Consider the following 288,358-nt stretch of genomic DNA (forward strand, 5'->3'; position numbering starts at 1 on the left):
CCCCACTCCCCTCCTCTCCTATGCATTCCCTACTCCCCAGTGTGCTCCCCACTCCCCTCCTCTCCTATGCATTCCCTACTCCCCAGTGTGCTCCCCACTCCAATACTCTCCTATGCATTCCCTACTCCCCAGTGTGCTCCCCGCTCCCTACTCTCCTGTGCATTCCCTACTCCCCAGTGTGCTCCCCGCTCCCCTCCTCTCCTATGCATTCCCTACTCCCCAGTGTGCTCCCCGCTCCCTACTCTCCTGTGCATTCCCTACTCCCCAGTGTGCTCCCCGCTCCCTACTCTCCTGTGCATTCCCTACTCCCCAGTGTGCTCCCCGCTCCCTACTCTCCTGTGCATTCCCTACTCCCCAGTGTGCTCCCCGCTCCCTACTCTCCTGTGCATTCCCTACTCCCCAGTGTGCTCCCCGCTCCCCTCCTCTCCTATGCATTCCCTACTCCCCAGTGTGCTCCCCGCTCCCTACTCTCCTGTGCATTCCCTACTCCCCAGTGTGCTCCCCGCTCCCTACTCTCCTGTGCATTCCCTACTCCACAGTGTGCTCCCCACTCCCCTCCTCTCCTATGCATTCCCTACTCCCCAGTGTGCTCCCCGCTCCCTACTCTCCTGTGCATTCCCTACTCCCCAGTGTGCTCCCCGCTCCCTACTCTCCTGTGCATTCCCTACTCCCCAGTGTGCTCCCCGCTCCCTACTCTCCTGTGCATTCCCTACTCCCCAGTGTGCTCCCCGCTCCCTACTCTCCTGTGCATTCCCTACTCCCCAGTGTGCTCCCCGCTCCCTACTCTCCTGTGCATTCCCTACTCCCCAGTGTGCTCCTCGCTCCCTACTCTCCTGTGCATTCCCTACTCCCCAGTGTGCTCCCCGCTCCCTACTCTCCTGTGCATTCCCTACTCCCCAGTGTGCTCCCCGCTCCCCTCCTCTCCTATGCATTCCCTACTCTCTAGTGTGGTCCCCACTCCAATACTCTCCTATGCATTCCCTACTCCCCAGTGTGCTCCCCGCTCCCTACTCTCCTATGCATTCCCTACTCCCCAGTGTGCTCCCCGCTCTAATACTCTCCTATGCATTCCCTACTTCCCAGGGTGCTCCCTGATCCCTGACTCTTCTATGCATACCTCAGTACCCAGCATGCTCCCAGCTCCTCCGTTTGCTTCCCTGATCCCTCAGAATGTCTGAATGTTCCCCAGCTCCCCTATGGGCTCCTCCGCTCTCCCTTCAGTCTGAATCCTGCTCTGCATGCCCCCCCCCCCCCCCCCCCCCCCGCCCAGGCCCACCCACCTCCCAGACTCCATTTTCACTCATCACACACACAGCAGGACACTCTCAGAATTAACGGGCCTGTACCTCATTATCCTGCAAACATTAAATCGCCCTCTTCCTGGGCATTGAATATCTTGTTAGCTATTTTGTTTCAGTTAACAACAGCCCTAGTATAGCCGCCTCACCACTAGGAAGCAGAAGCCTTACATTCTCAACATAGCGTGGACGCGGTATGTCAGAAATCGAATAACAGACCTATGGGGGTGTCCTGCTGTGCATGCTGACAGAAAGCCTGGCTTTAACACATGCATTGTCCATAAACAGACTTTGACTTTGACCCCCCCCCCCCCACTTTGATCACTTGCAGCTTTTTTGAACTTTTTCCAAAAAACCACCAAAAAGAACCCACTTTCTGTATGGTAACTTGCTTTTAAGATTCCCCAACGTACTTTTTATTTTTTCTTTCTGGCATCATAAAATGATCAGAGAAATGTTTTAAAAAATATTTCATGTTTGCAAAATGGTAAAATCCAATCTTTTCAGAAAATTACCCATTTGTTAACTTTGGCAAAGACGGCAGAGTTTCTTAAGATGATTTAGAATGTCAATCTCTAATCCAAAATGAATGGGCGTAACAGGTCACAACTCAACCAAAACGGGCTGTCAAGCAGTAACACCAGCCTCTTGAGCCCCTGCCTACGAAGTGAACTAAATAATATCCATAATTCAAAAGAGGGTCCATTATTTACAGTTCACAACATGGCTAATTTACTAAATCCCAATGTCTTTTGTTACATCAAGATTACTGTCCAGCCCAAAATATTAAATAAACCATTAGAAATGATTTGCTTTCACTCACAAGGTCACAAATTAAGCAAGGAAAGTTCAAGAAAAACTAGCAGGACGGCTGTGGTGTCTGATGCTCTCCATCCTTGGTTCAGGGCTCATGCTAACAGGGTCTGTATTATGTCAACAAATACTGGCAAAAACAATGGGCTGCCCTGGTAATAATAGTATTATATAATTTACCAAGTTGAAAAATGTAATATGACTTTTTCAAAAAAAAGAAAAAAGGAAGGGTGATATTTCTGATTAGACAATAGATTAATACAGTCAATGATTCATACCTTGGGGGCGGCATGGTGGTGCAGTGGTTAGCACTGTTGCCTCACACCTCCGGGACCCGGGTTCGAGTCTCTGCCTGGGTCACATGTGTGCGGAGTTTGCATGTTCTCCCCATGTCGTCATGGGGTTTCCTCCGGGTACTCCGGTTTCCCCCCACAGTCCAAAGACATGCTGAGCTTAATTGGAGTTGCTAAATTGCCCGTCGGTATGTATGGTGTGTGAGTGAATGGTGTGTGAGTGTGCCCTGCAATGGGCTGGCCCCCCATCCTGGGTTGTTCCCTGCCTCGTGCCCATTGCTTCCGGGATAGGCTCCGCACCCCCTGCGACCCAGTAGGATAAGTGGTTTGGAAAATGGATGGATGGATGGATGGATGGATGGATGGATGGATGGATGGATGGATGGATTCATATCTTTTATTATTTAATTGAAATTGACAGAAACTAGCTTCAAAATTATGTGAAATATGCCTTCTTCGACTCAGCAGAGTTATCAGCTGAGCCTGGACTGGCACAGTTTAGGCCAAACACATTTTGGGGGCAGCCATACGGAAGTGTAACGAGACTGCTCTGTTGGAGAAGGGGCTTTAGGCTTTAGTGAGATTTGTTTCCATGGGTGCCTTTCTTGCCTGCCACAAACATGGAAAATACCGGAAAATACTTTATGAGCCTAGACTGGGTCTGTTTTGACATGAGAGGGCAAGAACCTAATCTGTCTCACAGGTCTGCAATCAATGTCACAAGGTTTTCACTGCACCACAGAGTTGACTGACGCCTGGTTAGTGAACAGTTCATAATGTTATAACAACAAGGCTTCAAAAGGCAAAAGCACCATCATATTCTACGTATTACAGTCCCAGCCACAGCTCTGAAGTTGTTTAATATTTCGAACGTTTCAATTCTGTATTTATGTGTTCCCTAAACCGGTTTAAAAATGTGTTTTTACTACTCTAAAAGATGAAAAAAGATTAAACTAATGGTTTAATAATCCTGAATGTGATCTCTGCTCTTTTCTGAGTTTATTGCGTGTTCTGTGTACTTACTCTAAAATTGACAATTCACAAGTATTATTCGCGCCACACAGGCTTGGCTTTTATTAGCCATGGAGAACATTAGTCATTCAAGTAATGTTCTGCATACTTCTTTCAATATTAAGACAAGTGTGGTTCTTATATAAAAAAAGTTTGGTTATGTGTGTATTGATATATTCATCTGTAAAGATTTGGAAGGAAGTGAACAAAATGTGAAATATGGTGAGTTGTGTAAGGCTGCAGTGATTAACTAAATGTAGTATGGGATAGCGCCTAAAATTATGAAACCACGTAAAAATATAACCTTTGTCTGAACTAGACACAGAAATAGTTAACTGCTTTTTCACAGACAATATTAGAGGCTGGCAGGTGAAAAAAAAAATATTTCAAATCCAGCCCCATGTGAAATTCTAGAAAAAAACAATGCATCATATGTTGAAACAGAAGTTGTTCCATGTTTTTTTTAAGGATTTCTTCTTGGTTAGTGGAGGAATACAAATATCTTCAGGAAGCAGACCGACCACATAGTGAGAATTAAGGTGAATAAAATGGCACCTAATGTGTTACACCACCTACTGTTATCAGTCAAATAAAGTGAAGATATGTCATTGCTTGTGCATATCTGAGATTAAAACAATCCAGTTTAGATGCTCTGATGGGTTAATGTCATCGTATGGCTGCCTGAGATGATAACGTATTTTTGATTCAAGATTGACTGAGAATTGGAAAGTTGAGTTGCCATTCAGCATATACAGATATGATAATTACCAAAATGGTTCGAATCTCTCTTAGAGGAGTGAACCAATGGGTCACATATGAATACCATCCTATGTGAGACAAACTATATAGGACCACCAATATGGTGTATAAAGAGCTACTGATAAAGAGCGACTGTTGACTTGCCCTGTTCACTTGTTGGACACTTAAGTGTCTTATCTACTTACAAGTCCACTCAGCCTTGGTTCAGCTGAAAAGGATTCAGCAGTGATCAGGATGTTAAGAAGGCATGTGAAAGAAGGGACACTAAAATGAATACAGTTTGTTCTCATGAATTTTCAATTATTCATTTCTTTCATTTCCTCAGCGCTACATATCCAGTGCAGGGTCACAATGGGCCTGGAAAGTGTCCCAGAACACACAGAGTGGGGTATGTTCTAGTCAGGGTTGCTTGCCCATCGCAAGGCATCACAGGGAACATCAATCCATCAGAAACATGTCATATACAAACAGAGGGAGTGCATATAAACCTACACCATAGAGAAAGGTTTGGAATAAATTATGCTCCCCTGGAAGTATTCCACAGTGGTACCTTCTGAGCACTTCCCACTACCAATGGGAGGATACAGATGGTGAGTCTTGGCGATCGGTTTTGGAATGAGGGATCCACCCATTGTACTGGAGACTGAGATCTGCATGCCTGACATTCCCGGCTCCCATTTTTCATCTCTGCTTTGTTCCTCCAGTGAAGGTGATGCTTTCTTGAGTAAGTGTGAAGTTGCAAATGTTTTTGTAGTTATTCATCCTCTCTCCCCAAAAGAATTTAGGGTTAGGCAACTTTTTTTTTATAAAAATTTTATATAAATACAAAACAAAGACCTTCATTAGTATCTCAGATTATAATAAAATGTTCTTCTCTATTAACTTAATGTACTAAAATCTGGTCTTAGTTGGAAGTGAAGGACATTCACTGGATCACAGCATAATATTGACAGTTCTTAACAATTTTTAGGGCTTTGTTTTGGGCCAGCTCCCAGCACACCTGTACCAAGTATTGTCTAGGAGTCCCAAAGACTGGATTAAGAAACACTGTTTTAGGCATTCATCGGCTTTTGTAATATTATCAACTGCATGCAAAGTAGCACTTTCAAGACTCCCGGATGGTTCCGTTGATGCATCACAATCATCAATTATTCCTTGCAAATGTTTCGCCATTTAGTCCCCATTCACTCTATGGTCCTTGAGTTGCAACAACACTGCCATATTCATGCACTCAAGCACCTACGACCCTTGCATTATTACTATCCTTCAGGAAGACAGCAAGATTTTCCCTCAAATGACCTCCTTGGAGTCAAAGCTCGGGGAATCAGCACAAGCCCCATTGTTAAATTGTTCTCACCGGGCAAAAAAGTTAAAGTCTCTCTTCTGCCTTATATCCAGCTGCTTGTTCTTGTCCTTATCATCTGCATGACACCCACCAGTTGTATTCATCAAAGTGAAGCATGTGTTTTGCTCAATAGCATCCTGCTTTCACGAACATCGTGGTCTCAATGGGGAAGCGCTCAGCAGTGATGACATCGGCACTAGCTGCATCAACAACAAGTACCATGTGTTATGAAAGCTGCTACTTAAACCACCACGATTTGACTAGAGCCATCTTTTGATGAAATTTCACTGCCCTTCAATCTTCGCTTGAACAATGACCTGGTCTCGTACAGGGTAACTATTAAATGCAGGGAAAATGTATGATTGATTTGCTTTTCTATCTGCATTGCCACTTTCTACTTCCAATTTCCCCAACAAATCATTCAGATTGACACTTGTTGGCATTGTACTTACATGTGTAGCAATGTTAGCACTCACGTTGAACTGATCTCTATCACATCAAAGGCTATGAGTGGTAATGTTAGCCAGATTCTGCATAAATCCATTTTAATGGTCTATAATTTGAGCAAAACACTAAACATCAGGTGCAAAGCAAAAAGCAACAGCCACACTTGGCAGCTTATCTGGTATCATGGCCCCTGGCAAGGTACTAACTTTATAGGTCTGGCAACACAAGATCACAGCAGACCGTAAACAATGGGTATATAAAATTCTATGACGGTAAATAGAATCAACATTGTCAACAGTGTATGAGAACCAGCTGCAGAGCCTTCAGTACTACTGAGTAAATCTGAATTGTAAAAATGTCCAGCAGTAATCTAGCTTGAAGGAATGTGCCAAACTAACTTTACCTCTTAGGCTCATTATCATCGCTTAGCAGCTGCTATAGCAGGCGATTTCATACAGTTTCAGTGAAGCAGATTTTTAGAATAATAAATTTAGCTCGAAAGGATATGCAGCAGTTGTTAACAAGAATGAATGACATGAAGACGTTTCGGGATTGTTAAATGTATAACCATAATGCAGTCTTGGTGGAGGTGACTTTTCAATCGTGGTTGTTCTTCGTCTGTAGTTCAAGGTTACTACCTCTTATGTACCCTGAAGTGTGATGGGAATCCGAGAGTCATAATCAATAAAAATGATCTAGATATTTAGCTCGTTAATCATTTGGAGAGGGTGTAAAACATAAACACATACATTGATTACAAATGTACATGGCACTGAACAGTGGAGTTCTTTTTTATCTCCAAATGTTCTCAGCAAAACAGATCGTAACATTTGCCAGTTTTATTTTGAAATTAATGTTGAATGGAAACAACAAACTTATTATATGCAGTAAGCCTATTACCACATCTGACAGCAGCTCATATGCCCGCATAGCCTTGTTTGAACCCTGTTCATCTCGTTTCCAGACTTATGTTTCCAGGGCAAACGTTAACAGAAGGGAACAATATCCAGGCAGCCTGAGTGTTAGGAGATCAGATGAGGTAACTTGTGAATCGGGGAAACTGTAGACAGGGTATGAAGCTATACACTGTGGCAGTGTTTAATCAATAGGCTTGTTTCTATTCCATTGAAATTTATGTTCATTTAATCATACTGCTTCTGCTACTAATAAGCAATAGTTCAGTTCCCCTTAAGCACTGTAATTTTTTTAAATAATTGTATATGTATTACCATATTAATATACTCCTGGATAAAAAAAGGGAGCAAAACCTTAATGTTCTGCAATTTGGATGGACTGACCCCCATCCAGGGTTATTCCATGCCTCACCCCCATTGCTTCCGGGAGAGATTCCAGACCCCTGAGACCATGCATAGGATAAGCAGATATGGAAGATGGATGGATGCATGGATGTATGGAAGTTTTAAGGTCTAACTACTTACCCTCATGTCTGATATATGGCACATATTCCCCTCAGATTAGAGGGAATTAGAGGTTTGTTTGCTTTTCCTATAAATGCGAAATCCTGCTGGCTGGCCGTATTGTGCAGCGCAGGCACAGGATGCGACAGAGGCAGACGTGCTCCTCTCCATCAGCTCCCAAAGCAATGACCATTCACATTGGGTCAAGAGCCATCTTTTCTACTGAAACAAGTTTAATTTTGAAACTGATTTTTTTTTGTTGCAGAAAATGAAACCAAGACAATGGGTAAAACATGGTGTTCAGCAGCTCCCAGGTATGAAATGCAATTGGGCTGATGGGGTGAACGACCACCCAGGTTCTCCTCGGGGTGGTGAAAGACGAGGCTTCGCTAGCAGATCAAACAAACCTGATCTCATCCTCCAGGCATGGACACAGACACCGTAGGAGTAACATGCCTCCACTAAAAAAATAGATATATTTTTTCTTCAGCAGTGATTTCAGGACAAGTTCTAATGAAGCCAAAATATCCCACAATCAAAAATGATTTGAAATCATTGAGGTCTATTGGTCACTGTTTTTTGATCCGGAATCAATGGTCAGAAGCTGTGGCAAAACACAAATTAGATTCTAACATGAACATGGTAAATTGACATATAAACTCTAGTTTCAGTGGGTGCAGTTAACTTAAAAATACACAAACAATTGTCAGAAATATTACATTTAAATATTTAAACATGTGTGATCGTCCGAGTCTCAACAAATTAAACTGTCCAAAGTAACTGAGTGGCTTTTTAAAAATGGGCAAGATATACATATATACATATATCCATCTTCTAACCATTTCTCCTGGTCAGGGTTTTGGGGGGGGGGGGGGGGGGGGTTGGGGGCTGGAAGCAATAGGCTGGGGTACATCCTGGATGAGATGCGAGTCCATTGCAGGACACACACACACACACACACACAGCCCCACTATTCCTATCTTTGTGGGGACTATGTATTCATTTTTATGGGCATAATCCTAAACCCAACTATGATCACCTTAACCCCCACCCAGCCTTAAGCATAAGTAACCACAGAAAATGCAAGATTGTAGGCATTTTGTGAAAAGTGACTCCAATCGCTTTTTTTTTTCTCAATAAAATAAACGTTTGTACTGTGGGGACCTGAAAAAATGTCCCCACAACCTAAAAGGTTTTAACCCATTGTGGGAACAACCGGTACTCACAATGTGGTAAATACTAACCTACAAACACACACGCATCATAGACAATCAATTACCTCCATTCATCCGTCTTAGAAATATTACTTATCTATTACAGGGTTGTGGGGACATGTAAATTTACCTCTGAGCATATAGATATATATGCCCTGTATATATACTTACACAGAAAGAGTTAAATAGCAGGATGATTGTAACCATCCGCCAACCTACACATGGCTGTAGACCCAAGTTAGGGTAAGCATGGCCTCCGGCGTTGATTAAGCTCATTTGTCATTTCTGAGACAAGAAACCCGGTTCAAAGTTCTGGCATAGTGAAAATCCAGTGCAAAGAAGATGATAGGCAGCTGAAGAGTAGCTACAACAGAATTCTTTCTTTCATGTCTCATTCACGAGCGAGAGTTTACCTCAGTTGCCCCAAAGAAGGGCAACACCTGATACCTCTCTGGTGAGTGACATTTTTAAATTGGAGGAGAAATTAATAAACTCTTGTCAAACGCATGTGGTAAAGCGAAGACGGACGATACCCGGGGCTACGGAGGGATAAAGAAGAAAAGGCGGTTTCTTTTTCATGAGACAAAAATAAGACAAATTAAACTCAAATAGTAAAGGTATGCTAACAGCTTCCCATTTTGTTCCCTAAAGATAATTTGGATTTTGAGGCCAACACACATAAAGCACGTAGTACCCGAAGCTGGACGTGACCTGGTGGGGAAGGCAGGCGTAACTGAAAACAGATGCATGTTATTCATTTATATTTTAGTGTCTAACATCTGACCATCATTATATCACAACCAATGGACTGCAAAAGAAGATATGCCCGCCTTTCATGAGATTGTCAATAACGTACCCAAGGACATTTATTTGGTGAAACTGTAAAAGCATTGCCCTAAACGCACCATGGCCCAGTTATGTCCCTAGTTAACCTATGGAATATGTTTTCTGCATGTGGGCGAATTTGCAGTCTCAGATCCAGGCTCAGATCCAGTCCTAGTAGCATATGTTGTTTGTGTATTTATGTGCCGCTTTGTGCAAGCTGTAGCTGATTGGTAATCAGGATGTACCCCAACTTTCATTCCATATTTCCCACGTTTCACTGTGATCTGCTGTGCAGAAACATAAAAAAAAAATAATAATAATAATTTGACTGCATTATATTTAAGCTAATTTCAAAGCAGAACACAATGATGTTTAAACTAAAAATCTGAGTTCAAGATCTCTGGGGAAGGGGTTTCTCCAGTTCCTCCTAACCCTCACACCCAAGCACCATGTTTTCTTACAGATATATTTCTCCAGGCTTAGCTAAACCACAAATCTAATGTCATGAAAACAAACAGGGTACAAAAGGCGCACAGCAGCCAAATGCATCCACTTCTTCAGTTATGCTTCTGTCTTGTCAAATACTACTGAAGCATCACCTACTGTGCTTTTGCCAAGGCGGTTCGGCAACTGTTTTCCGTTTGAATGCCTTTGCAAAGAATTTACCAGGAAGGGAACTTGTTTTAAAATTCCACAGCCCATGTATGCGTAGCAAAGTTCTAACACGAAAGCTCTAACATCAATGCAAGTTCATGGCATGACCGGCCCCTAAAATGGGACAGTGCGATCAACTGTTAAATACTCCTACATAAATGAATGGAGGAGGCTATGAACGATAACATTAACGTAGAACAGTGGTTTAGCCACACATCTACAGTACACTATGTTTTTGTGGCTCACATACCATAATCCCAATACCTGGGTTCATAAGCCAGCAGATGGCTACAGATAATGCGTTCCAAATAAGAATTTCATTGTACAGCGAAATTGTTTTCTGTGCATATGAGAATAAAGGTAAAACAGTGCACCTCTCTCCCACACTGCTCAAAAATAATTTAATGCTAACCCTTTGATCACAAAACCCAGAAAGCACCCAACATGCCAGCAATTGTGCTATGACTTGAAAGAAATGTATGTATTGCAACAGACATCCTTTGGGTCAATGTTGACAGAGCCTGATGATCTCTGTCTGATCTCCGAATAAACAATAAAGCCATGCTTTGTCACCAAATCGAGTAGCTACTTTTTCCCCAACTCACACCTGTAGCCTCAAATGATCTTAAGCAATGGAAGCCAGAGGCTGACATATTTCAAGTGCCACGCCTTCAGGGAGCAAACGTTGCTTAGCGGGCTGGCAGCTGGGGCTCATCTATCCTCATGCGAGCCATCATCTGTCAGAGAAGCAGTAGGGTAAGAGGAGAGAGAAAAGGCAGAGGGCGAGCTTTCCCTCGAAATTCAGCCGCTGAGACGTGAGCCGTCTTGTTGATGAGAAATCCGAGAATAAACTTGTCTCCCCATCAGGAAGTTTGCAGACTTGCCAATATTTGTCGCTTTCCGGGAATGACATGACAGGGAATTTCTCAAAATGCAAAATCCATTCGTCAAACTCGACACCAGCGAACTTGTCACGACTCAACCAACCGCTGGTAACACAGACAGTAAAAATGGCTTTTGATGCCTCATCAAAAATTCATTTTTGTGGCGTGAAGCTTGAATCTCCTGTTAAATTTCATATACATACTTGCCAACTTTTACTGACTTAAATAGCAATTCAATTACATTTTTTAAAATAGTAATCATACACTTAACCATTAGCTACCTTTTTATGGAAAACAATTAATTATGAATTAATTCAAGAATGAATGCATTGACCCTAAATATAATGGCAAGTATTTTCCACAAGAACTTTAACCATTTAATCTTGAAAAGACATCCGAATAGCAAAACAATCATTCAAACAGTGCATTCCTCCTTAATCTGGGTAATCGAGACATGCAAACTCTCCTCGAAACAATAAGTCAACAGTAACTAAAACACCCCCCCTTGTGGCAAACAAATGAAAGAGGCATCATAATGCCACTGACTTGTCTTGGGAGTTATTCACAGATAAAAGCAAGACATAAGAGCACAATGACACATATTTCTCATGCTTTATTAATGAACAGCTACAGGTCCCCGTTATTTAACACAGGTTAAAAAGTGCGTAAGCTTTCTTTTTTTTTTATCAAATTACATAAGACATATAAAAATATCAGACTCTGAATGCATAGGTTAAGTTAAACATTTTTCTTTCTTTACTAAGAAATGAACAAATATTAAATACAGTGTTAACCATTCCCACTAAACCAGTAGGGTCACCGATGCACAACAGAGCCAGGGCCCTAGTGTGAAAGGTGAAGATTGTAGTGTGTACACGTTTAGACTTCCCTGTAGTCATTCAGATTGGGTGAGGTTAAAACACTCAAAAACAAAACAAAACAAATTTCACAATTAATGACAGGGTACAAACATATATCTGCATCTTCTCATATAATCTTTAGCGAGATGCCAGGTTCAGTTTCCTTGTTCTCCTTTCCTTTATTCTTTTCAGGGACGTAAAAGGAAATGGAAGATAGAAAAAACAAAAATAAAATTCAGGAACAGTTACCGCTCGCCACTGAACCAAGTTTTACCGCCTGCACCGACAAACACACACATGCTTCATTTCCGTATCACAAAGTGTGCACATTAACATCTACATCCTCATACCCTCTCTTGATTTGGTTATCCGTCCCTATGTTTTTTTTTTTTCTTCATTTTAAACACGTTTTCAGGCCAGTGTATGGAGATGTAACAGCATTTCCCCCTAAAAGTCACAGTAATCACATAAGTAAATCCTATAGAAACCCTCCCAAACCCTTTAAAAATATAAGTTAAATCAAGATACATTTTATTAAAACTGAGAAGCAAAATATAACCCCATCTATAATAAATTGAAACTTGCGTTTGTTTACTTGTAAATCAACGTTGTGCTATATGCCCATCTCGTTACAAACGATAAGATTACTAGTACAAATTAGAAACTTTACCCACCCACCCCACCACACTGCCTCGCCCGAAGAAATGAAGAAGGTTATAAAAAGAAAAAAAAGCACTTTCGTTAAAATTAACTTTCAAAAACAATGGCTTTGCTGCTACATTATTCACTGCAATATAATTTGTGAGGAGTTTTGATTGTTTTCTGTATACATAGCATGGCTGAACCCATTTTCCATCAAATGTCCCACCTAGCTAATGTAGTGCACATATCCTAAGTCAAACAAAGCAGGAATGCATGGTCGTCATTCACTGGACACACAGACGATTTACACCGTGCTAATTATCATTAGCAAACATCTAGATCCTTAAGCAACCAATGCAGTCAAAATATCAATGAATCTTTAAGATTTGTAAGCAACACGGAAAGCAGGATTTATCGGCAAAAAACGTTTGAACTTTATTTTCCAAACCTGTATTTTAGAAGTTCTCAGCTCCTTGAATGCAATTTTGTATTTTAAGTAGGCAGGACAAAGTCCTTGAGAAAGATAAACTGGCCATATGCAAATGGTAAATGTTAAAATGAGCTGGCTATTATTACTGCATAACATCATTTATCAACAGGCAGACTAATGAACAGAACATTTCAGCAGCCTCTACGTGAAAAAGTGAATACAGTATATATAGCAGTACAAGTGTGAGGTGACAAAAATGAAAAAGTCACTAAAATTCCACAAAAAATGTGCAATTTAACTATCAAAACGGCAAGACACTCAACTGTAACAAAAGATGAAAACAATTCCGTGGCACTGATCCACAAAAGAAGAGTGGAGACCAACTCCTCGCATCCCTCTCTTAGGCGGTACCACAAGCAGTCTGAGGAGCAGCAGCATTTCATCTCTCTGAATTGTTTGAGTATTTTAATAATAATGCAAATCAAATGGGAAGCAACAAAAAATGTAAAAATATATATTTTTCAGTATTCTTGTACACTTGAATGTCTTGAGAAGTTGAGAGTCTATGATCAATGTAGCGACACTGTAAATTAACAGAAGGTATCGAAGCAACAGCAGATGAAGATAAGGTGTTTATTAAAGATGGCAGTGAAAATATAATATTTATATGGTGCTTTTAGACCTCCCTCAACTTAGGGAAGAACAGCAAGGGAAATAAAGAGGATTTTGTCCAGATTTCTTGTTAGAGAGGCAGAATCAGGAGTTAAACAGTTTTAGAAGGTAAGTTTGTTCTTAAAAAAAAGAAGAAACTTAAATCAATAATGTGACCGGAGCTCCACTCATTAATTTGGCCTGCTATATTTCACTGGTAAAATACATACTATTCATTATTCAAAACAGCTGGTAGGTCAGCGTAGGTACTGGGAGGTGGACTGCCATGCCTGTGAAGCACGGGGGATACCGTCAAAAAGAAACTCAACGACAGTGAACCTTTCCACCACGCGGACCGTAAATCCAAATGTTTAGCCAAGCAGCTGCTCTGAGGCTTTAAGCGAACTTCATATCTGATTAATACGTGAGTTTGGACGCCTTCATGTTGTAGCAGGGTCTGTCGCCCAAGCCGCCGTGTCCTACCCCTGACAGCAGAGAAAGGCCTTCCATCCTCTCCAGCACGACCTCCAGCTCCTGGAAGTCCTGGAGTCTGGCCACGTCTTTATCCTGAGGAGGACGAGGCAGCAGCACAAGGCAGAGATAAAACCACGAGGGAAACGTCAAGCCTGAGCATCGGAACACAACTGGCTGCATGTCATTAAAAAACGTGGTTGTGCATCTAAAAATATGGCTGTCATATAAACAGATACTGCACTGTGCAAATGTCTGGCGGTCTGAGAAAAGCATGCATGTGCTCAAAGGCCAGGCTGCCATTTCAAAACCTCTCCTGAAGTCACCTCAGTATTTGCAGCAACCATCAAACACATCCATGTATTTTTTTGACTCAACCAGTGCCCCACCTCGTATAGCTAATTAAGGTCAACGACTTTCTTAAACAAATTAATTCAATTAATCATAGAATTAATTGGGCTGGATGTGAAATGTAACGAATGGAACATGGAATTGCTGGTGTGCCCCTGAGGAGAGGTTAAGGAACTGAAGCCGTGTTCATCTAACCATCCAACAAGTCATCAGTAAAATTTTGGAGAATGGAGGACATTCTTGTTAGTTTTTGTTGTGTTACTCTTAATTTTCATATATTCTAATGTTAAATTGTGTTTTGGCTTCTGAGCACATATACCCTTATTACTTGGATAAATAGCCTGACACATTTCCTTCGACTACCTAAGACTTTTGGACAGTACTGTATGTGCACCGGGAAAATTACAAGCTATTAAGCTTGAGTTGTACATGATCTACCTTCATAACTCCTCCTTCAAATTTCTAACAAAAAAAAGATCAAGCATGTGAATCTATAATTAAGAACTGTTTACAGTCAAAGTGGGCATAAAAAATATTTCTGAAACAACCTTAATCTTTGCCAATGCAGAATGAAAGTATTGCACTTTCAGTAGCATGTTTAGTAATCACAGCAGGGATACTCTAACAGGAAGCAGTGCAAGCAATGTGGACACGTGCAGATGGCATCTAGGTGACCCTTGCCTTCCTCAGCATGGTGTTGGGCAGCTTGCGGATCTTCTCCACGTGGTCAGCGCTTATGCCGAGCTCCCGGCAGCAGACCCGGAGCAGCGAGCGGTATGTGAGTTCCTGCCGGTCCAGCTCCACCTCGATGAAGTCATTCTCCCGGGCATTGGGGTTCTGAATCCGCACTTTCAGGACCAGCTCTGAAACAGATGGGGTTGGGGAACCGGCTGTGAAGGGGGGCAGGCCCTTGTGCTTCTCTGGATGCTTCGCGAATCGAGGAAGTTTCGGTTTAAAGGCATCCTGAGAGTGACAGCGGGGGAATAAAAGGATTACAAATCGAAACTGACACGCTCACTGAACTGGCCATTTCAAGCAAGGTCTACCAAGGGCAGTGCCTGCATGCCTGCAACCGCTTTACTGTACAATAAAAGAACAGATTGTTTCGTTTGGAGCGGATGGTAGAAGTACCTGCTGGGAATTTTGATTCCAGAAGCAAGAATTTCAGTAAAATCTGAAGTCAAATGCTGACTCATTGACTTATTTTTTAGCCTGCATTTAAATCCAATATTATGTCAATTTCATACATGTACCATAAATGCAACACAGCTACAATGAAACAATAGTATGTGAAATTAGCAGCATGAATGGGTTGTATGAATGATGACCATGATGATGGTGGGCTTCTTTACCTTGGACATTAACTGGAAAGGTACTGGTGAAGAAGAAAGGCTGAAAGGCAGGCACTGATACCCCAGGCGGACCACAGCTGAGCTGCTGCGGAATGGACTGCTGTCTGGTCACCGTAGGATTGCCAGCCTGGGATCCGGCACTGCCACCGGCAGTGGGAGGCACTGGGTGCGCCGGCTCAATCGGAGAAGCGGCGTGGCTATGCTCTCCGTTCCTGGAGCAGTGGGCCCCCGAGAGCACGCCATTCATGGCACCCGGAGGGTCCGGCATCAAGCCATTCTGCTCGGCGCCCTCTTTCGAGTTCTCGGGGTCAACAAACAAGCTTTGTTCCCGTTCATAGGAAATCAAGGAGGCTGGAGACAAGTCCGGAGGGGAAGGCAGAGAGGTGACAGGCTCACAGTAAGGCTGTCGATTAGCCGTACCATTCTGGAAAGTGTGGGGTGCCAAAATGAGGTCATCCGTGTCAGACTTGCCGTAAGGGAATGGTGGATTTGACAGATAATTTGGGATAATAGGTAATTCTGGCTCTTTCACCTCTGGAACATCTTCTTCTACTGCAAATAATAGGAAAACAAATGAAACCACAAATTACCGTCGACCATTCCAGTGTTAGTGTGAAAAATGCACAGATAATTTTCAAAAGACTTTAATATGCCAGTAAATAGCCCAGAGACAAGCACTTGAGTGTTACTGCTGTTCTCTGATCTCAGCTACTTGTTCCAAGTCTTAATACCAGCTGATTTTGAAAGCACTTTCAAGAAATCTGCATACAAGATATTTATCTAGTCAACACAAACTCTGCTTTAACTCCTACATCTGAATCTGTAGCATCTGCAGCAATGCTTCTCCATGTCATCATCATTTACTTTAAGACTGAAAATACATTTCTCAATGCCTCTAAGCATTTCACTAAACAGAATAACAGGCCTGATCTTCACAACCCTCAGATGACATAATCTCTTTTAGGTAGATGTATCCTTTTGCTAATTGATTTGGGTTGTCCTCCAACCAAAAGTCACTGCCTTTTCATTCAAGGTGACAGTCTTATAGAACACTAAACAGGGTTTGATAAGACGCATTACCGAAATCCCACTTATTGTGTGGGGATAATGTTCAGAGAGACCTGGTCTCACTGAGGTTCATTAATTTATTAGACAGATCAAAGACAAGGCAGATGCACTGGAACAAAAGGTTAAGTGCATTCGCTGAAGAGCTTAGAGGGTCAGTTTCAAAAAAGGTTTGAAACAGCCTGGTCTTCACCACAAAGAAAAGAATTCCTTATTATCATTATAATGAACTTAAATACTCTCCAAGCAGAGATGGACAACATGACAAGAACATTTTAGTGTCACCATGTATCAGCATTGTAGGGTGATTGCTCTTACATTATAACCAAACATAGACATTATCCCAACTACACCACCGCTGGAAGCATTTCCACAAATTATTCAAACCTCAGGAAAGTGAGAAATTATAACTAATTAACAGCTGGAAGACAGAAAGTCAGTTCAGCTGATAAAGCAAATGTCAGCACTGGAAAGCAACCTCCACAAACAAAATTCGACACACAATGCTGTAGCAGTAATTTGAATTCTTAATAAAATGTTACTTTTATTAATCAACACTTCTGACGATCTACTAGGGTTCATTCTATCAAGAACCAATAGAAAAAGACAATACATATAGATAATGCTAATGTTAATTTGCTTACAAAATTAACAAAAATACAAAACATCATTTCGTCAATCCTCATTCTCATTTAAAGGACCTGAGATTTGGAATAAGTTACCATCAGTAATAAAACTGTTACCAAATGTCAGGGTCTTTAACTCCCAGGTGAAAAAATGGCTGAAACAAAAACAAACCTGTGAACACTGATGTTTTATGTTAGTTATATTAATTAATTTACATTCATTTCTTGAGTGTGTGTGTGTGTGTGCGTGTGTATGTGCGTGTCTGTGTGAATCAATAGTTGATGCTATTGTCTGTTTTTAAAAGTCCAACCAAGGACTAGGTTTGCAAATTAGCCTCTGGCTAGAAAACCTCTGTACAAAACAACAGTTGCATTGTTTTTCGCATGTAACGTTGTCTTTTGTGCTGTCCTTGTTTAATAAATCCAATAAATAAAAACAAATATTCTTCAGAATTGGACCAAATCTACAAGAAAAAAAAAATCTTAAAATTATATATCGACATAATTTTTTGGTGACATTTTATTTTTAAATATTTACATACACAAAATCAATAGGATTTACATAATTACTGGTTTGCTTTCATGTTTTTTAATGTTTAAACTTGTCCCAAACAAGCATTCACAGCTTCAAACAAAAAAAATGTGTTAAGCACATTAAAAATCAAACATTGGTAAGCTATTTTTTTTTTTTTTTTTTTGGATAAATTCAAGAAATAATATTGAACGAAGTGTCTCAACCTGGATCAACTCCGTAGCCCTTCCAGATCAAAACTGAAAAAAAATTATGGTTTAAAAATGCATATTTTGCTTAGCGTTAAGAGAAATCCTAGCAACTTTAAAAAATAAAATGGCTACTCACTGCGATATATAATAATTCTGTCAACTGTGTCAGTATTTTAAAGTTCTCCATGTAACAGTCCTGCTAAAATATGAAACAACTGAAAATAGGATTGTCATGTTTGAAATGGCATTCTGTGTGTTTTCAAGTTTTTAAAAATGTTTGTGTACCGTTTTGTGTTTTGTGTGTGGACTTGGCTGTCATCTCCTTCACATGGATTGTTTTCTATTATATCCATTGTAAATATGTTCAGAATGATTTTAAAAAAAAAAAGAGTTTATGTCAATAAACACACCTAGTGTGTGTTGTGCTATTCAATTTCTTCAATTCAGTTTTATTTATATAGCGCTTTTAACAACAGTCATTGTCACAAATGTGTTTTATATTATAATAATATGCACTGACAGAGCTGATAAAATTTAAGCCCTCGGCTGCAAGAAAAAAAAAATGCTGCTTAAGATGAAATTAAATCACTGGGAGGCTGGCCCATTACAAATTCAATAGCCAAGACTTTGATCTTTTAAAATATATTTTCCCAGCATGACTGAAGAGTAAAAATAAAAATCCCCCCAAAAATAAGATTCTGTCTCTATTCTCAAGAATAAGTGAAATATTAAGTACAATTCATTAAAGAATGTCACTGTGCACAGCATCAAAGTCAGAAATTACATGAAATTTCTAAAAGCAATGTAATGTTTGGATGTATATACAGTATATATAGATGTTAACAAACCTCCTAGAAGTCTTCTGATATCAGGCTTGGAGGTTAGTTGGACAGCTAATTCTCCTTTTGAGGTGAGAACATCTTTGTCTGCTCCAGAGTTCAGTAGATAAGCCACAATCGGTTTGTGGTTCCTCTTGCACGCCCAGTGCAGACAAGTCCTACAAGGACAACATTGTTTTTAAATCTTTTCTTCCATATACATTCCAACCCCTTTTTTTGCACAGGATGAGCAAAAAAAGTTTGTTTTTTTATGTCCATTCAGATATATAAATTCTGAAAATGAAAATAAAGAGAATATGCACTAAACTATCTAAACAACAACAGGGGCAGATCTACGGGGTATTTACCAGGGGTGGCATGCCAAGTAAACACATGGTTACCCTGGCCATGTATGTAGCTATAACAATAAAACAAAAACAAAATACATTATTTCATTTTTCAAGGAAATCCACAGAAGTGACACAGTGCGAAGCGGCTACCCCCAAAAATATAACTGGCCCCTGATATTCACCCCAATTAAAACTGTCCGCAGGCGCCACTGAAGAACTCCACTCGCATCTTCTAATGGAAAACTAATCATCTTGCTGATGAACAGCTCTATCAATTACAATATATAGAGAGACAGTGTTCAATTAAAAGAGATCCCTAAAGCTAGGAGTTGATATGACTCAACACAGGGTGGCAAAGTATTCGCTGGGGACCTGCTGTAATAAAAGTGAATAAGGCACTTATTGTTGGAAAATACCAACTGTAACAGATAAAAAAAATATTTTCTGACAAAAATTTCGATTAAGCGTTTGATTCATTTAAATGAAATTGATAAACATGAGTGGCCTTCAATATTAATAAAAGCTAGGAGTCTGAAAAAAATAAAGCAGCAAAACACACTGCAAGTAAACAATCCGCTTTTCTGCAAAAAAAATAAATAAATAATAATAATAAATACGCAATTATTCGCCATTAGTGTTAACATACACATAGTAAAATCGTATTACAGTGTCTTGTTTCCTGCGCTAATCTGCTCTTATGATGGATTACTGTACAGACCCGATCTTAATAGTCGTGTTAGTTTACTGGCAGACAGAAACTGATGGTCAGGTCACTAAACCCAAATTATACATACCAGCCCGGTAACTAAATCTGTCGTTGTCTCGCTGTAATAACAAAACCACGTCTTCGTTTCCGGCTAGCGGTCTGTGCGACTGGATTAAACGAAAATGTGGTGTCTACTGCCTGTGCGGCTAGTTAGCAAAATGCAGCCGCCGCTTAAATAACATGCGCCGGCTAGCCGGCTATACGCGCACGTACCATCCATTTATTTCATTCTGCGAGTTGACGTTAACTCCGCTTTCCACTAAAGCTCGCACTTCGTCGATGTCCCCGATCGCCGATGCCTCTCGCAGCCGCTCTTGCATTCCTTTATCCAGCGACAGCGTTGACATTTCAGCCAGTAAAAGAACTCATAAGCAGCAATGAAAATGTGTATTTTATCTATATCAAGATCCGATGACAGCCTTTAACTTCGCGAAAGGTCTGTGAAGGCAAGTTAGTTGCTAGCGACAAGGCAAAAACACATCTAAAATATATGAACAGGCGAGCAACCAAATCAGTTAACGCCTGTTTTGCTCGTTTTCAGCAAAGGTATTTGAAGTTCGCATAAGATACAATCAAATCATGTTGGACGGCTCCCGCTTCCTCGTATTAAAGTGCAACAGCAACATTTGTACTGCCGCTAATTTGACTGTTGTATAACAGCTTACTATAAGCTAACATGCTAGTGCATTACTGTATTAAATTTACTCCTCCCTGGAGGGACAGGATTGGATGTAACAACAGCGAACGGATTATTTAGTTCCTATCTTGAACTTCCGGTGTCTAAATCTTTGTCGTCGTATTTATCGCAAAGGCATAAATGAGTATTTTAGATGTAGTAAATTTGATTTCATTTCAAGTTGCACATAAACTATTTATGCTTAATAGATAACCTGTTTCACATTTCAATCTGAAAAACAAATCAAATTTCACTGTTCATTGACGAGCATATCTGTTCTGCTTTTTATAACTGATCTTGAAGATCTGTTAATATATCTGAATATACATGCATATATTTTTGATCAAGGTAAGCGGTTTAAACTGCTGTATAAACTCAAAATTTCCAAAAGCCAGTTCCCATATAGAATCAAGCATTAAGTACTACGAGACTAGACAGAGGTACATACAAACTGAGACCACGTGCATTTCTCTTTCTTTTATTGGCAGTACAGCCTTTGCAAACACGCCACATTTCCAAACTCCCCACAGGCCGCGAACTCTGCCTCTATTCTAAACCTAATGAAAACCTCGGAAATGAATTGTTTCGCATTCACAAGTTGATGTACTGATGTGTCTCTGGGAGCAGATTTTATATAATTTACTTCAGATCAGTCAGCAATGGGTGAACATTGAATCATCTGAAACAAAACAAATACAAAGATAACAGAATAATGGAATGGACTTGTAATCAAAGTGGAAGTCATAATTCTCTCACTTCTCTTTAAACATAAAACGCTGTGTAATAACCAGGAGCATTACTGCTTTAGTAAAAACATTTTGCAGCTTTTTATACGAGGAAGTACCCAGTGGCTCAGCAGGTAGCACTGTTGTCTCGCATCTCTAGAACTGGTGGTTTGAATCTATAGATTGTCCATGTGTGTGAGGTACTTGCATGTTCTCCCCCTGAGGGTTTTCTATATTTAGGTGGGTTAACTGACATTTCAAAATTGCCTGTAGTGTGTGAATTTATTATGGACTGCCATAAAACAGAGTGTACTCCTGCAGCCACTTTCTCACTGGTCAGTAAGAAGCAGATAGAGAGTAATTTTTAGACCGTGGCAGCCCCGAAAAGGGTAATTGATTCGAAATTGTTTCCGGAATACAACATCAAGCCCGAAACGGAAACCCTGTATATGGGCGACCCGCCGCTAAGCCGGGAGGATGGATCTTCCCGGCGACCAATTAAAACGCGCGTGCAATGAGGCTTTTTCCGGGAATGACTTCCCTGTGTGTCGTCCGCCATTTTGTTGCTGCACTCAGTGTATTAAAAACAAGGAGAAGAAGAAGAAGTAGGGGAATTTACTCGAAATACACACCAAACATGATTTCTGCAGCTCAGTTACTTGATGAATTAATGGGCCGAGACAGAAACTTGGCTCCGGACGAAAAAAGGAGTAATGTTCACTGGGATGACGAAAGCGTGAGTTCTGCTTTTCCAGCGGTTGAGTCGCGGGCGGCGTGCTAATTAGCTAGCTAGCTAACCGGGGGTGCTGTGGGCACGATAACACACTGTAACAAGGGAACCGATTTTCCCACCAGTCCAGTGTGTGTACAGCAACTGACTAGATATATAGGAGTTTTAGTATACGTATCGTCCTGTAGCAAACTTCATACTAAGTTGTACTAATAAATGTGTGTTTTTACACGGGCCAAAGCCAGATTGGACTGAAGCATTCGCGCCCTATTAGAATATGTTTACTAACGTGTGTGTGTGTACACACACACGCACACATTATGTAAGATATATAGGTATATACATTTTCTGTTGCGGTGCACTAGCAGGAAACTTCCGTATAGCGGTCCATCACCAGGCAGATCGCCTTCCTGCTTTCGGGGCATACCTGTACTGCTAATGGCTTTTGGTGTTTTTGTATCTACTGGTCACATTTTATCACACACTGCCGTTTTCTAAATCGATAGCCCTTTACATGTTTTCATGACACTATTTGTATGATTTATATTTGACTATTAAACGTGCTGCTTTTCAAATAATTGGCTATATGCAAGGGAGGCGTAGAGAGAATTTCCCCACGGGTATCAATTGTGTGTCATCTCATAAGAAATTGCCGAAATCTGGTATTATTAGTCTTGCACTTTAAGTAAAATTTGGATTTAAAAATGCATAGCCAGCATAATTAATGACCATGAAGGCGCAGAAATGTGACACACTCCTAATTTAGAGGGCTTCCTAATTAAGCATTTTGTTCCTGTTTTAATTGCTTTCCTTGTGTGATGCATATCTTTGAAAAAATGCCCCATGCAGCTTATATTTATATACTTTACAGGTCTGCAAATACTATCTTTGTGGATTTTGTCCAGCAGAGTTATTTACAAATACTCGTTCTGACTTGGGTAAGTAGAAGGGATTTTTAGCCATTCTTTTAAACTGGCTTGTGTGCAACTAATCTCACCTCATTAGGTGTTTGTATATAACTTGTAAGTATTGATTTGGTCATCAGATTTCTGTCACCTTAGCAGTTAATGGTACAGCCTGAGTTTATTTTACATCTCACGATGTTCTTATGCCGTGTGTGTTTTGCCTTCTCTCCAGGTCCCTGTGAAAAAATTCATGACGAGAACTTGAGAAAACAGTACGTAGTTTCTTAGCATATTCTTCTGTTGAGATTCATCTGAACTGTATTTTCTGACTATGACTGTTAAATCATTTCTACTGTTTCAGGTATGAGAAGAGCTCTCGGTTCATGAAGGAGGGCTATGAGAGAGACTTCCTGCGGTACCTGCAGAGTCTTATGGCTGAGGTTGAACGCAGGATTCGCAGAGGCCATGCAAGGCTTGCTCTGTCTCAGACCCAGCAAAGCTCTGGAGTGAGTTCCATTTGTTGCTGATATCAGGGAAATACCGACAGGCTAGAATGCACTGTAATCTTCAGTTAATGAAAGAAGTTTGGTTGAACTGCCTACAGGTGGTTATTGCCAGCCTTTGAAGGTTAATGGGTGATATATGGAAAATGTGATTTAGGCACCAGCATGCATACCGTCCAGTGTTAATACTGGCATGTACATCTCAGGCCTGATTAAAATGAAGTGAGTTGGAGACCTCCTGCGGGCTGTAGTGCATTCTAGACACATTCTTTTTTTTCTATTTTACTTGAATAAAGTATTCAAGTAGTAATCATTTTAATAGGGCAGTACCATAAAATTAGATCTGAATAGAAATGCTGCTTGCCTTTTATGTGTTTATGATCAGATAAGTAAGACATTTAACCTTTCTGTTACGTGATCATGGGGATGATGTAAGGGTAAAAAAGAAACCACCTTAGTTTTAGGTTTTTTTTTTTTTTTTTTTTACCTTAGGGCAAAACCTGTCAAAGGCATTATATAAAACCAGCCAACCAAGAGTTTTTCCCTTTGTCTAATGTGATGTACATTTTTTAGGCACCTGGACCCTCTGGAAAAAATGAGGAGAAGATTCAAGTGTTGACTGAGAAGATAGAGACACTTGTAGTGCAGGTATTTCATTACTTCTGCGGATGGCCATTCCGTTAATTCGGGAACGATGAGTGTCTGAGACTGAGGGGGTATTTTTCTCTTCATTGGTGCAGATTGAGGAACTCGGCTCAGAGGGAAAGGTGGAGGAGGCCCAGGGAATGATGAAGCTTGTCGAGCAGCTCAAGGAAGAGAGGGAGCTGCTGAACTCCACCACCTCCGTGAGTGCTGTAGTTGCATAGCTTATTCAGTCCAACATTTCCATCTGTGCTGTGCCCAGGCAGCAGTGGAGTGGTTTGTCCTGAATAGCCTGAGTAGGCTTTACTATGCAGAAGTTATATTGTGAGATATAGTATGTTTAAGCTGGCAGTGATCACTGTTTCTGTGACGATGTGATGGCTGCCTTTTCATTTAATTTCCAATATTTCAGACAATCGAGAACTTTGCAGCCCAGGAGAAGCAGATGGAGGTGTGTGAGGTCTGTGGGGCTTTCCTGATTGTGGGTGATGCTCAGAGTCGAGTGGATGATCACCTGATGGGCAAACAGCACATGGGATACGCCAAAATCAAGTCCACTGTGGAGGAGCTGAAAGTGAGCATTCACTTCTGTCCTCGCCATGCTTTTGATTCTGAATGTCAGAACTGTTTGTTGTGTTTGCAAAATCCCATATTAAAAGAAGAAACTGCAGCATGTGTCATAGCAGTAGAATTTACCAAAGGCACAAAATCTGAATTTGTAATTATTAGAGACAGCATTTTGATAAGAAACTCAAAAGGAATCTTTATACATCCAACAGGAGAAACTGCACAGGCGGCCAGAAGATTCCGAAAGAGAGGACAAGGGGCGGAAGGAGAAAGAAGAACGTGAGCGTGAGCGAGAGGAACGGGAGAAGAAGCGACGGAAGGAGGAAGAAGAGAGGGAGCGTGAAAGGGAAAGGGAGCGCGAGAGGGAGAGAGAGAGGGAGAAAGAGCGTGAGCGAGAACGAGACAGGGAGCGTGATCGGGATCGACACAGCCGGCACAGTCATTCCCACAGCCGACATTCCAGCAGAGCATCGGAAAGGAGGAGAAGCAGATCCAGAGAACACAAGCGATCGAGGAGCAAGGACCGGGAGAGGAAGCGTAGTAGGTACGATCTGGGGGGCCTCTGCCTGGTTCATCTCTCCAGGGCAGAAATCAGCTGTTACCTGATGCCAGTTGAACTTTGTGTGTTTAGGAGCCGAGACAGAGAGAGGCGGCATAGCCGCGAACGCCTCGACAGGAAGCACCGCTCCCGGAGCCGGGAGAGGCGGCGCTCCCGCAGCACAGAACGCAGGTCCCACAAACGCAGGAGCCACAGCAAGGAGCGAGAACGGCGCTCCAGGGACAAAGGTGATGGAGCCTTAACCTCGAAATGTAAACGAAGCAGCGCGGGGCTCTCGCGCACACAGATTTGTAATTATGTGCCAGGAAATTTAGCCTTGGCTTTGTTTTCCCTAACTGCACCTCTGCGAATGGGCTCTAACATCCTCACCAAAACGTTCTTGCAGATCACAAGGACGTAGATGATAAAAGCAGCAAGAAAAGAAGCAGCGGCGAAAAGCCCAGCGAAATGTCTAGGGCCGAGCCGATGGAGGCAGAGGCTCCCAAGGCCCAGCTGAACGGCACCACCGAAGACATACATTCTGAAGGTGACACTCAGTCCAATTAAAACTGATCTGATAGGACCTCAGATCAGGCCAAGGTAAGTGTATTCTCCTCCCAGGTCTGGGTCCCCCCCCTTATCCTTCCTTTTTAGTTGTTTGATTTGTCCCGTTTCCTACAGTGCAGCGTAAGTATGCACGGAAGAAGATGGAACTAGACAGATGAGAAGAAAATAGAAACAAACACAAACCCAGAGGAAAAACCAGTGTAGTTCTGCAAAACATGCTGGAGGTACTTTGTTTTGTATTAGCTACGTATTCATTTAAGTTACCTGAACCAAAAAAAGAGAAACACAATACAAAGTTCAGATTGTGCCTCTTGTTCTGAAGGTGAAGCCCATGTTTGTTCACACGCAAGCTCCCCCCCCACTACTCACTTTGATTTGTTTCCATTTTATATACAGTTCATAAACCGTTTTACATCTCACCTAAACTTTTACATTTTTTTTAGATATCATTTAACCTGACACTGTTTGAGGCACAGGGGGCTTTTTTGGGTTTGTTTGTGAATGCAGTCATTTTTTTCCTAGATACAAGGATGTATGCAGTTTTTTTTGTGCTTCATTGCTATTGCATTCTAATGCACTTTGTTCTGAAACTTGAGAGCCAATAGCATTGGGATGGTGGAAGTGTAGGGTAATGAATTATTCCAGCTGACTTCCATACCTCACACAGCGTTGGTGTTGTGAGCGACCCATGAAAGCCAAATTAAAAATCAAGGATACTGTCAAACTGTGCAGGTACTCATCCCAGGTACTCCTTTCTCTACCCACGTCAATGTTTGAATGCTGTTGTCTGTAAAGCCTTTTAAAGCTTGCAATTGTGCATATCATTTCATAGATTTAATGGTTTGTTTTTTTCCCTTTTCTGTGTATGTAGTGGGCAGTTTAGGTTAAAACTCAAGGGTTAGGATTGCTTTCGATATTTTAAAGCGGGTTAAGCATTCTTAAGTGAAAGTCACAATAGCTTAAATTAGTGCTTAGGATAGAATTCGTTTTGCCAGTTAAGAATTTGTAATGCAGAGCCACACTTGGCTCATGTTATACCAAAGGCAGAAGAATTGTTTAGTACAGTTTTGTATGTTCGTCTAGAAGGCATTTTGCAGTACCTGACTCATCTGAATTTTTTTCCCCTCCAATCCAAAGAGTGCTTTTGGAGGAAAAAACAGCATGAGATGGCTACTTATTTCAGCATTAAGTGAATCTTTACGGCTTGTTCCTGTAACATGTCAGTGAAGGCCTTGCTTATTTGAGAGTCCAAGTGTTTACATTTTGTCTAAACTTGGACTGCAGGAGGGCTCTGTAATGTGGAGTTACCATATGCTCTTTCTCCATGAGTTGTCTTAACTGTTTGCTTTCTGAACATTTGTACACATCAGGGGATGCCAGGGAAGATGATGAAGATTTGCCTGTCCTGACCCTGCAATTCTGCTGCTTAAACAAGGTGAACCAGTGATGTAATGAACTAGAAAAACACCAGTGAGATACACCAATGTAAAATAGGTATTCCTACCCTTTAAAAGCTCATTTTGTTCATAATGCTGCAAACACTACTATGAAGTATATTCAGTTAGGTTCAGTTCTGTTAACCAAACTATACAGCTTTGTTTCCAATATAAAGATAACTATTCCCAGCTTATCGATTTTGTAAACATTTGTAGTGTTCTGCCCAAACTAACACACTGATCTACCCTTTTGTATAAGGTGCAGAGTCCACCTCTAGCTGTAAGAGGTTGACCTTTTTTTTGTGTTGAGATTTAAAAACCTGTATATTTTGTGTCATGAATAAAACTACAAAACTACTTAAGTGGTTTTTTTTTTCCCCAAGCACCATGCATATTAAATATACAATTTAATGTAGGAATTACACAACTCTTTATTATACTTCAGATTTCAGTAATTCAAGTTTGCAGATCTTACTGTATTGAGTATTTGTTTCCCTAGCAGAGCTTGGTGGTAGCTTATATACAGTAAGTAACTGAGTTACTTTAAAAAAAGGGGTGGGCGGGCAGAGGTCAGGGGCTGATGGTGGCTGCATTTTACTGCTCAGTACAAAATGGTGCATTCAGTAGATTCCTATGTTGTAAAGGCACTTGGGATAGGAAACAGTGCGTAGTATCAAGCCAGTCCCGCATCTTTGGCCATTCCATAAAATATTCCTTTCTGTCCTATAAGATTTGTTGGAGTATCAAATTCTGCTATTTGTCCCTTGTCCAATACGAGGATTCTGGGGGAAAGGAGAGAGAAATGACCGTCGTTAGCAGTAAAACCATATCATCCAGCTAACATGACAACACTAGGAAATTTGGCTATTCCCACCATTGCTAGTTAGCTTTCATGTGACAATCGTAAGTTCAGTAAAATGAAGTTGGGGAAAAAAAGACAAAGCACCATAACTGTTAGACAATGGTCAGAAGTAGAGGGGAGGTGTTGCTTTGTATCAGTGTCCACTAAGCAGCTACATTTTAAATGTGATTATCGTAGATGTGAAACTAGACCAAGAAGATCCAATCGCAAGAATGTGCGAAATGCAGCTGCAGACATTAAATGCTGTGAATCCCAAAAAAAAACATCTTAATGGGTGAGAAGAGCAGGATGAGGGGTTTTAACCTGGTGTAGTCCATGATGGTGTTGAGTCTGTGCGCAATTGTGAAGACTGTGCAGTCTTCAAACTGCGTGCGGATAGTGGACTGGATCAGATCATCCGTCTCGAGATCAATGGCTGCTGTAGCTTCATCCAGGATAAGGATCCTGGTTTTTCTTAGAAGGGCTCGAGCCAAACAAACCAGCTGTCTTTGGCCCACACTGTCAAACAAAAAGTTTTTACCCTTCCCTTTCTAATATCTTTTTCATTTTAGGGGGAAAATTTTTTATACTGTACCAGTTGCAGTTTGGTTTACCTGAGATTTTCTCCACCTTCTGTACATGTTAGGTCCAGTTTAGATGGGTGGTTGTTCACAAACCTCTTCAAGTGCGACAGCTCTAGGGCTTTCCAGACCTCTTCGTCGCTGTAGCTATCGAAAGGATCAAGATTCATCCGCAAGCTTCCCGAAAAGAGGACAGGTTCCTGCAATAAAAACGTGGAACCAGCTCACATTATGCAAAATGAATCGCTGAAACATCAAAAAATGCTCTTGGGGACAATGTTTCACTAAGTCATACAGATATATTCATATATTATCCATTAAAATGTAAAGTCCATGCATGTGCACGCACACATTCAGCTGACATTACTGGGTCACCCATTATGATGATGAGGATGCTGCATTTGTAGAGGCAGTAGAATAGAAAAGCAAATTCTATAGCTGATAGTATGATAATGGAACTCTTTACTATATTCTTGCTCATTTGTCTGATCAAGGAGAAAAGCACAATAGAGGAGAAACTATGGAATGCCATCAGGGTATAAACTGTAAGGCATGTTTCCAGATATCATTTTTTACTCTCTAGACAGAGTAAAATGTCCACGTTAAGGCAGCACAAAAAATGTGTTTAAAACGGCAGTTCTCAAGTGGGCAAGTTTGGAAAGGGTCGCGAGGCAGAGTTGGAAATGTAAGCATTTTAAAACCAGCAAGCTCCTATGCTGATCCACGATCAGATTTCCCAGCTTTGCAATTGCTCAAAACAAGTGAACACTCAAACCAATCCAAGAAGCCAAACCGCAGATGCTTAATTTAAAATTTACAGGCACATCAAGTCAGGTTTGTACGACAGACATTGGCATAAATTGCAGAGTGCACTACGTGCTTGATTATAGTGTTAATTTAGACCTATGATTGATATAGGGTCACGACTGAGCTGGAATGGTAAAAAACATTGGTTGCTGTATAATAACATTTAGGCTTTTAATCATAACCATAATACCTAAAAAAAAAATAATGAAAATTTCAACGAAGAGGGTCATTGTTTTCTCTGATTCGGTTGAGTTCTACGTCTGACTTGGAGCAGGTGAAGCAAAAGCAGCAACGTAGTCAGCGCCCGAGCGGGACTGAATTTCTCAGCAGGAGTTCAGGGCCTGGACAGCCCGATAGAAAACTATTTAAACAATCACACTATTATTACATGTTTCTATTAACATATCCATTACCTAGGCTACTGTACACACATTCTTACCTACAGGCTTTAATTTTGCGTTCATGTCATTTTTACCGGCACGTTTCACGTTTCAGCTTTACTCTGGCCGATCTCTTCAGACCTCTTTCATTAACAAGTCTTCAGACAGAGAACTGAACCCTGCTGGCATTGAATGTTTTTGTTCTTCATGCCATTTTCTGTGAACTCTAGACACCGTACTGTGTGAAATTCGAAATGACGTGGCTGTTTATGAGAATCCGGAGCCACCATGTCTAGCACCAACAGTCACACTTAGATCACACAATGTCGCTGTTGAAGTTAAGCCGCACTGTAACTTCACCTTTTGACCCTGTCTGCATGATTTATATATTCAATTGCAGCAACATGACTCACTGTTGAAGACAAGCTCTGTGTCCACGAGCAAGTGTAGCCAATCAAGTGGTAACAATGTAAATGTTTTATGCCACTTAGCGAAGGTTATGCGTCACACTGCTACATATGTAAAAAGGAATCACTCAAATAGCTGACCCACATTCAGATGACTGCTTCCAACAGTTACTGACCCACATCACACAGTGCTACGGAGGCATGCTGACCCAGGCAAACTGCTCGTCTCTGGACTTCTCAGACCATATTATTGGTGTTTCATGCTTTTTCTGCTTCAGCCAATTTTATATAGGCATACTAGTGTATTTTGGCCCATTGTATTACTATAAAAGCCAGGTACACATTCTAATGGTGTTTAGTAGATAATATGGTTTCATCCATAATGGATACTTGTCCAGATCCTGACACAGGAAGCCAAGCCCTACCACCACCACCACTGTTGGTATGAGCTTCTTACTGTGGAATGCAGGGCGTGGTTTTCACCAGTCATAACATAGCTAACAATACTTCCTGCCCTTTTTCCTGGAGATCTTAAGTAGTAGTGAGTATCTGTGTATGTGCTGACAACTTGTCACAGGTGGTCAAACCTGTATAGCTTAATTGTTTGCAAGTGTTTTAAGCAGCAACTGATATGACAGAAGTAAAAAACTGCTGAAAATAGGAAGGTTTCCAGAAGATCTCCTGCCAAATGCTAGAACAGAGAAATAGCAGGAGAACAATGGATTTTAGTCCATAGGAATATGAATACTGTGTGCTAAATTCTGGAGGTTTAAGAAGACAGGGTCACGAAACGGAAACCTGGAAAAGGTGCAAACTGACAGACACACCTGAGGAATGATGGTGAGCTTAGACCGAAGGTCATGCAATCCAATTTCGGAAACCTTCACCCCATCAATGGTGATTTCTCCACTGGCTGCTTCCAGCAAGCGGAATAGGCAGAGGGTCATCGAAGACTTTCCTGCTCCTGTTCTCCCCACAATGCCAATCTGAGATCAAAAGATGGATGCATGTCGAAATGACCATGGTGAAACGCAGCTATAATTATCAATTTAGACACTTTAACTTTTTAACCTTGCGGTCCTCCAGGTTTTCCCATTTATGGTAAAAGCCGTAGCTGCTTCATACGATCATGAATAGTGATTGTAAACAATGTAATCGGCACTAAATGTTTAGGCATTTACGCCTGTTGTAGGTGAATCTACCATTTGTGGGTAAAAATACAAGGTTTTTAAGCAGCGTTTGCACTACCTGCAGCATGCATGGGCAATTATTTTCTGAGGGCCAAATGCGAGTGTCACCACATCAGTAGGGGGGTCATTTCTAATGATTACTGTCCCATGAAAGCCACAATAATAGATTGCATTTTCAAAAAAGGGAAAAATGTATACAGAAGTCAATAGAACCAGTGCAGTTTTCATATTCATTCATTTCATATAATTTGCATATTTGTTATTGCAATCCAACGAAAAAAAAACATACAGTATTTGTGGGCAAAAGCCTGTTAGTCTTTATAGAATCGAACTTTTATTATTAATGTTACAGACACTCCTCTATTTACGAATGAGAAATGTTCCGAGCGGCCGTTCGCAACTTGAAATGTTCGTAAGTCGTTATTCAGCATGATTTTAAGGGTATACGCAAGTACTAAGAAGTAGGATGCTGGGAGTACGCACGCTACGCTGCTGCGCGGCGGGAGTAGCGGCCAGAAGTAATACTAGGAGGAACTGGAGCGCAGAAAAATATATTGATGTAGCGGACAGGAAACAGGAGCCCAGTGAACACAATTTGGACTTACAGTCCTCTTCGCTCGTACTGTATGTCAAAGTTCGTAAGTTGAACGTTCGTAAGTAGAGGAGCGTCTGTATTATTATTATGATTATTGCTTTAATGATCACGTGGGCCATTATAGACACGGCCCATAGACTGGCTTTTACCCACGTCTGACCTTCAGTGACTGTCTTTGAAAGTTTAACCTGGCGACACTAAAGCCAACTTCGACAGCTCTACGCTTATTATGCGTCGTACGCCTTTCCGTTTCGTTTTCTTCTTCCTAAAACAAGCGAGGCTCACCTTCTCTCCACCGTTAATACTGAGTGTGAGGTTCCTCAGTACGAGGTCCAGGCCTTCTCGATACCTCACGCTGTAGTCGTGGAACTCCACTTTGCCCGTCCCGGGCCATTCTGCGGCGGGCTTCTTCTCCACTACCTCCCAGGGTGCCTATATAACCATCAAATTCCAAGACACTAGTGTTGGTGGAGCTGCACTGTACATAAGCGGTGGCTCGGATCATGTGACAAAGGGGAATACTGCCACTTTCTCATTACTGTTATTTCTCTTGAAGTTTAATTAAGTATATAATGGTCGGTTGTAACCCAAGCTCAAAAGTGTTACGTTATTTATAAATAAATGCCTTGCATCCAAACTATGGAAAATATTCTTCTTTGGGGTTTAATTTCGTAAATCAATCATTTATTCACGGAAGGCTGACCCACCTCAGTCTCCGTCTCTGCATACTCCTTCACCCTTTCTACTGCTACAATGTTGCTCTCCAAATCTGAGGACATCCTGACCATCCAGTTCAAAGACATGGTCACCTACCAACAAACAGCGGAGATAAAGAGTGGAAACTATGGGCAGGATGCACAAAATAAAGACTGTATTCAGACACAGATGCAAATGTTGAACTAGGCCTGCATGATATCAGATCTCTATTTCCTCGCGATTATATGGCGCATCCCAATAATCAGGGCTTTAGATGATGGGTGAAACATTTGTCCAGACACCAGTTTTTCGGTAGTATACGCATATATACTTACGCCCATAATTCAGTAAGCAGATTAGTAGAATGTTTAAGATATTAATGAGATGCATAGTGTGACACCCATAAGTTAGTAATCTGTATAAATTCAGCGTATATAATCGCAACGAAAGCGAGATCTGATACCGTGCAGCCTTATAGAACATACAGAAAGTATGGACCTCTATCTGAAACGAGTTTGCATGCTGATCAGTTTTGCTCACCTGCAATGCATATGAGACAGAAAATCCTACAAGCCCAGGTTCTAAGCTGTTTCTGTCAACCACAGCAAACAGTGCAGCGAAGAGCACAATGCAGTTTCCGATAAATTCAATTCGGATGCCCAGCCATCTGTGTGCATTGAAAACAAGTTAATAATCTTATTCAGAAACACGACACGCATTTTTATCGTTCCAGTGACTGCAGACCGTTTAGTTCTACACCTACCTGTTGGCAACAATACCAGGGTAGTAACTTTTTTGGTTTTCATCCACCTTCATGTCACTTATCTGTATGAAGGCACTGTGCCTCCCAAATGCCCGGATGACACTAGTTCCTGTGATGGTTTCAGAAAAGTGAGAGTATATCGGAGACCTACTGACGGATTCCAGTCGCTTTAGCTGCCGTGATGTGGCCACATAAAATCTCTAGGGAAGGACAATATGAAAATTACAATTTAACCATGTATTATTACAGGAACGCATCAATTGGGGGAGATTCAGAAAACAGCTGCATCTTAATTTAAAGCATTTACATTGTGAACTGACCTTATTTGACATATAGCCAATAAAACTTTTTAAAGCAAAACGTTTTTTGTATCAAACCCCCACACTTTCAAACAATCAGTTATTACATATTATATTTTTATGATGCATTTTTTTCCTTATAAATACCAAACAAAAGGTTCGTGTTATTATTACTTAATTCTGTCTTAATGTTGTAGTGGATGGTTTGGGTTTCGAAATATTTTAACATGTAAGCAATACATTGTTCAGTCATAAATGTAAATAAAGTATCTTTTAACGCTAACAATTATTCAGAATGTCACCCTTTACTTCAAAAGGAAACAAGCCCACAGATAGCGGTTTAAGCAATCATGCAAAGAGTCAGCATAAAAGGTTAAAGGCTTGAAAGAATAAAATGAAAGTGATAAAAGGGTTAATAGAATGACTTTTTCCATTTATGGGGTGACAGCAAGGATAGAGCATAGAGGGGTAAAATGGATCCCTGTATATCTACGTTATTAGAATCCCAAAAGCAGAATGGCAATGATCCAACATAATGACCGTGCTTCTAACCAGGTTAGAAGCTTCTATCCACTCGTCTAAATTCTATTCTGATGATCCAGTTGAAGGTGGGATATGACTCACTGCAAATGGAGGATATAAATACATGTGCACCGGAACGTTTACCAATTGTTATTATCCTGCTCTTGGAGGAAATGGAGCTGGTTTTGAGTCAGTTAGTTATGAAATAGATTCCAATATATGCATTAGCTGCACCATTAGTAGTTTTATTAGATGATTTAGAAATTACTGCCTTTTATCCTTAATATAAATTAATGGTGGAGCCCCGTTAGACACAAACTTTTTAAATGATCATGTTGATCCATTAGAATTACCAAACAAGAACCGTAAAAGATTAAATCTTAAACCCTTTGGCTGTACTAAATAAACAAATAAATGATAATGATGATATGCAGATTAAAGGCAGCAGTTCCATATACCTCTTACATTGATATTTTTAAAACACCTTTTCCAAGTGAAGAGCAAATTTCCAAAGCTCACTCAGTGCATTTCTGTTGTATTTGAGACGAAATTGCAAGTGGCCTAAAGCTTGGTAATCATATATGTTGGGGCATTTGGGAACCAAACTCACTCATTCCTTGTGCAATCCAATAAAATGTTTTTGTTAAATTTCCAAAAATAAGTCCCCAAAATTTTTTTTTTGAAAACATGTACTGAGTGAGTTTTGGAAATTTGCTTTTCAGCTACTGATCTGTTCCCTTATCCAAAGGCTTTCTGCTTATAATCACATTTTTAGTGAATGGATTTCCAAGATCACTACAGAGAAATCGTTCAGTAAATGCCAGGAAGATTGCTACTTAATTAATTTCATTATTAATGAAATGCGATGGGACTGCAGTTCCTACAAGCCAAAGCACGACTGATTGGTTAGCCAAGTAAACAAGAGGAGGCTCGGAACCACTATAGATGACTGCCATGACACCTGTAAGATATTAGTACCTGATTCAGAAGAAGACAGCTTGTTACAGGACAAATGGGTAAAGGTGTTGACTAATCTCCTGTCTGACTAATGAAATAAACTTATATATATATATATATATCATAAGCATATAATAACAAGGAAAATCCAAACTGGAACAAACGCTACTTAATGTAGCATACTGCTGTTCTTTAGTATCCACCTGCTTGTATACTTTTCATATTTCAATTTTGTATGAACAAAATCAGCACCATCACATTGATCACAGTAATACTATGGGTCAATCACGACAAAATAATTGATGCTGTTTTTTAGAAGGAAAAGACAATATCCAATAGCCATCCCTTTTGTAGGATACACATCTGCAGTCACAGGTGACTTTTCTGTGAGCACAGTCGTTCACTCGTTATTTTATGAACCCTATCCAGGTGGTGCTTTATCAAAGAACAGTCGCGAGTAACCAAGGAGTTGCAACTTTACTGTGTTAAAACACTAGCATCTACATGACCAAACCACACAGCAACTACAACACTAGGACAGCAGTGATAAACTACAACAACACAACACAGGGCATGCTGTATTAATGAGTTAGCCGACAATCCTATTTACCTGGACCCACCAAAAGAACAGCGTTAACGGCACTATGACTATGAAGAAGATAGGGGTGAGGGCAGAGCATGTGATCAGCACAGTTGCTGTGTACCAGAAAGTGCGCATCCAGATATCAATATTCTCAGGAATGAGACAATCTATTGTGTCCACATCTTTGCTGAAGCGGTTCAAAACTCTCCCTGAGGGAGTTGCTTCAAAAAAGGCCTGCGGGGCCCTCAGGATGGCGTGGAGCATGTTGTGGTGGATGACGCGGGCCGCCCTCAGCATGCTGTAGGCCCGGCAGTGTATAGCGATGCCCAGAAGCAGCACACCTGTGTCGTGGCACAACACAACAGAACGGTGGTTAATTCACCGGCGGGAGAACTTGCGCCGCGAAAACCCCGCTGGCTTCTGGAGGTCTGAGGCACACAAACGTTTGGGCCACCGGCATCCCAGAGACGCTACAGTTTCCAGAAGGCGGAGTTACAGAACCCCACCACAAGGCGGGGGGGGGGGGTTGTGCTGATTGTTTTTTTGGTGCTCACTCGATAAAGGTTGCTGCATGATGTAAACCGTGATTAATTGAATGCCAAGCTTTGAATATATGCAGTATAGACAAGAACAGCGATCTAATGTCATGCCATGCAAGAGAGCAGTACCTCTGACTCAAAGGAAGTTGTACAACTGTAAGAAGACCGGCAAGGTCTTTTTAGTAGTCGTATCAGCTTTGTCTCCCATCTCATACACTGACAGTACCTTCTACATGCGATTATTCATGGCAGGGTCTACCCTAAAGAGCAAGTGCCACAAGGGATCATACATGCATGTGCGCGCACACACACACACACACACACACACACAGCCTTGTAATCATATCTTTTTGGAGTCTGCTCATTCATTGCTAAAGCTCATTCATTGCTAATGCTATTGCTAACTATGACAACCTTGAGCCCTACCCACCCTTAACCATAACCATAAGTAACCAATCAAAAATTTTGCATTTTTAGTTTTTTCATTGCAGTCACAGATTTCTATGACATAGTTTTCCCTTATGATAAAAAAAAAAAAACGGGTATTCATCACGTTGTGGGGACATTTGGTCCCCATAAGGTATACCTGGACACACACACACACACACACACACACACACACGGCACGGTGGAGACTCTACGGCAGCTACAACAAATTTTGTGGACTGTGGCATGATAGCAGAGTACTGAGAGTAACCAGTGCAAACATGATTAGAGGCTGTAAATGCGACCCATTGTCACCCCACACTGTCCTTCCTTTTTCCTCTTTCTGAAAAAGGTCAACTCAGGTTAAAAAAAGAAAAGAGGGAAACAAACTTCCACAATAGGTCACCAGTAGGGGTCAGCAGAGCACAATTGTCGCACCATCTGATTCTTAACAAAAGAAAACTGGTCATTACCAGCCTATTATTTTAATGTACAATTGTGAAAAACTCCCTGGCCGTTAACAATTCTGAACTCTGGTTAATGCTTTCTACCCAGTACGTTTTGATATTACTACACTTGCATAATACTATCAAGTAAACAAATATTTTACTTTTTAGAAGTTTAATTTGAAAAATTCATTTTTAATTTCACGGGAACTAAACATATTTTACTCTAAGTCATTTTCAGAGAAGGTTTTGAAAACATAAGAATGAAATTATAAGTCTTAGGCAACCAATTTAAGTTCCTAATGAGATAAATGTTTGCTGCATTAAAAAAGGCCTGGGTTGGGTTGGGCACGCAAACTCCAGACCTTCAAAGTCCCACTGAATCGCATACATTACGGCCAGGCTGTGTGCGTGTGTGTGCGTACGAAAATAAACCAAACTGAGAAGGCAGGAAATGGACATGCAGAGGGAGGAGAGGGGAAATGAATCCACTGTAACTGGGAGGCAGGCTAGATGGGGAGGGGTGGGGGGCAGCAGCGAAAACAGGAACATGAAAGATACGGAAAGTCCCAAATGGAAACAGTCCAGAAAATTGGCACAGTGTTCGGACGCATGCATTTTATCACTGTTCCTCTGCTGATAAGGGAAGAAACACAAGTGGACAATGCACATGGGAGAGTGTGTGAGCGTAAATAATACCTGTACAAAGAAGTAAATGAGAGCCAGGGGCACTATGACCACTGCGAAAATGGGCGTGCTGGAAACGATCACGATCACGGTGGACAGGGAGGCAAAGAACGTGCCCAGGAACATGAGGACGGTAGCGGGCAGCACCTCGTCAATCACATAAATGTCCTTGGAGAAGCGGTTTATAATGCGGCCTAAGGGGGTGGTGTCAAAGAACGACTGCGGCGTATGAAATTTGTTCTCTAGCAGGGCAGAGTGCAGGTTTCTGGCCGCGCCAATGCCGCCCAGGTTGAGCGTAAAGGATGAAATCGCTACCAGGATGCCTGTGTTAGAGAGACCACAACAACAAACAGGAGAGCGGTGAGAGTTCTGCGCTGGGGGCAGCTTGTCATAGTGGCGGGGAGGGGTGGGGGTGCACATGTCCAAGGCCCAGGTATCTCCTTCACATTTACAGACCACCAGAGTTCGGTAATTCAGGTCCGGAGAGTAAGAATCCAGACCGGGATTTTGTTTCAACCAACCGATTGAGAATAAAGAGTCACAATCATAGAGTGCTCAGCCGGTTGGTTGAAACAAAATGTCGGTCTGGACTTTTACTCTCCGTACCTGAATTACCCTACTCTGCAAACCGCACATCAGCACCATGGGAATACCGCTGCTCATCCAAATTATGCTTCACTGAAAAAGGTTAATACAAGGAAAACCACTGTCAACACAAGGAGGTGCGTCAATGAGAAAAGTGACGAAGAACTGAAGATTTACAGAACTGTTCGATGTCAACAGCGCTACTTGAAGCAGATTTTACCAAAGGGAGTAAAAACACACATGATCATTCTGGTCTCCATCACTTGCAGGAGTATACGCTGAGCGCCAATGGGCCTGGGCGTGGCTCGGCCGCTTACCCTGAGAGAGGCCCAGCACTGCGTACACCCCCACCCGCATGTCTCTGGAGGTGTCCGTTTTGTTGTTCCGGGCGTCGTTGGTCCACTGGCTCAGCCAGATATTGGCCCCGACGGCTGCCGCGTTCTGGCAGCCGTACAGGAAGCAGATGAAAAGGGACAGCAGTGGCCCCACGGCCTTGATGTACTCCAAGAACACCTTGGACTTCACCTGGACATGAAGGGGACAGAGGAAGGGGGCGGAGTCGGCATCTAGCTTCACAGCTTCTGTTATAAAGGCCATTTTCAGTTGTAACTTTAAACTCTCTGCTTTTTTAGCATCGTGTCACGCCAAATATACCATGCATATCACTAACAGTGATCTTGCAGCATTATCCTTCAGGTCAGAAAACTATCAAAGACTATCAATATAAAATTTAAGTTAAAAGAAAATCTAGCTTAATATCTTCAGAGTTCTCCAAAACCCACCCAGCACTACATAAAATGTTTATGTCATACTATTGTTATTATTCAGCAGCAACATCACACAAAAAGATCCTTGAAGTAAATATTTCAGTTTTTTTTCCTTTATGTGGTTGAAACCATAGAATAAAGGAGATTATACAGACCAGGAAATATGGTCTTTTGACAAACACAGTAGCAGATCTGTTTTAACTTTATTTTATGCTTGTTGTGTGGAGAGAATAATTGAAGGAAACACCTCTTATCTTTTTTTAAACAAAAAGCCAAGGAAAGGACAAAGCAAATACTGAAAAGAGAGGGTAGGTGTGCTCAGCGGCGAGGTGTGTGTGTATTCCGCATGTCCTGCTGCCTTTGTGTTTCAAGGTTTACTTTGGAGCACTAGTGCCATACAAAAGCAAACTGCAGATCCTGCACCCATGGCTCTGTAATGGAGAGTGCGGCCTACCCTGCCCATCTCCGCCTGGATCAGCTTCTCTGCCCGGCTTACTGCAGATCCTGCACCCATGGCTCTGTAATGGAGAGTGCGGCCTACCCTGCCCATCTCCGCCAGGATCAGCTTTTCTGCCCGGCATACTGCAGATCCTGCACCCATGGCTCTGTAATGGAGAGTGCGGCCTACCCTGCCCATCTCCGCCTGGATCAGCTTCTCCGCCCGGCATACTGCAGAACCCTACACCCATGGCTCTGTAATGGAGAGTGCGGCCTACCCTGCCCGTCTCCGCCGTCTCTGCCTGGATCAGCTTCTCTGCCATCTCCCGCTTCTTTTCTGGAGGTGGCTCCACGTGCTTCCTCTCACTGTGGCGCCGTGTGCGGACGGACATCTTCCTGGTGTTCTCTGAGTCCGTAGATATCACACTGATCTGCCTGCGGGTGGTAGAGGGCCATTTAAAGGTGCAACGTGGCAAGAGAAACGGTGGAGAGGAATGGAGAAAGACCTGGCCTGCCCTTTCCACATGTTGTAGATGTTGACAAGTTCAACAGGCAGGTACTAATTTGAAACTAGTTTTGGAAGCCATTGTTAAGGCATTAGTACTTATACAGTATTACATGCACAAAACAAACAGTTGACACTGAAAGCTGCCTGTACCGTATAAACTGCCTCTTCGCTTCATTGACTGAAGGGGCACTGTCTCCCATGTCTATGTGGTTGCTCATGGCATCTTCTGGGAAAGATTCCTCATCCTCTTCCATTAGTGGCCCTGAAACACATCATGCCTATGTTAGTACTGGTTAGTTATAGTAATTATGGCAGCACAATTAAATCATAAAAAAAACAAAGTGATCTCGATTCACACCTCTGCGCGATCTCATTTCTAAATTACAACGGTTCTCTGCATTGTATTACAGGCACTCCTGCTTGTCCCCCGAGAGATTCAAGCATTTCAGAATTCTGAATTCTCTTTAAAGGGCCCTTTCCCACCATACCAGGTACCTTACTTGTGGCACTTTCTTGAAATATATTATAGGGCTGTGGCCAATGTGCAATACTGATGCCAACACTGCATGCTGTGCGTGTGCAATTCTCACTTCATCAGTCAGCTAGATCAAGATCAGGCTTTTTCTTACTGTGAATTTTGTAAACGGACATAATAGTGAAAGGAGTTTTATTTAAGCTTCACTAAAACATTTTTACTCTGTCATATGGAAAAAAAATTACTTTTGCAATGTTGATTATTATTCCTTTTCAAGATTATCTAGTTTATGTTTAAAAATCAGTTTAAAGTTCACCTCCGATGCTTTTGCTTGACCACTGCGTGCGTTCACTGAGACACTCAATCATTTTCAGCCTTGCTGTTTAAATCACTCCAAGATGGGTTTTTAGAAATTTATACTGAACTCCTTTTTTTGTTTTATAAACACCCCAATGTTTATTACAACAAAATCACATTGTAATACTAATAATACACATCATTTTCCAATACCATGCTGTTCTAGTACATTCTACAAAATACGTTATTTCTTTTTACGCTGTCCTGATCTCTGGTTCTTCTGACCAGATCGCAGTTAAAGCTTGGGTCACTTCATTTGTCCACACATCCAATATTTATTATTATTATTATTATTATTATTTGACCTTGTTTATTGTTAGTTTCTGAGTTGCAACAGTTATCAAGACTGCAGTTGTACTGCATTTCAGAGGCAGGCTATTTACATAACTGTTCGACAAAGAAAGCGTTTAAAATCCCTCCCCAAAGCACTGAAGTACCAAAGCAGTACCCCACTGGCACGTTTGGTACTGGAACTTTTAGTATGGCTGTTAACCTAAGTGAATGGCCAATTGAGCAGTCCTGGAGCAATAATATGGTTGGTACAGTCATGTTTTGTTGCGTTTCCTTTTATAGTTTAATGAATGCAATAAACGTTTAAATTTAAGAAGAAAATGTTACAGAGAATTATATTCTATGGAGCCTGGGAGGGGATATGGGACAAAAAAAAAAGAAAGATAAATATTTGTGAGATCCCGCAAAACCTTTGTGAGATCTTGCAATACAGTAATGACTGTGCTGTGTCCGTTTGAAATACAAAAGATGGAATTTTGCCCTATTTATTGACTAAAAAGTATAAACCTAAGTGATACAGACATGTCCTGTTAAGTGTGCTTTATGCATTAAACTATGGTGGACAATGCATACTACCATGTGTTTATATTATGTGTTTATATTCATTTATTTATACTCATTCACCTCCAGTGACTTTAAGTAAGACAGAGGGGCTGTTGAACATTTTTTTTCCCCTTTGTCCTGTCTGGCAGCTTTAGCAAGCAGAATCATGGTCTGAATGCACTGCTGTGCCAAACATGTTTGCTTTACCATGAACATACTGTTGAACATTAAGTGCGCACACAATCATTGAAATATATATGTATACAAAAAACACATTGAAAGATATTACAGCTGGAAAATTGCATGTAAAGCTAACTTTACTGCGGTGTTGAAATTCCATTTCCATACATGTATACATCATCAATCGAAAATAGCAGGCAGACGTACACGAAAGTGGGTTTGGGTTTAAACCTTAACTCTGCCACCGCGGCAAAATGAACTTTATTCAGTTTTCCAACTGTGAAATCTTTCAACGAATGCAAGCCACACCCATTTTTCAGATTTATTTACGGTCGAAATTTTAATTAATATTTAATAGTGGTGTGTGCACTTTATGATCAATAGTTCAGCTCTTTCTTACAGTTACTAGCAGTGAATACAAAAGTGCAATTATTAATAAATACATGTGTATAAGAACACATCATATAAAAGTTACATAGTATGCATTGTCCCCCAAAGTTTAATGCTTAAAGCAAACTTAATTGGACATGTCTGCATCGTTTAGATTTATACCTGTTAGCCCATAAATAAAATCTATCTTTTGTATTTTAAATGGGTACAGCGCAGTTAGTATTGCAAGATCTCGCAAAAGTGCATCTCACCCTTGCCAGATCTCACAAAAAGTGCATCTCACCCTTGCCAGATCTCACAAAGTGCATCTCACCCTTGCCTGATCTCACAAAGTGCATGTCACCCTTGCCAGATCTCACAAAAAGTGCATCTCACCCTTGCCAGATCTCACAAAAAGTGCATCTCACCCTTGCCAGATCTCACAAAAGTGCATCTCACCTTTGCCAGATCTCACAAAAGTGCATCTCACCCTTGCCAGATCTCACAAAAAGTGCATCTCACCCTTGCCAGATCTCACAAAAAGTGCATCTCACCTTTGCCAGATCTCACAAAAGTGCATCTCACCCTTGCCAGATCTCACAAAAAGTGCATCTCACCTTTGCCAGATCTCACAAAAGTGCATCTCACCCTTGCAAGATCTCGCAAAAGTGCTTTTTTTCCCCAACCACTGATTTTCCCCCTCCATGTCCCTTCCAGGGCTTCTGTAATATTCTAAGCAAAAGATTCACATTATTTTTGTAATTGTGCAGCCCTAACAGTAATATGTGACAGAATAGCTACAGGCAGCCGATACAACATGCTTCAGGTTCTTTTCATGAAAACAGGTCATTTATTTGGACCTTGGGGCAGCACTGTTACTTATTAAAGCAAAAATAGTTGGCTACTTTTATTTGCCAAATACATTAATAATTCACTTAGGACATTAAAACATTATTTAAAGGGTTAATGTTTAGGCTAAAGACAGAGAGATACCTAATGATTCGTCCTCTTCGATGATGTCTTCAAGTGCATAGTTCCTAAGAAACTCTGCAAAGGCCCCATTCTCCTTCAGCAGGTGCTGGTAGGACCCCACCTCAGAAACCCTTCCATCCACAATTACCAGGATGTTGTCCACCTGGGGCAAGAAGCTGATGCCATGGGTTACCAGGATTCTCGTCTGCGGGCAACATTCCCAACAGAAAATCATGTCAAAATATTATGTTCTTTACATTTCTTTGTTTAGAGGTTCAGCAATTTACACTAACTAGTCAAGTGTGCATTCCTCAGGCCAGCTTAACCTTTGTTAATTGGTTTAAAACAACAAGAAGTCTTAATAAATATAGTTTATGTAAAGTTCAAGAAAGTCTTAGAATCTACTTCAAACTAACACTGGTTTGCTACAGAGGAGCACAACGTGTCCTTCTTGGAATTGGTGCTAATTACCATTACCATTACCATTACCACTGAGACATGTTTTCCCATTCAGCCCAGAACGGCTCAGAATTCCACCGTAACAGCTGACTAAATATCAAGGTAAAACAAAATGTAACCGAAAATGAAATTGCAGATTACTACCAATACGGCTGTCTGAATTCTGGACAGAAGATTGCCATTATTATTATAATTCTGACTCCACCTTGCCACTGAGAGCTCCCTCAGGCCCGATGACCTTGTCAAAGATGTGCTTGGCCACATGCGCATCCACAGCAGACAGGGGGTCATCCAGCAGGTACACGTCCGAGTCGCTGTACAGAGCACGGGCTAAGCTGACACGCTGCCGCTGGCCGCCCGACAGGTTGATGCCCTGAGGCACAAAGTGGCATAAAGTCCCGTAAGCCATCTGGCTTCAGGCACGAGTGAGTTATTGCACCAAAAATGACGTGTGTCCAGATGGGCCGGAGACCCAGAGCCCACGCCTGGCTTTCCAAACCTTTTCTCCGATTTCTGTCATGTCGCCTCCCGGTAGAACCTCTAGGTCAGGTGTCAGCGCACAGGCATCCAGGACAGAACGGTACTTTCTCTCATTGTATGCATGGCCAAACAAGATATTATCCCTCAAAGTGGCGTTCTGAATCCAAGCCTGCTGTGGGACGTAGGCCACGGAGCCCTGACATGGAGAAGGGACAGAAAAACCATCTCATTAACCCCAACTGGATTTTAACCACCTATTATACACTAGTGGAAAGATGTTTCATTATGCTTTAAAACTTACTACTGTAATATTGGTGGAATGTATGATAATTGCAACATCGAACCATTGAATAAGTAACTGCAGTAACAGTTGAATAAAGTTCTGCAATCTCTACAAGTTGAAAGTGTTTCCACAATTTTGGCCACTAGTGTATATTGAGCTTGGTTAATGTACATGACGACTGATAGATGCCTACACACTAACCCGTATGGATATCTCTCCCTCCAGTTTCTCCATCTCTCCCAGGAGAGCAGACACCAGCGAAGACTTCCCACAGCCCACATGGCCCACCACAGCGAGCAGAGAACCTTGTGGCACCATCAGATTCATACTGGGCACAAAGAGATTCCCCACGTCAGACTTAAATTTTGCATAAATTTCACCTAAACCTGCAAGACATGCAGGACATGTAAGACACGTAATGTAGACAGAAGCATTGTCTGTACGGGGGGGGGGGGGGGGGGGGGTCGCTTTCTCATGACTTCCTCTGCCTCCAGAAGTACCTACTTGTGAAGGGTTGCGGGATCATTCTTCGCCCAAGAGAATTTTCCATTAACGACAGTCACAGCAAAACCTGAAAATGGATTGTTGGTTTTTTTTTATTATTGTTCACCAGTCACCAAACAAGAGCTGCTATCTTACACTGGTTTTCCTTTCTTGTAATGTGAATGAAGCACCGAAGCACTTTGTCACAAAATGCGTAACAATGCAGCTGGGTGGAGATTCTATCGCCAGGTAGCATATCTTTAAGGAGGTTTTATGGTGCGTGCATGAAGTGGCACGGCTGGTTTGGTTAGGGGATCTCGGTAACTGACGGCCTGTTAGGTTCCCTCCACTCCATGTTTCCTTGCAGCAGAAAACAGGCTGGCACCAGCATAATGTAATAAAGGCACATAACATAACGTAATAACAAGCATGTCAGAAAAACTCAGCGCAGTAAATGGCATATCACATAATACCTTACTACATTATGTGCAAACATGCTATTCCATCATTGGATGAGGATTTTTACATTATCATTATTGTGTTACAAGATATTATAATTTTACTATCAGTCATGCAAAAGAGTTACAGACCTAAAGGCTCCAGACCTAAAATTTCCAAACTCAAGAGGCAAATGCTGTTGTGCTCGCAATACTGTAATATTAAGGTTAAACTGTCTGACACTGTATTAATAATTACTTCAGTAGTATGACTTCATTACAAAAAAAAGGACCTAGGACCTATTTACGGCAAATGGATAAAACAGTCTGCAAGGCGTATAAAAATAGAAATGAATGTTTAGTTTCATATCTCATTTAAATTGAGATACAGAAGTGCTGGGTGTGGGGGGGGGGGGAGATACCTGCAGGGAAAACAAAACTATAAATCTGAACATCTACTTTCATTTTTACACAAACTCGGGCTGAGTTCATGTATAAATTTATGTCCACCTGAGCAACACGGCCAAAAAGACACCGTGGTACTGGGGCGGGTTTGATGTGCAAACTCTCGATGAACATGCGTCTATGAAATTTAGGGAAAGGTTTAGACAAAATCCAAAAAAAGGACTGTGGTTCTGAAAGGATTCAGTCAAGGTTCACAGTGACTCTGCAGAAAAGACCAAACCAGTTTTCAGGAACTCGCCAGATAAGGACTGGGTAGCAGGAGGCGCGGGGGGGGAATCGCATATACCTGCAGTTGTGTTCTTTCTATCCACACTGTTGAGGTCCAACTCATCGTGACTCAGGAAATTCTGAATGCGCTTCAGAGAGACGCTGGCCTAGGCGAGACGTGGGAGACATGAATGACACTGTCACAATGATGGAAGTTCTTGATGACAGAAGTAAAGAAACCCACTAATCTCGAAAGATAAAAATGTGAGCGCAACGTCAGGGCCGGGCTACCCAGGATGCCGACATCAGCCTGACACAGTAAGCAGTTCACTGGAGAGTCCTCTTAAGTGGAGTCATTAAAAAAACAGCCAACTTAAGCCAGCCACCCCCCCCATGAAACCAGTGACACCGAAGGTTACCGAATTCCTACACTGGGACCTGAGAGCCTCCTAGCTATCATGTGGTTAGCAAACTATTGTGTTTAAAATGAGTAAAAGGAATTTCTAAAAAGAAAAGAAAGGAGACATTTAACTTTAGTTTGAATGTTCCATGTGTTCACAATGAAACAAAGAAAGAAAGAAACTTAAAAATGTCTGCTAGATAAAGAAAATGTAAAATGTAGCAACTGACACAGACATTAGCACTGTGACGTTTTGAGCATTTAACTAAAAATGCAATTAGTTGATGTAAATTATGTTCTTGGTTTTAAGACTTGAGGATGTGGAATTTTTCTTTAAATAAAACGTTTTAGCAGTGCGGAGTAATGCGGAGTAATGTGGAGTAATGCGGAGTGTTAGGGATGGGGGCAGAGTGTGTTCACCTGCACGACGCTGCTGATGACCTGCGGGAGCATGTTGAGGGGGAACCTCAGGATGTTGAACAAAGCCAGGGACACAAACGCCTTCTCGGCATCCAGAACATTATTTTCGTCCACCATCACATAAACGGCAAATGTTGTCAAGGCAACCTGAAATCATGCATGGAAAACAAAATCTGTGTTTCTGTTACTGTCGCAAAACAGATTTAACAAGACAGAAAACAAATAACTGGCAATTATTATTTGGTGCTATCAAGTTGAAGTCGACAGTCTGGTAATAAACCTACTTACTAAATTCAGCATAAAGTTAATATACAAATGACTTTGTCAAGAACACAGTTTATCAGATTGATTAACGTAAATTTCCTCTCCGCATAACAATGCAGACCAGGTGAAACTTTGTGAAAATTGACAAAACTATGCAAATAACTTTGGATGGAATGCATCAAACCTTTTAATTTATTCAAGGAAATATCCAAAAGGAAATATCTGCTCAGACAGATAATATCCATTGAAATAATTTTCACTGCAGTTTGAATTATAACAAATGTTCAATAAAACTTTACTTGCGAATTTGAAACTAGGGTAAATTACTTTGTGCATGCCCAGTTGCTTATTTCTGGGCCATAACATTGATGAGATATGAAATTCTTCTGTTCTGTCACCAGTGTGTGCTCTTCTTGGTTACGGAATGCAGCGTATAGATTTCCAGCTTCCAGAATAAGGTAAATTCATTCTAGCTTCTGGAATAATCATTTTTCTATTCCCGATTTTATGAGCCAACCAAAGGATGCATGTCAAATTAAGCACTATATTTGGTGATGGACAGAAACTTCTCAAACCCATGTCTTCATTCTCTAGCTACACGTATACATGTAGCAGGTGGCAGCAGTGGCCTAATGGTTAGCGATGGGCACTCAGCTGCTCAGCGACGTACCACTGAGGTGCCCTGAGAAAGGAACCGCCACCAAGCACCAAATAAGCTGCTCCCTGCGATGTCATGATGTCACATACGCACCCATTTCATTGCTGTATACTGTGTGCTATGGTGTGTCAACAATGACAACTAATCACTTTCCCCCTTCCCCGTTGAAGACAGATGTATAACTGACAGGAAACTGGATAGGATGGACCGCGCCAAGGAAGAAGAAAAAAAAAAGAGATGGATTATACCAGGAAAGGAGCACTGGTCCAGGCCACAGTAGACACAGCGCCAAGGTAAGCCATCTTGCGCAGCACATGGAGCTCCTTCTGTCGAATACCCAGAACCTTCTCTTTGAAGGAGTCCTCCCACGCGTACAGCTTCAGCACCTTGATGCCATTCAGAATCTCATTCATGAGCTTGATGCGCGAGTCTTTGTACTGCATCTGCTCCACCTGGAGTGTGGAAAACATGGTTGGTAACCAGCATACTTCTATGCCTGCATGGCTGCCATCCCAGACACCCAGATCATTTCACTCGAGATGTTGTTAGATGTCATGAAAATTATTGCTACATTATTCATTGCTATGCTACCTGAAATATTAATATAATTCTCAGAGAAGCTCTTTGGACACCTGCTTAATTCTGCAAAAATGCTGCAAACTTCCTGGTTTCATAACAAACATCACCACACAGACATTTTCTTTATTTTGTCTTTTTTTGATTGACTCATTCAGGTGTGTTCTTACCATTGAAACTGCATGTCAATGTACTATTTTAACTTAGAGCAGCTCTTCTACAAGTATAGTTTGGGTTTCAACTTGTTACTACTTGAAATGAATGTAGTTGTTTCAAATGTTATATACATTTTTATAAACAAATAAATGAAGTAATGATTTTCGTTAAAAACCAAAAATTTGCATTTTTTTTATCAAATTTATTAAGCATCCCAAGACTTTCTGTGAGTACTGTAATTGTTATATTACTAGTAAGTACGATCTTACATTGGCTTTTAAAACAGGAAGATAAATAAAATCCACTAAGATCAGATGAACACTGAACTAGCTAAAATTAATAACACACGTGATAAGGATTTCCAATTTGATTAAATTTTAAAAACCTGAAATGCTCTAGTCTTCACAGCAATGGCTGCATTGAGGGGGATCAACAGTATCATCACAGCCACACCAGCGAGGACAGAGGGACCCAAATTCTGCTCGGCAAAACAGAATATGCACGTCAGTGTTCGATGTTACATTCACGGCTTTTGATGCAATAGCAGAATGAAGCTCGGGCTGGACACGTGACAACAACAACACCGTAACAGCCCGGCGCTAAAATATTAATAGCCACTGTATAAAGTCATGAATCATTTATTTCCTTTCCATGTTTTAAGGTGTAGTGCAGTAGACATTAGAAGATTAGCACTGACAGATAACATGAAGGTAACCTTAGGAGCTGAGGTGAGAAGGAACTATTTTTTATGGTATCAACAGCTGCTATGCGTAAGCTAGAGGGAAGCAAGTGAACACACCTGCCAGAGGAAATACAGAGCCAGAATAATCTGCAGAGGAGCAGACCACAGCATGTTCAGGAAGGTGGTGAGGTCCATGAAGCGCTGGGCATCCACTGACATCAGGTTGACAATCTCCCCTACGGTTGAGGAGCGTTTGGCCGCATTTGTGATCACAAGAGACTAAAGGTAACAAGAAGCGATGAGTTGATACAACAGCCTAACGCTAAAGTCTCGCCCACCTCTCAACAGAAATGCATAGGACTCCAATCTACCATTGTGATCTACCATAGATTAGACTAGATTTAATTACATGAACTTTGTAGATCCCAGAGGGAAATTATTCCTGCCTCTATCACTTCCCTTTTCTCTGGCTGCATCCTCACTACAGTCTCTAGTTTCCCATAAGCACTTGACAAATTTCTCCTTCTTTAGATCAATCCCATAAATCACCAGTGAAAGCCAACAGGGGTTAGTATTCACCATACCAACAGACTGCCTGCTTCCTCCAGACAGAACAGGGAATGAGGTCTCCTGCTCCCTTGTCTTCATCATCCTAATCACTACCTTTTCTAATGTTAATCTGATTTCACACTAAGGTTGAGTCATTAAATTTAAACTGGTCACAGTCCATTGAGATTCTATTGCAATTATCTTTCTTAGGATGTCAAACCTAAACTCCATATTATCTCATTCCTTCACCACACTCCTCATAGGCAGAAGAAGAAATCATGAACCTTTTTCATTTACAGAATTTTTACCTGTAACCCAGGAAGTCTAACACTGAAAACAATCTATCCAAGAGGACCTGCTTACCCACTGCATTACCATCTAAGTTCCTGTTCAGTTCCCCTGTGCTCGTCTCCCTGGCCCAAGAAGATCCTCATTTGTTGACACAGCCAAACCCATCTTTCAAAACTGGTCTGGTATCTGGCATCATTACATGAATCATAGCACATACTACACTACAGAACTGTTATCTTGAATAGTATTGCACGGATGTTGCAACATTTTCAAAGGCATCCAAGTAGGATGACATCATGACGCACCTTACAAGAATGGGCATGGCCACCTCACCCTAAAAAGTCTCACCCACCACCCACCTTCCTGTAGATGGCGCCAACGATGGCAGTGCGCAGTCTCATCCCTGTGACAAAGCAGTACTGAAAGTGCTGGTGCAGAATAAGGGTCTGCAGCAGGGCACAGAAGAACATCAGGAAGGCAAGCGCATATCCCCACCAAGACGGGACGCCCTGCTTCTGATTGCCTATGAAGGAGATCAGCATGCTGCCAAAAAAAACACACAACAACCATGAAACAGTTCACCTTTGGGACCCGGGGAAGATGCACACCATGGCTGACACTTTACAAACCAAATGAGTTTAACCAAAAGTGCAAATCGTCACTGAATTTCTTCTTTATGACAGAGCATTACAGTATTTAGAAGCTACAGCATCACAGTATGTGCATTTATCACATCCATTCAAATGATGTCAGCTTTGGTCAGTCACATATAAAAAAAGGCACTGTCACTTTTGTGGTTTGACACTTATATTTTGCATAACGAAATATGTATTCCTCTTAAACAGAAATACACTAAACCAACATGCAAAAGATGCACTAAGCCCTGACCCCCTTTGCTTCATCATAACTGCCTCCGAGGGCTGGTTTATTGTCAATGCTTGCAATGCATTCGCTTGTACATCATGGCTGTCAGGCACATCCTGTGTTCATTCCATATGTCTTGTGCACCTACATGTGGATTCGAGATGCATACCAAAACATTTTGGGGGCAGTATGTTTTATACCTTTTGTTGCGGGACTATGTGTTTAGGTGCAGTACAGTCGGCTTTAAAGTAGCATCTGAATATTTTTTCTTTTGTTGCATGAGTGGCTGGAAGATATTGAAATATTTTCAGGGGCGACAGAAAAAAAATATTCCAAGCAGTATTCTGTAAGTCTGTGTACAGTGCCTTCAAAATTTAATGGCAGTCTAAGTTTCTTCTGCTTCGCAACTCATTCTGAGCTAAGAAAGCCATGTTTACAAGTGTTTCGCGATGCCCTTTCCCACTGAAATTCAGAAGCCTGGGTCCTCATTTATAAATCATGTTTGTAAATTCTGGCGGGAGTGGAAATATTTATACGAAACCTCCAAATCGTATGTATGACTGCTGTGGACCGTTTGTAAATGCGCACAATTTTTTTCACGGTTTGTTTTGTTTATGTTGTGCCTTTTATAAAAATGAAAATTTTTATTTAAATGTGTGTACCAGTGTTTCACACCTATTTTGTATAACGCCTTTCTAAATGAGGCCTCTGCTTCCAAGTTCTCAACCGGGAACTTTTGTGTGTGTGGGTGTATGTGTGTATAAATAATGATGTTTTGCTCGTTAGGTAGCTCATGGAGGCAGTCACTGTAAAACATTGCAGGCCACAACCTCATACAAATAAAAAGAGACTGGAACCGAAGACACCGACTTAGATGATTTCTCACCCTGGACCCTGGTGGACACAACTTTTAATCCTCTAGATTGATGCGAACTACGCACAGAAGTATGAGCAGCAGCAGCGCTTGTGTAGTTCAGGCCCTGATTATCAGCATCCGGTGCATTAAATTATGTCTGCGGGGTGGTAGGCCTCCGGCAGTGAAGAGGGCTTCCCCAAGCACATGATTCTCAGATGGTCACTTATCAGTGTCGCTCCTACTGGAGACTCTATCCGTGCCGACCACCTTAACTGACCTGCTTTGAAGCCACCGGAGAAATTTAAAATGACTTTATATAACTAGTCACAAAAACAAGTTGACTAAGAATGCATAATTTCTTTCAGGTATTACAAATACTTCTGACTCTTTTTCCATAACTTCCCAGACATGGTTATTTTAATTCTTGGCGATACTTGTATCTCGTAATGCATATACATTACGAGATACAACGATATACATTACGAGATACAACAATATACATTACGAGATATTACTATATACATTACGAGATATTACGATATACATTCCTTCACTTCGCACGATTGATGGTTTAATTCTTGCGGAAAGATTTACTTCAGACTGCAACCTTGCACGCCTGCTGATTCTCATTTTTTCCCGGCATCACGATAGTGTTCTAAGTGTAATTCCAGCTCTAGATGAGCTCTCCACCTTACCTGAGAAGCACGGGATTGATGAAGGTGATGAGGTCCTGCAGCAGCTTGTATGCGGAGCCGATGAGAAAGTAGGGGCCAAACGCCTTGAGCAGGCAGCGCAGGAAGGAAGGCTGCCGGACCTCGCCTTTCTCCATCAGCAGCACCTCTGCCTCCGCCGGGGACCTTTCAACGTGGTTGGCCTCCGTGGTCAAGGGGGACTTGGAGTACAAGGCTTGAACCTCCCTGTTATGCCCAATACAGCAAAAGAAAACCATAAATTAATGCTTTGTCTGTCTGTATGTCCGTAAAGTCTTTATTAAAAGAATTACATTAAATTGAAAATTTTTTTAATTATCCAAAATGTAACAGCGATAGCTTGTGTGCAGAGTGTGGCTCAGTGGACTAAGCCTTGGTGCCTGTGATCAGAAGGTTGCTAGTTCAAGCCCGACCTCGGCACGCCTGCAGGTCCTTGGGCAAGGCCCTTAACCACCAGCTCCCTGGGCCGCCACAACAGGTGGCTGCCCTCTGTGACTAGCTTGCTCTCACCCTCAGAGAACAAGATGGTGGGGTGGAAAAGAATATCCCCACAGGGGCCAATGAAGTGTCTACTTTGTTTTCTTAATAAACACTGTACTGCAACAACACTGGTGCTAAATAAGAAAAATATACCCTGACAATGGGCAGGACAATGCTGGATGTTTCCCACAACAGCATCACACAGAACGTTTGAAAGAAAAAGCAAAAAACTAGCCGACACTGCAATGGTGGCAGCTAATATTAGCTAACAGACAGGAATCACACAGTGCTCAGACAAGCCCTTCAGACACACAGCTACCCAGTGTCAATGCCTTTCCCTGCCCCATTATTTCTACACAGATCCCATCCTGGCAATGTGTAGCCTCAGCGAGGAATTCGGCAGTACAGGTCTGGTGTCCCAGAAAATTAAAGCCCTGTTATTAAAAGACTTGTTTCACTGCATTTCAGATTTCCTCCATAGTGAGAACTGGCGATATAGTGTTTCACAAACGGCACTAAAAATAACTACACACAGTATCGTTTTCCTGTAGGTTTCTCAGCAGAGAACATGATGAATAAGCACTTTCTGAAGTAATGTTTTTTTTTTTTAACACTTGTAAATTGAGATTGCGCAATTTCCTGTTCAGCCCAAGGACTGGAAAATGTTATGAATTTCACATTCTTCTACCTGACACCTTACAGAATAGAGAGGAGAGGTAAGGAGCGTGCACCACATGACGAACCACCTCAGGGCTGGGAACCTGAGTGCAGCCACCGGGCAGATGACACCACACTACAGTAGCTTGAATAGAATGGAAAACGTGTGAGGTTTGGTGATTGGAGTGCCGAGGCCTGAACTACTTTAATATTCCTCATACCCTTGGACTTTGGCCTGTTCCACCTCCCATTCCCGGAGCAGCTTCGGCACGATGACCTCTGAACTGTCCCGCTTGTTTAGGGACCAAAGGTCTTTGTTCTCCAGCGGATTCTTGTAGCCTTTGATAGCCATACTATTGACAAAAATGGGGTTGTGGATATCAATACTTTTTTCTTAATCCTATGACTGTTCTTGTACATCTACTAAAGTAAATGGCCCTACCAAACATTTATACAAGCCTTAAATGTACTAGATGATGAGAATTTAATGTTAATTGTTGCGTAAAAAGGCATCAATATTTAGTATAATAAGATTGCAGCAGGTAACCTGGCATATTCAGTGGTTATTAAATTAATCTAATTTCTCAATACTCGATTAATCTAAATATTTGAGACAATAACCTTGTGAACCACCAGAAGGTCATGGTTGAGAGGAAGCCAGCTGAGGATTCTGGGCATGGATTCTATTAAAATAAATTAAAATGGTTAATGAGAGTATAATGCAATTAGATGCGATGGAGACAATGAAGAAACCTGATTCTACCTTTTAAAGACCAAAGGGTTTCAAAGGCTTAGAAATTAATAATATGAATAGTCATTACATGAGGATATTATACAGAAATTACATTACTCAATATTATACAATGTTAAAGTGCGTTTCCAAGTGTGATGTTTGAATTAGAAACAACTTTTTCATGTTTTTTGGGCCAACAATTGTTTTTCTAAATCTAAAGAACTGCAGCATGTTCCATTTGCTGGATGCACTAGCAGGCACAGTCCTGAAAAGAAGCCCCTGTGTGAATGAGCAGTTATGACTTGTTTTGACTTGTTTTGACCCCAGTGTGATTATGCTGTAAACGTCGTCCCATCCACTGCAGTCAGAAGGTGCATGTTGCACTTACGGGGTCCGTGACCACACTGGAGAACAGCGGGGGCTTCTCATTAAAGCAGGATAATATAAGCTGCACCACAATCAATCCAAAATAAATGTAGAATGTGGTGAATCGCAGCTTGTCCTCAACCCTGTTCTATAAAAAAGGGAAGAAAAAGAATTTAACCTCTTGTCATAATTGCTGAAATGAAACCCATGTCACACAAACTAAAAGGACAGACAGACCACTTAGCACGTGACTAGATCAAATTCTGAATTATAACCAAGACTTTTTAAAATGCAAAGGACACTCAGGGTATTAAGATGGAATTCTGTATTACTGCCACAAATATTTACAATCTTTCCAAAAAGAAAAACATCAGGCCCAGGACCCGAGTACCATGCAAAGACTTTGTTTTTTATCGTGCTTATATGACCCCAAAACATTAGATAAGCCGGCCGCAGGCAGCTCTATGGAAGAACGCCACCACTATTCTCCCGAAGACGTCCTCACGCAAACTCCAGCGGAGCCAAACTCCCTTCACAGAGTAAGAGGTGGAGAAAGAAGTAGAGAGCGGACCGAGTGTAGAATTAGGGGGGGGGGGGGGGGGGGACATGAGGAAAGAGGAAAACAGACAGCAGCACCTTCAGATGACGAGAGATATATAAAAAAATCTCACAGGAACACATGGGGTCATGAATAGTGAAACAGATGAAGAAGACAGAGGAAACAATAGTTTTTACTGTAGCAGTCTTGTGAAGTTTTACCTTGAGGGAAATCTGGAGAATCTTGGACCGAAAAGGCACAATGGCACACAAGACGGACAGGAACCAGAAAATGAAGAGCACGCCTGAGGACTGAACCCCGCGCAGGCGCTCATACTGGATCAAGAAGGTGGCCAGAAGCTGACGGGGAGAGAGGAGGCTGATGAACATTATAGTACAACATCATTTACAATACATAGGTCCGGCTGTATTGCTGTGCTGAGTAAATTAGTAATCAAAGTATCAGAGCCCTACCCAACAGCATCTAAAGGAAAGCTGCTGATGATGGGAAAATCAATGATTTATTAGAGTGATGATTTATTTAGATTTCTTAAGAAAAATGCATGGTCAAAATTCAACATTGAAGGCTGATAATTAAACAAATGGAACTGAAATTCGATGATTTTCGATGATCCATGCAAACTGCATCATAAACTCACGCTGGAGAAGAGTAAAGGGCAGAGCAGCACCCAGTGGTAAGCGCAATGATCAGGGCACCATTACTGCTTTTAAAAATACTAATTCCAGAATATCGAACATGGAACAAAAACATTACCCTAGACAAAATTATGGGCGGACGAACTTTTGGCAGCAACAAATAGGTAAGGAAATGCACTGCATCCAAACAGAGAGATGTACCATACACGTGTTACCATGTAGCACTAAGCAAATAAAAAAGAGGAGGAAATGTGTACAGAATATTCACAACACAAAGTCAAGTCTGTACTGATTCAAAACCTGGAAGCCACAGACGGAACCTTACTCCACACCACAATTTAGAATTATAAAAATATTTCCTCATACGTAGTTATTTTTGGAACAAGCAGGACTGCATAGTACAGTGAAGGCATCAGATCAGAACTATACAAACTGTTAACATTTAAATGTCTTCTAAAAGGGAAAATACAACACGGGACCTTGCAGGTTTCAAAAATAGATGGTGTGGCAACCGCAAATACAACAAGAACAACTTTTCACACATAATTTAAACGGCATGTTTGGTTAGTTAAAAATGCATGTCCAGACTCATATTAATATAGACCTGTTCACAAAAAGAGAATCACACATTTGGAACTATTCGATAGCTATAACAAACTAATCTAAACATTTACAGGAAGTACTGGGGCTGACAAATATATACAAATACTGATTCTGAGTTTGAAAGGCTTTCCATGTACATCATGTGGATGCAGCTGCTAGGCTCCTGCTGGCTCCCACAGCTTTGTGGCTGCATCCGATAAGGAGACTGGTAGAGCTGCCCCCCAAATGTGCTCACGCTCCTCTTATGCCACTTGCAAGGCCACTCACCATTGCCTGAACTCATTTCTACAAGCCGAAAAACGTCAATATAACTGATCTAGACATGGATGATAGGAAATGAACTAAACATTTTCGCATGAAAAGACAATACGATGTTGGAAAAGGCCATCTGGATGCCTCGACGCTTCTCTAGCAGTGCAGCTAAATCATTAGCGTCCAAAGCAGCAGCCGGCTTTTCGGCGCTCAGCCGAGACAGGCCGTGCCGGGGTACGCCGTGCTAACTGCTTTCCCTGCGCCCCTGTGGCTGCTTTCCGACACGCTTCATTTCAGGTTCCCCCAAAAACTCCTGACCTCTTTAAGAGGCTGGAAATATTATGAATGACCAAAGGGAGTGAGATAGAGAAGATAAACATTCAATGTATGCCGTATCAGGGAAAAGCTTATCTGGGCACCTAAAAAGAAAAGATATGTATTTTTTCATTTTTCATTTTAGAACTAATGGACAAGCTGAGTTTTGTAACGATAACATTCATGCAGCACAAAAGCTAACACACAACGCAAATATGGCAGGCTAAAACGACCGGTGTACCGATGCTGCAATGCCATAAATTCACAAGATCAGCAAGATCATTGTTGGCAGTTCCCAAATGAAACATTTTACTACCTATCGATCTTTATGTAAATGACACGCCAGAGGTACATTTTTCAAGTTGGGGTTAAAGGTCACACCAGTGACACCATTATGAAACGGAACGCTACAGCACATGTGTATTTAATAAAGGCCAAACAGGCCAACCCCAAATCTGACTTCATCTGGCTCAGTGGCAGAGGTTGCCAGCTACTGAATACTCACCACCGTCATGCCAACCACCAAAGGCGTGACAAAAAATATCGGCGCGATGTGGCTGCCCTGATGCATTTCGTGAAAGGAGGCGAAGAGATCGGCCCAGCACACGATCCATAATACCAGGGCGAAAATCTGCACACAACAGACACAAGGGAGCCATTCACCTTTCTGCTCTCCCTTCATTTGTTTTGTACGGCTGAAGCCTGTCAGGTGATGTGTACATGCACACGGTCATTCACCGCATCATATTACAGTCTTATCAACCACAAAACATGGACAAATCATTTCATATCTTGCCAGATGCATTTATTTTTATGGGGGAAAATATACATTAGTTAACAATGGGGGAAAAAAACAAACATGGAAGGACAGAAGAATAATATAAAATTTTTACCATTTTCACTCGGTTTAGCAGTGACATCATGATGTATCCTTTGCTGTTTTTCTTGAGATACAGGAAGTAGAACGGAAAAGCGAGCCACAGGTATATGCAGGGAATCCATGATAAAACCGACATCTGAAAGCATTCTGTAAGGTCGGGGGTGTCCCAGTACAGCGTCCGGTTAGAATCCTGCAGGGGAGAGGGGAGAGAGTCAGGTCCTGCCCGCATCGACGACAAAATCCAACTTCACCAAAATATATACTCTGTAACCAAGAAATTCAATCTAGTTTCACATTCAGGTTGACAAAGCTGCATACACTGAATACTGTATAGTTTAAGACACTTCACATACATGATATACAAAAGTGCTCTTACACTGGGCACTCTAATCAAAGATGATAAATATGCCTTTAAATGTATTGCAAAACAATGCCAAGAACAGCAAATGAGGGCTAATTTAAAAAAAAAATCTCAACGTAAAACAGCGTCAGTGCTTAAGGTGACATATCTGTGTTCACGCTGACTTTAGCCCCGCCCTAAAAATAAATCTCAACGTAAAACAGCGTCAGTGCTTAAGGTGACATATCTGTGTTCACGCTGACTTTAGCCCCGCCCTAAAAATAAATCTCAACGTAAAACAGCGTCAGTGCTTAAGGTGACATATCTGTGTTCACGCTGACTTTAGCCCCGCCCTAAAAATAAATCTCAACGTAAAACAGCGTCAGTGCTTAAGGTGACATATCTGTGTTCACGCTGACTTTAGGCCCACCTACACAAGGTGATAAAAAAAAAATAGATTAAATCTATTTCTGCAATATGAAAATGCCTAAGAGTGTGAATGCACCTATTATTTCAAAATCCATTTATTAACCAGGTCAGTTATTCTGCTATACCATGACTAATATCAAACACTACTACAATTTTCATTGTCATTCATTGTCCAGAATTGTCATTTTCAAACATTCAAAGTTTAATCTACAATGCTAACACGCAGGGCCAAAGTCAGTCCCCCCCCCCCCACACTTTTTTTCAAATGTTCGTTTAAGAAGACTTAGATCTAAGGATCACTCATGCCGGTTAAAGCCAGTTAAACAAAAAAGATTCAGACGCAGACCTCAGACTCAACCCGCAGCAGCCATTTAATGATTTTCATAATGAATTGGGAAAAGGGAACCAAGAGTTTTCCCTCTGACCACCGCCTTAAACAAACAAAATAAATAAACATTGAAAGAGAAGAGATACTGGGTGCGTTTCAGTTTGACTTCAGGAAGATGTTCTGCCAGTTTACTGTACTGTATACAGACCACAGGTTGACTGATATGTTGTTGCACAAGATGCTTAAACATTTTCTACAACTCAGTCATAAACAAGAGTTTACTTAATGCAACACCAAAAAAACAGGCTTGACAAACAGCCACTGCTATGGTAGCTGCTGAAATAGATAATATACTTGTACTTATTATGACAAAGAAAATAGACAATAGATAGAATAATTCATTCTGGAACAAGAATGAATGAATACATGTTTATATTATACTGTGGTGTGGTGGCATTGTTCCACAGTGAGCAAAACGTGAAAAACACGAACCGCCCCAATTTCCTTGTCATTCCTTGACGGATGTACAATTGAACCATCGGAGCTGCAGAGAGAAACCTGACCTCAAGTCTTCCTTAATGCTCATGACGGGATAAGCCAATGGTTCTCAAACTTATTATAACACAATGGGGGTGGTTATATTGTTTTAAAATATGTAGGAGTATTTATGAATTAAACCTATGAATTGTCTTTCCGTCAATCTTACTTTTCATCAAAAGGACATGAAAGAAGCCACTTCAAAGAGAAACACAAAATGGAAAAGCCGCTACATTATATTATTATCAAGTGATCATGCACATTGACAATCTTTAAACTCCATATTAAAGTTTAAACTTTCGCATACAGTATAAACCAGGGTGAGTGAGAGCCCGGTTGTACAGCATTCGTATACAGCTGCAGTCGGCTTTGCATAGAGTTTACACTTTTAAAATAACACAATATCTCACTTCTACCACGCTGTTTATCAACTAGAGGTGGGCAGTTGCTCAGTGATTTCCATCTTACATCTATGTAGCTTCTTCAGACAGTGCACAAGTGAAATGAGTGTGACCGTTTCTCTCCCTAAAGCGCAGACTCGGTAAACCCATTACGAGATACAACTTCTTAAATATCGAAATTCACTATTTACAGTTTTTTACAATCACTATGACAGTTTTTGCAATACATTTAACAAGTTTTCTAAACTCTTAACGCACCAACACACCTAAAACACACAACTGACAAAACGGTTAACTTCATCCTCAAAATCACACGTTGTAAACTAAACCTCAAAACTAATTTTCAAAATACAATAATAAACTACCACAGTACACTATGTCTAGCAAAACACTGCAAACATGTTTTAAAATCAAATAATTATTGAAAACACTAACACATGTTCTCTTCCACCAGAACATTTAGTCAATCATTACACACTGACAAAAAAACACTATCAGCTGAAATTACAGAAACTGCATTATTTTATGTGTCAGGTCTGCCCTTATATTTGAAGCCTTTCTACATTTTTGTTTTGTTGGGTTTAGTAAATGCATGCATTTTGTTTCCTTTGCTGCAGAAATTCAATACAAAAAAATTAATGACCATCTCAGAGTAGCTTTATAAAATGTACAGTTTATGTAAAAAAAAAATACAGACACAGAACTGTTACAGTACAGACTTTTATTTGCATTCTAACTCCTCTCCCTTGTCCTTGTCCCACTCCTCTCAATTGTCCTGGTACTCGTCTTCCTCTCCCTCGTGCAGGCTTTCTTTCTTTCTTTCTCTTTCTTTCTTTCTTTCTTTCTTTTGTAGGAATTATTAGCTCAGGTATATTTTAATATCTCCACCAATATGTTTTGAAATTAATTAACTTTTAATTAATTATTATTTGATGCTGATTAGTAACCAATTGTTATGCCGAATGGTCGGCTCCTCCAAACTCAATTGCGAATCCCCGATATCTGTTAATGTGAGACTTAAATGGGATTCATTAATAACCAGTATCGCTTAATAACCTGGGTTAGTAGGCTCGTCCAGCGAGCTGCGTCACCAGGTAATGTAAACGATCGGTAGCGAAGCTCCCCTCACGGCCGATGAGAGAGAGTCTCGCGATATTTCAGGCGAGTTTAGAGGTTTCAGAGCGTAGTAGCCAGATCGCACAGAGGCAGGGACTATTGTGAGCACTCAATGACGGAGGCTGAAGTTGTGTAAAAAGACATGCATTTATTCCTACAACTAACATAAGACAGACATTACACCTAACAAACAATAAACATGAAATAACGGAAAAGACACAAACGATGTAATCATGAAAATGCAGTGACCAGATTTAAAATGATTAACCTGAAAAGGGAAAAACTGTTCTGCAAAGCAAGCAGTTTGTAGGAATATAAACCTAAAGGAATATAGCAGGTGAATAGGACAGTTTAGGTTGTTAGAAAGGAAAGGAAGTTGGTTTACTTGGATGCAGGAAAGAGGGAGGTCTTTGCAGTTGGTTGCAGTGGCTGATGAGCTGATGGGTGATGGCTCTCAGGGAGGCGCGGTGTTTGCAGCGGTTGTTGGAGTGGAGTTCCTCCGGTTCTTTCTTCTGGTGAAGCTTGGGCTGAGTTGCAGTTCTTTGGGTCTTCACCGACGGGCTTTAAGAACGCTGCTTGTTTCTCCTTTTCTTCCCTTTTTCTTTTCTTCTATTTCTCCCCTCTTTGTTCTGAGGTGCCATGTTTTATAGCATAAGGTTCGTGATTAGGAGTGACCAGGAATTTGAGTCCTGGACCAATGGCTGACCATCCATTTGGCGGGCTTCGGAAGGGGGTCGGTATCAGTCCTTTTGGGATTTATGACCAGACTGACTTCTCTGGTAATGGTGATTTTCATTAGGCTGGTGTAACTTTTGATACGTCCACTTTTGTGGTAACCACTGACCAGATTTGGAAACTGGAGTGATTTTCCTTCGGTTTGATACCAAACATGCCGTACCAGCCTAGCGGTTCACACCAAATACCATCTGTGATGATTAATTAATGATAACATAATAGCATAATATAAGTAATGTTCTATTACTAACACCAGTATATGGTACAGGTGGTTTAGGTTGTACCTCAACAGATATTACCCTTTACACAGACATTATATGACATATTCTCATGTCATAAGCACATCTTACCCTTAGATAGGCATGGTAGAATACAAAGATCAGATAAGGGTTGCCGAGGAATGTGGCAAAGCAAAGAAGGGGGGGGGGGGGAAGGTTTGTCAGACAAAGGAAAAGAATCTTCAAAAGTTAGGTCACACTAAGATCCCTGGTTAGACTATTCAATTCCCAAGATTATTCTGGTATAATATATATACAGTGGTAGCTATACCTATCTATTTATTCAAATTTATACAAGAGTTTAAGTGTGAGGGGTAAAATAATTGATACTCTGTGAACATGGTTATAAGGGTGGCACACAAGACTAAGACTGTCTAAGGACACACACACAAACATGATTTGCATATTGAGACATAAGCATCATACTACACAGGGTATACAAAACCAAACTTAAAGGAAACTTTCAGTGGGATGTTGGGTGAGTGGTATGCACGGCAGGATGTCGGGTGATGGGGTTGTGGGCCAAGTCGAGGGGCCCCTGTCCCTGGGGATCCACTCTGCTATCTGTAGGTCGTTAAAAACTTGGGCAATAAAAGTTGGAGTGCTGGCCTCCCTGGTTATCTATGTGTGTGGGGTCACAAACCCCCCCTCTTTGGGGCCTAGGTCAATGTGTGCCTTCTCGTACCAGGGTAGGCCTTGTCTCAGGTCACCTGGAGTTTAAGCTTGGTGAAATGTGCATGTGTGATCCTACATATCCCCCCTTTCGGCTGATGATGGCATTGCCATCATTCAGGCGACGGAAGTTGAAACAGGATCATCCACATGCAACGAGACACATGAAAGGTCCCGTTTTTCGGCACTCTGGGTGGTACAGTGACTGGATGGACAGGGAGGAGGCGCAAGGGCGGGCCCCCTGGCTTCTGGGACAGCAAGGAGTGGTGAACCCTCTGTCGTACAGGGTGCCGCAGCTCCCAGCAAGGCGTCCAGGAACCTCTCGGGCAGTCGATTGGACTCAGCTTGGTTCACGGTCGTTGGGTAACTGCTCCAGCATGTGAGTAGTGTCCACGGCAGCATGATGCATGGCATCCTGGGTCCATCGGACACCTGTCCCACTCGTTTGGCGTCTCTCATGGAGGTAATGGGCTCGGTCGACATCGTCAGACGAATACTCGCTGTATGTGGGTACAACAGTTAGTAATCAAGAGACCGGGCTGTTCCCGGAAGACAATGCCTGACGGAGGCCCAGGGGATGCCCTCTTGGACTGGGGCCTCATCCCTCCTAGCTGAGTAATGCTAGTAGCGGGGCAGCGTCATCCTAGTGGTAAGGGGATAGAAAATAAGGACCGGATTAGGAGTGAGGGGGTGAGTCAAGACCGATTCGGAGTGTGGTGCACCCTTGTGCAAAGGGGACAGGAAAAAGATATAGTGGCAACAATTCTCGGCCAGAGGACAATTGTAAAGAAACAAACGTGACAAGAAAATGCAAAACCGGATCCTCTTCAGTAATTTCCCGGGCACGCGTGAGCCACCCCAGGTCCTTACCAAAAACAACAACCAAAGAAAATGAGAAGTTATCAAAACAAACAAACAGATAAACAAAAACATCAAGATCACCCAGATATCAGTAGTCAAGCCCACCACATTGGTCTACCCAATCTGTGACCTTCTCTCCTTCCCTTCCTCTTTGTTCTTCTCTCTTGGGGGTTTTGGGGAGATTTGAACTGGAAAAGTTGTCCTTCTTTTGGTTGGAATTGGCAGCAGACCAGACATCCTTTCACATATTCCGTCACATCCTGTTGCATGTTAGGCCAGTAGGCTACTTGACTAAGTGCCTCATAGGTTGTTTTGGCATTGCGGTGGCTTGCACAGGGTGCGTCGTGGGCGTACAGTAGCATGACCCCCCTTTGTGCCTGAGGGACCACGAGCCGTGGTGAAGTGTGGGCATCAGGGACATGAAGAGGTACGCCCTCGGCAAGATGAAAAGAGGATAAAGCCGTCATCAGGTGATGGAGGTCAGGAAGGGATTCTTGGTCAGTTGTGGAGATCGAGTTCGCAGCAGGGTCGCGGAGGTGATCGCAGACCGTGCTGAGCACAGAATCAGTGGGCTGGAGGGAGACGATGTCAGAGTTGGAAACCTGAGGGGAAAGTTCCAACAGTGAAATCGTTGGCGGTGGGGCAGATGCTCGGCTGTGACTGCGGGTGACGATCTGGACAGCGTGGGTGGGTGGGAGGGGACAAAACTCCCATGAGTCACCGTGCAGTGCTCCTGCTTTGGCAAGTGCATCCGTGTGGTCATTGTACATCTTGTCCAGTCTTGGGAGTCTGGAATGACCACGGACCTTTCTCCAATAGATATGCGTATTTTGTGCTGTAATCAGAGTGTCACACGTCAGCAGGAGGTCTTGGTGTTTGACTGGCTTGTAGCCTGATGTCTTGAAGCCATTCTGTGTCCAGTGAGGGAGATAGCACATGAAGCTGAGACGTGTATAGCTGGAGTCTTTGCAGATCAGCAGGTACTCTACTCCATGTTCGGAGGCCACCTCCCAGGCGATTAAGATTGCTGCCAGCTCCGCATACTGCGATGTGTGAGGACAGAGCCTGAGCTGTTGTGGTGGGACGGGGTCGTCGTTGAGCACCAGAATGCTTACTCTAGCTTTCAGGGTCCCCTGATGTTTGAATGCGCATCCATCTACAGAAATGGTGATCATGTCTTGAGAGACATTCTCATCAACGTAGTGGTGTTGCGATGGTTCCATTGGCGTCGGCGTGTCCAAAATGCTGGGTGCTGCTGGTCCCTCCTGAGAATAGTAGTGGCAGCTGGGTGACTGTACTGTGTCAGGCTGGGCAGTTATAGCATGGATTGTCAGGTGTTGGTCACCAGCAAGCTCCATGTCACATACAGTCCCTTTTGTCATTGGATATTTTTCTATCCCCATGGTCATTGCCACATCTGTGACTTCCATGCCTTGGAGCCATATGCCTTTCCTGATCTTGGGGCTGAAGGATCCTGAGGTAGGGTCCAGCCTACACAGGAAGGAGTCATGGTGCTGGCGTGGGTCTCTCGTGTCACGATTCTGATCTCCAGCTGGGTACTCTCCATGGTGTGGAGTGAGATCTGAGGATGCAGCCAGGGTTTGACATTCCTGTGTGGCTGCGTCAGGTTTCCACAGTGGCAGTGGTTCTATAACTTGAGCCCAAATTTTCAGACGTTGGAAGTCTAACATCGGCTCGAACCGGTTCAGCAAATCTTTCCCAATGAGGAGAGGAATGGACTCAAGTTGGGAAATGTATACTGGGTGCATTACATTCATGGAACCGATGGACCAATTGAGGGGTATCATGTGATCCATCCTGGTGCCCACTGGTGAATACGCCTGCACGTCCAAAGAGCATTTCCTCGGCTGGAGGGTTTTGTTCTTCTGGGCGGCTAGGTGCTGCACTTGGCAGAAAAGACTGGCTGACATGAGGGTGATGTCTGCTGCAGTGTCGATGAGGCCCTCCAGGGTGAGAACATCTTCCAGGGTGATGGAGAGGTAGAATTTCTTGGCTACCCCCCTTTCCACCAGATCTCCCAGGAGCTGTGGCACAAGGGCCTGGCCAGGAATTGGTGCTGCATCACCACAGTAGGGGTGGTGCTCTTCTGAGCCACGGCACACAACTAGGACAGCGTTGTCAGGTGCTGGTGGGGGCTCATCCTCTTGATCGAGCTCTGTGTTGGTGACGGCAACATCAGGTGCTCTTATCAGACCTGAGTCGGCAGCTCTTTCTAGTTGAGGTGGGACTTCTTCAGTTGTTCCAGTATCTCTGGTAGGGAACGCCGGTGGCTGTTGAGTGTTACTTAGGGCTGACATCCAAGGGAGTCTGTGGGCATTGTCTGGTTTGGGTTCTGGTGAGGATTGTGGGGTCCTGCGTGTTTTGTGCTTCAGTCCTAGTCATTTTGAATCTTTCTTCCGAAAGTCCTCTTGACCCTTGAGGTGATGCTGAGCAAAGAAATCACGCAGCAACTGGAGTAGAAACCACTCATCTTTCTCCGTGGTTTGTCCAGGCTTCGAGTCTGGTTCATAACTTTTCCTCCTGTCTTTCCAGTTCCGTGGTCGATTCCATCGGGAACTTGGTGGAGAGCTTGAATTAGAGAACTGGCTTCCTAGCCGATCTCCCCGCTTCTTCCAAGGCTCTGTGGGTCTTGGTTTCCCTTGGTTAAGAGAGCGCTGTGCCTCCCACCGGTCTGGCCGGGTCTTCAACTGCTGTGGAGGCGGACCAGGGTAACGCTCACTGTGGCTTGCTGCTGTCCAACCTCGGTCATGGATTGGTGGTTGCGGATGAGGGTGGCCACCTTCCAATGCCAGGTTGGAGTCTGTAATGCCAAGATTTAGCACTGCCGTCGCTTTAGTTGCTTTCTCGGCTGCTGCTCTTTGTTTGTGGTATGCCTTGATTGCAAGGTCTCGTAGTTGTTGACTTGTCATGGTGTGGGGACAAGCCATGAGCCCAAGGTAGTGATTTAAGGTTGGGTGGAGATTCCGAAGGAAGAGAGCCTTGAAGGTTGCATCTTCTTCCATGTCTGCCTCATTTTTGGACCCAAAATATGCCCGACGAAGGCGATTGTAGTAGGCTTGGGGAGTCTCTTGTCTGCTCTGTTTGACATCCAAGGCGACACTGATACCTTGTTCCGACTCAGGATCAGCAAACTCTTGAATCAGTGCTTCGTGTAGCAGCTTGGAGTCGGCCTTGATTCGACTGGGCTGTCGATCCAGGAAGCTGCGGACCTCCAGGCTGGATGTGATCCTGATGAGGTAGACTCTGTCTTCATTGGTCACATTGTCCAGTCTTTGGAGGTGGAAGTCAATGTCTTGGAGGTAGGTATGAATGTCGTGGCCCCCCATGGGGTCAGGCGTAAACATGTCGATATTTCGAGCTACTTTATCAAGCTCCTTTGTGGTAACCCGGTGTTGGTATCGCTTCAGTACACCTGTTTCATCTGGGATGCCTTCTTTGAGAGAGACCTTCCAGGCGCTTGGTTCCTCAAGGTCCGGTGATGGGCAAGGAGGTAACTTGTCCCGATGAGAGGTCCCTTGAACGCAGTCTGAGTGCCTTGGGGGAAACAGCACTGTCGGAGAGGAAGTCGGTGCCATCACTGAATTGTTGGAGGCTCCAAATTCTGACTTTACCTCATATGCCTGTATTAGTTCTTGTCTCATTCGGTCAATCTCTACTACGTCAGCTCGATGTTTCGTTCTGGCATCGGTGAGCTGTTCTTGGGAGCTGATTAGCTGGTGATTCAGCTTGTGCAGGCATCTCTGTGCCTCAGCCAGATGGTTTTCCAGGGCCTGGATCCGAGCATCCTTGTTCTTGAGCTCTGTGTGGGCTCTGTCCAACAGTGTTTCGGCCTGGTCCAGTCTGGCTTCGAGGTTCTCTTTGGTGGCTCTGGCTTGCTGTTCTTGCTGGTCAGCTTCAGCTCTGAGCCCTTCCAAAGCCTGTTGAAGCTTTTTGCTTGTTTGAGGAATCTTGCCTTCTTCTGTCTCCTCTTCCTCATGGGACGGAGACCTTCTTTGTTGGAGTTCTTGCTCGAAGCTCTTAATGCGATGTTGAGCTTGGGCCGCATCTCGCTGTGTCTCAGCCAGAAGTTGTTGGGTGTCTCTCTCCTGCTGTTGGAGTGCTTGCACCCTTTGCTGGAGACAGGACGTTTCCTCTTCATTTGTCTTCAACCTGGCTAGAAGTTTGTGTGCGAGGGAGCCGAGTGCTTCGGTTAGCCTTTTACTCCCGCATTTCTGAGTGGGTGGCATGGCCATTAGTTCAGCGATGTCGTCCTCAATTTGGTTAGCTGCTTTGGACCGTATGAGATCGGCACGACTGGGTAGGAAGTCGGAAGTCACAACATCAGGCCAGGTACCCACATCTTTCCACTGGTTGAGGGGGCTTTCCATGTGGATCATTGTGACTCGGTCAACTGCAGGGTGGCCGCAGAAATCTGTTACACTCAGACTGGAGGTTGTCTAGGTGGGTGACCTGACACCTAAATCTGGGTGAACAAATAAAACCAACAAAGTAAAATAAAGTAGAACTGGGGCCTGTCACTGGGTAACTGGAAGGGTGTAGTGAACCACGGGAATAGTTACCCACGACAAAATAACAAACAAAAATTGCTCCCTGGGAGAAGTTGTTACAGGTTAGAACAGTGTGAGTTACTCTAGGGCTTGAGAGATGCCCTAGTCAGGGGTAAAGAATAAAACCTTATCCTGGAAATTGTCAGTCTGTGACTACTGACAGTGTCAGAAGATGACAGGAGAAGTTGGGAATAGAAAGTGGAAAACAAGAGCTTCAAAAGCAATGGGACTGCATTCAAACTTAGCTTGCTGTTGCAGATCAGATTACCCCTGGGTTGGGCTCTGTTGAACAACTCCGCTTTGACCAGAAGGGGGACCACTAGCAGGTTCTGCTTTACTTGTCCCTATCCGAATTGTTGCGGTGTTAAGCTAGTGATGCAGGTAGAGAGGTTTGAATGCTGTCAGGTGTCCCTCCTGAACAGGGCACGTCCCACAAGCTCAATCCCAGCCAAGCAGGCCTGAGTCCGGCTCCCACTCCCCCGATCCCCAGCAATGTCAACTTGGAAGGGGGTGTTCTGTATGCACAACTGAGACAACCCAGGTGGGGCTCAGCTTATCGGCTGCACTACCTGAGACCTGACTCGACCAAGGCTGGCAAAATAGCCTTCAGGTATCACCCACCCTAGTGAGAGTCCAAGCTAGGGCCGTTCTCAGAACTCACCCTAGACGAGGTCCTGCTCAAAAGTTGTAATGATCGCCTGAGGTACCTGTCAGCCTTGCCCTTAATGAGTCAGTGGGTGTAGCCGGGCTGGCACGCTTTTGGGCGTCCAATTGCTGAGAACTCCCCTTCGGTTCTGACAAACTGTATGATCGTAAGCAGTGACAGCAGAGCCACAGACAAGCTCAACCAACAGAGAGCGAATGGTAGGCACCTAGCACAGGAAGAGCTCAACTGATCAGAACCAAATGACTCTCTGATGTGATTGTGTATGTTGACCGTTGTTAATAATGGTTGAACTTCTATGCAAGTACCCTTGTTGGGGGAGAGGGAGTGAATAAAAGCATAAAGTGAAATAAAACCTAAAATAAATCAAAAAGGTAAAACAGAAATCTAACCCAATGAGTTGTGTTTCTTATTCAATTGAAAACATCAATTAGTTATGCAGCAATAACCTAATTAGATGTTAATGTGTTGTAATCAAGTTGATTAAAAAGTTGATTAAGGCTTTCAGGCAAGAACCTGTGTGTCCAATTATGCGTGTTGGTATTACCGCAGATGACCACCAGAGGCCCAACTCAGATGTTAACCTACTATGGCTGACCACTAGAGGTGCAATTTCAATGGAGTGGCACTGCTATGGCTTGCCACTAGAAGCGCAATTTCGAAATTGAGTGGTAGTTCTCTGCCTGACCACTAGAGGCGCAATTTCGAAATGGAGTGGTAGTTCTATGACTGACCACTAGAGGCTCAATGGGGCGTTGCTCCCTTTGTGGGGGGTCCCAGGCCTAAGGGGTAGGGTCACTGGTGACCCCAAAAAAAAATTGGCGTCAGGCAGGCCTTCAGGGCTCTGACCTCTAAGTGGTTAGAGTGGCGTTCGCAGACTGCACTCGTAACCAAAGAGATAGCTATGCGGTTGCCGACGATCAATGAGTGTCACACACGCTTAATGCATGCACATGCCGCTTGCGGCCTTCTGTGCCTTGCGCAGTTTAACCCCTTAAAACAATTACTGGAGCGAGACAGCGCTCGCGTTACGGCGACGGATCTAAATAGTGAGTGCACTATATCTCGTCGCAAATGATGCTGAAACCACGGCGGGTCTCAAGAACTGGAGACTCCCAATTTCCAAATTACACACACACTTGGCTCGCAGCGCAAAGTGGTGTTAAACTTGCTTTGTCTAAAGCAGGCACACACATATGAGTAAGATCCTGATAGGTAGCTAAGCTATCGGTCTTATCTCAGGGAGTCCAAGCGCAACAGAATTCAGGTTAGAACCTCGTAACAAGAATTCCTGTTCGCTAATAGAGAGATCTCTGCCAGGATATATGGAAACGGAGAAACTCGTCCGAATCGATCCTGGAAACAACGCGCTATATCTGAGAATCTCGTCAGACATAGGGTTAAGGTTTACTGCAGTTTTAACGAAATAAACTAAAATAAAATAACCAAAAATAAAACAAAATAATATAACTACTAATAACAGAAATAAAAATAACTATATTAAGCCCGTATGTTCCCGCTTATATGCCTTCAGATTGCCCTGAGTGCGATTGATCCTCAACTTTTTGCAACCAGTTCACTGTAGCGCTTATTCAACTGTACGTTCAGTCATAAAAAGTTTAAATTATGTGCTCACAATAAGTTTAAACCTTGTGCCCGCATTCTCCACCAATTATGTAGGAATTATTAGCTCAGGTATATTTTAATATCTCCACCAATATGTTTTGAAATTAATTAACTTTTAATTAATTATTATTTGATGCTGATTAGTAACCAATTGTTATGCCGAATGGTCGGCTCCTCCAAACTCAATTGCGAATCCCCGATATCTGTTAATGTGAGACTTAAATGGGATTCATTAATAACCAGTATCGCTTAATAACCTGGGTTAGTAGGCTCGTCCAGCGAGCTGCGTCACCAGGTAATGTAAACGATCGGTAGCGAAGCTCCCCTCACGGCCGATGAGAGAGAGTCTCGCGATATTTCAGGCGAGTTTAGAGGTTTCAGAGCGTAGTAGCCAGATCGCACAGAGGCAGGGACTATTGTGAGCACTCAATGACGGAGGCTGAAGTTGTGTAAAAAGACATGCATTTATTCCTACAACTAACATAAGACAGACATTACACCTAACAAACAATAAACATGAAATAACGGAAAAGACACAAACGATGTAATCATGAAAATGCAGTGACCAGATTTAAAATGATTAACCTGAAAAGGGAAAAACTGTTCTGCAAAGCAAGCAGTTTGTAGGAATATAAACCTAAAGGAATATAGCAGGTGAATAGGACAGTTTAGGTTGTTAGAAAGGAAAGGAAGTTGGTTTACTTGGATGCAGGAAAGAGGGAGGTCTTTGCAGTTGGTTGCAGTGGCTGATGAGCTGATGGGTGATGGCTCTCAGGGAGGCGCGGTGTTTGCAGCGGTTGTTGGAGTGGAGTTCCTCCGGTTCTTTCTTCTGGTGAAGCTTGGGCTGAGTTGCAGTTCTTTGGGTCTTCACCGACGGGCTTTAAGAACGCTGCTTGTTTCTCCTTTTCTTCCCTTTTTCTTTTCTTCTATTTCTCCCCTCTTTGTTCTGAGGTGCCATGTTTTATAGCATAAGGTTCGTGATTAGGAGTGACCAGGAATTTGAGTCCTGGACCAATGGCTGACCATCCATTTGGCGGGCTTCGGAAGGGGGTCGGTATCAGTCCTTTTGGGATTTATGACCAGACTGACTTCTCTGGTAATGGTGATTTTCATTAGGCTGGTGTAACTTTTGATACGTCCACTTTTGTGGTAACCACTGACCAGATTTGGAAACTGGAGTGATTTTCCTTCGGTTTGATACCAAACATGCCGTACCAGCCTAGCGGTTCACACCAAATACCATCTGTGATGATTAATTAATGATAACATAATAGCATAATATAAGTAATGTTCTATTACTAACACCAGTATATGGTACAGGTGGTTTAGGTTGTACCTCAACAGATATTACCCTTTACACAGACATTATATGACATATTCTCATGTCATAAGCACATCTTACCCTTAGATAGGCATGGTAGAATACAAAGATCAGATAAGGGTTGCCGAGGAATGTGGCAAAGCAAAGAAGGGGGGGGGGGGGAAGGTTTGTCAGACAAAGGAAAAGAATCTTCAAAAGTTAGGTCACACTAAGATCCCTGGTTAGACTATTCAATTCCCAAGATTATTCTGGTATAATATATATACAGTGGTAGCTATACCTATCTATTTATTCAAATTTATACAAGAGTTTAAGTGTGAGGGGTAAAATAATTGATACTCTGTGAACATGGTTATAAGGGTGGCACACAAGACTAAGACTGTCTAAGGACACACACACAAACATGATTTGCATATTGAGACATAAGCATCATACTACACAGGGTATACAAAACCAAACTTAAAGGAAACTTTCAGTGGGATGTTGGGTGAGTGGTATGCACGGCAGGATGTCGGGTGATGGGGTTGTGGGCCAAGTCGAGGGGCCCCTGTCCCTGGGGATCCACTCTGCTATCTGTAGGTCGTTAAAAACTTGGGCAATAAAAGTTGGAGTGCTGGCCTCCCTGGTTATCTATGTGTGTGGGGTCACAAACCCCCCCTCTTTGGGGCCTAGGTCAATGTGTGCCTTCTCGTACCAGGGTAGGCCTTGTCTCAGGTCACCTGGAGTTTAAGCTTGGTGAAATGTGCATGTGTGATCCTACACTTTCTTTCTTTCTCTTTCTTTCTTTCTTTTTCTTTCTTTCTTTCTTTCTTTCTTTCTTTCTTTCTTTCTTTCTTTCTGTTGCTCTATATTGTTCCTTTTCCACACAAGATCAGCCCAAAGAGTCCTCTGTTAGAACATATGATCATGTGATTGGGAAAAACCTCAACACCTGATTGTGCTTCCTAGATGGGAAGTAGCTGTGATTTATATATTTCCATAACTGCAATAAGCTGTTTCTAATTCGCAATGGAATAAAATACAGGGAATATATTTGTCTTTCAATTCACAATATGAACAGCTGTTCACTTTGACTTTAGCCTATATAAGGTATGTTTAGAACATGATGTTATCTGTTTTGACATACAGCGTGAAAGCATTTGTAAATTTGACTGTAAAACATTGCTTTGGTCTTGGTTGAGCTTGTGTGTAAAAGAAGTTCAAGCATTTTAAATTGGTGTTAACTGTATGCATTTTGTATCATAGCAACAAGAAATGTGTTAATTGTATAGCCTACAAAGACGGATGTTGTGCTAACTGTGTTAAGAGTTTAGGAAACTTGTTACATGTATTGCAAAAACTGTCATAGCGATTGTAAAAAACTGTAATAAAACCATACCATTTAATTCCGGTATATTAAACAATATTAATTATGAAAACCCAGCAATCCAGACAAAACGAGTGGCCGAACGCATCATTCGCACTGAGCTCCCTGACCTGCAGTCCATCTACACCAAGTGGTGCTGGCCCAAAGCCAGGAAGATAATGAAGACCTCAGCCATCCCAACAATGGACTCTTCTCCATGTTGAGGTCAGGGAAGCATCTTCGCTCCCTCAAGGCCAACACAGAGAGAATGAGGAGGAACTTCTTCCCTCAGGCTGTTCGGGTACCACCCAGGACTGGACTCAGATCACCCCTCTCCCACAAACACACACACACACACACACACACATTGTACTGCACTTTACACCAATAATAATAATCAGAAATTGTTGCTGCTAATTGCACATTTTATTCTATTTGTACATATTCTGATTTCTATTTTTATTCTTAACTCTCTTCATATTCTATATTTTTATCTCTATATTCTATTATTCTTACAGTTTATATTGTATATCTTCACATTTCATTTGACTACATTTCATTCATTTGAATGAGATACATTTCATTATCTTCTATTTTTATTTTTGTATTCTATTTTATTCGTAATAGGTCGGGCACTGCAAATACACAGAGTTTGCTGCACGTCATACTATGTATGATTGTGTATATGACAAATAAAACTTGAATTTGAAATATTTCACCCACCATCTAAACCCCGGTGACGATTGCACAAGTGCCATACTGCATAACCCTCATTACATCCTGACATGAAGGCAATGGCCCTAATTATGACTAAAGCTTATATACACTGACACCTTACCGTCTACTTCCTGCCCGCAGGGAAGAAGTCGGTGCTGAGACCAGGAAAGTTACATACACAATCTCACGCAACCACTTATGAAAACTACTTTGCCTGTTCCAGATGTTGAGTAGGGATTTTTGGGGACACTGTACAATATACATACAAATGCCTACAAAGGCAAGCAAGCATCCACATGTGCCAACGGCAGGAAATACGTAATTGTTTTTTTAAGAAAATACAAAATAAAACAGAAAAGAACCTGACATGAGCTGTTCCTGCATGAAATATGTTAAAATAGGACATTCACACCAAGACTCAATTAGCTCAACACTCCAGGCAGTAATACTGTAAGCCTATGACTGAGATAGTCTCAGAACAATGAGGAGAAATCATTAAAACAGGTTTCAGGTTAAGGCGAAGTCTAATAAGACCTTTCAGAAAACCAGTTTTTCGCTCCGTTTTTCCTTATCTTAAATTCTTCTCCCCCCCCTTAAATGAAGCCTGATCTTTACAGAATTGTTTTGCTTCCCTGTGCTGGCTGTCATACAATATCCAGAGTTCAGGCTGTGCAGGACAATCAGTTTCACCTTTTCCTCATCCTTATGTATGGCAAAGTACATAGTTAGGCATGCTGTATGTACAATGTGATGGAGTTTTGGACACACACAAAAACATAAAAAGACACAACATTAGCACAACGTTAGGAAAGGCATAACTTTTTAAACAATGTAACAAGAACATTGTAATTATTTTGCATCTCAATCCATAAATGATTTTATGACGGTAGCTCTGTCATGCAATTTTTATCAAGAACTCCAAAACAGCAAAATGAGCCCGTAAATGTAACCTAAAGCATGCTACAGGCAGTACAATGTCAGTATCACAGACTTTGTAATGTTGTTAGCTAATAATATAATAATATAATAATAATTTTTTTTCCTCGCCAGATGAACTTGTGAAAAATGTGTAAACATGCATCTTGAGACAGGAAATATATGATGCATGTTACATTAGGCTTGAACGTTGCCTGGTGTATCTTAAGTTTGGAGGTCGTACTTCAGACTGTTACCTGACAATCTAGAATTTGTGAATCAACTTGTTTTACCACCTTCTTTTACATATGTCAGATTTAGGGAACAGTGTTTGGGATTCATGGCGCGTAAGTTCCATGTACCAAACTCTCCTTATTCACCTACAGAGTTAAAGTCAGATTTTCATTCTATGGAATGTTTAAGCTACACTGTACTACGAGGTGTTGGAAGGGAGAGGGAAAAATGTTTCAATTCCTGTTCAAGCTAAATAATAGCAAGTATAAAATTAGCAACATTAGAGCCACTAGTGCCCTGAATTTCACCTTCCATAAATCGTCATCAGAACAGTTTCCCCAGCTGAAATAAGGAGAAGGCTGTTTGGATGGAAACTGAAGCAGCATGGATGACAGAAACCACACCTGCTTTGGCATGTTTTAACTCAAGTTTGTTTTACGCAGAGTCCCCACAACAGCAGCTGTAATCATGTTATTTTGCAAATCGGATTGCAGTGACATCACCTGACCCAAAATGCTATTGCCCATGACAATGAGGACAAGCTGCTGACAACACATGCGGCAATCAATTTACATCAATACTTCTCATTTCTGTCAACAGTCTATGCTTAAACTTCTAAAGTGAAACTGAGGAACAAAATGCTTTCAAGATGACTAATTGCCATTTACAAATTGGAGCAGCATGAGATTATATATAAAGATATTCAGCAGGCACTTCACCACAGCCAAAGACAATCTTTGATAGATTCAAGCCCTAAGCAGCCATAGCCCCCTCCCTCCAAACCAGTTCATACGCAAGTTCTCATGATTTAGTTTCTTCAGCATTTCCGCTTACAGCTCTAAGGCATGACTCAACACACACGCCTATGGGACGGCCAGGTTAGAGTAAAATCAGTGCATCAAAGAGGGCCACACGGTGCAGCCCCACCCTCCGGAATGGCCGTCTATCTGCCGCAGCCAGGTGTCACGTGGGCGTCCCCATAGCCTTTTCTAGCTGCTCGGGTCCTCAGCAATAAAGATCCTGCGAGCCAGATGACCCTTAGGGAATTTCGCCACATGATTGTAGTGCAATAACTGATGCTCCCTCACAATGCAGGCAGTGTGCCTCATTCGGATCTCCCTAAGTAACCACAGGTTCAACACAAAGTCAAACCAAAGGTGCCCAAGAATTCTCCAAAGAGGCACAGTACTAAAGGAGTGCAGTCTTTGTCTCTGGTCACTGGACAGTGTCCATGTCTCACAGCCATGCAGCAAAACAGGAAACACCAGGACTCTAAAGACCTGGACCTTCATCCGCCTTCGTCCCTACATGCTCCCCCCAATCCGTCTCCTGATTTCATAGGAAGAATCCCCAGAAACATGAATATCGCTGCTGAGGCAAGTAAACTTCTGGGGTCGATGAGTTCGACATTCTCTCCACAGACATAAGAACATAAGAAATTTACAAATGAAAGGAAGCCATTCGGCCCATCGAGCTCATTTGGGGAGAACTCAGCTAATACCTTACAATTTTAACAACTATTATTATATCTAGCTCTGATTTAAAGGAACCCAAGGTTTTAGCTTGCACTACACTAACAAGAAGACTATCCCATATTCTTGCTACACGATGTGTAACAAATAAATATATTGCTATAGCTACGAGTTCTTGTATTTGAAATAATATAGAAGTAACTATTTGGTTGAACAGCATCCAGACCTGTTAGAATCTTATATACCTGGATTGTGTCCCCCCCCCCACCCCCAGTCTCCTTTGCTGGAGGCTGAACAGATTCAGATCAGCTAACCTCTCCTCATAAGACATTACTCTAAGACCAGGAATCATCTGCAATGTTCAGTATCTGCTACACCATTCACCTTGGTGTTGTCTGCAAAGTTAACCAGTTTACTGTATATATTGTTGTCAATATTGTTAAGTAAGGAATAATTGACGACGGGCCATTGAATTATTAGAAAATAATGCACACCCGAGGTGGTAATGCGGCCACGACGCGAAGCGGAGTTTTTCTACTTAAATCGCTATTGTGAGTAGGATTATTTCTTCCGCATCTCATCCAACGACTCTTTTGCTAGTTCCAAAACGTCATTTTAAAGCTGGCAATGGAGGCTTGAGCCGTTGATAGCAGACTAATGCAGTTAATAATGAAGTTATTAGAAAGAGAGCGAGAGAGACACAGAGAGAAACAGAGAGAGAGCTTGTATGAATTAGGCTACCTCTGTGTGTCCCTGTGTTCAGTGTTCTGAAGCACCGTCTCTAAACTGTAAGTCTGCTTTAAGATGCAGCGCTGTTATTACCTCGCTAGTGAGAAATGTCATGTGTAGCCTTTAAGTTGGTACACTAGGCTAACTAATACTGCTGCAGCCCAGTTGTTGAAAGTTTCATATTCACCGTAAATATTCAAATTTACTTTCGGAAAATCGCCTGTCATGTTGTTGTTTTTGTTAGTCCTGTGTGCTGTATAGGTACTGTATGCTAATTTCCGTTATTACAGTTAATTATGCGAAGTGATATGGAACTGTAATGCGGTCAAGAGAGCTACCTGGAACTACGTTCGCCGTGCGTTTATCTGAAAATAATTGCACACCTCAGAACGTCCGTCAGCCAATCAAATTCAAGCATTCAACGGTCCCGTAGTATAATGTAAATTAAATGACAGTTACCCTAAAATTGAACCATGCACTACTCCACTATGAACACAGGCCCATCAGTGACATTGTACCTCTAATAATTACTGTACCCACTGCTACCTGTCTGTTAACCAGTTTTTGATCCAAGCCACTATAGTCCCTGCTGCTTTGAGCTTAAGCAGGAGCCGTTTGTGGGGGACAACATCAAAGGGCTTCTGGGAATCTAAGCAGATCACATTGTAGGCCTTTTTCTGATCATTTTCTCTGACAGCTTCTTCAATGAACTGAAGTAGATTAGTTAAAAATGATCTCTTAAATCCATGTTGGCTTTCCCTCAGAATATTATTTGAATCCAGGTAATCTACTATTTCTGCTTAGATTATAGCTTGCATTACTTTTCCAGTTACGCAAGTTCAGACATACTGCTGATGGCTGTGCCCGAGAGGTCATTAAAGGCCTGGATCTTGGTTTTTCTCCAGGATACTCACAAGCCCAGAGTCTCCCAAGAGTCCCAATCAGAGTCTCCATTGATTCCACAAAGATCACAGTATCATCAGAAATCTTTCTTTACCAACAAATGTCCCATAGCCTCTAGACCCCACGACCCTGCCCAGCACCCAGTCCACGCAGGCATTGAGCAGAACAGGAGCAAGAAAACGCCACTGATGAAGCCCAGAATCAACTGGGAAGAACCTAGAAGTTCTGCATGCAGCAGTCATAGTACCAGTGCAAAAAAACTCTGCCAATATTTTTATTCGTGCTCCATGACAACCCTCAGTGCCAGGATGCAGTCAATGGTACACTTCATAGACGTAAAACCAGACTGCTCTGAATTCTGTTACGGGAGCAAGTGATCACAGATCCTGTTAAGGATGACCCTAGCAAGGACCTTACCCGGCACCGAGAGCAGTGTTATCTCCCTGTAGTTGCCGCAATCCAGGCGACCACCCTTCCGTTTCCAGACAGGGACTACAAGTCCCATTTTCCAGTCAGCTGGGATGACGCCTAACTCCCAAATGGAAGCAAAGATTGCTTGCAAAGCCAGGGGGACAGATCCCTGTGGCCTTCCTTAACTCCAGCTGGTTCACCACCTGTGCAATCTCAGTGACTGGATGATTCACAGCTAATCAGAAGATTAGCCTCAAAAACTGTGGACCCAGAGATGTCCAATGTCCTAGCCAGAGGATCAATTTTAAGCAATCGCTCAAAGTAGCCGGCCCAGCGAGTCACAACTGCAGTGTCATCCGTATGGACTGTTCCATCATCTGCCCTGAGTGCGACTCTCTGAGGGACAGATTTGGATATCAGTAATGCTTCAAATCCTCTGTAAGCAGGATGTGGGTCACTAGACCATAGATGGTGTCTCACTTGCTCACAGATTCCTCTTACACATGCCTCTTTATCAGCCTTTGGAGCTCTCGTTTCCGGTTCCCATTACAGAGCGGAGTTGCAATCAATATATAATTATATGCTGTGACTCCTCTCAATAATGAGAGTCCTGTGAGATGATCACCTCCTTCTGGGAACACCAGCAACACCAACACAGCCCTCAGGAACCTTCAGCGTCTTTTCACAGAAGGTCTCCCTCATCACATTAGAATCGGCAGTTGTGCCCAAGTCTCGCAAGTACCTCACACAACAACCGCATGCAAACTCATTAAAAACAGCTTGATCTTGGCGTTTGGCCAGACCCCGTGCTAGCACTTTTAAATGACAGCTTTGGGTACTCTTGTTCCTGTAAGCTGAGCATCTTGCACATGAATGAGGGCATGACTTCAGAGTGACCACTGACTAACACAAGCAGCCCTGGAACAGTGACTCAAAAAAGGACTGAGAGAGGCCCTAGACAGAAAAGTGAGTGAGTCACAGATTGTGACTGGATAGTGTAAACAGCCAAGGCCAGGTACTCTGTGAATGAGTGTGTGTGGATGCGTGGGGGAGGTTTACAGCATAATATTCTACATTAACCCGAGGGTGCTTTCTCATCTCCATTGCCCTACTCATTTAGTGAGAGCAGCATTAAACAAGCAACTCCAAAACATTTGCTTAACAACTCTGAGAACATATACTGCTGTGCCTTTATCTAATTCCTTAACTGTAAATAAGTACTGACACAAAACAAAGATGGTGGCACAGGAGGTAATGCTATCGTTCGGCAACTGGAGAGTTGCAGGTTCGAGCCTTGATTCCTCCTGACCCCATCAAAGTGTCCTTGAGGAAGACACTGAACCCCAAGTTGCTCCCGGTGAGCAGGTTGGCACCTTGCATGGCAGCTTCCGCCACCGGTGTGTGAATGAGTGTGTGGATGGGTGAATATGAGGCATAAAATGTAAAGCACTTTGAGTAGGAGTAGAAAAGTGCTATATAAATGCAGCCCATTTACCATTTATCCCTAAGAATAAACCATCTCAGACGATTATTTACTGAGGGCCACATTTAATATAGAACCTGACCTGGGTAGATGACTGGAAGTGGATAGATAATTGAACAGACAGGTGGGCAAATTTCTGTTCTCCATAGACTTACAGCTTTTATTTAGTCTGCTTTGAGGGAGAAAGGAAGAAAGCAATGAGAAGCATCCTGGATGGAAGATAAGGCATCTACAGATATTAAAGATATAAAACAAGTCACAGTGGTAGTTACATCACCCAAGGATGTTAGACGATTAGTGCTTATTAACCAGCCATAAACTTTCATCTGTCCTTATAGCCTACAAATCGTTCAGTCAGCACAACATTATCAGAAGATGAGGCCAGTGTACAAACAACATTCATTTATTCTGCACATTCATTTACCAGAATCTCTCCCCCCCCCCCTTGTTCCACATTAAATAGGAAATACAAAACGCTGAGTAAAATAAAAACCCAACCAGCCAAATTAGAGACCTTTTGCTGTTTTCGTGACCTTTTAAATAACAGAGGCAGCACAAAGTACAGATGGCAGGATCTTACTAACAGCAGCTTCAGAAACGACAGCGCCAACCTCCATCAAATGAGAGCACAGAACTCCCAGAGTAGAACCTCAGGAGGAGACGTTAAGCTTTAACATTGAAAAAGCAAAGTAGTAGGTCAAAAGTCTATTGTTATGAAAGTTGCGATTAAAAGCTGAAACACTCCCCCACAAGCCGAACTGTGCATAATCTGTTGTCCTCAGGCTTATGCCGTGGTATCATTTCTAACCACTATTACAATCACTTGAGTAATTTCAGATCTACATCATCCTAGTGCTCCACTGGAAATGCTGACTAGTTTTTTTGAATGTGATGCAAGTTATTCATAAATTTTGGATCGAGTTCTGTTAATAATGGTCAGGAATCAATGGGTACAACACTTATTTCTGTGAGTACAGATGTAGCCACTTGAATTTTCCCCTGTTTCCAAGATGGGGCCTTGGCTGGTCCTTGGCTGGCCCCTGGTACAATGCCTGATTTCAGGTATCTTAACTTCACTACAAAAAAATGAAAATCTAAGCAAGTATAATTTTCTTATATTTAGACAAAATTCCAATTTCATTAATAAACTGACTACACTGCAATAAATGGCCTGTGAAATGTAATAAATTGTTTCTGTTGTGAGGCAAAGATGGCCTAAAACTATCAAAATGTGTTTTTAGTTAGTTTATTGATGAAATTAGGATTATGTATTTTACTTCACCTTTTGGAGAGGAGGCGGACCCAAGATGTGTGCAATACAAGAATTACAGGCCTAAAGTAATAAGATTGATATTGTCAAGCAATGAGGGACAGTGTGGTATATGACAATGAAACAGATTTGAAGCCCATCAAGCATGTTAGGCACATGATGAAATCAGGGACGGATTACGGACCGGGTCAGCGGGGCCGCTGCCCAGGGGCCCTTGGGGTGCAGGGGGCCCATGGGGCCCCTAGCCCAAAACAATTTGCAACGCTTATCAACAATGTATTTTCGTTTGTCTATTTTAGAGGGCCTACATTCTTTGATCCTCTGCCTACAAGGTATGGTCGTCTACCAAAAATATTTGTATACTGTACAGTTATGACTGATAATTAATATGTAACGTTTGCCGTATTCAGTACTCCAGAAAAGTTACTGTAAAGGACAAAGCCAAAAAATAAACAAATGAGAGGCATTACAGTAAAATGTTGTGCAACTGCCAAGCCAAATTCACGGAAAGAAAGAATCCTCTGTGTGGCCCATGTGTACCTTGACGTCAAAATTCAGCTCCTATTCACCTATGGCACGTATTCTGTGTCACTCTTTGGCTTCTTCAAATGTTTAGACATAGTTTTGAGTCATTGTGTTTACAGTACATGACTACTGTGTGCTGGCTGCGCTTAACTTCTGTGGCCTGTGTTTTCTATTTTGCATCAAAGTTCATCATATTGTAAAATGTGTTTTGATGAATGAGAATGTGTTTCGAGTTTTGCAAAAAGGGTGACTGAGATCTGCAAATTGTGTCTAACTAGGTGAGCATGGTTTAAAGTTTTGCCAAGTGACCGATTCAATAAATGACTTTTGGAACTTGGCCTGCAGTTTTGTTCCCAAAATGATTCTTAATATTTCAGCAATTCAGAAAAACTGTATAAGTAATGTGGTGAAGAAATGAAACAAAGGCCTGATGTCCGGCAGACTGATCTGGACTCTAAATGCATTTCTTGCAGGCATGCAATGATTATATTTCGTAGCATATTTCTAAAACGCGTGTGTCAGTCTGACAGTCTAACAGATCAGAGCGGTCTCAAACCATACTGTATTAGTGATTGCAGCTCTGAGAATGCAGAATGATGCAGAAAATGCAGCATGCTGTTTCCTAACAGAAATTAATAAAAAAAAAAAATCAGTGATTAATTGATTTAATTACCAAAAAATAGATCGACAGACACAATATCGGCAAAAAGATATTTCACAAGGTTTATGCTAGATAAGCAATGTGCCCACATGCATTGGTAAAACTGTTCAGTATTAAAGTTCTCTTTTTCTGGAAGGCCGCAGCACAGCAATCATGCAGCTGAGCAGAAGAAGCACATGTGCAGCTTAGACTTGTTGACTCTTGCTGCAACTACGTTGGAGACAGGGATGCAGCTAGCAAATCTGGGCCTGCTGACAAAATGACGCCTTGGGCTCTCCTGCCCAATTTTACATATTCAGGAGGACAGAATGAGAAACCGCTATGAGACTTTCATAATTCAGACCGAGCAGCTTCCTAAAAAGCCCTCTGACATAGTGTGACTGAAGCAAAATCCTCAGTAATGAGGCAGATTCAAAACGACATCACTTCCATTAGCGAGTTGACTACAACTAATGACTTCAAAGTTTCATTTCCTGTGCAAACTTTTTCATTTTTTTTACGCATGCAAACACTTCCTGTCCTTGTACAACATTGAAGTAGAAGCTCAAACTCACTTTCTCAAGGCCAGACACAGAAATCTATGACTTTCACTTCCCCTTTTCATAATGCTGAATCATTTAGTAAGATTTACATTGCTCAGGACAAAGTAATTACATGGGAGGGCAAACTCCCATGAACTCTTCAAAACCCTGAGGAGAGTATAGAGCTGGTCCACTTTTCCACAGCCAGGGCGAAAACCACACTGCTCCTCCTGAATGTGAGGTTCGACAACCCAACAGACCCTCCTCTCCAGAACCCCTGAATAGACCTTACCAGGGAGGCTGAGGAGTGTGATCCCCCTACAGTTGAAGCGCACCCTCCGGTCCCCCTTCTAAAAGAAGGCGACCACCACCCCGGTCTGTCAGTCCAGAGGCACTGCCCCCGATGTCTACGCGATCCTGCAGATGTGTGTCAACCAGGACAGCCCCACAGCATCCAGAGCCTTAAGGAATTCCGGGCGGATCTCATCCACCCCTGGGGCCCGGCCACCGAGGAGCTGTTTAACCACCTCAGCGACCTCCACCCCAGAGATAGGGGAGTCCACACCCAAGTCCCCACACTCTGCTTCCACGTTGGAAGGCGTGTCGGTGGGATTGAGGAGGTCTTCAAAGTACTCTCTCCACCGACCCAAAACGTCCCGAGTTGAAGTCAGCAGTACCTCATCCACCCCCTTAAACAGTATTGATGTTGCACCGCTTTCCTGCCCTGAGCCGCCGGATGGTGGACCAGAACCTCCTCGAAGCCATCCGGAAATCGTTTTCCATGACCTCGCCAAACTCCTCCCACACCCGAGTTTTTGCCTCAGCAACCGCCGAAGCCGCAACCCGCTTGGCCTGCCGGTAGTTGTCAGCTGCCTCTGGAGTCCCACAGGCCAAAAAGGCCTGATAGGACTCCTTTTTCAGCTTTACGGCAGATCGGGGTGGGGGGGGGGGGGGGGACGTTCCTCCCAATCATGCCACTCCAGGTCTCACTGTCATTGCCCACGTGAGCACTGAAGTCCCCCAGCAGAACAAGAGAGTCCCCAGGAGGAGTGCTCTCCAACACCCCTTCCAAGGACTCCAGAAAGGGTGGGTATTCTGAACTGCCGCTTGGCGCATAAGGGCAAACAACAGTCAGAACCCGTCCCCCCACCCGAAGGCGAAGGGAGGCTACCCTCTCGTCCACCGCGGTAAACCCCAATGTACAGGTGCCCAGCCAGAGCGCAATAAATATGCCCACCCCTGCTCGGCGCCTCTCCCTGCGAGAAACTCCAGAGTGGAAAAGGGTTCAACCCCCCTCAAGGGGACTGGTTCCAGAGCCCTAGCCACGCACAGAGGTGAGCTCGACTATATCTAGTCGGAACTTCACAACCTCGCACACCAACTCAGGCCTTCCCCACTAGAGAGGTGACATTCCATGCCCCAAGAATTAGCTTCTGTAGCTGAGGATCGGACCGCCAAGGTCCCCGCCTTTGACTGCTGCCCAACTCGCACTGCACCTGACCCCTATGACCCCTCCTATAGGTGGTGAGCCCACTGGAGGGGGGACCCACGTGCCTTGTTCGGGCTGTGCCCGACGGAAGGGGGGGGGGGGGGGGGGGTGGGGGAGATCCGCGTCCGGGCAAGGGAAACCGTGGATCCAATATCTTTTTCTTCATTAGGGGTCTTGTGAGCCGCACTTCGTCTGGTTCCTCACCCAGGACCTGTTTGCCTTGGGTGACCCTACCAGGGCATAAAGCCCCGGGCAACTTAGCTCCTGGGATCATTGGAATACGCAAACCCCTCCACCACGATAAGGTGTTGCTCCAGGAGAGGTAAATATAACTATTCAACATAAATACATCAATGTCATAAATAAATAAATCTTATTTAGGCAAGAGAGACAGTAATCCTCATGCAGGACACCACTTTGTTCAAGGCCCAGGAGTTACGCAGACCAGCTCTGAGTACAGCCACACTCTCAGTCCAATGTCCTGTATGTTATCCTAAGCAGGAAGGCACTCTCTTAAACCATCATCCCGTATGACAGAGCACGTACTTTCCTGAGAAAAAGGGTTCAGAAAGTTTCAATTGTTTACTTGATAACATGACTCATACTGACAAGCACACATACCATTCACCCCCAGCTGCTACAAGGAGGTTAGCATGCTACAGAGGGTGATTAGGAGCCAAAGGGTGCATAATAGAATTTTTCAACCCATACATTCTAGATTTATTGCCAAACGGTTCATGCTATATGTGGTCTCTCTAGGTTAATCTAGAACTGAAGGGCGCATTGGAGAAATTCATGGCAGGAAGAACAACATGCACAAAAAAATTAATTCTGCCAATGGAAAACATTGCTAGACAGAGACAGGCTACTTGCCTACAGACACATAGTATCACAGCCACACAAATCTGACCTTTTTGCATCTACAGAAGCAGTCCCACTTTCCGCATGAGAATGATTTTATGGCTGAAACTTTTTTTGCATGGCTAAGGAAACTCTAGCACAGTTAGCCACAGTGGCTAATACTTTTGAGTACCATGAGTAAGCATATACAAGTACTATAACATTGAGTTTCTCCAAATCTAAAAGTACAGTCAGTGACCACTTGATTAGGTACCTTTATTCAGTAACAGCGACGGCCTACTCCCGTAAACAGGAAATCACATTGCTGCAACTCAGTGTTCAAAGCACACAAACAGGGTCAAGCATTTTGGTTACTATTCATCTGAGCATTAGAACAAGCAATTTGTGTGATCTGAGTGATTAAGTGATTATGAACGCAGTATGATTGGTGTTACTGGCGTTTCTGAAACAGTGACCCTTCTTGAATTTCTTCTTAATTCTGTGAAACACACTGCAAATGAGAGAGGACAGTGAAGAATGGCCAGGCTATGTTAAAGCCAACAGTAAGGCGACAAGCACACAAAAAAAAATGTTTAAATGAATGGGCCACAACTGCAAGAAAACCACATCAAGATCCATCCCTTTCAGGTAAGAAGGTGAGCCTATACTGGACGCGTGACCACCAAAAATGTCCTGCTTTGATGAACCTTGCTTTCTGTTGTGATGTGATGTGAGATCGCATTTTCTAGTCATACTTGTCAGAGTTCCTAAGTCTGGGATGTCCATTCACAGCAACAGTATCCTCTGAATACGGTAATGCTCCATATCGTAAGGCAAGCATGGAAGTTCTAGGAACATGATGGTGGATTTCATTTACTCAAATAGGCATCACAGTCCACCGCCAAAAGTTCAGAGATAAGCCCCAGTGGAAATTACATACCTGTGCGATGAAATTGTATATTTATATCATACTTTTACACTGTGTGGGCTGCAGGGTTCAGTGGGAACCACAGCACACTTGGAGAAGAGCTCTTTTCACTGGATTTCACACTCAGTTCTGCAAGTGTCTGACAGCCGTAGAAATGAGCCAGTCTCCCAAGCATGACCAGTGGATCAGCAGGGAAGTCCCAAGTGGCATATAAATAATTACTCATATTTAAACATTCTGAGATCCCTATTTAGCTCCTGGGCCCTCTAGTGAAATTGCAGAACCTCCCACGCAGAGTATGCTAACCTAAGCAATTAATATTGCCTATAAAGATTCCACAGACATGCATTACCCAAAGCAGCTGAAAGCAAACACAGACAAACAGCTGGACACAATCTTGCGGGGAGGGGGGGGGGGATGGGGGGATGGGGGGGGGGGGGGGAACCTGCGTGAGACCAAAAGAAACTAGGCTTGCAGATTTAATCTAGATTTAATCTAGATGCAAAAATCAAGCCAAAAAAATCTTCAAAGCAAACCTGCAATGATACTACAATATGCTAATATATACACAACTTCAGCTCACTAAAGTTTCAACAAACTTCCAACTAGAAGTACATGTATGAAGAATACCTGTTAAAACTAATGACAGTTTAAAACTGTTTAAAAAAAAAAACAGTATAGCTGCCTACCAACAGTCCATCAACTGCAAGCCGCATGCAAAAGTTTCATGTTGCGTAGTTTGGGTTTAGCACGTTTTTTCTCCCAGGAAGGTACTGTATGGATTTTCACAATAACCCTCCAAACACTGCCCACTGTGTGGTTCACCACTACTGACACACACACAAACCTTAAAAGACACTCTGATTCACATCTGTTCTTTGTGTTCATTAAACCCAGATGTCTCAGCAATCCTTAACCCTCGATGTCACCTGTGCCCTTATGGTTTACGCACGTGAGGAGGAAACGTGTTCATTGCTGTTTCAGCTTTTCGTTCCCTGTCGAAATTTCACTGCCATAGCATGTCCTTCAATAGTGTGAAAGGAAAATGTATGTCAAAAACTTTCCCATTTACCCTGTCTGATAAGGGTTTGTACACTATTCTAAATCAGAAGCACCTTCATAAATTAAAAGCTAATAAAATACTGGTCGAAAACTAAAATTTAACCCATTCTGAAAATCTAAAGAAGAAAATAATACTTACATTTCATGTCACCGGAACACTATGCCGGATAAGTGGTTACAGAAGATGGGTGATAGATGAAATGATTTCATGTTGCACCGACATTTTACCTATCTGCCTGCAAAGTTCATGTCCCATTGTCACACTTAGGGTCTCTGTACCCACGGTTCACAAGAAGGCTTTGGGAAGTGGTTGGATGAGGAACAATGTGTTGAAAAGGTATGAAGAATATCTAGCGTTTTGATATTTTCAAGCAAAACAAAAAGAAAGTGGGGGGGGGGGGGACCTACGTAGGCAGAGTGGCAAGTAAACCAAAGCTCAGCTCCATTCAGAAAGTGGTATTATTCTGTGGTCTGGGACTGCCCACCCTGCCCTGCCTGTAAACAAATGCTTCCTCGGGGCTGGATTCTTGTCAGCTCATATGTTATCATGCTTACTTCCTCACTTAGGGTTGTCTGGGAAGGTAGTTGCTCTGTGTACATTCCTTATGATAGAAACACCAGCGCCCACGTAGACCTGTCACGAGGCAGGATGGGGGGCCAGCCCATCGCAGGGCACACTCACACACCATTCACTCACAGATGCACACCTACGGGCAATTTAGCAACTCCAATTAGCCTCAGCATGTTTTTGGACTGTGGGGGGAAACCAGAGTACCCGGGGGAAACCCCACGACAACAGGGGGAGAACATGCAAACTCCACACACGTGACCCAGGCGGAGACTCGAACCCGGGTCCCAGAGCTGTGAGGCAACAGTGCTAACCACTGCACCACCATGCCGCCCCTGCCTTGAGCATAACACATTAAATATCATAGTTTTATTTTTATTTCCTTCTCTGCATTTGTTTGTAACTGCACTCTTCCTTTGACTTCATGTGAATCCTATAATAAGAAAACGTGTTAGTAGTAGTAATGTTGAACCCTGATTATCTTATCAAACTAGTAGCCACTTGATCCCTGCAGAATTCACTTCACTGTCAAAGGGAAATTCATTACAAGGTGCCTTGAGGTGCAAAAAGAATCAAAGTTTAGTGTTTCACAGTCGTGGTATGCTGTGACTGCCTTTCACTTTCATATTTGGTGAGAATGGTCAATGGGAATGAAAAATGTTATATATGAGCTGGAATTTATAAAGAAAAATAAAATAAATCATATTTTAAAATACTATATGAGAGAAAGGCAAATTTATTATAAATTGAACCTGGAGCCGATCCCAAGGAGCCAGCAGACACACACACACACACAATAACACAGTAAAGGCCATTTAGAAACAAGCTACATATTTCTGGGTCGTGGAAGGAATCCAGAATACGCTATTTTGCGATATAAAGGAAAATGAATGTTGGGAGCAAAAAAAAAAAACTAACAGAAGTAACCAAGGACAGTTGTATCTGTAAGATACAATCACAAGGTGGCTCCTGGCAGAATGGTCAATATATCTTCTCTCATACTACAGATACAGAAGAAGTACATTTAAAAACAACAGAAACCTTCAAAACCATATGAATTCACAATGCCACACACGCAGTCAATGGGCTTTATAATTTTCTTTGAGTGTAGTTTACAAGAAGCTATAAAAATACACGGAATACCAGCACTTTGGATTGTCTTGCAATGCGGCTCTAACTCAACCAAACTATCAGGAAAAAAACTAAAAATCCAAACTCCATGAAGCATGGAAAATACCTAGAGCTCCATACTATTCTTGTGAGTGGATTCTGTCACTCTGCATGAAGAACTAATACACAGCAACTTTTACACCTCTAATTTGAAACTGAAGTGCATAAACCAAATAAAACAGCTTGCGATTACTAGCTTCACTAAACTTGCAGGTGTAGCAATTCCAGCTATTCAAGCTGTCAAACCTGCTCCTTAAAATCTGTCCGTGTGAAAGAACAGCAGGGAAACTACTGTCATCTCATCTCATCATTTAACTTTTTAATCCACTTAAGATTTTATCCTAATGAGATGTAGTTCATAAATTAAATGAATTATTATTGTCATTATCCATAATGATAATAATAATAATTATGATGATGATGATGTTGTTGTTACAGAGGTCATAAAAGATTCCTGAACATCTATTTCAAAAGGCCGGGGTGGTACCCCAGTGTCCTGACTACAACTGCCCACTGTGGCCCTTTCAAATCTGACCTCCTAATCATCCCCTGCCTAACTGGTAAATTCTCTCCTGCCCCTTCACCTTTGCTACTGTGTGGTGAATGTACTGGTGCAGAAGGGCTGCTGTTGCATCATCGAGGTGGGGGCTACACAGTGCTGGTGGCTGAAGTGGTTCCATATTGGTTTCTTAAAGCACTTAGGATGTCTTGAAAAGCACAGTAAACACATAACATTCATTCATTCATTCATTCATTCATTCATCCCTTCAGTTTTCTAATGGATTTATGAATGGACCCCAATGCTCAGAGTAATGTATTTGCATTGGTGAGGGAGAGTCAACTTTAACTCCTGTCGCCCCCCTATAATGCTAATTCAAAGAAGAAGACACACAGCAGATTCAGATGGTGTCTTCAGGTAGCTTTTTTTAGGGGGGAATGAGAATAAACACTGACAGGGTTACAGACAAACAAACAGAAAAAAAAACTCTGGAATGTCTGCTATGTTAGCGGCAAACCCAGCTAATGTTCCAATATGCTATTTTCGGTTTTATTTTCAATATTTTTTTCTGACAGTAATTTGTGGTGTGCTGCAATGAATTAGCATCTCACCCAGGGTGGACCAGGCTTTGTGGAGTATGCTTTTTAAACAGGCTCTCCGTGATAAAATTGTTATGGAGGATGCATGCAAAGGGGATTAGTAGCTGGCTAAAACATGCAGAAGCAAGCAGCTTGTGAGAAGACACAGATCGTAAAACAGAGAAGGGGGTAAGCCACAGAAAATGTGTTTAGCCAATCCATTACTCTACCTGTCACGATTGAAAGCAACACTAAGTATGTGTTGCAACCGATGTTAAATGCATTTGTTCAGGCAAGCTGGCAAGTGCTCCTAAAAGTGCACCGTCATGCAGGTGATACATTTTAAACATCCTTAAACTGGAATCTAAAGTAATACGCCTGTTATAACAAACTTTTGTGTTTTGTTTTTGGAGTTTTCTGCTAAAGACTGGGAAAAATATATATATAATCAAACAAAGCAGACATAAAGTGAAGCTTATTAAAATCACAATCACACTGATATTTGTGTAGTCTGCATACAGTAAATTACCTGTAGACAGAAATCGGATTATTTTAGGATGCGTTCCCCACCTCCATCAAAATACAAAATCCGAAAACAACCTGGAGATTAACTACATTTACTAAATATAAATAAGCAAATAGGCTTCAGTTTAAAACACATTGTACTACTATCACGTGTTTACGTGTGTCATAAGTGCACGAACTGCAGTAACTAAGCAAAAAGGTACAGGGTAGTGATTCTGAGCACCACAGAGTTGTCTGATTAGGTCACTTGCAGTAATGTTGAATAAGTTTATCAGTATTGAAAATGTGGCTTGATAAAGCAGTTTGACATAGATTATTCTAAATGAATGAACAGCAAGAAAAGACACTGGAAAAAACACTGTTCAAGCATGCACAGAGACCAACACTAACTGAAAAAGACAGAACAGCTCCATGATGCTTGTACAGTACACAAAAGCAGATGAGAGATTGCGGAGTATGACAGAAGCCATCTTAAGACTATAACATCAAATATCCCGTCGACCCCTTTGAATACAGGAGAGCTGTTGCTGGGGTCAGCATCTGGAACAGCAGAGTTTTAAAAGACTGAATGAGAAAACCATGTGACCTGCTGTGGCCAAAGGCAGACACAGTACTTCAGATGCAGAACTGGCACCCACGATATAAAATGAATGGTAAGTATTGTTAAGGAGAGGTGCAAAATTCATTCTCAGCAGCAGAGAAAAAATATATTTTAAAATATTTACAATGAGCAGAGTTCTAAATAACGGTCATTTGGTTAAGCTGGTTAAGATTGTGTTTCTATAGCTCTTTATACGCATGTGTGTGTGTGTCTGTGTATTGCTTTTATAACATCCACTCTGGATAACAATGCTTCTTAAATGCAGAAGACCTAATTAATTCACTGTATTGCTGCTCCTACTGCTGGAATAAATGCTGACATTTTGTTGTCTGTGTTTCGACAACCTTTAATAGCAAGTCTTTCACAACTTATAGAGGAAGTAACGGACCTCTCAAAAAAATACCATCTTTAAGATATGTGGGCATTCTAGACCATGACAGGAGTCTGAATAATTAACCTGAACGCATACATTGATTACTTATTTTAGTGACTATTGAGGTTACTGTAAAAGTCTAATTTATTGAACTGTAAGACTATGGGTGATGAAATGAAGCCTCGATATCAAACAATTCATTACAGTTACTAAATTAAGAATAACATCTGGATACGAAGAAATGCATGAAGAGATGAGCAGAAATGACAGTGAGTGCTAATCATCTGCAATCTAATAGCACAGACCCTCAACGTATCCTTGACTTAGCCCTGTGCGTTTTTTCATCGAACATTTAAAAGCTAAATGTCAAAATGAAAACCTTACGTATTACGTTTATCCGATTTAGTATAAGCGCCATTGATCCGCAGTCAGCTTGCCATCGCAGGCGCAGTAGTAAAAAAAATATTTGTCGAGAAATTTGGTGAAATAATAAAATAAGAAATTAGCTTTCTATAGGACTACCATAGAAAATATGGTTTAATGGACCGTACGGAAAACTGTTGTGCAGTGGCGAGAACAATAGGATATGTTACCCACAACTAACCTAAGTTACATGCTTGAAAGTACATCAATTACTTGCGTAAATGTAACCATACTTATTGTGATGCCTATCTTGTAGGAAGTTATGTTGCTACGTAAAGTTTGTCACTTTTTGTCTATAGGCAACGATCTTTAATGGTTAAATGCAAGTCATTTATAGTTCCCAATACACACATATTCCACAATAGTGCAGAAGTACTTCCCAAAGACCTCACTTGCATCGGGAAACGATTCCACAATCACGAACCAAAAAATGCCTCTTATTCAAACTTGCCAACATGCTTTTCCAGAGACAAAATCTATTTTTTTGCTGTACAGTGCAGTCTGCTGTAGCTAGTCGTATATGCTTTAGCCTACAGCAAGTAGTATAGATATTTTTTTCTGTTTAAACACCGCAGAGTACTTTACAGAAGGCTATGTGTGGATTAAAAACCGCTGTCGAGGTGAACATAAAGCTCAAGTTATCCTACAACAGCCTTTTCATAAACGCAATTACAGTTGCACTGTATTGTGAAAACTGCTGCCACTTTATTCTATATTACGACGCCCCATTAACTCTATCGCTAAAGTAAATACGACGTCCACCGTAAATATGATTAATCATTTCTTACCCAAAAATGTGAGAGTTTTGAACCACAAAAAGCCTCCATTGCACGTCAAACCGGAGCTCCACCTTTTCCTTGGATAACGAATAGAAGTATCTCTACTCGGGTTTTGCACATGCACAGGGGGGAAAAATAGCTACAACATATAAAGCTTCATAAAATGCGCTCCTCACAGCCCCCGATGCGCTCTTCTCCGCTTCCTTCCCACCCCTTGGTTAGTTGCCGTCTGATGTCGTACTTTTACCAGTCGCTGTGCGCAGCAGTGTAATTGACATGAGGGTGTTGCTGTGACAGAATAAGCCCATTGCCTGGTCGCTAGTCAGTCCCGCCTTGAGCGGAAGTAAATTGCCGGTACGCCAACTTGCGGCTGAAACATCAATCAGCTTATGTGCATAAATAACACTTCGAATAGTATAGCAAAAGACATGTTTTGCTTTCGCATTAATTTTATTCCTACTGCCATTTCTTTGTTTGTTTCTATATTTGTTTCTAAATAAAATTGCGTTAGGCATTTTAGTGCACGGGAAATTAAAACGTCCATAATGGTTTGTCTTCTACGTTAGGTGACCTGAATATATTTATGTCAAGTCACCAAACAGTTGGAATGAAACCCAGCATCGTTTGTGTTGCGTTGTCTCGTGTCGCCGAGCCTTATTAGAAGTAGTTAACGGTTATATTTGAGATTAAATATCACAAGGTTAGTTGCGGTCTGCTTTATTGTTTGAGACGGGTATGCTGTGTGTTGCACGTAGTCTTAAACCTAGATAGTGTGACGATGGAAAATTTATGTTTTCTCAACATGACGATGATGACAATACTGACTAGAAGGCTGTAGTAAAAAAAAAAATCCGGAACGAACCTCGATGGGAAATTTATGGGTATTCAGTGTAAAAAAAATCAACACTTTAACCGTTGATTAAATTGTGAATATACAGAGACATATGTGATGCAAACCAACTCTCCTATATAAAATGTGGCTTAGCTACATATAATGCGGGGCTCAACGATTACATAAATGGGGCCTTTTTAAGGTGCCCCCTGTTGGTGGGAATAACAATTTAATTCTTAATATTTAATATAATAATATATATTAATATAACATTTAATATTTTGTGGAAATACTTTTCTCCCACGACTCGCAAGACATTTTGTTCGGGGTCCAGAATTCTTGACGACACCCTTGCGCTGACCAGGAGAAGCTGGGGATGAAAGATGGACGGTTAAATTTTGTCCTTTTTGTACTTTTATTTTAAAAATCCATGTACTATATAATTTAGTTTATTTATTTGAGTCGTCAATTAGCTTTAAGAACTTACTTTCAAATATAGCGCTTCTGCGTATTGCATATTGAACACTGCACCAGCATGCCGCCCCTTCAGAACATCGTACCTTAATAAAAATTTTAAAAAAACATGGGTAGCACATCTCAACATACTGAAACACTTTATCAGAACATCAGGATAGGGTGGGGAGCATGCACTGCTACGGTGCATCGCTACACCCACCATATGACAAAACACCTTGGGATCCTGGTTGACGACCCCCTAGACTAACATGCGGTCCAGTCCCACTCTCCACAAATGGCTGTCTATCTTCCAAAGCCAGATGGTATGTGGGCGTCTCCTTTGCCTGGTCCAGCTGCTCAGGTCCTCAGCAATGAGGATTCTGTGAGCCAGATCACCCTCACGGAAACGCACCACCTGGCCATAGTGCCATAACGGATGCTTCCTCACAATGCAGGTAATGAGATTCATGCAGGACTCTCTAAGTAACCGCTCATTTGACACAAAGTCAAATCAGTGATACCCAAGGATTATCCAATGAGACACAGTATCAAAGGAGTACAGTCTTCGTCTCAGGTCACTGGAGACCATCCTTGTCTTGCAGCCTTACAGCATAACAGGGAGCAACAGGACTCTAAAGACTTGAACCTGTTCCCCGGTTACAAAGATATCAGGAGTACCACACACCCCTTTCCAGCGATCTCATGATCCTGGATGCACTCCCAATTCATCTACTGACTTCGTAGGTAGGGTCAACTGGGAAAAACATGGAGGTTCTGCCTCCACTCTGCACAGCATTCACTGTACATGACGTCCAGCAACTTCAGAAGGATCCTGCGAAGTCTCAGGATGTCCCAGAGAGTTGAATGCTTCATCAAAATCTACAAAAGCTGTAAAAGAAACTCTGCCGATATTTGCATTTGTGCTCAATGAGAACCCTCAGCACCAGGACGCAGTCGATGGTAGACTTTTTAGGAGTAAAACTAGACTATTAGGCGAGCAAGTGATCTTGGATCCTGCTGAGGATGACCGTAGCAAGGACCTTACCTGGCACTGAGAGCAGTGTCATCTCCCTGTGTTTGCCGCAATCCAGTTGATCACCTTTCCCTTTTTAGATAGGGGGAGCCTGAAGAAGTTCACCACAGATCATTGCAGCCTTCCCTACCCCAAGCTGGTTCACCACTTGTACAATGTCAATCTAAGTGAGATTGGATAGTTCACAGCTAATTGTAGGATCAGCCTCAAGAACTCTGAACCCAGAGATATCCAACATCCTAGCTGGTGGATCAGCTTTAAACAGCTGGCCCAGTGGGTCACAACTGCAGTGTCATCTGTAAGGACTGTTCCTTCACCTGCCCTGGCTGCGACTCTCCAAGGAACAGATTCAGATGTGTGTAATGCTTCGATTCCTCTTTAATCAGGGCATGGGTCACTAGACCACTTGCTCAGAGGTTTCTCTAACAAACGCCTCCATATCAACCCTCAGAGCCCTTGGAGTTGTCCTTCTCCGTTCCCAGTGGAGACTGGAGTTGCCGCTGTGACTCCTCTCGATAATATCCAGGGCGTCCTGTGAGATAAAACATCTCCTTCTGGAAAAACCAGCAACATCAACACAACCCTCAGCAGTCTTCTGGGTCTTGTCGCAGAAGGTCTCCCACATCACATTGCCAGTGGTTGCACTGAAGTCACCCATGACCAGAGGAGTGTCACCTCATGGGCACCCATCGAACACTGAGCCGTCGAGAATAATACTTTATTGGAAGTTGCAAATAAAATGTCTCCCTTACTGAGATCACTCCCTACAGCCAGAGCATATATCGAGACAACAGACAAGGCCCCCAAAGATTGCCTTGTCCAGGGTCTCATGATACGCTTGGTGAAAGGAGACACATCAGACAGCATCAGGAGAGATAAGATATTCTACGTGCCAACCCAGAATGGCGGACCCAAACTAGGACCCGAGTGCTGCTGTGCGGTGGGCGATACCTCAACACCACACCAGTTCTCATCCCTAACAGGCCTGATCTCGTTGCTCTCTGTCAGTTTTGACTCTTCTGGGGAGGAGGCTTCCGAGGGTTTTGCCCCACCCCCTTCATGATGCGCGTAGCCTTCCTGTGGGTGGCTGCAACAGAACTACTGCCACAGAGAGTAGAAATGGGTCCTGTCAGCCATGTGGGAGCTACCTGACATGTTTCTGCAGCAAAAAGCAGCAGTGTGAAGGATCTAGTAAATATACATCATTAGGGATACCAGTCATAAATAGGGCTGGGAAATTTATTGGGTTAACGCTTACCGTTATTTCTTTTATGGTGTTAGCGCTTGCAGTACAGACGCTCCTCTACTTACGGACGACATACAGTACGTTCCGAACAGTCGTTCGCAAAATGTTCATAAGTCGTTATTTAACATTATTTTAAGGGTATACGCAAGTACAAAGAACTAGGATGCTGGGAGTACGCACGCTACTAGTGCGGGAAATCGCACTAGGCAGAATTGGCCTGTGCTGCAGACAGGAAACTGAAGCCCAGTGAACACAATTTGGACTTACGGTCCTCTTCTTTCGTATGTCTGAAAGTTCGTAATTTGAAAGTGCGTAAGTAGAGGAGCGTCTGCATTTTGATACCCATACAGGAGAATGGTATGAGTACAAGATTTTTAATAGAGATCAATAATATTTCTTCCTGGTTGTAAATAACACTAAGTCAGAGTTCCCCAGCAGAACTACCTGACCAGGACACTTGCCTAACGGGTAACCACTCTATGCTTAAACACAATATGGGTCAATCTCACAAACTCATTACTGTGACAAATCTGTTTTAGTTTGACGACAGATGCATTACATTATCATAAAAAAACGTTGATTTTTGCCTCTTGGTCTTTTGTTTTTGTGGTCTTGGTCTCCTCTAAGAATCAACTTTATTTTGACTCTGTCTTGTCTCGGTCATGGACATTCAGAGCGCATGCTGTGCTCGCCACGGGGTTTGAGCATCCATTAAAAAAAACAGGGGTTTGTGCTCAATGCAGTGCGCTCACCATGGGATTCAGTGCAAAAATAGACAGAGACTCTAATCTCAACATTTGTGCGATTATATTTGTAGTGCGTGCAAATTTTTATACTACTGAGAAATTTCCACAGGCTCAAGTAGTTTTCCCTCATAAGAAGGACGATATCAAGACTGTGTCGTCATTCAGCCCAGAATGTCCTGAAAACAAAACCATGAAGCATGCAGTATGTGGCTAATTCATGTACATACAATATAATAAGCCTAAAGTCAAAGGAATAGAAAAGCGCTCAAAAATGGATAGGGTTCAAAGGGTTATCACAGTACTGTGATTGGGTAAAAGTTGAAATGCAACCAATAAGACGTGTCTTATTTGAAAAAAATGTTACATCTGCACAGAAGCATTTATATTGAAATTTTAAGAAAAAATGTCCATGGTTTAAATTATACTGCCTAGCCCCAAGATGGTGCTTATGCTCCACATCTTATAGTGGGTTGTGTTATGTAAACTCAAACTTTAATCTGTTTCTGATCTTGACCTGGTCTAGCCCTGCCTTGGTCTTGGTTTTATCTCGGTCTCACCCTCCTTGGTCTTGGTCTTGTCTCCATCTGGGCACACTCTGGTTTTTGGTGAAGACTTGGTCTCAGTTTAAGTGGTCTTAACTACATCACTAGTTGCAGCTAATCGATTGCAATTGCAAATAGAAAGCAGTATATTTTATTATGCCAATTGATTGTCTATTGAGTTACTTGTTGCTAAGATATTCAAAAACATTTTATATAGTTTTCTGTTATTTGATCAAAACTTCAAATGACTAAATATAAGTGTAGTAAACTACCACCATGCTTTCATTTTCGAGATAAAAGTGTTTCAGGGATTTCCCTGCTGCTCTGGAGTTTCTAATTGTGGAAGACTGGAGGCAGGTGTTGGAATGCTTACAAGTCCCAGACTGTGGGCTGTGCACCTAGAGTTTTCCCTAGTGGACAAGCGGTTTGCCTTGATGTAACTGAGAATGGCAGAGACGAGAAATCTGTTTGTGGGTTACCCAGCCTTGCAAGAAAAAAATGGGTGAAGCACTTGAAAGAGTAACTGCCAACGGATTCCGTGGTCTCCCTGAGGGACTTCTCAATGATGGAAATAATGGAAGGGCTTTAACTGAAAAGTGGCCTCCCAGATCTTAAGATCAGTGGTGAATTGTTATTGGACTTCCATCCATGCTGTGGATTGTCCATAACAAGACAATAAAATATATGTCTTATATGTCAAGATCTTAGAATATTGAAGACTCTGAAACTCATACAAAACTGAAGATGGTTATCGACAAACTGTGTTTTATCATATTATTGTATCTGCTTATGGTAATATCTATATTGGCCCAATGTTAAAGCGATTGTGTTGTATGTTATTTGTAAAATATTAAAAAGACGTACAGAATTAAATTTATCAAGAATTCCTTTGTTGAAACCAGGTTTGCGCCGCCGGGGGCGCTTTACAATCTTATCCACTAGATGGAGCCCTAAACACGAGAAATTGGTGAAAAGACGTAAGGTTTCTATAGAGATTATCTGACTTCTTTCTCATACCTATATGTCATTGTAAATATCACATATAACTTATAGCAGTAAGTAAGTGAGGTCAGGAGCTGTCGTTGTGAATTATTGCACTTATGTAACAATAAATGGTATTGTAAAATATCTTCAAGTAATCAAGAAAATGTTACTTTTTAATTGCTGTCGGACAGTGTTTATGGAGGATGACCAAGAAATGAAAATCTTTGTTTGATACATGCTAATAATAAATGTTAAGTGCCATTTGACAGCGGAGTGTTAAAAACAAAAACAGCCACAATGACTTAAGAGTCTGCTGATCATCAGATGTTTCAGGTGGTAATACTGTATGCTTAAGGAAGGGAACTTGTGGACGGAAATTAGCACATTTAAGTTTCAAGATGTAATTTACTTCATGAAAGTAACAAAGTCTGAACCGTTGCATATAAGGAGTCTTAAGTTAGGATCACAGTCAAACTGAGGCCTATCATTTAAATCACTGGTCACAGGACAAGGTAAACCATTCCATTATATGGTACTTACACATATACATAATTATACACTTAGGGCAATTACTCTTGCCAGTTTATCTGAACTGCACAGCTTTTGACATCTTTGTTATCTGGACTGAAACCCAAAAGTCAGGAAACCTGGAGCTCAGGCGGTCTCTGCAAGCAGAAAGGTGTGACTGAATAAACCTATATTTATGTCTGCTTGAAGCTCAGCTATTGATACAAATTGCAAGGAAATTACAATCTACAATTTATTACAATCTCATAACAGTATAGACGTCTGTCTTATGAAATGGCGGGTCGATATATATCCTAATATGTAAGGTACATAAATAATAATAATAATAATAATAATTGTGATCTTAAAACTCCATTTGCTACAATTACAGCTTTGTAGACCTTGGGCATTCTAGATCAATTCCTGACGCATCTCTCACAAGCTGGATTGGCTTGATGGACACTTCTTATGTACCATTTGGTGAAGCTGCTCCCATAACAGCTCAACAGAGCTGAGATCCGGTGACTCTGCTGGCCGCTCCATTATACACAGAATACCAGCTGACTGCTTCTTCCCTAAATAGTCCTGGCATAGTTTGGAGCTGTGTTTGGGACTTGTTGTAAGATGAAACTGGCTCCAATTAAGTGCCGTCCACAGGGTACGGTATGGTCGTTGCAAAATGGAGTGATAGCCTTCCTTCTTCAAGATCCCTTTCACCCTGTACAAATCTCCCACTTTAGCATTACCAAAGCAATCCCAAACCATCACATTGCCTCCACCAGAGGCGGCTGACCCATAGGGGGCGTTCGGGTGCCGTCCTCCCAGATGTGGGGGGGGGGGGGGTATAAGATATATAAAAATAAAAAATATATATATTTTTTTTTGATCAGTGTCAGTTTTACTCAGTAGTGTGTGCCTACATGCAATCTTAATTATTTGAACAACATTGAAGTGCAGCGAAATAGCCAATCGTGTACGGTTGCTAGGCGAATATAATAAAGATTTCGCCTATCAGCATCGCCGAATTAAATGGTTTTGGGGCGCTGGAAATTTCGCCCCTGATACAGAAAATGCGGGAAAGTTTTGGATGGCTCTCAGATCAGTCAGTCAGAGAGAGACGATGGCGACGACGACAGTTGAGGGGCAGCTTCCAGCAAGTTCCGTGAGATCGTTATTGAATTACTGTTTTGCTTCTCTACACCTATGTAGAGATTATATACTGAACAAAAATATAAACGCAACACTCTTGTTTCTGCTCCCATTTTTCATGAGATGGACTTAAAGACCTACAATTCATTCCAGATACACAATATTACCATTTCTCTCAAACATTTCTCACAAATCAGTCTAAATGTGTGATAGTGAGCACTTCTGCTTTGCTGAGATAATCCATCCCACCTCACAGGTGTGCCACATCAAGATGCTGATCTGACATCATGGGTAGTGCACAGGTGTACCTTATACTGCCCACAATAAAAGGCCACCCTGGAATGTGCAGTTTTTTGCTTTATTGGGGGTCTGGGGACTCAGAACCGGTCAGTATCTGGTGTGACCACCATTTGCCTCATGCAATGCAACACATCTTCTTCGCATAGAGTTTATCAGATTGTCAATTGTGGCCTGTGGAATGTTGGTCCACTCCTCTTCAATGGCTGTGCGAAGTTGTTGGATATTAGTGGGAACTGGTACACGCTGTCGTATATGCCGGTCAAGCACATCCCAAACATGCTCAACGGGTGACATGTCCGGTGAGTATGCTGGCCATGCAAGAACTGGGACATTTTCAGCTTCCAAGAACTGCGTACAGATCCTTGCAACATGGGGCCGTGCATTATCTGTCTGAGTGGCTGGTCTCAGACGATCTTGGAGGTGAACCTGCTGGATGTGGAGGTCCTGGGCTGGTGTGGTTACACGTGGTCTGCGGTTGTGAGGCCGGTTGGATGTACTGCCATATTCTCTGAAACGCCTTTGGAGACGGCTTATGGTTGAGAAATGAACATTCAATGCACGAGCAACAGATCTGGTTGATATTCCTGCTGTCCGCATGCCAATTGCACGCTCCCTCAATGCTTGTGGCATCTGTGGCATTTTGCTGTGAGACAAAACTGCACATTCCAGGGTGGCCTTTTATTGTGGGCAGTATAAGGTACACCTGTGCACTACCCATGATGTCAGATCAGCATCTTGATGTGGCACACCTGTGAGGTGGGATGGATTATCTCAGCAAAGCAGAAGTGCTCACTATCACACATTTAGACTGATTTGTGAGAAATGTTTGAGAGAAATGGTAATATTGTGTATCTGGAATGAATTGTAGATCTTTAAGTCCATCTCATGAAAAATGGGAGCAAAAACAAAAGTGTTGCGTTTATATTTTTGTTCAGTGTATTTAAAAACAGCCATTTGAAGCTATAGTCATTTACAACATTAACAATGTCTATACAGAATTTCTGATCAATCTGATGTTATTTTAAGGGACAAAAGCAAGGAAAAATGTTAATTTTTTTGTGACAGAGACCAAAGCATCCACGATTGACTTTCTAGCACATATTCCTTGTCAAAGAACATTTTTTAACTAATTACCAATTATATCCAAAGGCAAGCAAGTAACTAAGTCACCAGAAGTACTGCACAATAAAAACTGCGGAAATGAAGAAGGACGCTTTCGTCTGTTAACTGCTCATTTGGCATGTGTTGGCCAGACCTTGTTTTGTGTTGTTACAGGTAATTACTGTGTGCCCCCCCACAGGTCACTCCAGACAAACAGTCCTAGCAAGGAGAAAGCTGTCTTCCATGATGACAATTTCTATATTTGTGTCTCATCAGGAAGATAAAAATACTACTTTAATAGAACCTCGAAATTAATGCATTCCTTGCACACATGCTGGAAGGAACAATTTTATCATGAAATTAGCAAGTCACATTTATTATATATTTTTAATATTCCATATATATTTTTCATAAGTACTTATGAAGTAGGAGGCTACTGTTAATATTAATTATAAATATTAACATAATATATAAGGCAGTAGGAAATACCTTAGTTAACCATTTCTAACTAAAACTGTATATTTTATATATAACGATTACTTTATTGTGGACGACAAAAACTGAGGTTGAGCAATGACCATCATACGGTCATGCTGAAGGCAGAGAACTGAGAGTGTGAATGTTCATGATTGTTACTCCATGCCAACACGTGGATCTTACTCTTGACAAAGTCACAAGCGGGCTCCAGCTGATAGTCTGCTGGGGTCAGGTGGCCCTCAAGCAGGAAGCAGAACAGGAAGCCGCAAAGAGGGAAGTATTTTTAGGATAAATCTTTAGGTTAAAAAAAAAGAGATAACCAAAAGTAGGGTGGAGTAGCCCAACTGATTCAAAGTATGGCAGAATACACTTAGACAGAGTATATACAGCATACAACTTTGATGGATATCTGAGACGGTCAACATCAAAACCTAGCAAAAACAGCTCTTTGGAATTCTGGAATATTTCAGTGCAATATTCATTGTAATACTTAATGGCCACAGAATCATAAGTTTCAGTATTTCAGCTGTAAAAGTTGTACGGGTCTATAACAGGGCAGCACACATATGACGGAACAGAATACATATGATGGGGCAGTGGGGCAGTAAAAAGGAACCCACAACAGAAGTGTTTACAGGAATTTCAGTTGAAATTTCACTTTAATGAGGAAGTGGTCTGAGAGTACAGCATGATACAGAAGGATAGATACGCTGACCATCACATCCATCGCTTTAGATGATACCTGGTGTGTGATCGATATAACGTGTCATGACTTACACCAGGGTGGGACGACTAGGCAAATCATGTGAATGGAGAAAAGGCTCATAAATTATAGAAATGCCACCCAGTGTCCAGGAGGATGAACGTTTCGGTTACAGAAGCGATCAGATGGAGAGGACACAGCCAGAACAAAGTTCTCCTCTGGCTTAAGCCAGTTTTCTGTAAGCCCCAAAAATGAAAGTTTATGGTAAGTAAGACCTGCATTCATTCATAAGACCTGCTTTAGTTGTAAGTGATATTATATTTTACAATCCTATTTCCATTGTGTTTTGTTGATGATGTTATTGTAAAAAAAAATCACAGTTAATTGGTTAACAAGCAGTCTCTTTAAGATAAAACCTAGAAAACAGTTCTGTAAAATCTATGGAAGACAGTAAGTCTCTGTTATATCAGACTGTTATATCTGTTCATTATTTTCATTCCACTTTGCCACCCAACATAACATTTATATCGTCAGATACTTATACATTTATAATTGTTATACAAGGTCATAATTTCATTGGCATCAGTTTTCTGGTAGCCTCCGTTATAATGAATGTCATATCCACACATCTCCTGACTCAAGAGGAAACTGTAATACCTGCATGGGAAAGATCCAACTTCCTCAATCTGAATAATATACTACATTTTAATTTTATATCTGTCTTAGCATTGCCTCAAAGTTTACTAAGAACAAAATCACACACATGCTCTTACGCACGCACACACACACACACACACACACACACACACACACACACACACACACACACACACACACACACACACACACACATGCATTAAGGGCATTGTATTCATATCCTTGTGGAGAATATCCATTCACTTCTAGCTTATTCTAACCCCCCCACACACACACACACACACACACAACTTTGACATGGGTTAGCGATTGGAATGGATGGATGAATAATGGGAACCTATTTAATTACCTGGTTGAAATTTTTCACTTAGTTTGAATTTGCGTTGGGGCGGGGGAGTGTCCAGGATCCTCAATAAGCCGCAGGGAGCACCCCCGGAGTGTTCTTGTGATTTAGTGTTTTTGGTCAGCAATGTGACAACGTTCAAAGATCTCCTGTTTCTAATCGAGCTGAAACAACCCATAAGCATTTATGGTGGAATTATTTAAATTTAAATGCATTAATAAAGAAGTCACTAAGGAGACTGTACTGGATTCGTATGTTTTTATATGAAGTGGGGTTTTTTTGGTATTTGTATATGTTTCATTCATCTGAAAGTACTCAAGGACCAGTCAAATGAAGGAAAAAGAAAGTCAGCTGTGCGCCTCCCCAGGCACATCGAATGGGAAGCGTCCGAAAGCAGCCTTTGGCTATGACGTAAGGGCAGGCGCTTACGCGACTTTTCGAACGGCGCTGGGGCAGAATCGTGCAGACTTCGCTGGAGAGTGACCGTACCGGCGGGACGGGGCTGTTTACGAGCTGTCGTCTATGGGACAATGCAAAACTTCGAGTTTTGATTATAGTGATATTCGTAGAAACTTGCGTGCAGGAATTCGGGCACTTTGCTAATCTATTCTTCACCACGAGTAGGGTGGGATCGGGCAGGGTGGCACGCGTGAAGGAAAGCTGGATGGCTCGCCGTGGTCAATCGCGGAGCTGCTTTTAACGTCTCAGCACTTTTTGAAACTCAGAAGATCCGAGGATCCACAAAATTGCATTTCTTTTTTTCATGCATTTTTTCCAGCTGTTCATTTTAGAGGATGACGCTGTGTGTGCCTTTGATGCAGTTTGCGGTATTGGACCGTTGCTTCTGTTGTCGTGCAATGGGGTATGACTGACGAGTCTAAAAAGCGGCTGTGGAAAAAAGAATTCCATACTTTCTCTGCTGGCTCGTTAATGCTGGAGACCGCTACTAGGCGGCTTTCGGGTATCGAGCCACGGCGCCAATCCAAGCACAAAGAGTGCAGTGATTCCCTGAATGGACCGATGGTTACCCATCTATGAAAACACGTTTCCAAACTAGAAGCGCTGGCAAGCGGCGCGCAGCCATGCATTAGTGCTGCTGGAAAGGGCTGTTGCATGCAGTTGTGTGTACTCTGTTAAGGAAAACCATTTTTAACTTTTAAAAAATGATTTCCGAGGAAAGAAACAGTTTCATATCCAAAGAAGCTCTGACCTTCCCGGTGGGCATACTTATTAGCTCACCAAAAAGACGACTGGCGAAGCTGGGGAGGAAGCCGAGCAATAGGTAAGTAGAGTAAGCAGCGAGTGGGACACCTGCTGTTTTTCTTTTTTTTATATCTAAAAAATAATAATGCTACAGTTTTATGGTACAGCTTGTGAAAATCTGACACATCGTAAAGTTCACTTATACTTGGTGTTTCAGGGCGTATTCACGCGGTTTTCTGGTGTTGGTAGAGCATTTTCATAGTTTTACAGTTATTTACAGTTAATTCTGCGGTATAATAATAATAATATCTGCAGTGACGTGGCAATACCTGAAGTCTTAAGTTTTGCTCCCGCTATAAGTAAATCTGCAATGGATTTTAGCAGTTCTGTCTGTTAAACAATATTCAAAATAAAACGATGCCTTAATGTGAAAATATCCGCGGTAGAAGTAAGACGTTTAAAAATACAAGAAAAACCTACCAGTGTACATTACAAAAATGCGTTTAGTGGGAAGCATATATGCGGTTGCGTCGGTTTATTATAGAGCCGTGCTTAGTGGCAGTTATTTCATACTCAGGAAATGGATATACTCTTAGGCATTTAAAACATCTATATCCAAATATCCATGATTTGTAGAACGAAATGTAAAACCTTGTCGGTATGTAGGTATAATAACAGTAGCCATTAATAGGATTACTTAGATAATTATAAAATTGTTGGAAAATTATAGGAAGGTTTCCACGGTTTTTGAAGTAATTTGGATCTTCTACTCAAGAAGTTGGAAATTCTCAGAAAGGGCCAATACATTGTTTTTGCAGGATGTCTTCTGATGTATCTCTCACGATATTTATCTTTTTAGTCTGAGAATCTTTTTGGGTCTGGACTTGTTTGGGTCTGGACTTGTTTGGGTCTGGACTTGTTTGGGTCAGGACTTGTTTGGGTCAGGACTTGTTTGGGTCAGGACTTGTTTGGGTCAGGACTTTTGGTTGACAACTAATATTTGGCTGAAAATGGCAGACTTTTCAGTTATTAGAGAGTTATTTTCACTTATGTTTTTGTCGCAACTATGCCTGAGTGTAAAAACATCTGGAGGCAGCATCTGAGGACTGTAGTTTACATGCATTTAATGTCAAGTTACTTGTCGAGTTCTCAGAAGGGGACTGGTTTTAGTGCTTTTGAGCACAGTACCTAACCTGCATTTCTCATTGGCTGTACCCAGCTGTATACATGGCCAATGTATAATGTTGTTTAGGTATATTTTAGCTAAATACAGTAAATGTGTCTGAAATGAGTCACAAATTAATTTAGATTGGTTAGAATAATGCCCAACTCATTCATTTTCCAGAGCAGCTTGTTCATTACAGGGTTACTCTGGGCATGGAGTCCTGCTCAGACTGCACTTGACTCACCCTGTGGCTTGTCCATTTATCGCAGGGCACACACAAAGCACTTCCGAGACATCAGATCCCGATGCTGCACATCTTTGGTCTACATGAAGAAGAACAGTACTGTAGGGCAGTGTTTCCCGACCTGGTCCTTGAGGACCTCCTGCCGGGCCGTATCTTTGCCCCCTCCCAGAAAGTGCACATTTTTGCTCCCGGCTGGGAGGGAGCAAAATTATGGCCTGTCTGGGGGTCCCCGAGAACCAGATTGGCGAACACTGCTGTAAAGCACCCAGTGTAAATCCATGCAATTAGGAGACAAACACTCATGCAGACCCAGGGGCGGGATACAAACTCCAAGCCCTTGAGGTGTGAGGTCATATTGTGAACCACTGATCCACTCTGTTGCGCCCATGTATATTGCTGGGTATTTTTTAAACGCAGGATTTAAGGCCAGACATGCATGAAACATTTGGGCTCTGTATGGAGGAAGGCTTTTTATTTTATTTTTAATAGTTTATTTAAAGATTTTATTTATATTTGTTATTATTAGTTTAATTTTAAAAATGGCATAAACTTTTTTTTTTGCCCCAGCTTTTAACTTCATCTTAAAAAAACAAAAAGGAAATAAAAAAGCAATCGGAAAAACCGCTCCTGTACTTTTGAGCTGAAGAGATTATTGGGGCACAGTCTGCTCTTTGTTGTGAATAGTGCAAGCGTACCAGGTACCAAGAACATGTGCGTGTCTTACTAACTCTCTCTGGTGTTTGACTGAAACACGCAAAGCTAGAAGGTGGCAAATGTAAGAATGGAAGGAGCGTAACAGAAACAAACAGTCTGTGTTTAGGTTTGAGTCTGGAGTCTTTTACAAGGAAAACAAAGACTTTAGCTGGGTTTGTCCACCTCTAAATGTGGACTAAAGAGCTTCTCAAGTGCTATACTACTCAATTACTTTATTCAATAGTGTTATATGTACCCCTATGCTTGGGAGGACTGTTTAATAATATGCAATATTGTTGAGTTTTGTCATCTACATCTACTTATGTATTTGATCTCCCTCTCTATTTAACCATAAATTTGAACTTACTTCTCTTTGAGAGATGATGACCTAAATGGTGCTAATCAGATTAGTAGTAATTAGAAATGCTAGCTAATCTGCATTTGCATTTATTGTATTACATTTATTTATGTGCAGATGCTTTCAAAGTGAGATATAATTCAGGAGCAGAGGGCAGCGTCAGCCACTGTCCCGTGAGCAACTGGCGTTAAGTGCCTTTCTGAAGGCCCTCAGTGCGCAAGATCATTTACCCAGCCGCCCTGTTTCCACGACGCCCACGGCCCTCCCGATCTCCCCACAGCTCCAGCACATCTGGCACCACCACGAGATCGGCGGAGAGCGCCAGTGTGAGACAGCCGGCCAAGAGCAAGATCCGGCGGCACAACAACCGGCTCTCCACGGTGTTTACCAGGAGCACCTCCATGTGGGAGAGCACTCAGGGCTACTCTGGTGTGGAGGGAACCATGCTGGTGACTGATGACCCTTCTGAGCTGTCCAATCAGATATCCACCCCAGGCATCCTCAAAGTCTTCGGCAATGACATCTGCAAAGGGGCCCATTACAAGAGTGTGCTGGCCACCACACGCTCCAGTGCGAAGGAGCTGGTCAAAGAGGCAGTTGAGCGGTAAGGGTCTTTAAAGGCAAGGGCCTCAATCTTACTACACGTCGTATTAATTTCGTAAACGGATTGCTCCTCGGAGATCAGACTTCGGTAAACACACCATTGGCTTTGTCGTTGTGGAGTTGTTCTCAGTTGGACCAGAAGGTGCTTGATAGTCTAGAGGGCATTGTTCGGTTAAGTAAAATTGCACTGAAATGTTACAGATGTATAGAAAGGGATTATGTGAAACTTCACCTCATCTAGGAAAAACAGCAGAAAGTAGTTTTCAAGTCATGAAATCTTTGTGAATGTAGCTGCTCTTTCCAGAGTTTAGTGCTGCTTTTGTACATCACTTTTAGAGCAAAGGAAACATTTGACACGGATATGAAAGCCTTCTTTATCCCTTAACTGGAAAAACATTTAGCATATGCTGTTTGTATTGGTTTAACATATCCTCTCTCCAAACTTTAGCTTTCTGTCATAATGGGGGAAGAAAGGGGAGAGCCTCCCATCGCCTAGCAGCAGCTTCCCAAGCTTTGTACTGACTTCTAGGATTAAGAGCATACATAGATCCATTTATTTAGCTGACGTGTTCATCAAAAGCAGTATGTGTTTGCGAGGGCAGGGTTAGATAATGTATGGAGTGATTGGTCTTAAGGGCATTGTTTCTGGGCTCAGTGATGTTACAACTCTAGCTAGCCATGGGATCTGAACCCACAACCTTCCAATTACAGGCACGAAGTCTTAACCCACAGCACCATACAACATGCTCATCAATACCCTCCTCCCACTCTGCCCAGGTACTGTCTGGACAAGGCCGCCGCTGGGGACTATGTGCTGTGCGACGTCATCGGGCACGTGGGCACAGATCGGCAGTGGAAGACGGAGTGCTCGCGGGTGGTGGGCGACAACGAGAAGCCACTTATGCTGCAGTCACTGTGGAAACCTAAGGAGGGCTATTCCCGCCGATTCGAGATCCAGAGACGGGCCGCCGTGGAGGAGCGCGACGCGAAGGAGGTGGACACCGTCACAGCAGGCATGGCTCTGTATTATATTTAGCTGAATATCTTGTTACATACAGCAATGGTTTGGCGCCCTGTCCTGGATTATTCCTGACTTGCACCCATAGTTTCTGGGATGAGCACAGAATCCCTGCAACCCTGTATAGGACAAGCAAGTATAGATGGATGGATGGATCTTGTTTACACTATGCGGCCATGCTGACCTCAGCTTGTTAAGTGCAGAGTATTTCCATGCATGCTTTCAAAGATTTGAGAGTAAACATTATGCTTTACAGAGAACTAAAAACAACAAGAAGTTATTAATATGGAAAAAATATTTCAGGGCAAGATGATGATGAATCAGAGAAGATACTCATTTGTAAAAGTACACCAGACAAGTTCTGTTTGGAATTCGGAATGAGGCTCCAGGGCATTGCAATGGGAATTGGGGGCAGAATGAGGCTGCAGGGCATTGCAATGGGAATTGGGGGCAGAATGAGGCTGCAGGGCATTGCAATGGGAATTGGGGGCAGAATGAGGCTGCAGGGCAATGCTGTGGGAATTGGGGGCAGAATGAGGCTGCAGGGCATTGCAATGGGACATGGGGGCAGAATGAGGCTGCAGGCTATTGCAGTGGGAATTGGGGGCAGAATGAGGTTGCAGGGCATTGCAATGGGAATTGGGGGCATAATTCAGAATGAGGCTGCAGGGCATTGCAATAGGAATTGGGGGCAGAATTCAGAATGAGGCTGCAGGGCATTGCAATGGGAACTGGGGGCAGAACTCAGAATGAGGCTGCAGGGCATTGCAATGGGAACTGGGGGCAGAACTCAGAATGAGGCTGCAGGGCATTGCAATGGGAGCTGGGGGCAGAACTCAGAATGAGGCTGCAGGGCATTGCAATGGGAGCTGGGGGCAGAACTCAGAATGAGGCTGCAGGGCATTGCAATGGGAGCTGGGGGCAGAACTCAGAATGAGGCTGCAGGGCATTGCAATGGGAGCTGGGGGCAGAACTCAGAATGAAGCTAAGACATTATGTCCCCTTACTGGGTAATGCTGTGAGGCAGGTGTCTCTCTCCCTGGCGCTTTTATCTGTCAAAGGCTTAACGGAGATTCAGAGTTAGAGACCAGAGCCTGGCTAGTCCAGACAATCGGAGGCGGTTTGTCATTTTGCCATTTTATTGTTTATTCTAAATGTATTTTTTTTGTATGGAATTGTGTTTTTTTTTACTGGCTTGCATTTAAAGCATCATATTTAAAGCTAAGTATGTACACCATTTTAATGTAAAGATTTTTTATATATTGTAAGACATTGTTTATTCTTGCGTTATAGTTTCAGAAAAAGTTGATTATTCCATGAAACAGCTTAATTTAAGACGTTTCTGCCCTCAATCATTCTTCAACCAGTCTTGTGAATAAAGCAGTCAGTGGGCTGGGTAATGGAAAACAAGATCACTAAAATGCATTTATGCGTTTCCATTTATGGCTTGTGGTTAGAATAACTATTATACGTTCAGCTCTGTCACGTTGGGCAAACACAGCACTGACGTCTCTCATCTGCATTGCTTGCTGATAATGTCAAAGAGCAGCGTTTGTAAGAAGAGCAGCCAGCCCCCCACAGAGCCCTGTTAATCGCTTATGGTGGATGATCTAACGCACTGGCATCCTTCTGAGACCAGCGGCTTTATCTAGTCATTTCAAAATAAGGTGCCGATCCAGTGCGTGGGAAGTGGCACTTTACCAGTGAATTCAGGCAGTGGTGTATTTGTTCAGCTGTATTACCGTCCGCAGGAAGCTACGTGAAGCGCAGATCAGCTTTGGTATTGTGACGTCTGTGCCCTGCTGTTTTAACGGTATCATAATAGCTACTCGTTAAACAGCCGAGCCCATGATGTGGCATCCACGGCAGTGTGAGTTCCAGGCCTGGCGGGCCGCCACGACCATGAAGCGGCGTGAGAAACGCTGGGGAGCAGGCGAAAGAAAATACAAACGGAAAGAGTGACAGCGTGAATTCTGTTTGTGTTAGTGCCCGGAGCGTGGGACCCCCGGCGCTGCGATTGTGTTTCTCTGTGATCTCCCCAGGCTGAACTCACTCTGGTTACCTGTTCTGGGGCTCTGCGCGTGTTAATTAATGCCGCGTTTTCCTTTCCGTTAGATCTCTTTAAAGCTGACTTTGGCATACCTCGGTTTATCTCCCCCACACCAGGGACCTGCCCCACTGAACTCGCGCTGTATAATGTTTTCGGCAGAACAGCTTGGAAAAAATAACTTCCCATTTCCAGAGCTGACCGTGATCTTTAGCCGAGGTGTGTTGTGATGTTTCTTAAAAACAGGAGGTTGATGGATTTTTCTCAGAATGACGACAGACAAAGCAATTGCGTGCTTCATATCCTAAACAAGTTTTGTTTACGAAACATACTGAAAGAGTGCAGTCAAACAGCTTAGCTGGGTATTTTTCCTCCATTCTTCCTCCTCACATTCTCTTAGTGAACAGAAATAGCTTGAATGGATGACAGTACTTGGATCTTTACCTAAAAAGTATAGAAATATGAATTCGAGCATCCTTAGCATTGTTTTTTTTACTCTATGAACCACGTTCTTTGACTTTCCTCTCTCTGTTAGCACTCGGATTATTACATGTAAAGTATACAGGTCTGAATGTAAAGAGCCTTGGCATTTGTTCCTCTGTTCAAATCTACATTTTTTTGGCTTTCCTCTCTGTTGGTAGCCTACTTGGATCTTTACCTGAGACGTATGGATGCCAAGTTTAAAGACTCTTGTCATTCCTTGCTCTTCACGCAGCACGTCACTGACTTCCCTCTCATTGTTTCCTCCACTCTGCCTCCGCAGGCATAAATGCCCAGGCGCGTAAGTTGCAGAAGATCCGATCCCGCGTCGCTTCTGCCTTTGGCAGTAGAGGACGCGGCAGCGGCGGCGGCGATGGCGATGGCGGCCCAGGCTTGTGGAGGAGCCTGAGTGAGATGAACCTGCCCGCTGAAGGCGAGGAGGCCGTGTGGGAGTGCGGGACCCTGGCCAGGGGGCACGTGCAGTCCGAGGCCGACAAGGAGACCTGCTGTCTGGGCGCAGAGAAGGAGGACACGGAAAGCAGCGACGACAACGGCACGCAGTACTCCATCCACCCCCCGTTCGACTTCCCCTACTTCCTGCTCCTGGAGGGCTACAGCTACAGCCAGGTAGGCTGAGACCCCCAGCTGCTCCCCTGCGTCTTCCACACCCCCCCACTCCTGATCCTGACGCAGCAGGTAACCCGGAGCTCACATTCTCTGAGGCTCATTTCCTCGGCAGAGGGGAACGCGGCCTTTCGAAGTGCACGCAGATCTTTTTGCATGGTAAAGATTTAGAAGCATTGTGAAGGTTTATCAACGGCAGAGAGAGTGAAGAGGATCGGACGTACGTAGTGCAGTGAAGTAAATCCCAATACCTTCCGATCAGAGACTACCAACAGTAGAAGGTTTCAGCATGGTGCTCAAGACCAAGACCTACAGCTATAATCACCATTTGACTGTCAGCATTGAGATTTACAGCAAACCTTTTCATAAGTAACCATCCACTGCAATGTCTACTCATTTATGTTCTGCTTGTGAATGGGAGCTTGCGGATGAAGTGATTATTCATCCTCGGCGGCCCTAAGTGAAAACAAAACGCGAGCTGTACTAAATATAAATAATGCATTTTAACTTCAAAAGGCTTGGTGTTTTATATTTTGGGATGGGATTAAGAGAGAGAGAGGGAGGCTTGAAGGGGAACGCTTGGCCGGACGAAAGCCAAGCGCTGTGATTACGGGAAAAGAAAAACCCGTTGGGCCTTCCTGACAGATTAGAGGGTCTCCGACTGACTCCAGCTGAAGCAGAGCTGGCAGGTGTGAGACACCCACTGTCATATCAGCGGCTTGTCACATGCAGCCATGTAGCTTGTTGCTTGCTTTAATAAGCTATGGATTTCAATGCTAGGAAAAAACAAGAGAAGCATTAGGTCTGATGTACTGTAAGTATATAATTCTGAACACTGGGAATTTGGTCCTGACTTGGTTTTCTGTAAACCTGTTATCCATCCATCCATCCATTTTTGAGGGTCGCGGGGGGTCCGGAACCTATCCCAGGCACGAGGCAGGGAACAACCCAGGATGGGGGGCCAGCCCATCGCAGGGCACACTCACACACCATTCACTCACACATGCACTCCTATGGGCAATGCAGTAACTCCAATTAGCTTCAGCATGTTTTTGGAATATGGGGGGAAACCGGAGTACCTGGAGGAAACCCCACGACGACATGGGGAGAACATGCAAACTCCACACATATGTGACCCAGGTGGAGACTTGAACCCGGGTCTCAGAGGTGTGAGACAACAGTGCTAACCACTGCACCACCATGCCACCCCTAAACCTGTTATATCCTGTGTAATATAAAACTCACCGTGATTTTGTTTCTTAATCCACCTTCCAGATCTCTTTCCTTTTTTTTAGTTCTGTCCCTCAAACTTCCACTCTCTGCTGAGTTTTCCAATTCAGAGGGTCTAACAGAGGCTTCAGTGATGGGTCGGATGACTAATGACAAAATAGTTGGGGCTTACTTTAATAAAACATAATGACTGTCTTTTCTGGTTTGATGACTGACAGAAGCGCAGAGCAATATTAATCTTCCGTCCGTCTCATTGTTTGGGCCTCAGGCTGTGGGCTGGACCCTCCCAGCAGCAGGTGCTGGCCCCATAGTCTGGAGCTGTGGGCTAACTGGGAATGAGCAGAGCAGGATACTGTAACTTGGTCAGAATGCAGCTGAGTCAGTGATCAGTGAATCAGCGAGAATGAAGCCAAATGAGGATCCCCAACAGGGATGGTGAATATAAAGTGGTTTTAAAAATGGTTAGCTGTGTAGCATTAGGTAATTTCCAGCAGGGAATCCAAATGTTTTAGGATAAAAATCTGGAAGGTAATTTTAAAAACCAGTCTAAATATTAGTTAGGGTAAAATAGCTTCTGGTTTGTGTGTTTATAGAGCAGCATGCAGTAGATGATTTTATTTAATGTACCAAAAATGACAGAACTGTATTGGAAAATAGGTATTCTTGTGTCTTCTGATGTCAGAAGTGAATAATTTTCTTTATAATGCATTGCTGAACGTAAACTTTGATTAAATATATTCTTCAGACCTCAATTATGCAGGGGTGGTGGACAAAATGACAGAAAGACATAGGTATTAATATCAGAGTTGGGTCATTTTTTGCCTAATAGCTACAGTCTTTCTTGGAATGCTATTCTGAACTTGCTGTAGTAGGACAGTGGATGATTCTTCATGAAAAATGGCCTCCAGTTCTTTGAGGGATGAAGCAGGGGAAATTAACTTTGCACATGCACTCCAGGACTTCCCATAAATGTTAAATGCTGCTGTGTTTCGGGAACTAATTTTAAAGGATTTAAATTCACTAGTATTTCTGAAACCACTCTTGAATATGTTTAGCGGTGTGTGTGAAAGTATTATCACCTTGAAGTATGGGAACATGAAGAGGGGACAGTCTTTGCACCAGTAACATGCAGCTGAAAAGTAGCCTCTTCCTTCTTGGCCATTATATGACCATGCAGAGCAATAATTGGACCAAGTGATTTCCACAAGAAGACTGGCATTACCATCAGGGATTCCCCGCCATATTTAAGAGTTGACAAATAGGCATTTTGCTTTGAAGGCATCCTTTGACTCTCTCCAGATATAGACTGGATGTAGGGAAAAGGTTGATGACGCATCAAACCATATTGTTTCCTTATAATGCAGGGCTTCAGGAGTCTTTGTGCATTAGCCCTGCATACAAAAGCTTTCTGAATGGCAGCTCTGCTGTAAATTGCACCCCTGTGAAGTTTACGAAGTAGTTTTTGTTGAGACATTGTGTCACAAACGTGCTGATTCATTTGCTGCTGCATTCGTGTGGTGCTTAACGATCCTGTTAAGTGTCCCATCAGTTCCTGTCAGTGAGGCATAACTTGCAGCAGTTGTTGTTCTTTGCTGATGCAGTTTGTCCAAGTTTTAGATATTCAGTTATAATTTTTTGAGAGTTTTTGTGATTGATGCCCCTGGAATTCAGGTAAGGACTTTTTTTTCTGGTAGTTGCCTCATGTTAGTTTGAAAATTGAATTATCTGACCTCTTTTATAACGGACACATACTGGGATTCATTGTGAAGTGACTGACCTTTTTAGCTGCATTTGCAATTGTGATTTAGCTACTCTAAGTTGAATTTCTTTTTTATATGCTTTTGTTATTTTGTCAACTCTCCGTATATTCTATGAAATTCATTCTCCCTTTGCAGCTGACCGATTTGGCCTGCTGCTGTTTGACTAAATTCACCCAAAGATGATATATATCGATCTCGTGTCAACTGGGGTCACATAGTGTTTGTTGATAAAGTTACAGATCCACGTGACTTCAACAGTTTATGGTTTTGTGCTCTCTGGACAGTCCAACCGCTTTCCAAATGGAGTGTGGAGAAGAGGAGAACTGAAGAGGAAGAAATATATTATTTTTAAGGGATGTTTTAATAGAGTTAAACTCTTTACTTTATATTTAGTGTAATCTTAACAAAAACAATGGACACAATTAAAGAGAATAGTAATGCCTTTGGCTTGGACTAGTAAAAAATCACTGGCATTATGGAGGAGTTTGGACATAATCTGCATTACTGGTTGGGTCCTTGGCGCTCAGTACTGAAATCCATAATTTAGGCAAGCTATGATTAATGTCATATTCCTGTAAAACTCTTTACAGCGTAGCTATATTTTGAGTTTAAGTATCGGATTTTAATTGCTTTATTTGATTTGTGTCATACTGATTTTGTGGATTAAAACACTTTAGTAATTATATATATAGCTCTCTTTAATTAATTCATGAATTTCTTAAATCACGACACTTCTCATAGGAGCTTTCTTGGACGCTTTCTGCAGGTCTAGGAAGCTTTCATGAACACTGTCATATTTAATAATAAAATGCTGTGTTTCCTGTGGATGAAGAGGTTTGGCATGGGGGCAATGTGACAGGGGTGGGGGCAGTACTGTGGGAAAAATGCAGACATCAGACCATTATTGTAGGTATGGTAACCAAACATTTAGTAATTATATGAATTAATATAGGCTATTTATTTTTCAGTGACAGTTACCACTAATGTTACTTGGTTGCCGTGGGGTACATTAATGAGTATACTTTACTGTTTTGCTCCCATTCCGACACGACACAGTAACGATAAAATAGCGATATTAACGGATGTCATTTTTCTTGTGAATGGGGGATAAAAGAGTGAGGGGTGAGATCTGTCGTCGCCCCCCCCCCCCCCCCCCCACAGCTAAATGCCTGCTCTGTTTGCTTGCCATGTCTGTCTGTCTTTTCCTTGGTAAATGAGTAAGCTCATTATATTAGAGCTTTATAAGAGCGTCTGCTAAATGATAATGTAATATAGCCTATAAGTGCCGTTGACGAGGAGGTTTTCTGAGTGAGTCACTAAGGTGTTGGACCAGATGATTGATTAGTTGAATAGATTTCCCAGTGTCCTCCAGCAGAAACATTGAAATCGCTGTGTTCCTTCCAGGATTTTCTCATCTACCTGATGACTGGGTCGGGTACCATCTTTGGCCGATGCAGTGACTACTCGACAGGCGAGGAAGTGGAAAGAGCAAACGTGGATGTTCACCTTGCGGGACCAGACATCCTGCCCCAGCACTGCTGCGTAAGGCGTGTGGAGGTCTCCAGCCTGGAGGACAGGAGGAAGGCCATCACAGTGCTGCGTCCTCTCCATGGTGCCCTCATCAAACGCAACGGCATCCTTCTAAAAGATGAGGTTGAGCTCCAATCTGGCGACCTGATCCAGCTGGGAAGTCACTATACCTTCATGTTCAAGGACCCCACAGCCTCTCCAGAATGCCAAACACGCCTCTGGCTAAGCAAGCCCCGCTGTGCCCAGACGGGGTCGGTCCTCTGTCACACATGTGGCTCCTCTCTCGCCGAGACCCAAAAGAGGCAACCGGGGTCGGAGAATACCCCTCCCAGCCTTAAAGACACAGATGGCCGAGATCTCGTCTTGCTGTATCCGCTGGAACTGGAAGACCGTATCCTTCAGGAGATTATCGCTATGGTGGATCCCCAGAGCGCCGAGCCCAAGCTGACGCCGGCATTCCTGCTCTGCCTGTGCATTCAGCACTCGGCCACTCGGTGCCAGACAGCAGACCTCCGCCGCCTTCTCCTCCGGATCGCAAGCCAAGTGCAAATCGCCATGTGGGTAAGCTTCCGGCACCGTTTGGCGTTTTACTCGAGGCGTCCTCAGGCTCTCTCGAGTAAATGCGTCTGCAGTATCTTGAGGAAATCTGTCCTCATTTTTTGCGTCCTTGTTTTTCAGTGGATCTGTTTTTAATTACTAAACTTTTAATTGGGTGCTTTTTGTTTGCTTGTTGCAGGAAAAGACCAAAGAGCTTGCAGCAGTACAGCCAGAAATGTGAGTCAATGCTTTTTAGCAATTGTTAGCAATTGTTTTCTATAATCCAAACTATATGTTGATATAGTTGTATATCACCCTCCCCTATCATCAAACTGTATTTGATCACTTTATTGGGCTTTTTGTTCAAATAACGTGAATATCATGATAATTGGGGGGGGGGGTGCTATCTTTGTCAATAATGTACTTCAATACCGAACAGCTCTGTCTTTCGAAACCCCAGGGGCGCTAATGGTGGGCAGGCAGAGTCAGGAGAAGTGCGCCTGCCCACGATGGATGAACTGATCCCAGGCCTGCAGCCGCTGGTCCTGTGGATGGCTAACGCCATCGAGCTGCTTCACTTCATCCAGCAGGAGGTACCCAACCTGCTGCCGTGGAATCCTGAAGGTACGCTAAGGCACGAGGACAGGTATTCCGCTTACCTTCTGATGATAACACTCCGAGAGAGAGAGAGAGAGAGAGAGAGAGAGAGAGAGACGGCGAAAGTAAAGGCAGCATTTGCATTTACGCTGTGCGTCTGTAGCAGCGCTACCATTGTGAGAGAGACTTCTGTGTCCCTAGAGAAGAACAAGTCATACTTAAGTTCAGTAATACATTATTCTATACTGTCAGATATACAATGGCGATGTTGTGGGTATAAATAGTCATTTAATTCATGCAATCAAAATAATTAGCAGTGAGTACTTTTAATGGATGATGTTTTCTTGATTCTTTCAGGCCTGGTGGATCTTGATCTATCGCGGTCGGCAATGGAGGAGTCCGTGACAGTCTTGGAGGAAGTCATCATGTTTACATTCCAACAGTCAGTCTACTACCTCACTAAGGTGAGCAACCTCATTCTCATCTGTTCTACAATGTCCTTTAACCCCTCGTTCCACTGAAATGAGGTGCTAACATGCGTGAAGACAACTGCACAGCTGTTTAGATAGTACAGATGTCCATGAAAAAAGGTCACCAAAGTAAATCTAAATGCAGAAAATGCACAGATAAACAGTGCTGTCTTCTTGCAAATAGCTGACAGTAAGCAAAGCAAATAAAGGTCTTCTCCTTGGGTAGTAACATGTGCTAGATATAAACCATGTGGAGAAATGATTAGACCAAGATGCGGAGCAGTTAGCAGCACTTCCAAAATGATAAAGCTGAGCTTTATGTCTGTGTTACACAATGCTTGTTCATCGCCTGGAGCTCAGATGCTGGCTTTGCAAGTTTCCCTGAGCGGTTCTCTTGCACCCAGCAAGGCTGCACTCTGCCTGATTTTGTTTGGGACTCTCAAACTCGAATCTGTCCTACTTTGAGCGGCTCCCAGGCCAGACTTTGGCTCACGCTTTCAGTACTGCTTCAACTTGTGGCTCTTTTGTCTTTACAGACTCAGCAAGTCTCTCTGAATATTTAATAAAATGCCGGCAGATAGTAATGGAACTAATTTTCGTGTCCATGCATCACAGTGATTAAATCAGATTTCTTAAAATAATTTTATATTGGTCATATTATGGCTGTCATTCTTTTTGAATCTGGAATGAATTTCCTCTTGCCAAAGTTTGAAAGAATAACTTGGCGCAACCCCCATGGTTGCTTTGGTCATTCTTGTTTGCGCAGTAAGAGAACATTGTTCAGCTTCACAGATCTTGGAGAGATGTGGTTTGCATGGAGGGGGTACTCCTGGGGGGGGGGGGGGGGGGGGGGAGGGAGGGGCTTGCATAGGGAAGGAAAATTAATTCACAGAACATCTGGGCAAGGAATAGGATGACAGAGATTGGTCCAGGATGTCTATTACTTTTTAATTGGCTTTTATGATGTATGATTTTGTGCCTTTATATGTACTAAAACGTTACTATGTGACTGCTCAAAAATTGTTTTATCTGCTTAAAGAAGAAAAATTAACTTTTTTTTTTCCCCCAAATAAAACTGCGGTATTTTTATTTATTTATTTTTGTTACTTTACTTTGATTGCCCTACTTTGTCTTGAGGTAACCTGTTAGCTTCTGGCTAGCTACCTGAGGCTAATGATCCATGTACAGGAAACATGATGAGAAAAAGAATCATTTTCTCACAATGACAAATATAGACTCATCAAAGCTTATGATAAACCGCCAAAAACGAGCCACCGAGATTCAGCAGCGAAACTAAGTGCTTTCAGACAATATAACGTTGTGAAAATGCGGCGTATAAATAAAACTGAGTTAAGTTGAATATTATGCATTGTACTGTGTTATAGCGTATTTGAGTTATACACAGTTCGGTAATTTCATTTGTAATTTAGGACTGCCGCGATTAGTCGATATAGTCAATGATGTTGACGCTAAAAATGCATTGACATCAATACTTTAAATCGATGCATCTTTTAAAAAATTATTTTAATGAAATAACCATTATGATTTCTAAAGCATTTCATTATAACAAATGTTTCCCTTTAATATCACTATGTAATTATGGGAGTAGTTCAAATTATAACAAAACAAAAAGGTGGTTTTACGCTGCACGAAGTTCATTGGCATACTATAGCGGCAGTAGCGCTAAGCAGGAGCACCTGAAGAGAAAACACACAGGGAGAACATGCACCTTTCACACTCAGAAAAGTCCACCTGACATGGGGGAGAACATGCTAGGTGCTTTTCTGGACGGCCAGAATAAAGAAAACCACCCTAAGTGTTTATTCATGTTTATTAAATTACCTTTTAGTACAGAGAGCTTTTTAATATTTTTTTATCCTTATAGCTGCTAAATACACTCTAATACACCATAAAGTTGCCTGCCTGCTACCCTAGAATCTTCATTGAATAAGTGTTTGGGAAAATGTTTAGGCTAAAATCTGCGTGACTTGATGGTACCAGTGTGTGTTTATGTGCATTGAGCTCGTTGGGCCAAATGTTGTTACCGTAAACTAACACTGAAACAAAAACAGACACTAATAAAAGACAATGATTCGCAAACAAAAAAATAAATCAAAATTTAATCTACAAAAAAATAAACTTTAAACAGCAAACAGTACCGCCACACCACCAGCGAATTTCGTTTAAGATTTTGCTCTTTATCTACAAATCTATTGATAATCTGGCCCCATTGTATCTAGCTGATCTACTGCATAGACACTTGGGAACTAGTTTCTCAGGTTCTTCAAATGAAAAAAAATCTTTTTAATTGATGTGAGAAGCATGAGAGTTAACATGCTACAGGACAATATCAGTGGCTGTTTTTTTTCTCTGTCTGTTCAAGCCTGTGTACTATACAACTCAGTGACTGTTTAGAGGCACAACCAGTAGTCAAATTCTTGCATTTCCATGAAAGGGACAGAGGAAAATGTTCCTACATCAATACCGAGCCGAGCAGCTGCATCTTTTGAAATGCGAAGTCAGAAGTGCTGCTGTCCAATCCTGCCATGTGATGTACTGTGGGCGTATCTGGGACAGCAGGAGGACGATTTAGACGTCTTACCCACGTAATGGCCAATCAGCGGTGTTTACTTACAGGCCATATAAGTGCTAGAACCCAGTTGCATTCTGGTCCTTCATTTAGCTTTAGATCCTTATATGTTCATCACTGATTGATGGTAATAAAAATGATATTGGATAAAACCTTTGCTTTTTGGTAGGCTTTTGTTCTGAATGAAGAACAGGCCGTGATACTTCAGTTAACTAGATTAAATAGTATTGGAGTTAGTTGTGTTTGGCTGCAGTACCTGCAGACATTTGGCTTAAATTTGTTTCTTGTGCACCACTGCATATATCAAACTTTTTAAAACTGAAATTTCATATGTCAGTGGAAACTAAGTTGGAAAGTAAAATATGAGCTTAAGAGCCATATTGTTTAAAAATGAGTTCCTAAAGGCAGAAAACAATATCTTCACTAAAACGTGAGCCTTAAGTACGAGAAATAAAGGACGACATCTTTTAACTTTTAACGATGCTTTTAAACTCGATATTGTATTTCTGATGTTTTCATTTTTCGAACGAAGGTTTTGCGGTATTAATTGCCATAGACGTCGTCGTAAATCCTGTGTCCTACCCGTTCTGTTTCCATTAAATTCTTTTGGAAACAGTCAGCATTACCATAATCCTGGGGAAGCTGGTCGGAAAAAAGAAAAAAAAAAACGTTCTGCTGGATGGTTCACGCAGTTATTGGTTTGTGAATCACGGTACATCCTGTAACATTTTTCTTGTTATCCTGCTGTGTCTGTTGGCGAGTGACCTGCTAAGAGCAGAAGCAGTACAATGCCACTGATAGCGAGGGGCGTTGAGAGGTTAACGATGATTTCGGGTGAAAGCAGAATGTGCGTAATCACTTTAGCCAATCAGGAAGCAGCTGGAGCCAGAAGAGGAGTAGGGTACATGGAAGGGAGAGCATCCTCACTGTCTGTTTCCTGTGCAGGGAGGGGGAGAGGGTGGCGTGACCCGTGGCTGCCAAGGTTACAGAGAGAGTCACCGACAGTTGAGTGAATGGGAATTAGCTACGTGGTGAATGTTACGTCATGCTGTAGGTCACTGGATTATTCTGGGGTGAACACTGGCCCGAGAATCTTTCACTTTTCTCAGTGTCGCCTATACAAGCCGGGGACCTGTCACAGTCTGTGGCTAACCACACCAGGGAAGAACATTTCAATTAGAAGTGTTTTACATTAAACTGGCTTAATGGCTAAGTGACATTGACTGCCTCTTAAATATTGCAGGATGTTACAACCCTTAAATGAAAATTGAATTGGTTCACCGAAAATTTAAAATGAAGATAGAAATTAAATAATTACAGAGAGCTGAATTTAATAACAGACATCATTGAAAAAGAAAGCTTTGCCATAGATATAATCTTGTGGCTAACTAGGACAGGGGGCTGGACAGCACCAGATGATTCTAGAAGTCCAGCACAACAGGCTCTGTATGTAGTACATTCAGTACTAGCCAGTACCAAGAATGACCCAGTTTTCATTGTTCTTACTGCGGTCTCGCAAGCAGGACACCTGTGCAGTAATGTAGCCTAAACTTACATTGAGCATAAAGCTATTTTACAGATCTATATAAAAAAAATCCAGATAAATATTTTGTGAATAAATTACATAACTGTGTTCATAAAACTGTACTTAAATATTTAAATATTGTGTATTTTTTTGTGCCACATTGCATGATGGATGGTATGCTAATCATGAACTGGAAACACTGTAAATATGGTATCTTTTTGTAAATGCTGGTATTTCCCCATGATTCAAATTTCAGACTCATTTGCCTCAGTGTCCCTCCGCCTGCTGCGTTTGTCATGCCCTAGATGAACGTGGGGAGGGTGGGGAGGTGCTGGTCGTCATAGCTACCCAGCCTGCACACCTGACTCTTGCTACTTGTTACTCTGTGTAAGAAGAATAAGAAGCCCTGACTCAGGCTTGTCGTCGTGGCTTTCATGGGCCTGTCATCAGCAGTGCATTAGCGCACTTCTCTCCTAACTGTCTTTCTGTTGGTTCTGTGATGGCCTGCAACATGTTTTGTACGTAAAGTGATTTCTGGGCCCTGTTGTCAGAGTCAGGAGGAAACAAAATGGCTTAATTACATGACAATGGTTCTTATTACCCTCAGTCTGATGGATTAAGCAGCCTTCAAGCATTCATGCTTACGGTTGGTGGGGTCAGCAAGACTACGACTGTAGTCTCTCAGAATTATTAGATAACACCAAACAGGAACATATGATATTGAAGGGGGCATGATCTAAGTATGTATCAGATTGTATGCATCACTAAATAGTGCACGATATAGTGAGTCTGTCCTTTTGTACTGCTGTTTGTACGAGAAGTTCCGACTAACTGTATAGTGCAGTGTAAAATGCCTCCAGTTCACTGCAAATTGCAGTGAGCAGTTGATGTACACCATGAAGCTCGATCTGTACCACAATGCAATGGGAAGCTAATGTCTGGTGGGTGACCCCTCATCATACAAATGACAGCACAAAAGGGCAACTTTGCATACAAATGCCAATATATTATAGTGATAGTAGCAATCTAGTAAAGACAAGCTGGCATTTAAATAGTAATAATGATGATAGTAGTATAGTGAAACACACGGTTCCAGTGGTAAGATAAGAGATGGGCGTGGTGTTGTCCTCCTGGCATCTTGGATTAGCCTTGACCAGATAAGTGGATGATACAGATATAGTAATAGTTTCATTTAAGTATCTGATTGAGCTAGGTCTTCATCTTATTACAGACTGTCAGGACTGAACTCTATTGTCCATCAGATCAGGCGCACAATGGCCGTACTCATGTAGTAATAGTAGTGCTTATTTTTAATTTCATTAATTCCAGTGGTAGATCTAGGCCCTCTTTCCTCGGATGGTCTTGACACAGGCCCCATTGTCTCGTATGCTAAGGGCAGTGAATAAGTGAGCTGTGCTGCTGGAAGTATGGTGGCATAAGTGCTACACAGGCCTCACGGCAGTCGCGCGACCTCCGTCTGTCCCGCTGAAAAGATTCATCCGAATCCAGCTGCTGCTGTGTCCGTCACAAAAACTCTTATTTCCTCTTGTGCTTCACCATAAGTGGTCTCATTGAGAATAGTTTTATTATGTCTCAGTCTTCCCCCCTCTCTGCGACCATTGTCCAAATGTATTCAGCAGTGCGCGTGTAGTTCTCAGATTAGTGGTGGGTATTTTTTATTTATTTATTTTTTTTGAGAAAATTTATATCGAAAACAAACAGAGCAGTGAATAAGATTAACTCACTTTCTAGACCTAGAATAACAGAGATTAAACTCAGTGTTTTCTTTCGGAGTTCTCCATGCAGTTCCATCTGGTCTGGGAGGAAGCAGCTGCTGGTGTTGCCCGGAAAACAAAGGCGTGTTTTTGCAGCTACAGTTCCTGTAGAATGAGATGTGGTCACTCCTAGGACTGGCTCCTAGCTCTTGATAAATGCTGTGGGCTTGATTTGACAGATTTACCCACCCGTCCATGCAACCTAATCCAGACCATTGAATAGATGACCACGTGAAATTCGATCACTACATGTGTTATTAAAAGTCAAACCTCCCCCAGTAGGAATCAATAAAGAATTATTGTTACTTTAATATCTAGTAATTCATTTGCACCAGGTAATGTTATATGTCAGAATGTTGAAAAAACCGTGAGTTCTTGGCTGTGGTTTTGGATGGAGTCTGCCTCATTTTTGTGGAGTCTGCAGACTCTGAAGAGCCTGGATATTGGACGTTAGGCAGGAGATTCTTGTTGTAAGTTAGCTTTGGAGAGCTTCAAAAAACAACCGTATATTTTGAAAAATGACAGTGGCAGGCGGTTGGATGTACATGCAGCACGTAGCTTTTAAATCGTTTTTCGCGTAGTGGACCGAGAAGCGGAATCTCGGGAGCTGCCCGTCTTTCGGCCAGAACAGAACCACGGCTGTTGGAACTTAGTAGTGGGAAAGAAAGTAGCAGAAACACAAGGCCCTGTTGCTTGAGGATAATTTTGTCTTGGATTTATGGATCTATAGAAAGGTCAGCCTGTCCTTTTTCATTTTGACTGGACTCAGCAATCGGAAGACCGGGGTACTTCACAGAATCCCTCAGTAAGCTGTTTTTATAGTGCATTTCTGCTCTTTAACTTGTAATTTTTGCTGTTTTACTCCCAAAATGGCCTTGATCTTTAAGTTCCTTCCATTCATCTTTCAGACAACTTGTCTAGTACAGGGTCATGGTGAACCGAGTCTATCCCAGGCAGCGCTGGGGACTAGGCAGGGCAACACCCTGTACAGTTTAGGGACCACATGCCCACAAAAGATAGACTGTTTAGAGAAGCCATTTAGCCTGATTGCATATTTTAGGACTGTGTGAGTGAATCAGAGCATGCAAACACGCAGGATTGGGGTGGGGTTTGAACCCCCAGCCTGGGAGCCTGTAGTGCATAGAAATTTTAATACATTCATATCTTCTCGCATCAAAAATTCATGAACCTGTAACAGCAGAGGCAGCATGAGTTGGTTGTGTTTTTAGAGCAGAAGCATTCATGTCAATTTATTTTTCAAAGGGCTGTAAAGTTAATTATTAATACGTATAAAAGTCATATTTGGTAACAAGACTAAGAGCAAAGTAGTGACCCGATTAACAGGAACATGGAAGAAACTTGCTCCTTTGCCGTAGAGTCCTGTAGAGACACTGGTCTTTACCCATTCCTCTCCTCCTCCAGACTCTCTATGCAGACCTGCCCGCCCTGCTGGACAGTAACCCCTTCTCAGAGAGCGGCCAGCTGGCGGATCCGGAGGGCGTCAGCAGTGTCCTGGCCATCCTAAAGCAGACCCTGCAGCTCCTCAACTCTTTCCAGGTGCACTCAGAGATCACCTCGCAGCTTTTCGCCTACCTCTTCTTCTTCATCAATGCCTCACTCTTCAATGCACTGATGGAGAGAGGTGAGTGTAAACTCCACTGCCGATTTTCTGGAGCCTGACCAACAATTGGTTTCTGTTGAGTTCTTCAGAGACGAGGTTGTTTGTTTTAATTTAGCGAAATTACTCACGCAACGTTGTTCCATGTAAAGGTTCTGGAGGCGGATTTTACAAGTGGTCAAAGGGGGTTCAGATCCAGGCTAATCTGGACCTCCTTATGGACTGGGTACAGGGCATTGGACTGAGTGACTTAGCGCTGGACTTCTTCCAGAAACTCTCCTCAGCTGTCAACCTTTTGGCCACACCCAAGGAGCACCTGCTGCAGGTCAGGAAAGCCTCATTCTCTGCTCTCGATGTGTTCATTAGTTTTTTTCTTCTATACAGTGTTTCTGTGTCAGTGCTGAAATACTCTGAGTCCCTGATTAGACAGTCAAGACCCTTTGCCTTGAAGCTAACTTATAAGCTAAAGGCTCACATCACTGCACATCACTGTAATTATACAGGTAGGTCTCCTAGGTTCTACTTAGAATAGTCATGAACAGTATTCCACTGCAATTTTGTAAAGAAATCTTCAAAACCGTGCAGATAGTATTGCGAACTGTTCTATATAACATTTTTTGTTTTTCTTGACACTTAAGTATGAACGTATTATTTTTGAAGTGGAAAAAAGGATGTGTTTAGGATGTTAACTTCCATGTCTGGACAAAAATAAGCAGTAGATTAGGGAGATTTTTTTGCACTATCCAGATTCTTGTGTGGATGTAGATTTGCATGGGTACAGTGTTGTGTAATCGGTTAAATGCTCGTTAGCAGAAGTGTGTGATGCATTCGCTCTTCGGCTTCCCCTAATGCGAACACCGTGCTATATTTGTTTTGCTTTCATCTTTTAAGAACTTAAGAACAACCCACAAACCCCCAAAAATGGGACCAATCAAGAAAAATTCTAATCCAACATGTTTTAGACCGATTTAAATGATTAAAAACATTTGTCATTTGCCCTAGATCTGCATGCATTTTGGCAGCCGAAAGCTCCATAGAATTGCAGTTATAGAGCCGCAAACATGTGCAGTAATTCTCATTGTTGTCGATTTGGCTGGTGCTTGCAAAACACCAGAGAATTTGCATAAAGTATTTATTTTCTTACTATACACTGAAGACTGGAAATATTTATTTATTATACCAATATGGACTGGAACAAATGCGGAATGCATTACATGTTATCAATGCAGTTGGGCCAAGATACACTGTGAGAACATTAAGAATTTCTGGCTTTGTTTGGACGTGGCAGCTTGCGCTGTTTCTTATAATCCCTAAATAAGAGAATGGGGTTTGGCCAGTGCGTGCTGCAGACAGAATGGTTTATAGCGAAGAGAATAAACACCAGAAGTTCTGCATTAAATAGTTTAGACTCGAGTTTTTGGGGTGCAAATAAGGACTGAAGTGTGAGTGAGAGTTTTCCTGTTTTATTGAATTGGGCTGATGACACTGATACACCCTGCTTACGATGTGTCCTAGATAAAACCACAACCCAGATCCCCCAAACTTGTTACCCAGTAATATCTGCATGCGGCCCAGGTCTCGCCCCTCCCTTTGTCAATCACAGAATAAAGGAGGATACTGAGTGTGAGCGTGAGCTCAGTGCCGGCAGGTCATGATCTCACGTAGAAGTTATTCCCGCTTACTAGGGGAAATGCGAGAGTTTTTGACAGAGTTCTCCTTCCTTTCCAGAAATGGTCTGAATACTATCAGATGATTTAGATGGCTGTCACCCAAACACCACAGGCTTTCATTAGCAATTAATAACAAAAGACCTTTATCTCAGTCACGATATAGAGGAACAATATACTGTAAAATGGCTTATTCATCATTTAATTTATTGGTTGAATTGTATTCAGGCATTTATGCACAGCAGTCTATTTTCTCTTATCTAGTACGGGGTTGCTTTGGGACTAAAGCCAATCCCAAGCAGCATAGGACACAGGGTAGGGGGACACCCTGTACTGGATGCCAGGGTATGTACACACACACATACACAGGTTTGTGATTATATGTTTGTGGGGACTCTCCATTAATTTTTATGGGGGAAAACTCTAATCCCAACATGATTACCTTAACCCCTACCCAGCCGTAACCTTCACCATTTTTAGTTTGATTGCATTCATAAAACCTTTGTGAGGACCTGAAAAACAGACCCCACAACATCATAATATCGTTTGGTCCCCATAATGTAATATGACCTTAACCCACACACACACATAGTGCAAGAGTAGGATTTGAACCCACATTTAAATACAGTTCAAACTTAAGCAGAATTCAGTCTTTAATGATGGAACTTGACATATTACTTTTGGGTCTTTATTGATTTGGTTTTCTCTTCTGCCCATGATGTAGTAGTATTAATGTAGTATTAACTGTGTCCTCACAGAAGCTCAGACCTCTGCCCATGATGTAGTAGGCACATTAACTGTGTCCTCACAGAAGCTCAGACCTCTGCCCATGATGTAGTAGGCACATTAACTGTGTCCTCACAGAAGCTCAGACCTCTGCCCATGATGTAGTAGGGACATTAACTGTGTCCTCACAGAAGCTCAGACCTCTGCCCATGATGTAGTAGGGACATTAACTGTGTCCTCACAGAAGCTCAGACCTCTGCCCATGATGTAGTAGGGACATTAACTGTGTCCTCACAGAAGCTCAGACCTCTGCCCATGATGTAGTAGGGACATTAACTGTGTCCTCACAGAAGCTCAGACCTCTGCCCATGATGTAGTAGGGACATTAACTGTGTCCTCACAGAAGCTCAGACCTCTGCCCATGATGTAGTAGGGACATTAACTGTGTCCTCACAGAAGCTCAAACCTCTGCCCATGATGTAATAGGGACATTAACTGTGTCCTCACAGAAGCTCAGACCTCTGCCCATGATGTAGTAGGGACATTAACTGTGTCCTCACAGAAGCTCAGACCTTTGCCCATGATGTAGTAGGGACATTAACTGTGTCCTCACAGAAGCTCAGACCTTTGCCCATGATGTAGTAGGGACATTAACTGTGTCCTCACAGAAGCTCAGACCTCTGCCCATGATGTAGTAGGGACATTAACTGTGTCCTCACAGAAGCTCAAACCTCTGCCCATGATGTAGTAGGGACATTAACTGTGTCCTCACAGAAGCTCAAACCTCTGCCCATGATGTAGTAGGGACATTAACTGTGTCCTCACAGAAGCTCAGACTGCATAGCTTACAGTCGTATATGTTATGAAGGCATTGTTCCATGTAAAGGTTCTGGAGGCGGATTTTACAAGTGGTCAAAGGGGGTTCAGATCCAGGCTAATCTGGACCTCCTTATGGACTGGGTACAGGGCATTGGACTGAGTGACTTAGCGCTGGACTTCTTCCAGAAACTCTCCTCAGCTGTCAACCTTTTGGCCACACCCAAGGAGCACCTGCTGCAGGTCAGGAAAGCCTCATTCTCTGCTCTCGATGTGTTCATTAGTTTTTTTCTTCTATACAGTGTTTCTGTGTCAGTGCTGAAATACTCTGAGTCCCTGATTAGACAGTCAAGACCCTTTGCCTTGAAGCTAACTTATAAGCTAAAGGCTCACATCACTGCACATCACTGTAATTATACAGGTAGGTCTCCTAGGTTCTACTTAGAATAGTCATGAACAGTATTCCACTGCAATTTTGTAAAGAAATCTTCAAAACCGTGCAGATAGTATTGCGAACTGTTCTATATAACATTTTTTGTTTTTCTTGACACTTAAGTATGAACGTATTATTTTTGAAGTGGAAAAAAGGATGTGTTTAGGATGTTAACTTCCATGTCTGGACAAAAATAAGCAGTAGATTAGGGAGATTTTTTTGCACTATCCAGATTCTTGTGTGGATGTAGATTTGCATGGGTACAGTGTTGTGTAATCGGTTAAATGCTCGTTAGCAGAAGTGTGTGATGCATTCGCTCTTCGGCTTCCCCTAATGCGAACACCGTGCTATATTTGTTTTGCTTTCATCTTTTAAGAACTTAAGAACAACCCACAAACCCCCAAAAATGGGACCAATCAAGAAAAATTCTAATCCAACATGTTTTAGACCGATTTAAATGATTAAAAACATTTGTCATTTGCCCTAGATCTGCATGCATTTTGGCAGCCGAAAGCTCCATAGAATTGCAGTTATAGAGCCGCAAACATGTGCAGTAATTCTCATTGTTGTCGATTTGGCTGGTGCTTGCAAAACACCAGAGAATTTGCATAAAGTATTTATTTTCTTACTATACACTGAAGACTGGAAATATTTATTTATTATACCAATATGGACTGGAACAAATGCGGAATGCATTACATGTTATCAATGCAGTTGGGCCAAGATACACTGTGAGAACATTAAGAATTTCTGGCTTTGTTTGGACGTGGCAGCTTGCGCTGTTTCTTATAATCCCTAAATAAGAGAATGGGGTTTGGCCAGTGCGTGCTGCAGACAGAATGGTTTATAGCGAAGAGAATAAACACCAGAAGTTCTGCATTAAATAGTTTAGACTCGAGTTTTTGGGGTGCAAATAAGGACTGAAGTGTGAGTGAGAGTTTTCCTGTTTTATTGAATTGGGCTGATGACACTGATACACCCTGCTTACGATGTGTCCTAGATAAAACCACAACCCAGATCCCCCAAACTTGTTACCCAGTAATATCTGCATGCGGCCCAGGTCTCGCCCCTCCCTTTGTCAATCACAGAATAAAGGAGGATACTGAGTGTGAGCGTGAGCTCAGTGCCGGCAGGTCATGATCTCACGTAGAAGTTATTCCCGCTTACTAGGGGAAATGCGAGAGTTTTTGACAGAGTTCTCCTTCCTTTCCAGAAATGGTCTGAATACTATCAGATGATTTAGATGGCTGTCACCCAAACACCACAGGCTTTCATTAGCAATTAATAACAAAAGACCTTTATCTCAGTCACGATATAGAGGAACAATATACTGTAAAATGGCTTATTCATCATTTAATTTATTGGTTGAATTGTATTCAGGCATTTATGCACAGCAGTCTATTTTCTCTTATCTAGTACGGGGTTGCTTTGGGACTAAAGCCAATCCCAAGCAGCATAGGACACAGGGTAGGGGGACACCCTGTACTGGATGCCAGGGTATGTACACACACACATACACAGGTTTGTGATTATATGTTTGTGGGGACTCTCCATTAATTTTTATGGGGGAAAACTCTAATCCCAACATGATTACCTTAACCCCTACCCAGCCGTAACCTTCACCATTTTTAGTTTGATTGCATTCATAAAACCTTTGTGAGGACCTGAAAAACAGACCCCACAACATCATAATATCGTTTGGTCCCCATAATGTAATATGACCTTAACCCACACACACACATAGTGCAAGAGTAGGATTTGAACCCACATTTAAATACAGTTCAAACTTAAGCAGAATTCAGTCTTTAATGATGGAACTTGACATATTACTTTTGGGTCTTTATTGATTTGGTTTTCTCTTCTGCCCATGATGTAGTAGTATTAATGTAGTATTAACTGTGTCCTCACAGAAGCTCAGACCTCTGCCCATGATGTAGTAGGCACATTAACTGTGTCCTCACAGAAGCTCAGACCTCTGCCCATGATGTAGTAGGCACATTAACTGTGTCCTCACAGAAGCTCAGACCTCTGCCCATGATGTAGTAGGGACATTAACTGTGTCCTCACAGAAGCTCAGACCTCTGCCCATGATGTAGTAGGGACATTAACTGTGTCCTCACAGAAGCTCAGACCTCTGCCCATGATGTAGTAGGGACATTAACTGTGTCCTCACAGAAGCTCAGACCTCTGCCCATGATGTAGTAGGGACATTAACTGTGTCCTCACAGAAGCTCAGACCTCTGCCCATGATGTAGTAGGGACATTAACTGTGTCCTCACAGAAGCTCAGACCTCTGCCCATGATGTAGTAGGGACATTAACTGTGTCCTCACAGAAGCTCAAACCTCTGCCCATGATGTAATAGGGACATTAACTGTGTCCTCACAGAAGCTCAGACCTCTGCCCATGATGTAGTAGGGACATTAACTGTGTCCTCACAGAAGCTCAAACCTCTGCCCATGATGTAGTAGGGACATTAACTGTGTCCTCACAGAAGCTCAGACCTTTGCCCATGATGTAGTAGGGACATTAACTGTGTCCTCACAGAAGCTCAGACCTTTGCCCATGATGTAGTAGGGACATTAACTGTGTCCTCACAGAAGCTCAGACCTCTGCCCATGATGTAGTAGGGACATTAACTGTGTCCTCACAGAAGCTCAAACCTCTGCCCATGATGTAGTAGGGACATTAACTGTGTCCTCACAGAAGCTCAAACCTCTGCCCATGATGTAGTAGGGACATTAACTGTGTCCTCACAGAAGCTCAGACTGCATAGCTTACAGTCGTATATGTTATGAAGGCATTGTGTGATTGGGCTGAATGCCTGTGCTACTGAGAGGAATTGGTGCAGGGTTGACATTTTGGTGCAGGGTCATGCTTGCGTGACACTGCTCCGTCATTAACCTCTCATTGTTTGTCAAGTGCACTCAGACTGTCACACCCTTTCAGATGTTCCACTGCTATATCATCCACCTGTTTATGTGTTGCTTTTCAAGCCTTTGTTTTTTTTAGCTTCTGGCACAGAGAACAATACAAGCAGGCGATGCTGCACTAATGTATTTCAGTCTGGTGCTTTTATGCTTGCAGATAAACATTAAAGAGTCAGCGTAAATATTTTCCAAACTAAAGAAATATAGTAATGTTTACCGAATCAGAGTCATATAGTGATTTTCAGTAAAATAAGTAAGTTTAAATAAGTAAGGGGCAGGCTGAATATCCAAAAATACCTATTGTGGGTACTACCTATTCTCTTGGAAAGTGAAGAGTTAGTCAAATGTAGTGCTTTATTGACTCCTTCAGTATTTGAAATTCTAAGGCTCTTTCTGCATACCTGTGTTCTATGGGGTTCAGGTGAGTTGGAAGAGGAACAAACTACACAGATCATGGACTGAAGCTGCAGTACAGCATGGAAAACGTGCTACTGGCTCAACCTTATTTGAACAGCTTAAAATAATTCAAGGAAACCATTCTGGTTTTCTCTTTCTTTGCATCAAGAAATTGTGCAATCGTGAGGGCCATTGGAATAATTTATTGTTTACATTAAGTGTAGTGTTTTCCTTCACGTTTTCCATTTCCCCTTCAGTGGGCTGAAAGTCATCAGTTCCCTCACTTCCCAGCAGCTACCCCCGCCCTGCTCCTGCCCTCCTTTGTTGCTGCATGTTGTACCCATTTCCCACCGTCTGTTGCATCATCATCCCAACCCGCCACTATAAAAATCTCACCTTGATTTTGTCCCAGTGGCAAGAAATCTGGCAATTACAGTATTAAGTATTTTGTGAGTTTTATCTTCGCATAACGTTTGCTGACTGCAAATAATCCTGCCTCTCATCGTTGTCAAGAATGTAGAGAATCCTCAACAATCTACTTTCCTTTTTCACCATGGCCTTTGGCTGGTTTTCTGTTTTGGGGTCTGTGTAGGCCTCCTGGAGCACATTGAGGAGGGAATTTCTGCACCTGAACCCAGCACAGCTGCACCACATACTGATGGAGTATGATCCAGGAAGGGTCTGCCCGGCTGGCTGGAATCCCACCCCAGACGAAGCTGATACAGCACAGAGTACTGGTGAGAGACGGTGTACTTACCCAGCTACACCCGGGATATTCCTCTGTGAACACACATTATTCTCAGTTCTGCACTACTAGAACTCAAACATCTATAAAGTAACCCTTTTAAAGGCTTATTAAGAATCAGTATCTCTGTTCTCTTGGTGGATCAAAACCCTGTATTGTACCTCCTAAGTTTTAAGCAATTGTAAAGTGTGTAAGAAGGAGTTCTGTGTCTTTGTGCCTGGTATGACCAAGCCTCTGCCATTGAGGAGGGCTTAGCTTTCCATTCCTTCTGCCAGATGCCTCACCCTGCCAGACAGAGGCCCGTATTCATCTCCTTTCCAGTGTGCTGGGTTGTCTTCTGGGCACACTGGTGTATTGTGTGTTACTTGTAAGGCAGTTAAATATAATAGCCATTTTGGTTTACGCAAAGTAATTGGTTATTTTAAACATGCACAGTTTGATGAAAACCAAAGCGTTGGTTTTAAAGGTTGCTCACCATTAATGGTTGCAAACTGTTGACTGCACTTATTTTCACAGCTGATATCCTGGAGAGTTTCGATAACCATCCACCACTAATCCTACCAAGCGCCAGCTTTCATCTAGAGCTGGGGAAGTCCATCAAACACTCCAGTCTGTGCATGCAGTTGGGTAAACTACAGGGCATCATCCAGAGTCTCCATACTGCAGTGTCATCTGTCAACCCCAAGACGCCACTGCAGGTAACTGTTCTGTTAGGAATGGCCAAATCGTCAAACAGACACTCTAACTTGCCGAGGTTTGCAGTTGACCTAAGTGTGTGAGAAATGAAGTACTTCATTGGACTGAATGTGGGGTGGTCTCTTTGTTCAAAGCCAGTGGAGCGAAGCCAGGCAGTAACTCCAGAATCCTCTGTGGAGGCAGATGTTTCTGAAACGGGAGCCGCCCCAAGAAAAGAAGAACCCCCAGTCCAAATGTCAAAGGCACCTAGCACTGGCCCTGGGGATCTGACCTCTTGTGAGGCAGTTCTGACCTATAAGCTGAAGAATCTGGAACTGCAGAACACCCTCGGCACAGACGGAGACCCGAGCTGCAGTAAACGGCTGGCCTTGGACCCGTCTTGTCTGCTAACTCCACCCAACACACCTCAAGGTCCGGAGCTGGCAGAGGCTGAGGCTGTCCTGCACACACTGGGTATCAGCCAAGAACTCATTAATCATAAAGCTGAAGGTAATGGAACGGGGTGAACCAGTGGTGTTTAGAGACTCTGTGTCAGTGAAGTAAATGTAACAATTGTCTTTGGGGTGTTCCATGAGAGCGCTGATTCTTCTGTGTAGGTCATGACTTCCATTCTCTTGCAATAATCATTCATTTTTCTACTTCTGTAGTTCCCTAAATGTCTTGAACTTGGGCCCTTTTGGGTGCATTACTATATTGATTAATTGCTCACAATCAGACTGCTGAAATATATCTCTATCAGATCCAGGTGTCAACCATTTTGGTGGATTGCCAGTAGGAAACCAGTATCTATTATGTTGCTTCCTATTATTTCACATGAGAACATCCATCCATCATCTGCATTGAAATGCACGCATACCGTGGGCGATGACAGATAATCCATGTAGGAAGAGGGATTATTTACAATACATGATAAGCCAAGAAAGAAGTTAGTCAGGAGGATAATGCACTGGAGAGGCAGACTGCTTGAAACGACAAACGCACAGTCACCCTTTGTTTCTTCTCCTTCTGAAAGAGAGGACAGCCATGTTAAACTATCCTCCGTTTACATCCTCCGTTCCCCTTCTTCTTTTGTGCGTGCACTTTGGCTGGGGTTTGTGGAGCACGCTGAACAGGATACAGGCCAGACGTGGCCATTGTAATCCTCACGGGCCACTTTATAGGCTCTTCTGTTTGTGGCTACAGACAGCCAGCCCAGTGCCACCATGGGTACAGTGTTACATCCTCTCCCGCAGCATGTCGGGGGAAAGCTGGCGGCAGGGAGCTGCTCCTTTTCTCCAGAACACAAGCTTCAACTTTACTGCTACTCAAAAGGGCAAGTTTAAAGAGCTGGAGTATGAAAGGCACACTTTGGCATCACAGTCGTTATACGAACCAACGTTAAGAGTTTTCGAAAGAAGACCCACTGGTTCTCTCCATGACTCCGTTTTTGGGTGTTTCCGTGTTTGTGGATTTCACATCATATAGTGACGAAATATTTTGGAAACAATTCAATTTATCAAAATACTCGTGTGATTTTGGTAAACGTATTTTACCTTACATTTACTTATTTAGCTGATGCTTTTGTCCAAAGCAACGCATAAACGAGTCACTTCGCAAACATTCACGCTGTCAAGGAGTAAGCTAGGCAGCTAGGCTAGAAATGTGAGCAGCATTGTAGCTGGTAGCTGGAGTTACTTTAAGTTGTTGAGTAGTTATTGTGTAAGAACCCAATAAGACTACTTGGGGGGTGGGGGGGGGGCAGAAGTGCAGCATAACAGCATTCACAGAGCATAGAGGCACCAGATCAGTAAGGGACAGTCCACCATATGTAACTGTAACATGAAATGTTCCTCAGGTAGATTTCAGTTTTGATGCTATTGAGTGGGAGTATTTCCTTAGTATAGATAATCTTTTAATCTGGTACAGGGGAGTGGGGGCCGGTGGCAGTATGTGGAGGGGGCACCGTGGTCCCAGGCGCCCATGGGAATTTGCAGTTGGCTTGGCGTGTGGAATCCTAATTGGGACGCACATTGTTCGAGGCCAGGAAACAAGGGGTCCGGTGTCAGACCATAAGCATATCAGCATTATTATAACATGGCAGCCAGTTGGCCATACTGGTTCCTGTTTATTTAACCAGTGCTTCACCAGCAGGCAGTGACCCATACTAACTCCTTACCTCCTAATGTACCACCTCTTTGGTTAGCGGTACTGTAAATATGACCTTGATTTCTCTGTCTCTGTCTATGTCTCTGTTCATGCAGTTATTTAAAAAGCCATTACATGCGGTATATGAGAGTACTAAAGAAAATATGTTCTCATTTAAAATATTTCTTTGTTCTAATTCAGAACAAATGTCGTCCATGTTTCTAGCATATTCCTTTTCGATCAGTAAATTGTATCTTGATAAGATGCAATCTTTTCTTGTAATTGTAACCAGTTAAAATCCGAGATATTTTACGAATATGTTTGTCGTCATCCTCAGAGGACAGCCAAACTTCTCGCTGTGTTGAGAGGAGTGAAGGAGAGGAAGATGAGGAGGAAGAGGTGTTTACTGTGGAGCTACAGAGGGGTCCCCAGGGTCTTGGGTTGGCCCTAGTGGATGGAATGGTGCGTGAGTTTCTTCCTCATTTTCTCTCTACTTGGCATGTTTTTATGTATTGGGGCCCCGGTAGCTTAAACACAGAGAGAGCTTTGGAACGGAGTAATACTGATAGTGGTTGAAATTAACCACAGATTTCCTTAGGGGTAGCGCCCGTGGTGTCACACCCATGACGTGTGCTTATCGGCGTCTACCCACGTACATACCTGTTCAGTGGAATTCAACAAGATACGTGTTTGGTGTTTTTTCTCTGTCGAGCCTCCCTTTATGAGGCTGTCATCACTGCATTTTCGCAGACCTCACCCAGGAATTCTGTGGTCATGGTCCGTACCATCACAAGCTAAATTTAGCTTCCACTTTGGGCCACAGTGGTGTGGCGGAATACTGAAGCTGTGCACGTCACAGACAAGTGTCACGAGAAAAGGCTGACGCTGGACTGGCCAATCCATCTATCCATTTCTATGAATCACTTTTCCTGTTCGATGTCCCAAAGCCTGTTTCCATAGGTATAGGGTGCAGGACACGGTACACCCCAGATGGAGTGTCGGGGAAGTCAAACAGAAGTTTACACCCAAAATGACAAATTTAAAATCTTTATTTCAGTTTCTCTGTAGGATTAATTCTTTCGCCTTATTTTGACCTAGCATTCTGTACTATTGTTCATGTTCATGTTTATGTACCACTCCTCTGAAAATAGATATTTACTCTTTTAAGATACAGTACGTTGGCTACATAGCTTAAAGTACAATGTGATAGTGATTTAAGCCTTCATTTATTTTGGCCTACAGCCTGTGATTGAAAAAAAAAATCACATAATATAGCTGGTCCTTTTCCTGTGATGTTTCCACAAGGTTGAATACAAACAGCACCATCTGCTGGTCGGATGAAAAACTAATTGTCGCCCTCTGATTCAAGATTCTTTATTCGTCACATACATAGTTATGACTAGTACAACATGCAATGAAATGAACCCTGACCGATCCAAAGACAAGAGCAAACAAGAATTAAATTACAATTTACAATAGTTGAGAATATAAAAAATACAGACAATTAAAAATAACTTGTGGCTTTTCTAAGAGGAATGTTTGTTAATTGTAATGTTTTTTTTTCTTAACTTTTCCCTTGCATAGAAAACATCACTGAAAGTGAGTGGGATTTATATCAAGTCAGTGGTTCAGGAATCTCCCGCTGCTCTGTGTCAGAAACTGAGTCAGGGAGATCGCATCCTGGCTGTCAATGGCCTGAGTTTGGTGGGAATGGACTACACCAGGTAAGGACCCCCATCTGTCCAGGAGCAAAATAGAATTGCTACCGATAATTGAAAGGTGTTCACACATCGCTTCCCTTTGCAGCGGTCGGGATCTCATCCGCACGGCAGGGGACAGGCTGCGACTGCTGGTAGCTAAATCAGAGCTGTGTAGCAGGAGCTCGCCTGCTAAATGCTGAAGGGGGGTTGGTGTGTGTGTGTGTGTGTGTGTGTGTGTGTGTGTGTGTGTGAGAGAGACTTCCAACTGTCAAGGACCAGCAAATGCTCTTGTAGACTTGTCGGGGGGGGTGGTTTGTCTTGCTATCAAAGGAGAATGTCAAGATAATAGACTGTTTCAAGTTCCCTTGGGACTTCTATCCTAAAGATACTTGGGTTAATAAACTGCTGGAGGAAAACGCCTTCTCTCAAAGAGGATATTGTGTTTTTTTTCTACGGTCTGCTTCACTTAAGAACACCATTGCCTTTCATTTAATTTCATTTCAACCTTTGCATCTTATGGGTTTTATAAGTTGTGGCCAAAAGCTCAACTTTTTGAAACTTTAAAAAAAAAAAAAACTGCTATGTAATTATGAATCCAGAATTATGGAATTCTTCACGAGATTGCGTTGATTGCATCAAGGACACCGGGACATACCTGGAATCTAATCTCGAAGACGGAGCAGAAGCCAAAAATACTTTCTGCTGTAGCCTAAAGAACCAGCCTTTCTTGCGTTTGAAACCTTTCCATCTCAACTACAATATATTACTGTATAAATAATATATTATCTGTACAATATAGAATGTACTTTGTATTTAATACAGCTATAGCAGTATGTCAATATGCCTAATATGTAACCGAAAGATTATTTCAGTTATGAAGAATACTATCAAATACTGTCCTGATACAGCTGAAGATGGGTAAAGTGAAATTCAGTTACGGCCATAGCAGGATTTACACCTTAGTCTGTGTTTTATGTGAGAACATTATCCGTAGTATTATCGATAAAAATGTGTTCTACTGTTTTGAGGGCCAAAAACATTAAATCAGTACACTAATGCTTCACAGTGAGGCAATACTTCTCCAATTGCCTCTGACCTAGTGATTTTTTTACCGCACATTGTGAAATAGATTGCAGCACTAAAAGTGTCTTTTGTACCTGAAATTGCATTTTTGGGTAATATAGTCAGAAGTGCAATTGGTTTTGAGCAAAGGAGTACTTAATTTTAAAGCTTTAAAATACTGGCTAAAATATGAGCTTCTTTTAAAAATTTCAGCACCTTGGTACAGAAAGAGCTTACCTTGCTAGTTCTACTGCCCTGTCATCTAGGCACCTACTAAGAATCACTTCACATACACACTAAATTTAAATGATGAGTTTAACTTATCTGTATCTGTCAAAATTAAATGTTTTGTTAAAAACTGATGGTTGTTATTGTTTGTTCCCATTTGGCATTTAATACTTTACCTTGTATTTTTTTTTTACTATCCATTGCATTGTCATAGTTCTCTTTCAATAATTGCATGCTCTTGGTTGATATCGATAAATGCATCCATACAGGCACACAGAAAATGTAAATAACTTGTCAAACTGGAAATACCATAAATATGTTTGTGTAAATTTCAAAACAAGCCCTTCGTTGTTACCAGTAAACAGTGTTGATTGGAAATTTCATTTACAAATGTTTGTGTGTGCAAGTACCTGTTGAATCATCTTTTAAACCTTTCCTAATGTGGCCAAACTGGATGACTGAAAATGTATCTTTGCAATAAAATGACTGTTGTTGTGCTTTGGTATTTATTGTTTGGAGACTCTAATTACTTGATTCCCTTCCTGACTGAACTTTTTATACAGCATGCAATCAGTGTGACGAGAAGATTTATTGCCATCAGTCATAATTAGGTGCAGCGCTACGTATAATAACCCCTCCCCTTTTTTGATGACTCACTGTTTTCATCCAGTTGTACAGGCTTTTTATCACCCATCTCACTGTTTTCGCTAAATCTATGTTGACATGTATGCCTTACTTTAAATACACTTTAAAATATTACAGTAAAAAAGTAAAGATTATAATGTAATGTTGTAATTGTTTATAACTGAAATCAGCTCTGTCACTCCGTTTTCAGTTTATTATAAAGAATGTATATAATTTGTCCGACATAGATGTTATACCAATTCATATTTTACTGAACATGACGCTCCGTAGGTGTTGTAGTTGCCCACCAGTGCAGCAGGGGGCAGCAACGATCCTGGCGGTTATAGGAAGCTGGACCAGGGCTCCATGCGGATTTGAGGTAGCTAGCGGCGAAATGATAAATATGTTCTCCTAGGCGGATGTGTTATTATGAACGCCTTAATTGTGATATATTGTTCACGCAAATTCACTTGCCGATCTACATATAAATATATGATTTTTGCCAACTGTGTACAGACTCGATGTGCCGCGCAATTGACTGAAAGTAATGACCGGTTTTGTGAAACGAGTTTTATGAATAGCATCCTGGTTAGTTTGTGGAGGATTTGATGATAGTGGGTGTAGAAAAGTACGATGGAGGCGGTCACGGATGATACAATGGGATGTCTGTCTATCGATACCTGGGCTCTTGTTGTTATTATTTATTTGGTGTCGATCCACTCTCCTCCTAAGGGATGCATCGTTGTATTTAAGATCGCTCGCCAGTTTTATTTATAAGAGAATAGCTACAGGTACACTTTGTCATTTCTAATCTCCCAGCTTTGGATAAGTAGCAAAATAAAATTATAAATCAGCGGTGTCTCTTAAGGATAATTTCTCCATAAGGCTCGATCCTGTGTTATGCTTCACAGACAGAATTATAGTGCGACGTATTCAGTATATTTTGTGCAGAAAACCATGAGCGCAAAATGACTGCACAACAAAATATCTTCCCCTTTTCTTTTTACTCCAGACGGACATCATGGAGATGCCGACGGGCGAATATTTTTAATCTTTGGCTGCGTCAGGATGCCAGTGTTATTTAGGGTAGTCTTCGAACTTACACCCCGTAATGTAGTAATACTGCCCTTCCAGACTGCACATGGTTGACGAAAAATATGACAGAGAAGCTCACCGCCCAACAGGCTGTAAAAGCGGGCAGCTGTTCATCTGCTTTGCCACCCCGTCCCTCGCTAAAAACGAAGTCTGTGAGCAAAGAATCACATGCCGTCAAATGTGATGAAAAAGGTGAGATCGTTAATATAAACATATACCATTTTCTCTGCACTCAGATTTGCCCTTTACTATGAAATTAAATTCCGTAAAAAAATCTTTTTTATACGTTCACATATTTCTGAAGGGAATAGCATTAGTAATTGATACGCAGTTATAAGTATAGTTTATGGGCTTTGTGGACTGTCAGTTGGGTGTAGAGGTTGAGGGATGCCACACATTCCAAAGACTGACTGCTGTTTGAAATCTTAGGGGGGAAAGTGCAAGGCAGATGGAATGAAACACAGCTAACCTGCTTCCCAGAAAGACTTTTGTTGAATTGTATGTTTTATTTGTAAATCGTTAAGCTATTGTTGTGGAAAAGTAGCAACTGTGAGCTTTGTGAGTCTGTAAAGCAAATAAATTTAAATGGTTATATTGCAAAATGCTAGTTAGTTTTTGGCTAATAAGTAATCCAGACTCAGAACAACAACCCAGTACACAGGATCACCAGTCGAATCCAGTTTATTTGTATAGCACATTTTCATACACAAAGGTCATTTCCAGAATTTGGCCGCATGGGTTAAATAAGGGGGCCCAGAACTCATCCTTGATGGACTACCTAAGTCATGGCAGTTCGGACTCATAACTTCTTATAGTGACAAAATTGTCCCTGTCATCTATATCTGATTTGCATCATTTAAGGACTGTACTTGATAGACCAACCCAGTTTTTTTTAACTTATGTAGCAGTATTTTATGGTCGGCTGTGTCAGAATCCAGCAGCAGGTCTTTTATTACTACTTGTTATAATTGCAGACTCAGTACTGTGATGTGGATGGGTGCCAGATTGAAAAGAGTCACGGGATAATGAGAAATAATAATGATAAACAGTAGACTGATTATAGGTCAAGGGGCGGCATGATGGTGCAGTTAGCACTGTCGCCTCACACCTCTGGGACCCGGGTTCGAGTCTCCGCCTGGGTCACATGTGTGCGGAGTTTGCATGTTCTCCCCATGTCATCGTGGGGTTTCCTCCGGGTACTCCGGTTTCCCCCCACAGTCCAAAAACATGCTGAGGCTAATTGGAGTTGCTAAATTGCCCGTAGGTGTGCATGTGTGAGTGACTGGTGTGTGAGTGTGCCCTGCGATGGGCTGGCCCCCCATCCTGGGTTGTTCCCTGCCTCGTGCCCATTGCTTCCGGGATAGGCTCCGGACCCCCCGTGACCCAGTAGGATAAGCGGTTTGGAAAATGGATGGATGGATGATTATAGGTCCTTTTTATTATTTTGCATATTTTGTGTTATGTGTATCGAGCTTAAAATTCAATTTTCCATATGAACGCAATATCGTGATAAAGGGAGGTCCGAAGCCATCCTTATGTGTGTGTAGAAAGTGGGCACGTAGCTAACCAGCATTCATTAAGCTAATCTTGGTTTCCTGAAACATTAGTTTTCTAGATTAAATTATTTACGTGTCAGACCACTGTGATGAGAGCCAGTGCTCAGCTTTCGCTTAATAACAGCGATGCTGGGTTTGCGGCTCGCTGAGGTTCTGAGTCATATTTCACTGGTCCCTTGTGTGAAACAGCACCAGCGCACGATGCTTAATCATACATGGAGGTAATTTTTGTTGTCTTGCTATGGGTGCACGTTCACAGATGCTCTGCTCCAGCGCCTGTGTGGGGAAGTGGTGGTCATGTTGGGCCATACCCCCGAGGGCGTGGAGCTTTCAAACCTGCGCAGCCGGTACAGAGAGCAGTACGGGCGCCGACTCATCCTGTCAAGGTACGGCCTGAGGGGCCTCGAGCAGCTACTGGTGCTGCTGGGGGACCGGGTGCACCTGGAACGTGTTCATGACAAGAACGTGCTCAAAAGCACAAGCGACGGTCAGCCTGGTGGATTCTGTGATGGAAGGGAGGAATGGATGACAAACTGCAAGCCTTCTGGTGACTCCACAGGTAAATGTATTCAAATATTTTTAATTCCGTTTCTCTGTATTATCTATCTTACGTGGAGGCTGATAAATGAAAGTGAAAGTAGTCTGTGCTTTAACATTAACATGTTCCCTGGAATGAGCAAGAATGTTTCACTGTATTGTTTATTGCTTAGCCAGGTAACTGGCGCAATGGTATGTGGAAATGAGCCGAATTGTTGTCAGTCCTCCTCCTTGGCTGCAGCTGCGTGCGTCAGCTGATTTTGTTCCACAACCCGGGAAACTGAAACTTAAAGCTCCTCTTCTCTACACCCAGCTGATAGCTCTTAGTTCCAGTGTTTATTCTCGTGTGCGTCAGCTGGAAACTGATCCTAGTCAGTTGTATACATGGGCTGCAGTGGAGGTGCAGTGATAACAAGTTTTCTCTCTCAGCTGAGGGCTATCAGCTATTTTCGTGGCCGAACTATGAATTGCCTGTGGATATTTATTTTTTTGTTTTTTTAGCTATTTGTTTTTCCACAGTGCTGGAGCTGCCATGGTGCATGTGCTTCTAGGAAACGGAGAGCTAAGTTCCATTCGGTTTCTGTTTGGTCAGGTGACACTGTGTGCGGTTTCTATTGGCCGGCTGTCCCAGAAAGGGAGGGGCAGTGTTAGGTCACTAGCAGTGTAATGAAAATGCCTCAGTATTTTCATTGACTGCTCTCTTCATTGGGACTGAACATGAGATAATACCAGGAAGAGATAAACATACGGTTTTGGAGTCACTGAGCTTTTGTAAGGTAAATGTTAACATTTGAAATTTATATCTGGTGCTGCATAATATTGGGCTGAAAGAAGAAGAATGGTATAAATTTTCTCTTATTCTATTTATTAATCTTTCATGTTATTGACAGGATTTTAAAAAATGTTCAGGTTAATTAGTGTTCACTTGTCTTGTATAAAACTGGCAATGGTCCTAATATGTACGAACGATAACGATGGATGTTTTGGTGGGTTACGTTATATTTTGGCACGATTTGTCACCGCTTGTTTACGAATGAGTTCCGTAGCAGTTTCGGTGATCTGCAGGTTGGCACCTATCAGTAAGTTTCCTGTTGGAGAACCTGGTATCTCATAAATACTGATGTACTCCACGTTAATTTGGTGAGGTTATACTCTTCACTGATCATGACTTTCAGGTTTTTTGTTTTTATTTATGTAAGGCCTTTAATTTCAGTTTATTTTCGCTGCTAGCTCTCATTTGGCCTGTTCTGGTACATATACAGTACGTGTGGGTCATTTAGGGAGCAGACGATGTAAAATGCCTGTAGTATGTACACCCCGTATCCCTTATAATACACACTTAATTCTTGTTTGCTGTGTTCTTAGCCGACTTTTTTTTTTTAATTTGATGATACAAGGTACCAATTTAGTTTTTATTTTAAGGGGTTGTTCAGACAATATTGGATAGAATGTCTTTCCTATTATTGTTGATGTAGCCTTTAATTTAAAATTGTATGTCTTTCGAATATGTATGTATAGTACCTAATCAATATATTTTAAAATATTTGAATACAGACTAACATTGTGCAGACTGCGCAGTCATCTTGTTTAGTAATTATCTGGAACCATAAATACTTCCTTCAGGAATAGGACCATCATGGTCTGCTTATGCAATTTATTAAGCTAAATTAGCATTTTCTTCAAAATATCTCTTTCCAAAATGTCATCAATGAGCTGTTGCCCATTAATGTCCCCAAAACATTATAAGTATCGATTCAATTTCTGAGGGGTTGGGTTCCTATGGTTATTAAGAATTATCATTTAAATGCAGTGATGGCAGTTAAATTACGAACCATTTCACACCTGACTGCGCTTACACAAATTTTGATGAGTCTTTTCCAAAACAAAATATGTTTTTTTTTTTTAGTTGGTAATGTCCTGTTCAAACGTTAAATGCTTTGAACTTGATAATGAGGTCAGTGGTTTTATTGTCACGTTTTCTTCAGTAATAAGCTGACGCGTGCAAAGAATTTTTCAGGTGTCCATCACGAAGAGAAATTTTAGTTGTGTTTGCTTTCCCGCTTGCTGCGGAGGTTGAAGGAGAGCCAGCAGAGGGGAGGTAATCTTTGTGTTTTTATTTCTAGCCGTGAAGATGGAGAAGGCCCGTTGTGATGTCATAGATCTGCTGAAACTGCATCCGGAGGGCATCCCCATCAAGAACTTGCCCATTGAATTCAAGCAGAAATACGGCAGAAAACTCAAAGTGTCTAAGTTCGGCTTCTCCTCTGTACTCGCGTTCCTTCACGGTATGTCTGACAAGCTGTGGCTGAAAAATGATGTGGTTTTTCTTAAGTCAAACCAAACGTTTGACCCAACCCAAGGAGCGCCCAACCCACAGGACAGAGCAACGGCTCCATCTGCTGAAGCAGGAGCATCAAACATGGCGGGAGGGCACACTGTCGGTGCCGGGCAACCAGATGCTCAGAGGGCCTTGCCACAGCCGCCATTAGGCGCTGCTGCAGTGATTGGTATGTAATACTGGGGATAAGTGTGCATGATGTCATGCGACATGGTCTGGCCAGGGGTGTGTGCAGGGGCGGGGCCACCGGTCTACTAGCCCCAACTGAAAGCTCATTGGCCCCTGGAGTACCCTCTCGCCTGTCACTCATCGATTCAAAACATACCATTGGCTAATAATGAAATTGGCCCCTCTGTATGAATTATGGCCCCTCTTATTCCCCCCACCATTAAAAAAATCTCAGTATCCTTAAGTTGGATATTGTAACTCTGTGTATTAACTGCAGATATTGCTGTATTTGTTACTTTACATTCTGGTTCTGTGCAGGTGGAGCAAAGGCCACGGCTGTAGGTCTAGCCGACCTTAAGTGGGCGGGGCTGCCGCTGCTTATCCAGCATCCGCTCCCTGTCGCTTTGGCCCCTGCCGTCGCGGTGCCCATAGGCCTGTCATCTTCTGATTTCCCGGTGCTGGGAACGAACCCCCCTAAGACCCAGGGAGCCCCGAAAAAAGCAGACAGTGCTGTAGTGTTCCGGGATGGTTTCCACTCCCGGCTGAGGGAGGAGCATTCGGCCCAAGTTCGGGCCGCCGAGGAGATGGTGGAGCTTTGCAAGAAGGAGTGGAAGCGTGGCCAGGTGCCCAGTGTGGAGGAAGTGAACAGCAGGGCCGAGGAGCTGATCCGTGCCATCGCGGCTGAAGGGGAGCTGGTCACAGTGGATAAGGTGTGTCTCTCTTGCAAGTGATGTTGCTCAGACTCTGCCACTCTCGATGGCTCCAGTCTAGATTGATATGCATCTTGGATGCCAAGGCACAAAGCAATAAACTAAAAAAGCATGTAGTTTGCATTGCATCTTAAATTAGGTGCGTCTTTATGCAGCAGTGCTTGGAGATATGAAAGGTAAAAGTCAATCTTCCCTTCTCTTTAGGTCGTTTCCAGGCTTTGCAGATACTACCAGGTTCAGTCTTTGAGACCGATTAATCCAATGTGGCAGCTCTCAGTTGTCATGGATCTTCACCGAACCGTGCGGGAGATCGACATGTTTATAAAGGTGATGCGTCTATAGCCTTACAAATGTAGCCTGTTTATTGCAGGAAATTTGTATCCTCAGTATACTGCCCTACAATGGCAAAATACAGTAACTAAATTGACACTGACCCTGAGAAAAGTGCCATTTTGCCTTGGTTTTGGTAAGGATTTTGTAGTTACTGTAATGTTCACTAATGATTTATTCAAAACCGAGAATATTTAAGATAATTTGTCACAACGGCACCCAGATCCTAAGAGACCCGATTTCTGTTGTTACTCAGTTTTGATAAAACATTGATATCCCACACTTTAAGAACATTGCCTTTACAATGCTTTGCTTTTACGAAAGACTTACATTAGCACCCGTTTTCACTAACTGAAAGAAATCCGAAATATTCAAATATTTTGAAGCCATGTATGAAAATCCATGAATCCATGTATGAAATCCGCTTTTACGAAAAAAGGAGAAGATAGTGCTTATTTATTGCTTATCCGCAAGCCGATTATAAATATACAGTCCTGCGTCACATTATGATGTTTCAGTCAATGACTGGCTGCGTGTATGACAGTGGTGCCATAAGATTATAATGGAGCTGCACGTTAACACCTCTGTCTCGGCAGTGCGCTGAAGCTGTGCAGTCGATTTGCACGCTCTACGAATTGGGCCAGGCCCTGGCAGGCCTCAAGAACAAGAAGCGCTTTGAAGAACTCAACCTCGGCCCACTGTGCAAAATCCCCCTTATCCATAGGATATTTCGAGTGGATCCCGCCACCAAAGATGACGATATCGTCACCATAGAGACGGTGGATATTCTGAAGGTCAGCGATGTACCGTAACTCTGTGTGCCGTGAACATGTGTTGAACATTTTTACTGAGACTTTAACTAAAAAAATTTCATTATTATTTTTTAATCTTTAATTTTTTTTTTCCTGTAGAATCTGAGGATTTTTAAGAGACGATACACCAAACAAAAAATTGATCTTGTGGACTTTCTGAAGTACCTTGCTGACCAGTATAGCTGTGACTCGCCATACGAGCTTGGGATTAGGATTCAGGGCCTTGGCCTTCCCATCTCAGTAAGGACACTGGGTAGACTGGGATTAGCAGCATCTGGTTTAAGCAGATTTCCTTCTTTTTTCTCACTTTTCAAATTTCCGCCCTTTCCGTTCTTCACCTGGCCAGACCCTGCAGAAAGCGATAAGTTCAGAGTACCTCATGTTGGACAAAGCCAAGGTGACCCTCCAGAGGGAGATTGAGGAAGAGGTGGCAGATAAGATGAGGAAGATCAAGAAGAGCATCATGGATCCAGCCCAGGCCAGTGTCCCCTTCTCCTCTCTTGGCAGTCAGGAGCTGAGGAAGAAGTATGTCTCCCAGACCGCGGCGGAGGCCGTACTCATGGTCTTTACCAACGCCGAGGGTGTCTTCAGCGCCAAGATGGCCAAGGTACAGTGTCTTAACATGGGCACATTGTCATGACACTGAGAGATACACTGTAAAGCTCTATCGACATTTTCCCTTAGTTTCTTCAGTCCGTCCTTCTGTCTTTTTGGCGATTAATGAAAGAATGTAGAGCCCAGTCCTCAGTTCTTCTTTGCTTTTCTCCTCCTCACTCCTTTCGTTAAATTTCTCACAATCGTGCCACATTATCTATGGGCCAATCAAATAATCATGATGAGGTAAATGTATGCAGAGCTCATGCAAAAGCAAAGGCAGTAAACTTTAGACTGATTTATTCTTTGTTTTTATATTAGCATCTTGCATGACTAGTACTGAGGCCGGCGCAGTGTGTGGCACTGTCGCTGCGCAGTGGGTGGCACTGTCGCTGCCCAGTGGGTGGCACTGTCGCTGCTCACCGCTGCGTTGTATGTGTGGAGTTCTATGTTCACTCCATGTATGAGTGGGGTTTACGCTGATTTCCTCCCACTGTTCAAAGTAAGGTATTTGGAGTGCCTAAACTGGACATGTGTGCGACTGAGTGAGCGTACACCGTGCAGTAGGCTGGTGCCCCGTCCAAAGTTTGTTCTTGTCTTGAGCCAGTTACAAGATATATCATATTTTATTATGTTATATTAAAAGTGGGCAATTTATAGACCAAAAACCATCACTGGAGCAGATAAACAATGTGGTACAGAAAACTCGACAAACGCTCTGTCCAGAAGTCAAACGAGACCCTAAGACCGGCGGTGCATTAAAAACGCGATAAAAAAATAGCACATTATTCACAAACTTATTTTATGAAATTAGTCGTTAGATTACTTGATTATTAATATAACCGATAGTGACGACCCTAAAAGAGGTGATCGTCAGAGGCCTTCTGCTTCTTACAGTACATGTGATAATTCCCGAAGCCTGACTCCCTGCCCAGAGGGGTCACTAGATGTTACCAAGCTGGTCCTTTACATCACTTTTTGCTTTTAATTCTTTCATGTAAGTCCAGGCCAGAAAAATGGGGCTACTATTGCTATGCTGCCTTCTCGTTCTGAAGGTCTAGCTGAGGCTGTCCTCTGTGTTAATGATGCTCTGTGCTTCTCTCCATTTCCAGTATGTCCAGGACTTCCTTCTGCGTGTGTCAGGCGACAGGCTGGCCACTGCCCTCTTCCAGTTGGCCATCTGCTGTGGCTCCCTCGAAGTGCCCCACGATTTGGTTGCTAAAGAAAAGTCTTGCAAATCCTGCAAGTCCTGCACAGGGACTAAGCAAGGGCAGGAGGAGAACACCACACTGCCCCCTAGTGAGGGTATGCTCTGTTGCTTTGCTTTAATGAAATATATTTTAAAATGTATGTCTCCTCCCAGTTGATTTTTCCAAAAAGAAACAGCATTATTTTACTTCATAGGTAAATTGATCAATTTCCCTGTTGGTTTTGCGGGGTTGGGGGGGCATTGCTGCTGTAATTAAATTGAAAGGACTTTTAAAATTTGCATATTGCGTGTAATTGGGGTTTGTAATGTTCATCCGCTTCTCTTCCCATAGCTGCTGTCAAGCTCTACTTTCAGGAGTGTATATCTAGCCTGAGGGGGCTGCTCTCCCTCGCCTTTCTTTCCAGGCTGGAGAAGAAGCTTGTAGAGTATTTCAAATTCAGGGAGTTTGCGCAGCTGAAACAAGGCACCTTCCTGGAATTCCTGGTGAAGCACGCACAGGTAACTTCACCACATACTCTATTAGTTTCTCTGTGTTTGTTCCCTTGTTTACGAAATTGAATGAATAGCTTCGGAAAACGAAACTCCTCCAAAATCTGACCTGACTGAAGCTGGATCGAGTTGATTGTTTTCCGTCCCTAGGTGCTTCAGGAGGCTGGAGGTAGCGTTATTCCCCTTGGCAGTCAAGATTACAGTTCCTGTGGCTTCAGGCCCAGCCAGCAGGATGTGTATGAATTCATCAAGCAGTGTGGGGTTGAGGACCAAGACAGGGTAAGTGAGAGGCTGGGAAGCTGTTAAGCAGGGCAGAAATTCAGAATGTGCTTTGGGTAAGTTTGCTGTGTGTGGTGTGCATCCTGCCCTGGTAGATCCCCTGCATTGAGCATGCCCTGCGGAGCCACTACAAGCTGAGGGACAGCCGGGAGCTGGGATATGGCCAGCTGTCTACCCAGGTCGACATGGTCCGTCGTCAGAAAGGGCTGAGCGCTGACGTCCGCGAGAGTCCGGTCCGTTATGAGTCTCCGCTTTTCATAAAGGATTTCAGGTGAGGGAAAGCGAGTGGCGAGAGTCTCCCAGGAGTTACACGTTTTCTTAATTGAGAAAGACGTTAGTGCTTCTGCTGTATGGTTGCTCTCTGTTGGTTCCAGGGGTGGCGTAATGGAAGCGGTCGGCCTCCTGGGGGCTGTGACTCGTGAGCAGGCCGTGTCTAGCCTAGTGTCAGCCCCCTTGCTGGAGGACCTGGCTGAGTGGTCCCAGTGGGAGCTGGTGTTCCAGCCGCAGCTCGGGTCTCTGAAAGACTTCATTGAGAGCAACTCGGGTACGATCCTGATTAAAACGCAGTGGTTCATTTCAGATACTTGAGTATTGGGTATGTAAATAAAAGGAGGTCCATACATAAAAAATGATCTCGTTATAAGCTCTGTTTTACCTCATCACATAAATCACTGATGACAGTGATTGCACTGAGCAGAATCTGGGCTCCTACAGTCACGTTGCACGCAGATGGTGATGTGATGGGGGATGAATGTGCTGAGCTGGGCAGCAGGTGGCACAGGTGAGCATGGACTCATGCCCCAGCGCTTGCTTGGTGAAGCCCCAGGAGAGGGTTCCTCCTTGGCAGGATATTTAATCTGTAAATATAGTGTCTGACAGTATAAGCAGATGAATGTCTTGCTTAAATTTGTATCAAAGACATTCAGTCGATGAAATGTGAATAAGTAAATAAATGTAAATAGTGCCATGTTGCTCTGTGGGTTGGGCCTCTGTGCCCATGATCGGAAGGTCACTTGTTCAAGTCCCATGGTTGACAGAGTGATGCAAGTGGGCCCGTGAACAAAGGCCTTTATCTGTCTCTAATTTCTCTTGGGGTGCTGCATGCTGGCTGACCCTGTGTTGCGGCCCCCAATTTGCTCACACCTGTATGTGTATCCATCCGTCACATGGAGAGCCAAGTGGGATAGGTGAAAGAACTATTTCTCCATAGGGACGGGTAAAGTGTAAGTATGATCTAGTATCAGCAGGGAAAGGATGAGGTTAAATCTGAAGGAAGCTCATTTTGTTATCAGAAAGCAGGAATGAGGAAACATGGGGATGACTTTGTCTTGGTCTCTCCTGTTACAAATCCTCTGCTTTTCTGACTACATGTTTGTAGGAGTTACATGAGGTAGATTAATCCTAAATTCACAAAGTATTGTTGATCCACTTGGCACTTCCATTAGCAGCATCTAGGCTGGGCTCTGACTTGAATTGTAAATTTACCAGCATTTTGTCTCTAGTTCACGGCAGCTAAGTGCTATATGGAGTTCGGCCTGATCCTGGCAACTGTTCCAGTGCATGTTGTATCTTTGTCCAGCCACTAACAGTGAGCTGACAGCGCTGGAGACGAAGCCCGGTGTGCTGCTGAGGATCACCACCTTCACCGGCGACAGGCTGTTCTCCGAGGCGGCCGAGGCCCTGGATCCCGTGGGCACAGCAGGGCATCTGGTGTCCATCGTGGTGGCTGATGGATTAGCTAATGCCCCTGTGGCCTTGCTGGCCAATCACATGGAGAGCTCCCTGGCTACAGCTGTCACCCGGGAAGGTGAGTAGGCCGTGGTGCACTTTCACTGGGCTCAGTGTGTGCTGTCACCCGGGAAGGTGAGTAGGCTGTGGTGCACTGTCACTCGGCTCAGTGTGTGCTGTCACCCGGGAAGGTGAGTAGGCCGTGGTGCGCTGTCACTGGGCTCAGTGTGTGCTGTCACCCGGGAAGGTGAGTAGGCCGTGGTGCGGTGTCACTGGGCTCTGTGTGTGCTGTCACCCGGGAAGGTGAGTAGGCCGTGGTGCGCTGTCACTGGGCTCTGTGTGTGCTGTCACCCGGGAAGGTGAGTAGGCCGTGGTGCGCTGTCACTGGGCTCTGTGTGTGCTGTCACCCGGGATGGTTAGTAGGCCGTGGTGCCCTGTCACTGGGCTCAGTGTGTGCTGTCACCCGGGAAGGTGAGTAGGCCGTAGAGCGCTGTCACTGGGCTCAGTGTGTGCTGTCACCCGGGAAGGTGAGTAGGCCGTGGTGCTCTGTCACTGGGCTTAGTGTGTGCTGTCACCCGGGAAGGTGAGTAGGCCGTGGTGCCCTGTCACTGGGCTCAGTGTGTGCTGTCACCCGGGAAGGTGAGTAGGCCATGGTGCGCTGTCACTGGGCTCAGTGTGTGTTGTCCTCCTGCAATATAACGATCCTCAGGGACCGCCAGACACTCCACATTATTGCTCGTCTCCAGCTCCCAGCACCGCTGAACCAAAGACTCAAGCAATCAAGATACCCGGTACCATTGTGTTGGGAGCAAAATTGTCATCTCTCTGACCCCCCTACCGACGAGTGGGTTTACAAACAGTGGTTTATCCCATTACACTATTCTTGAAATTATTAACACCCGACATTTTAGTTCATTCTCTTTTAGGATGTTGAGCTTGTGTTCTCTGAGGGTCCATTAAATATACGGTGTCTTTACACAGAGATAATTTCATGGGCATTTTACTCTGTTGAAGGGATTGCCTCTCATTCCCTGCTAGTAATTTGTATAAATTACATTTGCATTTTAAATGCTTATGATCTTTTTTTTCTTATTACTAGACGATGGTACTAACTCATCCACGACTGTTGCAAAGTTCATTCTTGACTGCATCCTAAGAATACCAACTAGAATCTGCAAAGAACTGCTGTCCCAGGTGCACAGAGCACGTTTAATATTTTTATGAGTTATATATGATAAACATTACTGGTTAGCTTCTGCTGTGATAGTCTTTTAGTGCAAGGCACGGGAAATTCTGTTCAGGTACGCTACCAGTCAAAAGTTTTTGCACACACTTGCATGTTGCTCACTTAACATTTACTAAATAATACTTCAATACTCTTTGCTAACAAATAAATTTACAGTATGTTCACCAAGAAAATGTCATATCTTTGATTCATCAAAGTAACCTGCTGTAGCAGGTATAATAGCTGAAAAAAATCTGGCATTCTTTCTACAAGCGATGAAACGCTTGATTAGGCCATCACAACACAACCTGTTAATAGGACGTCACACATACACTGTTACATACTCTTTCTACATACTTTTGCTATAAAGGAAACTTGTTATATTTGACTTGTATGCTTAACAAGAATAAAAAAAATCAGTTAAAAAAGCAGCTTTATGAGATAAATGGAAAAGTGGTAAAAATCCGTGGTGTACAGAAATTTTGACTGGTAGTGTATCCTGCACATTGTGATACAGCAGTCTGGCACCCTTACACCGCACTGCTTATAAGAACACTGTACCCCAGGTCTTCCTGGAGCCCCTCTCGAGGGTGTTGGGTCAGGCCAAATCCAAGGCCGTGCTGCTGCAGACAGCCAAGGCAGATTGGCGCCACCTGAACAGGCTGCACCATGTGGGCATCCTGCTGGGGATGACAGACTGGGTCAAGGACTTCCACAGCAAGCTGAGCCCACCGCAGACCAAGATCATTCCCCCCCTGGTGAAAAAGGTTCGGACTCATTGCCCTGTGAAATAGGCCCTCTTCTGACTCGCTCTCCAGCCTGGTTTATTTGCGAAACATCAAGAATGCAGGAAATAAGAATACATTTTAAAACTAAAAATTTGCTGCAATTATTGTGCATTATGTACGTATTATCATAAATCTAAATATTATATTACACAGGTAACATACCTAAAGCATCATAAATCAGAGAATCCATATTAATTAGGACCAAGACTCCATATTACCTCTTTAAAACGACAGCTTTTGTAAGAGATGATATATTGGTTTTAAAAGGTTTTACTCATAAAGCAGTCTGTTTATACTGAATGTTAACATAGTATCTACTGGGGTTAATGGATAGCTATAGAAGATGCTCCATCAGCTAAGCGTGGGGGATTTGTCATTTCTGAATACTGCTGTCCTGAAATATGCTTAAAGGTGTCGCTGTTCCATGTCCCTTCTGCAGCTCATAGACACTGACTGCATGTCTGTGAGCAGCAAGTCCTCTGCAGTGGCCCTCAGTGATGACGAGGACCTCCTGATAGAGTTCGGCCCAGACCCAGGGCATTCTTCAGCGTCATCTCTGAGTCTAGCCAATATGGATGGTGAGATTTTTTTTAGTCCAGTGATTACATTTGCGTAACTCTCTATCGTCGCGTCTAATATTTCCAGGATTAATCGCATTGGACAGAGCTCAGACGGATGTCTACCGAGTCATGCTCCTTTCAAACGATTGTATCTAAAGATGCTGCTGCTTTCTCTCTTAAAACGCCTTCCCTCTTGAATGGTCACGCGTGTAGATGACGACGAAGACAGCGAGGAGAAATTCGAGCTGGTGACAGGGAGGGATGAGAAGATGCAAGCTTCCTGTGAGGACCTCAGTGATGCCCGTCAGGACGTGGAGATCGAACGTTCAGCCGAGGACGGGCAGTACAGGGAGGGCCTGAACCAAGTTGGCGGTCGACTGACCCGGCATAGAGTCATCATCGAAGACATCAGGTCCGCAGTCCCCGCTCGCATCTGGACTTGCATTCATACGATAAAACTGTTCTGGCAGCTTCTTCGGTCTACTCACTTCCCCCAATGAAAATATATGGTATAAATATAAATAATGCTTTATTATAAGTAATGTTGTAAATATGCAAATTTATATCCAGATTTATATCCAGATCCCGAGACTTAGAGTTGGGGTATGTTGAACCCACATGAACAGGATACCTTGCAGTATTGCATGACAAGACCACATTTGTAGCATACAGTCCTTTTATTATTCACTGCGATTGAAGAATATATGTGAAATGAAGAATTTATACGGGGCCTGACTCTTAGTCTGCTTTATAAGCATTAAAAGAATATCTTCACAAGAAAATCAAAGACTATTCCCCAATATGCACTTGAGATAGTTATGTTGTACAATATCTGGCAAAATACTTTATTATGTTTAAGCTTTGCATAAGATAAGTGTGAACTGGTTTCTTTATGCATTCACTTGTTCCATGTTCTATCAGTGGGTGTGGTTGCATTTTTGAGCAACATCCTGTATATTTATCTTGCACTCTAGAGTCCAGGCTCCTTTAATTGATTTATATGGAGCAAGAGAACAAGATATGAAATGGTTGTTTTATTCCTTACTAAAAACTAACCATTTTTCAAATAGCATCTAATTAAATTCCTGTGATTCTCCTTTAAATTTTAATACTGTAAGACAAGCTGTAAAAAGCAAGATGCCAGTTGTTGACATTGATATTAACTACCATTCACATCAAAGCAGCGTCTGATGACATTTTGCTGGGAGCCTGTGCATTGCGAATGGATTTTATGTCCGTATTTTGTCTTGAATTTACTGGAAACCCTTTGTTCTCCGGGTTTTTAATGGAATAATAAAAAATTCATAGTCTTGGTAATGAGGAGGTTTTGATGGAGATTTCCTGAAGTGCCATTGTAATAATGTTCTTTAGAAAAAATGGAACAGTTCAAATAAGCAAAGTGATGAGAACTAGAAATAGTTCATTTATAAAGAGCAGGTAGTGCTCAGAAGTGACCATAGACTCGTCCCTCTCTGACATATATGTTAGTAGTTTCCCCATGTGGGTCAGAACTACGCAGTTTTGCTTGCATTTGGTAATTGGTTCTTTGGTCATTTTTCTATATAGGAAGAACGAGTTTGGAATCGGTGTGGAGCTGAATGAGGAGGGTGAGCAGCTCATGAAGGTTCACCAGGAACGCCTGGGGAGGAGCCTGGACCGTCTGTCTGCTGAGCTCTACAGTAAAGACACCCACTTTGTCTTGGAGCTCATCCAGGTTAGTAGGGTTGTGTTGCACAATATCTACATACACTAAAAAAGTCTTTTATTCAATATATGCTTAGATATAGATCCTGGTGTGGAAGCAAAACTAGCTAAATTCTGTCACACAAACTAATGTTGTCTGCTTACTCTCCACAGAATGCAGATGACAACAGCTACAGTTTGAATGTCCAGCCAGCCCTGGCCTTTGTGATTGAGAAAGATTGCATCGTCATTCTCAACAATGAGAACGGCTTTGAGGAACAAAACATCCGCGCTATCTGTGACGTGGGACGCAGCACCAAGGGGAAGCACAAGTATGGTTACATAGGTATGATCCTACCGGCAGAGCTTGCCTTTGAACCTTAAATTGTGTCGAAACCCTGCTGAGAGAAGATCTTGCATTAGGCCTACCCTAGTCCTGACTAGTTCTAGTACCACTTCACCAGATACATAAAACACAGACACAGTTACGAATAAGTGTAACTTTTTGGTGTTGTTATTGCAGTATTAGTTATGGTCACAATCATGGCGTTTCGTCATGACGGATGTCCTCGTGCAATTCCATTCCTATGCAGGACAAAAGGGCATCGGTTTCAAATCGGTGTTCAAGGTGACAGATTGTCCTGAGATTCACTCCAATGACTTCCACCTTCGTTTTGAGAAGAACAGCGGCCCCATGGGCTACATCCTACCTCACTGGGTGGAGGAGGAGAAGGTCGTGGACCCGAACATAAAGGAGTTAAAGAAGCAGAGGTGAGGAGCTTGAAGCATGAAGTACTGCCTCAGCATACTACTCTTCTCAGAGTCATCCTACTGCTTCTTCTTCTGGATTGTTCTGCAGTAACGCTGGTCTGCTTTCTTTCCCGCCCCCCTCCCCAGCTGGAACACCAAGATCTTTCTCCCACTTCGGTCAAAGAGCTACCAGACCAGGAACCTCTTCCATGACGTCGACCCGTCGCTGCTGCTCTTTCTGCACCGGCTGCGCTCCATCACCATCATCAACCAGGTACCCAGCCATCGTTTCGTTCTGATACCTCTTCCCGTTGTGCGTATCTGATCTCTCACTCACTGAATACCATCTCTATATCCTTCCTGTGCACCTCCCACATCGCGTATTTGCATGTTCATTCTGCCAGGGCGAGGGCCATGTGGTGTCAATGACTCGGAGAGACCTGAGCCACATGGTCTCTGAAGTGCAGCACAGTGATGGTGTTGAACGCTGGCTGGTAGTCAAGAGGATGCTCTTAGTTCCCAACAAGGCAAGTGTCTGGCATCTATAACAATGTTTCATTCGTTAGCAGGAATACCCATGGGTACAATGTGACGTTCTTGGAGTATAGAGTCTACCTCTTTTCAGTTTACTTGTCAGAAACCAAGTGCATATTGATTACACAAATGCATTAAAGGAACCGAGACATCTTTAAATGTGCTGATGTCCAGTTCAACTGTATTGATTCCCTTTAGCACACTGTTGAGTATCTTTATGGAAAATAATCATTCCACACTTCTAAACCACATCAGAGTTTTGCAACAGTACATATAAAATTCCATGGAACCTCCAGACTACCTGCATAACTGTGTACATAGATCTAGTATCCATTCTTCAACCAAAATTGCAGATGCAATTAAGTGAAATGAAGACCACTGTAGCCTCCCTTTTGACATTTTCATTACTTGTAGTAGAACTGTGTGATTTACATAGACAAGCTCTTCTTGTCAAACTAAACAGTTTTGCATTAGTTTTACCCTTTAGTGTCTGTCGCCTGTATTTTGGTTGGCTGTGAAGCTCATCCTGTAGCCTTACATCATGCATCGCCATTGCAGACCTAATTTGTATAAGTTGTGATTGAAAATAACGCAAAGGCTTTGAGTACGCTTTCCATATGTCACTGTGCAGTTTGCGTAGTTTGAGATCCAGATGAGAAGCACTGCGTGTGTCTCATTGCACTGCAGGACTGAGGCACTGATGAGCAGGTCCAGCCAAAACCTGGCTTTCTTTGGCTAAAACAAGACGCTACAAATGACACTAATTGATCAAATGAATACTTAAAAACCATATAGAGTTCGAGTAGCCTTCCTCTGTCTTAGCATTCAGGCCACATTTTAGAGTCCTGACAAGTTAATTAGAACTGGGGGCCAAACCGGGGCCAGTTCAGGGCTGTGGATTGATCACCTTGCTAACTGCAGCGATTGACCAGACACAGTGCTGTGTATTCACTCGTAGTATGTGGTGTGCGCGTTCAATGATGCAGTTTGCTTTGCTCTACTGAAAGCTCATTTTTTGTATGTTGCACTTAGAGTTAGTATCTTATTAGGTTCTTTTCTGGGTGATGTTTGTGTAGATGGCATTCCTGATGGTAGGCTTTAAGCAATATAGCTGTTTTCCCCACAGAAAGTTTACAGTTGGTTATCATCAATCATTAGACGTTTCACCTGGTACATTTCTCTGGACAGAAGCGTCTGCCATTTAAATAAATGTAAATGTAAACAGATATGCAAACGCATTGTGTTTTAGTTATAAACATAGCAAGTAAAGATATGAAGTAAAATGCTTCATGTGCAGTTCAGATATATCAGACACGAGGATGAGCCGATATGAGCCTGATGGAAAAATGCCTGTGAAATTTTCTAAGCACTGAATATTAGACTGACAAATTTCAGTTTTTAATTTGAAGGTTGTCAAGATGATGCCACCATTTGGCTGTTTATTTTTCTTTGAGGTGTAAATTGCACATTTTTAAATGATTGATAAATACATTTAATTATTTTCCCTCAGTTTTAATTAGGCAGATTTACCACTATGTGAATAATAAGACAATTTACAGGGGTTACAGGAAAAGGGCCAGAAGCTGATATGTTTGTTACTAATTTATCACAAGTGTTCAGTTAATAAAATTCTTATTTTTGTAATTTTAACCTGCATATTTTATAGCTTCCCCTATATAACCACAATCAATTATAAATAATCAAGGGATCAGTCATCCTCCAGAATTAAAACTGTAAGTTTTTATTTCTGCCATTCAGATTGAAGAGTCGTCGGAGGACAAAGAATTCTAAAGCGAAAATGCGAGCCACTGCGACTCACTGTACAGTCAATTTTCCTCTCTACCCCCCCCCCCCCCCCCTCCCCACCACCCAACACACTTCCTGTCTTCCAGACGGACATTCAGTCATGTTGAACATGCATATTTCATTCCAGACAGGTGGCTAAATGGTTTGTTTTTATTTGCTGGGTTATGTAAAGGTTTCATTGGTAGCATACATCAGGGTGGAGGCACTTGCATCTCATTTAAGGTTCATGAATTTATTCTTATCGATAAGGTTTAGTGAATTAATCTCCCTCCTCTCAGGGCAAGTTCTGCCATCATGTGGGATGAAACAGTGCTTCTAAAGCAGTAGGGCAGAGTTTAATTTACAGGTACCAGCACAACCGGTACTTTACTGCACTGTTTGTCCTCTGTTACTTTCCTTTTTCAAGTCTTCGGAATCATTATCTTAAATATTTCATGGAAGAGAGAAGAAAAGAGATTACAGACAAAGGACCAGGGATAATTTTGTGGAAACTTTAAGAAACTAGACTAATGTGTAGCATCTGACTGGTAAGACTTTTCAGGATTAGATTATAACTTCAGACGACACGTTTTATATTTATTTATCAGACAGTTTAACCTGTAGTAACATACAGTGGGGTTGGGCAGTTCCTGGAGTAATTGTTGTTAAAGGTCTTGCTGTAGAACTCAACAGTGATATCATTGTGGAAATTCTGGGATTTGAACAGATGACCTTCTGATTACGGGCCCAGCATCCTAACATGAAGAGCCACACACCATCCTGAACCCTTCTAGTGTTTCTGAGGAATGGCTATTGGTTCCTCTGCAGATTAAGGAGGACGTCGAGTCCACCGAGTTGGCGCTGGCCTTCAGGCTGAACGAGGACTCCTCCCCCGACGGAAAGTTCCAGCCCGAGAAGCAGCCCGTCTTTGCCTTCTTACCTCTGCGGAGCTTCGGTTTCCGCTTCATCATACAAGGTTCGGATGTGCCGCCTTTATAAGGAGACATTCCCCAGTGATTCATGTCTGATAGACAAAGTGTGTGAAACAGGCAGGTGGCTACAGAGTGGGGTGCCAGGCGATCATCAGCACCGGTACATGTGGGGTTCTTATTATTTATTTGTTCGTCACTCTTCTGTTGCGCTTCACTGACACAGATAACTTTGTAAATGCAGTAATAATGTTGTTTTGTCAGGACTTTAATATCCTGCCTCTGTGCCTGTGATGGGAATGTTGCCAGTACAAGCCTGGCTTTAGCAGAGTAGTCACATGGGCCCTTGAGCGAGGCCCCTAACCCCCAGTTCTACGGGCCCCGTCCCGTGGCAGGTGGCTGCCCTTTGCCACTGAATATGCTGGGTGTCATGGAGAGCATGATGGGGTGGGCGGAAGGAACATTTCCCCACTGGGATCTAGTGTCATGAAAATATTATATTTAATCTTGGTCGTAAGGGCCTCATGCATGATTGTTTGTTAAATGGAAAAACGGCATCTTTGCTTCTCCATCCTTTTTCACAGGGGACTTTGACATCCCGTCATCCAGGGAGGACGTTGACCGGGACAGTGGCTGGAACCAGTGGCTTCGCTCCCAAATCCCGCAGCTCTTCCTCTACGCTATGGATGTCTTTACCGTAAGAGAGTGATGGCAAGCAGACAGACATCCTGATTACAGACACAGGAAAACCTTTTAACCACAACATGGACTTCAGAACCTCTACTATCGTGTATAGAAACCACTTAATTAGTAATTTTTTACTAACCTAAAGATATCTGGAGGCTGTAGTAGGCCCTAGTTTTCCACTTATACCAAATGATGTAGAATGTAAATGAAATATCAAGTAAGTTTAAGGATCATTTTCAGTTTTGAACAACTTAGTTGCTGTTTGATTTTCAGTGACATAATTACAAATGTTGCACTGTACTGACTCCAAGCTTGGTCTTGGGATGTGTGGTATTGATATAGATGCACACGTATTTCATCAGACTTTTTTCTGGAAAATTCCAGGAGCACCCTGAATTCAGTGGTTTGCAGGGGCTGTGCCGTTTCCTGCAGTTCGTTCCTCTTCCGGGCGAGATCCTAGACTTTTTCAATCCTGTGGCGAGTCAGATCATTCAGTTGCTGAAAGGCAAGGCCTGTTTGCCTACCACGGAACGCCAAAGTGAGCCTCTCAGAACCCACGATGTGCAGCATTTACAGAATCTTTGATAACTGCTTGAGATTTCAGCTTCGGCTCTCTACGGGTGACGTGACCTTTGAGACGTGTCTTTTCACAGATGGAGAGGTGGAATTCAAATTGCCCTCACAAATTGCTGCCACTCAAGACCCACTCATTCAGGAGGCGATTGGAGACGACATGCTCCAAAGACACCTGAACCTGTCCTACATGCATCCTACCCTCCAGTCTGTGCTGCCCCAGTCTTTAATATCTGCCTTGGGGGTGCATCGCCTGAGAGGGCAAGATATTGCCACGGTCACTCGTGCCATGACTACAGAACTCTTCCGCAGCACAGGAACCTGGTCAGGTAACAATCCTGTGTAACTCTACATGAAAATGCTGTCCAACTGGCCAGCAACAGTTCGGTCTTCATTACTACAACAAAATGTGATTTACAATATGCTCTCTGTTCTCATGAAATTATGGCAACTCTGTTGCAGACTCCAATCTTAAGGAAGTGGCCAAGCTCTTGGTATGTAATTTCCGTGCCCTGGAGCAGGATTATGGTGAGGCAGGTACCATACTGGAAGTTCTCAGAGACATTCCCCTCGTCCCTCTGGCTGATGGCCGTGTGGTGTCCTTGAAAGACGAAGGTGTCTTCTTTCCACTAATGGACCCAAAGAACACCGAAATCGGTATTCTTGCTTTTTCTCCAAGGTTGATCATTGCAATAAAATAATTCTGCACGTAAAACTCAGTGATTTAAAACTGCCCTTGATTTATTTTTTTTCTCCCTACAGCATTTATTTGACTTTAATTATTTTTCCTATAACTTAGTTTATAAATGAGCTATGAATCACACTTCAGAACAAGCAGAACAAGTCCCCTTCTCTGATGTTCAATGAAATGCAATGTCTGTACTTGAGTCAGTAGTTCAGGCGTAATGGTACATGCCTGTAGGTAAATATTAAATCTTCCACATGCTACATGGGCCAAGAAGGAAGTCCTGTGCTAACCAGGGTTTAGCCACCAGGGGATTGGTTAGCAACCTGTAATAATCTTTTTTTTTTTAAAGTTTAGTCAGCAGACATGCTTTAATAGCAAGCCTTAAAATTAATGAAATGGTTAAACCCACCAAGCTGAAGAGCAGCATGGTAGATTTATTTTAGGAGGGAGTGACCTCACCTCACTTCATCCATCTGCCACTCAGGCTTAGAGGCGCTCTACAAGGACCTGAGCACCGTATCCCCTCAGCTGCTGGACTGCCTGGATCCCCTGGGGAACTCGCTTGTCGTCGAGCTGCTGAAGAGGCTGAACGTGCACCAGCTGGAGCCCCAGAAAGTCCTGCAGGAGCACATCTACCCTATTCTGAGGAGCGGAGCCTGGAAGGTGAAGCTTTGTAGCAGTAGATGTAGACATGAATAGGGTAACATCTTCTCAGTGTCCCACTGGTCTAGGGGTGGCTCTCTGGAGTTGTGTTAAGGATGTTAGATGTGGGCCATTTAATTTGATGTACCTTCAGTATCCATGGCTAAGGTGTTTTTGAATGCCTGGGGGAGGGGAACTGCTCTGAGTATATTAAATATAACATGAGCATGGCTGACCAGTGTTTTGGTGTCTTTAGCATGATGTTCCGATTTTAGAACAAAGCCACGCATAGGTCTGAAGAGCAGATGCATAAATGATGCGGGAACCTGAACAGCCAATTTTCATTCTGCCTTCAGATGAAAGAGAAGGACATTATTATCAGCTACGTCGTGTTCATCAAGCACCACTCTCAAAACCAGGACTACAGGACACTGGATGAATCCATACCTGTGCTGACCAATAAGGGCTTTCTCTGTGCCAGAAAGGCAAAGGTGCAGTTCTCAAAGGAATACGGTAACATTGATCTCCACAATAAACTCCCAGGTAAACAAGAGCCTTGTTCTTTCCCATATTCCAGCTTGCATATTCCCACTACATTGGCAGATGAAGTATCTATGATGTCTCTAACATGCAGTGGAGACTTTTTGACATCTAAGCAGTGGAAGGAAAAGATGTGATTCTGCGGCACCGTCAGCCTTATCTCATGTTGCCCCATTACTTCTACCTCCTGCTCACAGGTGTGGATTGGGTCTTGCTGGATACCTGCTACCTGCAGTCTGACAGAGATCCTGGAGGTTGGAAGGAATTTTTCAGTGGTTTGGGGGTGCGGGATTTGCTCATCTTCAACAAGGAGCAGCTCTCAATGTCATCACAAGACCTGGTAGGTGAATCCCACACGCACTTCCCGAGGTGAATCAGCCAATGAACCGGTGTAGCAGAACCCGGGAATTTCATGGGTCGCACCGTGCTGGACCATGTCCCGCAGCCTTCGTGTGTGAGGTGACCCAGCCCTAGGGGCACTGTTAGGCCCGATCTCTCAGGGCTATAGTGTTTTAACCCCGATGCCAATCTTCCTTCAAAAACAAAAAAAGGCAAGACCCAGGTAAACGGCCCCTGATCTTTTCATCAGCTAGAAACTGTCCTGGCCCGTACTGTCCAAATCGAAAGGATGACAGGCGCAGGGCAACCGGCTGGTGTGAAGCGCCGTCCTTCTCCCCTCTTCTGCAGTGGACTGAAATTCCTAATTAAGCATGTGCCTAATTAGGCATTCAGACACTCTCCATTGTTCTTTGCAGAAGCTAAAGGCTTTGTCTTGAATAGCATCGTTTCTTAGTAGCAAGTGTGACATGCAGGGTTACCTTTAATATTTTTTGGATGTCTAGGGTGCGCCCACTTAGTTAATTGGTTACTGGTCATTGGCCTATTCTTGTTGTTGTCATAGGCCACCAAGACAGACATAACCTTCGACCTTTAGGTACACTTAAAGCTGCGGGGTGCTGTGTGGACTGTAGTCAGGCTTGGACTGTATGAGAATCTCTGCCTTGATATTCTTGCATCTTATTGGTTGGTGCCACCTTAGTGCAATCATGAGCAGAAGGGCACCCATTGAATAAGATGTGTGATTCCATTTCTGTGCCTTTAACCTATTTATCTAAATAAATTGTGAGTCGGGAATATTTTTGGTGTTTCACCATTGATTTTACTCTGATCACACAGACTTATAGAACTGTTGCCTCATTAAGTCTTTCTTTGCCATTCGGCTGATGCTAAGATGAAGGCAGACTTTTTATAATGTAAAGCAGTGTCAGTCATGTGCGTCTGCTATTATATTTTTAAATCTGCCAGACGCTGCAAGAATACATGAAATAGCTTGAGTGACTCATATCTGGCTGCATATTTCCCCCTTTTACCAGCATAGAAAGAGGGGTTATAAACTCACAGTGATCTTAAACTTATACGTCGTTTTGCGGTTTTGTCTGAATTACAGTCCGCGACCCCATGGGCCAAGGAGGCTGAGCTGTGCCACCCTGCAGGTGGCATGTACATCATAGAGGATTACCAGTGTGCAGAATTCCACTCCCTGGTCACTGCTGACCACCTCCCAGACCCAGTGAAGCTGCAGCAGCGACACGAGCTGCTGAACCTGCTGGAGAAGAACTGGGTCACCGGGTAGGGTTCTCTCTCTCGTTAACGCTCAGGTCGCCGGCCGCGTTCTCTCCATGGCGTGCTCTCCTCAAACCCCGCCGTTCCGACGCCAGCGAAGCCTCGCCTGGCACGTTCCGGAGATTTCCCAGCCGTTCTCGACATCATTCCGGATGCAGGGACGTGGCGGAGCTGAAGCAGATGAGCGACCGCACCTTCTGGCTGAGTCTGGAGAGCGAGTGTCACGGCCTTTTGTTCAAATGGATGAGCTCATGCATAATGCAGAAGCCGCAGTGCCTCTGACGCGCAGGCTCCCTTGCCGTTTAATCCGCCATGTGCGAGAATAGAGCTTTATTTATGCTTCTTATCCACATCACTTACTTGCTCATATGCTTGCTGTCCACCGAGTTCAGAAATAATTCCCACCTATAATTATGCCAGATTTATAGTTGCTGTGCTTAAAAGTGCAGTTTTTCCACTCTTCTTGAGTTCTAGAGTTCCAGCTGTGACTTGAGCTGCAGAAGTGGAACATGCATTGGTTTGGGTGTCTGATCCTTCTAGTGACCTTCTGTGCGCCTGTAGTCGCCATGACATACAGTCCTTCCATAGGCAGCTCATAGCATGCAGTGAAATAGGTGGAAATTGGCTGCATCTAGATGTGTTCAGTCAGTTTAATATATAAGATATGACTACTTAAATTTTCATCATTTTAGTGTTAGAAACATACATGTATATAAAGGTGTCAGTAAAACTTTGGATAAGGCTCTGAGCTTCCAACTTGTATGTTTCTTGATGGCAATGAGATTATCTGACCTGAATCTTGAATGTTTCATATTAGTCATTCCCATGTATCGTCCTGCCCCCTCCTCAATTAAAAACACCATTAAAAAGGGATGTTTATGTCGTGTCACATTCCGATAACAGTTTCTAAAACTGATTTAAACCGTTTCACCTTGCATCCACCTGGAACCAAACTATAGAGCTGGGGACAAATTATTGACTTCATGTTATATATTTATTTGTGGCCCGGTGGCTAAGCCTCTCTGCCTAGATTCAGAAGGTCGTTGGTTTGAGCCTGGCTTTGGCAAAATAGCCACATGTCCATGGGACCCTTAACCAAGAGCATAGGTTTGGTTTTGATATTGGGAGGGACCAAATCTGCCCCGAACACACCTGGTTCTTCTACAATATCCTACAGAACCCTGACCTGGATAAGCAGTGTACGAGATAGATATATGGATAAATGGATGTGTCTCAATTTGGAGTGACATGTTGTATTTCTGTAATTTTCTTATGTACTTTTTCTGCCTTTTTTAAATCAAGGGACAACTACTCTCAGTACCTGAACGCCAAGGTGCGAGACAGCAATGGACAGCAGTTGAGAGAGACCCATTCCTCTTTCTGCTACTACCTCACCCAGCTTCCTTGGGTGCCTGCTGTCAGACAGCTTCCTAGCAGACATGACAAGCCTTCTGTGAAATACTTGCGTCCAAATTCTGTCCATTTGTACTCCGATGAGGTGTACAGCCTGTTGGGAATCCATGTCAATTACATCGATCACATGAAGCCTAGCGAATTCACCCGTGATATCGGTAAGACCCGATTCAGGACCAGGTATCCTTTTCTGCATCATACAGCTAGACCCAGTTATAGGGTTTTCATTAAACTGGTGGACAAAATAATGGGAAAACCTACCGCTATTTCAATATCGAGATCTTAAGAAGTAGGGGTGCTCTATTCTTTCAGAACAGCTCTAGTTATTGTTTGATACAGCCTGAACTGTTTATAGTGAAATATTGGACTGTTCTTCAAAGAAAAGAGCCTCCAGTTCTTCAGGGGCTGAAGAAGGTAGAAATTCACTTAGACTCTGCTCTCTAGAAATTCTCACGGTTTACTGGTGTTTAGATCTGTTGATTGGGGAGACCGTAGTAGATGTTTGATTCCATTTTGGTGTTCATGAAAACAGCCTTGAATTTGTTTGGTATTGTATAGGGGAATTATCATCTTGGAATGTGTAAACATCATGCAGGGATAGTATTTCTGCATAAGGTGCAGCTGGTCCTGTAAGATGGCCATTATACAACCAGGCAAAGCAATCATTATAACCACACGATGGCTGCCTATCCCAACAGATATTGCGAACTGAAGGCATTCTTTAGCCTTCTCCAAGAAAAACTTCTCTGGATGTGAACGATGACTCATTGGATCGTATTACTTTTTTACTTTGCTCAGGGGCTGAAGTTTTATGGTCCTTCCACTAGATTATTCTTCTTCGGTGGTAATTTTTGAGTCCATACTTTTGTGGCCTTCAACAAATATCTAGTTTTCATCTATCAGTTAGCTTTAATTGCAACCACTGCTCTTCTTTGTTGATGTGGTTAGTCCATGATTGGTATTTGCTGCCATTTTTTTGAGACTCTTAGAATGTTAAATAATTATGCAGTTTTTGTGAACCATGAATCTGTAATACCAGCACTAATTATTTGGCATTCTTGCAATTGCATCATAATAGTTGCATCAAACTCGCATATCAAATTGCACATTATCAGACTTTTTTTTTTTATAGCTGACACGTAATGCTAATTGGAATTCAGCCTAAAATGACTTATCTTTGCCACTGTGTTTATAATTTTGGTTTAGCTACTGTAGTTGCCATCCTATTTGCATGTTGGCTTTTGGGTATTTTGTCCACCCAATGTACAGGTTGCTTCTTCTGTTTGAGTCAAAGTTCTGTGCACCTCTTTGATCTTTCCTTGGCCTTGGATAGGAATGAAGCACTGCGTGTTACAGGATGAACTGATCTCCCATTTGAAGACATGGTGCACAAAGACTGTGGACGGTGGCTCTGGGGAGCTGGAGGGGGCATGGTTCACCACCACTGTGGAGCATGTGCACAATGTCTACAGCTATCTGCACGAAAATCTAAATGGAACCAAGCTGAAGAAGTTGTTCCAAGAGACTCCAGCTGTCTTTGTGGAGTATGAGAGGTATGTAGGCACCTCATCACTACTACAGACCACTTAGACAATTGCTAAGCAGTGATTATATATAGAATGTTATGTTTTGGGCAGTTAAATTTATTGTTATATGATTAAACACTGGTTTTCTTTTATAATGAACAGTTTTAATGCAATATTTTCACGCAAATTCCATCTGTTGTCGGTGTAGTTTATCATTATACCAGTGACATGCTCAGTAACTATCAGTAAAACAATTTGGTCATTGTAATCAGAAAAACCTAAAACCTCCTGAGATTTTTAACAGATTTTTACTAATTTGTAGAATATTGTGGCAAATATTGATATTGTGAAAATATCGTGATGTCATTTTTATGGCATATCGCCCTACCCTAGCCAAACCTGTTCCCGTTCAATTAAACATTGTAGCAAAACCGTAAAGAACATTGCTTCTTCTGGTGCCTTCTTCAGGGAGGACGAGTGGAGCTCAGGGAGGTTCTACTTGTTGAAAGACTTGTGCTGGAACGACCCTACGGGAATGTTCAAGAGGTATAAGGAGTGCGTCCGTAAGTCGGAGGACGAGGTGCAGGAGCCCAGGGTGCTAGCTCCCCTCTACACGAACATGAGGGGCATGCGAGAGTTCTTCCTTCAGGTGCTTCTTTGAGTGACTTTCCTCCATGCTTGCTTGCTTTCCTTTTTCATTTTATTATCGCTAAAGTCAGAGCGTTTATATACCGTGAACAACTGCAGCTCATTGACACTCGCTGCTCTTCATAGAGTCTTGAGGTGGAACGCAACCCCTCTATGAAGCAGTATGTGGACCTCCTCCAGGTCATCTGCAGTTCATTCCTCCCCAATGCCGATGTTCTACAGGACATTTCTGTCATTTTCGCCAAATTAGGTAGGTCTCCTCATCCCTGTGATAACTGCATAATCCAATAGCTCTGTTCAGCAAATCTCTGGTTGTGAGGTTTCGCTTTAACTGTTTTCCAGTCTGTGTGACTGTCGTTCCTTTAAGGAGCAGAGTCTGATTTCCATTTGCTTTTGTAGCTGATAAGTGCAAACTGCCACAGTTTGGAGAGCAGGAGAACGACGTTCAGCTGGACTCCAATTACTGCTCTTCACTCAGGGGTGAGTTTATGTGTTTATGTGTGTACAGTAGACTTTATTGATGACTTTTGATTTTGGGTAAAAGACAAACCTTTTTTACTGGAGGTTTTATTTCCAAATAAAGTGGTTTGGGGATATGCTGTCCGTCAGATGCATTTTTGTTCACCGTGCATTTACCATTTTAACTTTATTTACGGCACCTTAAATAGAAATGTTTTCTCACCATTGATATGTACTGTGTTCGCAGCAATAAGAATAACAGCAGAATATCAGAGTGCAGCTTTTCTGGGAACACCAGCACAGTCTTTTATTAGTAATAAATATTCACACTTACTGTTATGAAACAGGGCATTTGTGTTCCAAACGTTGTTCTGTGAGTGTACAGTAAGTGGGATTTGCTCTCAGTGTACACAGTGTATGTTTTTAAGTGAAGTACGTATGAGGCTGACTATGCAAAATAAAGAATAACAGTAACTCTTTTCGCACTGCCAGTTGAAATGCAGTTGGAGATTTTTGTACAACACATGAAAACTCATATAAGTACTACATGAAATTTTCTATGGAATTCTTACACAGATATTTTTTACAAAGCACATACCATCTGACATAAATGGAAATATTTATTATTCTTTTTAGTGCTGGATAATGGCAGGTTTTCTGATTGTAATGTTGATGGATATCAAGTTTAACTGTGTTCAGTTAAGACCTGAATTAGTTTTATTCTCCTAACAGAAATGTTGAAGGAGAAGAAGGTGTTTCCAGCGAAGAGTACCAGCTGGGTGACCATAGCACATAACCCCCTGATCCCTGATAGCAAGACTTTGGAAAAGGTCTTCAGATCATACAGCAATGTGTGTCTGCTCAACCTCCCCCCTTCTAACAAGCACAAGGCCAGGTCCGGCCAAGGTACTGTACCGTCAGCTGTCGGGACCCCCAGTCATAGCATGCATTTGAAGCAGAATCAGCTAAATTTCTTCGGTAGCTGGAACAGTTAAGGACACATGCTATTTATTAATCACCCGTCCACATTAATTGCAATGGTTTCGCTACAGCTGAAAGTTTAATATGTGACGGTCAGCAGGATAGCTTGTCTGTGTACCTTTAACTACAAATGGTGCAGAATTTGGCTTATGTGGGAACTGAAGATGAAGAGTTATCTGGATGATAGCCCTCAATGTGACACTACATGGAATACTATGTGGTGTAATGGTAGCAATTTTCTTATGTCTGTAACGGTCGGTCTTTGTGAATGTGCTTCTTACATTTCCTCTGTTGTGTCCACAGAAAAACAAGTGACATTCAGTGACCTGGATCGGGATCTTTTCCTGGACATCTGCAAAGTGAAGAAGTTGTCTGAGTGCATCACCACAGAGCCCCAGACTGAAAATTACAGGCCCTGCCCAGCACTGCAGACTCAGGTCCGCAGGCTGGTCCCCTATATCCAGAGGTACCTCTTCCACCATGAAGAGAGCACCTACTGCGAGCTTCAGGACGATGGCATCGCCCAGAGGATCAAGGCGCTGTCTTTCGGACAGGTGCGCAGTCTCGCTTATCCCCGCTTAGCAGCCCACCCGACCACAAGTACTGTGGCTAATTAAGCAAATTAAGACTTGGAAAAATTAAAGCTCCAAAAAAGGCAACGAAATTATCACAAATATATAAATCTTTAGATTTCAGTACATTAAAATGAAATGTTCTGATAGGTACAGGGCAGCATATACAGTAAAATTCGGTTATAGTGGACTCGCTTAATAACGGAATATCGTCTATATTGGACGAGGTTTCCTTGGTCTCGGCCGTGCGCCTTTAAGAACATGCAGAAAAAGCATCGGATATAGTGGACTCGCACATAACGGAATTTCGTTTATAACGGACAAACAATTTGGCCCCCAAGGCCGCTTTTAGCTGTAGTTTTGTTCGGCTATAACGAACATCCAGGCGCGTGGCGTGCCGGTGATATCCAGCACAGATACGTAGTCGGCATTATTAATAGTCAAACATCTACTTAGTTAAAGTTGGATTACTAGATCCATCCGTTTTCCTTTGATATTTGATTAATATTTGCTTTATATCACAAAAAATTCTTTAGAAATAATAGAAGATAAATCTGCCGGGTATAAAGGCATACAGGCTACAGTGGGTTTTCCTTCCCTTTTCTGTATTGCATAACATGTACAACTGCCCGCTGGCTCACATTAATTGTCACGGCTCGGCTCTGCAGTTGGATGAAACTCAAAGCCTCCGAACGAGCTAGACGCAATGTCACAGGCAAGAACGAGCAGGAATGTGAGTGGCGGGCGGATGGCTGTCCTGCTCTCTCTGGTGGCTCCTGTCTGCCTGGACCGGATTGCCTTGGACCATAAGGGACCCCCCCCCCCCCTTGCATTTTAAGCGGAGACAAACTGTTCCAGTGCTGCCCGCCAGGCTCTTTGAAAGCTGGCTTAGGCTACGCTGCTTGTAGGCGTGAAAGCCTGGTAACAGCGTTTTGCTGATGGTTCCCCTTCTGCAGAGCCCCTGTCTTCGTAGCGTCCCTCACATGTCAGCCCGCTGGTACGTTGTCTGCTAATCTTGTTAGAGACCTTCCCTGTTTTCGTTGTCTTTCAAGTGTGGTGTTGTGCAGCGTGAGGTATGGCGAGGCTGCTGTCCGAAACGTCACGGCCCTCTTTCATCCCACCTGTCTCTGTGTGGCTCGAAAATCTGTGGTTAATATGATGCTTTTCTGCTGCCTACCATTGCCTTTAAATAAACTGGAAAACTGTCCACGACAAAGGAAAGGAAAAATACAGAAAAAAAAACATTTTTCCCCTCTCTCTTTCATGCAACTTTTATGTAAAACATAATACATAGTTATAGAAAAATTTTGGCTGATATCTGTAATGTGGTAGGAGTTGTACTTTACTGGACGAAACCTTGATGATGAGGCAGTAGAACAGACTTTGTGATTTTTAATGAAGACGTCCTGCATTACTGCTACGCTTGAAAGCAGGAGAAGAAACTAGGAGGGAATTAAAGACCGTTATTATTCTGTAATTCTTCTGCTTTTTGTAACAACTAGTCATCTAAGGAAGACTGTCATTGTTAATTAATACAGGCCCGCCGAGTCTGTGGCCGTAACGAAGCCGCTTTTGATCTCCCAGCAGTTCTGCGACTTCAGCAAGGCATGTTACCTGAACTGCTGCTGTGAAGCCCACGCTTGAGGCTCGCGGGAAGGGGGGGGGGGGGGGGGGGCGTGTGTGTGTGCATGGAAGATTCTTGGAAGATGCTCTAGCAGTGAGGGGCGGTCACCGCAATATTAACCATCATGCATGCACAGAGTGAAAGCCGCAGCTAGTTGCTGTTTATCCACATGTCTTTGTTTATTCCTGCGATCTTGTTTGCATAGGTGGGTAAGCTTTACATCCAGTATCAGCTCAGTATTCCCAGTGAGGAACCACTTTTTGAAAAGGAAGATGCCATCTGCCTTCTGAAGGACAAAAAAGAGTTGTACATCCAGAAGGACCACCTCTCCGCTAAGTTAGATATCTGCAGGTGAGATTTTGGGCTTTCCTCTGCTTACTTCCTGGCTTTGGTAGGAGTCATGCTTTCCTAAATATCAGTTATGCCTCTTTACGTAAATACATTTTATCCATGATAATTGCATACTGCACAGTTGCTTCACTGATCATATGGATCTATAGTTAAAAGATTTGAAGATGAAATGCATCGGTACTGTTAATTAAAGTTTCAGGTTTCATATTTGCCCATAAAGATGTTGCGTCACGCAGTCATCTTCTGAATGAATAAATGCAAATGTTGTGAGATTTACTTAGTGGCATAGTTTCTAAGGGGGAGTTTCAATCCAGCTATCTTTTGTTTCCCCATTACAATATGCCCTACTTCTCAAACAGAGTTTTCCATTAAAATATTTTCTAAATCTCGGAAGGGGTGGGCTTGGCCATCACTGAGCCTTTGCTTGAAGTAGGGTTGGAGGTCCAGCAGGAGGCATGCTTTCCTTTGGACCAAATAAAATACCAAAAGGCCAGTGAGGCCAGTAGAGATTTTGCACTGCAGGGGATCTTAGTGATGAGATGTCAAAAACGAAGGTCAGCGAAGATCCCAGGGTGCTTAACACGAGACTATGTTAATCTCCATGATCTGCCTAAATTCTTTATTTAAAAAATCATGTCAGCCCACCCTACAATATAATAATTTGGCTCATCTCTTGAAGAATTATTAACCTTAGAAAATGTATATATATAAAATAAATTATAACGTATGTGTAGCATAAATTCACAAATTCATTCATTCTATTCATAATTCAGTACTGACTGAATGTTTGTGTGATATTTTTCCTCTCTAACAACATTCATACTTCTTCTTTCGGCTGCTCCTGTTAGGGCTCGCCACAGCGGATCATCTGTTTCCATTCCTTCCTGCCCTCTGCATCTTCCTCTTTCCCACCAGCCGCCTGCATGTCCGCTCTCACCGCATCCATTAACTTCCCCTTCTGCCTTCCTCTAATATACTCATTCCTATTCCTGTCCATCCTTGTCACTCCCAACATAAGTTGTAACATCTTTCACTCTACGACGTACCACCCGCACCTCTGCCTCCTTTCTTTTCGTTAGTGCCACCATCTCCATCCCATATATCTGGTCTCACTAGCACCTTGTAGACCTTCCCCTTCACTCTTACTGATACCTGTCTGTCACTAATCACTCTTGCTACTCTTCTCCATCCACTCCACCCTGCCTGCCCTTTCTTCTTCACCTCTGTTCCACGCTCCCTGTTACTCTGAACTGTTGATCCCAAAGTATTTGGACTCCTCCACCTTCGCCAACTCTATTCCCTGCATCCTCACCCTTCTGCTCTCCTCCCACTCATTCACACACGTGTATTCTGTCTAATCCTACTGACCTTCATTTCTCTCCTCTCGAGAGCGTGTCTCCATCTCTCCATAGTCTCCTCCACCTTCTCCATACACTCCCTACAGACATTCCTACATATATGTTCATTATCTTAAAAGGTTTTCCACTTTGCATCCTCTAGATACTTTGGAATATTTTAGTAGTTGCAAAGCAAAACAGAATCTGGTTGGTTTTGCTATCAGTCATTAACAAATGACAAATGAATTACTTAATCTGCCAAAACTGAGCATCTGTTTAAGTATGATAAATGGTTAGTTATGCTTCTTTCTTCACTTTGATTTGTTTTTTAGTTTCATAAGTAAAATGTGTCCATGGTTTCTGCCATCTCTGTCTACAAGGCAGACTGTGTCCCCTTGATGCTGCCAATAAAACTGATGGATTTCCATGCCTGACGGGAAGCCTGCTGAGATACCCATGCTACCTGATACTCTGCCATCATGCTTCCAGTCGCGTATTGGTGTCCAGAACAGTGCAGATCAGCTGATAGGCTAGTAGATGATGCACCAAAGCCTTGAACTGGGCCGTTTGAAGTTCCATTAAATGTCCATAATAAGGTATATATCATATTGTCCTGCTGTTAGCAGTTAGCCATTAGCAGCAGACATGAAGGTATAGGATATGAATGTTTACGTCATGTTTTTTCTCTTTAACAACATTCCAACTTATTTTAATTCTCTTAAAAGTTTTTCTGCTTCACATATGGTAAAGGTCATGGACACCCAAGATGTCCAAGGTCATGTTGCTGTCGGGCAGCTTTGCAGATTTCTACTTACTGCTCTTACAATTTTGATGTTGTTGCAAATGTAGGGACCATTAGTGCCTTTTGTGGGATGGTTAGAGTGGAGCTGGGATTTCAGTGGAAATTGTAAATCAAGAGTATTAAGAGCACTCTCCGTGTTTTGGGTTTGTTTGGGTGACAGGGAGAGACGGGCTGTGTCTGTCAGCCCGCAGGGGGCTGCACAGCAGCACGTGGGATTTACAACCACAGCTCTCCTTCTTAGCCCCCCATTTCCCTTTTTTAAATGAATGTCTAAGAGTGACCCAGAAAGCTCTCAAAAGGTAACATTATGGCAAGCATGAAACATGAAGCATCATTTGCAAGGTTAAGTGAGGCTGATAAAAGTCCCATATTTCAGAGCAGAGCAGAGTACAGGCTTCCGCATTAATGCTCTTCTTCCACAGATACCGCCAAGCTCCCCGGAAACCGCGTTAGCAACGGCACATGGCGCGCTCTGCAGTTTGTGGCGGTGCTGCTGTGGCGAGGAGGCGGAGTCTCTCTCTGCCGTTTATTTTACATTTATGTAGCTGATCCCACCACCCTAACCCACAGAAGCAAACACCCCCTTCCTCAGGCACCCGGCAGCAGCCAGACAGAGGTGCATCCCCTGACCATGCTGGTGTCTCTTACAGGGAGCTGGTGAAGCTCTTCAGCACTGAGAGCAGCAATGGGAAGGATCTGCAGGAATTCCTGCAGGGACTCATCTCCAAGCTGGATGTAAGTGGGACTGGGAGGGGTGCCTCTCTACCCTTTGTCTACTTCAGTCTTCATATTAGTCCTTATTCTTCAACTAGAAAATGAATCGCAACTAATAAGCATGACAGTTAAAAAACAAAACTTCATATTTTTTCTTCTTCTAGTTCTTGGCACAAATAATGAAATTAAAAAGAAAAAAAACTTGCTCAATATGCTAAACTTGAACAAAGCTAACGCACATGTCTTGTACTGCGTGGGTGAGCGGCACTCTGATGAAACGCCCTGCCATCTCCTCGTCGTGCTGGCTGTAGGATATGCACGGGCTCTTAATGCATACGGGGATTGGTGATGCCGTGAGCCCTGAACTTTGGGCATGCAGAGCCCATCTGGGATATGAGCAGAATCTCATATCTGGGCCCGACTCTCTCGGTACTGCAGCTTGAATTTATTTCTGCTGCGACATTGGTCTTCTGCCCTTTGTTTTCCAGCCCCTTATGAAGCAATGTATTGAATTCTTAGATGCCTGTATTAATGTGGTATTGCAGAGATGTTGACTTAGCCTGACCTAAGCCTTTGAGCGGAATAAAGTTCTCCGGGCGAACAAATCATCAAATCGGGTTGCAAAAAGAGGCAGTAACTGTAGTTTAAATCAATCATACTTGACCTGTGTAATATTTAGACCTCGTGACATTTTTTATGTACCAAAGCTAGCAGGCAGTGACAGCTGCACCTACTCTGTGAAGCTCTTTGCTTTCATCTGTAGGTTTTCATGTTGCAGACATAACCATCCATTCTTTCTTTTTATTTATGTAGTATTATTTCATTTTTACCATAACTAAAGAGAAACTTTTATGCCTCTTTGCAGAAACCTTTTTCAGTGTACGTTGGATTACAGTTCAGTGAATTTGAAAGCACAGATAGTCGTTTTGGGATACTGTATTCTTCTGTTCGTTTCGGTGTTCGGTTTCCTGTGCGAGTGAGGAGGAGGCGTACAGCTGTCTGTAAGCTGTACGCATGAGCAGTGCATGGACATCTGCTCTCAGGGTGGTGAAGCACCACCCTGTTTGTGGCATGCACTGCTTCACTGCTGCTGCCGGGCTACTTTCAGCGAGGAATCGTGGGACCTCATTATTTTATTTTCAAAGGAATTGATCAAGCGGTGCATTCAAATAGAGAATGGTAATCAGGCCAGCAGCTCTGTAATTAAAAGCAATATTTTTTAAGTTGAGAAGATATTTTTTTTGCATCCACCCCCATTTCGGAGTATTTGTTTTAGGAATGTGCCAGAAATTTAAATTGCGTGTTTTAATTCCCGTAGCGTTTTCCCTCTCCTTCTCTTAAACAATCGTTTAAAGCCTTCAGAAGCTGGGGTCTTACCCATTCAAACAGATGTGAATGATGTCATTTTAAAAGATATATATATTCATTAGCTTCGTAGACTTATAAGCATGTCACAGTCACATCACGCTGTTCATGTTTTTGCTTCTTTGTTTCAAACTAAAACATTGTGTGTTTCTACCTAAACAAAAACAAACAAAAAAAAATGTTCCACGGAAAGTCTTGTGTTTTGCAAACAGGATGAAGGGGACTTGAAAAAGTTCCTGCAGAGGGAGGACGTTAAAGAGCTGCCAGGCTCTGAAGAGAAGTGGGAGGTTCCAGAACCGTTGGAGATTAAACCTGAACCTCTAGGTAAGTCCCTGGCTGAGCTCCGCCTTGGATACCAGAAAAGCTGCAGGTACCGTAGGCACACATGTAACCTGCAGTCTGCCCCACAGCCAGGTTGTATTTCAGTTCTAACTATGGTTTCTTTCTACATCTTAAAATCAGTGTAAACTGAAAAATTTGTGTTTTTGTCTCGTCACAAAAAAATAATTTATTTAACGATATTTTGAACTTTAAGACTTAAAATGGAGTTACGGGCATTTATCATTTACGTGTAAATCCAGTATTCTGCGATGTGCACCCATCTATTTGGGGAGAAGATCCTGATAGTTAAACTGAGTGCATTCCGCAAACCCACAGTCTTCACTGGCTCAATGTTCAACCGGGCACCAAGCACCGTGGAGGAAGAACGTAAGGTTGAGCAGCCAGATGGAGGAGACACCCTGGCATGCTGGCCTCCCAAGGCTTCTCTTCATAAAAATCCTGGGTCACACACAGGTAAGATGTCAGGGTGTTACAACAGGGAGGTGACAAGTATACTGAGTTTGCAAATGTTGAAGTGAGGGATAGAAAAATAATGCTATGAATGAACTTCACAATCCCCTTCAGAGGGAATCTATTTCAGACTGCTGATAAATGCACTTTTCAATTAATGATTGGTAACATAAGGTGATTTCAGCTTTGTCCTGTCCTATTGGCTATATTATCAATTTACATCTGCCCCTTTTCACATCTCCCTATCACTGGGCACATGAGAAGTCAATCAATTTCTCCAAAAAGAAAGATTGCAGTGTTCAGCATTGTATCCTTTTATGTAATATACAGGATTACAAAAAGGTTTGTTTACAGTCTTCCATAAAACATATTAGGTATTAACTATATTTGTTGCTAGGCAACATTCACACATCTTTAAATGCTAGCTAATTTCTTTGGATTTTGTTGCAGTTAAACTCGATAGGTGAAATATTCTCTGTGGGTTGTCAGGACTGTTATTAGAGAATCAAAAGAATAGTTCTGTAATGTAAACATGCCTTTGCATCTAGGTTTACCCACAAATAATGCATCACAATTATATTTGGTTAAAAATGTGATGCAAGAAATGGTAAAATAGCATAGCATTAACATTTATCTAGACTTTTCATATATGAGAAGTGGTAGTTAATGCTGTCTGTTTTAAAAGCTAATGAAACCATGGTGTATCATTCAGATTTTGTGGACTTTGTGCTTCAGCCACTGCAGGGTCTGTTGTGGAGTCTGTGATGAAGATGTGGCCCCCTCCAGCCCCACCCAAATCCAGTGACGGTTCAAGCACAGAAGGTCACAGCCGCCACGACAACAGAGAAGGGCCTCATTCACAGAAAGGACAGAGTCACTTCCAGCCAGGCTCCAGCACAAGCACCTCGCAGTCTACAGGTTGGTCTTGGTGCACCAACACTTCCCTCCAAAATGCATAAAAATATATCGTCCTTGACTGAAAACCAAATTTTTACCGAAACATGTTTTCCGAAAGATTTTGTCTCCAATAATGCAACCGTGCAGTGTGTTAAAGCAGGCCCTATTTTTGATTTCATTGAGAATTTTATTTTCATTACTGCAGAACATAGCGAGGAGCTGTGGTTGTTGACGGTTGTTTGTGTTGTTGTCAGACAAAAGCAATGAGGTCAGTCCGCCGGCGGCCCAGCGTGCTAACGCCAGTGAAAAAGCCAGTGAAAGTCACGACGAAGGAACGAAGCCCAAGTTGGTTACGCCAGAATCCAGAAAACCTACCCATGATCCCGCTGCTCCGGAGCAGCACGCAGTCCCCTCCTCAACCAAGTAAGCAACTTTTTACTGTCCTCTCATCTTCAGAGTTTACACAGCAGTCTGCTTTGGGCCTGACCTTTCAGAAATAGCACCGCATAATTCTAGATCTAGCTGACATTTAAAGCCAGACTTATGGAATGCACTCGTATCTGTCCTGACTCGCTCTTGTCCTGTGTCCAGAAACACATTTACAGATAAACCATCAGAACATCAAGGTGCAGGTTCCAGGGTTTTCCAGGGAAATGGGGCTGTGGAACGTGTCCCCATGGCACTGGATACCCCAATCTGGTCAAATCCGTTACCGCCGGAGAGTGTACTGGAAGACCTGGTTTTGGACTGTTCCCGGCCCAACATGGTAGAGTTCCCTGAAGATAAATCAGACAACCGGGAGATTGGGGAGTGGGGAGAGCTGCTGGTCAATGCCTTCCTCACTCACTGGAAAGAAAGTGGGAGTCCCAGTGGCCCCAAAGACATCATGTGGTACAACTGCGACGGAGAAGGTGGCCAGCCGTTCGACTTCAAAGTCACCTTCAGTACGGAGGACTCTGGCCTTCATGAGGTCTTCGTGGAGGTCAAGTCTACCGTGAAGTCTGAGAAACACTTCATCCGCCTCTCTGCCAACGAGCTGAATCTGGCTCTGAAGGAGAAGGAGAGATACCACATCTACAGAGTCTACAACGCCGGGGATTCGCAGAACGTGCGCCTCTGCCGCATAAAGAACCTGGCCCAACACCTACATTCCAAGGAGCTGGAGCTCTTCCTGTTTGTGTAGAGTTGCCTGTTTTAATGATGTCTTTTAAAAGACGACCAAGTGCACTGGTGTTACCACACAAATCTGTTTTAAATTGAATCTTTCTTTTAATCGTTTTTTTAGAAATTGTTTTTAAGGGTTATTTACATTTTTAAAAAAACATTCTATGCTCAGTACTTTGTTTCATGCCTGGGGGGCTTTTATGTATCCACCCATATTTTTCCAGTATTTTATGTGTTTTGTAAATGTTTGATGGTGAAATTGTTACTTGGTAGAGGGTCTCCTTCATATATGTAATAAAAAACAGTGATTGGCTGGACATTGGAAAATGGTTCATTTTAAAATTACCTAAAACGATGTAAACTATCTGACCTTTGTTAGTACGGTCCTCAGTCTTCAGTTTCCAAATTACTGCTATATGATTAACAACTTGACAATAAATAATTGTGTTAAACTGGCATTCACATTCAGTAGTTTTATTTTTTTGCTAACTTTAACGTTTCTACGAGCACACGGGACATAATTAACGTTACTTCTGTTCTCAGTATAGAACCTGCATATAATAGTGCAGCACGCCAAGTTTCACAATGATAATGCAAGGGAACATGTTTCAGGTTTTATTTCTGATAAGCTTAAACATAAATGCATACGAATAATACCTGCGTGTGCATTTCTCAAGCTCATTCACGGGATCTGTCCTGAAAAGTAACCAAAGAGCGCCTAATCTCTTCTAAGGGATGAAAGTCCTGTTACCAGCAGAATACCAAACTAGTGCAGTGACGCAGTTACTGCGTCTAAGCGCCGACTGGAAGGAAGGAAGGACAAGCAGGAATCAGCTTTGGAAAAACACAATTTAAACTCCTGCAAAGCAACGATGCGCTGCTTTGGAAGCGTCTAAAATTTCTCAGTCTGTGAGTATTTGAACCGTCGCCTTTGTGAGAAGCGGGGATTTGCTACACTATAGCCTTGCATCAATTAAAAGTTCACTCACGTTCCTGTCCGGGAGTGCGACTGAATACTTATTAGTCGGAAAATAAAAATGTGTATGTAGTTGTGTGGAGTTCAAGGACCAATCGCTCGTTTTGGTGCTACTAATGAGACTGTGATGTGAAACGGATGCGTGCTGCTCAGGGAATCTCTGAAGTGTTTAGGTTCCAGTTGCAAACAAAACGATCTAGCATTGGTCATGAAAACGTCAGTAAAAAATCCTATTAATAAATGTGCTGTCGCACTTCCTTCAGTCCAGCAGAAGACTGCAAACGATCGCCTTTGCTTAGTATTCTGCGGATTCATTGAGCTTCGGAGCATCTGGACGGCAGACATGCGTCATTCCATGCAGCCCCTGTCAAAACATGCAGTGCTATGGAGGGGCTGAGTCATAACGGCGTGAGCCTCATATACCGAGTGCTGCGCTTCATTCTGTCCTTCGGCGTTTTATGCCCGTATATATCTGTATGGAATATGTCGCTTATAAATTAAATTCCCAGCTGACGGTCAGTGTGTGGCAGGCGTTTAAATAACAGACTGTTATTCATGTTATACGTTTGGTACGTATACGTCAAGTAATCGATCTGTCAGGGGAAACTAAAAATGACAAGTCTTTAAAAGACAACATTTGTATATGATACCATGGCACTAATCTTTAAAATATCAACGATGTGTTTACACTTGACATCAAAGAAAGGAAGCAAAGCAACCGCGTCAGAATGAACAGGTGCACAGTCAGGTGTGGCATCTTATCACGGGCAAAGCAGGGAGCATGAATGCACCTTCTGCATAAATCACATGCGCCTCAACTTACTGTGCATGCAGTGTGACACATGCACAGGGTAATAAAATGAATGTTTCGCTCCATATGAGGATTTCTGCGGACTAAGTACACACTACGTCGTGAAAACATAATATGATTGACAGTAAATGAAGAATTGCGGCGCTGAATGGTTACCGTGAACGAGCTAAGGTTAATATAAACACTGTTTTCTTATTTTTGCCTCTTGCTACTTATTGTATTTTATTTAAACATTTATTCAAAAACAGCAAGATGCCTTCACAGAAAATATCACATTTAAATGGTTTTATTTGTCAATACAGTATAAAAAATGTCATATGCATATTTTATATGACTTACAATACTTTAGACTGTGTTGAAAACTAAAAAAGTTTTATATGTACATTGGGCCAGAGATGTTATGCCAAAAACAGAACTGCATTCTAGAGGAGCTGTTTTATTTCTAAATTATTTAATGGTTGCATTTGGAAAAGTTGTATTGGTTGTGTCTGGTAGGAACAGCACCTCTTCAGATTTGCAAGTCTGATGAGCAACTTAATGCATAGGCAACCATAAAGCGGCACTGCTCGTTATATATGAAAGTTTAAGTTTATGCAACAATCTTGACTTGCAGTGTGGTCTAAAGGACTATCCGGTTCTCAAAGTCACTGCGAATCCCGACTACCTGGAAATACAGAGTATGGCCAGTGCGTGAGTGTTTGCATGTGAGATAATTAACAGCTCTACACATACAAAATGAAATTGTTGTAACACAGTACAGAACATCATATTACTCATAGCTGTTCTAGTACCATGGCGACACTCACAAGAGATTAGAAAACGTGTGGATGGACGGGTGCCGAATTTTTGTTTGCATACCAGCCTTTTAATAGAAAATTCAAAGGCTGAACGAAAGTCGCATAGTATCCTAAACAGAAGGTAATGCATTTGTAAATATCTGTTATAAAATTATAGAATGACGCAACCCAATCCTTATCCGCCCTCCCTTAATATTACCCTCTCAGTGGTGCCCCCAGCCTCGTTACCCTCACTCTGTACTGTTCACGCCATGCCATGTTGGAATGCTAGCGCTAATTGGATAAGCGGTGCATATTGCACATTTGGCAACCAGGAACATGTAGGCACCAGGGGAGGTTTGTATTAGGTGCGAATGTTGTCTGCAGCCAGGCTCCTCTGGCCAGCTGAAGCCCTCGTTTTTGCCGGAGATCCCTGCCAGCTCTGCCCTTTAGCTGCAGAGTGTCTGGCCCACAGTCCGTGTATGACGGAGCTTTGATGTGAACCGCAATCCGAGTCACAGGTCATAAACCTCCGAGGATTTCCTAATATATGCATCCGTTTACCTTTCTGGATTCTTACCTTGCTACAGTTGCACCAAACTGAGTAAAACGAATGTAGAATTCTATTTGATGTCTTGTGCAATACGGTGTTCTGAATGTGTCTCGATGTAACACGTGGAGTTGCCAGCAAATGCCGTTTTGCATCATTCATTGCCTGTAGCGTGATGTTCTCTTTCGGTAATTCTGTGTGAATGGTGTTTTTTAGGAAAATGTTGAAAATGAAAATAAAAAAAAACACCGCATATATTTATAAATATATGAATGAATGTCAGCTTTCATCTCTGAATGATATTCCCCCAAACAGGCAGATTTTTTAAGTAAACTACGAATTTGAGGTTTAATGTACTTTTTTGGAAGTTTTTTGGGGAGTGGGGTATTTTTGGATGTCATGAAGGACAGGTAAGTCTTGTTGGCATCATTCTGTGAAGTGACTTGATCGTGTATTTGTGGTGAAGAAGCAAATTTGTCTGCCCAGTTTTCAAGCCGGACTTCTGTCTTATTACGGTTTTTAAATTAGTCGCTGTTTGGCCCCCTGCCTGACAGTGCTGCACCCCCAACCCACCTACGCTCAACTGCTCTCTTAGGAGCTTCAGGACTTTTCAGCGCTTCTCCTGGGAGTTCTCATAGATATTTTTGTTATTTGGTTGGCAGGTTATGAGTCATGATGCCTGACTTTTTGGGTAATAAATCTTGAAATGTATTTGAATATCACATTGGTCTGCAGTGGACTTAACATTGACCCTACACATGTTTGGCTGATATTTTATAACAGTTCTGTGTACTTTATCCAAGCCGAGGAATATGCTCCGCCAATGGCAATAATTAGCAGAATGGATTGTGTGGTGTGTCATACTGAGAAAAGAATCACAATATTTATCTAGTGTATTATCAAGCAATTCCAGGACACGAATTACTGGTTTCAGCACAAATATCCTGTAGCCTTACAGTCTGATCTGGAATCAGTGAAGAACGGTACAGAAAGAGTCAGAATATGACCCTGTCATTCACTGGTCATTGGTGATGATATAGTGACAAATTAATCATTACAAAATGTCACCAAATGCAGTTTTGTGATGTTGTCAAAGATGATTCACTAAAATATTGCAAAGGAGGTCATTGGTGCTATCCTTATACCCTGTTTCAATTTATAGCATCTTATTTATATATATATATATTTTTATAATTATACATGTCCATTTATATCCTCTTCTTCTTATGTTACCTTAAACAATATTTCTCTTAACCTGTTTAAACTGCTACCAGTTATTGAACTATTTTTTAATTATTTTTTTTCTCTTATGGAGAAATAAACAATATTAGTAAGTAAGACTAGTAAGGATTAGAAAGTAAGCCTAGCTTGATGTTCTGCAGCTGCGATGCCACACACACATGTCACCATCCATGTTGTCACTGGCTGCAGGATGATTTAGCAGCAAACTGTAATGGTGGCTTTTTGACATTGAGTCATACAGTATGTGCATAAAGGCTGTTCAGGCACAGCTGCGGACAGCTGTCATGCCAGTGTGACTGAATCAGTGCCTGGATGTTGCTATGGTATTTCTTTCCCAACGAAGCACTCAGTATATTTGTAGCAGTGCAATGCAGGTAAACACTCAACAGGAAGGCTTTTTATTTGTTTCTAATAGTTATACATTCTGGAATGCGCCTGAAGGCATTAAGGTGAAAGCCTGCTGCAGATCAGCCACAGGACGTGAATGGAATATTTTCAGTTCCGTTGATTTAGCTTGCGGTGGGATAGGTGTTTATGGGTCTATATATATGAGTTCACCAGATTGAAGCTTTGACCTTAGACCGCGTACAGTTCCAGCAAAGCGTCTCACCCTTTAATCAGGAATGCAAAGAGGCTTTTTACTGGTGCAGAACAACATTCAGCGACTGGCATAAGCAAACGCACCACATCACCCACTAGATCTCCAGGGGATTAATGGGCATTTAGTTCTGTGATAGACAGAACGGGGCACAACCAGGAATTTTTTTCTTCATCTGCTCTCGTCGTGGCCACTTTGTGTCCATCAGCCTTTGAAATGTAGAAAAAAAAACCTGTTAGGATTCCTGAATCACCCAGAATGTGCTAGTATCAAAATGCTGTGATCTTGGTCTGACAGATGGGCTAAGGGGAACAATGTGAAAAAAATGTGTTGTAGTACATATTGGTGTTTCCTCATGTGGTCCCCGAGGACCCACAGACAGTCCACATTTTTGCTCCCTGGGAGGGAGAAAAAATGTGGACTATCTGGCAGGAAGCTCTGGGGGAGCAAAAGTGTGGACCGACTGTGGTCCCCAAGGACTGGATTGGGAAACCCCGGTATATATTATCGTAACAGCATTACAAAGTACTCTGTTATAAACGAAACGCATGTGGAAGTGCCCTGAGCAGCTTACGTGTTTGTTTTAGATGATGTTTAGTGGGAGTGGTACAACTGGTTTGATCTGCAGCTTTACTAATAAAATGTCACGTTTGCATTATGTATCGATTTTAAAACTTTACATGTTACTCTAAGTCTTAGCACATTTGTAACATCCATCCAAACATCTTCCACCTCCTTAAATTGAGTAGGGTTGCAGGCCACTTGTAACATGTAACCTCACTATTATAATACCATGTAAAAGTCACACATACATCTGTCCATCCATTTCCCATAACACTTAAGGAGTACAGGGTCACGGTGAGAGTTATTTCTCCCAGGCAGGACAGGAAGGTCAGGAGATACCCTGGACAGAATATCAGTTCATTGCAAGGAAGGAGTATTATTCACATACACGTACTTCTGTTAGTTTAAACAGATTAGCTTTGATCCTAGTGAACCTCAGGAGGATCGGTACCGCTGTTACTCAGTATCAAGATTTCGACTGTTGCTAAGAGGCAATTTGGCGTGAGCTGAGTAGGCTCCGTTGTGTGATTATGGCCAAACTAGTAAGCTTTTCTGTACCTGCACTGACTTTTGATGCATCCTGCAGATGCAGAATCCAGGCATAACGTAAAGGTTTAGTAAACGGGATTACGTGTTTCTTAGTCCTACAGTCAAAATTTAATCTAACCGAGTACATATGCATCCGTTTCAAGCTAGTTGCCTGTAGTAACGCTTGCTGGATTTGTTCTTGGAAAATTTCAGGTATTGTAATTGTATAATTCAAGCATGGCTTGCACTTAAGTATGATTCTGTGTAATAAAATGACCCAGTAGGATAAGCGGTTTGGAAATGGATGGATGGATGGATGGAATAAAATGACTTTCATCTGACTGCTAACAGTCATAAATCTAGCCAGTTGATTTATCTTTCATGTTAACCCACGGTATACCTCGTAAACCACATATCACATAAACAACATCTACTTTAATAATATTTCAATAAAATGGGTAATTAATTCATCTAATAGTTTAACTAATGCAAGGTAAATTTTCCTGGGAACTGTAACTCCAGCCATGAATATTTAGTGGAGTTGACTTTCCATTTTAGGATAAGCGGTTTGGAAAATGGATGGATGGAACAGACTTTCCATTTTATTTTCAGTGTAGGCCTAATATATTCCTTTTACTATTTGAGAAAACCATAAAACATATTTTGTTGCTTACAGCTTACACTGTTTAAACAATTAACGAATACTTAAATAGGTAGAAAACTAGGGTGTGGGTTTGGTTTCCACTTTGGAAGATGCCAAATCAGCCCTGAACAACCCGCCCCCCAACCCCCCTAAACACACTCGGTACCCCTATAATATTGGTAAGGCCATGTCCCATACCAAGATCTATGCCCTTGGCAGAAAAAAAAATAGATTTAGAGTGTTTTGGCAAAATGTGTTACGTTTCGCATATTTAAATTTGCTTGATGCCGGGCACCTTTTAACTTGATACTGTTAAAGCGCACGGAAATATATTCTTTATCACACTGAAGCCTAGAAAAGATGGTACAGCACAAGGTCATATTTAGCAAAAAAGCAATGTGACGAAACTCCTCTGTAATACAAGCCAAATTATTGTAAGCATTAAGACGGCTGCCTGTGCTATTTGAACGTAACCTTAAAATGCGTTACGTTGGCTATATTACTTTTTGCACTGCGGTTAGCACGTTTTACCTTAAATTATTTAACACTTTTTGTGACGCTTCAGCGTATATTAAAACCAGAAAACACAGTAATGATTGACTTCCACTGGAAATACCGATATAGCAGCTAGTTTTTGTTTTGTATGCATTTCGGTGTTTATGATAGAATCGGGATTTGTTTGTTTCTTTTATTTGTTTATTTTTTGAGTACATATAGCCTGGAATTTATATTTAAAAACAGGATCGACTTAATCTGAATGCCTTTTACAGTAGCAATGCGCCGTTGATGTCTACGGGGACACGGGAGCGCTCCTTGACAGCCGAACCCGCCGCCTTCGCTGGTGCCCTGCCGGCGCTGCGATTGGCCGCCGGCGGGTTGTGGGCTGGAGTTCGCGCAGCCCCTTCGCCTGCTTTCGATTTTCGTCCAGGAGCGATGCAGAGACAATAGGGGAGCGCAGAGGAGCTGGAGAGGTAACCGCTGCCCAGGCAGAGTGAAATATAGCCACACTTCCTTTATTGGTATGACGAGCAGGACAATACTAGTAAATAGCTCTAAAGAAGAACATATCTATCATTTTTTATTTTCACGGATTCCTTCATTTGTAACATGTATGTTTAGAATGGAGAAGCGGTAACATCCCTTGGATGCGTAACGGATTGAATGGTAAGTTATTGGGTAAATAACGGGCGATGTTATTTTGACATGGAGTAATTTAGATTCATTAGTTATGCACGCGTATTTTTAATAAGACTGCTAACCGAGTTCATTTTATTGCATACATTTTATTTTGCATTTCTTGCGTAATGTAGCAGTATTGCAATGCACCGCTGATTTCGATTAGTTAATTAGTTAACCCACATTTAATGCACAATTTTGCATCGGGCGCAGTTCCATGAAAAGAAAAAACTCACAGAATTTATGATCGGGTTTTTTGATAGTAATGCGCTGATGAGTCAAATGATATTTATTGTGGCCTATTTGGTTCGCTACTGTATTCTCCTGGATATACATGTCTCAGAATGTCTAACAATCTGCTAATAAATAGACAGCATTCTAGTGAGAACAAAAGGTCTTATTGCCACTCAAAGTTAATCGTCGGACTGTTGTACGTTTCTATAGAATATTCTCGTAGGTATTTTGGTCGGGTTTGTAGGCATTTCATTTATGTGTTGTTGTTTACACAGATGTTGCCTTGGAATGGAATGCATATGTGGATTATATTTTCTGGAGAAATACCAGCATGTTTTAAACAAGAAGTGTCGTGCAGCAGTGTGTTACAAACATGTGCAAGCAAATGCCTGTACTTAAATACTGCACTGGTAAAGAGAGATCTCATACCGGCATCTATTCATTCTCTTTGTGCTTCAGTCACAAATTAGTTACTTAAAAGATTCTACATTCTTCATCCTCCCTCTCTTTGTCACACACACACACATACAATATAAAAATTTAAACAGCTGTAAACTGATATCTACTGATGCAGATAATTTGTGCTGTATTGTAGCTCTGTGCAGGGGTGCAGTCACACAACCTAATCAGTAACTGTGTGTCTCTCTCTCCCCCCATTTCTCTGTCTGTGTTGATCATCCGCTTGATACCCCAGGGAATGAAACTGCAGGCATGCTTGTCCGGCTTCAGTAACTCAGTCAGGGGAGAGGCGTGTCTCATATACTGGAATGGATTATCGTATAGAGGTTATATGTTGTGCTATATTGTCACGTGTGGGGGAGGGGGTGTAAGGTCACAGTAAATGTGAGAGAGCAGTGAGTGGTATCTCCCCAGCCCTTTATCTCCACTGTGGATCATTAAATTGGTCTCCAGAATAGCCCACAGTGACCTCGGACCCAGGACACTCACTGCATGTACTGTGATTTTAAAACAATGCAGGGACTTCATTTAATGCGTGATTTATGAGGATGAAACAGGAAGGAGTAAGAAAGTAGAAAGATCAAGAGGAAATGCAGGGCGCAATGTACATATATTTTAATAGAGCCAAATTGCCTGTCATGTGACAGGATATAGTACCGGATTCAATAAGGCTGATGTTTTTTTTTTTGCCTCCATTACAGATGACTTATTGGTTAAGTGCATTGAGTCTATGAGCTCCACAGTAAATGTCAGCAGGGGGCTCAGTTTCAATGGCTGTGGGCTATTCCTTCCGCCATATTAACGGAGCTGAGACAGGACAGAGCCGGCTGAGCAGAAATGTTTGCAGATTGGTGACTGGATGAACACAAAGCAGGAGCAGCCAAGCCTGAACCCCAGGTGTGATCTGGAACAGCAGGAACCCTCTCAGGGTCCCGAAGTGTCCTGCAGCCAGAACTAGCGAGACAGCAAGGGGGGGTTGGACATCAGGACCGTCTCTGCAAAACGGAGGCATGGAAAACACTGCAGCGTCATAATGTGCTGTATTTACAGTATAAAGGCTGGATTCAAATTTATACCGAGCACAATACTCAACTATATGAAAGATAATATCATTGATTAGTGATGTAGGAAAATCGTGATTTGAACTTCCAGTGATCTCTAGGAATGGAAAAGGTAAATATGGTGTCCAAAGGAAGTCAGATTGTTGAAAGAGGTTAAATGAATATGATGCTTTGCGCTCTTCGCAGCTAGAAACCATCAGATTTAAGAATAGAAAGTTGAAGCGTGGCAGAGAGCCCCGGGCTTGCTGATGCAAACACAGCCATTCGATGTCATTGACATGGTAGGAACCCACTGCTGCTCAGTACTGTGGAAGCTCTTCACAATAATAGGATTAAAAATGCAAGAAAAACACAAATTAGTTTAATTACTTGTTTCAGATACTTGTACATATTCAATTCCCCCCCTTGCCTTAACAGGTAGAGTAGAGTTCTGTAATGCACCTGGCAGACATTCGATACGCTCACTGTTTACATTAGTCTTAGTCTTACGGGACTCTTTTAAATCTTCCCAGCCCTAAATTAACAGAACTAGTTCTGCTCTCTGCATATTTGTGCATGTACTGCTCATTGAAAAGTGAATTTAATGTTTAATGCTGTTTTGTGTGTTTTGACCTTCTTTGTAGGCCACTTTGAAGTACAGGTTAGCTAAAACAAAACTTTTGTACTCGTAAATTACAAAGGCTGCTGTAGCCTTTTAACTACAGTTGTTTTTGGAAATAATCGCAGCAGTACTAATTGCAGAAGTGAGACATTATGGAATCAGATTTAAATATTAGTCATGCAATATTATACTGTTAATTGGGGAAAAGGCTGGTTGCTTTTTGAGGGATGAAAGTCACCCAAGATGTTGAATGTTCCTAAGAGGCTGGCGAGCAGATGACACAGATCTTACACACATGGACACTCAGTTCCAGCACATGAATATTTTTAAAGGAACATCGCAGGTATTTGTCATGTTTGGCAGGCAGTATTTTTGGAAGACGCTGGATGTTTTTTTTTTCCAATTTCCAATTAGAATACTTCCCACCCATGAGAGCCCCATCATTCCCGTGCATTAAAATTACAATCTGATCGAAAGGATTTATAACATACATGAGTTAGAATACAGAACAAATGAACCTCGTCACAAAATGAACTCTGTCATCCTGATCGGTGTTTCATGTCCTGTTAAGGCGTCCACTTATCACTTTATGAGTCTACGGACAGAATTTGGATATAAAAAGCAGTGGGTCAGATCTGAGGGATTTTGGCGCTGGCTGTGAAGACTCAGCTCATCACTAGTAATGCTTTGAAACAAAGGGGGGTTATTTGCTGCTTATCTTTGCCCCGGAGCCTCTGCATGGCTTACATATCCTCATTATTTTTGTTATGCAGCTCAGCCAGATCAAGAGTCCAAGCACAATTATGTGTGTTCCATCTGCATGTGTGGGTCTACACAGGACGTGTTCTCTTTTAAGTGCAAATTGAAAAGCTCGTACAGGCTTTTCTGTTTTCCGCATCCGTTTTTCCTGCGTGCCCCAAATGCGACATGATGCAGAATGATAATAATATGCATATCCTGCGCCATGACCTATGGGGACTGCAAAGTAAATTTTTGCGATTGAGTGTTTTGATATCTACACAAGCACGTCTGAGTGAAATTTGATCGCTATTTCCGTGTGCCGTTTCGTTTGCGCGGTAATTTGTTTTAAGAGTTGGCCAAATGACGTTTAGCGGCTATACATTTGCTCTGTCCCGTATCTCTGTCGTGGATTTCTGAGCCATTACTTTTGCAGCTTTTGATTAAGTACTGGATTTTTCCAGCCCAGCTCACCGAAAGTGGCAGCAGTGGTGAATGCTGGAACGGGGCAGTGCCGCTGTTGTGCAAACATTTTCCCAGCGTTCTTAAACAGCTTAGATCACCGTGACAACAAACAGAAAGCGATTAAAGTCAACTGGGTGTGGCGGTTTGTAGCATGAAACGATCTATGACGGCTGGGCTGATACGGCATATCAGCTGATGCTCATTTTCACAATTCCTGGGAGGAGATTATACTTCTGTATATTAGTTAGAATATACCAAAAGGGCATTCCACCTAAAGATGATCAAATGGGACCAAGAGTACTTCAAATAAACCATCGTTTAACAATCTGGTCCTTGGGGATCCACAATCAGTTCATGTTTTTGCTCCCTTCCAGCTCCTGAATAAAAAATGTGTGAGTGCCTGCGGACTGGATTGAGAAACACTGGTTTATTCAAATTGAATATCTGTTGTGTTGTAACGGGCTCTCTTAGTGTGCGGGTTGCAGACACTCTCTCAAAATTCACTGGGTCATTCTGGGTGTGGCGAGAGTAATACAGGCACGTCCACATAGATTAATTGCAGTGCATGATGTTTGATGGCGCCTGAGATAAAGAGCAACTGAACAAGTGGACGTATTCTGATGAACACATTGTATTTCCAGTGCCTAGAACCTCTGCTGACAGTAACTGCTAAATAAATTCGCCACATGGGAACAAAGCTCAGCATAGAATGTTCAACAGATTGACAATTTAATAACACATTTATTACTAGGATGGTAGTTCATTAATGGCCTTTCAATTCCTTTTTATTGTCAGCCGTGAGCAGTGCTGAGGTTCAGCTGTAACACAATAGATCAACCTTCTGTGGCTTTGGTGAAGTGGCTTTATTATTACGGTGAGTTTGCTCAGTTAGGGGAGCCTGTGTTTCTCGTCGTGGCTGCAGGTCAGGGCTCGGGAGGGGACCCCCTGCCTGAGAATGAAGGGGAACAGGCAGCAGTAATCATCCCAGGAATTACTTTTGCAGCCGTGCACTATACAACATCACCTCAGCATTTCTAATTAGGGTTAAATTAAATGTGCAGCGTGTCCTAAAATGTCCGTACTTTGGGGGGGGGGGCGATGGTGGGGGCTAATCAGGTCCACTAACTCATGATGCGTTTTCCTTAGTGCTGGGCATTTTAGGTCCAAAAACTACAAATCCAGACCAAGTTTTTGTTTCTACCAACTAGTTGAGTACTCTGTGATTGTGACTCTTTATACTTAATTGGTTAGTAGAAACAAAATGTTGGTCTGGATTTGTAGTTTTCGGACCTGAGATGCCCAACACTGGTTTTCCTCCAGTGGCCCTGTGGCTTGCACGTGGACCGGGCACACCTCCGTGCTACATCATTATGTGCCCATAGTGTCACACCAAGGCACCTTTCAAAGGCACTAAACACTGTCACACCTATTGCTGTCCTCCATCCTCACATCCATTCTTTAATACGTAAAACAAATGTAGCTTGTTGCAGCTAAGGACATATTGCCTTACAGTTCAGGGACAATATTACAAAAGGTCATATTAAAACTTATATTAAACTCATTAGTTCTTTGCACCTGTGTCACATTCTGAAGATGTACAGCATTGCAATACTCATGCGATTGTTAGTGGATTTGAAATACGATACATTAATAACGCTGATTTGTCATTTGCCGTTCTATCCTGCTGCAAAGTCCAAGTAATATTTTATCCATACCAGAGCTTGCTAAATAAATGATGCAGAATGACATTACTCATATTCCAACCAGCTCCCTTTATCCAAGATGAATTACTTCAAGCAAATTATGCTAGTAGCATATTATTTTTTTCTATTTGTAGAGCAGGTTGTCTTCTTCAGAGCTCACCTTTGTAATGCTGGGCCTCACATACAGCTGTGACCATTGTCTGTTTAACTAAAGCTCTCTGTGTCATTTCTCAGAGGATATCAGACACTACAGGGGCATGCCTGTAATTAATGCCTGTAATACATTAGGTGAGCCTTGAGCATTGGCAAAAATGAAAACTGATAGAGAATCGCACAGTGTAAGCTTTACTTTATAGCCAGTTAGATTCAGAAGTCAAACACTTCTTCCCCTCTCAGGATTCTGCGATAGCAGCCAATGAGTGCACTGCTTTTGAGCTGAGTGGGCCAAACTCATGGCCTCATTGGTAATATCTCCCAAGTTTTATCTCCTCCCATTCCTGCAGAGTCACGTTTTCAGGCACATGGGTGCCTGCTGGTTGCTAGGGTTTTGAGAGAATGCTAATGTGCGCTGTACCGCTGTCTGTAACAAGCACAGCTCGCTATTCTCAGAAGTCCTGCTGAGGACTATTCTGACATGAATATTCTGGTGATATAGCCATCTGCCCATGCAGGCTGTGTCTGCAGCAAAGAAACACTTGCTAATTACCTTGCCTGCTTCAGTTGCTTCTACTTGTCCCAGCTCTGTCCTTCATAAGAGGCATAGAATAGACTGGTTTACTGTACTGGTAGCTGTGTCTGAAGACTGGCTCTTGCTCATTGCTCCATCACACCCGGAGGAGCTCGTGTCCTGGCAGCTTTTTGCAGGACTGCATATGAAACGCGCATAATCGAGTCTTCAGCAGCGTCCATCGATGGACCTCGACTGTTCCTTAAGCACAAATGGCACAAACAGATGGGATTCATCAGACACTTCCGGTCTTATTCAGCTCATTTTTTTCTGTCCTAATAAGGATTTGCATTAATAATAATAATTATTATAAAGAGCCGCTACTTATATATTTTATAATAATTCGGAAATCTGTCTGAACTTGCTATTCAATAAAGGGACATTGCATTCCGTCCCGGAAGTGTGAATGATGAATGAGATTCACAAACCTTACATTAAAAAAGTAGTGGCTGCAGAGTGGTTGTGGATTTTGTAGGTGCAATTCTTAAATTATGCATATATTAGTCTGAAAGAGTGGGGGATTCTGGGTGATGAATTCCTCATATAGGGCTTCAGATTCTTTCAGGTTAGGCAGATTTCTACAAATGAAACTGGCAGCCCCATAGCTTTTAATGTTCCTTTTTAGCATGCTTAGGAACCAGGAGGATTTCTGTGCTGCTCCTCTGTCTGCCGGTCGCAGGCTGGGCATGAACAGACATGTGCATGTCAATTCTCACATCAGTAATCAGACTACGGTCCCTGGGCCACAGCAACAAAGAAGGCGAACTTAATACCATCTGTTTTTCCAGTTTTTTTTGCCGGTTACTGTTTATGGACGTCGATGTGCCTGCAGACTCTGGGAAAAAAAGCATCTGTAAGCATGAAAACAGTAGCCAGCCTCGTTTGAAGTGTGTTCAGTATATCCACCCCCAAGATATTGTATTGTTATGTAAGACCTGGACTCCTTGTATATTTCTCTTACTCCTCTCGCACAGTTCATATATCAGGCGAGGGTAGCTATGATGGCTTATAACAGAATCAGCAAGAATCGTTCTAAAAGGAGACAGAAACCCCCCCCCCCCCCCCCCCCCAATAAAAAATAAATAAAAATCAACACAGCTGTCGTGTGCCTTACTGTACAAAATGGAGCTCTTGGGATCTCTGGCAGAAACAAATCGCTTGGCCGTGTTTACCTCAGGGGCTGCTGGCCACACTCACGGTGTCCATTTCCCGCTGGCGTGGTCGTATCTCGGCGCGTGTTGCCCATACAGCACAGCCCTGCATCGTTTTAAGGCAGCTTGCATCATGCATTGAGTGCCTCACGGGCGCCGTTATGTAACGACCGCAGCTCCTCTGGAAGGAGACACGGTCCGGAGCAGAGGTTTCCATGCTAAGCTCCGGGCCCGCAGCTGGCAAGATGACCAGCTTATCTTTCCAGCTGAGCTTATGCTTAAGGGTCTTGACTAACTACAGTAGTTTAATAAATCCAGTTATTACAGTAATTCTGTTACGTTTCACTGAAATAAAAACCAGACTAAAGACAGCTGTGGTTTTACTAGTTTAAGAGCAAATTCCGCATAATTTTAACAAATATTTAATTCCATTTAATACCAGTAGACAGACAGAGAGCCTTTAACTAACAAGTCCGGGTTGATTTAAGTTCAGGTAATTTAAACGGTGTGATTACTGCAAGCAGGACCTTAATCGGTCAGAAAGGCTAAGGCAGGTAGACCTGTGGACAGCAAAGAGACACGCTTATCAGCGAAAGACCAGTTACATAAATGCCTGCTGTACTATAGCTTGGATAAGTGGATGCCACTTGGTGGGAGGTTTTCATCCTGGCAGAAGCACCACTGTAGACTGGGGTTACATATTCAGTGAAGATCTGTAGGTAATATGGCTGTAGATTAAGGCAGTCCAGCCTCAGCCAAGTTTTTGTGGATTTCAATATCAGTCAGTCATAAACGAAGGGCAGTATTTTTTAATTCTGTGCTGTACCTGCTATGGTTTGGGAATTTGAGGGCTGATTTACAAAAACCTTATGAAACCTATAGCACAGGTCTGTTATCACACATGTAGCCAGAAATAGATGTCGTAGGGGGACTGGCAACCATACCGAAAGGGCATTTTTTAATAGATTTCACTGACTGGGGGGGAGGGATCCCCCCTAGGTTAATTTTTGTCGACTGGAGGGGCTGAAGTAAATATTGACAGAGGTTCCAATTCGTCATTTTGCTACCAGTGTACATGCAAGAATATTTTTTTCGTTGGGGGGGCTACCCATACCTTTACTGTATGTCATGTGTGATGTGGAAATCATTGGCTATGGCTAATGAAATAAATATATTTCCATCAAGGATGCAGAATTTACATTTACTTAATTTAACAGCAACAAGAGGAAGAAGAAGAAAAGATGTTCCTAGAAAATGTTTCACAATTTTATTATAGTTATATACTACCCCATGTGAGATATTTTTGAGTATTTTATGAATTATATGCATTGTTACATATGATCTGGATTTATAATGGTTGACATAGTTTTCATGCATTTGGAAAATCAGATCTTTAGAATAAATTTATTTGGAGATAAGATCACGCAATATTTGCTGTTCAAAGGATTAAAATAATGATCAACAATTAAAAGGAAAGAAACATTTACATTTTTAAATAATGAATGAACAACTTACACTATTTAAAAATCATTTGTGAAATGTAGACCTATTTATTTTAAGTTATATAACCCTATGTTTGCACAAAAAACTGAGACATACCAGCACAAGACAAGACAAACAGGTCAGAACTTTAGGGCAGAGAAAATAACGCATTTTTGTTCAGAGATAAAAATAATCACACTTGCTGCACTGCTGAGAGGAATAAGATGCATATGGTGTTTCTTACAGCACGTCCAGTAGAGGCTTCAGAAATAAAAAAACAAACACCTTTCACATAACGTGTTACTTTTCAGAAGAGCTCCGGTCTTGTCACGGCACTTGGCACATACAGTATTTTCTATTAATGCTTTAGTCAACTTTGATGGATCTTGATGATATTGTGCAGTATGCTGTATGCACAGCTGAGACCAAAAGTTTACATGCGCCTAGTCTTTCAAACTCAGCGTTTCACAATTTCACACATGTAACATTACATGTGTGGAGTAGTGAGACATTGAGTTTGACAGTCATGATACTAGGTGTATATGAAGTTTTGGCCTCAACAATATACTGTATATATTGTAAGAGAAGTGGTTGTGTTAGTTTGTCTTTGGGATTCCCACTATAAAACCATTTATTGAAAATATACTGGCTTAACAAGGAGCAAATTTGTTCTTGAAGCCGACATGATGTTTTGCTGCTTATTTTTGTGTCCAGTAACACCAAGGGTAAGATCAGCGTCCTGCGCTTCTAGTCCGTCCCTCCCGGAAACATGAGTGCTTCCTCTCCCCTGTCGTCGCGGACGTCCATTGACATCCTCGAGGAGCTGCAGGCGATTGCGGCCAAGAACTTGGAGAAGCTGGAGGTCAACAAATACTATGAGGTCATCCGGGAACTCGGAAAAGGGACCTACGGCAAGGTGGACCTCGTCATCCACAAAATCAGAGGTAGGCCGAAGATGGCTTCAAATATGTCGGAGAAGAGTGGTGAATGCTTTATGATTCATTTTGTCAGTGTGGTTCAGCTCTGCAAATTCCTGTAGATGTTAAACAGAAATGGAAGAAAGAACTGAAGAGCAACAATGCACACGTAGCCTTCTTGATGAAAATCTGTCTGGCTTTGTTATGCCATGCCAGATGGCCGATATTTACATATACATGAGCAAAAATGAAATCCCTTAGGAGATTTATAACTGAATTATATAGTGTATTTTATTGAATACAGTTTAAAAGATGTAGCTGAACAACTTAGAGAAAAATAATGATAATGCTACTGCTGGACCACAGAAGAAGCAGTTAGCCACTAATTCTAAACCCAGAAGCTTGGCAGTTGGGGAGTGCTGGGTTTCTGCTGTAGCTCTCCCAGTGGTTAAGCCGTCATGCACTGCGCACAGAGCCCAGTGCAGCCGCGCACATCAAGCGCCCCACTGCAAATTAGCTGGAGATGGGAGAGCTGCACCGTATCTTTCTGGCTGACGCGCTCCCAAATGCGCCCTCCGCTGATGTTCTGGGTACGGCTGCTGTGCAGGATGAGCAGGTTTTTGTGCAGAACAGAGCTGAGGACGACTGTCCTGCAGACACTCAGATTGGGCGAAATTTAGCATTGAAGCCTTGTTTTCTCTTTGGAATGTGTGGTTGGTAGATCTCTGTATGAATTGCACCCAATGAATGTACAGAAGGTGGTCATGTGATGGGTGGGGAGATGTGCATGATTACATCAAAATGGACAGTAATATCCTGATTCATTTCTCCTCCCCCAGCTTCCTTAGGAATTATTTCTATAATTAGATCCAAAAAGGTATTTGATTGTTAGATGCATTTATTAGTTACATCATCTTCTATTATAGAGCTATAATGGTTCAACGGCATCTGATAAATGTATAATGTATTTTAATTTGATTTGAGATTAAGAAATATTTTACATTTGTATTAAAGTTGAATATTTGCTTGGTATTTGAGGTGACTTGCAGGTTTTTGCATTTATACTCACGGATGTTGTGTGTGTATGTGTAACCACGATCTACACTAGGAGAGGAAGTCTGAAGATGGATATAAATATGTTTTGTTTGTGTGTGTTTACAGTGCATATATGCACCTCTGCTTCCTCTAATCCCTTGCTGGAAATGTTATATGCAGGCACGAAGATGGCCCTGAAATTCCTCAGAAAGAAAACTACCAAGCTGAAGAGCTTCCTGAGGGAGTACAGCATCTCCCTGTACCTGTCCTCTTTTCCCTACATCATCAATATGTTCGGCATCGCCTTTGAGACGGATGAGTACTATGTCTTCGCCCAGGAATACGCCCCGGCAGGCGATCTCTTTGACATCATTCCTCCACAGGTAAGGATTTGACTGGTGTGGAATTGATGTGAAACTGATGCGTTTATTATTTTTTTCCTTCTTCAGTTTTGCTTCATTTTGACTGACGTGGTAAACAACTTTACTGAGTCCGGCCTTAGGGACCTCAGCGACGGCTACAGAAATGCAAAGATAGCAGCATTTTAGTAATGCTTTGAATATGGCATCTTTGTATCAAAAGTAACAAGGTACAAATTGCAGTTACAATGAGGTTCGTAAGAAGCCACATTCCCCACATGTCTGCAAGACAACACCTTATGTTAGCAGTATATGGTCAATGCTGGACACGTAACATATTTAAACTATGTGAGCATAAATTTTAAACCATGATTATGTTGTAACGTTAAACGATTGCATTCTGTAAGATATAACTATCTCCAAAAATATTCCTTTTCTCCTCTATCATTTTTATACAAATGTACATAATTTTTACATAGTTTTTTCCTCCTCCGTCCGAAGGTGGGTCTTCCGGAGATTGTGGCCAAACGCTGTGTTCACCAGGTGGCCGTCGCCCTCGACTACCTGCACTTTAAGAAGCTGGTGCACCGCGACATCAAGCCGGAGAACATCCTGATCTTCGACAAGGAGTGCCGCAAGGTGAAGCTGTCGGACTTCGGCATGACGCGCCGGGCCGGCTCGCCGGTGAAGCGCGTCAGCGGCACCATCCCCTACACGGCGCCAGAGCTGTGCGACGCCTCCAAGCACGAGGGCTTCTGCGTGGACTACAGCACCGACGTGTGGGCTTTCGGTGTGCTCCTCTTCTGCATGCTCACCGGGAACTTCCCCTGGGAGAAGGCCCTGCCCTCCGACACCTTCTACGAGGAGTTTGTGAGGTGGCAGCGCCGCCGGGGAGGCTCGGTGCCCTCCCAATGGCGGCGCTTCACGGACGACGCGCTCCGCATGTTCCGCAAGCTGCTCTCCATCGAGCAGGATCGCCGCTGCCCCGTCAAGGAGGTCTTCAACTACTACAACCACTGCTGGATGCTAGACAACGAGAGTGGCGGCGCCAACGGGCACCCCGGTACCGAGATCAGCCCATCCTCCTCCGAAGAGGACTTGCTTGTGGACCGCATGAAGCAGCAGACACTGTCGCCGCCGTGTGGCGTGGCCAAGGGCGGCGTTGTCATGGAGCCAGCGGCCCACCACTTTTCCTCCGTGTCCACCAATGGGTCACTCTCCCCCCCCAGCAGCTACGAGCGCGTCTCTCGTGACAGTGCCCCCGGTGGCCGCATTCTAGTAGCGACGCCGATAGAGATATGTGTGTAGGGTGCCGGCGTCGAAACCGCTGACTGCTTTGTCCCTCATCGTTACTGCTCTCTCTCACACATGCTTAAACTATCCTTAGAATTAAAAAAAAAAATTATTATGATAAAATATTGGAAAACAATAGTATTAATTTAGGATCTTTCTGGGGGAAAAAAAATGTTAACAAAATCAGTGATTGTGGCTGCTGTTTGGCGATCTGATACCCAGATGACTCTTGTTGCTGTTCAGCAGAGGGTGGCTTCATGTGGACAAAATTTCAACTGAGGGCTTTTAACTAACATTCCTAGAGATGCTGCTGGGCCTCACATGCTCGGCCACTCCCAGAAGACACTTCCTCACCCTTAAGGTGTGACCCGCTCTGTAGACATCTCACCTCGCCATCAGGCTGAACAAAAAGAAAACCAACGTAGGGGGGAAGGGAACCACACCGAGGTAATCGCAGAGCTGGTTGTGCTACAAACTAGCTAGCTTGGTTACCTGTGAGGAGTCGACCAAATCTCTTAAAGCAATATGTTTATCATTTTCCTGCAAAACAAATTGAATAACACGAAAAAAATGTTAAAAAAAAACATAAATGAAAAATTGAAAAAGGAGTTATACATTTAAGCATTTCAGGTGAAACTAGGTGACACTGAAATGAAGATACATCGCAACAAGTTATTTTATCCGTATTTTTTAAGCTGTTACAGATGCAGCACCTTAAAACATGGCCATCGCAATGTTCCTTGAGACAAAAAAAAAAAAACGCAAACAACAGTTTAACTTACTATGACCTTTACTGTAAATGCGATGTGGTTCGTGGTACTGAGCGTGCGTGAATTTCCTTATTTTCTGTACGTATGAATCGTACCTTTTCTGGGGTACTATGGATTGACCGCTTTTTTTCTTGCCTTTGGGTTTACATTATTTATTTGAATCCTAAATTAACAGAAATATATTTTTTCTATTGATTTTGTAAAGTAGCTTTAGATGTTGACTTATCTAACTTATTTGAATACCTGGGTTTGTTACCGCTGCAGTGCCAAATGGAATTTGATGCTGTGCCGTCTCTCTGCACTTACGCCATTGTAGCACACACTCACTTCTGTTTCCTGCACTTGGTTTGGACATCTTCAGTTTGCCGTTTTGAAACCATTAGCAGTCATCACTCCGTCATGCAGTGTGCGAGTGACATCATCTCCTGATCTCAAGCGCCACCTTCCCGAAATGGGACGTTTCGTCGTGTGTCTGTTTAATCAGTGACTTTTACCCAGGGAAAATACGGCTAAGTGTCATCTTCTCTGGACCCAGAAGCTGACGAGCCTGATGTCGTGGCTGTTTCAGGTGTGTGCCCTGACGGAAAGATATTTCGCTTGTGGGTGATTTTTGCCGAAAAGATAGCACCAGTATCTATATACATCAGTAAACCTGAGTGAGATTCGGAATTGTATAACAATCATCACTGATAACGTGCTCACGGTTAGAGTTTGGAATTTACATATAGTTCAGATAAATATATTTCATATATCTTATAAAGGTCAGCACACATATCAGCGTTTTCACGGATATGTTGATATGTTTATTGTTTCCGTCCTGTTTTATTTCTGATTTTCAGTAACAGGTAGTATTGTTTTGTTTCTTGTGGGAGTGATATCTGTCACGTTTGAAAGTCCATCAGGTGTATTTTTTGTATTTGTTCACAGGAAGATACGTAAAATTTTGGAAAAAAAATAAGGTTTTACATGCTCTCAATGAGCTTGACATAAAACGATGAACCTTGACCTTGATCTAATATCCGTAAACTTTAGAGAGATCCACTAGCTTTCTTTTATCACTTTTGCTGCATCTTTAGCTTCCTCAAAAAACCAGCACTTCACTGAATTTCCATTTTTGTTTTACAAAACATTCAGAGATCACCGAGAACTTATTACATTTAATTTCTGATAGGTGATGTAGACCTGTTTGGTTTGGTGAAGCATGGTGGTGTCTGTAATGATGTTCTTAAAATTCCAGCCTAAATGTTTTTTTTTCTTTCTCTTATTTGCTAAATTACTGGAACATTTTGCCTCTGGACTATGGGGCTGCATGGAAAATGGCCACTGTTTATTGGGAAGGGATTTTACAGAACAGCACATTCAAGGCTTGTCCTATAACTTTTATTATTTTTTAATTTTATAAATGTGCTGTAAATTCTACCTGTAGGTCATCTCCCAACATGCCATTTACATAAATCTTAAGCAAACCATTGATTTAACATTTTTCCTTTATTTGATAAAGGTAAAAACTGGAAACATTCACTATGTGTATGGGACAGACTCGTATGCAAACCGGGCCGTCTGAGAACCCATTGGTTCTAGGCAGAGATCTACTGGTGCAGATCATAAAAGCAATAATGTTTATTGCAGTGTGGAGATTTTTGAAGAGCTGGAAGTCATAAAATCGTAATGGACAGTGTATCTGAGACCAAACTATTTCAACTGACCCATCTCTACACATCATTTGAAGGTTGTAATTTAATCTGACTAAAAGTTGTTGGGGATTTTATGATGTTTTCATCGCACAGTTTTAAGGCGGCACTTTTTTCTAAATATATCAGTTTGAAGTACATTTAGAAAATATTTTTTTCCGCGTTCTCTGGAATATTGCTTTCATTTTAAAACAATAATGCTGACTGATGACGCATTGTTGGTTGATTATAATTTTCTACATTTTGTTAACAGAAGAAAGTTATTGAAGTTATATGAAAGCTTATTTTCAAAATTGCATGGAGGTAATTCAAGAAAAGCATATCTTTACAAAAATGACATTGTGTTTATAAAAGATATGCTCATATTGTTTTGATGTGAAATTTTGCTGTAGCACAATTTCTTGCATAATGTTTCAGAATGAAAATGTCCATCATGACTTCTTGAAACAACCTAGGGCTAAAAAAAACGAAACAATTATTGTTAGTTTTTATTCACTGTGTTGTACTTGTATGCTGTTGTTGTTGTGTTATTGTCTAACCAAATCAGAGGAGAAAACATAGAGAGTAGCTGCTGATCGAGTTGTGGGCATTAGAGAAATGGGAACTCTTGTAATATTGCAATGAAATGTGGGTTTTTCTGATAATTTCTTTTTGATGGGACTTAACATGCAAGGCAAAAATATGAGACCTGGATGCAGGTGGAGTAGCGGAAGCAATTAATTTTTCACTTAAGTGAAAAGCTGAATGAATTTTCTGCTACAAGTATATAAGCCTCGTCACAACAAAAAAGGAAAACAAACAAAAGTGAAAAGCAAAAAAACAAAAAAAAAAAGGGACATTTTGGAACAGAACTTTATGTGTTGTATTTTTTGGACATATCTGCATGGATTTATGATTGTTTTAGGAATACATTGAGAAAAAAATATCTTTTGCAGTTAGAAGCTGTGGTATTCCTGTTCCTGGCACTAGCAATTTCCACGATACTGCAAGCGTAGTCTAAACCTTATTTTCACCATAGACTCTAGACTATTTTACAGTTTCTGCAAGGGTGTCCTTCTCCACATCTAACATCTTGAATCGTATTTTGACATCCTTCCGCACCATTCAGGGGTGTAAGAGGAACATTATTCACTTTTGACCTCAACATGCTCTATTTCAAGTTTAACAACAGCTGTCGATTTCTGATGCAAACAACATCACCACCGAAATTGCAGTTTCAATAGTTGTTGAAAAAAAAAATTGGATACAGAAATTTCAGCAAACTGTCATGATGTAATGTGTTGCCAGTAATGTGAAGAAATTCCTCGTCTATCTGTACAAGTGACATTTTGATGCACCATATTTTCAGTGGTTTTAGCTAGTAGGTAACACGATGCCAGAACTTGTGTCCAATTCTGTCATTGCAATACAATTGTCTTCCTGTTCGTTCCCTCTAATTTAATCAAAAATAAAATAAAATGGAAACTCACTGCATTTTATGAATCTTTTCCATCTGAAGTGCAAGATGTTTTTGAGGAGTGTCAGCAGCCTGCTGGATACGGATGCGGTTTGTACCAGCTCGGAACACAGACATTGCCAGTAATTACATCATAAGAGTGTGCTGGAAGCCAGCCAGAAACAGCACATTGATTGTACTATTGCTTCATCGGCCCCCATCCCATCTTTTTGTCTGACAAACTTTAGAGGAGCACGAAGATCACCATTGTAAATTTTTACACGCATAATTATTTATCCTCCTTGAAGAAATTTGCATTGATAGTATTGAATTCTTCAATCTAAGAAGAATGGAGAATCCAGCAACTTCAGGATTCCTCACACAATCTGTGTCTTGATTAATCGCTAAAAGAGCCACAGCTGCCAGATTGTCTCTTGTTTTTAATTAGCGCCTCCGATTTAGACAAAACGCTGAAGCCGGGCATTCAACTGAAAATCCTCAGAGCTGGTCATAGCCCTGGCTTCTGGCACATCAATCACATACAGAGTAGGGTGAAAAACAAGACATGAAAAAAAAGATCTGATTAATTTCCCTCCATGCCTTACCTTACTAATGATGTAAACATTATCCTCTATTCCCTCTGATTCCACATTCATCAAATCCTAAAGCATAGCCGTGGAAAGAGCTGCAAGGTCATTTCTACCTAATTAAGACACAGGATGCAGTAGTACAGGGTTTGTGTGTGTGAGTTTGAGTGTGTGCAAGTCAGTGCGTCCAATCCTAATTCAGCAGTGCATTGGCCACAAGTCATCGAGTGTACGGCAGAACCGTCATTTTGCATTGCTCCTGCTGTGACTTATTAATGAATGCATTTGACGGTAGTGCATGCACAGGGAAAGCAACAAGGACACAGGCCCTCTGAGGATGCTGGGTTTATATTCTGGCTGGGTGTTTAATCCACAGAGTAATGTGTTTCTACAGCAGACAGGCTATACTGGATGATAGTGGTATTATTTTTCATTAAAGATGTCAAATTTGAATCTTATATGGTGCAGTATGAAATGTTGCTAAGTATAGCTAATTGTATGTAAGTATAGTTAATGAAGTGAAACATAAACATTATTAGTGCAGAAATATGGCAGCAACTCTATTTGAAGACAGATCCATGATGTTTACAGCTTTCATCATGTGTCTTGCAACTGGGGCCATTTATTTTACTTTCTTTTCCACTTCATCTGTGATTTTTTTAATCTGTGTATTTAATCTTGAGATTTTCTGATTTACTTCTCATGTTGTATTTATTTAAGTAGCTTTTTGTATCTGCTACATTAGATAACAGTACCAGAGTCATAGTCATTGTGCTCAGTGTTGTTAAAAATTATGAAAAACTGCTGAACATACAAGATCCATCTATCTATTTACTATACTCACTTGTCCAATGCAGGGTCAGGGGTTTCCAGAGCCTGCCCAAGAAACAAGGCAGGAAATCATCCAGGACGGGGTGCCAACCCATCGTAGGGCACATTCACACACCCTCCAGACCTATGGACAATTTGCCAGTTCACCTTAGCGTATTTTGGGAATGTGGGGAAAAAACTCCCTCATACAAGATCCAATCAGTTTTATTTTTCTGACAAACAAGAAGTTTGGACCTCAGCAAAGAAAGGATTATGCTAGAGGTCTATCAGACTATAGGCTAGTGGGATAACTAGAACAAGGGTGGCATGGTGATGCAGTGGTTAGCACTGTTGCCTCACACCTCTGGGACCCGGGTTCAAGTCTCCGCCTGGGTCACGTGTGTGTGGAGTTTGCATGTTCTCCCCATGTCGTCGTGGGGTTTCCTCTGGGTACTCCGGTTTCCCCCCACAGTCCAAAATTTTAGTTGCTAAATTGCATGTGTGAGTGAATGGTGTGTGAGTGTGCCCTGTGAGTGTGCCCTGCGATGGGCTGGCCCCCCATCCTGGGTTCTTCTCTGCCTCCTGCCCATTGCTTCCGGGATAGGCTCCGGACCCCCCGCGACCCAGTAGGATAAGCGGTTTAGAAAATGGATAGATGTCTGGATAACTAGAACACAGCACCTGAAAGGATGACATTAATCCAATTTATCTACTTTAATCTCTCAAATAAACCAACAGAATGAAGTATGTCATCATGCAAGACACACTAAGCCATAAAAACACAGTTAAATGAACAATCAGGACCGAAACCTCACCTCCCAAGGGTCCTTCACACTGTGAATTGATGTTCTTCTCTTGTATAAACCATTATGTTCAAACCATCTGCTCCAAAATTAGCAAAACTGGGGCAATCAATACTGCCTTTTTCCTCAAGTCTTTGTTATTAACGAACAACAAGAACACGCTGAAGACAGCTCATGTAGCTTTGAGGTTACAGTGTGCTGTAATTCTTTTTAAAATTCTGCCAGTAAGTTTAATTGTGAAGTGTTCATAATTCATTAATTATATTCGAACCATTCAAAATGTGTACAAACTACCATTTAGTCTTAACTTGTAAAGAATACGCCTAGTATATTTGGGGAATGCGTGTTTGCACCGATGCCATCTGCGAGTTATTTTTTAATGTGTGTGACAGCATAGGGGTACATTGGATGGGTCATTTCAAATTCCTTTCAAGAGCATCATATTAAAAAAGGCATCATAGCATATTACATATGGATTTTGAAATGCAAATCATACGCTATATAGTATCTGTCCACTTGATTCAAAAGTAATACGAACTCATTTCTCTTTTAACCAGTAAGAGACATCAGAGATGATGCTGGGGTGTATTACTGAGTGCCGTCAGTAACATTCCAAATTATATTAAAAACTAATATTGTAATATTTTAGCCACAAAACGAATTAAGGCGGTTTACGTCTTCTGAAAGGAAATCTGCTAAAAGCTTAACAAAAAACGGTACGTACCCCTATCCAATATTACCCACTTATGTTTCCCCAGATACAAGTGAATATATAACGCATTTTAACATCCTTGCTAATCACATCGCCTTTAAGGACTTTTTAAAAAGTGAATTTTTGCATTAAAAAAGCTTTCAGCATCCAAATAGCTCATTTGAATCCGCGTCATCCCGATGACACACATTTACACAGATTAAACACTAGATGTCTCCAAAAGTATAGTCCACAAACTTTAAACAAATCTGTCCACCACAAGAAATGCAGATGTACCTTTTATTGCGACAAATTCCTTTTTGTGACGGTAACTGTTATTTCACTGGACGCACATGAGGTAGGTAACACAATTAAAGGCGTTAAAATTCATCACCAACGGAGTCAGTCAACAGGGAGCCGTATGTGAAATGAAAGGCATGAAAATGTCCCGCTGAGATTTTGTCAGGTTTCCAGTTTATATTTGGCAGAGTTGTTGTTCTCTAAATAACATGTGTACCTCGCTCTTTTTTCCTGCCCGTTTGGTTCTCACAAGGTTTGTCCGCTACCCCGCGATAAATCTGCCGTATTGGGGCGACGTCCGATGAAAGCAGCGATATTTACTGCCCAAGACGACCTGCAATAACATGGCGGTCACGTGAAGAGCGTCATTACATAGATAAGCTCGAGGGAACCAATCAAGTAACCTAAATGAACTCATTCATCCCGATGTTACAGAGAATGAGGTTACAAAACACACTGCGATCATCGTATCAATGCGACAGTGCGCTAAAATAATCTTCTAATGTATGTTATAAAGTTCCAATTTAATATATTTGAGAAGTATATTAAGAAGCTATACTGAATACAGCAACATTTTACAGCTATTCTTAGGCAAGTCCCCATTTAGAGCATCAAATTTATATACAAAATACAATACAAAACTATACGATCAATATTATATGTTGCACGAAAGGGGTGGACCATATGTGACAGCTACAAAATATATCAATGACATGTTGCTGTGATACGCAATTCTAATATACAAATATCACCTCAGCATACAGTATACGGAAACTATACAAGGAAGCTGTAAACTGTAGCTGTTGCCCAACACTGCAAATAACTCATTCAGGTCTTATGTGCAATGAACTTCTGACCATACCATGTGACTTTGACAGCCAAAGTGTAGTAGTTTGTCCAGTGTAAACTGACGGATTATATGCCAAATCTTTTACAGTAATTTAAAAAAGCAACCATACCTTCAAGCCCAGGAAAACATGCAGAAATCTTGCAGGTCTCCCATAACCCAAGTATGCGTATTCACACATAGATGGCGTAGTTCCTATGAAAGCTTTATAATTCTCAGTGAACGCAATCTTACCGTAAACAGTTAAAAAGAAATTCTAAGCCTGAATGTAATGACACTTGAAAATACTCCTTTTGTTTAAAAATGATCTTCCCAGAAAAAACAAAACACCTGATTTTATTCAAAAACGTTTAATACTGATAAGGCAAACATCAGATTGCAGTGGAGGAACACAAAAATACAAGCTCTAGTGTTCAAAATTTGATATTTGACCTTTAAAAAGGGGCGTTTTCATTGGCTGCATTTTCAGGTATATTTACACTTGCCCAATCACATTCAAAAATAAAAGGGCTGTATTTTGATTGGATATCTGAAGAATTTAAAAACAAAATGTCAAATAATAGTTTTGCACTTCAGATTTGAATAATCCTGAGTATCCAGCGGTGGGTGCATGGGAACAATAAAAGAAAAAATAAATCAATATTCAAACAAATTTTTTTAAATGAGAAGAAATGTAGCCATTTTACACCTTAAAATTTTTCTGGTAAAGACAAAAAAAGCATGTTTGGTGTACTGTTGCTGACTAAAGCTTTTTGACAGGAAAGCAAAGGAAGCTGAACAATACCGAATTTTCTTCAACTAATATCTGATATACTTGGCATCACTGTTTTTCAACACAGACTGACAGCACAGGGTATGAACAGAGTATTTATTATGACAAAATTCATGACAGGAAAAATGACAACAACTGATAGACAATGTAATACTTCTTTCTCCCCCTCATTGTTTTCTCATGAGTGAATCACCCCCGGGCAGGACCAACATGCAACACAGTTTTCGCTCTAAATCCCCATCACAAATAATCAAAAACAAAAAATAATAAACCCCCCAAAGAGGCCTATCCGGTAACACTTAACATTAACAGCCAAGATCCATTCAATTGTCATTCAGAAATACCCAGCACGTTCTCTCTTGGTAGTAATTCAGACACAGCAGAAAGTCTTAAATATGTAATTTTACATAAATATACCGAAGCACCGACATATGCATGAACAGGTCAATACTACAGGCTACCTTTTAGTGATTCCTCCTCTCTTCATAGTTCATTTTAGCAATAAGAGAAACACTGGGACACTACTGCACATATTCAAAATTTGAGTAATAACTGGGTAAATCAATTTAAGTAGTAATCACCATAGAAATGTATTGTCAGTTTTTTTTTTTTTTTAAACTAGCTTCCACTTTGGCACTTCATGTACTGGTCCTCCTGGAAGCATATCTTTTAGCAGGGCTCGACATTAACTTTGCCTGGTTGTGCATGTCAACTACTAATGCAACCACACACACAAGCTGAAAAAACATAGGTTAAAGGAGTGGTTTATTTGCTGTGCACTTAGCTCGTAGACTGATATATTTACCTGTAGGAAAATCAGTACTTATTTAGTAGTTATTTACTAATGAATAGCACATGTCTAACACCAACAGCTACAAATGCTGATGAGATGTGGGATCTATTACAGAATCCTGGGAATGAGAACTATACTGCCATTTAAATACTGCTAAATACCTATAATAAAGCTTTGAAAAACAGAGGGAAGTTAAATGGAAAACAAATGCTAATCTTCCAAATTTCACATCATCGTTACATCTGTGTGCCTGCATGCCACTGACAGCAAGCAGCTGAACAGCAGCTAACAGCAAAAATTTTTAAATGAGGTATTTTCTGCAAAGGCCAGTTTCTAACTATTATCAAATGCTTGTAAACTGCTACTTTCAGTCTTTGAGAGCATTAACAATAAAAATGAAAACACAGAAATCTAAAAAACATCCAAGCAAAACCCCCCTATTGAAGCAGTACTCTCACTAAGAAACCTGAGGTGGTTTAGTGTTAATCTGTCCCAGGTACACATTAATATCGAGCCATGCATTGCAACATCATAGGAGACAGGCTGACACCGTCCATTTAAGTAATTTAATTTCACAAACCCTAAAAGAAGACTTCATAGAACTGATTGTTAAAATTCCAAACACAACTTAAGCAAAAACAGAAGATATGGCAGCTGAAAACCATGTATTCTACAAATGCCCAAAACACTGATGAAGGGATGCGGGCAATTGTAAACAAGGGATATGGCAAGAGCTTGGCAAGCAAATCTGGGGCCTGTGCAGGGAATTATATGTCAGTCGTAATAATTAATGCTTTAAGTGCCTCTTAAAAAGTGCTCTCAGCTACCCCCTTTCACCTTTACAAAGTAGCTATAATAAGCAGTGAGGACAAGAAGTACATTCAAGTGGTGAACATACAAACACACACCAGTCGATGTGTGGAATCGATGAAGAGCTTGCAGAACTTCCTGCAGACCTTTGAAAAGGCAGCTGTCTCGATGACTGAATCAAGGATGGACACTCTAGAGGCAGACATGCACGCACAGGCATGCACGCACACATATGCACGGTCTTGGAAAATAATCTGCAACAGTATTGCCATTCAAAATGAAATAAATGCAGAAAATGCACACGCAAACTGCTCATTCACCAAAAGGAAAAGAATGAAAAAAAATCAGTAGAGTCAAAAGTAAAATATAAATAATCCCCTGAAAACTGCACTTACAAAACTGTAAAAATTATATATCCAGCTGAGGAATTTGAGTATTTTCCCATAAAATTACTTTAAACATGAGACACCATACATGTTCAAATTAAAATGGCAATAAATTACAGTTTAAAGCAATCTTACAATGGATTAGGGCTTAATATACAATAAGTTTATACCTTTTTGAACCAGAAACCAGATTCTGTATTGACAGTTTTAAGCAAAGCTAAGCTACCCATGGTGGTACTATTAAAGGCTTCAGACCAAGAAGAATATACAAATTTAAGAAGACAGGCAGCTGTGAAGATTGCCAGTGGTGTTATAGGTGGAGCCAGTACTTAAAAAAGAGAAACAATTAAGGTTTGTTGGTGTTTGCATTCAACCGAACCCTTGCTTCCAAAAACATTCTAGCATATTTTTCCAGTTTAATCATGTTGTTGGACTGACTAGAGGTGCTTCAGCAGACTGCTGGCAATTCAATCTGCCAGGGAAAGATCTGTGATCTGTTAGGGAAAGAAGCAACCTGTCAAACACTGACATTACTGAAGTCATAAGTGAATTTATTTCAGTTTCCTTAAAAACTACTTGCAATGGTGTAGATCTATAAGTTGACATTTTGGGTTTCCTGTTGTCATCAGGGACAATTACGTATTAGTATCAGGATTACCTTTAGTTTAATGGATGACCAGAAACGGCCCAATTCTAGGCCACTGCAACGGTCATACCACTACCGGTTAGTGCTTGTCAAGATGGACTGCACAAGCACTTCTACCCCATTCTAAAATGACTTTTGGAACGTTTTCCCACTGCATATTAGCGAAAACAAACTATTAAGGTATCACACAAATCATAGCTTACACTATTTTTCAATTTCAGACACTTTTAGTTTGAAATCATGCTGATTTTGATGAACAAAATGGTTTCTGAACTAAAGAAAAAAGTGCCCTGGGACCTCATAGCGCTGCATTGGTTCCTTATTCAAATAATAAACATTTAAAAAATTCCTTGGTTTTCAAGTGCAATTTAATTTGGTAGTAATAATTATATGGCACTTGATTGAGCTGTCCACCATAAATGGATGATATCAATGTGAAATACAGCAAAGGGGGTCTTTTTTATTCTTCCTGTGATTTCCGTCTATTTCTCTTTGGTAACAGAAGAGGAATGAACATGTAGTTACAAAAGAAAACTCAAACCTTGCATAGCATCTTCTCCCGTCATCTGCTCTCCTGTTTACAGGATCCTTTGAATGATTTATTCTGGACAATTAAGGGGATACATCAGGATTATTCCCTGGCACCATACAAATGACATCTGAGCAACATTTGCTTCAAACTCCAAAATGTTTTTTTTTTTAATACCACTTTCTGAACTGAAACCATTTGAACATTTATTCAATGTCCCACACAAAAAAAAACCAACACACACATACACACCCCTATATCCCAGTTACAACATGCACCCAATGCATACCTGAAATTAATGAGTCTTACTACTAGGGGTGGCGAAAAAAATACTGTTTTTGATTAATCATGATCCAGGTTTACAATTCGATCAATTCACAAAATTGCAACATTGATCTAGTTCATTTATGCCTTTCCCCTGTGAAAATACATTACCAGCCAAAAGTTTTTACACAAACTGAACATTAAAAATACACGGAATATTCTTTGCTAAACATTACAAGTAAGTTTACCAATTCTTCAAGGGACTTTAAGTACTGGTAACTAGTGCATTTAAAGGACAGTTGAGAATTTAACTATGCCATCACCACACAACCAGCCAATAGGATGTAAGATACAATTTCAATGTTATGAAAACTTGCTTTATTTGACATATTTTCATTTATACTTATTCACTAAACTTTCAAATGTTTATAAAGAATTTAAAAAAAATCTGCAGTTCACGAAGTAGATGGAAAAGAGGTAAAAACCTGTGGTGTGTAAAAACCTTTAGCTAGTGGCGTATTTCCACTGAATTTTACTTGTATCGGTCCTCTTATTGTATAGAAAGTGCTACTTTCTCTCTCGCCTAAAGGGGCTGGGTTGTAAAAGTATTAGCAAATCGCCACGCGCCTTGTCAGTCACGGTAGTGCAGTACTCGGAGCATGTGAATGCAAACAAGTCAAGGGCTTTATTGTCAAACCAGTCATATTCAATGCACTGCTAAAATCACACAAAGGAAACAATGTAGAGAGAAAACATACTGGATGTGAGCTGCTGTCAGTTATGAGAATGTTGTTAATTACCTGTTTCTTCAAACATTGGGGGTAAGTGAAAGTGACAAAGTCTGCATGCATGTATTTATTTATAGCTGGGTATAAGAACTGCAGAGGACAGAATATTTCAGTGTATGAAATGGGTGAGTACAAGATTTTAAGCTTATATATTGTCATCTTATTTTTGTGATAATGGTATTTTAAGTTGCTTTGTTTTGCAATGTTAACGTTACAGTGCTGTGCCTGTAGTCATTCTATATACAACAAATCTGGTTTGACTGCACATTAGAGAATCTGCCAAACAAATTTAACAGAATCAAAACTCAATCTAATTGGGCACTTGTGAATGAAAATTTAATTGAATTGTGAGGTCAGGGACGATTCAGCCCTAAACAATAACGGTATGTTCCTGAAATAGGATTTTGGTAAACAAGCCTTTGGCCTTTCTTTAGTGGTTTTCACAACTTGTTTATAGTGACTCTGCATTTGTAAAGTTGTGTTCCATTTAGAGCTTTTTAAACATCTCTCCAAGTACGTAAAGCTGCTACAGTACTCAGCATTTCATTTTACATTCCTATCGGATTGAATCGGAAACAAATCGAATCATTAGCTTGTGAAATCAGAATCGAATCAGGGCATCTGTGCCACTGCAAATTATTTTGCAATGATTTAAGTTTAAATAAAACCACAAATATGGGGGGGAGGGATAACTGGGGGAAAAGTGAAGACAAATATAGCAAGCTATTGAAGCGGCAAAAATGACATTACCTTGTGCTTTGTGCATTTCATTGAGAAGTTTTCTTCGTTTAGCACACAATCTGCAAAAAATATGAATGAAGAGCACCACCATGATTCAAACAAGAGAACAATTTTCACCACATATTTGGCAGCAAGACAGATTGCCCCACGCTTGAAAAGGAACAGACTGGCACAAAAAAAGGCACTGCAAAGAGCACATATCATGAATATTACATAGCAAAAGACCAGTTAAAGAATGCACTACAAGAGAAACATTTTTAAAACACTCCATGAAAGCAGATAAAGCATGAGAACCTTATCAGGCATGCTTTTCTATTCACCGATCAGCTGCCGGAAAAGTAGTCAGTTAAGCATCACAATAAATCTCCTGAAAAGTCTGACTGCACCACATCCAGTAAATATGACAAACTCGCATGTATGCAGACAGGCAGCCCTTTGGGGCCCCACTCACCAGAATGCAATGCACAAGTGTAATGATACTTATTGGGACAGCCCTTGAAGACACAGCCCAAGGTGGCACCTCTGTTTTGACAAGTGGAGCAAACCTGAGGACAGAGACAAACCATGTTACTAAAAGACATACATAGTGATGACTAACTGATATTTAAACATTGGTTTCTCATTTGGCAATACTGCAAACACTTGATTAAAATTAGAGATGCACTGATCTGAAATCTGGATCAGTATCAATGCCGATCCAGACCTATTTGACGGATCGGGTATTGGCCATACATGACTGATCCACGTCTGGAACTTATTTTGTTTTTAGCTGTCTTTAAAAAGATGGTTCCTATTTCGTGTTAAATCTGTTAGTTCAATCAATCACACAACAGCTCTGTTCCATTTTAGGTGTTTTTTGCGGCACTCAAGCTGAGCGCCAACGCTTCCACTCAGTTTCTTCGCTACTCAATGGAGGCGAGTGCAGTGACATCATCCACATATCCCTCGCAGTAGGGTGAGCATAAGAAAATCAGATGAGAGGGTGATGATCTGCAAGTATTGTACGTTTTTAACAGCAACTAGTAGTACAGCAATTTGCAATATTTGTAAAAACTGTTTGCAAAAAGTTTAGCGGAAAATCCCACTAAACAAAGCATACATGATTAGAACTGCAGCTATTGACCATTTTAGGAATTGAGTATTCCATTGATTATTCCATCAATTAATTGAATAAGAAGTACTTTTGGCTTATTAAACAGCAAGTTACTATTCAGAAGAGGAAAAAAGACAGTTCTCTTCAACTCACTGGTTTCCTTTATATAAACATTCTTAATGGTTAAATGGCATAATTGACATGTCAAAAGTTCCTATTTTTGCATGCAGTATGCTAAAACTACCTTAAAAATTAAGGAATGTTAAACTTTCAAACCTTTTGAAACCATTTTCAATCAAAATAATGTACATATAATATTGTATCGTGTTTCATAAAAGGTTGCCAGCCAAATTATGCCTCCCGGTTTATTCACTTGTAGAATAAGCACCCACCTCTCAAAAGTGTCCAGTGATCAAAAATCATTATTATTCTTTATCCACAAAAGCTCAATTGTGCAAACATTGTAAAAATTGCCACTATATTTGTCCCTAAAGTGCAAGGTTTGAATGGGACATAAAATAGAACTTCTGCTTGTCCATTTATTTCAATGATCTTCTAAGTAATTCAACATGAGGAAGACGAAATAATGTGAGGAAAAAAAGCACTTTTTTGAGCACCCTTTACAAATGCAGCACTTTAAAAGCACATGTAAAAAATACAGAGACACTTTACTGCGATGCATTTGTTTGGAATATAAAACTACCACAAAATAATTTAAGCTATTTTGCCATAAATTCATTAGCATATTGATACTGAACCATGCGACCCAAGGAGAGCTGTAAACTGGTATTTTAAATCAGGTGTATTAACATTGCGGCAAACTAATCATGAAGGTGTTGGTAACCAGAACATCTTAATATGTAACGTTACCCTCCGTCAATAATGGAAACGTCAGCCTCGATCGCTACCTTTGGTCATAACAATTATAATAAACATTAGCAGCTAATGCTGAGAACATATAAAACCAAAATAATATTTTGTATATTAAAATGACAGCTAATTAAATGCTTTTTTTTAAATCTCTTATTTTATCAACACAACGCTTAAAGTACTTGGTTAGCAATGAAAATAAATGCGATTCTGTGCCTTGAATGTCAATCTTTGGAACTATTCACTGTCTCCATGACCCAGAAATTTTTTACAATGGGTCCCAACAAGACTGTTTTTTCTACCACACTGTGCAACAGTAATAACCCTCGGTGAACCCTCAGCAGTGCCTAGTAGTGTAGATTAAAATACGCATTGAAGCAAAGAATTTGCATGGAGGATTTTTTGTGATCGAGTCATTTGAGTTACTTGAATTATTGCAGCTCTACACGCGATTGTGTGACACAAGAAATATGAAAAAAAAAGCAATGAATGATTTGGGAGTCGCTAGCTTGGGCTGCTCTGTGTACTCGCTACAGCTTATTCTGCTATTGCAATGAAGTGTAAGTGAAGGTGTTGCCAGTGGTAAAAAAAAAAAAAAAAAAAAAAGTGTTGCATCATACTGAATTGCAAATGCCACAAAAATGCTTAAAACAAGATGTACAAATGAGGTGGAACAGTACATTATGAATGTTTCAAGTAGCCTAAAGACTTTGGCATACATCTGTATTTACCATTTAAAAAATTTTAATAGAAAATATCAACATTTATATGTGCAATTATGATAAAAATATTAAAAGTAAAAAGAGCTCTTGTATCGGAATCAGATAGGAACTGAAAAAATGTTGATCGGCCCATCCCTAATTAAAATGTTTTCCAGTACAGAATTTCATATATAAAATGGTCAGACATATGACAAAGGGTAAGCAAAACTACAGACTGACAAGGAAGATATGGGTTACACAAGGACTCACTTTCAATGTAAAATTTCACAACCCTTACTCTGTGCCACCTCTCCATGGTTCTGTTGCAACTTGAAGGATAAAGACCCTTATTCAGAGCTAGAATCTTTACTACTGTCAACTGCATCAAGTGCCAGGATGAATGTGTTTTCACATGCAGGCACATTTTTATATGCTTCATCATTTAGTTATGGAACCAAGCTTACAGAATTAGCAGACTGAAAAGATCAAAAGAAAATCCCTACTGACTGATTTTAATCCTACTTATATGGAATGCAAGGTACATCATTTTCTTTAACTTGAAAGGAACGCCTTTTTAATTTTGAATAAAATAAAGCAATTAGCTCTCTGACAAGAGTCAAGGACTATCATACATAAGTTTCTTTGTCTGTAATAATCACCATAGGTCTCAATCATTGTAAACAAGATGAACTACGTCTAGCATGAAGTGGTGAACTTCAGTCACACAGCAACAGGTGGGGTAGGTTTTGGTTCCAACTTAACTCTTAATTGCTTCACTGTTGGATTTCAAGAGAACACTGCCCAAAATCATGTTTCTTCACATGAAAATATGTGCTAATTCAAAAAGCTGAAAAGCCTGAAAACACATTCCACATGCCAGTGCGCCAAACCTAGCCTACCAGCATCCCCAGGGTGCCATGATGACCACTATGACATAAAAATAAAACAAAAACACTATTCAAATCTGGGGAAATGAAAACAAGCACACCAACTACAGATTTATACAGCACAGTCTCTTGAGAATACGTGCAAGCATGTTTACATACAAGGTCTGATGCTTGTATTTGTGTCCATAAACCGCAAAGGTTTAAAGTATAATCAAAACATAAGAACCAGGGTCGCTTCATTTTTAAGAGCCTGGAATTCTAATACAGGCGAAACACACACACACACACACAGACCTGGTGGGATCTACCAAGTCATCAAGTTTTCTATGCATAATATTTAACACGTTTTTTTTTCCCTGTCACTTGGCAAATAAATGTGCATGGCAACACAAAGCACAAGAAAGTAGCAATACACTTCTCTAGAAGAGGAGCTTAACTTGGCAGCTATAATGCACACTTATCCTCATCCAATTTTTTGAATAAGCACTATTTTAAAATATGCATTATCCAGGTTCAAACAACTGATATAATTACTGAAGGTTCAAAACATACTTACTGTGTACAACAGCATTGCCTGTTCTTATTTTACTTGCCAAGTTGGATAAGCGAAACACAGGCCGGAAACCTGAAGAGTTTTGCTTTTATTATACACCCTAAAAGGGTGTGTTATAAATTAAATAAAAGTTTTAAGTAAGGGTAATACTAAAATCAGTCCACAACACCCAGATATGGGGGAACAAACCTGAAATTCTGGCAACTTTGTGGTGACCGGTATATAATTAAAATCTCACCGTCTCCTGTGCCAGCCTTACAGCCTCTTCCAGTCCATAAAGCTTTCCTTTCACCAGATAGACACCTGCTGACCATACGCTGCAATCTTCATGAACCCAATATTCTCTGGTGTCCAAGGAAACCACAGTGGGGCTGCACCAATCGCCAGCAGCCAACTCAATCCGTGGCCTCTTGGCCGAAGGACTTTGCAAGTCATTGTTGTCATTAGCCCACCTGCGGCAAGTCTCGAGGACATCATGCCGACTCGGCCTGTGATTAGGTCTCTGGGGCCAGTTGCGCCCGCCTTGGGCAAGCTTTCTTCGGCACATGCTGGAAGAGGAGTCAGAGTCACTAGAATCAACCTCTTCCTTTAGGTCCTGCTGACTAATCAGAGGCTTAGGGGTAGGTTTGTGGCCCTCAGAGTAGTAAGGCCCATGAAGATCCCCAAGGTCTAGGGCATTGGCTGACCCACCGCATAAACAGCAGACCAAAGAGTTCTGCCATTTGCTTTCAGCGCTAACACGACCTAGTTGCAAACAAGAGGTCGCTGGAACCATGCCGGAAATAAACCTGGAAGACACCTGCTGCTGTCCTTTTCTTAATCTTGCATTCTCCTCTTCAGCATAGTTGATAACTGTGCATGTAGAATATTCCTTGACCTCCATACGTATAAATGGGGAGAAGGTGTCCGCTTTAACATCCCTTTTCTCATCCTTGTAATTCACATACTTAAGCTTGATTTCTGGCTCCTGTGGTGAAAACAAGGAGGATTGTCCAGCTTTGTATTTTTTACGCTTTCGTTTGGTGATATGGGCTTTTCTAGTAGTAGGTATAGGCTTGTTGGCCACTGAAACCCTGTGCTGCTTTTCTGAACTTGAATATATTTCTGGCATGGCCAATTTTCCCCTAGCCCTTGTAGAACGCTTGGGTCGTGACCTGTTGACTTGGTCCTTTTCTGTGTCCTCGTGGTTTACTGGTACTGGATATGTGGTGCTATATAAAGCTTTGAAGGTGCTTAAGTTTTCTGAGTCTGAGGTAGAAGTTTTACTTTTGTCTGTGTCAGTGTTATCAGTGTTAATATTCGGCAAGACTGTCATCTTTAAATTGGGCTCTTGTTCTAAACCAGATGCATTCCCTGGTGAATCCTGGTTTTGGAGGACCTCTACATTTATGGGGCGAGTTTGAGAACTGCAGCATTTTTTATTGGAATGTAAATTAGTTGTCACTTTATACCTAGAAGGTGTAATGTTCTGGACAATGGCCTCTAAGCGAGTTCCCCTCCGGGAACGGGGAGGAAGTTTCTTCCTCAGCGTAGTCCTCTCTTGCGCAGGTACACTCCCATTGAGAATAGAGTCATCAGGCACCAAAATGCTATTTTCCTGGACCTCACACAACCTGCCCCTACTTTTCAACAGATCACCATCTAGATCAGATAGTGGCCTGCAATGTTCTGGCACATCTGCTGGCAGTATTTGTATTCCATTGCTGGTGATGGGCATTTCAACAACATCACTGTCACCAAAACTCCTCTGAAGAGGACTTCCGTCTTCCACAGTTGCAACTGGAAATTCAGTTACAGAAAGATCACCAGATCCCTCCTCTCCTGCAATGGCAGAGGCATTATCTGTAAAATTCTCACTAGTGGGAGAGCTTAGTGTTTGTGGCAAAACAAAAACATCTTCTGTTTCATCCAATGAGGTAGCAGGGGGTGACAAAGGATCTTCTAAAGGGCTAACATATTCCCCATTTCTATTACATGTGTTCCTTGAAAGAGTGCTGTCAAGCAAATCCACTGGCTCCTTAGTTCTTGAAATCAAGGAAACCATTTCAGAGTCACACTTTTTGATCTCTGCCATTATGTCTGTAATGCAGCTCTCTGTGGACTTTTCCTTGCATGAGCCATGACTTAAGAAGCTGTTGCCCATGCCATTCAGCAGACAGCCATCCTTTGCCTCAGAATGCATACATTCCGAGGTTCCATCTCCAAGTCCAGGTTCAAGTTTCTCCATACCCATAGGATGGGCATCTTTGTTCCCATTTATCTCAAGAGCTTGCTGCATAAAACGAGCTCCACCTACACTCTCGATTAACTGAGCCTGAGCGCTGGTCTCAAACAACTCAGACTGTGATGACATGACAGGCTTAGCAGCATGCGGCAGGATGCATTGGTCAATGTCGACACAAAGACCCCTTCTACCAGCCTCATTCGCCAGAGCATCTGCTTCATGAGGAGGGGAGTGTCCGGAAATTTTTCTGTTTATGGAGGGAACCCCACAAACAGGGGGTAGCTGCGAGAGGGAGCTGGGGGGGGAGAAGACATGAGACCTGCTCACATACGAGAGAGTGACTGTTGCATTAGAAAAAGTATCGTTTGGTTGAATCTGTTGACTGGGCTGAGACATGTGGTCAGATTCGTTCTCAGAGTACACAAGTCCTCTGCTGTTCCCGGAACCAATGTTGTGCCAGGTGGGCTTCTTTACCACACGTAGGGCTTCCATGGAAGTGCTTTTGAGAAGACTGTCTTCGCCTTTCCTTGTCAGGTTTAAGGCGGAGGGTAAGCTGCACGTTGAAAGGTCTTGAGGGAGTAAACCATCTGACTGTGGTGGAGGTTCCATGTCAAATCTGAAACAATCATAACGAGAAAGCGTCAAGAAAACATTGTCATTGTCAGTGCTCGATTGAACAGGGAAAATCAAACATTTGATGAATCCTTGTTTTGTAATGTATTGTGCCTCTGAAAATATACACAATAGATCACCACCCACACTTACTGACTGGTTTACATAAAGCTATTTATTTTCCTGTGGCTAAAAAAAAAGAAAAATAACTCTTTATATTGTTTGCCAATGGGAACATGTGAGAAGTAACCACTCCCCAGGCACTTCCAGCATACAAGACATTTTAAATTGCCATATCAAGCAATTACTTACATTTGTCTATATGTCTATAACCTAGAACAGGAGCCAGAGTGTTTGCAGTTACATTTGTATATGATGTATTTACCTCTCCCGCCTCCAATCTTCATTTATCCCTTGATTTATACATTGATTTCGCAACAGCAAATCAAGTACATAGTACAATTTCAAGGCCTTTCTTGTAACTTAATAAAAACAGAATAATTCCTATAAAAAGACCAAATTTGCAAAAATGGTGTTGCAACATATTTCCATAATCTTCTGAAAGAGATTTACGATTTTTACTCAACCAGACATGCCAACAGTACAAAATTCCATACACATTTCTACTCAAAAATTACTTCCGTCACTCATTTCTTAATATTACTTCAAAAATTTAAAGCAACTTTAGATGTGTGTTTCTTCATACCCCTGGCTGCCATTAACATATCAAACCGCTTCTAAGTCAAACCCGGCTATTTCCTGATTTTCCAAGCCACGTTTTCAGCCAGTAATTTCTACTTTAAGTAGCTATATTTATATTATACTTTCATTTGCCATCATTTTCTTCAACAAAAAAACCCACAGCAGAGCGAATTAAAAACGGGCTTCAGCGCAACATTTTGTAAAAGAACAAGAGTTTGAATGTTTAATGGACTTCTTGGTAAAAAAAGTTTCATTAAATTAGACACAAGAGACCGATGTAGCTCCCCGAACGCCAAAGTTTGTTCGTGGGCAATTGATAAGAAGCGGGCTGTTTATCTTATTTTCTGGATATAAAAATATTAACATCTGTAACGCGGAGACGCAGCTAGTTATAACGTCTAGATAAGTGAAATGTGACTAAATACCGCACCTTCTGGGTGAAGTTACTTACTAGCGAAAGTAAGGAGATATTTAACCACCCAGCTCCTGGTTAATTTCGTTACAGTCGGCGGCACTGATAACCTGATCAGTATCGCTAACTAATAGTCTGTACTATAACCAGATATTTCATTTAACTCGAAAGCATAACCAATTAGCCGATTTCTCGCTTAGAAACGTGGTCGGCCTTTTTAACGCACGCCTGCGAGCGTAAACGCGTTTACCGGGACCATGCAGCCGTGTCGGTTAACTAACAAGTTACGAGACCCTGGGCCGACAGCCGAAGAAGTGACAGGAGCCGCTTACCGCACGTCTTTCAGCCGCCACACAATAAATACTTTCAAGCCAAGACAAACATGTCCGTTTACTCAAGGGCTGCTTCACATCCACCCCAAATCAGCTTCGTCACCGGACTGCAACGAGGTTAAACGACGGTTGTGTAATTTTCCTTCTCGGGCTGACTAGTTAGGAGAGGCGGCTAGCTTAGCAGGCAGTATATGAATTGTTGCTGTTAGCTTCCCGGCTATCCAGACATAAAAGAAAAAAAGAGCCATCGTGCCCTGAAGTGGAGATCACAGACATGGGTAGGGGGAAATCCCCTCACACTACGGAAGGTGAGCTGACAGATCAAATGCCTGCCCCGCTATCTCGGTTCACGATCTCTCTCTTTGGCTGCTCCGGTCGCGGATCCACGCCTAGGCCTTTCGCAGCTGAAACAAAAGAAGCCATGTAATGTATTGCGTTGGGCTAGAAACTTACCGAAACGAGAAGAGGTCCGGGGGAGGGGGTGGGCTCTAAAACGCACTATTTAACCAGGAACCTGCGGCACTCCACATCTCGTTCGAAGTCCCGCGTGCTCCTGCCAACCCACACAACAACGCCGGACGTCTAGCAAGCCGCTGGCTCTGGCGAGGGGACTCGATGACGGGACGAAAGAGAGCACGCTTTAAACACCGTCCGCGCAAGCCGAGCGCGAGCCGCACTTCAAGAACGGGGCTAGTCAGCTGGTAGCCAAAGTGAGGCATCATGGGAGACGCGGAGGGGAGGGGCGGGGCGCCCGGCGAGAGACACCAATAGGCGTCGGCCGAATGCGGGCCTCCGAGGTATTGCGTGTAATCTGCATAGGTTAAACGCCTATGGGGAAACAGCTATATGTAGAAAATATTACAAACCGACGAAAATATAGCATAAAAATTCCAGTGAATGACAGAGAACTGAATAATTTCACGCATTTTTTTGTAAATATTTTCTTTATTGCTAATCGATAAACATATGTGTGTACTGTCTGTGGGACAGTACATATACAACATAGATATTTAATTGTGTCGCAGTCGAAAGTTTTTTTTTTTTTAATATTCTGAAATATTTTATCCGACTCGCGGTGCATATATAACTGTAAATGCCAATTTTTATCACTTGTTAAAAACTTGCAATATTTAACGAATCAGAATCGACGGACAGCAAAATACCCTTATACTGAAACCAAAATAAAATAGACGTGGAGATATACCTGTAACTATTTGGGTTCAGAGTAGCTGCGTTAATTTTTTCACAGCCTGATTATCTTGAGGTTGCATTGTGCGATTAGGCCCGTTTCTCTTTTGACGGTGAATGGGCCACTGTGATTTTTCATTTCTCATTTCATTTTTCAAGTGTCCTCAAGGTTTACATTTATAATGTGAAGTGTTTAATAATATTAGCAAAACGCTTGTTAACTAATATCATGAAGTACCATTGTACAGTTGAGTAGTTATACTGAATTGCTGCTATAACCTGTCCTTATAAAAACACATTTTTACAAGTACTTTAGACGTAGGTCAATGTAGGCCCTTTTATGTTGCATTTTGAACATATATCCTTCATGAAAGCATCAATATAGTTCTTATTTTTCTTGTTTTATGGCACTTTTAGTTATACACTCTTGGACAAAAAAATGGACCAGCTAACATTTTACATAAATACACTCTCAGTCAGTGCAGGTGTTAGGATATATATACATTTTAATTTCATATCAAACAAAAATTGCATTTAATACCAGAATTTTGTTGTGAATATAAATACATGCTTGCCTACTTTAACCAAAAATACTTTCTTTTTGAAAAAATACATGAATTTTCCATGCCATATTTACACATACCCCTCAGTCTGCTTCAAACCCCACCATGCCCTTTACCCTCTATAAAAATAACAGATCAGTCACTGTGACATCAGCACTGAGGAAGTGACATCACACAAGTCTTTTGAAGGACATGCTACAAAATAAGCCAAGCGACCACGTCTTTTCTTACCTATTTTTCATAGTTTTTTATTGTCAGATCGATATTGTCAGGCTTAACATTGCAATTGTGTTGTATAAATACATGCTAGTAAACGGTTGTTCAGGAAAAAATAAACAATAGTGTTGCAAAATATAATTTTATGATGCTCCAAATGCCATGTGGTGCTGTTGTCTAATTTTAATATGGAGTCATGGCTGCTGTTATCCAAAAACATCACATTTTTTATTGCAACAGGGTTGAGTGATTTTGATGGGGTTGAATGATTGACAGTTGACAATAGTGACTTTTCCACCTGTTACCCTCAGGAAGGCAATACAGGTCAATAAATGCCAAAACAAACAGACTGAAAACAGCACATAGGGCTGTTACAATTATGAATGAACACTGGAAGGGTATCCTCTCTGTCACAAACCTGTGCAATACTTTACAGAGTTAAATCTGTGCAATACTTCTTAAACTTACAATGTGCAATAGTTCGCTCTATCTTTGTATATAAGATAATGATTTCATTTTATTGTTTTTAATACTTTTATTATTTTTGCACTACAAGGGACTGCACACAATTTTCATTACACTTTTGTATAATGACAATAAAGTTTCCGATTCTGATTCTAGTAGACTATTCTAAAGCAGGCTTTGATGTGAACTGTCTGAAAATACCCAGAGGTTTCTGTGATACTCTTTTTTAGTAAAGGTTCTTGTGTCCAGTACAAGCAGAAGGGCAATCTTTCTCCTTTTAGCACTAAGCTGGACAAAAGAGCCACCAAGGCAGGGATTTTTTGGAGGCCAGCCATGGTAAAGGATCATCTGATGATGAGGATTGTTGACATGCTAATAAACCATGGCCGGGATGCACATGAGCTCTTTAAGGTCCTTTTGGAGACCAACGCATCTATCAAGTTGCTCTTTGTCAATGGCGAAACCGTTGAGCAGGCATTTCACAGGATGCCATCAAACCTACCAGCAGTTCCAAGAACCTTGAAAATACAACAGGTGGTAACTGTTGCTATAGTAGAAATAATATTTCGTGGTGTTAGCTGTATGTGCAGTTACACTGTGAGGGTTGGAACACTGCATTTCAGCTTTCTCAAGAAGGTTACCAGCTGCTGTGTCACAGAAGCAGACACAGATCCACTGGGAAGCCCCAAACGTGCCCGGGCAGTAGTACGAGTTCACATAGATTACAGATTTGTATCCAGGAATAATTCTTACTGTGGATGAAGCCCATGTTGAAGTTAAGTGCACGCACTGTGCTGGACCAAACAGGTTCTTTTGGCCTATTCGTGAGGATGTGCTGTGGTGCCTGTTTGATGATATGCTTCAGCTCATCCCACCCCATAAGCGTGTGACATCACAACATACATAAATTCATAAAGAAGTTTTGGCCAGACTTTCTGAATAAAGGACATGTCAACATTTTGCAGTCACATGTTTAGAGTTCTGTGAATATTATTTTGAATCAAACTGAAATTCTAGAAATGTAGTTTTCTTCAGCCTATGCTGTATGTTTCATAAGGGATTTTTTTTGTTATTGCTGACCATATGTACAGATCTATTCCATTGATGTTTGTGATGAATTTATGCATGATGTTTTTGATTTTATGTTGGATGTTAAATACATTTTAAAATATTTTGAGTGCTCCATATTTGTTTCATATAACAATTGAAAAATATGAGATTCACCCACCTACTATACCAGTGTTTCATAAGTCATGGTTTATAAGGCGATTTCCAGTGGGCTGTGGAGTGCATGGTTATTTAAAAAAAATAAATAAATAAAGGAAAAAATACGGATGGAATTATTTGGGTCTTGAGGCTAAACCATGCAATTGAAAACCCTGTAATATGCTTCTTGAGAACCAATCATTTCTTTAAGTTTTGCTATAGTGAATTGTTTTAGTAAATCATGGAAGCAATAAGCACTGAAGTGGCACCGAAGAAATGAACAGCTACAACATCTTTGAAAGACGAGATATTGTGGATAAACAAGGTAAAAAGATGCTGGTGGCAGTTCGGAGTCTGACATGAATATCTTGGGCACACTACTAACCTGATTACCAAACTGTTAGCGTAAGTAACGTCCGTATATTACCGAAAAGCTCAGCGTCCGGAGAAGTGCTTTGCCCATCATCGAAAGCCCTGGTGATGATTGCGCATGCGCCATACATTGCGCCGTTATGTGATCGCGACAACCCTAGTCCCGGCCCCCCCCCTGTAATTTACTTGTATACAAAATGAAAGTTTACAGAATTAAGAGAATATGTGAATGTTCTGAAACAACAGGTGTTTTGCGAGAAGAAAAGGATCAGAATCTTGTATCATGAAGCTGGATTCCTTTTTTAGCTGGATAACTCTGAGGATAAGTGTAGCTGGTTTCGGATCTCAAATAGTGCTTGGACCAATTAAACAAGTCTGGTTATTACCTGACGTGAGAAATGGGCTGTTCCAAACTCTCCAAAAGGCTTGTCCATGAGAATCCTGTGACTGCAGTAAACTATCTTTCAAGAAGCAAGCTAGGCAATTTTGAGTCACATACCTTTGATGTACACAGGCAGAGATGCACATAGATTTTTTGCATTTCAAACCCTTTCACTACATGTGCTGAATCTTACCAACATCTTCGAAAAGTGGTGGTCTCTATTGTAAGGAGATATTGGCTTAGCATTTTGAGTTGATAGCAACTCTTGCACACCTTTTCGTTTTTCAGATTAAGGGCAAATTGTAACATTTAAATGTTCACGTGCTCTTCACGTTCAACAGCGGTTGCTCTCTTACAGTCACTGGTGATGAATGGACAGTGTAAATATTTATAAAGATGTATAGAACTACACAGTGAAAATACTGTCTTCATGGGGCTCCTAGTTTTGGATGGCCCCAGGTGGTTGAACGTGTTGGTGAATATATGCACATTTCTACATAAACAAAGTACAGACGATCCTCTACTTACGAATGAGGTACGTTCCGAACAGCCGTTCGTAACTTGAAATGTTCGTAAGTCGTTATTCAACATTGTTTTAAGGGTATACGCAAGTACTAAGAACTAGTATGCTGGGAGTACGCACGCTACTCTGCTGCGAGGTGGGAGTAGCGGCCAGAAGTTGTACTAGGCGGAACTTGAGCGCAGGAAAAAGAAAAATTGATGCTGCGGACAGTAAACGGGAGTCCAGTGAACACAATCTGTATTTACAGTCCTCTTCGTTCGTATGTCTGAAGTAAGTTGAAAGTTTGTAAGTAGAAGAGCGTCTGTAATTGATAAATACCATTCTATGCGTAAAAATGTGTGTATGCGTGGTTTATGCACAAAAACATGATCATGCAGTTGATAAATGAGACTTCAGATAATCTCTGTAGGGTTTAAATCTGGACCAGGCTGAAACATGATTGATGGACTTCTCAAGCCACTTCTTGGTGGCCTTTGCAGCATGAGCATTGTCTTGTTAAAAAAATATTTTTCAACTGGGATAGAAGCCTTTCTGCATCTCCTTTGTACGTACAGTTGATGAGACCCCTGTAGTAGATGTGTAGATGGTAGAAGTTCTCACTTGAAATATAAAATTAAACACACAAACAGGGTGCAAAAATATTTATTGCTAATAAACCTGTAGTCAGTTGGTATACATTTGCTGTATATTTACAACAGAAAACAGAAATGAGAACGTGAAACAAAATTTCAAAATATTAAATAAATACAATGGGACTGCCACTGAACAGCACTACAAACATAACCAACTTACAGCTGAGTGAATCATAATGATTACAGAAAGAAATATATAAATTTATATTACTATAACTGCCGAACTGATCCATGTAAAATTTAGACACTGTTTTCTTGGGTCCTTGCACTTTTTATTTATAATTTTTAAGTAACATTAGGATATTAAGAACCATGTACAAGCTATCACTATTTAGGCTAACAAGCAAAGCTCAATTTAGCCAAGTTAAACCTGTAAAATTATGCAGGCAACCATTCCTTTGAAAGCTTTTTTATACCAGCATTAAAATGAAAAGAGGGCTGAGGAGACCTGTAAAATTGGGCACACTGACCAAATCTAAACTTTACTTACTTTGGGCAAACTTCTGATATTGCTGGCTATGAAGCAATATTCAACCATTAACACGCTGTGATAATCGGGCAATACAAACCGACTTCCTTTGGCTATTCACACATACTAAGAGCATGTTTAAAACAGTAGCTTACACAGTAGTGTTTAGATTATATAGGATAGATACTCCTTTAAAACCAACACAAAATATTTACAGTAAGACGTGCCAATGGGGAAAAAAAGTCACAGTAACTGTAGTGCATGGACTGCAGATTCTAGACAAAAAAAAACTCCATAACAAATTTAACATAAGACTTGTGATGTTTCTAAATTATGAATTACAGGACTAAAATAAACATGCAGCGAGGCTGGTTGATGTTTCGTCGTTAAAACTCCTTAGCTTCCTTGTTGTCAAACAAGTGGAGTCTTTGCTCAGCAGTCAAGCCCTCCTTGAGACTCTAAGGAGAAACAAGCAAAGGGAACATTCAGTAACAATTACAGTTCGTTAAAGGTCATTTGAACAGGTCACAGGATTTTCCAAACAGCTGGATAACAGAAGAAATCGGTGCAAATAACGCAGTTACATTGCATACAATCTACACTAATCTGGGCTATGCCATTTATGGAGTTTTGAATTCACTAGTTTTGTTCCAGTTGAACAAGAATAAAACATTACAGTGGAGGAACTCCAGAAATTTAGCGTCACCTGCATTTCTTGCTAAAGTAAACGTAATTACAAATGACTCCAATACGACTTAAAGTGTAGAGGGTTGCGCCATCTTTGACAAGGCTAGCAAACCACTGAAAAATGTGTACAATGAAAGTACAACTGCACTGTGCCACTGTAATAACACGCTAATCGCCCAGAATGACAGTGCTGAAATGGGTCACATGGCTCTCTCTTGCATACGAGGGACAGACAGCCAAGTTAATCACTAGAAAACACACGCATTCCCCACCCAACCACTACAAAAAAAAAAGTTAAGCAAACACAGTAGTGCATAAAAATGAATTACCGCCTACACCATTCCTGTTTTCATGTTATTACATACAACCATAATTTTTTAGCAATTTACAGAAAAGAACTCGCAATATTAAGCACAGTACACTAAAATATTGATCATAAAAAGGCACAGCTATACGTGCAGCATAGATAAGTGTTCGGTTAATTTATTAAAAATGATAGTCGTGTGTATATTGAAACATAAACAAGTTAATACTTAATATTCAAGCTGAGGATGTTATGCAAAGAAATCATTTATTTGCATTACTATTTGTATTGGATTGTGAGTATCATTTTCATGCCATATTGTAACAGTCATAAGGGAAAACCACTGCATATAACACTAAATAAATGTAAATAATACCTTCTGTGAATTGATTGCACCTGTCTCACCAGGGGCTCTAGCCTCACCACCTACAGCAGTAGTCATTTTTTTTTTTCATTTAGGTGTTCAAGGACATTGATAGTGATACTTGTGCTTGTTGACACATCAAGTGATGGATGTCTTAAATAATGAAGCACAAATTAAATATCTGCATGAAACAGGTTGTAAAATTTTAATTAGCTGTTAGCAGTGCTTTAACATGCTGATGCAATGACTTCAAACTGTTCCTTAGAGGGGTGATAAATCAGTCTCAGGAAAATTACTTTCCCTCATAAACTACTTGCTGCATGCAATATGCAAGCATTGCAATTAAAAGCACTTGCAGTTTGGAAACACGCCACTAATGTCATTGTAAGATGCGACTATGTAGCACTATCAGTCACTTTCATTATCAAAATGCAGTTCAAATGCATTTCAATATTCCAACAATGCTCTCTGCTGATAAGTAAATTCATATACTCTACATAATCACGGCAAGAACACAATCAGAACAGGTCTTGGGACAGTCACAAACTAAACTCGTTTTCAATTTACTTGAGCAGCTTTTTAATTGCCATTGCTAATAAGGTATCTGCCCATGTTAATTTTCAAACTAATAGTTAATGCAGGGTCTCCACTGCTGAAAACTGCTGAAATACAGCTCGACAGCCCTCAGGGGAAAAGGAGACACCATGTTCAACTTACAAGTGAGAAAAGGTTTGTGAAGCTCTTGGAATTATCTGGATTCCTGCATGAATAGCTCATACAATGTGGTCTGAACAGTGATAAGACATCTTATCTACCAAACAATATTTTTCCATTGTGCTTTCTTTATTGAAAATAAGATTAAACAATCATGGTCCCAAATGGAACAAAGTATATACACCATTAGATGTAGTGGTTAATTAGTGGAACTTCCTTTGGTGGCAATAATCTCAACCAGATACTCTTTAACGTAATGATCAAGCCTTTGCATTCTGAGGTATTCTGACCTATTCTATTCAAAACGGCTTCGGGTCTTGTTTATTTTTGGGGTGTCTTGCTGGAAAGGCCATCTAAAATAGGGATTTCTTCTGCTGGAGCCATTCTATTGCTGAGCCAGAATGCAGGGCTGAATCTCTGCCATGTTGTATGACCCAACATCTCTTGAGTTTTAGATCACAAACAGACGGCATAACATTTGACTGTAGAATTCCTGAAACAAATTCGAACTGGTCCCTTGAAGTCACCAAGACCCTGAGGCAGCAAAACAGCCCAAAACCATTATAGTCCTTTCACTATGCTTCACACATTTGGCCTTGTGAAGAGCAGTGGTTTCCTTTCACAGTAAAACCCTGAACACCACTCGTTCAGTGGTTGTCTTATTGTGGCCTCATACACACTGAAGTTACCAAATACAAGGGATGTCTGCAGATCCTTCGCTGTCACCCTCGGGTTCTTTGGTACTTGTTAGGGGAGCCTTCAGCATGCCCCTGCACTGATTGCTGTAGGACACCCATTCCTAGGAGGTGTACTAATGATGCTGAATTCCTTCAAACTTGAAACAATCTGCCTGATTATGGACTAACCCTTTCCAATAATCTTCTGAAATCTCCTTTGTTGGGCCCATTTTGCCTTTGAACAAAATTGTTTTGAAGAGCAGGTAAGTAAAATGATCTTATATATATACACACTGTGTGTAGAATTAGGCAACTGTGTATTTTATTTGCATCTTCTCTTCTGCCCAATATTTTCAGTCCAGACGAATCTCTTAGAAAAAACTTTTTAAAAACAGAGCATGTTCAGTATTTGGTCCGAGTACTTTGTTTGGAGAAACACAGGAAAACATAGATATTATCCTGCACAGAATTGAGCAAATTATTATTACTATTAAAACTGGTTGAAAAGAGGACCTTAGAGAGCAGAAAAAAGTAATGTGCCAGTCGGAGGGATGCAAAACGAATTTTCTAAACCTTTAAAATGTGATTACCATACAATCGAAAAAGCATGTAGAGAGAATGCCACAAATTAACTACCAATGATTTGTGTCAAATTAAAGGGAAGACTTCCAGAAACACAAGTTAAAACATTAAGAATATGTGGATATGGACACATCTCAAGACTGATATCACAAAGGTTTTGTGGACAGATGAGACTGACTCGTGATGAAAAAGATTAATGATCCAGAGTTGGACACCTTCAAGCGCCAAAAAGGTGGTGGAGGAGTGATGGTGTGGGCTGTAGCTTCAGTGAAGAACCTGTTGGACCTTTCATACTTCCAGATGGTATAAAAATTATTCACAACATCTACTGCCAATTTCTAGAAGATACTTTCTTCAAACACTGGCACAGGAAGAAGTCAGCAACTTTCAAAAAGGTTGATATTCATGCAGGACAATGCCCCTTTCCATGCATCAAAGCATTCCATAGATTTGTCAAGAAAGGCTTGAAAGGTGGTTGAATCATGACCTGGCCCCTTCAACACCTAACTTAACCCCCATTGAGAACAACTGGGCCTTACTAAAGAATAACATTTACCAAGGTAGTACAGTTCAGAGCAGCATCTGGAAGGAGGTCCTAGCTGCTTCAGCTAAAGTCTGATATGATCAAAACAAAAAACCTCAATGGAGAATAGACTAATGATGGTAGCTGAGAAGAAAGGTGGCTATACAGGACACTGAAGTGTACTGCATACATCGTCTGATAGTTTGTTATTCCTTATTCAGACTGAATGGCTATAACTTTTTTTTCTGTAGATCAAAGAAAAATCCACTGATTGCCTTAGAATTGTGCACCATGATAATCAAGTGATTTTCTTTATGAAAGTCTCATGTAACATTTTCCCCAAATAAATTTACTTGGAGCAAAAAAACTTCTGAATTATTTATTTACTTGGCTCACAATAGTACTTAGTTAATAATTCTGCACAGTAAGTGTGTGAATATACATATATGGAGACACACACACACACACACACACACCTGCAAAATGAGGGGAGGGGGTTCAAATTCACACTAAACCCTCAATTTCTTTATACAACCCAGTCCTCAGGAATACCCCCCTCCTCAAACTGTTTTTGCTCCTGACAGGAGCTGGGAGGAACCAAAAATATGGAGTTGGGAGGGAGACCCAGGCTTGGAAACACTGATCTAGGGGTGTCATGCTTTTTCTATTATTGATGTTATAATTTATATATATAAAAATAAAATTGTGTCTTGTTTAGTAAAGATTATTTATTATTATGACAAAGATCAGATCACATTTAACCGCTAATCATACGGAAATCCAGATAATTGCATATGGTTCATAAACCTTTCCTCACAACTGTAAGGATGATTTTTTGAGAAAACAGGCGTTTCAAATTGAAAGAAAAAAGCGTTGCTTTGTATTAGTCCTAACTTTAAATTGGTCACACACTTGTGCTGTGACATTTAGTCGTGGTGTTAGGATATAATATATTATGATGTATGATGCTTAACTTAAGTTCCTGAATGTAATGTGGCTAAGTGTATTTGCCCTACCCTTAGAGATGGGGATTTAATGTGAATATGTTTTAAATCATGCTGTGAATGTTGTCTTGCACATCTCCTGGACACAAACTGCAATGGACTGCACAGCAATAAAAATCTGAATTAAAAATAGCTGAATAAAGGATATTAAAAGGCCCCGATAGTTTTGTATTTCACCTCTACTTAGGACCTTTGTCCTAAAATATTTCATAGAACAATGGTCCAAAATTTCATTCCTAGCAGGCCAGATACTGGCTGAGCTCTTTATTAACCAACATTTCATTCTTTATTCCAATAAAGTCACTTATTCATAGCAATTAGATAGACTATAAATAATTAAACACCATTAATTCTAATGTATTTCAGCTGGTCTCTGAAAATACTAAAAAAGGGGAATTTCACTTTATTGCCTTTACATGTGCACTTCTAACAAAACAAATATTACAGTAACCTACCAACATGTGGTTCTGGCTTAACAGTATAAATTATGTCCTTGTTCAAGACAACAGCAAAATTATAGCAGAGAAATTAAAACTCAAAAATACAGGAAGAGACAATGTGCTGGGGAGTATAAATTAGTAGGAAACCAAAAACCCAACACCCACAAAGACTACCAACAGAGTATGTTGGCATCATCACAAGCATAAGAGCATCCTCTGCAACTGTGCGTAGTGATCTTTCACACGCTGCTAATTTTCCAGAACTAAGGCAATGAAAAGACAAGCAGCTCATCCACAAAAAGGGGTCTAGATAACCAGTGATGTGTCCAAAGAAATAACAGAAAGCCCCATAGCGTGCTTAAGTGTTCCTGTGCTCATAAACAGCCCACAGGAATGGACAAAAACATCATTAAATGGGATGATTCCAGAGCAAAAAAAAAAAGTACAAAGAATGTATTGTACAAGAGCTATTATTATTATTCTTCTGAGGAGTGGCTATAAAGCAAGCACCTGTGGTTGCAAGACGCAGATGATGAACCGAATGGGAAATGGAGCAAAGCATCATGCTTTTTCAGATGCAAGTGAGAGAGGCACCCTGGGAAAAAGCAGCAGTGAGTGAAACTGGGCGCCACTGTTTCTCATAGAGGCATGCCCTTGTCCCCGAGGATTTACCTAGGAGCCACTAAGGTCTTCAGGCAGCCTTAGCTGTCCCAGGGCATGTCACGATTCACAGACTGAGGACAGAGGGAGGAAGCACACCAGGGTGTGTTAGATGGGAAAGGGGGAGGGGCAGTGGAGGTAAAACACCACACCCTACATAAACTAACAGGGTATTTCCTGCCAGATGCAGTGGAACAACATATTTATACATCAGTATCAACTGTCTTATTAAACAGCCACGATCATATTTTTCATTTAGTGGTAAGTGCTGCTTCCTGTGGAATTACAGTGCTCACTCAACCAGAGATAGCATCAAGCTCACTATGGCCCAGCGTTTCATGACTACATTAAAGCAAACCAGAATTCTGCATCTATGTTCCTCAAATCTGAGCTAAACTGGTTCGATAAGGATGTTATTATTCTAAATTATGACAAAAAAGCCACCTTGCTCTTTAAAGTTAAAAATTATATATATTTTTACTTTTGTCTGCTCTGACTGTTTTGCTATGGCACTATGCTAACATCAGAGAGTATATCAGAAGGATAAGAGGCTGGAAGAAGATCAGGAAATTAGCGGAGATGCCCAGAAGGTGGCAGTGTGGTGCAAAAGTCAATGCCTTCATGAGAATATATGGCTTTCAGCAGTGCTGTTCCATTAAGCTCTCTGTTCAACCAATGTTCATTGTAGCAGATAGTTTACATTAGGAAAAGAGCCAAAGTTCTTGTAGCCATATCAGGATTAGATTCTCAGGCCAGCAGTGCTGGATGCCTACCTTTGACCTCATCGTGCGCTCCGAGCGTTTGGCAGCTGCGGCGGCCATCTTGAGGATGTCTGGGTTGCTTTTGGACTTCATAATATCTGTAAATATTTGACTGGCATCAGTACAGATTCTTGAGCAACGAGAAACTCAAGGGCCTCTCCCTGAGAGAGATGAGGTCATCGGTGGGAACACGTGAAGAAGGGCTCGTCAAAACGCTGAAGCACACTTCTGGCTTGTAATTAAAGCAGAACAGATTTACTACCAGCAATTATATTCATGATCTGGCAGCCTAAGTTCGACTGGTACAGCTGAGACCAATTTCATAACTGTATGAAATGTCTGCTGTGACAAAATATTTTCTAGCTTCAGATGGGTTTCAACCAGCGGCGTTTTCAGAGCCATTTTATGGTGACTCCTCCGTTACATAGATTATGCAAACTGAACAAAACGCCTGTCTTTTAAGGTTAGCTTCTAGACCGTGTCTAATTATACTAGATGCCACCTTTATAAAGAAAACATTTAAGACCTACTGTACATTCATAACTGGATTACTGGATGTAAAAAAAAAAAAAAAAACAGGATTTGTTGCTTGTTGCCCATACGTATGAATCAGGCACACTTCATCTTCCACCAACCCTCCACCCAATCCCCCGCCCCCACCCAACAGTGGCCTGTTTCTGCATGTAGGCTCTCCGGTAGCATGGGGTGTGTTTTCCTACCATAGCCACCGCGCTCCATGTCCTCCATGGAGGACTCGCCCAGTGCCTCGTGGGCCAACTGGAGCTGCTCCCTCAGCCGGCCCAGGTCCCGCTCCGCCTTGGCCCTCACGATGCTCAGCTCTGTATAAATATCTTTGTACTTGTCTGTTGCATACTTCTTGTCCTGGAACATTTGGAGACAAACAGTCAGAAGGTGCTCCAGCATGCGTCAGTCGCCAAGCTGAGCATGCTTACGACTCCCATGACACAGTGTATCTACGACTCCCCCCACACATACTCTCTGAGCCGCCTGCAGTTCGTCTTTCAGAGAGTTGATCTCCTGCTTCAGGTACTGTACTTCTGACTCCTTGACCCGCAGCAGGACCTGAGGGCAGCAGCAAGAATGGCAGTTTACTTCCCCGTAATGGACGACTGAAACCACACTGCTATCCCTCAACTGCAAGTCGGAACTCAGGACGTATGGAAATCACAGTGAACGGTAATTGCCAGGATCTTTTTACAGACATATGAAAAACAGACGTAAACCAAATCATTATCGCATTTAACACACATCAGTACCATAATGTACATCAAGGCATCATATTTTATTGAAACCTGTTTACCTCAAGTTCATACATTTCTTTCCCATGAATCATTGTGCATGAGTTGCCTCTGTCGTCAGTCGTCATAGAGCGTAGCTTCGTTATTTCTGCTGCCAGACGATTGTTCAGCTCCTAGATGTATAATACATATATATATATATATACAGACTTACAAACCATTGTTTGACTTGCTGACTTTACATGGCTACAGAGCATTCTGTTAAGAGCATGACGTTAAAAGGCTGTAATTCTTTGAATTACTGATGTAATGCTGGACAGACTAGGTTCAGAGGATGACGCGGCGGCAGAGCGCCATGGGGGCCCGGCAGAGCATCACCTGGTTGTGCGCGTTGAGCTCCTGATTCTCCCGCTGACACTGTCGCAGGGCCTGCCTCTCGGCCTCCAGGGCCTGGGCCAGGTGAGCGTTCTCCAAGCACTTCTGCGAGTACTGCTCCGACAGCACCTCGATCTCCCGCTGGAAGGACAGCAGCTCCTCGCTGCCGCGCACGCGCACACACACACACAGACAGACACAAGGGGTCACCCTTGGCTAACGCTGTACGGCGTTTGGCTCAGCCAGAAAAAAAAAAAGGGCAGACGGGGAGCGCTGCCAATCGGGTTACGCGTAGACAGCGCCAGGGTGGAAAAGCGGGACAGATTAACCGGGTCTCAGGCGACAGGCCTCATGAAGCCAGCAGCTGAGTCAAAGCCCCTGCCACGGTGCTGTGGCCTCCAGCTACAGCTGACTGCCAAGTGCAGTCACACCGACCGGCTTAACCCATTCATCTGAAGTCCCCCATTCAATGTGCACCGCATACCAAAAGGGTTTAGCCATTTCTTCTTAACAGTGCCGTTCTGTTACTTATTCGGGGGTTTGGGTCTGTACCACATTATCAGCCAAATGCCAGAATCTGAAGGCGCGGGCAGTGGCAGCACATTTTCGCTTCCCCTCACCCCCTATCTGTCCACGTACTTCGTACATGACCCCTAACAGCGAAAACAGGCCTGCAGAGCGCCTCACTTACTCGTGCTGTCTGCGGATCTCCTCAATGTCTGCGTTTTCAGTGCCGCTGTTGGCTTTCCGCGCCTTTTCCAACTCTCTCTCCAGCTCCATGCGGTGTGCGTTTTTCATGGCTTCGATCGCTGAGGTGAGGAAAAGAGCGAAGGGGGCATTGGTGACGGGGAGGAGGGGGCAGGGAATGTTGCTTGTCAGGCTGTGGGTTCCTGGTTTGCATCACACTAGCCTTCCATGACCCACTTCGGTGCATCAAACTGATGTCAGCAACAAAAATGTCACTATTCCCCTACATCCTCTAAGAGGTTTATCCTTTACCTTTTATGGCCATTTTTAATACTTTAATACTAAATATATCTATAAATTCAGGAGTGCATCCTTTCAACTCTACACAAAAAATTTCTACAATCAGGGACGTAATGTGAACCACACTATAGTACACATACCACCCATGATACTTGAGTGCCCCTCAAGTATGTTACTGTGATGTTTTTCCCGACCCATGTCTAATCTGAAGCGGTACGTGGTCCAAACAGCTGGAGAACCACTGACCTAAATAACATGAACAACATACTAAAACGTAAGAGTACTTCAAACTAAAGCTTTAAGGCAGATTGTACCAAACACAAGAAAGGCTCCCATTGCTACCATGCTATAACCCTGCAACATCTGCAGCCACTTCTCACCAGCGATAGTGGCGGCCGTCTCCTCTGCCAAAAGCCGCTCCTTCTCCTCCTGCAGGTTCTCCAGCTCGCGCTGGTGCTTGCGCTGAAGCTCATCAATCACCTTCTGATGAGACTCCTCCATGGCAGCAAAGCCTCTCTCGCAGGTGTCCTGCAGGATGGAGCACATTTCCGGAGCTCAGTCGCCACGTCACACTGACAAATGCACTTTGTCGCTTCATACCAACAGCAGCAACCAGCACAAAACACCACATATACAAGTCTCCTGCCACCTTTTGTACGAGACACTGAGGGGCCACGGACAAACATCTAAAGGAATGTTACAAAGTATTATTAAAAACAAAAATGTCACACAGGGAAAGGCGAGTCAATGCCATATCTGCATGGCTGGGATGCGGCAAGTTTTTCAGAAGCAGCAGAACAATCCCATATTCTGTCAGTAGCATGTTTCAGTTTTGTGCATCTAGAGCAACAGTTTAAAGACACTGATATAATTATATCATGGGTAAGGCCATCTGGAGTCTTAGGGAAAAAGACTTTAAAAGTGATTTGAGCAAATATCCTTTATATATCCAAGAATGTGGACAGGGATCAGCCAGGATGTTTGCAAGCTTTTTAAATAGCAACTAAAATAAAAACACACAAGCTTAAAAGTGTAGTGGTTTGACCCCAACTTTGTTCCATGCCTGACCCCTGCCTTTCATTTGCCTGACTTAGCTTAACAGGCTGGGAGCTGCACGGATGTGGTACCCTCTCCAGGACCACTCTGGGAAGAACGCAGAAGGGTGACAGCCGGAGATCAATGGTTTCGGGGGAACGGGATACTTGCTATTAGATGTACAGTATAAGTTTCCGCAAGAATGGCCTCTCCTCTGCATCACGCCAAATCCACTTCCGCTCCCTTTCAATGGTGCTAAGTTCAGCTTCCCCCCATCAACAATGCTGTCGAACATGCTCTCGACCTGACCGAACAAGCACAAGGCCATCCATTTTCACCCAGCTAAGCCCCAGAGCTGGGACAAGTACCGTGCAGTCTCAACAGCAGCTACGCAGGTCGCTTTCTGCCCCCCCATTTCAAAGGAAGCCACACCCATGTGCGTAAAGATCACATTGATCCACCCCCAACAATGACAACATTACAATTATACTCACTGTAATTTTATCTGAAAAAAGATAGTCAAAGTAAAATAAGATCTGATGGAAATATGAGAGCCTCCCATTACACTAACCCTAAAAATGATACATCACACTAATTTAGCTTGTCCAGATATGACTTTTATGCGGATCTATTAAACATGAAGGCTGGTCAGTTTTTCAAAATAACCTTACAAAAAAAAAACGCTATTTGCGTAGCTGATGAAATGCATCCAGGCATCCATTTTCCAAAAGCTTATCCTGGCAGGGTCACAGGGGGGCTGCAGCCTATCCCAGGCAGCACACAAAAGGGGACTCAAAACTGCCTTACACCCTGAACGAGATACCAGTCCCTTGTAGGACAATTGTCTGTACAGTGTGCGTGTATAATGTCGAAATGCCAGTTAGCCAACCTGCCTGTATGGTGGGAAGACACCCAGACCACATAGGGAGAACATGCAAACTTCGGATACACAGACTAGAGCCAGGATTCAAACCCCCAAACTTTGAGATGTGAGGCTCGAAAAAGGTAAGAAGGGAAGAGCTAATAATCCCAGTCCATGAGTAAGATACTGAGGTAGATTTAAATGTTCATTATGCACACTAATTTCCCACATCGCCCACTTGGGTATTAAGCAAAATACTTAAACGTAGCATAAATCTTATATTTCTGTACAGTGAAACAAACAGTATTTAAGTATACTCAAATACGCTATTATAAAATTATACTTGGAGTAAAAAAACCAGTGGGGGGGGGGGTGGGGGGGGGTGGGGCGGTGTCTACGCTTCATGAGCTTTAACTATTAATGGGGTTTTGACCGTGATTTTTTTTTATTCACCACATTTGATATCTGCTCCACCACACACTGGTTCTTTGAAATTCAAAAACAGGAAAGGCACTGAAACGCTATTGTCTTGCCACCCCCCCCCCATTCCAGGCTTTTAGATGCCAAGTTCAGTTTCTGAACTTGCCAGAAGCATAACACACATGCCGAGAAGGTATGAAGTGTTCAGTTCACAATCTGCAAGAACCTATTCATCACGCTGAACTAGACCAGAGAGCACAACAGTTAAAAACTTACTTGACTCAAATTTACTAAGCGAAGTGTGTTTCACACTAACAAGTGACAATAAAATAGTGAAGAACAAGTTGAATGTAGAGACCAGCAAAACCTGAGCTGCTTTTAGTTAGCTTTTTCTGCCATGAAGCAAGGTAGGATTATTACTGCTCACCATCAGGTTTGCATATACAAAAGGAAATGAAAGGACAAAATATATATATATATCCTGTATAAAAGCCATTACATGGACTTTAGCAAAGAAGTAAAATTATTCGCTACATTTACTTAGCATTTCACAATAAAATCAAAAGAGCTGGAAGCATTTCACACATTCTGAGAAATCTGTATATACATCTTCAGGTACTAACGTACAGGTTAGTGGCAGAGAGAATTGTTTTAGAGATTAAAGATGGAAAGCTGCAAGGATACTTAGAGTGAGAACAGCAAGAGAGAGAGACAAACCCAGTACATCTTTGTATGATTACCTTTTCTTGTTTTTCAATATTCCAAATATATACGGGGGGTATTTTCATGTTGGCTCAAGAATACTCTTATAAGAGATGCTATACAGATCACGCTGAGATGATCTGGCTTAAAAAAAGTACTGTATATTGGGGTTAACTATTCTTCAGACAGTGTAAATATATCTACTGCTGTCCTACCCATTTCACAAACATTTAATACCTCAAGGAGTTGTGCAAGAAGTTTGTCACTCTCCAATCCAAGTATAATGAAAGCTCCTAAAATATATATATATATATATGATTCTAAAATATATATATATATATATATATATATATATATATATATATCTTTTCGATTTTTCTGGGCCTTAGTGGATAGTTTTTAGAATCAGAATTACTGTATGATTGGTGAAATGGGTATCTTCGGACACAGTGAACCACGTCAAGGGCCACATGCAGATACAGGATTAAATGCCATGCAACACTTCAGAATGTTGATGACAGAAGCAGGGCTATATCAAGGATTTAAAGGTCAAGGGGTTAAGGAGAGCGAAAGAGTTACACGGCAACATCAAACAAAAGCAGACAAGGAACATGTCCACCTTCAGCTTTTCCAGGTCTTTCTCGTATTTCAATCGGAGAGACGCTGCATGACCTTCACTTTCACGCTGCTTCATTTCTTCTGTCATGACAGAGACTTGGGACTCCAGCTCCTGTATGCGCTCTTTCAGAGATGACATCGAATGTGGCTTGTCCCCATCAGCAACATCAGTACCTTGAGAAGGAATTGTGCTCCTTAGCTCGTCAATCTCCCTACTGAAGTGCTCCTCCATGCTTTTCCTCTCCGTCTCGTGCTTTTTCTTCAAGTTCTCCATACAAACAGTCAACGAGTCAATCTCCTTCACATTCTCCTCCGATCTCAGTCTGAGGGTCTCTCCTGCTCTAGCCACTTCCTGCCTCAGCTTTTCCACCTCAAGCTCATAGGCTTCCTTTAACTCCCGAAGCTCTTTCTTATGCTTGGCCACCATGTCCTGCAACTGAATGGCCTTATCCAAGGAGTCTATCGGTTCTCCTTCAATCTGGATGTGTGCAACTGGTTTGTCTGCTTCGCTCCTGGGGCTTTTGAGATCTGCCATTTCTTTCTGCATGTTTTCCAGTCTGGCTGTGAGCTCTTCTTTCTCCCTCATTAGTTCTGCACAGAGCTGACAACCCACTTCAGCATATGGTCCCTGAAGCTGCATTTCTTTCAGTTGATTCTGCTGTTGAACATCCAGTCTACTTAACAAGTAGCACGTGTGGGCCTCCATCGCAGCATCCTGAACATAACCAAACCACCCTTTCTCTTGATTCTCCAAGTCACAGAGCCTTAGTACCAATGACTGAAGCTCTTCATTTGCAGAAGCTTGAAGGGTAGAGATAATTTGGTTTAGCAAGAAAACTTTCCCCTGTAGCATCTCCATTAAGTCTTTCTTTACAAGAGTATTAGTGTCGTTATCAAGTAAGTTGCACAAATTCAGAATGCATTTATTTTCAACATCAAACTTTCCATACTTGCTACCTTCAGTCTTCTTTTCGATATTTGTAAAGTCTTTGTTAATTGTATGCAATTCGATCTTAGGCTGAGTGAAAAGTCTATTAGCTAAAAGCAACATTCTCTTTTCCACTAAAATGCGCTCTGCCACATCATGTAAAAAACTATCCGCAAACTCAGATTCACTGGACTGAGCTGAGATAAGCAACATATTCAACAGCCTTCCCCAGAACTCTGCTTCTAGCAGGATCTTTCTTGTCATGGCCTCTTTTGTTTCTGCAAGCTGCTCATCGGAAGGCGCATGAATAGACACACTACTCATTAACTCATTCAGAACTGCCCCAACATTCACATCTATCTTTCCTAGTACTTCTGATACTTTACTAAGGACTTCTGACTTCATCTTCATCTCCTCTATGACTTGCTGCACATTTTTTTCACGAGAAACAAGTCTGTCAAAGACTATGTCTTCACACCCATGACCTACACTCTCCCGGGCGCCATCGGACTTCCTCACTACCTTCCCCATATCTTTCAGCACACTAATATCACCCTGGACACCTAAAAACCGCTGATGATGCACTTGTCCTCTCAGTTCAGCATTCTGGGCCAAAAGATCGTGACATGACTGCTCAGCAGTGTGAAGCTTCTTCTCTAACCCTGAAAGCTGTGCCTCTGTTGTCTCTAGCCGATGACAGAGCTGAGCTTTCTCTTCAAGGAGCAACTCACGGTCGTTTTCTTTCCCCATCTGGAAGCCCAGACCACTCAATGTGGCTTCCTTGAGGTGCAGCTTCCGTTCCGTCTCTTTCAAATTATTTCCTAGGACATCTAATTTTACTAGAGTCTCCTGAAGCTTTTGAGACTTTTTGCTGAGCTCGCTCTCAAAAATCTCACGATCAACAGAGTTGGTCTCCTTCTCCGCAAGCTGGGCTTTTACTTGGTTTAGTTTCTCCAGCACCAGCAGATGTTCTTGTCCACCTTGCTGGTTTAAGAGTTTCTCCTTCAGCCTTTCTATTTCCCTGTCAGCCTCAGTGAGCTGGTTCATTATCTCCTGATACCGCTGGTTCAGCCCTTCATTCTCACTAGTGAGCAACTCTACCTTCTGGGATAGCGTTCTCACAGTCATCTCTGTTTCAGAGTGTTCTTCGATCTTGCATAATGGTCCATAAGGACCCTTCAGGTTCTCCATATTTTGCCGCTGTGCCCTTTCAAGCATGCCTTCCATAAGGCGTATATCATAATCACACACAGTATCACATGTCCTTGAAAGGTTCCTCCTCAATGACTCATTCTCTAACTCTTGTTTATATTTCAGGTTTTCTGACACTTTTTGACGACCGATCTTTTCACCAGAATTGTTCTGCTCTTTGCTCTCCATTTTTTGAAGGAAATCTTCATGACAGACCTTACTATGGGAGGCCAGCAACTGCACCAAGCCCTTCAAAGTCAAAGGGCTGCCAGAGATCAGGTCCTCTAGCTCTTGTAGTGTTCCCACATTATCCTGCAGCGAAATGCTGATTGTCTTGGCATGGATGGATTCAGAATGAGGCTGTGAGATGGCTGAGCTTTGAGGTTCCCTCATGGAAAGGGGTGAAATAGAAAGGCCAAGCTGAGCCTGCATGCTGCGTTTTTTCAGTTCTTGCTGATGTAGGAGCTCTTTAGTTTCTTGGTACTTCTTTTTTAAGGACTGAGCTTGAGAACTAACCAGTTCTTCTCTCTTCATCTGGGACTCAAGTTCAGCCTCCAGACCCAAAGGAGGCTCCAGCTTGGAAAAGGGGACCAAATAGTTGGTTAACATTCAGTAGAGTTTGGGGGGGGGAAAACGCACTGTATTGTAGATTACTTTTCTAGTGTCCTCCTACTCCCATTGATGCAATGCAACAATAAATAAATTACAATTCTTTGGCTCATATCAAAAGGTCTGAAATGGTAATCTTAAAAGTAAAAAAAAAATGCAATGTTTCCAGCTTCAGGAAAAGAGGTAAAAATTTAGAGCACTGGAAAAAAGGCACGTAAAGGCTGAAGTTAGTAAATCACAACAGAGCATGCGGATTAAATGGTTAAGAGTTATAACATGGTGTAAGAAATGCAAAATTAGTACCAAGTAGTTTACTTGTAGATGGGTAGTACAATATATGGAGGTAGACTCTGCTCTGTTCTTTCCACATTTCACCAAAAAGTAGAAAAATCTTATTTTCTTGTTTCAATGAAAACGCAACGATTCCTCACTGATTTCTCTCATTAGGGACCTATTTTAAGCAGAACAAATGGTTTGTGTGCATAACTTAAAACATGGATGAATGTGATTACAAATGCATGGTTCTGTTTTTGATGATATTTTCAATTAACTTTGTGCAAGCAACCAATTTAATTTCTCTGAGCAATTCAGTGAAGCACATAAATTCAAAGTTTTAAAACCATCTCTTCCACAGAATGATATAATTCAGCTAATTAATAATACAAATACAGCTTTCAACCCATATGACGTTTTTGTAACCAAAAAGGGGGGGGGGGGGGGACTTAATCGATACTGTGCTACACTGGTCTTTAAAACACACTTCATACATGGATCACTGAAAGAAAGGTATGTAATTTACAGTGTATTTAACCCATCCGGTACTACCTATTTTCACATGCAGTCTTTCAATTTCAGAAATTACTCAACAGCAGATAGCAACAACCCTCCCCAGAACACCCTCTACTCGGTGTGTTATGGGACGGTTGACAAAAGGTTAAAAGGAGTTATTTATGGTCTTCAGTTTGTTAATAAAACATGAACATTACGGCAGCATGCAAATCCCTATATCATATCCATATATTTACACCATTTGCTTTGACATTTAAGCCATCCAAACAGCGCAGTTGCCAGGTAACCATGCTTTCAGCTTCGGCCAGTTACGCTTCATATCCATTACATACTCATGTTAACAAATGTACATTAAGTGTACATTTTCAAGGAGCTAACATGACTTGCTCATCATAACTAACACAGAAAGAGGAGAACAAGTAGATGCCAAAATGTATTTAAAAAAAAAATAAATCCTTTTTCTTAACATGCAATTTACTCATGCAAACCATTTATTTAACTGGTTTGTAGTTTCAATGATAAGATGGTCAGTCTGTTTACCTCAAACCAAATCAAACATGCAAAGACTGTTTAATGAAAGGAATGCCACCCAGGCCCAAAGATGAGACCAATCTCTGCATCAGTAGGACAGGAACGGTGACAGACCGATCCTTCATGACTTACAGGCGAGACATAGCCGGCTCGAATCTGATTCTCACGCTCCAGGGCGGTTTTCAGCTGGACCTCCAGCTCCAGCTTCTGGTGGTTGGATTCGAGCAGCTGCTGTTGACAGTTGTCCAACTGCCGTTTCAGATCTTCTACCTGCCACCGAACATGAGTAAAACACGGTCAGGAAGAAAAATTACAAACATCGCGACCGCGACACTGGCAGGTTATTTTTATTGTGAGTTATTTATCGCTCACCCCTTTCTTGTAGCTTTCCAGAAGCTTCTCAAGCTCGCCGTCATCTCGAGACGACGTGGACATGGACAGGGGTACCCTATGCTCTTCCCGAATGGGTGTCCGTTCCACCTGCTGCCACCGCTGTTCAATCTCGTCCTGCATCTTCTGCTGTCGCTCCAACAAGGGTGTGACCAAGTCCCCGGTGCTGCCGGCGCTCTCAAAGTCCATCCTGGTGGTGTCAGTAGGGCCGGGTTCTGGCGGGGAGCTTGTCACCGACTCGTACCTCTTCCTGCGCTCCTCGCGCCTCCGGTTGCGCTCTAGGTCTCCGAGTTCGGCCTGCATGGCGTCTGCCTGCCGCACTCGTTGCTGGGCCAGCGCCTGGGCGATGGGGCGGAACTCAGCCCAGTCAAACGTTTTGGAGCGGCCTTCCCGCCGACGCTCCCGCACACGGCTCCTTTTGAAGCCCGGCTCCCGGTCGACAGATGAGGCCTCAGACGAGGGGGAATCCCGCGTCACGTCGGGCTTCGGCAGGGATTCCAGAGGGCCGCATGGCCCGTGATCGTCCGTCAGGCTGGTTGAAAGCACACAGACATATATCTAAAGAAACGCAGCCCGGGGATAGAATGCATATACATATCCTTCACAGGTTTCCCTTTCTATCCGCAAGTAGAGCGTTCCTACGAAACCTTTCGTAAACAAAAATAGCGGAAAGCGAAGAAGCAATAACCATCAATTTATATGGAAAAATTTCTATCGTCTCCAGACCAAAAAAAATTGTCTACCAAATAATACATAAACCCTGAAGTAACATATAGTAAAAGCAGGAATTATATGCTATACTGCCGATATAAAGAATATAAATAATGCATGCGCCATGTAGTTTCACTTACCAGGATCTTTAGTCATATATCCCTGTCATTAAGCGATGGGTTTTAAGAAATGTGTTATTAGACGATTTTGCCGTTACAAGAACATCAGAGTGTACTTATACAAACCTAGATGGTATAGCCTACTACACGGCAAGGCTACTGTATAGCCTAAAAACAATAAAAAGTACGGTACAGTAAATACAAAAACCAGTTAGATAATGGTTCATCACTATCAAGTATTATGTACTGTACATAGGTATGTGCTGTACTTTTAGGAATTTTTCAGCTATAAATTTTGGGGACCACTGTTGGTTTTGCAGTCTGTCGACCATAACATCTTTATGCAGTGAATGACTGTATATCTGTAATTTGCTTGCTGATAAATGCTAAACGCTATTGTCACTTTTCTCCATTTTTTGTGAAAGTGGAAAATCACTTCGGATTTCTTTTGGTTACAAAAAAATCAGGTGCTGATGTAGTTTTTTCGTAAAAGTGAACTGATGTAAAGCAAATGTTCATGAAGTAGGGGATACGTGTATCAATGTTTTTCAACCTAGTCTTCGGGGAAGCCCAGATGAGTCCACGATTACAGCCCCTCCCAGCTCCCTGCCAAACAGACCTCATTTATGCTGCCTTGGAGCTGGAGGGGTAGCAAAAATGTGGACTGTGTGGGGGGTCCCCAGTGGAGAAAAATTGCTGTATATGATAAATGCACCAGTAACATATAGCAGTCTCTCCAGACCCAAATGGTGCCATTTTGTAATCCACTGTCATGTTCACACTTGTCTTTATTACTATACTGTCACATCTCTGCACAACCATCTGCATGTTGCACCTGTACATATCAGAGCAGTGCACTGTCGTCATTTGTGCAACTGTTTTGTCTTACTGCTGTCGTTCTGTGAAGCTTTGCAGTCCTGTTTTATGTAACGCCACGTTGAAATGCTGCTTCGTTTCACTGTGTACTGTACCAACTGTATTTGGCGGGAGGGACAATAAAAAGCCACTTGACATGAAATACATGGTATATAAAGCATTACAGCAGTAAACTGACCTGGCCACATCAGGAGCAGTGGACGGCTGCACGTTCTTCATCACGGCCTGTATCCAGTTACGCCGTATGCCTGCCGTCATGGCGGACAGCGTGTAAACCGCTTCTTCCGTCTGACGCCACCCGACGAAGGCAGGGGAAACAAACCAAAAAAAATACATGCGAGGTACAGATTTTAAACTAATACCATATAAGCTTAAGGAGATTTTACTTTAGTTAACATTGTGTGAATTGAAATTGTTTAAAAAAAAAAAAAAGTACATAATTATGCCATTTTCATTTTACTTTTCAAAGAGAAATAATGGAGAATTAGAACCAACTCTTGCATAAACATAGAACCACATGATTACAGTAAAATAGGTGGTGAATTTTCAATGCCTTTCAAACATTAATAATACTGTCTGTAAATGCAGATAAACATGCGCCGGATGTTATACTGTCCTTGTAATGTGTTTGAATGCCTTAAATAAGGGAGGACTAACGGGAAATAACACTTCCCCTGGCAAGGTTTTCTCCACTTGCTTGCCATAGGCCACTGCCATATGCTAAAGTCAGATACACTGTTATGATTTATATAAGGTGTAATGAAAAAAAAAAAACAGAACTATTTCTTCTTACATGTATCTGGAAGCCATAATTCCTCTGAACCTGGTATTCAGTAACATTAAAACAAGTAGCCAAGTCTATTTCCCCATCCAGATCAGAGGCCTGTAAAAACAAAACAAAGAAAATGCATGAGGAATGCCATACTGTGTGCACACATGCATGTCAGGCGGCGTGCCAACACAGCAGCACATAAACACAGTAATTAGGAAGGAATGGTAATCACCTCCTCTGCAATGGAATCCTTGTAATATCGAAGGCTGTGATCAGTGAGGACGAACCAATACTTCTTCCACTTGTGAGAGGGAAAGAGAGACAGGAAAAAAATTTTAAATGCCAGTAACGTTACACAACGATTTCAAAATGAATGTAAGTTGGGGGAAGCAAGGGCAGAGACAAAAAAGCCTTATGAAGCAGCAACGTCGGCGATTATAGGTGCAGTTCTGTATGTCTTAATTAGCCTTTGCCACTACACCACCTGCAGTCCACTGCATAGTATGATCTGAGCACATAATAATGGAGAACGTCAGGAGAGCCTGCAGAACTGGCTAGACAGCTGAGGCTGGAAGAGCACGGCGGCAGGACTGTACCTAAACATGCTGTGGCATGGGGATCCTTCTAGAGGTTCATTTTGCCCCATTGTACCCAAAGCATTTTAAGGACGGAACTGTCAGAAATGGAGGGGGAGCTTTGCGAGAAACAGATGCGATTTTTGTCCTCTAACAAATGCCCACAGTATGACGCAGAAGATATTTTGCGTTAAATGAGTAAAAGGACAAACGTCATGAAAAATGCGTGACGTCTGAGAAATGCCACAGCCACCAAACAAATCACCTGTATCGCGGCTTTTCAAAAACAAAACTATACAAAAATGTAGAAAGCGAACCGTCCCCCTGACCCTGATCTGCCGGCTGGGTGGATGTCAGCACACCTGATCTGATCTAGGCCATGACGGAATGGGAGGTCATGTTCCTTGACTCGATAAAAGAGATATGAAAGAAAAAGGCACTGAAAATGTCAGTGGCATCTCCCTTTGACCCTCAAGCATTGAGCCCTTGGCATCAAAGCAGGACGTTTGGCTTTAAAGCCCTGAAGCGCACACTATGCACATAAGAAAAGCTCAGATGGCCACACCACAAAGGACCCCCCCCCCCCCGGGGCCTCCCAGCCCAAACATCCCCATTTCCACTACATGCAGGATATATGTCAGCCTGACTCTCACTTTACAAACCTCAATTAAAGCTTCAGTATGTATTAATAAATGAAATAGGCAGACAAGTATAACTCTATTACATACATAGATGCTCTATTTTCATTAATTCGTGCCATAGCTTCAGGATGCAATGTATTATAAATCACATTAAGTGTGTCAGGATTGGGTTTAAAAAATCCAGTTTTTATACTGTATGAAATCCAAGAACCTTTCTAAAAAGCAAATAAAAAACGAGAGTACTTTTTAATGCATCGATTTCCTACACTAAAATACCTAAATGAAACATTTTGAAAATGGCTGTTTGTGCTTCTGTCAGCTAAAATAAATGACTGCTTAATTCCTTTATTTGGCTTTCATTTCCAAATGTTAACTGTCCCTGAGCCACATCATGTAGTCACCATGCAGAGGCTGCTGTTCTTGCAACCGAGGAGGTGGAAAGCAGCCTTCAAGTGTCTTGAAGCAATAACAGAAATGGCATTTTTAATGGTCTTAAAGACAACAGACAACTCATAACCCTGCTAACTAGAGTTTGTGCAGATGTGCAATGGAGGGTCAGGGCTGCAGTGCACACAACAGCAGTTTGCTCATGAGGAAACATTTCCTTAATAGCAAGCTGACAGGCTCTGAGAAGGCGACCAAAAGGTCTTTCACGACGTCATTCAGTGCCCATCACTCATTTCAGTGTGAGCAGCTCTTTCGTAAGATACACACAGTGCAAAGTGTGTCGATTTTACAAGCCTTGTGGAGCACGCCAAAGTACACAGAGATTGTTCATTAAACAAAATCAGACATGGTATTAACAAATGTGCTGCATTTAGGATGAAATCCTGTACATTGTAATTTTAATGATAAATATCTAATTATGTTCGCAGCTAGTTACAAATGATGCAATCGCATGCATTGCAACATTGTTTGGGAAAACTGTGTAGACTGCCACAGGGATGCACGGATATGAAACTCCACCCTGAGATTACACAAAGACTGCCACGGACTACGGGCCACAAAAGAGCAGTAAAACCATTTACTGCTTCATCGATGAGGATGATGGGATTTCACAAGTCTTTTAAAATGTGCCACTAAAATATTCTTCATTTTCACCATTGGGAATCATACAGGAAAAATGTTACTGAAATGGATCTTTCAGCATTTCGCAGGTGCCCTTGCTGCAACCTACCTGCCCCTGCTCATCAAGTTTCACCATCCAGCCTTTTTTGAAATTCAGTAAGTCTGGCTGAAAAGGGGGAAAAAAAAACAAGATGAGAAACTGGTCCATCCAAATTATTTAGGTTACAGGTTATATCAAGTCATGTCTTTATCCTGATACCTCACACCATTCAGCAGTTCTGTTTAATCACAAAGGGAAAAAACTCGTCATGCCACATTAGGCACACGTACGAACGCTGGCAAACTTGCACACCGAGCTGTAACATTCGCATCTTCATTAGCACCCTGCTGCTACAACAGACAAATTACAACAAACTTAAACAGTACCACCTTCAGGACAAAAAAAAAAAAGTTAATCACACTTCCGCAACTTTGTTTATGTCATAAGTTAAATATGCATAAGTGACAAGTTAAAACAGTGACTTCTCTGCATCTTAGAAAACTGGAGCCAAGTGCTTAACATCCTGGTTCTAGCGTGGTCCACACTGTGGGGTCATCAGTCACAACTCAGGCATTTGCTTTGAGGTGCCCTGGAGATGCTGCTGTGAGACAAACGTGACCGTACACGCAAGTGGAGACGCACGTGGGCACACACAGACACACAAATGCCGGTAAAACCGTGGAGTAGTGAAACCACAGGCAGGACAAGGATGACATGAGGATGACCTGGGTAGCGGACGAGGGGTGTGTGACACCCCCAGCACCGTGGAGGCTGTACACAGGACGTCCACGCTCTCACAGAGTGAACAGATGCCACAGGAATGCACAAGTAGGGTGAGAGGAGGATTAGTCTTGGAGAAAATAAAAGACAGACAACTTTCTGAACTCTTTTGAAGACTACAAGCAAGACAATTAAGGTCTTTTGGCAGTTTAATCTAGCGCTGACCTACTTTCGATGCACACAGAGTCGTACTGTTCTAAACAGACTGGAAGTCTTCAGCAATTGCCGTTACTTAGGAGAACCCTGGACATGAAGCCATGTGACTGTTAGCATGGTGCTGCTACAGGAAAGAAGCTCAGGAAGAACCACCAGGTCCCCTGGGATGGTCAAGTCTTTGCGAGACCAGTTTCTGTAGCTTAATGCTGCCGCTGCCTTTCACCCAAATAAATGAAAGAAAATGATGCCTCGCTCGAGGTGTTCGTGGTCTTTGATTAGCTGAGCTAGTTTGTTTCATAGCTTGTTCACAAACAGCTCTTAATCCTTCCTCCAAAAGGGGAAAATATGTCGACCTCAATTTTCCACACAGTTTTAATAGATTGTTAAGATGGAGACAAAGGCAACGTCAGTCTGCTGAAAAGACCCATCTTGTGAGTTATACCTGTATAAACAAGGGTTTATGTTTGGTGGCCAAATGTAAAGAGTTGCATTCATTTAATTCAAAAGGACAATGACAGAGTGCCTTGATTTTGAACTGAAATTACAAAGATGCAAGTAAAGAGCACTTACAGTCATGACAGATTCGGTAGTCCGTCGGTCAAGGGACTTGGCTCTCCTGAGAGGTGGGATGGTCGAGCGGGTAAAATCTAGGCCTTGCGGCAAGTCAAGTCTGTCCTCCTGAAACACAAAGACGTGCGCGCATGTGACCAAGCTCCAGCTCCTGTGTCAGCTCCCGCAAGCGTCAACATGCCGGTAATGGAGGGTAAGGCCTCTTCCACCGTTATTATAGAAGCAAAAACATTACAGCCCAAACAGCCGGGAAAGCAGTGAGGAGGATTTGTACAGGATTACCTTCCTGAGTCAACAATGCAAAAACAGGTTATGGGGTTCTACACGTTTCAGCGACCCAATGGGGCCGATCTGAGCCCTTGCTATGAACACACAGCTGCTCTTTCACCGGAGGGGGAACAGAACAGCTACCTGACATTTCCAGGAAATGGAGGAAACGGGTTTGTCTTTGTGTCCATGACCCCCTGATGACCAGAGCAGGGATATCTGCCAGTCAATGGCAAAGAACCTCGAGGCGCTCTTCCCTAAAGTGAATTTACCTCTTTCCTACAGATCCTTGACACTTCCAGCGCATTTCTGAAACTGTTCTCCTAAAACGACAGTCCAGGTCAGCTCTAAAAAAGACCGAACACGGTACATGAGGCACTTGTCAAACCCCTCTGGCTGACGTGAACACAGAAATGTTTTTGAGAGACAGATTTATGTCGAATCCATGGGCCGGCTTGTGTCAGAGACCTAAAGCCCATCTGCCCCTTATGAAGAAGCACCCCCCCCCAACCTTCAGTCCCCGCGCATCACAAGAGGCTCCTCACTTCCCCTGCACAGTGAGACTCATGTTACGCTGCAGCTCTCCTGCACTCTGCCAGGTCGACTCACAAGCATAATAGGCTCTTTCTTCAACCCCGCAAAAGGAGAAATATGGATTTTGAGGGCGACGGCAAGCCGAAAGGGACACACAGAGTGCAGCCTAGCAGGCCACCCTGGGGTCCACGGCCAGCAGCACCGCGTCACCTCCCTGCTCCGCTGCCTTCCCTTTTTTTTTAAGCCATGCAGTCAAAATAAACTGAAGAGACCCGTGAGCCTCAGGGGCCATGCGTGACCTTTGTTTTCCCGCCACCAAGAGCGGGGCTCCAAGCCAAAGGAAACAACGCAGTAGGACAGATAACATCTTTTAGAAAATGTCATGAGAACTGTCTTGAGGTGCCTTGTGCTGAACCGCACTTAAAACGAATAAAGTACTTTGTTTTTTAGACTTGTATTAATGTACGAGTCTACCCTCTCTTTGAACCGTTTAGGCACAGGGAGGCGGCCAGAAGATCCGGAAATTTCCATCCAGGGCAGCACTGTCGTGTCGCCCAAACCCGGGCCAAAGTGAGGTCCTGACACAGAAAACGGGCCTGGGAGTCGGACATGGACTCCGACACGAAAGGCCTGTTATTTTGGCTCCTGAGGAAGTGCTTTCCCCAGGATGGGGTGGGAAGGGGAAGTGGAATCATCTGGGGAATCCAGCTGCCGAATGGACAAATGGAAATGAATTCAGCACACACCTCCAACCTCCGCCAAACAAAAGCACTTGCCAGAAGCCTCGATATTTAAGGCCTGGACTATGATTCCTGCAGTGCAATTCATTTCTATCAGGGGGTTTAAATTTGAACCGCAGTAAACGCCAAAGGTGAGGGATCAAATGTGGCTGTGCCACTGAAGACATTGCAGCAGTGGCATCTGCTAATAGCTGCATCTGATACACATTCAGCTGCCACGGTATTATAGGACACCTATCTATACTGGATAAGGCCATATACTACTGGGAAGGGCCTACTTTTATTTTGAGAATCACTTCAGGGGTAGATGAGTCGTACATTCAGAGAAGCCACTCTACAAGCCAGTGTCGTGATCAGCAGCTACCGAACCACCACTGAATTATTTCTATTATTTACTTAAGTTTTGTTGTCGATGGAAGCCTCGAATCATGATATCACATATTCAAAATAATAAACTGTATGCCATTAATAAAACAGTGCTGAATACTTTTTCTAGTTCGGCATATCAGAAAACCCAGCAGCCGCTGAATGTCAATCACCGACATCATAAATCACGCAGTATTTCAAATTATGCTTAATTACAAATAGCTGTAACTTTCATCTTTATGCCAAACGGGGCTTTTCAAACAGGCCGTGCCATTTGTACTTGTGTGTGGTACACGGCGACTGGCGGCCGATTCCAATGAACATGTCGGCTCTCACACCGAGCACGTTTCCCATGATCCGACGATTCTGGTCACCTAAAGAGGTCTTCCTCTGCTATTACAGATGCGGCGCTTTAGCGCTCAGGCACTCAGCAATGATTCATGTTTGTTTAAGAACAACGTGCTCCTGGCATAAAGGTGAAAGCTGGCTGTCTCCCATGCCAGGCAGCGGGTCAGTCCCAGAGTATGGAAATAATCCCCCATCTCTGTGAGCTTCCCAGCTGCATCCCATCGCTGCACACAACCTATAGAAAACAGCAGCTCCGTCTCACAAACCCATCGCAGGTGTCTCAGTTCTTTGCTGGAGTTGGCATGGGAACTAGCCGTTGATAGAGAACTATTATGGGATTAGCTGGCCTGCAAAAATGGGGAGGTGGTGGTGGGGGGCTTCATAAAGACGAACTGAGAAGGAAAACAGAGGTGAGGGACGCATGGCACAGCGGGCGCCGTGGGGACGTACCTCCCTCTGAAAGCGGCGGGTCTGGCTGCGGCCCTGCCTCGGGGCACCACGCCCACCCTCCTCCACCTCCATCTTCTCAGCATTCTCCAGCTCCAGGGCCTCCAGCTTCTCTATCACGTTTGAGCGACTAAAAAAAACAATAAAATATATATATAAAAAAAAACATTCCCTACCAATTAATCACTGGTAAAACTGACCTTGCACAGAAAAGACTATCAATTAAGGGCAACTGACAAAGACAATATGCAGCATATACTCCTATACAACTAGGCTGATGTTACTGTATTAATGCAAAGCAATTAGGTTACATTTTGTAAACGCAGAAATATCTATTAAATACGGCATTCATTATATTTATCTGCCTGGACGGTTGCGGTTAGGCATCGCATGAAACTCTGCACTGGGAACGAGACAAACGGAGCCCTTCTTTGATGATCACTTTTCCCTCGTTTTTGGTGAAAAGAAGAATTTAGAACAGTGGGAGCCAGCTGGAAATATTAAGTGGTTCTTTTTGAATTTTGCCCTTATATGGGGAACTTGCGGCAGTGGCTGTCCTCCTTAAAAGGCCAGCGAGAGGCCGAGTGAGGTATTTCTGTCACATGACGACTTGCTGCTCCTACAAGCCGCTGGGGCACCGGACTGCTAAACGAACACAAATCAAGTCGTTACAAACAAAACCCACTTACGGTCACAGCTGAAGGAATTTGCCGTTTGGATGCATCACAGGAAAGGGAGAAAGCCCCCCCCCCCCCCTCACCTCACCCCCCAGACTGGCTCGACCATGACGTCCCTTCATTATACCTTTCAGCTTATGCAGGAGATGGCAGCCAAAACACCAAGGAGAATTTTAGCAAACTTACCAAAGCAATAATTACTAATCGAGAAAATATCTTGCTGGAAAACAAACCACACTCACGCAACACATAAACCATACACATTCTGTTGCCGTTGATGAAGTCATTAAACCACCGTGTAACTTTCAGTAACCGGCTTTATTCGAGCTTCTTGTAGCTTATGAGGTTGGCATGCTGCACCTTCAGGCCATACAGCACCCCCTTGGAGCTCACCTCCTCTCTGGACTGCGGAGTCTCTGTACGGCCTTCCTGTCAGGGCTGCGTTCCCGTCCGCGTTTCTCCGCCTTGCGGGCTTCTGCCTCATGCCGACGAGAGCGCGGCACATCATAGGAGCTTGGCGCGCGCAGCCCGCGGCCTGGCGATTCGGCCGGGTGGCTGTCGCCGCTGGCCGCGGTGCTGCCACTGGTGTCCGAGTCCAGCGAGCTCATGGAGCCGCTCATGTGGGAGCCGTTGGAGAGCAGGCTGGTGCCTGAAGGGAAGGGGTCACTCGGGGCTGGGGACAGACACCGCGGCACACCCCCCAGCTCGCCGCTGTTCCGGCTGGATGTGCTTCCTGTCGGGGACAGGACGTCCAAGGGGGGTTGTGGAGGGGGTGCGTGGAATGCGAGTCCCGCTCGGTCCACTTCGTCGCCATTGACAGAGCCTTGGTCAGAGATCAGGTCCAAAGGCGCCACCTCAGCACCTGTCGGGAGGAGAAACGGGCGAATGAAGGGGCACGAAACGACATCACACAACAAGGCCTGTATCCTAAACTCAAATCCACATGAGTATAAAGACTCATCCTCCATACAGATTCTGTGTCCATTTACAAGAATCATGGACCAGCCCAAATAACCGGCATAGCTCTCTGAGTCAGTGGCCCCCAGCACTGCCGAGTGGCAAACCTTCTGGGGCACAGATGAACTCCACCAAGGCAAACAAGTCCACGAACACACATTTGCAAACATTTTCCCGCTACAGTGCCGCACGGCCCGTAACTCCTGGGTGTAACTGGCGAGTACATAGAGACCTTGCACTAATCGCAAATGATTAAACTGTCCGAGTATTCAGCCGGTGCTGAAGCCAACCAACTGCAGACATGCAAAAGGCAGACTATTTGAAGTAATAAGCATTTGGGAGGGAGCGTCGGCTTTACGCTGTACTACCAATTTGGGTAAAGCTGTCCTGAATACTGGCCTATTTAAGCTTCTCTTAGCCCAGGGCCCACCACTGCCATCACACAGCAGAGCACTCCGACCCAAAACAGCGGCTTCCTGGCACCTGAGCAGGCATTCGATGCTCAAACTGGTCCTGACATATACCATGAAGTGCTTCCATGCGACAAATCCGCACTTTAAATGTCAGGTTTAAAGGCCGATCCTGAAGGTGGAACAGACACCTGCCAAGCACGACTCCCCCAGTGATGGGGAACGGCTGTTTTGGGCTGAGTGCTCCGCAGGCCATTTGCACGCTCGGCTTTTTTTAAAACCATGCATCCTGAACCGTGGAATTGGTGGAGCGGCTGGAACAAAGCGCTGTTTGTGATTGAGGGAACACCCTTTTCATAAAAAAAAGAAAGAAATAAAAAAACAAATAAAAAGACGAGAGTTAAAATTGTCTTGTGTGATGGAAACAAACTGAATTTCAGAAACCGATCAGGCATAAGGCTGATCAGGTTGAGCCTCTTTTGGTACTTGTGACAGTTGCTTTTCAGAGAGTGGGGCAACACTGGCCAGCATGTTTACCAAGGCTAGCCGTCGACTCACATTTGGTTAAAAAACTGCACCTGAATTTCTACGGTACCGTGTGAAATCCCACGTGAAAAGGATGACTGTGCTAAGCTTAGGTGGATAACGGATGCTAAATTATAAACAATATATCCACCTTTTGAAAACCAAGAGCAAATCCTTCCTTCGATTAAGTCCAAACAAAACGAATAGGCGTTCAGCCCTGTCCTCTTCCCGAGACACCTAAAGCCTGGCTGAGAGTACGATTAGCAAGCAAACAATAAAACTCAGCATGTGTTTATTATAATACCAACAATGCAGACCTGAAAAAGAAGTGAGTGGATAACTGAACAGGAAATCCAGACATTCAAACCTCTTGTTTTTCTATGTGTCTGGGACACTGCACCCCCAAACATCATTCTAATGCCATGCTTAGCTCTTACTGCACCACCGGCAGCAAACGCAGCTAGCGGCTACTTCACGGGAAAAGGAAACCAGCCGGCCGAACCTGAAAGCACACGACGGCGGTGCCGCTTCCTCCATACCTGCGTGGGCCGGCGGAGAGCCGAGGGGAGCGACATCCACCGGGGCCCAGACCGGACCTGCTTCCGCCTCCCTGCTGTGGAGCTCTTCCTGCCATATGATGGACCTGGAATCCGGAACCTTCTCAGCCTCTGGGATTCCCATACCCGTAACGGGCACCTTCGCAGGGCCGGGCTCCTGAAATGGAACGGCATGCAGCATTTAATGGACTCGGCACGACTAAAACAGGACTAAATCTGAACCATACAACACCAGCTGTTGGCAGTCACTTTAAAGTTCCAGAAAGTAATTAGAAAGAATGTTTAAGACTTTACTATGGCCCTATAGAATTTACATAATTACTGGGAAACGAGGAAATGGAAGTGATACTTTATTCATCCCCATGGGGAAGGTAGGTAATTTTCGTCTATCCCATATCTTGCTCTCCATGAGACACTCAAACACATATACAGATGAAACCAAGTTTTGGAATCAGAGCACAGGGTTAGCCAGTGTCCCAGTATTTGAGGTTCAGGGTCAGTATACTGGCCACAGGATTTGAATTCGGCGCCCTTCCAATTACAAACATAGGGGCTAACCCCATAGTACCATATAGCAGCCCGTGATAATGAGTAATACTGATAGTTATGGATAAAGTATCGCTGAAATGATGATGATGGGAATAGAATTAACCTGGGAAGTTGTGGGCTCCACTTTGCGTTTCTTCTTCTGGTTCTGCTTGTTTGTCCTTGGGTAGACTGCCAGCTGCTCACTCCACCTGGCGAGAGGACAGCGGACAGAAGAGTCCCCTGAACCGAAGCGGAGGAGCCGGACGTGCAAACGCGCCTGAGCTGAAGCAGCCTGAAGCCCCACCCCCCCCAACCCGCGAGCCCCCCACAGCCGCTCCAGCTGTGCCGCTACATCTGAAAGCACTTCGAGCCCTAACAGCTGACAGATCGCATAGCTGGCAGAGGATCAGCGAGCGCTCAGCCAGCACGGCGTAAACAGCGCGATGCTCAGATACGTGGGCTGCGGTGTCCCGTTACCGCGGGATCTGGCCGTACCCGTTGATGATCTCCTTGTTCTCCCCCCGGATGAAGTACTCCTGCTCTGGCGTGATGATACACAGGGCGTTCTTCTGGCCTGTCTTAGCCTCGGCGTCAATCACATCTATGCACTGGTTCATATTCACAGTTCCTTGGGGCAAGGTGCTTGGCTGAGGAGACAGAGAAGCTTGGGTGACCTGGGGGGCAAATGACCTGGAGACTACTGGGGGTTGGAATACAAAGTCAAACGGTTTTGACAGAGGGCCACTAGAAGATGAGATAAACACAAGGGATGGTGACAAGGCTTCTGCTGCATGAGCGTATCTAACAGAGAGAAAAGAAAACCGTAACACTGCTATATGTCATCTACATAACAGCAAAAACCAACGGAGAAAAAAATAGACTAAAAAAGCAATTTGTTGTGCTTGTCACTGCAATTTCTCCATTCAAGAATCCCATTCAATATTAGGCTGCCTGCTGGAGCAAAATTACAGATTTCTCTGAATCCCCTAAATGCTTCAGTTCTAAAAAGCAAAAGCACATTGATCACAGAATCACACCCTGAGGTGGATGCAGCCTCCTCTCTGTCATTAATGACTCTCCCAGTGCCCATGATTAAATGGCAAATGAAAAGACGCGCACAATTATGCTCCACACTAGATACCAAAGAGCCATTTGAAGTCTCATCGCTCCAATTTCCGATGCGAATTAAGGGAGAAGCAGCTCAGCGGGCGCTCCTAGCTGAAGAGACACCGGTCCAGGTCGGCTCTTCGAGTGCCGCGCTTGAACGGCATCGCTCAAAACTCCGACATTACGAAAGCGTGTCGCGAAAGCAAGCTATTTAAAGCCAGCGGCTTAGCAGCTGCGGAAGACAAACAGGCACACGACACAGGAAATGCTAGGGAGAAGGCGAACTTTGGGCAGGGGTCCACGGTGCTCGAGAAGGGAGTACGGCTCTCGGCTTTGTTTACCGTGGACAATAGGGCCGAGCCTGACTGGCTGCGCCCCTCTGCCGTGACGGGGATGGACGGCCTCATGGAAGCTACCAGCGACTCTTTAGCGGGCTCATTAAGGTCAGGAAAGGCAGAGGTGCGCCCAGAATTGTGAGAAGGCAAAGCTTTACTTACCCAGTTAAAAATAAGCACTTATTAAACTTGATTGCAGATTGGTCGTCATTGTAGGGTGTAAGTACATGTGTACTGGACAGAATGCTATACAATTAAAACTACCAGCTGTCCCTTTTAAGAACTAGCACTGGAAACCAGAGCTCCAAACCAGAGCACGGTTAATAAAATGTGCATGCACCAAAGTGGCAAACGCTACATTCACGTTGCAAATTGGCTAGGAATAAAGTTTTTGATGCAAATCTGCCAACTCAGATTTTAGCACAATATTTTTCTTCATGAGAGAACCACTTTTCAGTATAAATTAGGTCACCGAAAAGGGAGGAAATGGAGGAAAGCCAAGCGAATGATACCATGCTCATTTCCAAAATATCCCGAGAAATTATATTACATGCTCTTGGGATGTATGAAACTGAAAATGTTATTTATTAGTCTGAAGTCTGAAACCAAGTTTGTGAAGATTCTCATTACAGATTGAGCGAAGGAGAACTTTTGAACTGATATGGCACTGGTTTCGAGAATTTATAACGTTTTCTGTGCTTAACTGAGCGAGCCTCCGTGACAAGGAACAAAAACGTTTATTTCAAACAACAAAAGAGGGAAAAAGCACAGAACGAAAGTTAAGAGAGCTGCATATTTGTGATGCGTGTGTGAAGCGGTCTTTTAAAGCCCCAACTAACAAATCAGCCAGAGGACATTTTAAGGTTTTTTTCTTCCCAATGGACTCTTAATAGGCACATCCCTTCCAAAGTAAACATGAAATACAAAAATTCAATTTCAGTAGATTTCCCCTTTAAAATTCAGAACGAAATAAAGTGCTCTTGGTATTTCACAAGCAATAAACTGCTCTGTAACACTGTTTCAGTCTAACTCTACCGAAAGACAACTGCTTGGTCACCGAACAAATTTTGCCTGGCAACTGAGAAAATCCTTCAGTTTATGCCTTGCTGACCAAGACGGAGGCAGAGAGCCAGACTCAAGTCGCTTTTGTAAGTCTGCAGGAGTGACAGATTAAACCAGCTGTGTGGCACATCAGTGCATCGCATCGACTGAAAGGCAGGGAAACGTTGAGAAACTTTAAGAAACATTTTAAAACGTAAAAATAAGCCACCAGCACATCATGACAAGTACACGTCTCATCACACACTCCATTTTCATTAAAAGTGATGTTCTATAAATGATGATTAATCACAGCATAGCAAACACATTCCCCACAAACTGAATGCAGCAGGGACATTATGAAGCCAGGCACCCTTATCTCACACCCTCATACTCATCGCAGGAGCTTCTCCGGTACAGGGCTGATTCTTCCTCCACCGTTATCGGGCAGCTGCTGGATGTAAAACAGGTGCTCTTTCCCGATGCCTTTTATGGCGATCTTGCTGATGTCGCTTATTGAACTACGGGCACTGCCAAATACGGCAATTACTGTGTCATTAATAAACGGAAGAAATTCAGAAACTGGAACAGCTCACACGCCTGAAATGGCACGTTCATGTTTAAAATATTAACGCAGAACAGCATTTGAGTGATCTCATTAACAAGCATCCAGTTTCAAATAGCAGAAAGCACTTATAAAATATCTTAAATAAAATTAAAAGTCTTTCTGAACTAAGGCTTGTGCATTTGCCCTTCTGTCACACTCAGTGGGCTTGTAAACAAACCACAAGTGGAGATGACATCAAGTTCTTCGACTGTCAAGTCATTGCCATCCATATCATGGACTTAATAGCCATCAGCTAAATCATATCCTATATCCATTAATTGTCAAGCCTTTTTATAATCAGCTATTTATACCAGAGATAATAGGAATACTCACACAGGCGTATAGGCACCGTTTTCTAGATTAAAAAAGCACACAAGCCTTAAAAAAAGACCTCATCACACATTAAGGTTGATGACTTGAGGACTTTTTTTGGCGGATGCAGCTAAGTGTTACTGTGTTGTGAACTGTAGTACACCACTTCAACTGCTTTGTTGACTCAGAGCTGTGCTTCTAAATGACACATATAGGACTTCATTAGAAAGAAAAGACCTTTAAACTTGTTAATTAAACTTGGTTTCTTTTCTGCTAATCCACAAAGAAACTGAAACACACCAAGTGAGGGCAGATCCTTCTACTACAAAGCCCCTTCATGATGAAACGGTATAATTTTATCATGAATGAGACATCGTCATATGTACATCTTCAGACGCGGTAAAGTCGAATCCTGTTCCTGTAGTTCCTCTTGTTGTATATACATGCATGACTAGAGATTGGCATTTACAGAGCAAATTGCTGACACGAGCTACAAATGCCTCACGCCGGCTCTTTCCTTACTGGCTTCCGCAGGTCAGACTAAACACTTCTGCTTTCTGTTATGGGTTAATTTTAGTATTCAGATCTGCAGTTTCTGCTTCCATTCAAAACGCACCTTTCCTACAGTGACAAATTGTTTTTCCAACACTGGGGAATGGGAGCGACTACACTCATTCCCTGTGGCCAAAGACTTCACCGGCGACCCACCTTGTAATGCATAAGACCCATATATCACTCAGCAAATTCAAACACTATGTCTATAGTCATTGCAAATCATTAACACATTTTACATGAAAGGCACAACACTTCAATATTAACTGGGAACATAATCAAGGAACAATGCCGTGAGCAAAATTACTTACTGTAGAGTACATTCTGTACCTCTTGCGTTTGTTTATATACATTCACAATACGTTAATAGGCTAAATAGAAAATTTTCAAAATCTTGCAAATATTTTTCTATGAACTAAAAAAATCTAGAATTCAAATTTAACAGTTTAAGAGTTTTTAAATGCTCAGGGTCAAGCCTCTTCAGAGATAAAAATCACTGAAATAAGAGAAACCTTTGATATGTGGCGATATGTGGAACTGTCATGTACAATCAAAGCTCCCGGACAGGTCTGGGTTAACAGCCCGAAGATCGGGTGACTCTTAAATTTAAGAGCGTTCTGATCTCAGTGTTACCCCTTAGGGACCATTGTGCTGTTGCATAATTAGGAGCTTGAACTGACAGGTTTGAGATGTGCCTTTATGACACAACTTCATGACAAGTACACAGAATATGTTCAAGTAAATAAAAAAAAAAGAGGAAAACAACTGCCAACCTAACAACTTCATTTGCAGCTGGCCCTTGGGTTCACAATAAGCTCATTAACACTGCATTTGTTGAACAATGTGCTGATCTTGGCCGCAAAAAACGTAAACAATGTTAAAATGTAAACGTTTAACCCCACCCCCCCCCCCCCCCCACCCCCGATTTTATTAACTCACAGTTCCTTGATTTTTATATCATATTGAATTTATTATAGCATCAGGATTATTAGTACATCAATGACAGTTTATGTAATATTTAACATTTATTAACCAATTGTCAGGTAGGACCATCAATTTCCATGACAGCTCTGAAAACAGAAATTATGGATGGGTCGATGCTCATTTTTCAGGTCCAATCCGATTCCAATACAAGAGCTCTTTTCACTTTAACATAATAATAAACGTGTACTGGTAACATACATAATGCACTGTTCCACCTCGTTTGTACATCTTGTTTTAAGCGTTTGAGGCATCTGCAGTTCAATTTGAAAATCTTCCAAGCAAGGATATGTAAGTGCCGAATCCTTAAACACCCAACAATTTTTCTCCCACTGGCAACAGCGTCACTTACACTTCATCGCGAAAGCCACCCCTCGTGTATCACGACTTGTAGTGAGTGCGCAAAAGAGCCCGAGCTAGCGATTCCCGAATCATTCGCCTTTTTCATATTACTCGTGTTTTACAAAGATTGCAAGATTGCTGTGCTACTAGTTGTCATTGTTAAAAGTGTAAAATACTCCCAGACTGACGCTTTATCTAGTGTTCTTACTCCTACGTTCCTCGTACTGCAAAGCGTATGCGCATGACGTCACAGCAAGCAGAAGTCACTGCGCTCACACCAGTCGAGTGGCAAATAGCCTGAGTGGCAGCCTTAGCATTCAGCTTGAATGCCACAAAAACCACATCTAAAATGAGAAAGAGCTGTCAAAATGGATTTAACAGGAAATAGGAGCTGTCTTTTTTGAATGCTGAACACTAAATAAGTACGTGTCGGAAGTGGGTTGTCACATATGGCTCATACCCAATCTGTCTAATAGGTCTCGATCAGCACCGATACCAATCTGAATATTGGATCAATGCATCTCTTCCACAAATAACCATAATTATCTCACAAACAGCTGTCTTTCAAGGTCTTGTTACCAGGACACCATTTAGATTTAGATTTGCAGCACTTAACTGTCAAAAATGTGGACTGAACAGCAACAACCTGAATTCCTCCCTGTAAATAGGACACACCCATAGCACACCCAAGCACCCCATAACGGACACACAGAATATATTTTTTATGCATGTATACGTTTCTGACTCACCCCCCTCCCAGTGTGCCTTGACACATGGGGCTTACAATCAAAACAGCCCTGACAGTCAGTGATGGCTATCAGCATTTCCTCTTCCCCTTTCCGCCAGTGCCACCCAGTTGCACTCGGCCTTTCAGAAGAATCTCTATTAGCCATAAAGCGATACGGTTAACATCTGGTGGTGAGTGTCGTACACGGCAGACCTGTTAGCACGCCGGGGTCCGTGCCGCATCGACTCGGCGGTTGGGGAGCGGACGTGGCGGCTATCTTAATGCACGAACTGTGGTTGCCCAGCCAACTATGTTCCCTTTCATTTTATATAATCCCGTTCGGCTCACAGAAACGTATCCGACGGCAGACAGCCTGTGGAATGTAAATCTCCAGCATTTTTCGCATGGCCGTGTGGTTTTCTGGGGGGCTAATGTTCTCAGCGCATAAAGAACAGCCACCGGGGGCCTTCTGCTGTTCACCAAATATGGACATATCGCAGGAATGCTGAGCTAAGTCCAGACTCTGACTCCACGTCCAGGGCATCTCTGTCTGATGGCTGAAATACCCCCTTTCCATCTTTCCCGCCTCCTACAATATCCTAATATATCAGCCTATTTAATCTGCTGCCAGGGACGTTCAGCAAAACTAACCGGCACAGGACAGTGATGTGTGCGTAAGGAGTAACTGAGGTTAACATCACTTTTTTAGAGCTAAGCAGAGAAAGCTCTGGGCAGACTCGAAGGCCCCACTAGGGCTTTTTGCACTCGTCACCAAGCTGACATACTCATATCTAGGAGCACTGCTGCTCTGTGTTACTTAGTCACAGTGATAAAACACGTAAATGGAAACTTAATACAACATAACAATCGTGAGCAGGACTCCCGAAGCTTACTTGTACAGCTTTAAACCAACTGAAGACACACATTTCTTCCTCTTGCTTGGTAAACAATGGCTGACATGTGTTGGGGGAGCTAATTCACAGTGGTGATGATCCTTCCGATGGTTCTGGGTGCCGTGCGTCAAGGGCAGCTACAGCCCTGATCCAGCTGGTCTCTGCTGGGGTAGATTCAGCATCTCTCTTGGACCAGGAACAGAAACGCAGCTCCGTCAAATGAGCCCCGGCGCTCACAAGCACCCTACTGCTTACCCTTTCCAAAAACTTGTGAAAATGAGCAGCAGTTGAAAAGGAAAAAAAATCCACAATTCTATTCTCTAAACGGAATATCTGGCCAGGAAAGGCGCAGAGCAGATGTCATTCTCACGGAGGCTTATAAAAACAATTCCACGACAGAGATGCAACATGGGCATGCAGAAAAACATTCGCTACAAGTCTGCTGTTAATCATCCATGTTAAAAGCAGCGTTTAGAACAGGGGTGGGCAGTCTTATCCGCGATGGGCTGGTAAGTACGCAGGTCTTTGGGATATCCTTCAGGTCAGCTGTTCAAACCCAGGTGTGAAGACTCTTCAGCCAATCAGTCCTCTAATCAGTAATCTAATTAGGGAGCTGCAGCGAAACCCAGAAAAGGCCAGTGTGCACGCAGGTTAAGACTGCCCACCGCTGGTTTAGAAGACGCAAATTTTATTATTTATAAAAACCTCCTAAAAATTAACAGCCGCAAGTATCTATTATCCCTTTATGTGGAAAAACTGGCCAAAAGCTACTGAAAAATGCATAATTTCATAAGGGCCTTTTGCTTAGGTTACCAGAACTGGGAGGACAGGGCAGAGCAGCCTGTAAATTCCCAAAGAGAACCAAATGCACATCATCCCTATAAGCACAATCTTGAACAAATAAAAAAATCGCTTCTGTTGAAACTCTTTACTGTCAACTAAGCTACATAAATAATCCTTCAAGGAGTCACAAAAGACAATAAATAATCTCAGTTTGTACATGGCGATTTTCCCGCCCATCACAGCCAGGCATCCAAACTCTAAGATGCTTTTTCTCAGTCAGACGTACACGAGTTCTTATTTCAGGGTACACAAAGGACCCAATTCACTGACCTAATTTCCATGCTTTCTTTCTTGGGACAGATGGATAAAAGACCTTAAAAACAATGCAGCTGTCAGCATTTGTGCACCCGTTTCGATGAAAGGAAAAGTATTAAACTGACTGAAGGCCCACGTATCACAGGGGTGTTCATCTGAACGGACGTCCACAGCACTTCGCTAAAGTGCGCATGAGATGGGGAGGCTGTCGCCGGCGGCCCGGTGCGTTCTGACGTCAGGGCCTTCGTCTCTTGGCCCTCGTGACGGACTCGGCGCAGGTGCTGCCATGCATTTACATGCAGACGAGTTAATCTTAAGCGGATCAAGGCCCTAATTCTGCCCCCTGTCTCACATTCCCGTGAGGGGGCCAGAGAGAACCGTCCTGGGCTATGAGCTTCACACTTAAGATTCTCGCCACCGCAGAGGCACCTTTCGCTTTCTTGGCTGCTCATTTACAAGTTAAACATGCAGGTGTGGCTGCTTGAACCGATCAGAAGATAAGAAGACGACAGGTCCTCGCTCTTCTGGGAAGATTCTGTCGTAAAAGGTTACCGTAGCCACTGATACAGCAGGCTACTCGCCTTTCTTCTTCAGAATTATCAACAAATCGTTTTATCTTTGGGAGGACAGGGCTAAGGTCAGGAAGCCCTTTAAACGAACTTACTTCCTAGAAAAGTCATGTTTTCCAATAAGGATTTCAGCTCTTAAGCACACAAGCAAAGCCAACACATTTTTCCAAAATATGAGCCGTTAAATCGAACTGGAATGTTTACATACGGACTAACTTCCTGCGTCATTATTCTGCAATTAATTACTGCTCCTTTGAACAGACAAAAAAATCACAAATATAAAGCAAGAAACACAAAAGGCCTAGAACACCCTGAAACATGGAAATAAGGGGGGGGGAGAGGAACCTAGAGAAATTTCAGCTTGGAATGGGGCTGCAGCAACATGGGAAAATGGGAAAGTACAAGTCGGAGTGGCACCAGGTTCTGGGAATGAGCTACTTACCGATTCGTCCAAAGCGAAACGCAAACAGCCGTGCTCGTAGAGGACGAAGAACCTCCGCTGCCATTTCTGCAACGAGTCAACGATGCGTTTGTCACAGGCCTCAGATAAACAGTTCACTGCGCGTCTAACGCCTAGAGGCAGGTGAAACTCGCAGAAGTGATGCAACAACTTCTCATCTAGAGACAGGCTCAGTGCCACTGAACAGGACAACAGGTAATGCAAGTAAAAGCCCACATGACTTAGTCACACTGACTTTGAGGTAACTTTGCCACAAGTATTATCTGTCATAGCGATAAATCCCCAGGAAAAGGGAAATTATGTACACAACAAACCAGATTTCAATACAATATCACACTTAGTAGCTACATAACCTGTGCTGTCTGATGCTGTCATTTTTGTAAAGGGTCACAGTGTGATTTCATATCCTGATGAAAAACTACAGATATTAATTTGAGTCGAATAAATAAAAACTAAAGTATGCTGGTTAAATAAGTAAATAACGAACAACTGAACTGACTTTGTGAAATGCTTCCTAAATGTATTACATTTTTTCATTGCAAGTATGTAAAACAAAAATTGAGCAGAAAATGAAAATGGGCAAAATGCAGCTATTCACTCACCCTGGATCTCTGCATCGGGTTATCAAAGTCTGTCCCCTCTGGGGCCAAACAGAGCCAGCCGCCATAAATCGGTTTGGCCTGCAAAAAAGGAATTTAGACAATCATTACAAGCAACGGGAGGGGAGCTGTGGGGGGTGGAGGGAAATGAGCCGTGCTTAGGGTCCAGATGTGGAAGGGGCGGGGCTATTACATTAACCAACAACAAACAAACAGTCGAGATTTCCCAGCACTATCCAATAAAGCCCACCACGGTTAACGCTCTGCTTTGTAAAGAGAAAATGCCGTGTGACCACAGGTCAGCCTTGTCTGGAAAAGCAACTTAAAACATTCACAAAAGCAGACAATTGGTTAATCGTTCCTGGCATCATGAAAAATACTGAGCAATCCAAAGGACAAAAGAGCAATCATTTCCACTGTAAATAAACCCTACCATTTATTCGAGTATTTCGAACACGTTCCCAGAGTATCAGCGTCAGCGGGCAGTCCACAATGAACGCCCCCGGGCAACCCAGCAAATGACAGCGTCTCTCAGGCTAAACAGGAACATTAGCATGCAGCTAGGGAAGTCACACCCCCCATACAATCAGCCCTTCCTGAAGACTCCTTTCAGAAAGACTGTCAAAAGATGATTTGTGTCACAGGCAAGAATTACACTGTATTGTTTCCAAGCTTCTACGGGTTAACCATAAAATTCAGCTCATTCTTGTTTAGACTTGAACATAATAAACTAGTCTGTATTTTGCCCTTTGGGGCTTTTCTTATTTTGAGAATAAAATTAATCTGCAATCACGAAGTCCAGTAACTCTACTGTAATGAGGATCTTCAAATGCAGTGCTTGCATACAAGAGATGCTTAGATCACTCCACCTTTTTTTTTTTTTTAATTTTAGTCATACTCCCTGGCCAAAGCATTTATTAGATACTCCCTAAAAATACTTGTGCACTTAATCCAATGTCACATCCATGATTATGTGCCAGAGAATTACACCAGCAGAAACTGAAATAAGTGTGTAAAACTATAGATAAATGCGCAACAGCATGATTGTCTTTTAATTATAGTGCAGAAATGAAAGAGGTCACACTGTGGCTGCAGCGTCCGGGGTTGGAGGGAGAACACAGGCACCACGCCCCTTCGCTCTTCCTCCACACATTGTAGGCTGACTTCCTCCCTGGAGCTTCACCCATAACCCCCACTGGCCGCTCCATAAGAGTGAGTCCTAACTTCCAGTTCCCTCCCAGGCCAGGGTCTCCGATTTCGAGCGGGTCCCAGAAGGCCCCTGATCCCAGCGTCCGCCCTGCCTCTGGATGCACTTTGTGAACCAGGCCTATGTGGGAACCCCCACCCACCTTCCCCCAAATGGAATTAAAGAGCCCAGAGCAGGCCCTGGGAAAAAACTCCGCAGTTTCCCCAAACCTCGCTTCCTTTCACAACCCTTCCTACCCCCCCATCTCCCCCCCCCAAACTTCTATCACCCCCTACCCCGACTCCCACATCTCCCACAGAACAGCCTGACTAGCTCTCAAGAGGCAGAGCTACAGCCCTGTGGTACAGACTTTATATTAATGGAGGAAGGGATTGTTTACAGTCGCACATGAAGCACACTGAAGAGACTTGGTGAGCTACAACAATGTGGCCGCTGTACTGGCTGTGGCCTCGGGCAGCCCAGGGTGAGAAACATCACCTCCGACCACCATCTCACTGCATGCACACAAAGTTTATTGATGAATATCGGTCACATATTCCATCATCTGTTAAGTGGTGCAAAATTATATGAAGGGGAAAAGCCAAATACTGGCTCCTGTAATTGCCTTTAGGTCCTGATTAAACAGAACGGCAGGGCTGTCATCTTTCTACTGCCTGATGACAATCAAGAGCATGAATTCTTTATGTACACTGCTGAACAGTTGCAGAATGCGACAAAACTGAAACGCTCACTTTAATTACTTAAAGGGAAACCACATCGTGGTCCAGGCCTAACCAAAGCTTTAGGTCTTTCATTTCGCTGCACGTTTTCCCGTTAAAACGACCCGCTGCTTTCTGCCAGACTGCATTTTGCCTTTTAAAAGCAATCATGAAGAATGGAAACACACAACACAATTTTTTTTCCACTACACGAAGTTTGTTTATATGTGATTTTTTTTAACCGGGCAATTTCACTGGTTTTGTTGGTTTTTGTATTGTCTTTGCCATTAGTGTCATGCCAGTCTTAGAATGTTGTATCAGGACTTTCTATGTCAGAACAACATAGTGTGAGCATCAAGTTTTTAAAAAAAAAAAAAAAAATACCTTTCCCACCTTGCAAGTTAATATTTTGCAAGTTCAATAAACTGTTTAAAGCTTGCTTTACTGGTCTTAAATGAATAAAGTATGGCAAAAGTAAAGCAGTAGGATTTCCTAAATGTGTAAAACACACAGGAACGAACAGTGGAGGACCAGATTCTATACTGAGGATCAAAATAAATATGGTGTTCTCATTTGGCTCCATTTTACTGCATTCAGAAAGGCTGTCCTGACAGTTCTTTGACCATCAAATGACCCCAGAGTCATCTCTTACTTGGAAACAAACCAGTTTGTCTTTGCTCAAATTTAAAGGCAACGTTTATCTAAAATGTACGTCTTTTTAAGGTGAAACGCTGACGGGGAGTATCCAAAGAGCATTCCAAAAAACCGTGAGCCCTCAAACAGTCCTTATCACTGGAGATGCGAAAGGCAGTTTACAAATGCTCTTTGTCAGCCTGTGTGAGTCATTCCCAGAGGGACCTGGAAGTACAGATTCCCTGCCAGCTGCGTGGGCCTGCGCACAAAGACCGCGGAGGCCACCATAGCACTCCCTTTTAAAAAGGCAGAGACTCTTCAGCCGTCCAGTTAAAGGAAAGGAGCCCTGCCCAAGGCAGATCACGGGATGAGGCGAAGTGTCTCGCCTCAGCTTCCAAGAGCGTTACCACTGTTCTGCAGACCCTCAAAGCTTTTTAGGGATAACTCAAGACCCGCAAGTGCTGTCAAGATTGTGCAATATTATGTACAAAGTGACTAGTATGTGCTGACAAGACCCACAATCCCACAATCTGACACCTCCAGGTGTGTATCTATGCCTGCGGTTGGTTTGATGCATCAAGGAGGCCAGACCGCTCTACTTGGGTGTCTGAAATCCCTAAGACGTGCAAACGAAAACTTCTTTCATTTGTCAAAACAGGAAGTGTGTGTGTGTGTGTGTAAGTAAAGAGAGCAAATAGCAACATGTCTAGTTCAGGTGCGCGGATCTCTAGTATGCATTTATTAATCTGGATATAATGCTCTTTAACATATGCAATCGGACACTAATCATGATTTTTCCAATAGTCAAAAATGCAATTTATTTCACAATCTAAATGATTACAACAAACTGTTAGGTATTGTGTAACCTGTCAGTGACGTTAGGTAAAGAAAATAAGAGCTGCAAACATATACCCAAATCTAGTACAGAATTCAAAACAACAGAAGGAAAATGTGGGAATCCTTGTAATATATACAATTTACATTGTACAGCCAGAAGCCTCTCACCAGCATCTTAAGACCCCATAAGGAGGGAAACTGGAGGAGGGCAAGGTAAGAGAAGATGAAGTGGCAAGGTGTTTGGGAGGTGATCAGGAAGGACTGTTTGCTTTGGCTAAGTGTCCCAAAGAACAAAAAAGCTATGTGAAAATCATTCCTAGATGGAACATTCTCCTTACATGACTGCAGGCAGCCCATCCCATTAGAGATGAGAGGCTGTTTCACTGCTACCATCCAAGAGAGGCACCCACAGCCTAAGCTGGAGACTTTAACCAAGCCCTGAGCAGTTCGACAAGCGTGATGCAGTTCCACACCTCCAGCCTCCAGTTACATCACCTCCACCTTCAGTTACCACACCCCAATCCCAAGAAATATTTGTGAGGGAAACCAAATGTCCAACACTTCACTGGCATCATAAGCTGTGACTTCCTACTGCACTCATGTAACTACAGAAGCATGACCAAAAGTTGGGAATATGAAATGGCATTAATGCCAGTTGCTTCAAGACGCTATCAAGAAGTATCTGATAGTCAAGTAACTGGCAAAAATCTAAAACATAAGGATAGAAATTAAATATTCATAATAAGTAATAACACTTCTTTTAAACATTTACATCTGACTAACTTAAAATAACAAAGAACAACATTGTGCAATACATGTCAGTTCCTGCACGTTCCTAGTGTGGCACGCTTTACAAGTCGGATTAGAGCAGTGTCATTGCAACATGTTAAAATAACAGTACAATAATCATTAGTGTGTGTGCATAAAAGTGTAACAAACCTGTTATAATCCGGTGTTTCTCAAGAGTAACATTCAACTATCTGAAAAATTCAGCTATCTGGCAGTGCCAGATACAAGAACTTTTACAGTATAGTCATGCCATTTTCATATTTAACAATTAGCCTGACACTAATAGAATCTACCACTCCTTTGACAATTTTTATTTTATAGCTATTTTGTGGATTAGCTATTTAAAACTGATGTACATCACCCATGCAGACAGTCAGAAAGTCTTGAAACACTGACTATGAAGCTAGTTTGTTTCATACACTCCTTGTTTAAGGAGGGCTATGACCTGTCCTCCCCTGCCAGACACACAAGTGCACCAAACACATCCCCTTTTCATGGAAGTGGAATAAACTGTAGTGTCAATGTTGAAATTCTGTTGCAGGACTCCAATCAATACAGCTATTCATTTGTAGAAAGGACACAGACTGATTTTTTCCATGAAATCATCTTAAAATCAGCAAATGAAAAGTAGTTGTCAGCAAGCCCCTAGATTAATGCATAATTGACAAACACTGATTATATAGTATAGCTGACCAATATCACAGCACATCAATTTCACAGTGCACAGTAACATCGTCATTCTATAAAGAAGTTCTCAAGTCAGGCAGACTTAACCTAACCCATGTGTACCCCATACTATGAAAAGCAGTTACATATTTAAAACTTGTTTTACCACCATCTGGAATGTTTTCTTATTATCAAGATATAGATTAGGAATACCTTAGACAGACAGACAGCATCATTCGGTCTATTATTACCTAGGCTATAATCATCAAATGCTTTCCTATGCTGACAAACATCCACATACACTAAAAACATAATGAAAAAAGGAAGTGTAAATAACATGGGGGAAAAAATCTAAATTTTGACACCTAAATGGGAAATTGTTAAAGCAATTGATGACTAAATTAAACTAGATATAATCCAAACTTTAAAAAAAATACCTCCATGCAATGTTTTTATAGGAAATATGCCTATAATCTTTCTTTATAGATAATTTAATTGCGTCTCTTTAAAAAGCGAATGGAAAAATGCTGTCTGAACATTATCTGAGCTGTTGAAACAACTGAATATGGTTGCTGCTCAAAAAAACTTGACTCATTTAGGGAATTAACCTTCACAAACAAAGAAATAAAGTCCTGTAATGACACTCCCTGGACTGGAAATGGAGAGATATGGTTTCTAAATACACTAAAGCTAAACATAAAATGAGTAATTGCTTTGCCTGGATTTTATTTAAGTAGCTGGAACTTTTGCGTGGCATGTTTTAAGGCTTTCAACAATCAGAACACATAATCAACCGCAGAGCATCGAAGTCTGTCAGTGTGCCATAAGTTTCACTCAGTTCTGTGCTACTTCATCCTCTATTGCCAGGGTTGTTAAGGTTACTGGTGTTCCTTAATCCAGTTAATGTCTTAACTCACTAAAGTAACATAAGTGCGCATTACAAACTCATGTGAAATTCTTTTAAAAAGGTTAAGCCTTGCAAACCATTTCAATTCTATGCTTACGTCATAGTACAATTAAAGAACAACTTTGCAGAAAATTCTTGCTGTATAAGATAGATGACTAGAATAGGTTGTAAACCAGATTCTTCCAAAAATCCAGAGTACTGATACATTTTAAGGTTGCCCATCTTAAAACTTCACACTGGCCACTGGTCTCTGCAGAAAAACGGTGAAGTCACTGATTTGCTTAACTTATATAACAAAAGAAATACTGATATTGAAATATTGACACAATCAGACCTGATGATAAAGTTTTATAAAACACAATGCCAATTACGACAACATATATTACAACAAAAGCAGTGTAACATCAGTGCTTTTCTAAATAAACATGCATCTATTAGTATTACAGGATCAGGGCATTAGGCAAGTCAGCAGATGATTGTACTGTTGAGCTTCATAAGGGTTAAGTAATGTTAATCACACGCAGGCCTCTGTACACGCGTTCAAAAGGCTGCTGACGTTGCCACGACGCTCTAAAGCAGGGCGCGGGTTCTTTTTTCAGGGATCCTTCAGACAACCATCTGGATTAAGCGAATGGGATCAATTAGAAGGAACTGCAACGGGGTACAAGTGGTCTGAAAGGTTTCCTCTTACTTCAGATCGTAAAAAGCCAGTGTCACACTGGTCTGATCACAGCAGCTGCTTATATGCCAAGACCTACCAGGTGGGACAGAACCCTGGTTCATCATCCATGAGAAACACTGCAGAACAACAGCTTTTAGCAGTCAATTAATGCTGCCTCATCATACACTATGGGAGTAACAAGAAGTTAAAATTCACAGTCAAAACTTTGTATTGGGTACTGGCACCAATTTAAAAGCACCGACATCCCAGAAGACAAATGAAATTCACTTTTTACTGTGACACAGCACAAAACAACACTCGTAATTAAGGGAGACCTACAATAATATTATAACACCTTTGTAATGTTCAAGTAAACAGAAAAGAAAAACCAACAATGTGAATTTACATAAATTATTCAGAAAATGAACAAATGGTGTGGTGACAAAAACAATATTTGTTTCAGGTATAATGGCATGCCAGCAGCTTCAGGTTTCTGTTACTAGAAAATGATGGTGAGGTACGGCCTTGTTTACCTGAATATTTTAGTATCATGTATGCAAAGTCTTGCTAAGATTTGATGTGCTTACTGATTTTGCTTACTGATGTTGACTCCATCTACATTTAAAGGACTTGCGTGTCCTGACCTATTTTTATTTTATTATTTTTTTGGAGGGGAAGCATCTGCCAAATAAATGTTAATGCAAACATTTAAAACTAGCGCTTCAAAAGACATGACTTGATTTCTACACTATATACTATATTCCACACTAACCATTAGAAATAACATATTTCAAGTTTCGTTTCAAGACCAAGCTCTGGGACTCCTGCCCCCCTCCCCCCATGTCTCCTTTGCGTGTTTTACCTACACCGCACTAACAAACGCTGTAAACATTGTCCGTCATTATCAGAGTAGTTCCAGAAATGAAATAAACATTTCGAAACATACCTGTCTCTGAGCTTTAGCAAGCAGATAAACGATTACATGTTTCAAGTTCATTGAGTTCACCCAGCTTACTGCAAGCATTACTAAATGTTTAGACTATAAAGTTTTGTTTAGAAATATTTTTCGTTATTGGAGAATTTCAGGATCTTTGCACAGGACAGAGCTGAACTGTAACCATTCTGATAAGTGAACTGGTATTTAAAACTGGGCAACAAACCCCCCCTTTTTCTTACTAGCCTCTATTCAGTCAACAGTTGTCATAAAAAACTGCCCTAGCAGCTGAATTTTATGCATCAACATCTCAATATAACAAGTTACATAACATGTATTAACATGTATTTATGGTCATTTATATTCATATTCTATTTTCTGCAGAAAAAGCAGGATGTACAAAGTCAGAATTTCATTACAGGGCGAAACTGCTTATTTTCTGTTCATATGACAATAAAACTCTCCATGACTCCATAACTATAATACACCAGTAACAGAACAAATAAGGAAAGTGGGAAAGTTATTGTAAATGACCTTCCTTTGTGCAAACGGGATTTTCCAATGTGTGTCCTGGAACCCATAACTAAGTACATATTTATATAGGCACAAAAAGTAATATGAACTTCATTACAATTGTGTTTCTTTAGAAGCATTCTCAAAGCGGATTTTATCAAGCACGCAATGAACTAAATTTAATACCTTCACGAATTTTTCAATTTTCCTCAAATTTATGTTGCACTGCAAATCTGAACCATTAATTTCCTTGCAGCCTAAAGCTTACCACCTCTTATTGTAACGAGAAGCATAAAAAGGCAGGCTATGAACTCATACTGTAAACAGATAAACCACAGGAATACATGACGTTTTCTAGTAAACGCATTTGATACCATTCAAGAGTAATAAAATTACAACTCCACCGTGTGCATTTCATTCCAACAGATATGAGGGGGAAAAAAGAAATCGATATCTTCAACAAAGTGTTTAGAGCTCTATAAACGTTTAGCAGCGTTTAAAGAAAGAGATTGCGAGCATTTGATGGGGTTTTTAAAGCCGTCCAATAAGGCGAAATGCTGGATATAAACGTAAGGCAGCTACAGTACGCTGGCAGTAGCGGGACGTAACGCAGCCGTGCAGGATAGCTGCATTGGGGGGAAAGTTTGGCTCACCTACAAGCATGAGACGATCAAAACAGTGCAACAAAACACAAAAAGTAAACCAAGGGTGCTTACTAAAACACAACAGATATTCTGTAACATGATACGCTATATTTTATATATCCGATAACAGACTCCCTGAAAATGAACGTCGGACTTGCATCTGAGAGCAAGACATGCTGAATGAAACCCCGAAATTGCTGAATGAAACGATCCAAACTTCAGACTTTCTTTATAAATACATGCAATAACACACAGCTATCCTCGTTATACGATCTGACAAGAGAAGCCCTCGCAACGAAACCAAATTATGGACTACCGATCACCCGATTAATATTTAACAAGGGATCAAACAAAACCAATAAAAAAAAACACGACAAAAACAAAAACGAAAAGCAAGGTGTTAGCGAGGTGCCGAGATGCGGACTTACTGTACCTGGTTGAGGTCTTGGTCGGTCAAGAGGTGTAGCTCCCGGGGCTTGAAGCAGTTCTGGCATTTGCTCTTATTGAAAATGTTCGCCTGAAACTTCCTACAGGGATTCTCCTTCGCCGTAGACATTTTCCCTCTTCCGATGCGACCGAGGTCACTTAGGACTGAAACAACCGCAAATTACACTGGCAGAGGACAGCGTCGTTAGATCTTCGCCGCTTTATCTGTGTGATACTTTATCCACTTTGGAGCAGGGCCTTTACGATCCAGTGCATGATCCAAACATCTTTTGACTATTAAAGCAGGTAAAACACCCAGTCTTCAGGTTCTCCTATCTCCTGGCAGTATCTCCCCACAGTTTCCTCTCTTATATTGGCCGGTTATGGAGAACAAGCTAACCGCAGCCTTAGCCCTGCGCTAATTCACTCCATGGCCTGCGTTCACTCGCTCGCTAGCTGCCTGGCTAGCTGTTCTTTCTGTAACCGTCCTGCTACAAAAATCAACACGCCGATCCCTTCTTTTTTTCTTTCTTTCTTTTCTTAATTCGTACCCACAGTTAACCCCTCTGCTCCGATGTCCCCAGCAAACAGGACGGTCCCATCTGTGTGTAGCCGCGAAAAGAGCCGGGAGATGTAAACAACCCCAGGTATAGTTTAGCTGCTTTAAACTTTTAAGCTTGCCACTATTCCAGCCAGCTAATAGAAAAATGCCCACCCCCGAACCCCCTAGCTAGTCGTTTAAAATGAGCCCTTTTCGCTGGTTCCAGTTCACCCCTGCATTACAACCAGCGTAAGTCCCGTGGGCTAACCGTCCGTCCCCTGCGGGAACATGCCCCAAAAAGCAGAACGGCGTCGCGCGTCCTGCCCAATAATTCAATCAAAAGCCTGTTTTCGGTCGGTTTGCTTCAGTTACTAAGTTCCAGCGTCCGTCTCCTTTTTCTTTTCTGTGTGTATGTGTGTATGTTTTCGGACCAGACCTTTCCCAATGGAAGGAGGGAGGGAGGGAGAGAGGGAGGTCGCTTACAGATTTGCTGCTGGAATTTCATGGTATCTCGCGAGACTGCACCAGCTCGCCATCTTAGTATCTCGAGACGGGGGGGCGAGGTGGAGGGCGGGGGGGTCACAGCTATTTCATAATAGGGCTGGAGTTAATTATGGGGCCATGTGACTCCCACGTCCCGGATCCCTTTCAGTGGCGCTGGAACAAAACAATCTCACAGGGACGAGAGACAAGAGCTGCTCTGTGGGTCATCTGGAACCACTGGAAGGACAAGAAAAACTACAAATATATCTACTGAATAACGTTTTATTAAAAGCACCCTTCATAACAGTCTACTAAAAAAACACTACTGCCGAGTTCCCTTAAATTATTCTGAGCTTTAATCTTTGAAGTAAGAGTTATATTTTTAAAAACTGTTTGTTTGTTTCCTGTATAGATTCTCAGATAAAAATTGGTTTGTTTTTTAAAGCTTAGCCGTTTAGAATTGATTAATTAATATAACGGAACAAAAGATATAACAAGGATTTATAATAGCCATGGTTATCTCCCATTACATGACAGCCGGCAGGTTTTAGGTTTTAGATTGAAATATGTTTGTTCAGAGTATGTCTTGTAACTATGGTACAGTATCATGACACATATGTAACAATGTAATTAAATCTGTTAGAAAACATATTCTTTTTGGATACACATGCCTTTATGAAGCCATTTGAGCACATATTGTGGAAGTGAGAAAATAAAAAAAAAAATTGATAACACCTCACATCTCCATGGTCTTTGTCCAATCACTGTTCTGTGCGTGAGGAGTTTGCATGTTCTCCTTATGTTGCATCTGTTTCCTCTACATGCTCCAGTTCCAGTTTTTACTTTAATATTTTTATTTTTTTCTGTTTTCATTTTTTATTTTTGCAGCATCCGGAACAGTAACCAGTAAGAATTTCATTGTGTTGACACTGCACTTGCTGGAATCGCTGGAATCTTAAATAGTTTGTATGGCTTTGGGAGTGTGTGTCGCAGATAATGGTGAGGAGCACGACAGCGCGCCAGGGACCCATCCTGTCTCCCCTTCTGCTCAAAAAAAAAACAGACTTCTAGTACAACTCAAAGTGGTCCCAACTCCAGAGGTTCTCCGATGGTTTCTCCATTGCTGTATTTTTGGACACGAAAGGGAATAAATGAGGCTAATACAGAATTTGTCATGTGATGCGACAAAAGTGATTCTCAACACAGTGCTAATCTGAAGGAGCTTGTGGCGGGCAGTCGCTGTGCCAGCTAGCCTGTGAGACCGTGCACCTTCCTGAGGGAGGATGTGGATGCGTCACATGGTAACGAAACAGTTTGGTGAGGAGCAGTAGCTTTACTACATGGCTGACCCTAGACACCCTAAAGGCATTACCATACTACAGTTATTCATCATTGTGGTCAATGTTGCCCACGCCTTCCTGACGCTGTATCCATGAGTACTGTTAGCTATGAACTCATCTCTCCGCAATGTGGCAAGAAACACTGATAGGACTCCTTTTCCCACTAGCTATAAATGGCAATATACTTCCTCTCAATTGGCCCACTATCTTTCCTGTCAACTGTAATTTGACAGTAGTGCCAACATAATCAATAGCCAGGTTAAGTGTATATCTGTCTTGGGTCAGAGGGACGTAAGGAATGAGCAGATTCTTAATAGGTTGTAACAAACAAAGCAGTGTGTCTTCTGAGAGGAAAAGATGACACTGAGGTTTTACTCAGTTGAAGTGATGTCATACCTGTCTAGTCTGGCTGAAGCGTAGCTGAAGGGGGAGTGATGGACTATCTGGGTCCCCAGGTTGAAACATTTTCCAGAAAAATCAATATCTGCGAGGTGACCAGTGAGTCAGAAGGAGGGAGAGAAACAGCTGCACGTCATCAGCACAACTGCAATAAAAAATCCATTTGTGCTAATCGCAGTTTAGGGACGCGATGCTGAGAGACACGAAGAACCCCGGGGGGATCTTGTTAAGATGTCAGTACCTTGGGACAAAATCTTTCCATATTATCTTAAACAAATAAAGCCAACTTAGGGTTGTATTGATACTCCTGCCAAGGAACACAGTGGAAATCTTCAGCAGAGATATGTCCAGGAATTACAAAGAAGAGTTTCATATCAAACTTTATTTGTTTGATTAGTTTATTCAGGGCTTTAAGCAGTTGTAGATGTTTACACAGCTGTGTATTTTATGAGTGTCTTCCAGTCCCTGTGAGGACCTGCTCCTGATCTTTTTCATTTGATGCAATTTGCTGCCTCTTCCAAAAAATAACAAGTAAAAGAGTCACAAACTGGCATATGTCATTTCAGGTTTTTTAATTGAGTGTGACTAAAGCGATGTACTTGTTCATACTTGTTCTTGGCATTTGAAGTATACAAGTCAACTACTCACACCTGGAATTAGCTTAGAATTGCCTGGCTAGTTTATGTTCCCATAGCTACACGTCTTGGTGAGACGAGTCGCTTTACACAAGTGAAACACCAAGGTACAGACGAGTCGCGACATGAATCAAGTGGTTTTACTATGTTTCAAGCATATTAAATGAAATTCTTTTGCAAAAAGGCCTGGAAGAAAATAGATTAATGCTACTATTATTATGTTCAGGTTAAACATCTATGAGCAGAATGAACTCCGTCTCACTCCAATGGTAAGACTGTCCTGAACAGCTGTGGCACTGAAATAACAGGGTTACAGTGAGGTGATGAACAGCTCATACCTGTATTTACCTTTTCCCCATTTTTCTAACCTTCCTGTCAAGAAAGCCGTACAAAAGTCAGACCATCAATTATCAGATAATATTCAGGGAGCTTTATATTACCTGAATGTTTATAATCATGTGACAATCATATCTTAGGTTAAGGTGAAGTATGGTTTTGAAGGGGAAGCAATATCTGACAAGTGTGGCTTTGTTTCATGCAGTCAGGAGGAGAACGGCTTGTTATCTCAGCTTTGCCATTTGTGGGGCCGCAGCTGCTCCTGTCCACCATCCTGTATTAGCTAACAATGTTTTTATTCTGCTCTTTTCCTGATAGCGGTCCTCTTGAGACAAAGAAAAACTGAGCAACAGAAACATGAGTAAACGTTCCACCCATTTTTTTTTATTGTTTATTTTTTACATCGCATTAGAGATTATTCAGGATTTCATCAACAACCCAAAACAGGCACAGTGAAAAAAATACCACAGTACTACATATTTTTTAATTTCTGTTGGCTGGTTATCATGACTATATTGTGCCCAGCTACCTGTGAATATGAACCTAAGGAACTGGGCGTAGGTTCTCGTTAAAGTACAACAAGATGCACCGGACGCTTTCCCTGTATTTCCCTAGCAGCATTGCAAACGTAAAGCTTATTTAAAAGTAAAATATTGCTGATATAGAATAACAGTGCTCTTCAAGCAAGCAGTTAAACAACCTGTGTTAATACTATAAACAGTAGTGAATTTTGTAAATAAATGATCTAACTTGTGAATGGCTGTTTTGTCACAACTTTATTTAAAGTAAGCATTAAACAAACATTGAAAAGCTGCTCAGAATTTTCATATGTTCACAGCAACCACAGTGTGAGATACAGGTATTACGGACATTCAATGTAGAATCCATGCCTGGTTGTATCTGTGTATAATAAATCACTTACCATTTTATAACAGTAACATTAAGTACAATAATGAATCATTTCTAAAAGTTGATATTACATATACTTCTCAGTGTATGTATTTAATGATCAACGTATATTTTGAGGACATCTTTGCTCATGTTGGATGTGTCCAGATGTTGTGGTATATGCATATGGTGTATAAAACAATCCGAAGCACTTTTTCAACATTATAACTTTATACTAGACACACAATATTTCGCAGGATACATTAGCATCCTGTATTTTTTACTGTATGATATGGCTGTTACCTGAGACTATGAAATGGAAGCTCTTGCCTTGTGGCACTGTTATTGTCTTGCCCTTGATCTGACTCGTCCATAGAGCGACAGCTTACAAAGGCTGGACACAAACATAAGCAGACAGAGTGATGCACAGTAGGCCTGTATAACATTATTACAGCACATGATAAATCAGCAAAAGAATAAAGAATAAACAATCCATTCATTCGTGCTTCATAACCATTTATCAAAGGCAGGGTCTCGACAATCATGTAGCCTGTTACTGGACACTCAGGCTGCGTGGTCCATCTACATTTAATTAAGAAGCATTGATCCATGGCTAAAATGCAACTTAAGCTGCTTCTCAGTGTACGCATCTCCGCATCGTTTGTCGATGCTACATTGTGCCATCATATGTAATTTTTATTTTGTGTCAGTACAATGGCACCTCTTTCAAAGTGTAGCTCCTTTGTGAGAAATAAAATGGAGCAATTTGCTGCTAATCGACTCCCCTTTCACATTTGAGGGCTCCGGGCCACTTTCTGCCTTTCAGGAGGAAGATAAGTGAACGAGTTGGGCATCCTGAGGGGAATGCACAATAGACAAGGCTGACCCTGATGGTTCTTCGCCGATTGTACACTTTGAAAAGACAGGCTTGTGTACTGTGTTGCCTGGAATAGGTTCTAGGTGACCCCATAACTCAGGGCAGGATAAATGGTTCGAAGGTGGATGGATGGTACATTTTCAAAGCCACAAAGCTGCAAACGTAAAACAATTCAGAACAAATAAATCCTGTGTTTTGAATAAGTTTCAGCAGAGAAGAAGCAGAGGAGAGTTCTTTAGATTATATATGACTAATATGCTCCATTTATTCGGAGGACGCACAAAGAAACAGCCGCCCCCCCCCCCACCTCCCATTTTTCTATGCTTGTTGGCCACAAACTGTCATGCTATGGATAATACACATGTCACACATGAAAACTGACAGACTCAGCTGCAAGCTATTAAAAGAATTCAAGCCCCAGCAAGCTGTTGCAGTAGCTTTGCAGAGGGTGCCTGTGAATGGAGGGAGAGTCGAACTGCCCCATCAACTAATCAAACCTGGGAAACAACAGTCACTCTCAGCTTGGATTTTGCTCCTCATGTACGGCATCCCAGATCAACCCGATCGCAGGTGAGTAGCTATGTCAGAGCAGTGGTAATGCCGTCACAGCACAGTGTTGTGTCAACCTTTCCTGTGTTGTGGAGACCTCACTGTAAACTCTCCTTCTGTCACCCTCCTTAGCCTTCCGCTTGCTGCAGTTTGCTTTCTTAATCTTTTTGGCATGGTTATCAGCCTGTTTCATTTGTGACAGATGTGCGGGACAATGAACAAAGCCGTTTTGTGTGAACTTGCTATTTTTTAGGTACCTTCTAACAGAATCCTAGTGGCCACACTGTGTTCGGCATTTTCTGGACAGCTAATCTAGGCCGGGGTATATTTAGAATCAGCTCCCAGACACACTGTACATGGTGTGGTATAATGCTCTTGTTACAGAGCTGGCAAGTACCAATACAGAAGTCAAATAACTTTTACTGTTAACATCCATTTTTTGTAAGTCTTGATATCTAAGAATAATCTTTTGCTTGAGCTGGCCCTGGGGTTAAGAACATAAGAAATTTACAAACGACAGGAGGCCATTTGGCCCATCGAGCTCATTTGGGGAGAACGAGCTTAGTTCCTTACCAAAATTCAGATCCCAGCTGGGGGTGTGTACACCAACACGTCCCCTTTAAATCGTCTTTCAGTGCGAAGACAAGGTCTGAACGCACTGTGCCTTATGCCTGGGTCACTGTAGCCAAACCTGGGCAAGTCAATTAAACCAGAAAGATTATTTCTTAGATTTTCACTTATTCTCCTGGGAATAAAACACACTTTATCAGATATACATGATATGTAATTTGGTCATTTTTGCTTAATATTGAAGTTACACACAACATTTTCTGTTCATAAAAATTTGAAAATATTTTGATTATGCCTGATCTTTTCGGCAAACTGAGGACTATGTACCTCAAGAATTTTTTTAGGAAATTATCCTAAGCAAATACACACACACATACATATCTACACACACACACACACTCCTTGAATGTAATTTCCATTTCTTTCTATGTTTTTCCGGTTTTCCAAGGGGTCACTCTATTCCTAGAATATGTGATTGGTAGGACTGCTCCCATTAGTTCATCAAGATCTTTTCCCCGAGCACCAGCCCCTTCACATTTTTATGGTATCCCTTGTGTCTGTACTGTGCTCGTTTCTGACAGAATTATCTGCGACATGAAGTATCCCCACCAAGAAACGTGCTAACCGATTTGATGTGTCTTTGCATTTGTCTTCCAGAAAATGGGAATAACATCCATTTTTGTCCTGCCCATTCTGGTGGTTCTGGGGGCAGGAGTGTATTATGTCTACAATGAGGTGCAGAAGTTCATGTCCAAGTCTGTGGTGCGCAACAAAGTGGTGGTGATAACAGAAGCCACATCGGGAGTAGGAACCGGTAACATTTCCTACATGCATGTCCTACACTTTTTATGATACAAACCAGTGGATTCTCAAAATATAGTCATATATCCACACTTTCCATGGAACCACACATTCATTCCTTGACATCCTGGCTCAATCACTGAAGAATCTTTATTACACTGGCAGAAGTTCCATAGTGTTCTGTGTCAAGCCATAAATTGAATATATACACTTGCATTTTCTTAGAAATGAAATTCCAAAAATTATACTACATAATAAAGCTCAGATTTATTAAATGAGTATCAAGTTGCTAGGCCTGTTTTATATAGAGACTGCAGGACATGGAGAATATTGCTGACTGACATATAAATAATTTGTTCTTTATAGCAGGCGACACCAGAGAGAAGTATAATTAAAACAGCATATTAGCTGAGATAAGTGCTGCTAGGTAAATACAGTGACGTAATTGGTCAATATAGAATGAAGATGGGACATAATTACTCGTCTGAGGACATTTATGAGAGGACATTTATAACACTAAGTATTTCTGAACAAAACACCAGGTTGGTTTTGTTGTCACCTCTGACTTTCGAGAAAACACAGCGGAAATAAATACATTTTATTCCACATTATGTTATAATACATTTTTTACCAGTGCACCAGTGTTCCTTCTGTCACTATGGGATACCACTGAGTATGGTGCCACTGCTTACTTATTTGAAATTGGGATTGATTTGGGATTGATTTGTTTCCATGCACCAGTATGTTCTACATCAGGCTGACACTGAATCATCTGGATATGTGGACAATTTGACAACATATAGGTTCAGTTTTACTGCTGTAGCACTGTAAACCATGGTAAACCACTGTAAAACAAAATATCTAGAATTTAACGCCTGCATCTAATTTAACAAAAATATATTCATGCACACTGGAGGAGATCACGGCAAGGTATAGACATGAAAGGACTGTCATTTCCAATGTGTCGAATGCTTGCCATCGCCAACCCCACCCAACATCCACATACCGATAGCTGGTCTTCCCCATGTCCCCTATAGCAGTGTTTCCCAAACCGGATCTCAGGGGCCCCCAGAAAGATCCATGATTTTGCTCCCTCTCAGCTCCCTGCCAGACTGTCTTGGGGTCCCTGAGGGCCGGTCAGAGAATCTCTGCCCTACGGTGCTGTCTGTGCCCTGCCAGCCCCCATATTCCTGATCTCCACCCCCCTGCTTCACTGTATGTCACCAGCATCAGTATACACAACCCCATGGACTGAAAAGACCAAAACAGAAACACAGCTGTGAGCTGGGGGGGGGGGGAGATACAGTTGTCTTCTGCCACTGGAATGGCGGAACGGCAGGCTTCCAGTTAGCTAGGGGCCGGCGGCTCATTTTACGTGACAGAATAAATATTGGGCCATCTCTCTTACTTTCTGTCCCTCATTCTCTCTCTCTGTAGAATGTGCCAGGTTGTTCCACACACGGGGGGCCAGGCTTATCCTCTGCGGCAAGAGCTATGACAAGCTGGAATCTCTTTGCGATGCGCTGAGCAGTGCGTCAGACCCGCGCGTGGTGCGTGTGCCCCAAGCTGCCGCCGAACTGCATCGCTTTACTGATTTTTCACTGAAGCAAATCTTCACGAAGTCGACTGCAGGCTCGCCCAGCTGCCGCGGCACAGCATTATTCTTTGATGCTTTTCATGTCAAAGCCTTGACCCTCTATCCTCTGTCTCATTTTAAGCATCAACATTTCCTCCACATCTGATTAAACAATGGGGGGATTTCCGCTGAAACAGCACGCTGTCCTTGCATATTTATAAGTCTGGAAAATCATTTCACATGGAGCACCTCACATTTATGATTTCGTCTAGAGCTGCATGTGCAACATATAAATTAATAATACAGGAAATCAATTAAATATGAAAAGATCTGCACCACCGTTCTATTTGAAATATGTACTATTTGACTCACTGATTTAAATTAAAATTTAAATCAGTCAACAAAAATAAATCAGTTGCTTAATTCTCAAGGGGGTTAACAGGCCACATTTCATTGTAATTCCTCTAAACTTCTAAAATGCCAAAAAAAATAAAATTCTAAATGTAGAAATATGTGCGAAAAATTCTGCGATGTCGATAACTTTTATCATTTTCTATGATGCATGATGACGATGTTAAGGAGTGTCTTTCTGATAATTTGTGATGCTCCTGTTTCCCATCAAAGACCTTCACCCCCAAGCTAGTGCAGCTCGATTTCAGTGACATGGACAGCATGCCAAGCATCGTCACAGAGATCCTCGGCTGCTTCGGCTGTGTGGACGTCCTGGTCTGCAACAGCAGCATGAAGGTCAAGGCTCCAGTGCAGACCCTCTCTCTGGAAATGGACAGGACAATCATGGATGTAAACTACTTTGGACCTGTCACCTTGGCCAAAGGTACACGCTGGCACTGGTGCAGTTCAGTGCTGACCTGCTTCTCAGTTTTAATTACCAAGGGTAAGACAACCACGTAAATAAGGACAATGTCAGACGTAATTAAGCAAACGTAAATGGCAGCAAGAGGTGCGAACTGTATCTGTTGAAACAGCAGAAAAATCTCTTCAGATGAGGTTTCTCTCCCTTTTAATCCACTTTGGTACCCTTATTGCTTGGGTCTGATTGGTGTAACATAATGGGACCACCCAGTTATGTCGACTGAAAGACAGCAAACAGAGGTCAGGGTGCGCTTTGCCTCCTACCCAAAACTGCGCAGAAGCGTTATCGCACTGCTCATGCTGGTAGCATGAGGGTGAGAAGGAGGCATAATTAGGGACACAAGGAGTGACTGCAGAACATTCGCATTTAACATATTTAGCAGATACATTTATCCAAAGCAACGGTACAACTGAGGCAGGTAGCACACTGCAAACACACATGCTATCAAAGAGTCGACTATGCATTAATGCAGGTAAGCTGAGCGAACTGAATGCCCAGGTACAAATGTAAGCAGTATAGGAGCAGCAGCTACCCAACTTGTAATGAAGAAAGATCCTAATCAGACTATTAATGGACCAGAAGTACAATAGAAGAACATTTAGGGAATGTAAAGAAGCACCAGGCTGGAATTCGTGGAACAGAGAGGAATTGAGGCGTTCCTTGAAGTTGGAGGGATCTCCAAGCTGCATTGGTTTGCGGGCCAAAGGTGGTGAGTTGGGACATAGGTTCTAAGGGGCCTTTTGATGGAGATGGGTACCTGCCTCAATTTATGATAGCAAGGGTGGACTTTCAACTCCCAGAAAGGGCTGTGTTGTAGAGTCATTCACACAGACTTGCCCAAGTAGAAATATACAACTATACAAATGCTTAAAAGTGTAGGATGTTCAAGTTTATAGATAACATGATTAAACAAGTCCCAGAAAAATAACCCAGAATCAGGATAAAAATTATGCCCATTCTAAATCCAAACCTTATTCAATGAGGTCAATCACAAACTTTAAACCCACGTCCTTGTCTTGTTGCAGGTGTTCTGCCGTCCATGATCTCCAGGAGGACTGGTCACCTGTTACTAGTTAACAGCATCCAGGGCAAACTGGCTGTACCATTCCGCACTGCGTGTATGTATTTGGTAGAGCTTACAAAATGTGTTCAGTTTTACTAGAATTAACAAGAGAACATGAAGTGAAAAGGGGGAAAATCTCAGCTGTAGGACTGAGAATGAATTCATCAATAGTAGCATTTCAAGGAGAAGATTTTGTAAGAGTACAAAAAAGGAAACAGATAACTGGACTATTTTATTGCTGGGCTGCTCCTGAAGTTTCACTTTCCTCTTCTTGGAGATGCGGCATCCAAGCATGCGGTGCAGGCCTTCTTTGACTGCCTGCGGGCCGAGGTGGAGGAAAGCGGCATCTCAGTCAGCACCATCGGCCACACCTTCATCTGCGCTTCGGCCCAGGAGCTCAGCCCGTCCTCCCCGTCTGACAATCCCTTCTGGACCTGTAAGTCACCAAACTGCGGCTGGGATTCAGTAGCGCCCTACTCCCTGCAAAATTAAAAAAAAATCTGCAAAATCTCCTGACTCATTGCTGATACATGCACATGTTTGTTTAAAGGGGCCCTGTTATGCTCATTTCTACTAATAATTTTATTTTTGGGGTCTACTAGAATAGATTTCCATGCTTCAGTATTCCAAAAACACATGATTTTTTTTCACAACCTGTTCTTCTCTGTTCACTTCGTCTGTAACTCTGTCTGAAATGA

General features: G+C 42.3%; 9 protein-coding genes across 32 annotated transcripts in view; 5 read left to right on the forward strand and 4 right to left on the reverse strand.

The window, feature by feature from the left end:
* Positions 1-11,559: 11,559 nt before the first annotated feature.
* ankrd40 (ankyrin repeat domain 40) lies at positions 11,560-20,927 on the reverse strand. Of its 2 annotated transcripts, XM_049014917.1 has the most exons (6): positions 20,280-20,927; positions 18,981-19,129; positions 15,719-16,270; positions 15,048-15,229; positions 14,028-14,111; positions 11,560-12,005 (listed from the first exon to the last, which is right to left on the reverse strand). In XM_049014917.1, exons 1-6 carry the CDS (start codon positions 20,411-20,413, stop codon positions 11,949-11,951), a joined length of 1,158 nt encoding a protein of 385 aa, XP_048870874.1. In that variant the 5' UTR covers positions 20,414-20,927; the 3' UTR covers positions 11,560-11,948. The 2 variants fall into 2 exon arrangements, with proteins under 2 accessions (XP_048870874.1, XP_048870873.1); XM_049014916.1 differs by having other exon boundaries at positions 11,560-14,111; positions 20,280-20,920.
* A 1,069-nt stretch (positions 20,928-21,996) lies between these two features.
* LOC125741810 (luc7-like protein 3) lies at positions 21,997-27,712 on the forward strand. Of its 3 annotated transcripts, none has more exons than XM_049013192.1 (11): positions 21,997-22,203; positions 23,069-23,135; positions 23,335-23,374; positions 23,464-23,608; positions 24,179-24,253; positions 24,346-24,450; positions 24,660-24,821; positions 25,027-25,358; positions 25,446-25,600; positions 25,759-25,952; positions 26,034-27,712. In XM_049013192.1, exons 1-10 carry the CDS (start codon positions 22,000-22,002, stop codon positions 25,917-25,919), a joined length of 1,446 nt encoding a protein of 481 aa, XP_048869149.1. In that variant the 5' UTR covers positions 21,997-21,999; the 3' UTR covers positions 25,920-25,952; positions 26,034-27,712. The 3 variants fall into 3 exon arrangements, with proteins under 3 accessions (XP_048869149.1, XP_048869150.1, XP_048869148.1); XM_049013193.1 differs by having other exon boundaries at positions 27,290-27,712; XM_049013191.1 differs by having other exon boundaries at positions 25,759-27,712.
* Positions 27,713-27,761: 49 nt separating this feature from the next.
* abcc3 (ATP-binding cassette, sub-family C (CFTR/MRP), member 3) lies at positions 27,762-93,446 on the reverse strand. 9 transcript variants are annotated; one of them, XM_049013181.1, is made up of 31 exons: positions 93,186-93,443; positions 58,293-58,469; positions 57,905-58,030; positions 55,795-55,932; positions 55,058-55,183; positions 54,558-54,619; positions 54,158-54,289; positions 52,785-53,006; positions 50,729-50,912; positions 49,647-49,808; positions 49,233-49,325; positions 48,364-48,567; positions 47,194-47,340; positions 46,453-46,540; positions 45,286-45,352; positions 44,983-45,109; positions 44,518-44,694; positions 44,224-44,391; positions 43,581-43,764; positions 40,523-40,634; positions 40,143-40,299; positions 38,977-39,184; positions 36,004-36,317; positions 33,616-33,815; positions 33,393-33,519; positions 32,864-32,965; positions 32,442-32,588; positions 31,199-31,357; positions 28,811-28,977; positions 28,521-28,715; positions 27,762-28,137 (listed from the first exon to the last, which is right to left on the reverse strand). In XM_049013181.1, the coding sequence occupies exons 1-31, from the start codon at positions 93,222-93,224 to the stop codon at positions 28,029-28,031; spliced, it is 4,620 nt and encodes a 1,539-aa protein (XP_048869138.1). In that variant the 5' UTR covers positions 93,225-93,443; the 3' UTR covers positions 27,762-28,028. The 9 variants fall into 9 exon arrangements, with proteins under 9 accessions (XP_048869138.1, XP_048869139.1, XP_048869147.1 ...); XM_049013182.1 differs by lacking the exon at positions 36,004-36,317 and adding an exon at positions 38,087-38,397; XM_049013183.1 differs by lacking the exons at positions 27,762-28,137; positions 28,521-28,715; positions 28,811-28,977; ... (2 more) ...; positions 32,864-32,965; positions 33,393-33,519 and having other exon boundaries at positions 33,612-33,815; positions 93,186-93,446.
* Positions 93,447-103,241: 9,795 nt separating this feature from the next.
* Positions 103,242-140,346, forward strand: si:ch211-176g6.2 (ras-associating and dilute domain-containing protein). 3 transcript variants are annotated; one of them, XM_049014937.1, is made up of 16 exons: positions 103,242-103,516; positions 108,196-108,519; positions 109,296-109,531; positions 112,347-112,690; positions 117,082-117,768; positions 117,944-117,981; positions 118,205-118,368; positions 118,699-118,805; positions 126,124-126,343; positions 126,472-126,644; positions 133,879-134,023; positions 134,548-134,729; positions 134,862-135,216; positions 137,189-137,313; positions 138,436-138,575; positions 138,658-140,346. In XM_049014937.1, exons 2-16 carry the CDS (start codon positions 108,317-108,319, stop codon positions 138,749-138,751), a joined length of 3,213 nt encoding a protein of 1,070 aa, XP_048870894.1. In that variant the 5' UTR covers positions 103,242-103,516; positions 108,196-108,316; the 3' UTR covers positions 138,752-140,346. The 3 variants fall into 3 exon arrangements, with proteins under 3 accessions (XP_048870894.1, XP_048870892.1, XP_048870891.1); XM_049014935.1 differs by lacking the exons at positions 103,242-103,516; positions 126,472-126,644 and adding exons at positions 103,634-105,534; positions 129,599-129,771; XM_049014934.1 differs by lacking the exon at positions 103,242-103,516 and adding an exon at positions 103,635-105,534.
* A 424-nt stretch (positions 140,347-140,770) lies between these two features.
* Positions 140,771-180,421, forward strand: wu:fj29h11 (uncharacterized). Of its 2 annotated transcripts, XM_049013202.1 has the most exons (47): positions 140,771-140,844; positions 141,478-141,752; positions 143,376-143,675; positions 145,777-146,160; positions 146,478-146,869; positions 147,074-147,196; positions 147,796-147,993; positions 148,111-148,251; positions 148,358-148,618; positions 149,718-149,910; positions 150,147-150,313; positions 150,455-150,583; positions 150,679-150,854; positions 150,958-151,127; positions 152,163-152,390; positions 153,411-153,505; positions 154,103-154,303; positions 154,764-154,902; positions 155,098-155,296; positions 156,451-156,598; positions 156,742-156,913; positions 157,161-157,338; positions 157,465-157,591; positions 157,722-157,844; positions 160,465-160,612; positions 161,150-161,262; positions 161,637-161,790; positions 161,906-162,154; positions 162,288-162,482; positions 162,998-163,176; positions 163,512-163,698; positions 163,893-164,035; positions 165,143-165,324; positions 166,621-166,889; positions 168,065-168,284; positions 168,726-168,906; positions 169,032-169,155; positions 169,305-169,385; positions 170,097-170,270; positions 170,649-170,899; positions 172,747-172,892; positions 175,682-175,766; positions 177,323-177,434; positions 177,768-177,905; positions 178,638-178,820; positions 179,054-179,222; positions 179,391-180,421. In XM_049013202.1, the coding sequence occupies exons 2-47, from the start codon at positions 141,623-141,625 to the stop codon at positions 179,980-179,982; spliced, it is 8,649 nt and encodes a 2,882-aa protein (XP_048869159.1). In that variant the 5' UTR covers positions 140,771-140,844; positions 141,478-141,622; the 3' UTR covers positions 179,983-180,421. The 2 variants fall into 2 exon arrangements, with proteins under 2 accessions (XP_048869159.1, XP_048869160.1); XM_049013203.1 differs by lacking the exons at positions 140,771-140,844; positions 141,478-141,752; positions 143,376-143,675 and adding an exon at positions 143,996-144,429.
* Positions 180,422-180,483: 62 nt separating this feature from the next.
* Positions 180,484-203,981, forward strand: bsk146 (brain specific kinase 146). Of its 5 annotated transcripts, none has more exons than XM_049013207.1 (5): positions 186,820-186,830; positions 187,422-187,815; positions 197,163-197,392; positions 198,581-198,783; positions 199,261-203,981. In XM_049013207.1, exons 3-5 carry the CDS (start codon positions 197,218-197,220, stop codon positions 200,065-200,067), a joined length of 1,185 nt encoding a protein of 394 aa, XP_048869164.1. In that variant the 5' UTR covers positions 186,820-186,830; positions 187,422-187,815; positions 197,163-197,217; the 3' UTR covers positions 200,068-203,981. The 5 variants fall into 5 exon arrangements, with proteins under 5 accessions (XP_048869165.1, XP_048869164.1, XP_048869163.1 ...); XM_049013206.1 differs by lacking the exon at positions 186,820-186,830 and adding an exon at positions 186,998-187,014; XM_049013208.1 differs by lacking the exons at positions 186,820-186,830; positions 187,422-187,815 and adding an exon at positions 180,484-180,872.
* A 4,859-nt stretch (positions 203,982-208,840) lies between these two features.
* Positions 208,841-222,797, reverse strand: si:dkey-94l16.4 (transcription factor 20). 3 transcript variants are annotated; one of them, XM_049013797.1, is made up of 6 exons: positions 222,555-222,797; positions 218,058-220,659; positions 214,167-214,260; positions 213,725-213,774; positions 211,935-211,997; positions 208,841-211,241 (listed from the first exon to the last, which is right to left on the reverse strand). In XM_049013797.1, exons 2-5 carry the CDS (start codon positions 220,650-220,652, stop codon positions 211,956-211,958), a joined length of 2,781 nt encoding a protein of 926 aa, XP_048869754.1. In that variant the 5' UTR covers positions 220,653-220,659; positions 222,555-222,797; the 3' UTR covers positions 208,841-211,241; positions 211,935-211,955. The 3 variants fall into 3 exon arrangements, with proteins under 3 accessions (XP_048869754.1, XP_048869755.1, XP_048869756.1); XM_049013798.1 differs by lacking the exon at positions 222,555-222,797 and adding an exon at positions 222,102-222,539; XM_049013799.1 differs by lacking the exon at positions 222,555-222,797 and adding an exon at positions 221,041-222,042.
* Positions 222,798-227,642: 4,845 nt separating this feature from the next.
* LOC125742916 (myosin phosphatase Rho interacting protein) lies at positions 227,643-277,747 on the reverse strand. Of its 4 annotated transcripts, XM_049015362.1 has the most exons (25): positions 276,736-277,747; positions 267,817-267,894; positions 267,197-267,262; positions 258,689-258,840; positions 258,318-258,402; positions 257,648-257,822; positions 255,610-256,078; positions 254,543-254,669; positions 251,838-251,945; positions 250,401-250,457; positions 248,240-248,308; positions 248,029-248,118; positions 247,414-247,523; positions 245,512-246,061; positions 245,272-245,409; positions 241,093-243,786; positions 237,835-237,982; positions 237,159-237,276; positions 236,471-236,630; positions 236,155-236,265; positions 235,830-235,916; positions 235,553-235,715; positions 234,846-234,931; positions 234,085-234,146; positions 227,643-228,575 (listed from the first exon to the last, which is right to left on the reverse strand). In XM_049015362.1, exons 1-24 carry the CDS (start codon positions 276,856-276,858, stop codon positions 234,114-234,116), a joined length of 5,997 nt encoding a protein of 1,998 aa, XP_048871319.1. In that variant the 5' UTR covers positions 276,859-277,747; the 3' UTR covers positions 227,643-228,575; positions 234,085-234,113. The 4 variants fall into 4 exon arrangements, with proteins under 4 accessions (XP_048871319.1, XP_048871318.1, XP_048871321.1 ...); XM_049015361.1 differs by lacking the exon at positions 234,085-234,146 and having other exon boundaries at positions 276,736-277,746; XM_049015364.1 differs by lacking the exons at positions 234,085-234,146; positions 241,093-243,786 and having other exon boundaries at positions 276,736-277,735.
* A 4,883-nt stretch (positions 277,748-282,630) lies between these two features.
* dhrs7cb (dehydrogenase/reductase (SDR family) member 7Cb) overlaps positions 282,631-288,358 on the forward strand; it is an 8,655-nt gene continuing 2,927 nt past the window's right edge. Inside the window, exons 1-6 of the mRNA XM_049015303.1 lie at positions 282,631-282,797; positions 284,004-284,160; positions 285,585-285,697; positions 286,348-286,558; positions 287,623-287,715; positions 287,938-288,096. Of these exons, the coding sequence (XP_048871260.1) occupies positions 284,007-284,160; positions 285,585-285,697; positions 286,348-286,558; positions 287,623-287,715; positions 287,938-288,096 (730 nt within the window). The 5' untranslated portion in view covers positions 282,631-282,797; positions 284,004-284,006. The remainder of the gene's footprint in view (positions 282,798-284,003; positions 284,161-285,584; positions 285,698-286,347; positions 286,559-287,622; positions 287,716-287,937; positions 288,097-288,358) is intronic.

Source organism: Brienomyrus brachyistius, chromosome 5 (assembly GCF_023856365.1).
Source record: "Brienomyrus brachyistius isolate T26 chromosome 5, BBRACH_0.4, whole genome shotgun sequence".
NCBI lineage: Eukaryota > Metazoa > Chordata > Actinopteri > Osteoglossiformes > Mormyridae > Brienomyrus > Brienomyrus brachyistius.

Bases quoted from the DNA above. Each gene is read 5' to 3' on its own strand.
- LOC125742916 (XM_049015361.1), bottom strand. From the start codon at position 276,858: ATGTCTACGGCGAAGGAGAATCCCTGTAGGAAGTTTCAGGCGAACATT. The intron at 250,458-251,837 runs GTAAGTGCTCTT...CCCCCTTTTCAG, and splicing joins CTACCGAATCTGTCATGACT to CCAGACTTACTGAATTTCAA. The intron at 246,062-247,413 runs GTCAGTTTACTG...GCTTTCAACCAG, and splicing joins ACTGCTCCTGATGTGGCCAG to CCTGACGGACGATCACGGGC.
- abcc3 (XM_049013181.1), bottom strand. From the start codon at position 93,224: ATGGAGGCTTTTTGTGGTTCAAAACTCTCACATTTTTGG. The intron at 50,913-52,784 runs GTAAGGTGGAGA...TTTTTTTGGCAG, and splicing joins ATCAATCCCGTGCTTCTCAG to CATGCTGATCTCCTTCATAG. The intron at 49,809-50,728 runs GTGGGTGGTGGG...TGTTACCTTTAG, and splicing joins TTGGCGCCATCTACAGGAAG to TCTCTTGTGATCACAAATGC.
- si:ch211-176g6.2 (XM_049014935.1), top strand. From the start codon at position 105,416: ATGATTTCCGAGGAAAGAAACAGTTTCATATCCAAAGAAGCTCTGACC. The intron at 134,730-134,861 runs GTAACTGTTCTG...CTTTGTTCAAAG, and splicing joins ACCCCAAGACGCCACTGCAG to CCAGTGGAGCGAAGCCAGGC. The intron at 138,576-138,657 runs GTAAGGACCCCC...TTCCCTTTGCAG, and splicing joins GTGGGAATGGACTACACCAG to CGGTCGGGATCTCATCCGCA.
- ankrd40 (XM_049014916.1), bottom strand. From the start codon at position 20,413: ATGTCAACGCTGTCGCTGGATAAAGGAATGCAAGAGCGGCTGCGAGAG. The intron at 19,130-20,279 runs GTACGTGCGCGT...TTGTCCTTGTAG, and splicing joins CAGAATGAAATAAATGGATG to GACTTGTCTGCACTGGGCGT. The intron at 16,271-18,980 runs GTTTGTTAACAT...TATTATTTGCAG, and splicing joins TATCAGAAGACTTCTAGGAG to TAGAAGAAGATGTTCCAGAG.
- wu:fj29h11 (XM_049013202.1), top strand. From the start codon at position 141,623: ATGACAGAGAAGCTCACCGCCCAACAGGCTGTAAAAGCGGGCAGCTGT. The intron at 153,506-154,102 runs GTGCACAGAGCA...ACTGTACCCCAG, and splicing joins GCAAAGAACTGCTGTCCCAG to GTCTTCCTGGAGCCCCTCTC. The intron at 170,271-170,648 runs GTACTGTACCGT...TTGTGTCCACAG, and splicing joins CAAGGCCAGGTCCGGCCAAG to AAAAACAAGTGACATTCAGT.
- si:dkey-94l16.4 (XM_049013797.1), bottom strand. From the start codon at position 220,652: ATGGAACCTCCACCACAGTCAGATGGTTTACTCCCTCAAGACCTTTCA. The intron at 214,261-218,057 runs GTGAGATTTTAA...CTCTGTCCTCAG, and splicing joins TAAGGCTGGCACAGGAGACG to GTTTGCTCCACTTGTCAAAA. The intron at 213,775-214,166 runs GTGAGTGGGGCC...TATTTTTTGCAG, and splicing joins CACTTGTGCATTGCATTCTG to ATTGTGTGCTAAACGAAGAA.
- bsk146 (XM_049013208.1), top strand. From the start codon at position 197,218: ATGAGTGCTTCCTCTCCCCTGTCGTCGCGGACGTCCATTGACATCCTC. The intron at 197,393-198,580 runs GTAGGCCGAAGA...TGTTATATGCAG, and splicing joins CGTCATCCACAAAATCAGAG to GCACGAAGATGGCCCTGAAA. The intron at 198,784-199,260 runs GTAAGGATTTGA...CTCCGTCCGAAG, and splicing joins TTGACATCATTCCTCCACAG to GTGGGTCTTCCGGAGATTGT.
- LOC125741810 (XM_049013191.1), top strand. From the start codon at position 22,000: ATGACTTCCCTGTGTGTCGTCCGCCATTTTGTTGCTGCACTCAGTGTA. The intron at 23,609-24,178 runs GTGAGTTCCATT...TACATTTTTTAG, and splicing joins AGACCCAGCAAAGCTCTGGA to GCACCTGGACCCTCTGGAAA. The intron at 25,601-25,758 runs GTGATGGAGCCT...ACGTTCTTGCAG, and splicing joins ACGGCGCTCCAGGGACAAAG to ATCACAAGGACGTAGATGAT.